Genomic DNA, 288,358 nt, shown 5'->3' on the forward strand with positions numbered 1-288,358 from the left:
TCTGCCCCCTGAATCTGTTGGGGCTTCTGTTGATCTTTCTGTAGTGGTTAAAAAAAAAATACTTTAAAAAATCGAAGTATTAAATGATGATAATGTTAATTATTGTCACCGATTCCAAACTAAGGCACTTTTCTCTCCAATTTAAAAGCAGATGGTTTCTAAATACTGAACTGCACAGCTGAAAGTGCTCAGTAAAATCACACTCACTGACAGAGGGACACTGCTGAGAGAAATCCCAAGCTGAAGCAGTCTGGGCATTACTGCTGGTGCCCCTCAGCAACGTATGGAAAAGGCACCGAGCTCAGGGCCAGGGTCCTACTGTCAACCAGGGACTATTTTTTTGCACGATGCTAGTGCCAGAATACCCAACTGATCTATGAGTGTTATAGGATAACTAAATGGTCATTAATTCACTTTAAATTCATTTCAATTAATCACTGTGATTAATTAGTTAATTTATTAGCTAGGAATTAATTGTGACGGTGAAGAACACGATGGGAGGGAGAAAGAAACTACAAACAAGGAAATGCAGTCTCTTTTTGACAGAGCTGAAAGGCAAAAAGGAGCTGAAACATTTTTTCAGTATATATAAAATTTCTGTGTCATAAAAAAAATAAAATCAGAGTAACAAATGTGCAGCACTTTAATGTCAGACTTGACTGTCATTGGAACTGTTCACAAGTCGTGTGGACAATCTAAGTTGTACTTCATTTTCTAACTATGATATATAACCATTAGAATAATTTAGAAAACACATCACCAGGACTTGGGCTGAAGAGGGAAGAAAGGGAACATCTTTGGAAGGTCCAAGTGGGATTTTTCAAGTGAACGCTATTCCAATATTTTGCGACAAACAGGAAGAAGTGAGGTCTGTTACACATCTTTCACAGCCTATATATAAACCAGCCTCGAGAATATTTACCTGAACAGATATATACAGTTTTTTTTAAATATTCTTAAAAAAGTAATATTTGCTTGATCTATGACACAATGAACGTCTCTACAGGGAAACTTACCATAGGCATAGTAAAATATTCAAGAAGTCATAAAAGATAACACGAGAGCAGTGTTTGGCCTTGGTAAAACACATTTAGGATGACTGCAATGTATGGATACAGCTTTGTTCAAGAAAGGAGTTGTGCATATTTAAAGGTACTTACAAAGCTGGTCTTCTCCTTTCCTTGACATGGGTATGTTTCCTAACCGGATGAGTAGAAAATCATGGACACCATGCATTGCTAGAGGAAGGCTATGCCCATCTGGTTTATATGTCTGTGTGGCAATGACGGAATAGTCTCTTCTAACCCCTATGGCTCATAAGTGAAAAGAGATGTAGGTTTCAGCCTGTGGGTGTTGAAGGGCAATTTCAAGGACTCCATGTTTAATGAATTCATAGGATTCAGCTCCCCGCCTTTGTCTGTCTGAACAGATTTTTGTATATTCTTTATAGAACCGAAATGGTTTAAATTACTTCAGGTCTACAGCCATACTAAAATGCTGCTCTGTTGGTAAAGTTTAACTTTTACAGCAAAGATTACCAGTGTTAGTCTGCATCCCTCTCGTTTAAAATCGCTCTGTGTGCATTGTGAAATGGGTGACTTTAAGCATCAGTGGAGGAAAAATAATTACCGCACCACTACGTATCACTGGATGCGTCCAGCAGCTGCTTTCACACAAACTCTGGGCAACAAGATTTGCAAAACGAGCTGGGTCTTTTGAAAGGCTGACGGGTGGCTCCGATGCAAGGGACGGTTACCTTCGGAGAGAACTTTCACCCACCTCAAGACCACGTTTTCAAAGCAGCATGTGGGACAGGACCGCTCGGATGTTCCCGCTGATGGTCGCAGTGGTGCTCACCTGGTTTGCACTGCTTCGCAAGCCACAGCTGCTCTTGCCCTGATTACTTCAAGGTGATGGATATAGAAAGTTACAAAAATGCAACTAGAAAAGTTTTTATATCTTCCAAATGTGCAAATGGATCTATATTTTTATGGGAACTCAACTGAAATTTCTCAATGCCAGCTGTTGCATTCTAAGGTAATTCAGCTGGTTTTACATGAATCTCTTTGCTCCTAACTAAAAGATAATTGACTATAAACAAGTGTACCATAAATGGGAAGAAACAAATCACAAAGAAAAACTCTTTCCCAGGATGTCTGGAAAGAAACAGGCAAATTAAGGCTATGACTAGAGAATGAGCGAGTTTTGTATTAAAAATACCCTCTGTATTGTAGCTATTATTTTATGAAGAACCAAGTGACTTCAGCGCTACTAGATCCTTAATGAGAGAAACCAACAATCTCTAGAAGTGTTGCTGCCTCCTATGGGAATAACTGTAACTAATTCTCTGCCCCTGAAAAGCAGATTTTGCATATTGTGCCCAAGCTGGCTGCACTCACAAGCTGCTGAAAGACTAATGCCCCCTTCTCAACAACATTTTTTACAAGCCCTAACCCTCTCTCAGTGTTTCCTGGCTTTTACCCACACTAATGGCCTGGATATTTCATGCCAAATTTCTCAAACACAATCACAAATACACTTTAGAAGAGAGGGGACTCATAACATTGCCTTCAGTAGTACCAAGAGCAAAATCAAGTGCAGAAGCACGCGAGCTGACAGTTACTGCGTCTGTTACGCCTCCTTCTGAAATCACATCTCTGAATCCTCCCAAAGCCATCCTGCAGAGAAAATGGATCAGTTCTCATTAAATCGCTCTCCTAGGTTTCTGTGGGTTGAAAACTGCCCTCTGATGCTTAGTTCCCCTCGTCACCCAAAGGTGAATTTCAGCTGCAGTCATTGCTCCTGTCGTCTCTCTCTGTTGGGGTGGGGTGGTCAGCACAGCTAACGGGCAAGGTATACAGGAAAGACAACGGATGGATTGAACATAACGTAAAAGCTCCTCAGTATGGAAACTCAAAATCTGTTTTGTTCTACAGAATCACTAGGTTTCGTGGCTTATACGATACCTCAGTGGAGATAATATTTGCCTCCCAGCATTCTTCTCGTAACCACAAATCATACCCCCAAATAAAAAATATCCCTTCCAAACCACTTCCTATTAGCAGAGCATACCTTATATTATAAAACTTGCAAGTAGACCAGTGTTGTACCATGAAGCCTATACAGGGGATTTTTTTTTTTTTTTTTTTTTTTTTTTTTTTTTTTTCCTTTTTTCCCAGTGTAAAAATATACAATGCTACTGCTCCTTTGTTGCAGTGTGAAGGTCCAACCGGTACTTGACTGCTGAAGGCTCTACTGCTATTGCCCTTTCATACCTCTCCAACCCAGACCACTGTGTTACCCCTCCTTATACCTGAAACCTCACAGCGTAATGTATTTTGCCTCCCATTTATAACAAACAATGAATCTTTAGCTGGCGTAATGAGATACTGTCCAAATAATCCACTGTCTTTCACAATTCTGTTGTAGTTGCTCCAGGGCCAGTCTTTGGATGTGATAGGGTCCTTTAAATTCTTCAGTACATTCATTTTGCCCGTTGACAGCTCTACAAAAAGCACATCTGTTTGCAAATGTGAAGTAGCATATATATAGTACTGATTGCCTTCAGTGAAAGAGGGTTGAAATGTCAGATCAGATACGTGTATGTTTGTTTGTAAGTCATAAATCAACTGGATTTCCCCTTGGACGGTTACAGCCTGGACTTTGATCCTGCCACTGTCTTCATCCGCACTGACCAAGTAGCGTCCGTCCGGCGAGACGTGAGGTGTGCCCGACACGTCGCTGTTGGGGCCGATGACAGCATCGGTAACGCTGTCAATGATGAGCTGCGGCGACGCAGCCGCCGACCTGTTCCTCCTGCACTGCACAAAGAAGTAACCGCCCAGGTGGGTGTACGCCATGGCCTGCGGCAGGCAGCCAGGGGTTTTGAAGTTGATAGTCTTGATGTGGGTCACAGTTTCCAGGTCAATTTTGTGAACTGCCGATCTTGACTTGTTAAAGATGAAGCCAAACCTGAAATAGAAAACATGACACTGAAGTCATCTCTGGAGAGATGGGATATACTTGAGAAAAGACCAGAGTCAGCAGAACTGGGAAACTCTACCCTGTTGGTTTTGGAAGCGTGTGCAATAATGCTGGCTCTTTTCTGTAAAATATCTCTCTCGCTTTACTGCTTCTAAAATGTGCTAAAAAGAGGTATATATTTCAGTTAAAATTAGCAACCTGACCCTGGAAGCTTGAATAAGTGCTTGGGTATTTGAATAATACCTTCGGGAGCTGAAATCTTTTATTGGGAAGGTCGATTTACAATAGGAATGATCGCGAGGCTTGGGTGTTCTGCAGGCTACTGTTGACCAGCTTTGCACTTAATCTCTTTCAGGTCCAGAGAGATGTAATTCAACATTGAAAAAGCAAGACTTCTTCAATCCCCAAACAGAAAACCGTTCAAAATCAAGCATATTGTGGCCAGAGAGCAACTTTGATCTCTATGTATCACCACCGAGTGAAGACCACGACCGACTCCATCTCTGCAATTACAGGACCAGAGGGCAGCCGTGATGTGCATTAGCTGCCCGTGGTGCCTGGGGACCACTGCAGGAGCTGGCAGGGCTGAGGTGTAGAGCAGACTGTGTCAAACACCATCCCGCCTGCCCAGGGAAGGTGTAAAACATTTCTCGAGGAATGTAACCAGCCAGCGTGCACCGAAGAAAAGGGGTCTTTGTTTCCTGTCTCAAGAGAGGGCAGACAACAGTGAGCAGAGAATAAATGTTCTCTAAAAGATATATGCTGCAGCACATCTGACCTTTGCTGAAGACAAGAAAAGGTCAAGAATAGCCAGGAAAGGTTTCTGCTTAATTTGAGAGGGAGCCCATAGAAACAGCCTGTTTGCGTTCCCCTGGATTCACAGGTCACTGACACTGACTTACAAAAACTAATTTGACATCAAGTATCCTTTCATCCGTTCAATGCAGACAGAGGGAAATGAAGTGAGTGCTTAGCTTTGTATCTCTCCCCCAAAAGATGTAAAATTGCTTTGTGAAATGTGGAGGACAACATGGTTGCGTGCAGATAATATGTATTTTGCTTAAAACACTGGGTTTATTTCTTTATTCTTAATCCATCTGTCAATGAGACACTCAGCAATGATTTTACTTCTGAAGAACGAGCCAATGTAGTATATGATCCCATGAAAATCACTGGGCTAAGCCTTTCATTTTCCCATTATACTCACACCCATTAGAGACTTCAGAAAATATCTGCAGTGGAGATACGCAGTGCACTGTGTGTGGGGAAATTGGATATGACACTTGTATTTCTCCTGGATGAATGCATTTTAAGCACACTTTAAAAAATGCTTTCCCTTACAGCATTTTTTTCCCAAGACTTCCTTAATACTTGGCCAAATGCCTGAAGAAGTTAAAAAATGGTTCTTATCATAAACTTTAATTTTAAAAAGTGGGTCAGAATGTGTTTTATGTGCACACAGCTGCAGAAGAAGCGCAGCGCTTGCATGAAATCTGTGATCTGAAATCTCAAAGAAAACCTTGCACTTGGAGAGTTTTTAATAGACAACAATCCACCCTGGGAACTAATAAAAATGGATACATTCCTAGATATCCATCTGAAATAACAGGCAGCTGAAATACATATGCAGGAACATTTGCATACAAATATTTTTTGGCTCGTGGAAGAGATTATGCTTAAATATTCACCTTCCTGGGAAATGCTGGTATTGCCATTTATTGTTTCTGAGTGGAGAATTTAGAACATGATCTCAGCAAGTCTCATTAGACTGTGAGCAATTATTTTTCTGGGCTGAGGGTGAGAGAGACCGGACAAGGATCTGGCCCTGAACAAATGAAATAGGAAATCAGGCATAGCATTCTCTGCTTTGTACAAGGAAAAACTATAGACAATTATCTACATTTAATATTTCTTATGAAAGATCACCTGTATACAGCCGACTAATCACACTGAAGCAAAAAGACAGCAGAACAAAACAAAACAAAGTGCAATTGTTCCACCTTCCTTTCTTTGAACCCAGACCCTACCTTCTCATCTCGGGCTTTAACATTCAGCAGAGCCACCTACCTCCTGGCACTAGTATCAGTCATAACGATACTCTGAAAGCAAACTGCAAAAATGAGGTAGGGAAAAATTAAGAATGACAGCCATGAAGCATGCCTCATTATTTTGTGTTTCAGGAAGGAAAGTTATTTATTTTGGACCACATTCAACACGTAACCATTTAAGTGTGACCCCCCTGTCCTCGGTGTTTACTGCAGGGAACCTCAGATTAATGTAAGGAGTTACACTATGATTTTTTGAGTGTTTAACTTCATTAAACTATACTGGGGACAGAAGACGGTTAAATAGTTGTTATGTTGTAACACGGTAAGAATAGTATAAATTGCTGTGCAGTTATCATCAATTTTGATAATGTTAATGGGATGCTTCCTGTGCCTGCTGGGAAGCAGCCAGTATCACTCCAAGTTATTAGTATGTTAGTTATACAGTCTCATTAACCACTACATCACATTAACATTCAAAACTGATGGTTCATAGAGGTGGGTTTTTTAATATGCAGCACATACCATTTTTCCACTCAAACCATACACCTCACACAGAGATCCAATATTTGAACAAGTTGGCAACACGTGGAAGAACCACGCTTTATGCTTCAGGCAGATTAAACTTTTACCACTTCAGGCAATAAATCTTTGACATAGGTTTCTCCTCAGATCCATAAAGCGGTTTTGAGGCAGAGAAAGGCAACTTTCTGGCCATCTAATTCCCAGCACAAGCAAGGCAGGGCAGTGTGACACGCGCTGCTGCAAGCAGGCAGCTGACCAAGCGCAGCCCTGCGTGCCCATGCATGGTCTAAGGGTAGTCCAGGTTTGTTCCTTGCTTTGCTCATTGATTAGCTCTGCAATGATTGGTAATTTGTTCAATTATTTCTCCATTTCAAACATGAAAAAGGGGACAAGAGTAGCTAGCTTGATCATGAATTCTTTCATTCAGAACTGTAAAATGCTGTAAGATTATTAGAAAGACGCCCACTAGAAGACAGCAGCACAGTTCACTGTTGCTGTTCATTAAGGTCACTTCTTACCTGACGTGATTAATAATAAGATTTGTAGGTGGTATAAAAAGATCATCCACTCCTTCAAACGGCGTGCGGATAACGTGCTGATCCTCCCCTGCACTGGCCTCTGGTACTACCTACAATAAATACACATAAGGCTGAGTAGACGAGAAGCAGCGAATACAGCAGAAAGGTAAATACAGATTACACAGGCATACACGGCACCGAGTGGCTTTGCCCAGGGATGTAGCAGACTCGAACTGATTAATGACTTCAAAATATTGTTTGGTGTAGCTGTCTTGAGAAAGGCGTGCTAATAAATAATATTTGAGGCTTGACATTTGTAAGGTAAGTACACAACTTGACTTTCGCAAGATGTTTATATTTCTAGAAAGAGCAGCCATGCAGGAGCTGAAGCAGTACGACAACACCGAGACCGTAATAATTTATTTCTCACTGTCTAAAATAAACATTTATTTCATGGTCATATTTATTAATCTCACTTAAATGCACAGCAATAACTTACCAGCTCAAAGGACCAAACACTAACTTACAGCAGTTAATTACCACTCTGAAGGAGAAGAACTCTTCATCCATCTGCTGCACCAGAGAACGTCCTGGGCGGAGCAGGGAAGGGCCCTTGGGTGCCCCTGCCCCGTGCTGCCTCCCCCGCACAGCACACACCTCCCTGGCCACGGGAACTCGGCTCCTCCACCGCTCCGGACAAGGAGAGGTAGAAGTTTTCAATAATTAAAATGTTAAACACTCAGATTGTATGCTCGGTTCAAGATGACTTTAGTCCAATTATTAGGAACCTCTGCTGCTTTAATGTACAACAGTAGTTGCTTAGAATTTATAGCTACATAATTCATTAAGAAAATGCTAAAATCCTACAAGGCTTAGCTCAGACAGCTGTTCTGGCTGTGCCATTTAGATTTCTTCCAATTAGATCGCTCAAGAAAGATGCCCACTCTTGCGCAGTGCTTTCATGAGGCCAGACGTTTGCTTCCCACGAGCCAGTAATGGCTAAACAACAGCATCCCGTCAGCCGGCTGCACAGGCTGCTTGATAAATCCCTGACTTCTGAAGAACAAGTGGAAATTTAGATCAACCCCTGCAGTACCACCTTTGTTAAAAAAAGATATTTTATTGCGTGTCTGCAACTAACCACCGCAGGTTTTAAGAATGAACTTTGCCAAATTAGTCACTGCCCACCTTTTGGGAAAGAAGGTTGGAAAAAAGCAAAGCTCTGCTGATGCTAATCTCACTCTCTACATGTGGAGCTGCACTCCATACAGATAACAGAAAGGACTATCCAAGACCTGGAGCCTTATAACAAGTTTCCAGCTGTGCACATGGTGTGTTCTTCTTAATAATCATATGCTTGTGCCATCTCTCCTTTAATTACAGAAACCTCTCACAGCTGGATGGAAGAAATTAAGTCAGAAAGGGTAAAGACAGCCCATTTTGTCTCCTCATACCCTGCACAGGAAACTGCTCATCCTCAGGTGAGATGAGCTGGGGCATCATCTCAGAAATCTTCATTTATTTGCCCCCATTCTGTTTCTGGTGTCTTTTCCTGAAAAGCACCCACATCGCGAGTCCGCAGGATGCAGCGGTTACCCTGGATGGAGCACCTGGCCGGTGGGGACAGCTCAGGGCAGCACCGCCAGCAAAGCCTTGGGCAACCCCACCACTAACACAGACACCAGATTTGTAGGTTTTTAGGTCAGAAAGCACAGGCACTGTTCTTCTCTGCCTGTTGGAGAATGCTTTAATGTAGACTTAGAAGCAAACGTTTCTGGTGGAAAGCGTACTCATGACATCTATGTTTCCAGAAAGGTTGGGCAGCAAGTGCCAGGAAACAACTACTAGAGAAGGGTACGTCTGGATAGATCAGATCAGCTCTGGTGTCAGCTCTGTCAGATGACACGCAGCAGCAGCAAAATGCCCAATTAGATGCCTACACCTCATGTTTCTGTACCATCAACAGAGTGAATCCCCCAGGGCAATCCAGAAACAAAAGTTAATTTAGTTGTCCAAACCTATGCACGTTACTCTGTTCCAAAATCACTGTGGATCTGATGGTGCTGAGCACGGAGGAGCTCCAGGGACCTCACTGGCACCCCTCCAGTGGAGTCACCGACACCCAGTAACAGAATTCGTCCCTGAGGTTTTACTTTTGCTGTTTATGTTTTTTTGTGCCCTAGAGAGCTCCTTTTTGCATTCTACTCTGAGAGGAACAATTCTACCACATTGTGCTCCATCATCATCCAAAAGGAGGCTGAAGGCTTGTGAGACACAAGTGACACAACGAGTTTAAAGAAAACAAGTAGCAATTCAGTGTGCTGGCAGAAAAGCTGAACTTCTCCTGTGTGGAAGATACAAAGAGATAAATGCCTTTACTAAACTCAAGAGTAGGGTGGTTTTTGCTCAATGTGTAACACAGGTGACAGGCTAGTAATCCTCAAAGAGCTATGAATCTTGAGGCAATGTCCAATGCATTCATCTTTTAATGTTTCTTTTTACATGCAATGCCCCCAAACTCTGCAGACAGGAAAAACTGCAGCCAATGGTAACATCTGAGAAGGGTGCGCTGCAGCTCTGCAGTGAAAACACACTTAGTCCCTACCTTAGGTCTATCCTTGAGTGTGCTGCTCCGGCTGACAACACCGCTGATGAAACACTCCCACCAGCACTGAGAGCAACAGGTATCTGTGCACAAAGTGTGCTCTTTGCAGCTCCTTGGTGCCCGCTGCTTTTAGACCTCGATCGAGTTAAAAGCAAGCCGCACTCCTGCAGGCTGCACAAATGACTTGGAGCGTCGCAGGCTCGTCCTGCTCGCCGGCAGCTGCCAGCCCTTGCTGTATGACTTTATGGCACTTGGCTCTGTCATCAGCCTTAAAACAAAACAGACCTTGGCAACAAAGCCATCCTGCTGCCAGCCTACGGCACAGTCATTGCTCAAAAACAAATTAAACAGCAGGAAAAATATGTGAGGATGGACAGAGAAGGGATGAATAAACCACACCAGATTATGCAAATGAAAGAGCAGCTTTATATCCAGATCATTAAATGTTGTTAATTACCAGCAACCAACCAGCCACCAGCTTGCTACTGATGACGCCAAGCCAAGGACGGGCAAAGGCTCAGATGCATAAGGACTCACCTGCAGCGTCGGTGAGGACTTCTGCATGTCACCCCAGCTAAGCACCCAGACTTGATCGTGGGACTTGTCGTAATGTAATTTGGTTGGCAACGGGTCAACATCCAAGGACTTAAAAAGAACCAGAGAGAGGTATTTACATGGTGACACAAATGTGCATGACAAATATTATGTTAGTTCACTGCAGACATTCCCATGCACTGCTGTTACACTTACTTGTGCTGCTTTGCCTTCAAATCATTTGGGGGATCACCAGCAGCAGAAAAATCTGGCTGCTCAGTGCCGTTTTCCAGCTAGACATCACTCCATCTTATGCTGTTACTTATAGCCAGTACATCAGGGGCCAATTTCTGCTTGAATTACACCCACACCAGTTCATTTTTCCCAGCCCGCTTACAACCAAGGTCAGGCAGCGGCTCAGGAAGCGTAAGCCAAAAATTCATCCCAGCATTATTTTAGCACGCTAGCTGCAAGCCCGGCTGCAGATGCAGCCCTGAGACTACGGTACCCAACCCAGAAATGAGATTTTTCCTGCCAGTGAGGTTACAGAACAGCAAACAACAGTGTGACCCCATGGGTGAAAGCAACATGGGCCCAACTTGTTAGTGATGCCAGCAGATCCACTGGGCGAAGATCTACTTTCTTTTTTGTCCCACATCAAGTCTTTTGTCAGCAGGGAATAAAGAGTTCTCCTTTTAAGTACCTGTATGGCTTTCTGAGTCTGGATATCAATTATCATTACTCTATTCTGCTTAGGCTGTGTCACATAGATGTACTTGTCTCTGACATTGACAGCTGAAGCCCAGAGGCAGGACTGAGTGCCTTCACCTTCTGCTCTAGGACAGATCTCTTCCTGAGGGGGGAAAAAAGAAGAGGAGAAAAGGTTTAATTTCTACAAGTACAGGGGCTGAAGCAGTAAGAGAAGCTCAAGCCTTGAAAACCATAGGAAAAATTCCCTGGGGATTCCATCGGGATGATATTTTCCCCCTTTCTCTCCTGGAAAACATGAAATAATTATTTTATCAGGTACCACACTGCAGCCTAGCTCTACCCAGTGACATTTAAACAGCTGGACCTCCTGCAAACTCACACTGAATTTAAATAACTGTACAGTCTATGGATCTGTCTTTTGAAGTACGCTGTGGTTCATCAAGATTTGCAGTGCTGTCAGCGTTTATTAGGAATAGAAGTATCACTCTGTGCTTTGAAAAAACAGATATTTACATTAATTGAATCACAGCTTTCTATTTTTCATAAAGTCTTCATCTTCGGCTCAGAAGAGAGTGCTGTAAGATACTTGTGCTCATGGAAACCGTGGCAAAACAATCAGGGTCCTGCAACTCCACTGCTCCAACACAGAAACTTCCCCTGTTCAAAACAAACCAAATCCTGCTGCTTTGGACCAAATCCTGTTCATGGCTTCCTGATGCCCTGTTTTGTTTCTGATCCTCCACTCACACAGCCCTGCTCAAAACTGGTACTGGCTTTAGTGGGAGCTCACTGGTACCCCAGGTTTGAAGAGTCACACGTGATCTCATCAACGAGCCTTTGCACGTGGGTACTCTTCATCACTCCTCCTTCTGTCAAGTTGCTTTATTTGAAAGGGCATTTGTGTGGGACCAGGAAATGAGGGTAAAACTAAATGAACACATATATATTTCACTGAGCACAACTGTTGGTTTTAAATCTTTTCAGTACGACAGCTGGGTCACTTTTAATAATGGCACAACCTCCCTGAGGGGAAAGTGATTAGAGCAGCAGAACTTGTTCAGGGAAAGAGAAGGTAGAGGAAAAAACAATACCAACACCAGGTCTGTATCAGAGCAGTGATTACGGATAAAAAGATTTCACCTGTAAGCAGCACAGCTCTGTCAGCTAGGTGCCTTGGTGGAGATCACACGTAAGGCTCGAAGACACAAGACTCAACAGTGTGGCTGCATTTTGCTTTCTGGAGCTCCAGCCAGGCTGGGGATCTATGCTGCTGTAAGCTAAAAGATACTACAAAAGCCCAGCCGTGGGTTTCCAGCAGCCATTCATGCACCCAAGCACCCGACCGTCTCCAAACTGCCCTCCTCATCCTCAGCCGTGCAATGGGGCTTGGGCTCTCACAGCACAGCATCCACCCAAACCAAAGGAGCAGGGAAAGGTCACTGGCCTTTCTGCTGCAGTGCTCAGCTGCAGCTGCTCTATCTGCTTTTTGCCCTCTAATAGAAAATAAAGAAACCTTTGTTGTGGAAACCCTCTTAAAGTTGCAGGCTGGTGTCACTGTCTATGTGGCAGACACTCAAGATACTGAAATGGAAAAATGAGGAAGAAAAAGTCAATTCTCCCTCTACCAAGGGAAAGGGCCCTATGATATCTGCAGGAAGCCCTTAGAGGTCTCTCTGAAAGACAGCCAAGTAATGACGTTAAAAATCCCTTTTATGCCCACCACTGTGCTGACATTATTTCCTTAAGTGCCCTCTCTCCTTTGTTCTTTTCAAGCTGTTTCTCCAGAACCACCTCTTCAATACTTACAGCTCTTTGGAAAAGAAACACAAGATTTCTGTCTTTGAGTAGCAGCAGCTCAAGTGTGGCTTAATAATATTAAGCCCATTCTAAGGACCAGTCCTGGGGTGAGCACCAGTCTGGATTTCTACTAAGGTACATTAAAATCCAGTGGAAAAAACCCAGTATAAACCACAAATGTATTGAGATGTACAAAATACTGAATAGAGACCTCACAGAAGGTGCTGACCACGGCAGAGAGCCCAGCCCAGCCTGCAGGACCAGGACAGCGATTCTCTCCTTTTATTCCTCCCGAAACTGAGAGCAAGGCTGAGCCCACCTCTTCAGAAGGGAGTCACGTTCCCAGCTTCCCCTTTAAAAAAACCCCGCAACTAAATAATGGAGTGATTAGAAAAGCATTTCTGGATGTATTTCAGCACCTATATTTTCTGAGAACTGATAGTTTCATGAACATATACATGGTGTACATTACCACGCAGGAGCACCTACACAGGTCACTGAAAACAGTGGCCTCCCAGGGCCTCCAGGCATGTGTTAGCCCACCTGCCATGTTGAGCTCGACTGTGACGAGCCAGGGCTTGATGTTTACTGTCACCTGAACAATTCCGCCTTGTTGTTTCCTAAAGCAAGGGTTGGGTAAAGAACCCCAGACAGCAAACAGGGACGGCACAGGTCCCCGGTTCAGCAGCAGAAGGTGCAGAGGACCAGCACGGCACAACCATCTTCTGTGCATTCTCACCCACCTCCCTGCTGTGGTTTAACCTGGGGAACTTCTTCTAAAGAGCAGAAAGTATCCCACTGCTTTGGCTACAGAGCCAGCAGCGAGAGGGGCCAGCCAGCGGCAGGGACTGATGGGTGCAGCTCCCCGGTACCGACTCCTGTACTTCCCACAGCCCCGTGACAACTTTTGGGCATGGATATGTAAACTGTTCAAACAGGGCAAGTGACAGCCTCTGCCCACATTTGGATACGATAACTAGTCAGATTCTCTGCAGTGCTCTCGGTAATCCTCCATGTCAGTCTCATAACTTACACGGTTCCCTTAATTTTCAAGAGGAGAAGATGACATCCTCAGGGATGCTGCATGAAGCCCACCAAGCCCCAACACCACCCTGCCGAATGGTGCCTTCAGCAATAGTGACCTTTGAAGGGATTAGAAGTTTCCAGCTGCTGGGCGCAGCTGCCGGCTTCAGGACTTACATAACTTGTGAAAATCCTCTCTTCGGGCCTGATGTGTCTCCGGATTTCGCACTCGTTTGGCTGAAGGACTGTGATCCCATCATCAGAAAAGACATAGAACATATTCCCAACACTCAGGCCTTGAAGGGGATAAAGCAAAAGGGGTAAGATTTTTTTTTGAGTATGTATCCGTAGCTGTCAGGATTCTTTTTAAGAACTCTCCTTCCTCCCCCAACAAACAAGATCTGCCTTACATAAAAGTTGGTCATTTGGATGCAGTCGGTGCATTCACAAAATCAAATTTCATGTCACAACGAGGGCTTCAAGGAGTGAAGAGGTACAGACACATTCAAAAATGCATTGCCTTGGTGGCAGCGGCTGTACACAAGTACCCATGTTCCCATCTTGTGCACACGTACCACAGAGGGATTTCATTACAAGGAGCGTCTGTATTACATTGCTAACTCCCTCAGATTATGACTTTGGTTTTTCTATGATTTAATTAAAAATAGCTTGCTAATAATTTGAGAACTGAGAGAGAAGCTTTAGTTAAAATTAATGTGAAGGTTGTCCTGTTACAAGTAATGACTTCTTGTAACTCTGCTGCAAAACGGAAGTGCTTAACATCTATTCCATGAAAGAAAATATATATATTTCTCTATTTTCTTAAGCTATCTGGATGAACTAGCTGTAGCCACCAAAACAAATACATTTTTGAAATCTTGCAAACTGTAATTCACAAAGGTGGAGTAGTTTGGCATCGCAATAGCACTCATTTATCCAACTGGGGCATTCCAGGAGATTTGGAAAACTGGCTGTCTGTCATTGCTTTGCTGTTAGGAGATCATATTTTATCATTTCTGTCATGCAGAAATGCCTCAAAACACTGACAATTTAGTTGTTCTTCAGCTACATGCAATTGCAGTGACAAGCATCTTTAAGAAACGTTCAGGATCTTTTCAAACACTCTAGTCAGAAAGATCCAAGCATCATTTCATCTTTTTCATCCCACCACCAATAAGTGTTTGCAATGACCACCGTCACCCCCAGTAATGTTGATAGCGTACTTATCTGCCAGTGATATGGAGATGTGGTAATTTGTAATTTCTAATTAATTACATTTTATGCATGGAGAAATAAGGTTCTGGTTCTACAGATCTGAACACTGTTCAGCGTCACAGTTTCCTTGGTTGGCCCTGTGATGGCAGCTTTAAACACTGCTCACACCTAGAATTTCTCACATCTCTGAAGTGTTTGCAGGATTAAGGTCTAAATCATCATCGGAAAGCCTCACAGTGAAAACGTGTAATTTGGATAAACTTACTTTTGGACAATTTTGAAAAATGCGTAGTATTTAGTAAGGCTAGAAGGGGTTTTTTTTGGTGCTAAAACCCCCTCTTTTTGTGCCAAATAAGTAGCCTCAGAGTACAACACCTCAGCACGTGGTGTTTGCTGTACTGACAACATTCACGTTGAGTCTCTCTAAACCATAGCACAGAAATACCCCAGTTAGGGCATCAGGTGGGCACAGGAGCCGTGATCCTTAAATGTGATGCCACAGTGAGGGATCATGCACGAGGAAGAAAAGCTACCGAACTTCTATCGAGAACTAGGTTATCTTTAGGGAGTAAAGGCTAATGTTTTTTGAGTATATTGTTGAAACATTTTATTTGGGCACTTCGGACCAAAATCTGCGCTCCCAGCATGCACACAACTCCCACCTGCTGTGGTGGGATTTGAGTGAATACATCCGAGGGCAGAACTTGACCCTGGCTGGAATGAGTGCACATATTTTCATGAGTAAAGGGTTTTAATCCTAGGAAGTGGAAACAGGCAGGCAACAAATTATGACCATTGTGAAAATGCTTATTATTATTTTCATGCACGATAGTAGTGTGACTTTGTCTGATGATCCTATAACAATGAGGGTGTGTTTCAGACCTAAGGCCTAATTAGTCACAGAAATACTTTGACAGTATTTTGCCCCAGTAGGTTTAGAATTAGTGACTTTGCAAGTCATAACTTATTTTTACAGTAAAACGAGTAGAAGTTTTTTTGCTGATTGGTTAAAAATATGATTGAAATTACAAATTCCATTCAGGTACTTTCTTTTTAAAAAAGTTTACCAATTTATATCAAAATACTTTTTCAGAGAGTAATCTTCACACTGTCTTTTTGGACAAAGCAGGTTTTTTACTAGACAAACTAGTGTTTTACTGTGACTTACAAAGCATTTGCCAAGTCTCATTGGGGTAAACATCTCTACACAATCTCACGGACATCGGTAAAACAGATCCCACTCCTGATCATCCTGCAACTCCTCGGTCTGGGGAATTATTTCAGTACTGAGGTGGGCAATAGAAAATTTTGCTCAGTTGTGTTATTTATACTAGTGAGGCAGGTACTAGATTGGGGACTGGGGGACTAATGAGGAGGGTTCCTCTTTTTCCTCTTTTTGACTGAAACCATTTCAGGTTGGATGACACAACTAGTTCAAAAACTAAAGGCTTTATAAAATGCAACAAACCTCACCTGTGTAACAAAAACCCTAAGCTAACAAAACCCCCATTAAGACTGGGGAGGGTCTCCTAAAATTAATAGTTCTTATTTGAACCCTTCCAGATAAAGTTGACTCTAACGTCTTTATTTTATGAAAACTTCAGGAGGACACCTGATGACAACAAGAGTTTTCTTTCTTTCAGGAATACGGTCTCTATCTGAGTGTACGTTTGTGTTTCCCTCCTTTGAGATCAAAGAGCAAATTTGTCACTGTAGAATACTCTCCTCAGATCTGATACTTGAGCAATTTTCCTCAATTTTAATCTAAATGCTTCCAGTATTTTAGAACTTATATTTGGTGACAAAGAGGCTTTCAGCTTTTTAAGTGCATACATTCACGTAACTGATGATTGCCTGCTGGCACTCTATGCTCCCTTTATCCAAGTATAAAGAAAGCAACATTCACTGCAGAAATAACACTGGCATGAAAACCAATCTCTGCCTTACATTTGGGCTCCTTGTAGTTTTCTCTGGACAGAATTTAAAACTAGTTTGTACACTGAGTAAATATTGCACGTGCTTCCAGTGCCAAGTTTAACCGGCTGGTCATGCTATGTGCACTCATTTCTCGAGGTTTTAATTGTGCATGGTCTGTGAATGGTCTGGAGAACAGACTGATAGACTGACTTTTAAAATGACCAACTACTTGTGTTTAAACTTCGACTCGCTGCAAAAGCTTGTTCTACACAATATTCTGTCTAGGCATTTTCCCAATAGCTTTAATTACTACAGACCTGGTGGGCACGAGGATGGGATCATTTTAAAGGAGCTCAAGTCTACCAATCCATTTGTTAATATTGCTACTTAAATGTAAGTTTTCATTTTACTAGAACTGAAAGAATACGTTAAAATGTAAAAACAAAAATACCATTCCTCTCTTCCAGCTTTCTCTGTGCCAAGATTTCACATGCTATTTCACATGCTAAAGTATGTTTGATGGATTCCTTGTCTAGAATGAATGTGCCGATCAAATACTACAGAACAACCAGGCAGGGGAATAAACCTGCTCTGAAGATACTGAATTGTTTAAGAACATCAATAGTAAATCTGGTTTTACTGCCTGTGTTTTCCCTGTACATTTCTCATACTTTTATTTAAAATGTGCAAGGTTGATACGCAGTAAGTCCATATTGTTTAGCAGAATTATAGTATGACTTTCTGCAATGAACTTCTTAGTTGTTCTTAAAATATTACTATACTTCTACATCTGGTAGGCTTATCCAGCTACTTCCTTTAAAGAGGAGCGTAAGGGATGCAGTATATAAACAGCCATGCAGCATCATACAGATGATGCTGGACTGATTAGATGTGCTAGAGATTTCACTTTCAAGCAGAAGGGAAATAGCAGTTCTCAGTGCCCGTAACGCCATTTACAGGAATATAAGCAGTAAAGAGACACTCTTCATTACCATGCACTTGTAGGTGGCATATCTGGGAATAAATGCTAGAGAGCTGTCTTAGGTGGCTGGCCATGCCTCAGGACCTCCAGCCAGCTGCGTTTGCTGCGTGCATGTGTCTGCAGCCAACAGCGGGACCACAGGTGTGCGTTGGGTGTTCGCATACCTGGCCGAGGTAGCACCGGTCACTGAGGTCTGCCACTTTCCTTCTGCCCCTAAACCCCTTTGGGGCAAGCCACAGCAACCCAGAATGCTCCAAGCTGAGGGTGTGAAGCACGACTAGTTTCTTGGATACCTGGAGGCACTACTTATGAAAGGGTCTTTGCACTCTCCAAAGGCAGCGTGAGTGTGCAGCCCTTCCCAGAGGAACAACAGGAGGGAGGGCTGCTAGCAGTGGGCAGGGGGACGTGGTCCAGACAGGCTGTAACTGCACCGAGACCTTTCCACAAGGCTGGCAGGACACCACAGTCCCAGCTTCCTCATACGCAACTGGCAGGTGTAAGAACTGGCTTATGCCTGGCCTTCAGTCCAAGAACCCTCCTCCAGTGAGTGGAGACCCTGCACCCAGGAGCCATCCATGGATGCTCCCCATCCATGCCCCGGGCACTGTACCTACAGAGGCAGCTGGCTGAGCTGCTTGGGAGCTCCTCGGGCCTTTGCACGATGCATCTTACTGTGTGTTTTGAACATTATGACAGCACAAGCATGCACAAAATCTAATAAATTTTCATTTCAGGTGCCTCCATAGTATCCTTTGAGTCAACTAGCTGTTTAGGATGAGGTTTTTTTTTTTCTAATTTGCCTTCCAAGATACACAGATGTTGACCTTGTGCAGGGCGCACTATAAATTTGATCAAACTAGAGATCTTAACTGCCAATTAAACAAGGAGAAATGGGACAACCTTTACCCTGCATCGACTTAAAGGATAGAGGGAAGCAAAACTTGTTGTGGGTTTTTTTTTTTGCCTAACAGTCAAGAACACAATTTTTGTTGCTCACCTAGTAAACATCAATACATGCTACTGAGGAGGAAGAGCTTGAATGGCTTGCTTAAAAATGCAGCGTATTGAATTTGTGTCTTACTTGTTCAATTATGGCAATTTGGGAGCACTTCTGACACTTGCGAAATTGTTAATGCAGCTTGGGAATCTCAGGCTACTCACATTAGTGGTAGTTTATATAAAATTCACATTTTTATATATTTTATGGTCATCTATTATTTCATAGTGAGAAAATGTAAGAACTCACAGGTACGATTTGTACTACAAGAGTGACATCTCTTATTTGAATAGTTTAGCTTTTAAATGTCTGGTCTGTACTTAATCTGGTAACTGTGAAAGTTGATAAGAGTTAGTGGCAAGTCAGTGGAGAATGGCCCATCATGGAATTATTAACGCAGACAAGCACATTATCACTACGACAAAAGAACTTTACTGCAGTACCTTCCTCTCGCCACAGTATGTTTGCAACTGCAGCATCAGAAAATTGGGAACGCCAGAAAATAATCAGGAAAAGAAAAAAACAACAAAACAATGTCAAAATTCTCATTGTAGCAAGTAACTGAATTAACACTTATGTTTACGTGAACTGTTTCATTTGTGAAAACTCTGTAACATTCATTCAAATATAATATCAGGAAAGGAGGAGAGTCTAAATACATCTGCTGCTTCTACAGACAATTCTGAAACTCTGAGATGGGAAAATCCTCTCCTGGAAATGAAGTCAACTTTAGCCCGTGCACAGATCAAAGTCTGACTAAAGAGAAGATGTCACCTTCCCGTGTAACTGGAGGTATGGTACTGGCTGCGATTTCTGTGCAGGTTCAGTAAGGAAACATGACATCTTTCAGAAGCCTGAGATGGGCAGTTACAGCAACAACACATTTTGCTGCAATTCTTCTTGGACTTTCATGCAACTACATTCTCTTTTAGGATCAAATACCCTTTTGAAGTACATCTGCATTTGAATCTCTGTTTAAGATACATCCAATTATTTCTCAACATACTGTAATTCCCTTGCTCAAGTATTCAAGGGAAAACCTACCGACATTAACAAGAGTACATAAATCTACTTAATGAGGAATAGAATATATTTTCCAAATAATCACCATGAGAGCACATATTTATGGTTAACTTCATTTCCAATTCTCGCTCTGTATTAACAGCCAGAAAAGTAGCAAAAATCCCATTTGCACATGGCCTTTTAGTACCACCATAAAGCCAGGCAATCTCCCAAGCAGTTAGGACAACAGAATTAGGAAGGATCAGGCCCCTGGGAGCTTTTCCACTGGTGCAACTAATCACCTCCTTCATTAATTGTGTTTCAGGGACAGTGTGGTCAGATAACACCGCACTCCTGTGGGACACATGTAAGCTAGGAGTGGCTGGGAGAATATTTGTCTTTGATGTGGAAGATGATATCACACCAAGGGAAACCCATTTTTGCCAGTAGTGATGTAAATACAGGTAAAATAAATAATTAAATCAGAACATTTTTCAAGCATCTGAATATTTGAGAACTTTGACTTATAACTGGCTTTAAAAGAAGAAGCCTTGTACAGAAATCAATTAAATTTATTTTCTGAAGCCAACTAAATTTTGACAAAATATTAGGATTTTGGATTCTCTGCTATCTAAAACTATTGCCAATTTGTACTTTAGTGAAGATGTCACCTGTACCATGCACAGTACGCTTCTGGCACCTGAAAGGCACCATCATCCTGGACGAGGAGATTTCACCTCCCCCATGTGATTCCTTCCCAAACCAGTATACAATCCTCTGATCAAAGCCCAGGCAAAATTGTCATTACCTGACCAGTAAGAGCCCAACATACCACATGCAATGGACTGAACTATTAAGTTGCATGTATACCATTAAATTTAAACAATCTTTCAAGAAATAAATATATGGAAAATTAAGCTTACGGGTCTTTCTTGCCGAATCTTCTATGAAAAGCGAAGATATATCCTCATCCACTCCCACCTCATTTTTAGCAATGCAGGTATAGGCACCAGTATCTTCATATCGGACAGAACTGATATGAAGTTCACTTCCATTTGCTGTAAGAAAGACACCCATAAACAGTGTTCCTCACTGCTGCTAATTGCTTTTACTGCTTTAATTGCTTTCCATTGCTGCAGCCACCCGGCGATGGCTCAAGAGGGTGGTTTCAGCACACAGTGTTTCCCTGTACATAACTAGAAGTATTTGGGGCATTCTCACGAGAGCCGATGTTTGCTTCATTCCATTAGCACATACACACTCCGCGCCAGGAATGACAATCCAAGTGCAAACAATAAATTACATTTCATTTATTTCTTCTTGTTACAAAAAAAATGCTTTGGCCTTAGTAGAGAAAAATTAACTTCAATTTCGCAAACAGGTTTTCATCAGCTCCCAAAACCCTGGGTTGGAGGGGTCTCTCTACAGTCCCTCCTATCATTTAGCCTCCTGGAGTGGATTGTCGCCTAAGACCCTTGCAGCTCTGGAGCTACGGCACCCAGCGTCCTGCCAACACTGGTGGAGGGCTGCAATACACCACAGCCAGAGCAGGGGGTGGGGGTGGGGAGGTTTGTAATATTTTACACAAAAATTGCAAATAACTCTTTTTGCCTTTCATCGCATCTGTGGAACCCTCATTTGAACAAGGACCAACAGGAGTCAGGAGCCTGATTCTCTCTGCAGAGGTGGCTGTGAGGAGTGAACCACAGTCCGATTCTCAGCTGAATTGCATCCAGCGTAGTGCTTTTACCTGAACAAATAATTTAATGCGTTTCTCTTCTGATTTGCACACAAATCAGAAGCCGTACACGAGAGACGAGGCAGTGGAGAACCAGGCACGCTGCCTTTTAACCGAGCGCTGTTACCACTTACAACAATCAATACTGTATTTCCTGAGAAATTCACAGGAGAAAAAGATAAAAGGAAAGAACAGGGGTTTTGTAACACAATTTCCAAAGAACTGTGGCTTAGCGAAAGTACAAGAACTTCTAGTTTAAAGGGCAAAATAATCCTCCTTAATCCCCGTCTACAATACTTTAATTAATCAAAATTCTGTTCTTACCTAGAAGCGTTAGTTGTTTGGATAGTTTTGGCATGATATCAACGCCGTTCTTTAGCCAGGTAATTCGGGGATTAGGGATGCCTTCGGCGTGACATCTGAGGCTTGCCGACACGCCGGGCTCCTGCGCCTGCGTTTCAGGGTAGACACGAATCACTGGTGGCACTGTGGGGAACAAGGAATCAGTGACGTTAAGCTCACCCTCCCGGTGCCAGCCCTCATCGGTGGCTCCGGAGCCGCTGCCTTCACACGGCGCCGTGGGAGAGGTGTGGGCTGCGAACCGGGCAGGTTGGCGACATCCCAGCCTCCAGTGCAAGCTACAGGACTTCTCTCCAGCTCAGCGACAGGGGCAGAAAATAGAACATAATAATAGAAAAGGGTAAACTAATAAACCAATGCCAGGGAGCAACCTCAATATCTGATGTTGTATTTCGATAGTTCTTGCTTTCTTTCATTAAGTGACTGACTGAATGTAAGTAAAGTTGGATTAAAACCTAAGGTGGATCCATCAGATAGATAAAAAACTAAAGTATAAAACCCAAACCTTCACTGAATCTAGTAAGGAAGGAATCTGAGTTCTTGCCTATTAGAAGTAGCACATTATTCAATATTTAATTAAATATCCATCAGGAATAGGCTGTACATCCACTACTTGTTATTCTGAACAGATTAAGGGTTTATCAACTTATCTTTTTTTTTTTTCTGAGAGGCTTTCAAAACGTGATTTACATTGTTTCAGGAAGGCCCCTCTGAACTATTTGATACACTCAATTAACAGAACTCCTAATTATATTACAATTTCAGACAAGTTCATTGATTTTCAATCATGTTGCTTCATTGCTCAAATCAACAAGGCTTAAGATCACCTATTAACTATTTCTTAACTACTCGCTCACTTTAAAGAGCATCTGTGGTACTGCAGGATCAGTGAGACCCTTCTCTCTCTCACCTCAAGGGATGTACGAAAAGGAGACATGAGGCTGTGCTGTATCACTAGTGGAGGATTAAGGAAAATTTGTGGTTTGTTTGTTTTTTTTTGAAAGAAATGAGTTAATAACAGACTTCTACTGGAAACCACTGGCTTAAGGTACCTAACTTGCTGCTGTGTTTTTTTGAAGTCCAGCATTAGGCTCCTGGACTGGCAAAATCACATTGTCCTAACAGCTGCTTTAGAATAAGATGAAATCTGTGTCTGCAGCTTGCTATGTGTCTACATACCCATATGGAGATACTTTAACTAATTACATTCACTAGCATACATTTTCCATCTTTCTATTTTTTTATGGGCCTTACAGAGAGATGCATTTTACTTCTGCCTTACCTACCAGCTGTCAAGTGTTAACCAGAGCCGAGTCGTCAGCTTGGAAGGAAATCAGCCACCACAGAAAGCCCTCAAGTCTACTTGTGTTTTATAGCTTTAAAAGTGAGAGATTGTTCAAGTGTAATCTGAGAGGAAACACCTAGGGGCAACTGAAGAGACAAAAAAATGAGGACTTCTAGGAAAGGAATGGCTTCAAACTCCAGGTCTGCACTGGATGTGTGGGCTTAATCCCTCCTCTATTTCCTTAACTCCAGAAGGAGCGGTGAGATGCAGAGCAGTGAGTAAAACACCATCCCAGAGCTTTTTAATCAGGAGGTTACCAAAAAGACAAGGTTTGGTTTATTAAATCGAGTTTTCAAATCTCAAATAAAAGCATTTACCAGCTTTTTACCTCCTCCTCCTCCTCCCATTACTGTCAGGGTTGCAGCTCCTCCCGACTCCGGGAGGTGCCAGATCAAGCGCCCTGCTTTTGGAAACGGCTGGCGGCTGTCAGAGCTCCCCCCCCCTTATTTAAGAGAGTGCCCAGTCAATTCCTGGGAGTAACAGAGTCAGGAGCTTCTCGTTCTGTCTGTGCCTTGGAAAATTAATTTAAATTTCTCCGAGTCAATGTCTCCAGGCATGATAGGATAAAGACAGTAATTTTTGTCCACTTCGACAGAATTTTATGAAGGTCCTGCACCCAATGTTTGTCTTGCCTATGATTTGCGTGCTACTAGTAACATTTTTAGAACAAAATGATTTAGGAACTGAGGTCCACTGAAAGCCTACATGATTTACTCAGACTCATAGATGAGAGATGGCTTGTCTCCTACACATGCATAGGAAAAAACTTGTAATATCCAAGGAATTTAGATGCCCCAACTTGCGTGAAGTCAAGTGACAGTTAATACTTCATGTCCTCAGGTACCGCCCTAATTCTCCAGATGGCACAACCTGCCTCTTCCAGTTCACAAGCAATGCTGAGCCGCTCTGCCCGGGGGTTTGCTGCCCCAGCCTCTGTCAGACAGACTTGCATGCCCACGCTTGCACCCAGCCAGCAGAAAATCAGCTCCGGAGCAAAGCCCGCAAGGTCCCATGCCCCGTACAGAGCTCTGCTCCTGCCAGGATACGGCCACCTGCCCGTGCCTGCCCGTCTCCAGGCGAGATGAAGCTCCGCCCAGCTGGGCTTAAGCCCTTCTCCAACATCTCCCAAATGAAAGGCACCCGAGCAATTTTAATTCAAGCCTAGTGTTGTTTTCTCACCCACCAGCCCTTAAAGCAGACAAAGCCCATCCCAGACATCACCTGTTTAATGCTCTCAAAACCAGCACTGGCTTGTATTTTTTTTACAATGCTTTGCTTTAGGCTTTCCTCTTCATATGAGCACTCGTGTAAACACTCCCAATGACTGCCACCACAACCATGCTCCCTAGAAACTGGGCACTCCTTTGCAAAGCAGAGTTTACTTGCATCTCTCAGTTTTTTGCCTCACACCGTGTTAGTCTGCATGTAAGTAATCCACATTATTTTACCCGCAGAGCTAAAAACAAAATAGATTTATACTGCAGGAGGTAGCTCAGGGGTCCTAGAAACTGAATCAATATTCTGCATGAAAATTAGCTTAACTTAAAACTATAGCAAGATGTCTTTTCACAAGTGATTAATAAGGGTTTTTTTTTGCTTGTTTCCACCTACAAAAACGCGTTGCACCTTCATTCCCACTCTCTTACAATTTTCCTGCTCCCTCTATTTTTAAACTTTTTATTTCTTCTCCCTTGTCTTACATAATTCATTGCACAGTTAAATTATTGCACACAACTGCCTTGTGATAACAGCAAACTGCAGAATGCATTGTTACTGTCCTTGCTACAAATTAATACATTCCCAGTAAGCACATTTTACTTTCCACTTGCAAAGATTTCAGCTCCAGATTTTGGAATATATGGATTATCCTTTGCTATTTCCCTTGGTGAATATATATCATTGCTAACCATTACTGTGTCTGTAGCCAAGGGCAATATAAAATGTTATTATCTTAAGCAAAAGAGGAAAAAAGAAGCATTCAAACAAGTATGAGATTGGGTAGATTGCCTACTACTGCATACTGAGTAGCACCTTACCCGTGAGCAGACCAATTCATTACAATAAAACAGCTCAGGTGATAAAGGCACACGACGAGCACAGATGGCAGTATCAAGCCCCAAAGACATACACTGCAGCTATAGAACCTATATACTCCAGGGCTTAGTAATAATTAATAGATTAATCATTTACTTGAGAAGTTTTAATCTTTCCATTTATATTTTGAAAGGAGTCTGCAGCGTTATATGTTTTGTTTATCCACATTAAGAAAACTTTCGTGTTTCAAACATCTCTCTGTTACTGGAAAATTTGTCCTACTGGACCCTTATAATTGGGCTGAGGATTGAATGGCTTTTTAAAACTGCTTTCAAGGAATACAATATTCTGATTTATGCTGATGTTTTCCAAAGTGCAAGACCACGGAAAATGATGCCCCACACTCAGCAGTCTCTTGATTTGCAAACTATCAATTTTCATAGTTGATTACAATTTTATGAGATTCTTTATCCTCAGCAACTATTTTTCCTCTTGAAAGTGATAAATTGCTTTTCCTCCCTACAGTTAGTGTATGCTGTACACACTTCCCAAGCAATATCCATACGTAGGAGAGAACATAATTTTCCCACTGTTCTTGGCTTCTCCTGATCAAAGATACCAGCATGCAAGATAAATATCTCATTGTTAAACTTTGTGCTGCCTTTCAGCACATCCTTTTCTTCAGAAGACATTAAGGGCCAGCTGTATAAATACACTGACGCATTCTACCACTGCTGTCAACCCTAAGATGGATGAGCTCAACCCAAACCTACCACATCAACTGTCGCACGCAGGACGCATTTCACATGTGTGCGCTATGCTTCTTGCCCAGAAGACGTGAGCCAGCGGTTCAGGGCATTCATCTGGTGGTCTCCCCATTTTCTGTGTAACAGGATTCTCATTTCTGCTTGTCAACACAAGCATCTGGATCTGCCCGTGGTGTTGTGGATATCCTGAACCAGCCAATGCAAGGGGAAGCACTGCATGGTGTTCAGCATCGAGCAAAACCAGCCCTCTTCCCTTTCAGAAGGCTGCTTGGGAGAGGATCTTAGGCCAAAAATCCGTAAGCGCGCAATGCCCGGTGCTGAGTCATCCAGCGCGGAGCTGCTGCGGGCACTGCAGACACTGACCAGCCCCGGCACGGTGCTGCACACCCGCGGCTGGGCTGGTGGCACCGGTACAGCCACGAGTATCAGCCAGGACCCCGCCTGCCTGCCAGCAGGAACGTGACCGTGATGAATTCCCTTCCCTTGGACAAGAGAAGGAACAGCCACGACAATAACACTGGGATGAAAGAGAGGGTTTCTATGGGTAAACTTTTGATAAATTTGAATAGTCTGTAATATATTCAAGTAGAGTTCCGAATCCCAGAAACTTTTAATTTTGTTTAAACTGGGCTCCAAGTTTTCTATTTAACCTTGTATTTCCTGGCACATATAACTCGAATCAGATTCTTTTAAGGAGAAAAAGGCTATAAAAGGAAAATATTTTGTAAGCTGGACTGATGGGCCTCAGTGGGAACAGTACCCAGGTGGTACAAAAAGGATCAAAGGACACTGGAAGAGTTACTGCAGCTTTGGAAACACTGAATTAACTGAAACACAGTCTAAAAATTGGGACCTGCCTGTACAGAGAGACAGTGAGCTTGGGAAGGGTTAGGGATAAACCCAGTTGGTTCTTCCTTCCCAACAGAGAAACGTGGAGTTTTCTCTATTAAAAAGAAAAAAAAAATCTTATCGTTTTCATAGAATTAAAAAAAACCCGTGTTTTTGATGTTAAAAGTGTATCAGTCCCTCCCTGGAGGAGACAGGCAAGCGGATACACCCGAGTTCTGGCTGACTTGGTTCTGTCACATTCTCTTACCATTTAGTCCAATACAGAAAAGCAAGAAAAACCCTCCTGTGCTGAAGATGGAGTTTTTAGTTTGATACAGACAGACAGAGACAATCCCCAGTGCAGAACAGAGCCCATCAACTATACTTAGATACTCGGCATCTTCACTCACTTCAGCTTGGCTCAGTTTCTTCCCTCTACTCCTGTCAAGAGCAATTCCTCACTTTCTCCTGCAAGTTATTAAAACCCATCGAGGATTTCCTGCGCAGGGCTCTGCCCCAGGACCCTCCCTGTCCCATCCCCGTCTCCCCCCCTGCACTTGAAGGCAGGCAACACTGTCCTGCCATTGGTGCTGTCACCCCAACGTCAGTTGTTGGAGGAAGCCACAACACGGGTAGAAAAAAGGAGAGAACGTGGTAATACGGGCAGCCAGCCGGCCCCATCAAGAATTGCAAAAACCTGGTGTTTGCAAAGCCTAATGGCCCATGTGGGAATATCAGGTGCCTCAAGACAAAGACTTCTAGACCCTGTGGTGTTTTCTAGCAAGCCTGGGTTGACACCAGAATGCATGGCATTTTTTGCAGTGTTTAGTGACAATACAGCAACATTAAAAAGCCAACATGGGTAGCAGGTTTTTTGTATCACAATGTTCTCTCCTACTAGTAAGAAAAAACACAGCAGCTGTGGTGTGGAACTTCCATTTACAAAGAAAATGGGATCTTCAAGAACAAGTTAAATCTAAAGTGGCAGGCATGAGTATGAAACGTATCAAACCCCTCCCACACTCCATCTAGCTTTCCTTCATTCCGATTTAGTTTCAAAGCCTTTGGGCCTTATATTCTCAGTGATGATAAAGTCTACATTGTTGTCTGCCAACTAAACTCCATTCAGGCCTCATAATATATCACATAATATACACGGGATTAAGTTGTTAGCTTGCTTTTCTTTCAACTGTCGTTCATCAAACAAATAGCGCTTTGAGGAAGGAAACCTATTTTCCCAGCTGCAGCGTGCACAATCTAGTTATCCACATTGCTGAGATTTTACATTTTACTATCTCAAAAGATGACAAATTATTATGTAGAAACATTAAGTCAGTTTTCATTCAAATCAACTGGATGCTTCATGCTTTCCTCCAGGTACTTGCTGTGGGTAGGGAGCACTTACACACGTCCAGAAGACTTGAACTGCAGTCAAACAAACCCCACATCCACCGTGGCACTTCTTGAAGTGCCTAAATATTCTTTTTTTACTCTTTCTCTTCGTGTCAGCCTCTGTCTATTAACCTGTATGTAGCTATCTGCTCTTACCAGCTGAAAGATCTCCTCTTTGTAGAGGTCTGCACACATCTAGAGAAAGAACTACATATTCATTTTGCTTATAATGTATCCCCTGTAACGAAGTTTCTGAATTTTTCTGAATTTCACAGAGTATGTCAAAATCTACCCATAGCGTGCAAGGGGTTCCCCCGTCTCCTCTTCTGGAGATACTGCCAGTCATATTAGCACATGTATGTGTGGGTTTGAAGTTGGACATCGATCCTGCTGCTGGGGAGGTGGACACTCTGCGGGCTGGCCCCTTGATGAAATGCTGGTTTAAGCCAATAGAATTTTAAATAACCGTGACTGACTGAGTTTGAGGTCAGAAGAAAGTTAGCAAATACCTGAATGTAAGTTCCACCAAGCGCAAACGTGGTCCGGGGGACAGAGGGGAATGAGAATGCTGAAATACGACCCGTGCGGTTCTCTCCCCCCTAAAATGGTTCGCCCTCATTTTGCAACCCAGCGGGCCACATCTTTAGCCCATGTAAACAGCCCCCAACAAATCAAGGTAACTACAACCAGGTAGTCATCTGATACATAGCTGGGAGTTAGACAGCTAGTTTTGGAAACACTGTGCTGTATTTATTTAAATATTCTGGGCTATTTCATGCAACAAATTATTTTCTGGAAGAAGAAATTAGTGAAGCAACACTTCTGTTGACAAAAGTAGTAATTAGTCCAAGAGATGCTTTGAAATGCTGCTCTTAACTCTACGGAAACCTTACTGACAGCGTGTTCTACAGCTAGGATACCTGCTGAAGCCCAGGGAGTTATACATGTCCCCCCCTTGGTACCTTTCTTTTTGATTGCCTGTGTGATACAGCACGAGTGAGCAAACCCCGAGCTGCATTCGCGCTCGCACGCAGACAACTTGGTGCGTGGCTCTTCACGTCTCTGTGCGAATGAGATTAACACGCAACTTGGCTTACGGGAATGTTCTCATGGATTGTCATATATGCCATTTACTAACCATTCACCTGAAGGATGTGGGTCTGATACAGCTCTTCATAGCCGTAGGCATGACAGGTGTAATTGCCCATGTGAATAGTTGTTACCTTGGTGATGTAGAGGGAATCATCTTCTCCAAAATCCTGTATGGAACAGAAGACAGGAAAGGTGCCTTATTATTTAGTAAAAATATTTTAAACACCACATGGAGGGAGACTACCTGTTCAGTGGTTTTGATAGCATCGCAGCTTGGGAACACAACTTGCCTTGAACAGTAAGTTTTAAAGTTCATAAATCAACATGCAGGGAGAAAATGAGCAGCAATTTAAGAGTGAGGCGAAGTAACTCATCTGAGAACATGAACTTTTGTGCTGGTAGCTAACAAGGCGCTCTTTGCACATAAAAAAGACAGCAATCTCCAGCTGTTTTATTTATGGCGGAATTTAATATCTACCCGTTAACCTCAGCTGCATAAAACGCTAAGTTCTGGGTGGGTTAAGGTTTCCTTTATCCATGCCACTTCTTAGAAAATGCACTGTAACCTTGAGACTCGATGAGGAAGAACTGAAACTGTTTCTCACTGATCTCAGACAATATCCTAGGCAGGAGACAAGGAAGAACACAAGCATTTTCTCAAACAAACTTATTTTGATCTGCAACTGCTTGACAAATATCCTCCTTTATCCCCTCCATCTTCCTAGATCTGCTCTTGTATTACTTTAATTTTTGATTATAGATTGGGAGAATATGAGTTAGTCGAGAGGTTTTGGCATTTGAACGTGTTGTTCAAGCGCCCTGCCTAGGAATTTATTTCAAATTATAGTTAACAGAACCACAACGCTGATGGGTATACAAAGCAGCTTCTCTTGTTACACCATTAATGTTCAGATTTCTGCAGCTCCGGAACGTTTGCACTTCTATGCAAATCCAGAAGGATACATTTGAAAAACAGTTCATGAGCTGTTCATGAGCTTAAAGAATGATATTTTTTAATTAGTTCTTCGTGTGAAGCATGCTAAACTCTGCTGAATTACACTGCAGAAATGTGGTAAAATTCAACTTAGAATCAGGATGGCACAAACCCAGTACAACAGGGTGAGTGTTGAAGAGTGGTTTTGCTCTGGAAAACTCAAGGACTTTTTTTTTTTTTTTTCAAGTTTCCAATGTGTAGGTGGAAAGCCAGCCTGCAGCCATGGGTGCAGGGGAAAGCCCTGACCCAAAGCCGTGTCTCTGCCACCCCTGTCCGGCACGGCCACGAGGAGCAGAAGGGAAGCGCAGCACCGCAGTGCGGCGAGGGGGGCAAACCTCACAGCCAGGGTCTTCCAGCACAACTCCATCGAACCTACCAGGGTGGACGGCAGAAAAAATGAATGCAAATGTGCTGTGCGGGCTGAGAATTTGGGTCCCAGTCTCTTTGTGGTGGAGAAAGCGAATCTATGCACAGAGGTGCTGACACCGCTCCCTTTCCCTGCTGTGCCCGTGGCAGGTCCAATGCTACAGGGAATCATCCCCATCCATGCTCTTGCTGCCACCCCCCTGCCAGGCGCTCAGAAATTATGAGCAAGAGTTGTTTGATCATTGACCAAAACCATCTGGGGCTCCTTATATTTCATATTTCCTGCCTCTTCAGGGTGCATCTGCTTTACAGTTCGAAGCCTTCCTTTCCAGCCAGGACACTTGGAACATTTTTTGAAGGAAGCTGCGATTCTGAGGCAGACTTGCAATGCCAGCTGGCACCCATAAAAAATAATAATAAAAAAATACAAGGTAGCCCATCTCTTGCAGTATGGGATTGATCTGGCATTATTTTGCTGGCTCTTGAATCTTCTCCAGTAACTTCTGTCTGGCACCAGAGAGATGCCTTCATGCCTTTCCCCTCCGTGGCTCAGTGGCAGGCCAGCACTGGCAGGGAGGAAGAAAGGTTTGGGAACTTGCCTAGTTTTGAGACGTGTTACAAGGCAGATTGAAGCGAGCACCCAGCAATACAGTTTACAAGCAGGGCAGCAACCCTCCCCAAAGCACAGACCTTAACCGGAGAGGGCACAGAGATAACCACCCTGGCTGTGCTATGTGCTGCCCCAGTGCATGAGCAATTATAAAGAATAAGAGTAAATCCACAGATGACCCTGACATTCGTTATTCTATAAGCCAAAGCATCTCAGATATTACTGCCACCCTGGGTATCAGGCAGATTTAGCATCTACACTATGGGATAAGCTGGTTAAGCTGCCCAATACATTATTACAAATACCCACTCAAAAATTCCCATTTCAAGCTTTTGCCTGTTTTCTGGTCAGCTAGATCTTTCCTGCCAGAAAGCAAAGATGCATGAGCAACTGCAAATAGAAAAGATAACAGCCCTGTTCAAATGATATTTGCATGTGATAGAGAAAGTGGTTGCATAGAGGGAACTTAATAACAGTTTTAAAAAGTTAATCCCAAAGTAACTCAAATTGAGTTTAGATCAATAAAAGCAGGATGGGTACTTTTATGGAATGATTTATACGGAGTTGTGGAAAAACAGGACAATAAAATCTTCTCTGTTTTAAGTATGTTGCTTCCTTTAAGATATCTCAGAAAAATATTATGAATGCTTGGTTTGTGCTCTATAATTGTCTTTTTATGGACGATCTGTTTTTTCCAATGCATATAAATGTATTAATATAAGTAAAGACCCTTTGAAAAACAAACTGAAGCAAGATTATAGTATTATTCTCTTTCTCTCCAAATGCATTTTTCTTGTAAAAAGAAGCTTATATTGGTAAAAGCATGGTTTATGACTTTAAAAAACTATTGTCTGACTTTTAGCACTTAAAGAAGGTTATCAAAGATGCTTTAGTTTAACACCATATCACTTATGTCAGGCATAGGGAAATTATCTGCCCTGTGTTAGAACTTGTGCATACACAGTAAATTCACATAAGACTACAACATTGTTAAGAATGACCAGTATTAGATGTGGGAAGGAAAAAGCGATTATGAAATTTAGGTTCAATACTGAACCTTTTGTTGCTACAAAAAAAAAATAATACTGAATTCTCTAGCAAATTAATGACTCGGCGTGTTTATTGCAGCTCATGGTTTCTCCTTGAGTTTCCCTGTGGATATAATTAGTACATTAGGATTTCACAGTTACGTTTTATATATATGCATACATTCTTACGCACAAGCACTTTCTGTGTGTATTTCATGAGGGTATATTTGGAAGCGCTGTAAAAACCCAAGCCCTAGAGCATTAGGAAATGATGAGTCTTTGATTCCTTAATAGCCTCTAACGCTACATCTTACACCCCTCCCGGCCAGGAGCCCTGCTGCGCAGTGGGCTGACCCCGCACTGGGGGGCTCTTTCCCACCCCCCTCTGTGCTGCTCCACCTTTGGCAGCTCTTAGGGGGCTGCTCAGGTGCATCTCTTGCCGCTGCCACTGCACTAACCGGTCAGTGAACACGGGCAGTGTGTTTAGCTGCTGGTTGGGTTTGCTGGGAAGTGGTCCTCGACAGGGTCTAACACCGCAGTGCTGCACACAACTTTATCAAGCTGAGAAGGAACTGCAGGGCAACGAGGACTTCTTGCCTCTCAAAAGCGTGCATCAGGCAAGTGGGAACTCTTTGAACAAAAGTTCTCAGAACCTGTTCAGCACAAAACATTTCTAGAGGCTCAAGTTCTTTCTGAAGCTCCATCCCCCCATCCAAACACGCCCACATAAGCTTGCCGGGAGAACTGGCCGGGGGGAGGATGGGGTGGGGGGAGGATGGGGTGGGGAGAGGGGATGGGAAGAATTCACACTGGAAAAAGGCAGAGGAAACATTTCACAGAATCATAGAATTGTTTAGGTTGTAAAAGACCTTTAAGATCAGTAAGTCCAACCATTAACCCAGCACCGCCAAGCCCACCACAAAACCATGGCCCTAAGTGCCACATCTATGCGTCTTTTAAATATCCCCAGGGACGGTGACCCCACCGCCTCCCCGGGCAGCCTGTGCCACTGCTTGGTAATGCTTTTGGTGAGGAATTTTTTTCTGCTCTCCCATCTAAACCTTCCCTGGTGCGACCTGAGGCCATTTCCTCTTGCCCTGTTGCTTGTGACCTGCAAGAGAGACTGACCCCCACCTCACCACAACCTCCTGTCACGCAGTTGTAGGGAGCAAGAAGGTCCCCCTGAGCCTCCCTTTCTCCAGGCTGAGCACCCCTAGTCCCCTCAGCCGCCCCTCACAGGACCTGTGCTCCAGCCCCTTCCCCAGCCCTGCTGTCCTGCACGTCCTTTGACGTTTTTCAGAGGCTTTTACTTGCAAAGCCATGTTTCCAAGCCACTCTGAGCCTCGAAGCCGTCAGAGGGAACCATAAACATCCATAAAATGGACTTAACTTAATTCTCTCACCCTAAAATGATCCCAATTTTAAAGCAGAGGATCCCAGGGCTGCCCAGGAGTCTCCATGCGTGCTGCCCACCCCTCAGGAGCTGGGACTGCCCTGCTCCTCCCCCCAGCAATGCCCAACGGTGACCCCGACAGCTATCATCCCATGAAAAACAACAGGCAACCAGGAGAAAGGCAAAGAAGTAACACCTGAGACATGGGTTTCCTCATTGACCACCCAAGGTGAATTTTCTTGTGAAGAGGAAGAAACAGGAATGATGAAAATAGAGGCAGAAACCATTCTACCCGCCCAAACTGATAAGCCTTGCATCAAAGCGGCCAGATGAGGATAAGGTGTTCATCACCTCTATTTTATGAGTTTCATGATAAAATGATGCTACGCGTTCTGGCTAAAAAATAATAATGCAGCAAGCTATGCTTATAATTTCTCATAATTGATAAGGTCGACTACTGGCAGATGATAAACTGCCTTCTCCAGCAGTTTGTATCACGTTTTCTCTCCCTTTTCTGAATAAAAAGTTCTCTACCCTTCATGAGCTTCTTTTATGTCTTGCAGTTACCCTTCAAATAAGTAACTGATTAAGTGACCTCAGAATATGTTTTAACTTTTCAAGATTAAAAAAATGCAAGACCGTGCATTTTAGATTGGTAACAGCTCGGTTATCCAAAAAATAAAAAAGTTGCTACTGCATCCAGTCAATTTCAAAAAATAACAAAAAAGACCCTAGAAAATGGCTATGTACTTTTTTTCTTTTATTATTATTGTATTTCCTTTCCATCACTGCTGATTACTCAAGACATCGGTCTCTCCAAACAGAAGATTTTTCATATTTATTTATCCCATTCCTCCCTTACTAATGCGTTCCCTGGTCAAGCAATCTGCCGCGGCTCGGAGACACTGTGCTTAGAAATGTGTAAAACATTGCATATTGCTTGTAAATCTCGTTCACGTTCTGCCTCAAGTGAAATCCAATATGTGATTGTAATGTCACAAATCTCCGGCTCTGACACCCCGGAACACAGCCGGCGGAGGGGACCCACCCCGGGCTGCTGCGCTGGCGGCGATGCCGGGGGTACGGGGCGATGCCGGGGGTACGGGGCGATGCCGGGGGTACGGGGCAATGCCTGCTCGCCTTATTTGCCCATTTCAGGTGCTTTACCATGAAGCTTTCTAACACATCCTGAGGTTGTTCCAACCCAGAATTGAAACATTTAAAACTCTTCTGGCAAAGTCTCTTGTTTTCCAGGAATTTTCAATTAGCATAGAGTAGGTTCAGCCTTATTAATTTTCAGGATAACTTTCAGTTACCTGAGAAAAAAAGATACTTGCCTGATCACTATAAATAGGAAGAAGGAACAGAAAACCAAGTCCCAATGACACAAACCCAGACGATCTCCCCCGCTCTCGGCAAGCGCTGGCACAGGTCACGCCGCAGCTTGGCATCACAGGGTACACACCGCCCGGGCGCCTGCTCTGCCCAGCCCCTGCGATTTTAAACCCAAACAGTGATTTTAAACCACTCCAGTGAGATAATGACTGCTCCTAACAGACACTGGGGGTGGGTCCCCAAGACAGCCGGTACCCCCTCACCAGGTTAAGAGTGTTCATAGCAGAAATAACGACAGAGGGAATGGAGTTCCCCGAGTGGTTTCTTCTTAGGAGAATCCCACCGGTAGCTGGGATTTCTTTCTAAATAAGAAAGGGGGTTTTTTTTTAGATTTTTTTTTTCTTTCACCTCACTTTTAAACCCTTCCCTTCCAGCCCTTTCCACCAAGCCCAGGGAAGCTGGGAGCCTTCCCCATGTGGTATCAGTGCCTATTGACAAAACCAGTCATCCACCAGACAAACATCAGCACGATTTCACAGTAACTAGCACACCAACGAAAATGTATTAACTAGTTCATGTTAAAAAAAGCTTGCCTGATCAGAGTCCTGGAAATCTCTCTCTGATAATGTTTACAGAAGTTTAAAACAAAATGTACCCAAGCGTTTAATGAGACTGTTATTATGCAAAATCTACAACAATGGCTATCATTTTGAAAATTATTTCTCCTCACTAATCAAATGTCTCTGATCTTTTTTACAATAGATTCATGAGGGATTCATATAAAAATAATAAAAACTAAATTAGTCATGGGCTCTTAAATCACTTTCTTTGGTGCTTTTAATAATTCATTTGCAGAGACAAGCTGAGAACTTATGCTTCATTAATATTATTTGTTCTTGGTTTTACACATGCTATCACTTTAGTTATTTGCATGGAGAAAAATTCAGCCTTAAGCAAATGCCAGAAAACTATTGCAAACACTGCCTGATGGGGTGTTAATTCATCTTTTCTTGTTTTTCTGCTCAAAGAATTCAGCACAACATAAGACTTTGCTGGTAAGCCAAAAAAGTTTTTGGCTTGAACATATGGAAATAAACTTTTTAGATAGTTGTGCAATTATTATATAGGTAAAAATGGATGGCTTTTATACACTGAGAAACTCAAGAGACAATACAGTGAGGAAAATCAACGGTAGGTCTTCTTGCTGGAGCTATTGGAAGGGAGGAATTAGCATACCAGGGATTTAGTGAAATGCTTCTGTTAGTTGGATCTACTAGACATTTCAGAGAAATGAAAAGACCATGACTGAACAGGTAAGTACCAATCTTGGGAGGAAACTGTATTCATAAACTTTCTCCCTACAGTGGAGAGGCAGATAACTGGAATTCATGGATTTTGGTCTGTAATTCAATTATCAGTTGCAAGAGTCAGAACAGCTACGGGAGAGTACAACTGATTTCAGAGTCTAATTCATCTCACTCTCAATTTTTTCCTAATGCATTTTTTTAAGCGTGCCATTCTAGGCGCCTTAATACTTCACAGCAGATGGGCGCACTCCTTTCCTCTTGCTCATTTGTACAAGATTCAGGCTGCATTCGTAGTCCTGCTTTTCTGCTGTAACATCCAGACGGAGTACTGCAATTCATCTATAGGAGATTTGCACCTAATTTCAGGTTTCTTAAAAATTTCACAAGGTAGTGCCCTATGGATCTCAAAACATGCAAGCAAACCAAAACCACCCCAGAGTAACATCTGCCTCCCCCCAAATGGGCTGTTTAGGAAGGTGAAGCCTTACACTCCACCGGCTATTTAGGACCAGGTGAACAACTCTATTGTCTCCATGAAGGCATTTCTGCATTTGCAATAATTACCTACAAACTTTGGTCTGTGACCCAAAAAAGAGCTATTTTAGTCAAGGCACAGGTGGATACAAGTTCTGTGATCTTCATTATAGCAAAGTGAGAGCCTATATATACTGAAAATACTGTAAATACTAATTTTCCACTAAACTTCTATTTTGGAGCCTGCAAAGAGATACTATAAGCACTGTGCCGTTTCATAAACTTTGATTTGAAAGAGAAAAAACTTGGCTCTAAACATGCAACTTCCTGAAATTTAATCCCATCATGATATTACTGCAGCATCTAGGGTGACAGAAGGTTTGATCATTTTAACGGCCCGATTTCTATTAGCACAGTATTAAGTGGGGTTATTCACAGATGATCTTTTTATTATTTAACAGAGAAACTACATTAAAACCATCAACAGGAATATATTGCCCTCACACAACCCGTTTTAATGAGAAGACTAATCCAAGTGACTAGCACTTTAAAGGTTGGCCGTTTGCTTGGGGTTTCAAATGTTATATATGGAAAATAGGTATTTGCACAAATATACCTGCAGTGTGGATTAAAGGCAGGTAGGCACAGATAAGAGCCACGAGACGTACAAGGAGGTGGCAGATGTGCAATATGAGCACTGAACCATTCAGAAAGTGGTCTGCACCCCCCGAGTCCACTTCTGCCACTTCAGCATGCTCTGCACCGTGGACCTGGCAGAGGTTCGGTGGGCAGAGATGGAGGCAGCCTTGGGTTCAGCCAGAGTAAGGTACACAGAGCTGTATGGGGAGGAGGAAAACCTACTTGGAGAAGAGAATCACTCCTTTTTCTCCAAGCATGGACTTACACATCTGAGCTCAGCCTACACATCTCAGGTGCCTCTGGGGTCCTGGGTGAGGACAGGAACCCACGCAGCAACCCCCAAACTTTCTTCCCGAGGCCATGTCAAAGGCAGGAATGGCTGAAGGCGAGATCAGAGGTCCCACCACCGAGCTTCCTTCCCTTGGCAGGAGGCAACGGCAGAGGAGATGCACGGGAGTGGGGCGAGCCTTAGCAGGAAGGCTGAGCTCCCGCACCGCGGGCTCGTCCTCACAGAGAACAGCTTCTCGCCGGACCTGGCTCATCGCAGCTTCAACCTGCCTTGCCTGTCAGCCCGTGTGATTTCCTGACACCGTCATACAACGCATGACGCTGGACAGGAACATTCCAGACCTCTTTGAGAACTTGGCACGTGGACATCTTGCCAGGCACTTCTCAGTGTACTTAGTGCAAGATAAGCTGACTGATAGGTACAAGCGACAATAGCCAACAAACTCTATGCTCCATTTTTTAACTCCTGGGAGCACACTTTTTAATGGCAATTACTGATTTTTCATAAAACAAGGAGAAAGACAAGTCATAAAGTAGCTGCAAAGCGCTCTCACCCCCCTGCCTTTAATCCCCTGGTGTGCTTTCCACCATGTGGGACTTGACCCTGGAGTTCTGTGCTTGTCCTTGGATGGGATTTTTTGGGAGAACAAGGACATGCTATCCTACCTGGAATCAGTAGAAATGAAATAACTTGCATTTCAACCATCTGTTTATGAAAAGCTTATTTTTGAACTAATGATTGAATGCAGATATGAGTTAAAGTGTACAGATTAATTTAAAATGAATAATGAAAGGCACTCATGAATTTATATTATAGCTACCTGCATTACAGTTGGTAATTCACCAAATCTTATCTACCTGTATTCCGTAACATTTGTTTTCTTATGGTAATATTCTCTTCTCCGTTGCTTCTCATGGAATAACTTTTGTTTATAGATTTTGTTTATAAATTTACGTATGTTTCTCTGGAAATAATGTCAAATCATGTGAAACAATATCCTATAAATATTGTATAAATACATTTGACTCCAGGAGGATTTTATTATATTTTCAAACTGAGGAATGCTTTCATAATCATGTATTTGGTAAAACTTACTGCTTGTTCCTAGGGGGCAAAAGTGTATTATTTTGAAAGATGACACATTTTAACCACTTCACTATTTGTAGTCAGAAATCCATTTATAGCTATCACAGTCTTATCAGTTTCAGCTACGTTATAGTTGTTTTCTGCATGAGAAAAGCTGACGTGACTTTTAAAAAGTATAGCTGCAAAGGGACTTCTAATCAATAAATAATGTGGATGGGTAATTTATGGATAAATAATATTTTTATGCTAAAAGCAATCTTAAGTGTTTGCAAGAAAAATAATTTAATTGCATGTACCACTAAGATGGCTCTTTTGCAATAGCTATGTGACAACTCTTTAACAGAGTTCTTCAAAGACAGGACAAGACAAATTATTACTGTGTTGCTTATGAAAGCTTCTGATTAAGAATGCAATGAAAAATCATTCATATTTTGCTGCCAATCAAGATATCACATAAAAATGATTTAAGTAATACACTTAAACAACGAGGCTTTATAGCAATCTTCAACCTTTCAGTTCTACGCAAATTTAGGATTATCTAGGTTTTTGTTGACCAACTTTGTCACTTCTACTATTAATCCGGAACACAGTCAACCTTCCCACTTCACATTTGTCACGAATCTGGAGAGTAATAAAGTCACGAAGGACTTTTCAGCAGTGCCTCTCCTGTGCTGCTCTCACCCCTGGCTGGAAGGATTCTGTTTTTTCCAGAGTCAGGCTTCTATCGTCATCTGATTTCTTGAATTAGCATTTAGAAGAGAAATAGCCTAATTGAAATATAATATGAGGATTTTTCTGAGTGTGTGAATATCCTGTAGGTTTTGTATGTGATTACCATTGTGCCAGGAGCAGGGAGGATTTTCTTGAAGTTTAAAAGGTACAACTAATCTCCTGTTGCACTTCCAATTAGCCAAATTGCTAACCTTATTGTGAAAAGCAGAAACGCAATCGAGTTTCTGCTTGAGGCATACTAAAAGAAAACTGAAGTAATTTAATTAACTGACTTCAAGTGCATTAAGCACGCTCCCTTTACTTTCTTGCTGTCAATGCCTTTAAATAGATTATTGTTTAATGTGAGTTTCCGTACCCACGGAAGGGTGAAGCTTTGAACCACCTGCTGCAGCCAGCCCACCCCACAGCGCTGAGCCCGCACGGCTGCCCGTGCCCTCACACCACAAACCCCAAAGCGAATGCTGATGCTACTGCCATGGCACACGCAAGGATCCGCCCCAAGCACAAGTGTGTTCACGCTGCAGATGAACGCGGCTCATGTTCCATGAGTACCAGACTTGTAAAACGTGTCATTAATCTAAATAAAAAGACTGGATTTACCAGCTGAAGGACCATCTCTTCATCCCTGCTGCCAACAAGTGCTTCAGACATGCAGGTGCCCATCCTTGGTCACCGGAGAGGGGACAACCTGAGCTCAAGGGTCCGACAGATTAGGGAAAAGGAAAGATGGTAATGGCCAAATTCTGTCACCTCAAGTAACCAGCCCAGAATACAGGTGGCAGGGATATACAGAGAACATAAAAAACTTTATAGTTCATTTAAAAATAAAAAAGGTGTGGAGGTGTTTATTAGATTAAAAAAAAGTTGATGTGCGCTAGTTGCAGGTGTTATATGACAAGGTGATAGAGGCCATAAACTGACAGGTGAAACATTAAAACTGAGGCATAAATCCTGGCTTTCCTCCCTGTAAGAATCTCGGAGTGCTCTTTTGATATAGTTTCTCGGAGATATACTTGTTCAAACAGATCAAAAAGTAATATTTTTTTTCCTGCTGTATGGCATGGTACTGTCCATGGGCATGTTGATTCATTCAGGAACCAGTCAGTTTATGCGCAAGGACATAATTTTTTCCGTTAACATTAAATAACCAATGAGAAAGAGTATTACTTATAAGTAAACCAGAAATCCACTTGGGGCAGCACTAAATTAGGGAGGAACTGGCATTTCAGCCTGAAAATGTACTCCTCAAAACTCTATTTGACATAGCAGGATTTGCAAATGAAGCCTCAGAGCCACGTGCTATCTGTCCTTCAAGGATGTGTTTCTACTCGAATTCCTGGACTGTCACCTTGTGTCCAGTTCACACAAGAACTTTAATCTTTTAAGATTAATGTGACCATAACCAAAATTTCATAAAGGCAAGATAAATACTTAGAATTTTCATTATTTTTGGCCCAAAAAAATCTAATTCTTGAGCCTCCAGAGTGTGTGGACATAGGATTTCCAAACAGCTGAATCTCGCTTCTAAGCCCAGCTCAGCCCTGAGCCCAACAAAATCTGACCCTAAACCCACGTCTCATACCTGTCCAGTGAATATAACCGCCCAAAGAAAAGGCTCTTCCTAGACTCCGATCACACAAAAGCTGTTGAAGTTGCTCGCTACAGATTAAACTAAGCACACTGGCAGCACGTGTAATCTTTACTAAGCTTAATCTGTGCCAGGAAATAGATCTGTTCTGAAGAATATTTGCACAAGGAGGTACAGGCGGTAAGCTGCCAGGTCAACCACCTGCACGGCGCGCTGCGCCATGCCCCGACTACAGCAGCGAACGCCTGACTTTGCACATCGCAGCTTGACAGGTTCCCATGTATTTTTAGTGCCAGTGACCCAAAGGCCATTATTCTAATCCTGGCACTGGTGGATGTCTATAAGAAATCTGGTCAGGTACACTGGCTTCGGGCTGGCTGTGCAATCCTGCGCGTCCTCCTTACGGTTCCTGTATGGTCCCGCACCAATCCTGCAGTGGGACGTTCGCTGGTTTCAAGTTGCACTTCAATGTCATGCTCCAAATGGTGACAAGAAATGCATTTTTAAAAGGTAATACTTGCTTTGATGAAGAGAAAAGAATGTTTAGATGGTTTTAACTGCTGAGTTTGTGCACACAGTAATCACCTATATGTAGTGCACATGATTTTCCTGCTAAGGTAGAACCAACAAATAACGTACCGAGTTGCAGTGCATACATCTGTCCCATGTGCTGTAATTTCCATGTAATTATTCAGAAAAGTAAACCAAAGATTTTTCACATTTAAGCAATCCTGGATACACAACTATTTTGGGAGCTACAGTATTGACTGTAACTCTGAACTGAGTGGTTATCAAATTAACAAGAACTCAACAAAAATATAAATCAACTCTTGCTGTAGTGTAATTAAAATAAAACCTGATTTAGTGTGCACTTTAATGCAAAGAGAAATGAAATACACACCATATTTTTTGTACATTACTCTCCACTATCTCCATAATTAAATGTTGTTAAACAAACGAGTAGGTTTATACCATTATTCAGGTACTGTCTTTACTACCAACTGACTCGCATATCAGACCAGCACTGTGAACTGAAGCAGATTCATCTTCCCATGAGAGTGCTGCCACACCCGGCTGAATAACCCCTTTTAAAAATGCTCATCAGAAACCTCAGCCGAAGAATGAAAGACAAGTGAAACGGGAGGAATAGAGATAAAAATGTATTACTTGATTTAGATAGAGATTTCATTGCCAACCATAAATGTATTGTTTCATGCTCTCGATGAACCTGCTTCTTTGTAGTAGGAAAGAGATCCCCGAGGAGTTAACGGTCTGCAGAGCTACTGTCCCCCAGGTTCCCAGGGCTGCTGTCCGTGGACCACAGGTTGCACCAAACTAAATGAGCGACAAGGGGTGAAGCACCAGTGCTGTCAAAGTGCTGGGTTATTACAGTACTGAGCTTTAATTTCATAGCATCATATTCCAGGTACCCCTGCTCTCAGCTGCATGTACGTTGTTTCACTTTTATTCCTGAGGCGTATTCACATAAAAACAAAATATCAGGCCAGCTTCCAGTTTTCCATAATAATAACAAGATACAACTTATTCCCTTAAAACTATCACCTGTTAAATGAAGTCATATTCAATGCCCTAAAAAGAAAATGACAAGGGTAACTCAGGACTTACATTGATGTCCTCCAAGTCGAGGAAGTTGAGGATGACACCGTTGCGCTTCCAGATGATGGGAGGCCGCAGCGCCCCGTGGATGTTGCACGTCAGAACAGTGCTCAGGCCAACTGTGATGGTGGTAACACTGATCTTCTGGTCCTCTGGCAGGCTCAGCTGGACCACTTCTGCAAAAGGCAACAAAACAGGAATAACACCAAATAGTACCAAGAGAAGCTGTTCCCCTTCTGCCCCGTCCCTGCTTTCCTTCTTCCTCGTTCAGGAATTACTTTTGAAGGATTTTGGCAAGGAGATGGATTATCCACGCTATAAAAAACATCCTAAACACTAAAGCCAAGTGAGACACGTAGAAATGGAATCTGCCACAATGAAACTTGATGCATCATTTTCCTTAGGGATCTAGTAGTAGTTGTAGCAGGCATTAGGGACACTGGTCCCATAATGGTGGGTCTTCTGGCCAGCCTGGCTCAAGAGTTAAGTCTACAAAGCACTCAGCAACAGGGGGACAAGCAAAGACTCTCCTGCTTGAGACCGCCTGGGCTTCTTTCTCTAGAGGTCTTCTCCAAGGTCCTTTGAAAAGGCATGAGAAGGAGTCAGGCTCTTTCCCTGAAGAAGCAGAATTAAGGTAAGATTGTTGCCACTGAAATATAAATAAACCCATTTTTGAATTGCCCTAATATTGGAAATAATCAAGCATGAAAACTCCTTTGCCAAATGCAGCCACATAGTGCGCCTGAGATACAATGTTCTTCTAAGAAGGAGTAAGAAGCTTTCTCATATTTTACTTAAATTTTTTAAAAAACAATTATTTTGACTTATATATACCACACAAAAGAAACACCTGAGGCAGCAGGCCTTACTGGAAACCACATCAACATCTCTGAAACCACACCACATCACATGAATTCCTTCTGGCCCATGCTCACATGACGCGCCTGCACATTTTGCCATGTGTGACCACACGCATAGGCAAGACATCCGATATCAGAATTACCGTAGGTGCAGACTGTCGTTATTAAGCATTTCAGCAGCAGTGAGCCAGCAAGAGGGCAATCAGGCCACATTGTCAAAGCTCCCGCATTCCCAATTTTATCATTCACATGATGTTTTTTGCTTACTCTCATTCGCAGGCTCTGCAATAAGGAAGCCTTGAAACTATATTGCATATAAATGCTGAAAACTGGTCTTTCAAGGGAATGGCCCATTGAGATGAACAGGGAACGTTCACAGCACTTTGGCATTACATTGCTTCAACCAACTCAGAAACATGAACTGCAGAATGAAACACCCTCTCCTGGCCCCAAGACCCCTCATTCCTCACGTCCACTGCGGTAAGACAGGGATCAAAGTGACCGATGCTGCCTCACCCACGGCCATATGCTTCAGGAAAAACTCCTTCAAGCAGTGCTGACACTAGAAAATGACATACGGGGTCAGATGTCATCCCCCCATCAGCTGGAAAAATCACTCTCCATCCTGCTTGCTTGCTTCTCGCCTCTGTTGTTACGACCCACACAAGATCTGCGTATCGCTTACTTATCTGTGTTGGTTAGACCTAAATTCTACGTGCACTTTCTTCCAGCCTTCTGAAGAAGCGACGACTTTCAGTGAATCCAAATACTCACTTTTATCATGTCAGTTCACAGCTTAAGACGTGTTTTTGCCTTAAAAAGTTAACAGGTTTGGTGGGGAAATCTTGCGCTCATTTATGGGGCTTGCACTATGGAAATGCATGAATAAAGAGAGCCCAGTATCTACTTTTGCAAGCATTTTCCATCTCTTCACATACTGTCTAATTGAAAAATTACATCTCTCAAGTAGTGAATCTGTTAACTCTGGTCACTGAAATATTCAGCCTGTTTCGGTAGCCTTGGGAAGCCTGGAAGGACTCACATCACCGCTCTGCTCTGGCAACAGATTGTGAACACTTGGTGCTAAACTCGTGTGTGCAGCAAGACCCGAAGAGCCCTGCATCCTTCCCCTCCCCACTTCTTCCACCTGAGCAAGAACGTCATTGAATGTCCCACAAACTGCATTCGCCACTGCAGATCTGAGGCTGACTTTGGGCTGCAAAGATCCATACGGCATTGCACATCCCATCTGATATTCCTAGCGCTATTTTAGAAAGAGGATGAGCTGTTTGAAAGAAACGGTAGCTACAGTTTTGATAAGATAGTTAATCAAAAATCAGATTGTTTGACCAACTCACTGCTGTTACTTGGGTTGTGCTGGCTCCCACAGGCATTACACGAGAAGAGGGCCCAACCCAGTCAGACCATCAAGCAACTTCTGCACTTGAAACCTTAAAATCCAAAGGTGGAGACAGAGGAAGATTGGGACGGAAAGAACATCACCCAGCCAAGGTCACTGAGCAGGTCAGTGGCAACACCAGGAACAGACAATACATCATTAAATCCCACTGCCCTCAGGTACGTGCTGGAGCAGATCGGAGAGGTGGCAACTGAGGACCAGGGACAGTGGCCCACAGGAGCGGTGATCTCCCATCCCAGCACCCTCATCCAGCTGCCTGAAGCATGTAAACAGCACATAGGGTCTAATAACATAGTTATTTTCTGCACAAAAGAGAGTTCCCTTTTATGAATAAAATATTTGGAGTGCACTTGACAGGATAAAGAACTGATAATTACAATAATTGGTAGTATGGAGTAAGGCTAATGAGGACATCTTTTCTGAAGGAGAAATGAAATAGAGGGTCATTCATTTACAAGAGAATTGTTTTTTTTCATCTTACTGCTTTTTTCCTTAATTTCCTCTGCTGTTTCTCACACTGCCTTGAGCTCCCTGGCTCACGCTGGGCTCCCATCAGCCTCCTCTTCAGCAACAGTTTTTGAGTATTTTGTTGCAGCAGAATTTAAGGCTCCCTGCCCATATTCCAAATGACAGCTAAAGAGGCTTCGGTTTTACATTTTAGAAGCCCAGTAATGAGAAATACATTAACTTTTAATTAAGAAGACGCCTTCCATAGCTGCCATTCTTGGATGAACCATATCAGGCCAAAAGATAACTTTTAATCTTAAAGCATGTAATTAGTACAGACCACTTTAACAATAACAAACACACTCCTTTTTTGAGTGTTTCTATGGAGTATGTTTGAGAGCATCTTATTACCAGTACATTTGAGGGCATCTTATTAACATCTAAAAGCCTTTCGACTAATACAGGGTTATTGTGCATGGCTTTAGTCATTGCTTTATTGTTATCAATAGAAAAGATGTCCTTACGCAACCAGGTGTACTGGGGAGGAAAGAGAGATCCCCTAAAAGGATGCAAGGGGTGGGCTTTTTAAAAATCTTTTAAAAAACTCAGAATCTTGTACTTAATTTATAGAGTTCAGACGCACCGATGCTAGTTGGATTATGTCTACAAATTATTCAAGCCACCATAATGATTTTTTTGTAGAGCCTCTAGATTCAGTATTGAACACTGTTAGGAGAGAGAAGGATTTTTACCACATGTATAAAACCGAGCAGAACAAATGGGTAATATTCAAAGTGCACTCGCTTGCAAAACACAGGCTGGAATGGAATTTGGTCCTAAAATCAAGCCATTTTATGTTCCTTTGGAAATTCTGCAGGATGATGCATGCAAAACAGCTTTCTATATTCAATAGATTCAGCCAGTATCAGTCCTAGCCGATCATATTTATCAAGTCATGTCAAACCCAGTCCTCTTCTTTCACTTGAAGCAACTTGACAGTCTGTTCCAGATGGAAATGAAAAAACCCAGTTCCTGCCAACTCCTCTGCCATCAGAGAGATGCTATCATCAGAGAAGCGGATGCTATCATTTTTGACTCAACTTTTCATAGTTCAAGACAGGGGTAAAGCCTTTGTAATAACCACCTTTAAGAAGGAATGGGTGTAGCCCTGTCTGTGTATCAGAGGTCCGGGAGCGATGTTTCATCAAGTGCTGCACCAAGCATAGCACAGAGCCGGGGTTGGGAAGAGGTGGCCAGGACGCTGCACCATCCCCTTTGGTGACAGCAGCAGCTCAGTGCCTGAAAACCGTGCGGCTTCAGGAATTAGGGCCGTGCCATCTTCAAAGCCATCTCCCCCGTTCTGGAGGGTGAGGGATCACTCCCCGTGGGGCTCTTGTCACTGCCAAGAGGTGATCCAGGGGAAGGATCGCTCTGCCCTGTCTCTGACACCTTTTCTCTCCGCTATATTCAGCCTGAGAGAGGCCGTGAAGTGCTGTGCACCTTCGGTGACCCAGGCGTAGCTCTTCTTATGTTACAGTCGTTGCAACACCAGGTCCCACGGTGTCACGTGAGAATGTGAAGTCTGACTAATTAATTTTCTGCTTAAAAATGTCAAGATGTTGTCGAACATTTTCCTCGGACCGTCCTCCGCTCCCATTTTATTTCTCCAGGTGCTAAGCTGAAGTTGCACTGCACCCCTGCAAGCCGTGCATACTAATGCCAGCAGGTATTACTTGTTGTGCTGTTTTATCATGGAAATCTTTTTCTCTGCTGTCATTTGGAGCCCGCCAAAGGCAATCATAATTTCACAATGAGACATGTATAATTGAGGTCATTATAGGGAGCAACGTGGAATGAGCATCTATGGAGAAAAACTCACTGATTTAGCACTGTGTGGAGGTAATTTACATAGTAAATGCTGGCTGCCTGCCTGCCTTCGCTCATGCTACACTACATACAGAAACAGATTTCACACTTTTAAAAGTGCTTAATATCATTAATTAGATCTTTTCCCTTAAATCTAAAGAAAATAGACTTTTGAATGCATTGTTGCCACCTTTCATCATTGTTACATTTGTTTACGGATATCTTGCGTTGCTAAATCAGAATACGGAGCAACTGCCTCTATTGCTCACATTCTGCTTAGGGGACCAAGTGATACAGTTTTAACCCTGTAACTTGCTCTCCGTGGGGAGACAACAAACCAAAATGTAGCCTTGTTGGAAGCAACAGGATGACTTTCAAAGAAAGTCTCAAGCAGAGATTCTTGCCCCCAAGTTAATGCTCCTGAGCCAAGAGACCTTTTGTTTGTGAGCCGAAGCATGGGTAACGCAGCCCTAAACACATCGTGTTTCTCCAGCAATGGTTCAAGTCAGGATTGATTTAATGGGATGAAAACTTTAGCCTCCGCTCAATTCCCCGAGTCCTGCAGCTGTGTTTATGCACTGCATTGCATTAGTAAAATCTGTTTATTGCCTTGTGGCCAATATTGTGCCATGAAGGTCAATGGTGATTTTAGCATTTGTTTCAATAGCTAGAAGAGTCTTCTCTAGCTGAGTAAATTCTCAGGGGAGGAGCTACCTGGACCAAGAAAATCAAACCAATTAATGGATCAGAGGAAAAAAAACCAGGATATACCTTTTACAATTTTATGATTTTCCCCAGTAATTTTGATGAGATCTATTTGGCTTTGCATAGAGAGGGGAGAGCAATTTTAGACCCTCTTAAATCCAAGCCAACTGCAGCTAATTGATTTTAAAATGACCATGCTATGCGGGATGTATTTATAAACACGCAATTGAACATGAAATTTGGCCAGCTGAAGAGTGACTCCAGTGATACTGCTTGGTAGACCCTGGGATGAGATGTGGTCATCTAATTAGTCACTGCAGAGAGAGATTAAAAGCGATGAAGGGCAGTTCACAGTGGGTCTGAATCTGTAAAGCACTGTATAATATGCTTATAAATTTCTTGTATTAGCATGTGATTTAGTTTCTACCCTACTCTACAGACCAAATAAATGAATTGATAAAAACCTTAGTACACAAATCACTGTGGGTTTGCATGGCTTTGCAAACCTGTCACCTGGCTGTTTTTACGACTATGTCCCGAAGAAATGTTGCCGTGCTATCACATTTTGCTGGTTCAGGTCCAATGAGCCAGTCTCACCCAGACATATTTGCTATTTTCTCACCTGTCCAAAGTCAGGTGAAAGGACCATCCATCACCCAGCTCCCAAAGAAAACTCCATTTTCTGAACACCAACTTAGAATTACAGGGAAGCCAGTCACGCTACTAAAGATGTTTATGTTATTAATTAACAACATTAGAGCTGTTAATGAACATGATTAAAGTTGTTCACAATTAATTAACCCAGAGAATTCCTACAGCTCCCGCATCAGTTGAGAGAGGGTGATGGGGATGAGGCTTCCAGCTTTATAACCTGTGAATAACACCACCAGGAGCCGGCTCTGCCTCTGGCCACCGCTGGTGTGACCTGCCACTGTGGGGTTCAGTTTCCCTCAAGAAGAGGTACCACCATGCAGCATTCCTCAAAGGCTTGTAAACTTAATTAATGTGAATAATAAAATGATTTCTAAAGCTAAGTAGAAATGTTCATCTCCCAGCTTTATTTTGTTACTGCAATAATTCAAGGTCTTCATGTAATTTATAAATCCTCAGGACCTTGGGTGTGCTACTTCAGGAAGCATTTTATTGTAAATTCTCTACTAAATTAGTAATGCTGTTTTCTAAGTCATAAAAAGGCATAATCATATTTCTAGCAGTAGGAAAGAATTTAGTACTTCAAGCCTTCTTCTGTCATTACTCCTGAAGGCAACAGGCTACGACCCCCCGAGGTAGGTCCCAACCTGCACTTGAGGCAAAAACCTGTCCTGTCATGGAATTCAGAATAAATGTGTGCAAATCACCAGTGATATTCAGCTCTGGTGTGGTGCGAGAGGACAAGACCCCATCTCTCATCCCTGTCAAGCTGAACAACTCTTCCAGCCTGTGTGACCGTGACTTTTAGATTAAATGTAGGAGAAAAGCAGCTATTGAAGCAATTAAATAAAACAATGCCTTTTACTTCCCTTCAGCAACTGTGTCCATAATATACTATCACTGACATATCATAGAACGGTTTATGGTTGGAAGAGACCTTTGAAGATCATCTAGTCCAACCCACTGCCATGAGCAGGGACACCTTTCACTAGACCAGGTTGCTCAAAGTAGTTGATTATTTAGACAACGAGAATATGCAGAATAAAACTAAGCTTAACTTGGGGGGGGGGGGGGGGGGGCGGGAAGTCTCACGTCAGACTCTGCTCCCACCTCTACCTAAGAGGGATTAGGACCCCACATGCAAAGCAAGCTGCCCTCGCTCCTATGGGGCACCTGCACGAACCCTGCACCCTCCGCCAGAGTGAAGAAGTGCCCCCAGGGGAGGCTGAGCATCATCTCCAACAGCTGGGTTTGAGAATAACAGAGGATGTTTCTTGCCCGGCTGTGAGGATGGATTCAGATCTCCCGAACTTCAGAGATCTAAAGGCTGGTATCACCTCCAAGCCGGTGTCTCCAGCCCCTCCCGAGCCCCTGTGGGGCCCTGGGTCACCATGCCTGCCTTGGCCATGTCGCGGGGGATGGGGTGATTTGCTCCCAAGGAAGAAAATTCCTCACACTGGCTCTAGAGAAACTTCAGGTGAGTAACTTCAACAGAGCCATCTGCACTGGAAACATCTACATCTGGAGAGGGAAACTCTTCAAACAGCTGCTTTGGTATTTATCTAAATTATGCACAAATTCCTTCAAAAAAATCATATACATTCAAGTAAGAAGCCCACCTTGCCCATATGAATTTGTATCAAGCACGTTCACATGACTAATAAATTTGATAAAATCACTTCTATTGATTTTTCACCAAACACACCCTCTTTATGTACTGTATTCTAAACATCAACTTCTTTTTTTATTTAAGGAAACAAGCAACACACTTTCCATCATAAAATCCCATCACTGCCCTCCTGTTACTAATCAGAGGGAGAACATTTAGTCTGTGCAGAAAGGGATAATTCATTCATTCTTGAAAGTACATGAATAAATACAAGTTGTTCAGTGCTTAATTATCTAATCTCCTGAGGTGGTAAGTGATGGATTCATTATGTAAATAGGCATAAGTAGTCTATTTTAGAGAATAGTTTACATAAATGCATTTGTTTTTATTTTAAATTCCCATTTCCCACAGATGGAGAGTAATGTTGATACGATTAATTTCTGATAAAATATTCCCATGTTGTGTCAACAGTGTCCCACTTAGACTGTAACAGCCATGCATTTCCCCAGCCAATTTATTAATTTGAAAAGTAAAATTTCTAATGATCTAACAGGCTTTGAGAATGACTTCTGGTAGTCACACCAGTTAAACATGGGACTCAAAAGATTTGTCTCTCTCAAGAAGACTCAAAAAAATCTCTCACTGAACCCACAAGAAAAGAAAAAAAACCCTTTTTTTTGGACAGATGCGAGGTGTTACAGCTGCTCTCTCTCTTTCACACTCTCTGTCCTACTGGAATTGAAAAACATACTTAGTATCAGTTATTTCACTGCCACAAAAGCCACAGTTGTCTCTTGTAAAAGGTTTATTTCAGCATTTCTAGGAGTTTAAAAGTTTTTCCCAGTCCTTCAGAAATTCCTTAGCTTTAGAATGGAGAAAGCTTTAGCATGGGCGGGTTCTTTCAAAGCAACGACACTTTTAAGAACAGCCACTATCTGTATTTAAACTACAGTATTTCAGAGGACCAAAACCATATGAAACCACTACACTTTTTCATTGTAACTTCTGGAAGTTACAGCAGCTGAACTGATTTATACCTGATTTAAGGCAGAAAAAGATAGCTTCTGGTGGAGGACGTGGCATGCCAAGTTTCTCCCTGGAGTGAATTTTTATGGATGCTCTATAAACCCCTAGGGTTTATCATGGAAATACTGTCAGACCATTAAGTTCAGCATGACTTGTGGGAAGCGCGGTAATGTGTACGTAAATTACTTTGAAATAGAGACAAGTCAGGCCATGGGGTATTTGGGGTTCAAGAAGAATTCACATATAGTTTAAAAGCACCGCGACATCAGAAATGGCTGCACAGAACTGCTCCAGTCTCTCGCGCTCTGTTCATTTTACTTTGAGTTCTTGGCCAGCATTATGCAATGAACGCGATACACTGAAAAATGGACGAGCCAGGAAACAAGGAGCCTAGGAAAGGCCTGCACTGCTTCTAAACCTCAGATTAAGCATTTGGAAAAAAAAATCCCCAAGCATTTAAAATCAGGTATATTTATTTCTTTCATATTCCCATGTTTACTGCATTCATAAAGAACCAAATCAGCGATAGCATACCTTTCGAGTTGTAAATAAGCATTAGTAATAATTTTCATGGAGCTTTCATTGCTCTTCTATGGATGACTGCAAATTTAGCCGTGGTGATGATACAGCTTTTGCATCTTTTCTGACTGTAGCTATGCTCAAGGAACTTGATAAAAACAAAGGACTCTGCTCTCCTGTGCTCAATGCCATCTCAAGTCAGAGCCTGAGGTATTTCATCCTTTCCCTTCACCCTCCGCTCCAGTCATTCCTCATTCGGTTTTTGCCTCGTTAAAATCAGAGTTCAGTCACTCTCTGAGGTTTTTGGTCATTTTCCTTTACAAACAGCTTCCTGGGCCCCAGGCCAGCAGTATAACATCAGAACAAGTTTCATTTGTAAATTATAGTTACATAAGCAGGGAAAAAACAACGCCATAAAAAGGGAGTGGCTATGAGGCATACCCAGATATTTATGCCATGCACCCCTGGCTGGACATGGGACTTGCATAACATCACTCAGCATCGCTGCCTCCCGGGCTGCAAAGCAGGATTATGGCCATAAAGACTCCAGCTGCACTGGGGCTCAGCCGAAGGTCCACCTCGAGGATGCATTTCACCTCCCCGTGCCAGTGCTGCCGGTTCTGCCTTGGAGAGTGAAGCTTCGGACCAATTTACCGTGTGCTGCAGTGACCTCTAGATCCGGAGCTGGCACGAAGGGTGCAAATTTGGCTGGGGGGGACTGTGCAAGGTTACAGCAAAGTTGCTCTGCAGCAACATTTATCCAGATAACATCTTGTATTTTAAAAATACATTAGATGATGAAAAACTTCTGCATCAGCATTCTCATCCACGTCCTTCCTGCAGTCAAAACTGCCTAACTAAAGTTTAGGAGAAAGTCAGAAATGTGCAGACGAACAGCAGTGATTTGCAAAGGGCCAGGTAATTAAATAACATTTCCTTCTGGAGAGGACAGTGAAGGGAAACCAGAGAGCAAAGAACAGTACCTAAGGACAATCCCTGGTCCGTGCTATCAGCACATCTATCGTTGTGGGCAGGTTTTCTCCTGGTTAAACCTTTTCAAGCCAAATCCCTGCAGTTAAAGAGTCTTTTGACAACTGCACAGAAAGGGCCGGGTAATTCATCAGCGCTCCTGTGCAATGCCTGGCAGGCAGCTGGGACTTTTTAACAAAATTCTGAATCGGTAAATTGCAGGACGGACAACAAAAGGTTTGGAAGGAGCAGCAGGGAAGGGGTAGGGACAGGCTTCATGCAGCCACGGAGGCGGCTTCTCCAGTGGAGTGGAAACCTCTGCAGAGAGCTCCAGAGATGGGGACGAGTGGTGTGATGGCAGGAGAAGCAGATTTAAGTCCTTGCCCAGAATGACACTGACCCCTGCTCTGCCTCAGTTTCCCCCATGGGAAAGACCTCTCCGGGCCACTCTAGGAATAACTCGTTTGAAAGGATTTCTCAGCAACCACAGTAACAGAGGCCACACAAACACCCACAAGCATGTTGTGTCTGTGGATTTCTCATTAAAGTCTCTCAGAGGTTCACAGATAAAATCCACATATAAAACTGAAATTTAATTACACAAAAATACTTTGAAGCAGAGATTTGCAGCTACTGCTGTGAGAAACTTAAATTCCAGTAATACAAGAATGATAAATACTGCTTCCTTGAAAGTAACAGGAAAAACAAATCATCCAGACTATCATATTAAAAAGCATATTGAAAAGCAAGATATGCTGGCAAAATCAAATGTGGCCAGTCATACTCTGTGTACCAACCGACATTAGCTTCTTGAAACTTTTAAATCTGCAGAAAAAAATGATTTATAGAAGCTGTTCTTTATCATTCAGGCTTATAAGTCTTATGTCACATAAACCCCCCTGGCATTAGAAGAACACTTGGATTGCAAAGGAAAGCAACGGCAGGGAAGGAGAGTGGGGACAGCCTGCATCACTTGGGTCGCATGCGCACCCTTCCTCACTCCGTCAGCGTACGCTATTTTTGCACAGAACAGACAGGGTTTATTTGGAAAGCAGCTATTCAACATTTTGTTTTTCTTATCTTATATCCTCAATGTTATTTTCAACTATTCAAATGTAGCTCTGAAGGCAGAAATGATTCATTTCTCCCCGGATTTTTCTGTAACACCCTTCACCGTTAAATCCGCTTCAGAAACGCTTGTGAGCACCTCTGACATGTTTGCTTTAAGTGAGTCGTGCAGCCTCAGAGAGGAACTATTCAGCACAAAGTACATTTTTAGCCCTTCTCCCTCACCGTTGCTCAGCTCCAGCCTGGTCCCAGCTCTGACCTGGCTGAGACTTCCCATCCCTGCCGAGCTCCAGTCACCCCATGGAGGGCTGGTCCCAGTCTCCCTTCCCCATCGTCACAACCTCCCACATCTTCCCACCACCTCCAGGTTCGACATCTCCTCTCTTCACACATCCCAGGTCTGGCAAAGGCTGATGAGGACAAAACATGACACGGTCCTGCTCCTGGCTCTGCAGGGATGGCCTCCGCCGCTTCTCACCCAAGGAATTTCTCTGCCAAAACCTGAGAAGTGTTTCCCCAAGTCTGTGCAAACGGCACTGAAGTTTGTATCTTAAAGCTCAGCCCTCCTTGGGCTGCTTCTGCCCGACAGCCCGCAGCCCCCCGGCTCTCCAGCCGCGCCAGCCTGCTGCAGCACGTGTTTAGTCATCCCGTCTAACCAACAGTATTTAAAATAATAGGCACATTTCCATTCCTCCTTCCTATGAAAATGGTCTTCTTTTTTTTCCCTATTTTTTAATTGTTCCCTTCTCAATTTCCAGCAACTGTAACTCATTATCTCTTTGTATTAAATGGCTCTGTGCTACTCACTGCCTCCTCCCTATACAGGCGATTACAGACCACATCAAAGAGATTGCTCTTGTACGAACAGAATACAATCTTAGATATCACCATTTTGGTAATGGCTGTTAAATATTGACTTTTTAGGCTGATTGCAGTAGGTACACGCCTTGTTTATGTTTAATGATCACAAATTAAAATCAGCTCAATAAACTGAATGCTTGAGGAACGCACATTGCACTATATATAATGAATCATTGCTGGTTAAGCCTATAACTTAAATACAAACACAATCTTTAAACATGTATTTAATTTACAACAGCCCAGAAATGGAGTGGGCCAAATGAAAGCTTGTTTAATGCTAAATTATTTGCCAGCACAGCCACCATATGCCAAGTACCACAAATAACAATATTCAGCACATCAAGAGTTTGGGGATAGTTTCTTTTTAAGATCCCTCACACAGTGCTCATCACAAATATTATCAACCAGATGCTCTGATTTCCCAAGAAACAATTCACTCTTAATGTGAAGAAAAAATGCAGAAATTCTCTCAGACTCTCAGCAAGTCCACGTGCACATCACAACCCCACCACAGAAATGGTTAAAGCCATGTCCCTCCCCGGACAAGAGCCTTCCTCGCCTCTCCAGCCCACCCTTCCTCCCCCTCTATTTTGTGCAGCTACGCAGAGACACAGACACAACATCCAAAATGTATTCATTCACTCACCAAAGGTCAGGTACAAATTAGTACTTCATAAAAAGCCACTATCTTGTGCAGAACATCAGCAATGATGGCTCAATTGCTTTCGCTAACATCTTATCTAAATAATACCTCTGTGCTAGGAAACCCACAGAAAACAGTACTGAAGTGTAGTTACCGCTCATTATGTCAACAAATTTCCAACGTAAAACCTGCAGCCAATACAAGCATTAGTAAGATCAGTGGCTGGCTTGTACACGCTGGTATGTATTAACTATTGTGTAAATCATGGCTTTGATAATGAAATGATTTTCACAAACGCAACATGACATTCATTCACTAAGATATAACACATACCTGCAGGGCATTCAGTGAAAAGCCTTCTGCAGTACTTTAATTGATGCATAGTCCTTTGTGGCTTATATTCATTCAAAGCAATCTCAAATCCTACATTTTTAATCGGCTCAATAGTATTATTATTAATTTGAGTAAACAATTAATGGTAATTTATGGAGCTATTCTATAGTGAGTCCCAGCACTGTTGCAGCACCAGACTTGATGCCTGACAAGGTTTGGTTTGGAGTTTATATATGGCTACTGAGCCACAGCACACCAAAAGGGCCCAGCCACAATCAGGGACTCAAGAAGAAGCAGAGCTTTGTTCAAATATATTTATAAAAAAATGGCTCATGCCATGGAGACCTGCAATGGTACCAGAAGATGGCATGGGAAACCACGGCACGGTCAGACAAAATGACTTGCGTCGAGCACAGCAAACCTTGTCTCCCTGCTTGTGAGTGGCACTGCCAAAGCCCTGAAAAACATAATTATTGTGGGAAGGATTGTTTGTATCTTACCCCTGAATTCTGCTTTCAGGTGTTTTCATGATGGTGACCAACTCACTACAAGTATTTGGGATTCCTCTGTGTCTGGCAAGACCCCAGCTGTGTGTTTCTGGCAGTGGTTAATCCCGGGTGGAAGGGATTTAATAAGCGTTAACTAAATTATGCTTTTTAAACCAGGTGACAAGAATATTCTTTCATTTGTCTTACAGTTATGCTTCATCTTTGGTCAAACCTCTAATTTCTCTATCTTTTCTACCGTTCTCTCCCTTCCCCTTACTCAGGCTACATTGAGCAAGACCGCAAAATGCCAAGATGCGGAATTGAGAAGATTGCCTCTGACCCTATAAAAAGGGCATCCCACAAATGAAAATGCCTCCAACTAATGCCAAAAGCTGAGAGACACTGCTTGTTCAGCCCAGGTCAGATCAAGGAGGACTGTAATTTTCCACCCTTGTTTCGTTAAGAGCAGAGGATGGCAGCGCTCACCTCCGACCATGGGCAATATGAACTTTGCAGGAAAAACCCTTCAGACCTTCTGCAAAGCGGTGATCGGCTGGCTCACTGCACGGGCTCGCAGCACAGCGAGGGCCATGCTTGACAAGCCTGGCCACACAGGTTGGAGCAGGAGTGTAGGATCAGGTCCTGTAACTATTCAGGCGCCCTCTGAAAGGAGCCCGGCTCAGCCCTGCTCTGCCGTGCCCCGGCAGCAAGCCCCCAACTGCGCCTGAACGTGAAGAACATCAGCGGTGTCCCAAGGTGTGCACCAAGGACTGACTCGCACAGGCATCTCTGCTCTTTGCCCACAGTTAAAGCTCTGCCTGCAATTTCTAAATCCCCCCTCTGAAGACACAGCTTTGTCATTATACTTCATGCACTGCAAATCATTAACGCTGAGTATAAATCAAGAGCAATGCTCATACAGGAAACATCAAGGATGAAGTACTGAAGTCAGGGACATACTGTGAAAAAAGGCTCTTAATGATTCAGACTAATATATTTCAGATGTTTGAGCAAACAAAGCATTCATAAACCACTGCAGAACTGCTCCTTTCAGACTGAATGGAGCCTTTATTCCCCAGCTGCAAATAATAGTTATTGAAGGAAGGACAAAAGCCAAGGACACTAAACAAGGTAAAGCTGTGCTCCCCAATATATTCAAGCAAGAAGGCACAGAAATATTTCACGTTGATCTTCCATAATGCTGCCTACTGCAGCATGGAAACTTGCTTAAACTATTTTTTCCTAGCTTCTTCGCTTAGCAATACCTGAGGGTATGAACTGCTCATCGAAATTTATGCTACATGTTTAAGGAAAAAGCATGCTTATGTCCTGTAGGGTTACAGAGCCTGGAAGATAAAAGTCAGGAGATCCCTCCTTCTTAGTCTCCCGTTAACATACAGCAGAAGAGGTCTGCACACCAGTCATCTACAGCCTGAGGAGAAGCCTGGCTGTCACGCCTGCCAGAGCACTAAAGGAAAAACCTGCATGGGATGGTCTCTTGTGAACACAGTCTTGGGAAGACTTTAGGTCTGCAGTGGCCTCGCTCCAGACACTATGTGGGCCATATCACTGGGGCTTAGTTTGCTGCAACTTGCAGCAGGAGGCGCAAACCTGCACTTGCTCGACGCATGAAAAGCAGCAAATGTCCAGGAACTCAGAAGGGTACAGGACAGAAGAGGATGTGAGTAGTTTCTCTTTGATGACTGATATAGAGTGGGAGAAGCTGGCGTTTGTCCAGGATGTCAAGGTTAACATCAACCCCTCTATTACAAAAAACGTTTTGGGTGAATCTTAAATGACTACAGATGGTCAGGTGTTGATTTTGCATGTCCTTTGAAAGACAGTACTGTCAGCAAAACAGTGCCTTCTAACCAAATTCTGAAGTTCAATACTCTGTCAGCAGGAAGAGCGTTGGCTCTTTAACTGACTCATCAAAATACTGTTCTTTTAGTTTCCTCTAGTGACTTTCCATTCGAGTACTGCTCTGTGGCTGGTTCTCCAGGACAAAAATATCTGCACAATTCATAGTTGGGTTTTTTCCTCTCCCCAGTAATATTCTTTTATGGAAAGAACGTAAAAATCCTTGCTTTACAGATGGTGAGCTGAAGCAGAGACAGACGTTATTTAGCTGCAGTTACACAGCGTATCTGAACCAGAACCAGACACATGCCTTATTTCCCAAGGTTACTCTTCCAGCCTCTCCGAGATTACTTTATAATCCCATTATGGGTGGAATAGCTACGTACACACAGCTGCCTTCTTGGAGCACTCGTCTTAAAATGTGAGCAAGGTTTGAGTTTTCAGTGGTTGTCATGCCCTGTTTTGACCTTGGTTTCTGCAAGTGTTTGCAGAAGGGCAGCGTGGGGACAGTTACCATTGAACCTGAAAAAACACTCTGCGGGGAGACTGGGGGCTGGATTAAAATATACAGCCACTGAACTAACAGCCAAACACCACAAGAAATGTCATCAAAAGACTTTCTGCACCTTCATGGTGTTACATTACACTCTGAGCTGGCATTGCCGGAGTCTTCTGATCCTTGCTCAGCTTTTGCATGTGCTCTGGAGACCTGCACCAGCTACGCCTCCCCCAAGAGCAAACCAGGCTGTGCTACCCTGTGTCAACGGTGCCTGCGGGACCAGGACAGGAAGTCCCCTCCTCGGCTGTGCTGGCACCTTCCTTGCTTCTCTCCCGACTTCAGCTAGAAGATTTTCTTCATCCCCTACGTCTGATGCAGAAGATGGCCCTGTGCCCTAGGCAGGGTGCCCGCCCCGCAGTTTGGGGCTGGGGTCCTGGCAGCACTGCCGTGGGGTGCTCTGCTCCTCCTGGGCTCCCTCCCAGCCTCATCATCCCAACATTGCTGTCACATTCATCACTGGGCGAGGCACGCAAACACAGAATACAATAGACTAACTCATTTATTTCCACTTGTTATTGATGACCTTTCATGACTTTCATAACTCCGCCTTGCTCCACCACTCATGAATTATGAGGTCATCCATAACTTAGGGAAATAAATGAAGTTTCCCACCAGCCTATTGTATATCCCCATTTATTACCTTTTTATTACCAACCTTTAAAGTTTTATCCTCTAGTATCTTGTTTTACAGCAGCATAACATTCAGATGCAGGGATGTACATGAATCACGACAAACCAGTTCTGTTCCATGGGGTTTCACTGGAGGGCAGAGCTATGCTGACCCATGGATACAAGTGCCATTTTTTCCAAGCCATCAGACCACCTCTGAGCCTCTGCAATCAAATTATTCCAGGGCTCAGGACTCTGATTGTACTAAATTAAGTACAGTGTTTTCTTCTGACTAACTTATGTTAAGATCATTTGGGGAACAAGGTTTGCCATAGAAATGGCAAGACATATCATGGGTTCAAAGGTTTAGAGGAGATGTTTGAGGGCTAGCTGCTGGAGGATATGATTGCTGTACAGAATTGCATACACAGGTCGAATAACGATCCTTTAAACAGCTTCAGCTGCTGCATTTCTGAGCAAGTTCTGATTCTTAACAGAATCACTTTTGTCTTTGACCTGTCAGTAAATGCCAGAAGAATTAAATCAGACAGTACAGTAATCCTCAAGGTAACTCTTAAATTCTTTGGCTGTATTTACTGCAGGAGCTCCTGTGCTCCAGATGCTTTAATGACCAGTTTTGCAGGACACAGCAGCTGGTGTGTACACATTCATGGTCATGCTGCTTCCACGGAGGTGCTGCAGCTCCCTCGGGGTCCCTGGCTTCACAAATCATTAAATGAGCCACGGCCAGTGCTGGCCTGGGGGCAGCCCTCCACGCGGGGGGGGAGAAATTTGGAGCAACATGCTCCATGCTGGAGTTGGGGCAAGGGTGTAGAAGCAGAATAAACCACGAAGGAGTCCAGAGCTGTCTTCCCAAAGTTTTGCGTGACACAAGAAACTGCAGCTGCGGATCAGCGTAGACAAACGTGAAATAACAAGCCCATGAGCAGAGAACCTATTGAGGGAGCAGCTGCTCACTGCTGCAGTCATGTGCAACACTCAACAGGACATGAGCATTAATTAATTAATTTAATTTGAACAGAAACCTTTAAGACCACCATTTAGTGCACGGTAGGAAAATCAAAGCAAAACTATTAAGCCATGACAAAACAAACACAACATCGTGACCTCTCTTCTTACGTACTACACCTAGGTGGCTGTGGCAGAGGAAAGTGTTACTGCACTGTGAAACGGACACTGCAGCTCCAGAACCAGCCCAAGACCCGAAAGGTTGAGGGTAGGGCACAAATAAAGCCTTCACTACTTTAAGAGGAAAATATCAGGATCACCCACCGAAGCTTTCAAAATGTGAAAGGACTGGCAAACTGATAATACTGATATATTGCCCCACTTGCAAGGAGTAAGAGAGTGCTATAATAAGGAAATACGGGCAGACTGGAGAACTCAGAGCAGCTTCATAAAATAAAACAAACAGATCTTCAAAAATCTTTTTTTTTCAGGCAATTAACTGAAGTCAAGAACATGGAGGGAGCTCTGGCTTGTTTCCAAAGGGAAGACTAGAAAATAAATTGAAAGGACAAGAAAATTGTCTCTGAATCAGGACCAAATTCCATAGCTCATGGGACCATTTCTACTGACTTTGTCGAAAGTAATTTGCTCTAAAAACATAAATTTAAATGTCCTTGCCTGGACCCAGATTAAGGTTGCCCCTACCTGGATAGCAGGGATTGCCCAACCCCAGCTCCTGCTGAAGGGCTTATTCCCCTCAGCTCAGGCGAGTGGGGGGAGAGGGGGCAGGGGACCTGTGCCAACCCTGAACCACGGCTGGCAGCTGATCCTAGAAAAAGAACAGCAGAGCCACGGTCTGCTTCCTGAAAGGATGCTCGTACCCACACAGATCTCTCCTGGAGAAGGAATGCCATGTGCTTAACTACCCGTCGCTGTTAGGAACAGAAATAAGGAATGTGACCCTCTGCTCCTCACGCAACAGTTTCCCATTGCAGATCAGACTTGTTTTGTTTGTAATGGGAAAAAACTTTGCTTAAGCATCCTTTCTTTCCATAACTCTTCCTTGTTTTGTGAACCAGCACCTTCTCAAGTAACGCTTCCCTGCAAGTCCTGGTAAGAAGGGTCTAGAGGAGCCAAGCAGCTGAGCATACAGCCTGCAGAAAACTTTATTGGCAGTAGGGTAGAAGCCTTTTACAATCCTTTACAGGTGAACGGGGAAAACTCAATAATGTTCACTATCATTATTGAGTATAGTTATTAGCTTTGAACGTTTTCTAAAATAAGCCTGTCATTAAGACAAACGTCTTGTTAATGGTAGGAATTTCCCAACTGAAGCATTAAAAAACCTGCAGTGCCGCATCATTAGCTGCCTTGGAAAGCTCCGTCACTCTCCCCAGCCCCATGTCACAATGGCCAGTGCCACCCTCTGCCTCACTCGCCTGCGCCACCTCCACCCCGGAGCCTTTCCCATCGTGACTCCTACTCTCTGCAAAGCCTCTCGCGGCTCGGCCCTGTGCTGGCCCTTTCTGTCTGCACTGCAGACAGAGGACATCTGTACTAACTTGGAGTGGAGCAGAAAAACATTAGAGAACTAGAAGAAAGGCCACCACGTCACGACCTGCAGTGTGTTCAGCCGCCTGACGTATGGGATGAAAACGGTACAACTCCCACAACTGCAGGTCTACGTAAGGAAATGCCAACCAGGAAAAAATGGGTAGACCAATGCTCTCCTGAAAATATGGCCCGATTATCTGCCGTATCTCGCCGAAGTTTCCTCCCATCCTTTGGGACAGGGCCCAGCTATCCCTGTTGGGATGTCCCCTAGCACCCTGCTGCTCAGCTCTCTCCTCCAGCCTGCTGCAGCAGCTCCCCATCCTGCCCACAGCCACCTCCTCAAAACTCCCCGTTCCCACACCGCAGCTCACCACCTTCATACAGGATTACTCATAACGCACCTAACTGACACTATCCAACCCAGCTGAGTAAAGACTCCTGGTAGATGTGGACTACAAGTCAGGACTTTGAAACTGGAGATGCCCCCCCTAATTAACACCAAGGTACCTGTCTCTGACCAGCGAAGGCAGTGAGAGCCCAAAGGCACCCAGGTATTCATCTAAGCCCCTCAGTTACACAGCCTGGGTTAGGAGGGATGAAGAATGGGTGCCTCGGGACATACTTGCATCACCTTTCTGTAAATAAAAGCCACGTTTTCCATTACAAAATGCAATAAAAGAAAATAAATATTTTATAAGCCTGAGGGAACCTGACTTTTTTTCTCTCCCTGCTAGGGTGAAGCCAGCATTGTGCTCCCTGGTTCAGTACAACAGAAATTATTACTTTCAGTATTAGTATATGCTATCCATAGGATCCAGGTTCATACCAAGTGGTTACCAGCACATATTATGGGAAAGGTCGGTGTTAGGGACAGAGCACAATGACTTATTTAAATATTTAACATTTTTATGCCCATCAGTCCCGATTCCTGTCTTCCAAAGACTCATTTTTAACCTTAACCTGATAATCAGAATTTTAATTGTGACAGAGGTATCACTGAGACTCTGCTCCAATAATAGCATCTGGAGCCACCAAAAATCACCTCGCACTTGAAATGACCTTGACAAAGTGACTTCTATTGAAATAACTGAGCTTCCCAGGTTCTTCTCAAAATAATAGGAATACATCTTCTATAATGTAATTTAAGAACTAGCTACCAGGCTGAGGGCAGTTTTGATTTTATTGATATTAGTTTAGTGAACACTGTATATTGTAAAACTGATAGAGTGGGAAAATGACTTCACTAGATATCAAATTTGATGGAGCTGGTAGCTGACTGCAAACGTAAGTATGGGAACTATCACCTAAGGAGGTACTCAGTATTTCATTGTGGATTTTTTAACGTTTCATATTCAGAATAACCTAAAACAGTGGCCCTGAAAACAATAAAATATGCTTGTGTAATACTGCCATTTATGTGCAGTTACACTTCATTATCCTTGTAATCTAACATGGTGGCTCAAAAAGGAGAACATGAACATTTTCTGAGTGATTTAGCAGGATGCTTTAATGATGTATTGAAAATGAACATTGACCCTATGTAATAGGTGCTAAACTGACACTGTTAAAGCACTCCATCCGTTTCACTCAGACTGACTATCCTTAAATCATTGGTGTGTCATTTTTATGACGCAGATCCATCTATTGAGACTATGGGGCTGTGAAATGTCATAAAAAAAGGCAATAAGAAAAAAAATAAAATTAAGTTGCAGGTGGCGAGTATTAGCATTTCAAAAATGTTCTGTTGCATTACACTATTATTCCATCTCTGTCAAGGGGCAACAAGATTCAATTCTCACCTTAAAGAGCCTGTGCTGTTGAATGCATTAGCTCAGGGCGTGAGGAACTCTTGTGCCAGCTGAAGGGCATTTCACAATAAAGGTAAAATATATTTAGGACTAAATTTGATAGGACACAAGGGTCAGCCTCCCCCTCAGATGACAAAGCCACAATTGCTTCTTTTCTTCCCTGTTGTGTTCCTTCGCTCTCAGGGTTTTCGCAAATTAAAGCATTGAAACTTTTTGCCCACTAGAGAAGCTGAAATAAAAGGCAGGGTGGCAGGGGAGTTAATTGTAACCCTAAAAGGTCAGAGCTCATCAAAGTATTTGTGCAGTGCAGACAGAGGACATTTAGTTATGGAAAACAGCACGAAAGTGGTTCCCTTCAGCTTATTTCTAACTCTCCAGCTTTAGACTGAAGTGAGATTACAAACTGAGTTAAATCCCCTGAAAACACCACCAGGCAGAGAAACATCCCGTGCAGGATGTCAAGGACTTTCAGTACTGTTTAAAGACGTATGTGAGGCTCTGAGTGGAGCTATAATTAAAAAGTGTAATTATTCATAATGATTTCCTAGAGAGGAGCAGGCTGGCACTGCAATGGTAGATGCCATCAGCCATCCCTGGGTGCAGTGAGGGAAAGATTCATTCTGGCTCTCACTGACACCTGCCACCACCTCCTGGAGACAAAGCTGCTGACTCAAACATGTAGCAAAATAATTCAGTCCATTTGACTATTTCCATCCAGCAGTACCCAGAAAATTCCTTGTACTGTAGTATGGGAGCACTTCGAGAACTGTAGCATCTACTTGTTATACCTTGGGAAGCAGCAGAAGAAAGGGGACCTCAGCAGCAAACCTACCCTGCTTGGGTTTGCAGAGGCACAGAAATTCCCACAAAGTACCCTAAAGAACGATTCAACTCCATCATTTTTGTCTTAATAAGTGCCATGACCCAAGTATTTTCAAAGCTCCCTAATAGATTTTGATTCTCAACTCCAAGAGAAAATAAACCTAAATCTCTTGAACCCTTTGCAGGTGGCGTAGAAATAATCTTTAACATTCCTAAGCTGTAGTTTAAAACCCAGCATCTCTGCACAACCAAAGGTTGCAAGCCTTGTATTTCTCCAAATCAAGATGATTGTCGTCTGTGTCCATGGAATTTGCACCACGCTAATGAGTCATAAATGATTATACTTGATGCCTGCTGCTCTGCCAGGTGGGAATTTACTATCAATGTAATTCTGTGTGTGGCAAAAAAAAAAAACCAAACAAAAAAAATTAGGAGGGGAAGAAGGAAACATTACTGTTTAGTGACTCTTACAAAATCTCGTGATGCAAAGCTTCCTAAAAGTCTCTGCAATTGTAAGAATTATGGGATGAGTTGGTCAGGATACACCCTCCTAGGTTCTCTCTACTGATGACCTTGCCCAGCACACACAAAGCAACACTGTCAAAGACTCGTAATTTTCTCAAGTTTGGGTTGATTTTTTTATATGTATGGGAAATTCAGAAAAAAATGTCCTGACTCCAAGTGCAGCCCAACTGTGACGTTTAAATCCAATAGCGCAAAACAACTAGTAATAAAGCTTCACGCTGTACTGGGAATAATAAGGGTTTTTTTCTGTAGCATGGACTAAACACTGGACATCTCTCTAATCTTGTTACTGAAAGCTGCAGAGTAATTCTTACTGTGGTTTCCAGAAAGCAAATAAAAAAAGACAAATTCATTTTCAGCAGGTTCCTGGCGTGGAGCATTTCAGCTCGAGCGGATTCAGTTTGGCAGAGGCATATGAACTGGAGGTAAAATCTCCCTATGGGAAGTGCTGCGCAGAGGCTCTCCTGGCCAGGCAGCCCCATGCCACCACGCCGCGTGGGGCATGTGGCTCCCAGAGCCCCGCGGCGGGCCAGCAGCAGCAGCAAGCTCCACCCTTCTCCTAAGCTCTCCTCTTTTCTTGCCTCCTTTGCCCTTTCTTGGCTCCTTCTGAAACCATGTCATTATTTCAATGTCTTGGCCCTACAACCCACCTCCTATGAAGTCCTCTCCCCACATCTCCAGCCCTGCATCCCCTCGCCGCTCCGTGACCAGCCCTCTCTCCGTTCCACCAAACCCATCACACCAAGGGGGCACCCGGACCATGCGACCCACCGCTCTCCTCCTGCTGCCCCTGCAGCTTCAACACCAGTGCCTGCCTCCTGTGATCAAACCAAGGGTTCAGGCTGCTGAGGACCAGGGTTTGGCGTTGTTAACGCTGCCCCACAACCCAATTTATTCTAATTCTTCCTAACTGTAATTCTGGCATATGACGACTCTCCAGATTCTTGAATTGGCAGCCTCTGCAGTAGCCTTTCAAATGTCCACAGTATATGAATGTGTGAATTCCTATATATACAGATATATACATACATTGATATATATACACATATAACACACACCCATAAAGCATGCTTCAGTGTACGCGCTTCCCCCCATACCCATTTAATTAAAAAATGGAAATGCACAAGAAATACTTTTTCTTTGACAAGTCCGATAGCTGTGCAGTGAGTGAGTTGGGAGCGATTCACCCCCACAGTAAGGAATTTGCAAAACATATTCTAACTGTTTACTATATCAAACAGTTTAAATTATGACTGCATTTTATCTCCCCATTCACAGAAGGCTGCCGTTTTCTTTATAGGCATTCATCTAATGGGATTCTGCCTGTGCTGTTTTCCCCTGTGACTGGTAGCGGGAGTCTTGTCAGCAGTTTTGTTCCTGGAATAGGTTTTATTTCAGTGGGTTCTGGAGTACGTGTTACTTGGTAATAAATAAGCACTAACCAAGCCGGGACGACTAAAGATCAATTAAGACATCATAAATTTTATAATAGATTGTGGCAACAGAAGGCTGTTGTGCTTCTCAGCCTGAGGTTCAGACCTCACGGCACTGGAAAAGCTGAACGATGGACTGGTTTTCCTGGATTACTCAATGGAGGATGGTCTGTTCGGATACAGAGTGGAGGGAAAGAGGGAAGAAGTAAGGTGGTTGGTGGGAAGAGCCTGGGATTCTCTACATTGTTACTGAGTTTCCTAAAGGATGCGATTAACAAAGTTGTGCCCTTTATTCCTATTGCAGCCAAGCATGAAAGTCCATTTCAGGACTTACATAGATATATATTTTATATTCATTTGACTTTGCAGGCTGTTGCATTCCTGCTAACAAGAAGCAAGCCAGCAAGGTAACTAACACAAAGCTGGTTCTATGGGCCAGTGCAGTATTTTTGTTACCTGCAGCTTTCACAGCAAATGCTTGTTCATCTGCAGTAATTAACCTGCCAGTGGAATTGTATCAGCTATACAGAAGCTAGGACAGGTCTGTTTAGGTGATTCATCAAATCTCCAGGGCAAACAAAAGTCATTTACATCACACTGGAGTCAGCCTGCTCCCTAGCCATGCATCTCATGCTCTCTTTGTCCTATTCAGGCAAGTCACCAATCCTAAACACATACAAAGAAGTTTAACTAATTCACCAACAGAAACTCTTGCACTCGCTCCAGAGGATTCTGGCTCTGATGCTGAGTACCCAGTCCTCTCTCAAAGGAAATGTAGAAAGAACTAAGGTTTTTCCACATGATCATTACCTACATATTCTGCTAGACACATGCAAAATATAATATAGCTTATGCTTGCGCTTGTTAGCCCCCAGTACTGCTGTTGTTGGGAAGAAACATTTAAAACTGACAACAAACAGACTTGAAGCACACATCAGAGAGGAACTTTATGACACTGCAGAGCCAAACACCACCAAATTAACTGCCCATCTTTGAGAATCAACGAGACACACATACATCATGTACCTTTTACCCAGCACCGGATCTTAGAATTTCAGTTAGCTCAGGTTTTAAATATATTTTAATCATCCTAATATTCTTGTTATTGTAATATATTACTGAGATATTAGATTGCAATTCAATTAAAAAATGTCATCTGCACATAATTTATTCCATGCTCATTATTAATGGAATACTGTAGCTTTGTTGGCATTTTCATATAGCAATGTAACTCACTGAACTACTCCAGAAAAATATAAATTATATTTCATCCCTTAACAGTCATTGGAAAAGCTAGGTGTGTGTATATATATATATTTTTTTTTTTCATTTTGCATTTTCTCCATCCTCTGCCAGGGGTGCTTTTAAACGAGGTTTTGCCTGTTACTGTGAAACCACTATCACCCATCAGCATCACTGCACTGGGCAATGCAACCAGGACCAGCACTGGGTGGAAGCAGAGTGGTTTGCCACTGGGGTCCCCTCAGTTGATTGCATCCATCATGATGCCAGGGAACAGCAGTATGTGTAGACGATAATAAGAATATTAGGATGATGAAAAGGTATTTAAATATTAAACGCTGAAAAGCAGTGCTGGATAAAAGACCTTCAGTGAGTTATTCCAAGATTTTCAAAGGTCTTCTGGGTATACAGTGGGCTGAGGGACAAAGTCTAAATTGAAGATAGGTGCCTGCTAGGAACAGTCTGCTGATAGCGGTCCAGCAGGGTAAGCTACGCCAGCAAATCTGCCTTGTCCGCATGCCATTTATAGGGGCATAAAATGAGCTTTGCTGCTACAGCTTACACCAGCCCTCAATGAAATACCTGTCCTGGCAAAACACTAATGTGCTGAGTCCAACGCATCGATGCCAGGGTTACTTCAGGTACAAAAATATTACAGAAAACCTTCCACCCCAGACGGCATTATTCTGCTACCCACCTTGTCCAGCACAGCTCTGGTCTCAGCAGCGATCACGTTCTGCTGCAAAGCAACGTCCAGCAAGCGCCTGCCTTGGGGGGGAACCGAACCGCTGCCTGCAGGACCGGCAGCACCAGATGGCACAGCCTGCCCCACAAAACTAACAGCAGCACCTGCAAACAACTGCCTGCTCCTCACCCGAGCACAGGCATTTTGTGCAAACTCTTCTATCTGCTGAAAACTACTTGGGTTTCTTTTTTTTTTTTTTTTTTTTTTTATTCCACTTTGCAGTGGTGGATCCAGAGATGGTGGCTGTTTTGCTGCTTGTCCCAGCAGAGGAGATGCAGCAAAGCAGTGGGGAAGTGATGGCTGGTGCTTCCCAGGCTCTGCTCCCTTCTCCCCGCTGCAGCGGCTGGCTTGCTGGGCTGGCCATGCTCCCCATACGGCCATGCCTATATGGTCAGCTTACCTCCCAGCAGGACCTACCGGCTCAGGCTGGGATTGCACTGCTGCAGCTCCCAACAGCCTGGAGCTACGTCTGAGCAAGCCAAAGTGCCCCTTGGCATGGCAGGTGGCTCTTGAAGGGGCGATTAAAGTGGTGTTTGCGAGGTCTGAAGTCCTCAGCGGCGTGTGTGAGGCTCTCTGTCCTCGTCACACATCAGGACAATGCTGAGCAATGTGAGAGGGGTCCCACGTCTTCCTCATCCCACACCATTCCCATCAAATATACCCATCAAAGTGATCCCCTGCACCTGCTAAACCAGTGAGCAGTATCCAGATGAAGTACAAGCTTGGCTCACTTCCCACCCTGCTGATCGTTTCAATGCAGCTGACGTTCAATTTGTTAAAGCACAGTCTTGGGTATTTTTTTGGTTGCAGCTATGTAGACTGAAATAAATCAACGAACAAATCAAATCCTATTCCATAAATACATAGAAATATTGAAAACTGTAGTGGCTGCTATGACTCTTTCCCTCTGAGCATCACTCAAGCCTGCCCCGCTCCCTCCCGCTCCTGAGCTCTCCCTCTGGATGCAGACAGACACAGGAGGGATATTTCAGCGCTCGGGGTTTGATCCCAGGTAAATGCTCAACTGGGTGCTGAATACAGAAGGATTTAAGGCACGCATTTTAATGCCTTTCAGAATTGAAGCCAAACGCTTTTCCTCTCCTTACTCTCCAGAATAACTGTTTTAAACAGCTGTTCAAACTCCCGCTTTACTTTACGTGAGGCTCTCCAGCAGCACGGCTGCTTTTTTCTAAAGAAAAAAAGCTTTGTGCTTCCCTCTACGCAAGGACATCACTACTGCCATGGCTTCACCCAACGAAACAGAAGGATCTGGCGGTGAACCACACCCCACCACGAAAAGCCTCTCTCTGCACGAAGCTGCAGAGGGCATGTCTGCAAGACAGGACATGGTGACGCGGTGACACGCTCCCAGCGAGGCACCCGCCTGTGTTAGTTTTCTCACTCACTGCCATGAAAAATAATCAGAAAGAGTTCCTGGGCCTAAGTAACTACATAAACTACAGGTAGAAAGAAGCAAAGAGCTGTTGCTAATTCTACTTAGCAAGCCAGCTGCATCACACCATGTCACCCAATGCTGGCTGGACCCCCACGGACATGTGGAGGTTGGACAGACGGGGACAGTCATGTTTTTAGTCCCAGGAGGATTTTGAGAACGCTGGGTTGCAATCACCCAAAATTTCTAATTATGCACCAGTGACACAAGCTTCTCCTCATCCTCAGTACAAGTCTCTTGTGCAAAGGCTGCCTTGTGCAACGTGCTGCCATCAAAGCCTGGACCGCCCCGCAGCCCGCGCAGGGAAGCACAGCTGCGTCTCACGATGGCTTTGGAGGGTGAGGACATATGCACGGCTTGAGCAACACGATGCACGCCCTTACCTTTTTTAACTGATGAAGCACACTTCATGGTAATTTGCATCAGAATTTTTAAAAATGCATTTTAATGAGTTTCTGTTAGCTGGCATCTTGCAGGTGTCAGGACAGAGCCACATGGATTGAGCAGAAAAGTGTTATTTCTGCTGGTAGGGTTCAGATGTGAGGTCAACCAGCCCCCCCGGCTGCTGTGGTGGCTGAGGGCAGATAGATTTCTCTGCTCTTACCTAATTAGAGGCACATAATCACCATGACAGTGATAAATGTTATTGAACACAGTACGTTTAATATTACAAATATTATAGTGTGGTTTTTACTGCTGTGTCAAAGCCCTTTGAAGCAAATTCACCACCTAGATTATGAAGGAAGGTTTTAAAGATTTTCCTTGTAAAAACCTACACAAAACCCAGACAAGGTTACTTCAAGGCTCAGAGATGTGATTAGCAGACTGCTGCTTAAGCAGAGCATGCCTCTAACTTTCTGGTTGTGGTTCTTGCACAGTGTTTAAATTCCAGCAATATATGTAAAGCAGCAATTCGGCATTAATGCCCTGCTGGATATTACAGCTTTCATTTCATTTACTTTGCATGAGTACAGAGGAACCCCAAATCCAGGAATGAATATTGTACATTAGTCGGTAGGTAAATTACAGATTTTGGACTTTGTTTTTCTAATCGCACACCCTTGAATAAAATGGTTTTATAACAAAAAGGGATCCAAGATCCCACAGCATTTGAGAGTAATACTGCTGTGGCTGGTACGCTGCACACGTGTTTCACATCTCATGGGAAGGATGGGGATGCTTCCTATGGACAGACTCAACACACATCAGAGAAAGATAAACCATCTCCAGCTCACTAGACACAAAAAAAAGCCAGACCCAGGCTTGCACAGCCCAAGAAAGCCTGGGAAAAGTGCACACTGAGGCACAATGGAGCAAACCTCCAAACTAAGAGCAGGAAAACACCAGCCAGGCGCGGTGTCGCGCGGCTGGGAAAGGTAAGGCAGGTCAATGGTCAAAGAAAACATCTCAAAATCCTCTACAGCATATGGAAACCAGGACAAGGCACGGTGTTACTTCTACGGCAGTGTATTAAGACCCAAACTTATATGGCAGGGATCAGGAACATTTTGTTAACTACGTAGCATTAGAACTTCAAGTTTGCCTTTAAATTTGGGCAAGGTCATTCTCGCTGGAGTACAATGCCTCTCGCCACTTGATGTTCCCAGGTCAGACACTCACACCTAATAGTTCTAAATGCCCACTTTTCTATCAAAACCATAGAATCATACCTGAGCCCTGATTAAAGGACCAATTTCCTTCTTTCTCTACAATACACAGTGCCACGTATTAGTCTGCTGGGAACAGAAAGTAAAGTTTTCTCAGTCTCCTTAGACTCTGCTGATGCTAAATGCAATTTTGATTTCTCAGAACGTGAGCAGCTCATTTCCTCTGTCCGGGACTTCCAGCTGGGTTAGCAGCAGACCTCTGAAAACCTCTAATGAAGGATCAATAGAAAACCCACATCAAATCTTAATGCTAATTTCCTTTCTCAGTGCAGTTACATTATTAGTGTCATACTCCTCGGAAAGGACCATACATGCTACTTGAATGGACAAGCAATAAGCTAATGAAATTAAATTAACAGCTCCACGTGTGGCTTTAATAGATTAGAATAGTCTAATTTTAAATTATTATAATTTAATCTAGACATCAACCAAGGAAGCAAGCTTCACATTTTATAGGCACCACTTCATCTCAAATTGCTGCAAGGTAACATGCATAGATGTTACCCAGATGCTACATGTAACATGACAGTTGTATAAAACCCTACTGTAGCACTAGAAGTTGGTGCAACTGAGAACATAAATCAACAGATTGATTCTGCACTAGGCCAAGTCGATTCCAGGTGTATCTTTCTCTAAAGTTTTGTATTTTTAATTGTGGTATAGCATCACTTTCCCTCACTGAACCTCTTTTACAACAGCAGTGGAGGTGACCTTCCTAGTACACTAATTTTAAAGTACCATTTACTTATTTTCTTAGGACAACAGAAGCTCCCCGGCCAGTACAGCACTCCACGTGAAATCTGCAGCACAGCATGAACTCAGCAATGCAATCAGCAACAGCCAAAGCAACCCCAACTTGCCAAAGAACTCACACGATTATTAGAATTACGGTTTGCATTTAAAGATTTAACAAATTTCCCAGTTAAGTTATGCACATATAAAACATACCAAAAAGCGCTGTTACACTTTTGGAATGGAAGATAGCAGTGCAAAAAAATCTGCACATCTTTTACTCAAGAATACGTTTGCAGAGTAATTAAGTGGCAAGAAAGCTAATGTAATTAAAAATAATGCAATATAAATTGTTGTGGAAATTTAACATTCTATGTGTGTCTGATTTCTTACTCCAATGGAGGTGGGGTTTTTGATTCAGATTCAGGTGGCAGGAAGCTTGCAAATAAGCCAGAATACCCAGCACTGGTATTTCTACAAAAAACTACTTTGAGACTATTAATAGTATTGAAACAATCATATTAATGTTGGTATTCCATTAAAATTTTCTAGAATGCATTAACAATTTCAAGGTTGTCTGTGTTTTTTGGGTGGTTTTGGTTTGTGTTTTTTTGTTGTTGTTGTTGTGTGTGTTCTTGTTTTGTTTTTGTTTGTTTGTTTGTTTCTGGGTTTTTTTGTTCACTATATCTCTGCCTTGAGGTAGGTAATACATGTGTGCCTCTCCCATCACCAGTGCTGGCAAAGTCACTGCCCAGCACAGAAAGTTGAGTTCACACTGAATTTTCCTTACACCGCAGAAGCAGCAGGGAGCACAGGACCATCTTCAGCCTGATCTGGACTATCTCAGCGCACAGTGTAATTTTTTACCCCACCACCTAATACTGGCAAAAGCTCCCTCAAGTTAATAACATCTATATCAGTATAAAGATGACTGATACTGTTCCAACCTACTTTTTCTCCAATTTTGCTAACTTGCATCAATGATTCTTCTAACCGTGTGTAACTACATCCTTTACTTCAAATACACTTATACATACAGCAGCAAAATCTTCCAGCAAAGCAAATGAGGTGCAAATTACACCAGTTCCACCTGTGGGCAAAATTCAGTCTTTGTTTTCTTTGTGGTCAGAAGAATAAGACAGAACCCCCTTGTACGCAGTCCCCTTTGCTGACCTGTCGGAGCAGAGGGATCGCTCCCTCCTGGAGAAGTGCTGCCCTGGAGCAGCCACACAGGCTGGTAAAAAAAGGGAGCGCTCGGCTCCGGCCCAGGCAGCTTCCCCAGCCCCTGCAAGAGCAGTCTCGCGGTGGTGGCTCCTCCGTTCCTCGGTGCAGCGAGGAGACGTTGGACGAGTCACCAGCTCTGTCTCCGTAGCCATTCTGCTACGTCCTTCAGGTGTACGTGTCCATCCCAGCCTGACCCCCCGCTGCCCCTTCCCCCGGATTAGGCACACCCCTATACACCAGCATACACCTATGTGCCAGCACAAACCTCCGAGGCAAAATCCCAGAGGCAGGCGCCCACACGTCCCTATTTAAACCGCGCCGGGAACAGGAGCTCGCAGAGCCGTGCTGAAAGGAGCACTGTGCAACCATCCCCACTTCAAAAGATATGTATGGTTGTCTTACTTTCTATTGAGTAATTCTCCGGCAATTAATTGCACATATTGAAGGAGGATCTGGATGTCAGCACGGAATTTACACCCGAGCAGGGGCGGCACTCGGCAGCAGCTGCTGGGCTGAGCAGCGCCTGTGCAGCCCAGGGAGCTCCACGGGAGCGCGGCGGGCTGACCTGTCTCCCCAGGAAGGCAGTCCCTAGGCTGAGTTTTCTTTTGATTTTTAAAACAAGTTCCATGGATGCGGTCAGGTTCTGGTGAAATGACAGCACTGTGGCCTCTGTCAAAAATAAAGGCTTTTAAAATCAGTATGTTCAAAATTACTGTAGCGATTATTCAGACATTTTTGCCTATTTTTCATAATGCTTGTCTCTGGCTTTTCTTCTTGTTTTTTGTTCTTTTTCTTCCAAATCTGAGTATAAAATAGTTTAACGTTGGCCTTATTACACCTGTTTGTATGTGAGTTTATAATATAGTGAATTAATCGAGTTGTGAATGAGATTCCAGTTTGAAGTGCAACTACAGCATTTCAATAATTTCTTTTCTATTTCACTACCTTTCCTAAAACCTTGTTATGTTGGAGGTATTTCCAGTGTCTCCCATTCCATCTAGTGAAAATGCAGGAATGCTTTCTCAATCCTGGGAAACACATGCTAGGTTAACAACAAACACCTCTCCTGTTCTATTACACTGCCATTAAACACTTCACATTCATGCCCTAAACACCTCTGGCGTTTGGAAGCAACATTAGCGAAATACTAGGGAAAGCTTTCCAGTGAAACCACACAGTTCCCAGTTATTTTTCTCCTGCTGCTCTTCCCAGAAACGTTGCCTCACACCCGGGTGAAAGCACAACACAATAGCGCAGGTTGTGAACTACAGGCATGATTTTCATCCCAAAGATGCATCAGGGCATGACGACGTAAATAGCAAGAGAATAAACCGAAGTGTCATGATGTCATGATGTGATTTGAAAAGGCTCAATGACTACCAGGCAGATTTTACCCAATGACCCAAAGGAGGGTGTTAGAGGGACATCAACTTGCTGGAGAAATGGGCCGCCACAAACTCTATAAAGCTGAGCAAAGAAAATGCCAAAGATGGACAAAAGGATGTTAATTCCCACAGGATGGAAAGGTCTGAGCTCCTCAAGCCGTGGATTGTGCTCTATTTTGATAGCTTCAGGAAGGTACAGCTTAGGTATAGACCCATGGCAGCTGCTGCCCAGCTCCGAGACCAACGACCCATTGCCTCATCAAAAGAGAATGATGCTTTTGTCCAAGCTTCTAGCAAGCTGATTTGGTTAAAAAAAAACCCAAAAAACCAGGGCATATATCTGAATGTCTCCACATACATTTCAGATATGCATTAAATTTCCCATCAGTGACTCCATCCGTCTCTCACTTGCCATGGAGCTGTGTGGATTGTTTACAGATAAATGAGAATGAAATGTAAACTCCTTTCAGATGAGTAAGATATACAGGCCGTGTCACCGGGGCTCTGCAACACGCATTTATATAAAATAGCCTACGTATGCATGGAAGAGCAGCTACTTCTATTCTGTGGTGACACTCATGGCTGTCTGATATAGAAGTATCATTACAGCAGGCCTCAGCTGGAATTGTTCATAAAGTGCAGGATTTTATTTCAAGTGCTCCAGTCTAATTTCAGAGATGTACACACAAGTATATGAAATTCTGCGGAGATACAATGTTAGCCTGACGATAGGGTATTTTATTAAAGAGAGGCTCTAAAATAGCAATTTCATTATTCCCACTTCTGTAGGAATGGTAACAGATTTTAGCCACATGGCTTGAATCAGTCAGTTGATCCGAAGCTTTTTGCCAACTGAAGAATTAGGAAAGAAAAGAAGAACTTGCATCCCCTACCTCATCTGCTGGGTGTTGTGCCTTGTGCGCTCAGCTCAGCGCGTACCACCAGCCAGGCAGACCAGATGCTCCTGGTTTTGGGGAGACAGCACTGGGAAGTCATACAGGAGAGGAGAGCTGAGGCCAGAGAGGTCGCCATCAGAAATCAGGCTGCTGGGAGCACCTCCGAAGAGGGGGAGATGCCAGGATGGCTGGAGGGTATTTCATGGTTGGGCTAAAGAGGATACTTTGAACTCATATAAAATCCATCAGGGATGAAGCCAAGACTGCTCCTACGTTCCCACAACATGTGGTCAGGTTTGTGGCAGGCTACGTTCCCCAGGTGGTGACTGCCACAGAAGCAACTACTGGCAGATGGACTCCTCTTCCTTGCACAGCGAAAGTAAAACACTTTTCCTTCTATGCTTTTCTGACAAAATTATTCAGTTCAGCGACACGGGTATGAGCGGCATAAAAAAGCAGAGCCTTCATGGCACATTTTCTCTGGTCACAGAGAAATAATAATAAAATCTAATGATGAGGCACTGCTTTAAGGGGCCACCCAGTTCCTCCGAGCTCCCTCTCCCATCTAAAGCTTTTCCCGCTGCAGACCCTCTGTGCAGGTCACTGGATGTTCAGGCTTTCCAGTAAAGTTCAACACTTTTGAACACAACTTAAATAATCAGCAGCTGAGTTCTCAGAACTTCAGAAGGCAGACAGGCAGGGTGCTAAATAACCAAAGTGCCATTTTCCCACTCTTACTGTTGCAAATTGAGAGCTTTCCAAGACAGCCCCATTATTAATGCTATAAATCTGTTACACATTTTATTCAAACATGCAGACAGGGATCCACAACCCTTGTGACAGGTAATTTACTTTACGGGACTTACAGGAGAAACCTTGTAAATCAAGTTTGCAGATTTTTAAAAGGTAAAACTCTTAGCTTGAGATGAAATAACTTAAATTAACTATCTTTCTATGTATCTTAGATTGGGGAAGAACCATGGGTTTAAGAACTGTGTTATGATCCCATCAGTGCCTGAAACAGTGGGATAGTTAGCTGCTGGGTCTTACTGGAGCGCTTCCTATGCTTTGTGAAAAAGATCCAAAATTATTTATCATCTGTAATGTCTGCACCAAGCATTTGTTCTCATTGATCCTTTTAATCCACAAATAAAAAAAATAAATATATGAATGCATTTTTCTGACATCCACATTTTTTTTCCTGATCACTGAACAAAGAACTCTAATTCCTCTTTTTGGTCTGCAGAACAAACCCCCCAAACACCAGGATTTCATGTTCAAAGACAGCACAGCTCTTTATCCTGGGCTGACACCAAATTACCTCTGCCAGTCCCCGGATTTGTACTCCCAGGACCTACACTTGATTGGCAAATTTAATCAGTGAATGGCATTCACACACCTACAACTTCAGGTCTGTTTCCAAGTGTAACACACCAGAAGATCTGTATATTAATGCCCTAAATGGGAGTTTGTGAACTTGCCACAATTCGTCAATGGCTAAAATATAGCAGAATTTTGTGGCTTCACTCAGTGCAGAACTGCAAATCAGGATGGTCTAATATTTCTTTTGCTCTAGATTTGGTTGTTTATTCTCATTTGGTTACTTATTATCATTTATTCTTCATTTTTTAACACTGTTTGGATTTTTAAAAGGTTTGGACAAACACCTCCTATGAACTTCAAGGACGCCCAAGCAGATCCCCAGCTCCCACTGAGAAGCCACTGAAAGACCTGCTCTTGTGCTTCTGAACTCCCACCGTGTATTTGCGCCCCTTTTTGGATGTTTAAATGCACTTCACAATGTGGCCCGTATCACCGAGTATTCTCCTCCAACACTCCCTGGAGCAAAAAGTGAGGACTAGAAAGATATTTTGTTTTTCAAAACTATATATGCAATTAATTTAATAATTACAATACAGTAAGGAACAGCTCAGCAGGCAGAGGCAGGCACGTCATATGAAAACAAAGCCATAAATCCCATGATTTTCTCAAGGACACACAGAGAAAAGAGACCCCAAACCTAAACCCAGACATCCTGGAAAGTAAGGGCAGAGGACAATGTGGGCTGGAAAGACACAACAGGTATTTCTGTGCTGAGTCCCAATCCACTCAGTATGCAACAACGCTCAGTAACCCTCCGCAATCCTTTTTCTTCAACTGAACTGCATGGCATGAGCAGCAGCACCGCGTCCAATTTAAGTAGAAAAGTAACAATATAAGCTAACTGGCAAAAAGCTTGTTTTTAATGTCACAAGTTTAACATATGTTTTACAGTATAAACTGTAGGAGTCTATAAACTGCCTCCGGCTTTGTTAAGCTCCATATGTTCCATCAGTAATTATTTTGGTCCTAAAACACTTACTATGCCAAACTTACACTGGCTGAACAACAGAAATCACAGGTTAGCCCAAGCCAGCTTCTTCCTTCTCCACTTTGCAAGGGGTTATATGTGACGGGACGTTATCACTGGAGCACCTGAGGCGTTGCTCTTCCCCCTCCTGATGCACAAGGAGCACTTTAATAGTTTGTGGCCGTAAAACGCTGAGCCGTAGCGTAAAACTGACGCCATTTACAAAGAGGTTTATTGAACCAGATTTTGGAGCAAGGTGAGAGGAGACTCAAATGCAAATGGACAATCTTTGGTCTGCACTGAACGTGCAGGAGTGAGAGAAGCGGTGAGCTAAATTGTGCCAAGGAAGGTCATAACACATCAGACCTTTTCTTTCATTTAACATGCATGAAAACCATACTGCAGATTGCATTGTAGAGGAAGCCAGAGTGCTCAATAACTAAGAATGTACAGTTTTCTTCCTCACCTTCCCCTGCCTCCAGTCTCCAGCCACTAAACAGCGTACAGGGAGTGAAGACTCCATCCTTGATTACCAGAGGCTCTGGATGGGTGCTTAATATTTAATGGCGGAGAGGAGCGAGGGCTAGGATGATCTCTCGGTGCTTCGTTATCATTCAGAGCTATTGCTGAAGCCGGAAAGAAAAACCTGCCTGTGAACTACAAGGAGAGGTGATGCTGTAACAGGTACCAGAGCAAGGCAGCTCTCATTGCAAGCCATGCGCAGCCAGAGGTGCCGTGGGGAACGGGTCCCATCCAGCACAGCCCGGCTGGCAGAGGGCAGCCACTCCTGAGGTCCATCCTGAGCGAGTGAGCTATCTGTGGTCACTATGCAGTTCCTCAAATGTGGCTGCAATACAGCTTGTCCTCAGCTCTGCTTGCAATTAAAACATGGTCTAGTTCACACTGATTGTATCAGCTTGAGCCATTGTGTGCTGGGAAGCTGGTGAGGCTGGAGCAAGCTGAGGGTCAGCCCTGTGTGCTTTCTGGAGCTTTTCAAGTGCTATTTGTGGTTACATCCATGAGCAAAAGCCATACCTAGCGTAAGGCAATTAACTAATAAAACGTACTTTACTCCATCCCAGGCTGTTCATTGCAAAGTATTCCTGTCCCCAGAGCAAGTCCCAAACACATCACCAGCCATCACCTAAGGTCAGTACCGCGTATATTAGATTAGGCTATGAGGGACCATCTTTTTTTGTTGTTTTCCTGCTACATAAAAAAGAAGAGGTAGGTACACATCAGGATCTTAGCCAGAAAAATGCAAGGCATCTCACAGTAAACAAGAATGACTTTCATTTCATTAATTAATTTTGCATGATTAAATGCAAATTGCAGAAGCGAAACCTTTCCTAGCTCAGCGCATGCCAGCTAACTGCTTTGCTCTCCGCAGTGTCATTTCACATTCATGAAATAAATGAAATATGTAATTGGAAAACTTGAAATGAATTTTAAGCCCATTAGTAACAGCATAATATTTACCCCAAATGGCAATGTTTCTCATGAGATAAGAAAAATACACAGGGTCCTACAGCAGCTGTACTGTCCTAGAATGAATGAGTAGTGAGAAGGTAGCTGGGTTACGTTGCAGGTTCTCCCCATCAGGGCTAGGATGAGCAGGAGAAAACAGATTGCAATCCATACCTGGCAAAGAATTCTTACCAAATAAATCAGCAATTTTTGCTGTAAATTTTACAGCACTTAATTTATAAAACAAAAATACCATTGGACCACCAGAGAGTGCTTTAGGGCAGCTGTTTTGTTCGCACAGCTCCTGCTTCTACATCACTACATGTTTTTAACAGAGCACATGTTATAAGGACACTTGCAAAACAAACATATCCACACTTGTGTAGGAGGTTTAAACAGAACGTTTTGGAAGAACATGGAAGTTTGCTATATCAACATTATGAATTCTTACAGAACTAAAATATATATATACACACACACACACAAATATGTATGTGGCTTAGATAATTATTCGCTGTCACTGGCTATATAGCATCCTAAGTGTTAATTCAGGCTTCCAGGAGCCCAGCACTTGCCACTTCCGTTGCTGACACTCAACACAATGCCGTCAATCTGTTTGCTGTTTCAACAGAAAGGAGGCTTAAACTGGTTGGTTGTGGATTTTGGGGTTTTTTTTCCATCACAGGAACTATTTTTGGTGTCCAAAGGAGGCCAGGAGGAAAAACAATGTTGGGAGACCAAAAAAGGAATCTCAGAAGAGCGGAGATCTTACTAGGCTTCTCAGAGTAGGAGGCTTTGGTCTCCAGCCCCGGCAGGTTTTGAGTAGCTTCCTATCTCGGGTGCTATTGGCTTTCATGAAACTGATGGTCAGAAGGGCTGTGTCCTGGCTGCCACAAACCCCCCTCTCTGCTGAAGCATGTCCCTATTCCTTCACACAAGCAGAAAGGTCAAACTGCACAGAAAGATTTTAAACTCTGTGACTGAGTTGACCTTGCCAATACATAAGCTAATTCTGCAGCCCTCAGTTGATTGTTTCTCTGTAGTCACAGAGATGCAACATTCATAATCAGCCCTGAGGAGACCAATTGCCCATGCTGAGACCATTGCAGCCCGGGTGATGACACCTGCTGACGGCCAAGGTCCCTGCTCCTCTGCCTCGGTGTCATGTCTCTCTGGACCCGCAGCACAGAGGGTCACTGGTTAACCCCCTGGTGCCAGAAGAGTTCCTATGCAATGCAAAGTGGCTGAAATATCACAGAGACTTAGAGATTTATAAGCAGCACAAAAGCCTGTACGTCTCTGAGCGCAAGCTGCGTTATTCACCTCTGGGCAAGGACCAGCTTTCCATGGGAACACTTGCCGCGAGACGTGGGGTCCGGCAGTGCCAGCATCAGGCTCTGCTTCAGCTGCTGCCCTGTGCCAGCGGGGGATACAGCGCAGCACAATTTAGTACACACCAATAAACCAAACAACACTATCTGAAAAAAATACCCAATGGGAGCGTCAGTCTCAAAATACCCTGTCCACCCTATCGCTACCATTCAACTTAATCTCTTTAGGATTATGTTTTCTCTCTCCCCTGCTCAGCACTGTATCAGATATTACTGCCCAAGACACACAAAACCCCAATGCTGACATTTATGCAAAGGTATGTAGTAGACCCTGACTCCCTTTCTGTATCACTGTTTACCAGGTACAAGCTGTTTACAGCACCACCTACAAAATTTTATGATGCTTCTCTCCAAAACAGAGGACGTATGTACACTAGCTATTCTAAGATGTCAGAAGGTATCTTTCCTAAAACCACAACTGCATGTTCAATCTCCTACTGAAAGCCACAGGCTGAAGTTCTCCAAAAGCACTGTACAAATATCCTTATTTTCCAACAAAGAAGTCTTCCGCAAATGTCCTCTGAAGCACCACCTGGCTCCCTTCACAGGTCCCAGCAACCCACACTGATGTACTGCCGAGTCCCTTAATTGATGCACAGAGCATCCAGCTCCCCTCCTTCCCCTCATCTTCGTAAATCCCTTTGCAATTTGTGAAGAATATGTTCCTGCTGGGATTTCAACTAACCACCTTCTCTTATTCTTGTAAGATTTCTCGTACTACTCAAGCTACTGCCACAGCATTTATCTTCCACAATCATCAAAGAGTAAAAACGGATTGTGTCATGTTGAATGAGCTAGGATTTGAATCTTTATCTGGTTTTCAGGTCTGATATATGAATCCTTCTAAGTTTCCTTCCCTGTAGCTTCACAGTCATATTCTTTCATGTAAAATATTTGCAAAAGAACCCCACACACTGCTTACTAAATAATATCTTCCACTGAATCAAGGTGTTACAATAAGCCTAGTGGTGCGTGTTGCAGAGTGTATGTGATCACCCAGCTCTGAAATAGTCTCCATTGATGTCATCCACAGGAAAAACTAACAATCCCACTACAAATCAGCTAATTCATTTTCAAATATTTGCAGTTAAGTACTGTGGTGTTTGCTTTGATGGTCTGAACGCCAGACCATCTCGGAAGAGAGCGAGCATCTTTGCAGTTACTGGGAACACTGGCATCATCGAACTGGTGCTAAGAATAAAGCAGTGCACGCTTATACTGTCACTCGATCTGCCCCTGAGTATGTCCCTACACACACCAGCTCGCACGGTGAAAGGGACAGTCTCCAAAAGGCCTCTGAAAGGATGAGTCAGATCCAGCAATGCTAATTAAAAGCGAATTACGCTGCACATCAGAAATAACCCCATGGCACCCGGTAACAGCACCCAGACGCGGAGCTGAAGGAACCTCCCGCTATGCCTAACAGAAGTAAGAGGTGGACAAGTCTTTACGTGGGTATTAAGTCATGTAAAAATGAAATCTCTCCCTTCTGAAAAGATCATTGACCTTTTAGATTGAGTGGAAGTCTGGTTATTTGAGATGCACATAGAAATGAGGAGATACAAACTGTATGTTTGGATTACGCTATCAGGAAAGAAAAAGGTAAAGGTAAACACAAGCCATACTCATAAAAAGAAAGGGTTCTTTTAATTACAAATATATGTTCATCTTTTAAATGGAATCTGTTTTATGGGTGATGGGCAGTCAACGCCATACACTCACATTAATACATTTCCTATGATAATGTTAAGAGGGAAGAAGGAACAGACATGCCCCAGGACTGCATCTGGATTTCTAAAATTTTAGACTAAATCAGTTACATGCTTACAGCAATCAGCTCTTTGCTGGAGGGACAGAAGGGTTCTGCTAAACTACAGCTGACACACATAATGAACAATTCGATTTCTCAAAAATTCAATAAACGATAATTTGAAGGGTAAAGTTCCCCATTGCTGACAGCTGCCAGGTGAGAAAGGGGATTTGTTTTTATTGAAGACAGAGAAAGAACCAACAGGTTTTTATTCACTGCGATCTAAGCAAATATATGCTGACAAGTTTAACTTTTTGTTTTGTTTTGTTTGTTAATCCTTGTGTATTATCTTGGTTAATTTTCTTCTGTGAGGTTACAAAATGACTCTGCTACTGACAGTATAACAGGCTGCTGGGCACAACAGGTCTCATGGCTTTGACTATAGGCATACGGCTTGGACCTGGCATATTTAATACTGTCTTAAAATGACTCTATAGAGATTTCCACATAGGTAACCAGCAGGCCTACACATAGGACTGCTTTTATACAACCAGGAAACACATGCAAACATCGCAGTTTTCAAGAATTTTTCTGTCTCCAGTGCCACGATGGAGCAGACCTTCTCCCTCCCTCCAAGCCCTGAGCACCCAAAACTGCCGAGCGAAGCCCTCGGAGAGCCAGAGACCCGCCAGCTCTGCTGCTGACAACCCACAGCAAAGAAATAAAATACCATGATGATGGACAACTTTGAACTCTATTAAGTTGTTCTTAATGTTAAGTCTGTGACAAATTTATTAAGTCCCGTACAGATCCATAAAGGGCTTGCCATCCTGTAAGAGCGGACCACGGTCCAACTCCACCGTGCGCTGATTTATACTTCTATATAAGAGATTTGGTTTGTGTGTTAAGCCTGCAAGTAGAATGATTTAAAACTATGTTAGAAAGTACACTGTTATTTCCCTTTCATAACTACTAAAAATCTTGTTTATGAAGTTATTCATTGCTAAGAAAGAAGGCAGTTATTCTGAGAGTTCTCCAGCTAAAGCTGCTTTTGCACCAATTTAAAAAGAACACAATCAACTAACCAACCAAAACCAAAACAACACTTTGAAACTCATAATATGTAATGCACAGAAACTGCCACTTCGCTCTTTTACTCAAAATACTGCTGGACAGCTCAAAGTTATTAGGTACAGTAATAATTTCTACTTTGCCTCCAGTCTACCTTTTTTCCTCTGGGTCACTCACGAAACATTTTTAATCCTATAAAATAGAAACTTAATTCAAAAAGTATTGATTCCAGAGATCTTTTTATCTTTCTGACTTCAAGCTCGCCCTCAGCTGCGCTGGTTGCCTGTGTAGCTCCGCTGTACATGCAGGCGCACAGCATGATCTCACATGTGCAAAACATTGCTATTACCTTTCTATTTTTACCACCCTAAAAAATTATCTTGGCTGAAATGTCACCCTCTTAAACAAATACGTAGATGACATTTCACAGCCATGGAAATATTTGAAAGGTAAACATTAAAGGTAGGAGTCACAAAAAAGTCCTAAATCAGCTCTACTGTATTAACAGTGAATGAAAAGCGAATTATTGTCTTTGGGAAGAATGGAAAACCTGGGTAGTTCTCAATCAACTATAAATATTAAAATTCTCATATATCTCTTCACAGTCCAGGTATAAATTATGGCTACTTGGCCAAATTCCAGCTTAGTTAATTACGATCTCACATAAAATAATATCCTGTCTAATTTAATTGGAGTATGACATAATAAGGGATTTACATTAATCAGAAAATTCCTGAATAATAATTCATTTAAGGACCAATTTCATTACAGACTTCTATCTATTAGTGGAAGTTTCCACTGAAAATGTAAGCTTTAGCCACCACCTTATTATATTTTTGCAGTGATCTCTCTTAGGGTTTTCTACGATTTGCATCACTGTAGTACCTGAGTATTTTCTATGTGAAATCAATAGTAATATCAAAGCCCATAACCGGATAATGAAGTTTTTAAAATGACAACAGAGCTGAAATTCCTTCTCTTATGCTGTCATTTTAATTTCAGCGTTCTGCTTGTGTATGGTTTTTTGATGTTACTTTTGTTGGTTTTTTTTACAACCACACAAGCATTTGTAAAATAACTTGCAGAATCTGACATCAGAGCTGATGCCTGGAAGGAGCTGGGATTTTTTGTCATGGAACTTTTTACGAGTGGATCAATTCCTTAAACAGCAGCCAAATTGCTGCTGAAGCCACCAAGCCTGGGAACAGAGGGTGATGGAGAAAGAGTTTAATGGAAGGAGGAGAACAAGTATCGACGACACAATACTGGCTGCCAGTTCACAGTACCAAAAGCAATCGTGGAAGAGGCTACCTGGCACCGCCGCCTATGATAGCTGTGTGGTGGCCACAGGTGGTTACCATCTATTTGTAAAGGTGAGCACAGCAGCCCTGAGTTTTATCTTAGATACACACCAGCTGTACATTAGAAAAGCTCCACTACTTCCAACAGTGCTACCAGCCTCACCGATGTTCCACGTCACTTTCCATTCAAACGCTATGAAACAGGATCACTGCCATCAGTGGCAAGTGATGCTCTTTGGGCTCGAGGCCACAGGCAGGGATGCCAGCCTCACCGCAGCGGCATGGTGTGCCCAGAGCATCCGAGTCCCTGACATCCACTCGAGTGGTGGGCTCCATATAATGCATCTAACACAAAACTGGGACTCTAATCTAAAATTCTGATGCGCATAAGGTTATTGCAATTTAATATACCTGGTTAAGAGGCACCCAGCACTCTTGGGCAGTTTGCTCCCTGCTGTGCTTGGCCACTGTGCATGGCATTCAGCCTGTACTAGGTGCTATCCACAAGCTGGGTAATAGAACCCCAGGATTTGTGCGGCTCGTATAAATAAATGCAAGCCAGAAGAAGTTGCTGTCCCATACAGTAATGTAACTGCTATGGAAAGTTTACAGCTGAAAGGAAAGCTCAGTGACAGCAGGTAGCAGCACAGAGCGTGCTGGGAGTGGCGCATCTCCCACCCCAGACACGCATCCTCCCCTTTTATTTAATGCTGGGAAAATAAATTTTATTGTAGCAAGAAGCTTAGATAATTTCTTCACTGAGGTTAGATGCTTCTTTGACTACACTGACTGCTACCTCCAGCAATAATGCCTTAAATCTCCCTGGGCAGGGTTTGATGGCACAGTAATAAAAATGTCTGTGCCCTGTTTATACTTCAGCTGCTTCTCCCGCAACAGCGGTGATGAACAACATATTTGATTTCTCCTAGTATGGAAACACCCTTGCCTGTCATCCCTGTTTGCTCTCGGTTTCTCTCCTTTACGTTTATTGCTGGAAAAGCAGATTCAAAGTTTTCTGGGTATGGCTGGCATCTCCCAGAGGGTTTGCACATCAGCTACCAGCACCACGGGTCACTGAGATACCTCTGTGATACTTTCTGCAGTTTTGCCCACCTAAAGGCATCCAGACCACAGCTCTCCAGTGAAGAACCCTGAACATCATTTCTCTGTCTTGATTACACAGCTCAAATGCCCATTCTCATTTACATCAAGTGTGACAAGGGGATTCTTGCCCACAGGGAGCACAGAGCCCTAATTTCATTTCATTTAGCCTGCAGTCACAAGGCTTCTTTTGCTATTGAATTATTACTGGATAGCATTAAGACGTATGGCCTGCCAAATATGTTTAAATGACTTTTTGGTCCCCATCATCACCAGGAGAAAGGTAACAAGATCGGTCCAATCCATCTAAATAGAGCTGGGAGGGAGCTGGGAGGAGACGGTGGTATTTAATGAAGCACTAAAGAACCAAGGCTTTCAAAAGAGATGAAAGACCCTAAATAACTAAGTATAAAATGGTAACGATGGCATGATTGCCTAATTATATTTTCACTCTATGCCTGTTATAAACAGTTGCATGTATTTATACTCTCCAGTTTCTAGGCAGACACACACAATCTGTAAGTGACACAAGTCCTCTGAAGCGACAGCAAAAAATCATTACAAATATAAAATCCCACAAAGAAAGCTGCATGGGCCCGAAGGCCACTTGTTATCTGCCATCAGAGCAAGATGGTTCAGCTAGGATGGGTGATGCAGGAGCTGGCATAAGAAATCCCACCTCAGCCTCAGGACACAGCACATCTGCAACCCACCCTGCAGGTCTGCACCATCCCCTTAGCTCAGGTGCCCAAGTACAACCAGTAAGCATTTCTTTGGGGTTTCGTAAAATACAAGGGCCAAAAGGTGGGAAAGCTGCTACGTTTTTTTGAAGGGCTGGTAATGGGCAAAGAGAAACAAAAGATACAGAAAATACGAATTCCTTAAAGCCTGCCTTTGTTGGAATGCCTAGATGCAATGCAATTAAGAAGGAATAGGGAAAACATTTTATTTCAGTGTTGGTGCACTGTGTGCATTCTTTACCAATGGGCAGAGACAATCTTCAGAAAAGGTAAGCATGCATAAAATGGAACGGAAAACAACAGAGAGGTGTTCCACCTGAAATCACTCAAAATGACTGATTTTACATGGGGAAATAGCTTGATTTCAAGATGCCAGAGTATCTCACACTCTTATTCAGGTATCGTATTAACAAAACAAAACAACAAAAAAAGTAAGAACTGTGTTATAATTTCAACCAGTTATAGCAGCCAGATTAAATCCATCTCAAATGTTCAGGGAACCAGATTACCAGCCTTCAGGTTTTTCTTTCTTTTCTGCATGAGACGATGCAGAAATTGTGAATGTATTGTTACATAGCACCAAGCAGGGAATAAATTGAGATGACTCAAAAATCTGTCGACTTCAAAAACACAGAATAGCATCTGATTGCAATGTGTAGTTTATCTTAATAAAACAAGACCCAAAGTCAACTGTTTGTCCCAAGTCCAAGTATTCTGTATTCCATAGGAACATATCAGGGCACAGTTCTTGCCCCCAGGATCCTATGGTGAAAGATCTTGCCATGTAATGACACGCACCAATTTAATATGACTCTGTTCTGATTTTCCTTTGAGGAGAGAAAAATACGGAAAACAGCAATGGAGAAAAAAATAGTCTGAATTGTATTTTTATGCAAATGAAGTAAAGATAAACTCTGTGTCCTCTCTTAACATATTTCTGCTTGCCCATAGATGTAATAAAAAGCAGCCTACTGAAAGCTTTTCATCCCTCCAAGAAAAGAATAGTCTAAAAGAAAAATGAGTACTCTAAACAATTCTAAGCAGTCAATTTGTTAAGCAACCATGCAAGTTACTTCTGCTTGGAGCAACAGAGCAATACCAACAAGAGCTGCAATCTGCCACGTGAGCTACATCAGGATTAATTATTTTATATTACAACATCTGGAAGTAAGGAGAGCAAAAGAACAAAATGGACTTTTATCTGGTTTTGGCCAGCAAGGAAGGTGTTTGGGCCACTGGCTTCTGAAAGTGAATAGACGGCTTAAAGGCAGCTCAATCAAGCTGCTTCCTATCCTGGCATACGCTGATTTAACCTCTTTCAATCCAAACACTCAATGAGGAGCAAAGCAGAGATGAGTTGTTTGGAAAGTTGTGGTGAGACATATTTAAACTGGGTTGGGTGAATTGCTTGAACCATTACTTTTGAAAACCTTCCACAAAATAAGAACAGATGAGCAGTAAATATCCTGTGATTAATGAACATGTCCTACCAGGGAAAGTAAAACAGGCTTCATAGCAAAGTCATTCTGCTATTACTGTTATTAAACTTTAATATAGTACAAAGGTAACTTAACAACAAACATCTGAGCATCTGCTTATGCTTAAGAAGGTGCATGTCCATGAGCACTAGAACTGAAGCACCTTTGGTTTATCCAGCAGCAGCCCAAGGCGGCTTGACTTTGGTACCTAAGGTGACATGAGCTCCGAAGGATGCTCTCTGCCTGCAGGAGGTTTAGGAGGACCTTCTCTTCAGTGCGTTCCCTTGTGTGTCTCCAGGCAGTGAGCTTATTCCCTAGTGTTTCCCTCAGCTGGGACAAAAAGATAATTTTCATTCCCTTTTCAGGTTTTTTTCATAAGATTTGGCATATTTAAAACTACTGCCTCTCATCAAACATGACTGAAACTAGTAGGCAGGCCCAGCAATTTCGGAGGCAGCGGGAAGGGGAGATGAAGCAAACAGATACTTGCTAAATGCATGAAAAGGGTGACCAATACTGAAATGCTGCCGTCAGATCCCCGGCTGAACCCTTCCAGACGGCCCAGCAAGTTTGAGACAACGGCTCCTCACTGCCCTCCTGAAAGAGAGCTTGCTCAGAAAAAAAATCTTTTCGTATGTTCTTATTTGCTGTTTCTAGCTAGGTAACGTGATGGAAAAAGACCCATTGTTTCTACTGCCCTGGCAAGGCTCGTGATGTAAAGGAACATTGCTGCTTTTTAAAAAATCCCCTGCAAGGGAACTGACAGATGGTTCACTTCTATACATTCAGGTTCACTGATTTAAGGACGCAGCCTTGGAGCACAGACACTACTGCATTCCCTTTCTTACCGTTTTCTACAAGATATTACTTTTCTGGGAGACAGTCAGGCTGGACAGTCCCATATCCTGCAGGGTAGAGTTACTCAATTCAGCCTCAGAGTATTTAATGCGCCCACCCCCCCCACGCCCCGAATCCCTTTTTCATCTTCTCCTGCCACTGTTACAGTAGATTTAGCTACAGAAGAGGCTAATACAGCTGTTCCAGGTAGCCACAAATATTACCCTGCAACAGCCCAGGGGGAACCGCTTAACTCTTGAGTGGCTGCAGCCAGCTGCCAGACGTGCCCACAGCAGGTCTCACCTGCCTCAACAGCCTTGGGCAGTTGTGGAAACCAGGCTCTGCCTCCTCGCCTTCCCCACAGAGCCATGCTCTCACCGCTCCCACCCCTGCTGATGTCCGCAGGCAGCAGCCCCCGTGACCCCCTCAACCTTCCTAATCAGAGAGATGTGCCCTAACTGCTGGTGCCCACCATCCAGGACCAAACACTCTTTACCCTCCTACATGCTCAGGAGGACGGTAACAAACCTCATCCGTCCCGTCCCCAGCTCAGAGCTGCGGCGTACCCAATACACGGTGAACAGCTTATTCTTTTTCTATGAGAATGAAACATCTGCTCTTGGAAAAACCTTCTTTCATGATCCAGGGTCCTCTAACTTTTATGACTACAATTAGGTTATGTTTATACATTGCAATGAAATGATGGCACTTAAATCACAGAAAAATCTGCCACCTCTGTCCTATGGTTTCTTTATCTTTCTGGCGAAGGCGGGGCTTGGAGAGAAACTACTTACAGCAAACACATTGCTTTAAAAATCCAGGGCATGATCCTTTACCAGCTTTGTAAATCAGTCCTCAACATTACGGTCATCTTGGCTTTAAAGTTACACTCCAGCCCTTGTGTATGACACACAAGTGTGGCTGTCTCAGACGGCACTTGTCACCCTTCAGAGGAACAGCAGCTGGTGGCAGCGACTCCCCGGCACCCTGGCTCACGCAACAAGCTCACCGAGGGGTGATGAGCAAGCAGCAACAGCAAGGTCATATCCTGGGGAAAAGTCACTCTGAGGCACGTTGAAAATGACGTAAAGTTTGCTCCTGAAGTTTCTATTTGAACTAGAAAGCAGTTGAGCTTTTTCTAAGGGGAGGCGGGGAAAAATGCAATGTTCAGTGTGGAAACCTTTGCAGCAGTGAGCAGCAATGTCACTGTGATGGAATCCCTGTCTGCAAGGGCCACAGCTGGCACCAAGGATCCCCTGCCACGGAAGGAGCTGCCTGAGCGAGGCAGGCGAAGCGCCTTCGTGCTTGGCACACACCGTCGGGATCATCAGGCACCAGCCCTGCTGCAGCTCTAACGCGAGACCCCAACAGCCATCCCTTCAGTGCTGGCTGCAGCAAAAGGGCTTTAAAAGCCATGAAGTACTAGAAAAATGCACCTCTGGAGGGTGGAAAAAGCAAAAAGCTGAGTACTATTAAACAAATCCCTGCACAACAAAAACTCTTCTGAAAACAGAGCGCTCCAGCAAGACCCAGGGGGCACCCAGCGCCCTCGCCGCGGCCAGCGCAGGCTCTGCCGCACGGAGGGGAGTGCAGGGGGAGCCTGACTTCCACTGAGACTTTGATTTCTTCCAATTTTAGGCAAGCCTCAGGCTCGATTGAAATGCAAACGGTGTCTAAGTAGCTATGAGAGAGGTCATCAGTCCCTACGCTGCATGTAGTACAAAAAAAATAATGAAAAAGTGTTCACAAAAAGATGAACACCAGCAAATGTCTTGGGTAGTGTAATAAAAGATTCCCAGTCATCATCTGCAGGCAATTTTAGAAATTAAATCTTAATAATAGAAAGAAATTGCAAGAAAGTTACCCATGTAGGTCTTGCTCTTTCCAGCAGTTCTTCAAACTCATTTTGATGTGTTTGCTCTACAAACTCAGACTCCAACCAATTTCTTCCGAAGATGGGTAAAGTCCAAGGAAATTTCCTGTCATTTTGATTTAACTAAAACCCTGTGATCTGATGAGATTGTGATGTTGACATTGCAACTTTGTTCAAGCATACAAAATTGTGGGTACTTTTAATATATGGATGACTCTTTCCTTTGCCTTGCAGAGGACACCCAATCTGCCAGGAGACCCCACCACCTCCAGAGCTACAGCTCACGCAAGGTGACACACTGTAAGAAAGACCCCATTCCTTGGCAGGGGCATTTCACCGTGGCTACCATCAGCCTCCAGCTGGCACTGGCCATGCTGCCAGGGTGACCAGCAGTTTTAACAAAATCACATCATGTGAGATCTGGGTGTAGCTCTTGATTCACTGCCCACCAAAGCCAGAGAAAAGAAACTCCTGAAGCGTTACCATGGCAGGGAAATGCCCCTCCACTGGAGCATGGACACCTCCCATCAGTGTCCCTTTTTAGAAACCAGAAGAGCTCGAAACAACTATTTCACTCTGACAGAGACACATTTCCATATCCCCACCCCATATAACGTAAAGAACCAATGTTGATGTGGACACGCGTAAGAAGTCTGCAGCATAGGAATTAGTAACCTGGTAACCTTTTTCATGTGTAGTACCAATGCATTTCTTTCTGCTCTGAAGAGGGCAGGGATGTTGGAGACTGCCCATGACCAGAGGAGGAGGAGGAGGAGGACATGACATGTCCTGTAACAGATACAGTTAAGAAGGGTTTAAATGGTGAAGAAATGGTTTCTTTCTTACGCTGGTTAGAAAGAGATCTGTGAGGTAAGACGTAAATTACCCTTGAATTTTCCATGTTTTCAGTGTCTGTGAATTGAAGAGAGATGCTGACAGCTGAGACCCATCTACCATTGACACAGAATAATTTCTAAGCATCAATAAAACTCTTTGAAACATCTCTAAGACACTGATAGTCAAATTTTTCAAGCATTATGCAAGGAGGAGACTTAGCCATCCCTTAATTTGCCAAAATGGGAATTGTTCCTGTTCCTCCTGTGCTTTCATTTGAAAACCTTTCCCTTTATTTCCACCAGAGTAGAAAGAGGCAGGTACGAAAACCCCGAGTGAAGTGAGAAGAGGAAGGCGGCCGAGCAAAGCACCGGGGCAAGCGGCCCCTCCGTACCCTGCGAGGGCGGGCTGCGAACCGGGCAGGCAGCGGAGCCACGGTGTGCGACGGAACGGCATGCGGGTCCTTGTTACTGTACTTCATTAGCCTGCTGAAGGCAGCATGGGATTAAAAAGAGAGAGAATAAATTAGCAGTTGCTGTTACTTCTCATGCTGTTTTTCCTCTAGGGCTGTTACTGGTTTATTTATAAGGCAGGCTGCCCTGACGAGAGATGTCCTGGCGATTTTATGGAGTGGGTAGAAGAAACGAATTGAAAGGAAGTTTCCCAGCATCTGAGACCACAAATATTTATAGACATGTATGTTGTGACACACGAGCAATTCCACTTGATGTAAATGAGCTTTTTAAAAATGATTAAAGTTATAGGCATACACAAGGGGAATTAGATAGCTAGAGGTCATACCAGCTTCAACCTGGAACAGGCAAAGACCATCACAGCATGCAGAATTTGCTTTTCATATACAAACTTGATACAAGAGATAATAGATTTACAAGAAATAACATACATCAACGTCAGCCACTGCTGGGTTTGCTGGAGACTGAGTGCTGGGCAGATCAGCTGGGTGCAGCAGCGCAGCCCCCACGTAACCTGGGGCTCACTCAGGCTCCCCATAGCAAAATGACCCAGATGACTAATCAAATAACACCTCAGCACAGGGAAACCATCCTCCTTAGTCTGACTGATTATTAGGTAATTCTTCACAAGGCAATTGGAAGAGAAACAGCAAGGCTCAGATACCACGTCTACCATCTCAATACAGCTGTTAAAACACCTGCAACATTTACTCAGCTACCGGCAGAGCCCAGCACCTTTCGTCATCACTGCATTGAAACCGATGTTATTTCAAGTGACTTAAAAATGGTTTTCATCTGACAACTTTTGAAGCTAGAATTTAAAATTAGCTGCGCCTCTCAACCCAACTCCTATGGGGCATCGTCCACAAAAACTAATAATAACAACAGCAATAAGAACTATAAGAAACCAAACATCCCCACAAGTACTGCAACTGCTTCATCAGATATTTCAACTGTTTCTATGAGCAACCGGTATCTAATCCTCAGACTAAATTATCCAGTGCGCTGACAAGAGAGACATAATGAAATTGCTTTGCCACTGGCCCTGCTGGTGTCTTAAAAGTTTCTTTTATTATAGGAAATTAACAGATCAGCTAACACTTATTAAAGGACTTTTTGTTTCACAGGCAGAAGAAAGCATGCAAAGCCTGACAGAAGATCTGCAACTGAAGAGTTACTGCATGGGAGGATTAAGGCAATGGCTTAGTACAATGCAGTGCCAAGTCCCCCAGCTTTCCTCTTCCCTTCCCTCTTGCTCTCTCCTTAGAGGAAATTACACCTGCCAAGTCTTCCCTTGCCTAATGTTTAACAAAAAGAAACCTGATCGATGATCGCTCAGAGCTGCTGGTCTTCTCCCCGGAGCCAGAAGAATGAAGCTAACTTACCACTCTTTTTTATTATTATTTTTAAAGCTCTTGGACACATGATACCTATTGCAGGGAAAATCTTTCACTCCCCAACATCCTCTGTTAAAGAGCTCCTACAGAAAAGAAATCCAACAATTCATTAATTCTATCTGCTCAACACACTTTTGACATAATTGTACTAGTGCCTCATTGCAGGGCTTGAAAAGTGAAATCTGAAAAGTGGCTTTTTGCCATCAGTTAGTTTATTTGCTGAAGCCCTGTTTACGCACTAGAATACAAACCGTATTATTTGCAGTTCACATAATTTGTTTAATGCATTACGTTCAAGAGGCCACCTGTGCTAATGCATCAAAGGAGTTAAGTGGGTTACTCTCGCTCTATTTAAGAAAGGAGAAAACTGTTTTCTGAGCCAAATCCCTTCCATCAATGCCCTTACTTTCACTGAATTCAAGTCAGCAAGGGCGCAGGGTAAGGAAGATGTGGAAGGGGAGAGCAGAGGGAGATACCAGGGCGCTCACCTGGATGGCAGCAGCTGAGTTTGTTCTTTTACATCCTAAACATCCCTCTCCTTCACAGGAGCCCGGTAACACTGGAGGGATGTGCTGCTCTCGGGAGGAGTCTGTGCATTAGCAGCCCATCCAGCGCCCACAGGTTGGTATTTCTGCTCTGTCAGTGTGTTTCACTATTGCCATGAAAACTCCCATCTGGGAAAGAAAATGCATTTCCATTCCCTTTGAAAGCTATTTGACTTGGTGGGTGTCCACGTAGCACTGCAAGATGAATGCATGCTATGTCTATTATAAATTGCTTTCATCTTCCATTCAGCTACAGTCGTTGGATGTCAATGGATTAATTACAATCCACAGTGCCTGATCATCACTGTACACAGAAGTACTCAATAAATACCAATTAACATATCGGAGTCTTTCCATGAATGCATCTTGCCTGACTTGAAGTGAATGGGTTCATAAAAATACATCTTAAAATGAAATAAGGAGGATAATAGCAATTCTGTAACAAATTTCAACTCATATACAGCTCATATTTTAGCAGATGATTGGCGAGTAAATTGCATTAAAAGCCAAACAACTCTATTAGCCCTGCCAGAAGATGCATCACACCTCACAGCAGACTCCAGGCCAGTCTACCTAGGAGAGATAAGTGTATTTTTTGTGGGTTATATTGCACTGAATGTATACTAATGCTGAAAAAACTCCCCAAATTATAACTGTTAAAATAAGTGGAGACATGCTCTCTAAAACAGTCAAAACACATGTCCATTTTATACCTTCCTAAGCCCACAAATTACCATATACGCTTGTCTTAGGGGCTGGAGATGGTTTCGGTGGCAACCACAATGTTACATAAATTAAAGACAGACAGTACAGACTTTATGCTGTTCACTGGCACAGGGCTCTCTTTGTTGCTACAATAAACTGCAGTCCCCTGAAGAGAAGACTGAAGGCAACAGCATCTGATACTGGTAATGACCAAATGCAGTCTGACGTTATGAAACAACTTTGCCTCCAGGTCCTACAGGAATATAAACCCTATCTAGTGATGCTCACATATCAGCCACAGGTATCAGGACTGCCTTGCTCTGGTTCGGGTCTTTAGGGCAGAACCAGGAGTTGTGGTTCCATTTGGTTCGGTCTGTTCATGGATCTGGGCTGCCCGGCTGCAGGAAGCCTTGCAGGATGGCGAGGTCCATGCCTCCCCCCACAGCCAAGCTCTCCTCAACAGACAACCACAGCCCTTCCCTGCAGGGGTAGCATATTAAAGAAAAACACATTAGCATCCCTAAGAATAATAAAGAAATGAGATTCCCGTCCTGCCAATCAGGCCCTGACGGATGGTTCATTTCTAAGTTCACTGCTGTAACCTGCAGGAAATTGTGACTTTGCATGTGGACTTACACCCACAAACGAGCAGTCATCCTCAAGGGGAGCCCTCTCCGAGGCATGTAAACAACAAAAAAAAAGTTTCCGCGAAGATGCCGAGTAGCAGGCAACACAGCATGTCATTCTCCAGTTTCACCACACAAGCATTAGCAAATGCTTTTCCTTCAGCTCCCAGTTTTATTAAGGGCATTCAAGCAGGTTGCGCTAATGAGGGTGGGTTAGATACCCAGCACAGTATTAAGCCAGGACCAGCAGCAGTAGCGCTGCATTTCCTCACATCAGATCACTAAGAGCTCCATACATGGTTCCTGAATTTTCATGGCAGAAATGCTATTTTTTTCTTCCCCTCCCCCCCCCCCCCAACAGCGATGGGTTCCTACATCAATAGCCTTTCAGAGGTTAGCAGAATACAAAAAGGAAGACATTTATGCAGCAAAATTGTTATGAGTCTAACTGTAAGAGCTATCAAATAAGAGCTGTAAGGCTGTATATTAAAAATATGCATACAGCACCTTTGCTGTAAAACCAAACAGTGCAGTGGCACTGCCTGCAGATGGTTGATCTGGTGTCATGACTGGCAATGGCTCTTGGGTTTTCACAGACCAGGGGGAAACTTATCTGGCTCTTTTATTTATTTTTTTTCCCACCTGCAAATAGCAGGGCAGCAATCCAGGCTGCAGGTATGGTTTCAGCAAAGGGGGTGCAATGGACAGCACTACTTCGTAGTAGTGCCTAACAGTGGGGAAAGCTGAATTTTCTCGACAATTAAAATGAAGTATGAATGACATGAAGAATCAAGTGACAGAGCCAGATAGGAGAATAAAAACACAGGAAAATTCAGTCTGGGAAGCATCTTTCAGGAAAAACTTCAAAACCAGTCTCTACCTGAAAGCAATTTCAGCTGCAGCTCCATCAGACCAGCACCCTGCACTGAAACGACATGAAATCAGGCTGTGGAAATCCCTGCGAAACACCATTCATGTGGAAATACAGCCTGAAAGTGTATTTTGAATGTTACCCTGGTCTTCCAAGTTCTTGATTCTCCCATTTATTTTCATTTTTTAAAGGTGTGTATACCTTAATAAAAACCACAGGGTGAGGATATTTTTATTCTCTCTCTTTTCACCCTGCTCCTTTTCTGGTGCTCTGCCTGGAAATCACAGTCATTACCCACCCCCCCTCCCTGCACTCCATCACCGCTCCAGCAGGTTTTGGCGCTGCGATGCACAGTGCTGCAAACTGATGCCAGGTTTCAGCTGCCCATGGAGCAGGACACTGCCCCAGGTGCTCCAGTGTCCAGGCGGGTACCCGTGACCCCTTCTAACATGATTCAGATTTGCACGATGAACAGAATGACAAAGAAAAAGAAAAAACCTGCATATACTTCGCATATTCCTCGTGTTTTGTTTTGGTTGTTTGTTGGGTTTGTTTGTTTGGTTTTTTTTTTATAAATTATGGTCACAAATTACTTCTCTATGCTGCAAGCTTCTAATAATACTGCTGGGCTGTGAGTGCCTGCACTGTGCTGAACGTGTGGCTCAAAGCATGAGTTCAGTGGGACCTGTGCTTACTGTTTTGCAGAAAGAGAAACAAGAATTCTGCAGATGTATTTTCTATACTGCAGAGGGAGAATCTGATGGCAGAAGCAGTGCTTTGGAGGCATGGCAGGCCTGAGCTCCAAGTTATTTATTTCTATTGATGGCTCTTGATGTTCTTTCTGAAGTTTTGACCATCAAGAAACTTGAGAATGAGTTTTTTATGATGGTGCTAAAGACAGACATTGGCAACAGCTGAGTTTCACCTCAAATCCTGATGCCACTGAAGCATCTCTGAAGCTTTTTGCCTTTCTCTATAGGCTAGCACCTTTTTTATTCTTTTTGGAAGTATTAAAGCAGAACCAACCTTTGAGTTCAGCATATTCAATTTCCTACTGTTATTTTTTTCCAGTTTCTATCTGGGCATCCTGGATTTGTCAAGGAGATTTTCTCCTGTGAAGAACATGAAATAAAAACATCTCAGCTGTGGCTCTACATAAATCGTATTATTGCACTGGGGATATGTACTGTACTTGGTAATTTTCTGATGGCTGCTTTGGCATTTTGATTAAAAAATTAGCACTGCAGCTCCATAGCACTATTCAATATCAATAAAGTACATGCTAAATGAACTAAGAACTGGCTGATGGACAAATCTCTAAAAGAATTTCTCAGAGGGGACCACTCAAATGGGGCTGTTCCTAGTGGTGCCGCATGAAGAGTCATCCAAAGCCCAAATCTGTTCGACATCTCCACCGAGACCTGGAATGAGCACAGAAATCCCAGCTGACATTACAGACACCAGGGAGTGGGAGGCAGGACTGATGTGCTGAGCTTTTTGGGTTGGCTGGTAACCTGCATCTGTGCACGGTAAAGCATTTTAATATAACAACATAAAGTTATACATAACACATTGACCACATGTCCAGGAATGCGGAACACAGGACAGAATCATAAAATGAAAATGAGGTGAGGTAACTAACCCTGCCTTCACCTTTAACAGGGAAAGGGTCAGTACGTGACAAAACAGACAGCGGCCAAAGATCACTGTGATCCCTGCCTGGACAGGAGGAAGGGTTACACGGGAGGAGACGGCTAACATGGGTGATTTCACCTTCTGCGCCAATGCTGGTGGGACTGAACCTAAAATGAGCTATGCAAGACAAATACAACATGAATCAGGAGCAGTAGCTGCAGTGGATACATCTGAGACAGATGTTGGATAAACTTTTTCTGATGTATTAAGGAATATTTTTCACCTTGAAAGCTATGAATCTGTTCAACTGGTCAAAGAAAAGATGAAGAACATGTAGATGGAGAAACAATCCAAAGCATTTGTGAGATTCTGGAAAGGGCAAAGAGAGAACATCCACAGCAGGTTTCCTTAGATGAAGGTAGATTTCAAAAGAAAAATACAGCTCTAGCAATTACCCATGAGGAAAAACAGGTAGAGAAAACAAGAAACAGGGAAAGCAGCAGCTAAGATGTTCCAGTCTGTATGTAATATAACAAGAGCTAGAAAGCCTGCCCAGGGTGCTGCCATATCACACCTTTGACTACATGTAAAATTTTACATATTTTAAGGATGCTTTTTCCCCATTTTTAGTGAAAACACATTTTTGTTTCACGACTAGCTGCATTTGCTTCAAAAATTCCTCAAAATGACATACTTTGACTGAAAAATAAAAGGAAATTCAACGTGGAAAGTTTGGGTCCACTTTTCAGTAAACAGCCTCTGGTTTCACAAGATCAGAACGAAGCCATAGGAAATCCTGCAGTTCTTCATTCCCAGCCCACTGAAAATGCAAATTATACTTTTTAGATTCCTACCCATGTGATCTGAAGGTGCACATGTATGTCTAGGACTGTCAGCCATTTTATGATTTCACCAACATTTGTACTTGCTGCTCACTGACGTAATTCTGTGTTTGCAAGCACCCAAAAATACTATTATTTGTGTATGTGAAATTGCTTCAGTGAACACTGCCAGTACGGATCAAATAATTTTTTGAGAAACGGTATTTGCCTGGTTTTATGCGCCAGTGAGTCACTCGTAAGTACTTATAAATATTTAAATACACTACTCCTTCAAGAGTGAGTGTAGACATTTGATATGGTTTGTACTACATCACTGTGGAAGCACTACTCCACATTGCAAATTTTTGCATTTAAAACCAAGATTAACAAATCAATGCATCCTGAAAAGTATTTTAAAATCATCAGTACATTGTATTCTAGTGAGTTTTCTTTGCAATTTGTAGACAATAGATTTCCAATAACAACTTGTAATTAGTTCATTTTGTCCTATTCACTCATTACATATTAAGCCGATCGACATTTTGCAGATGGTATCTTTTGAAATGAGTGATATTTGAAAAACTACTGGAGTTTGGCAATTCACACTCAAGTGCACTGGTTCTGGCATGGAACTAATACGTCAGAAAGAAACAGCAACGCCCACGTCAGGTACTCTCCTTGCCTTTTCATGAAAAAATCTGGACAGCAATTCTTGACCAAAAAGCATGAAATGACCATCATTTTAACCAGGTCTATATTTGCCATTAATTCTGCCAAAATGTTAGGTTGAGGAGACACCTCTATTTCAAACCATAACACTAAAATGTATAAACTAAGCAGAGTACAAAGCTGCACAGCAAACCTGGTCTCAACGTGGAAACGTTCCCCCTTACGGCCTAAGGCAAAACCACGTCCCTCCTTCCACTGTTAAACACGAAACCACATGCAACGTATTTTTTTCTTAATCTCAGCATTCTAAGTTTTTTCCTCTGCATTCTTAGTTTTTTCCTCTGAAACCACTATTTTAGCTTTTGAAACACCTTTGCTTATATAAATTTGCCTTTCTTGCTACAAATTAATTCTGGGTTTATTTTTTTCCCTCTGAGAAAATACCTTTTACTTTGTTCAAAATGCAGCAAAACAATTGAGAATGCACAACAAAACACAACTCTGACAACCGTTCAGTGGAACCTCAAACAACACAGGGCCCTTTAAAATACATCGCTGGGCTCAGGCAGAGTCAGAGCTCAGAACTGAAAATTTTTACAATTAGAAGAGCTTTAAAAGAGAAAAAGAAATCACAGTCTTTTCAGAATGTGCTTCTGCAATAGAAAGGGACGGGGGGGATGGGGGAGAAAATAAAAGCAAGAAAATTTTCCACATTGAAAAATTACCTGCCCACTAAAGTTTAGGATGAATTCACTTAAATATCCCAGCTGAGACATCCTACCAGTCAAAAGTTACATTTCCAGGTGCAACAGGAGCATTCCTAGTGCTCAAGCCAAGCACCTTACACTCCATTTATGAGCAAGGCAAGGAGTTAGATGATCCTGAAGATTATCTAAAAAGTCAAAACATATTGAGCAGGGAGACCCCCAGAGCTGATCAAAGGCGCTTCTGACCTTGAGGGTGCATCTGGAGCTCAGCCCTGTGCTGCAGCACAGGCACCAGCCCATGCATGGCCTTCCGCATCTCCACGCGGCCACGCTGCTGCGCCTGCCCCCACCACGCTGCCACTGGCTCGGTCCTACCAGAGCCTACACACCCAGCACAGGACCACGGCTCAGCGGTGGAAACGCTCTTGCAGTGATTCGGATGCTTGTTGGTTTTTCCTGTCATCCCTGCTCAGCCAGACTGCACCTGCTACAGCAATCAAGCTAAACAAGCTTAAATTCCTGCTTTTTTTTTTTTTGCTTAATTTTTAACTTTTAGGGGTTTTTTTTTGCTGTAGGATTGCACTATTAAATTAATCATTCCGGTAAAGGTCCAATAAGTTGCCTTTATCCTCAGTAACATGGCTGCACGTCATTCCTCAAGGCAAGCAGGAATAGGTTGCTTTGGCCAACTGAAGGAAAACTTATTTCTTTCCCAAGTAGTTCACATCACCTCTAACACCGCCTCAAACCAAAAGCTGAGGCTGGCGCTCCCCGGCTTGCTAAGACGTGTTTGAAGTTTAGATATCACATAGCTAGCTCACAGGAGAAGCAAATCAATGTTGGTAAGCTAATGAATTATTTCCAAGTTTGTACCAATATCTACAGCAACATGAAAGAGAAATCACATACCAGGGAGATTGCAGCTGAAGAGGCAGAGCATGGTGCACAAATTGTCAATATTTCAGGACTATGATTTGATCCCGTAGATAGCTGTTGCTACAACATTGCTTAAGAGAACACCTCAAGCTAAACATTTTATCTCACAATATAGTTGTCCAATATAATTAACTGGGCTTGACCAATCTAGCTGGAAGGTAGCAGTAACAAATACCCAACCCCACCTGCCATGCCATTGAGGAGAATAGCTTTGTAAAGATGTGAGTAAACACCTCATCTGAACATGGAATTCACAGATGCAATTTCTGCTGGAGCAGCTGGCTCACTAGGTGGACGTCGAGCACATGTATTATGGACACATTTTTCCAAATACAGGGATCCACTTTCCTCACACAGAATTTATTTATCACCTTCCTTTAGATGAGCTGTCTGTCAAGAACAGATACACTGCGGAAAGTTTCCTTCTCCTCACTCAACAACTCCCTCTCCCACTTAACCCAACAGCCCCTTTTTAGGTTCCGTTCCCTCTTCCTCAAGGTAGAGCTTAGCTTTTCCCTGGCAAGCAGCAACCTCCACGCTTCTGGGATGATTACAAAGCTCTGCCATAAGGTCGTTTCCAGCGAATCAGAAATATGCACACCTCAAAAATAAATCTGTTTTAAACCGTGCACTTCTAATGAGCCTCCAGAGGATGCCTGGAGGTGTCAGGGATGGATGTCTCGCTTCTCTACCCCACGTGGTTGCACTGCCTGGCAGGTAATACAGGTACCAGAGACTTTAGGATCACTGCAGTAAATCTGGAGCCAGTCCAACGCCATTCACTGCTGCTTCTCTCCATTGGCAGGGATTTATCCAGCAACCATTCCCAGGGATTTATCCAGCAACCATTCCCAGCCCAGGCTCCTGATGCATTTTTTCACCCAGGTCACTCAAATTCACCCTTCCCTCTGGTTTCCCAGTCCCCTGCTGCAGTGTTGGGAGAGCTCTGGGACAGGAGTCCACGCTGTGGGCTGGTGCTGCCCACCCTCTCCAACTGTCATCCAGCGTTTCTCTGACCTCCTGCTGCAGCTTCACATCTCTCCATCATGCTTTTTTTGATAAATAGGAGAGGTAAGAAAGGAAAATCTGATCTAAGACAGACTCAGGGAAGAAAGCAAACTCCTTTCAAAGAGTATAACAGCATTATGAAAGAAAGTTTAAGAGATGAGCACATTGATCCTGCAGCCTCTTCTGCATTTGTTCCTGCATGAAATATGCTCCTTCTAAACAACATTTGTGTTCTTTAGATAATAACATATCCATAGACGATAACATGTCTCTCATCTTAGAGAAACAACAATTTTCTGTCTACATGTAGCATATGCACGAGCGCTTGGGAAATAACAACTGGACTGAAAAATAACAATTCAGTATTTGTCTTTCAAACTGCCTTTGTGGGTTGTTTTGGTCCAGATTTGCCATCAAGGATCTCAAAATGTCACTGCAGAGCCACTAGAATCCATGTGATACAGCTGCCTTCAAGAGCCACGCTGGGAAGCGCAGGGCACGCAAGGCGACCTCGGTCAGCCACGATGGTGTTGAGATGGGGAAATGATCTCGGGGTAGTACGATTTCTAACCTGACCTAGCGAAATACTCCTGGTCTTCTATGCAACCTCAGTGAAAAAGCTTCTTAAACCCAGTGTGACCTGGGAAAAGCTGCTGTGGGGCAGCAAAGACACTCGCAAGAGGCATCTTCTGTGCTTTCAAAACTGTAACGTAATGCAAAGGCAAGCTGTGAGGAGGGGGTGTGGTCAGGAGAGCGCGCCAATTGGCAACGAGCTAGAAATTAAGGGGATTTGATCATAGAGTTAATAACTTCTAAACAATGTTGACAAGTTAAAGCCATTTTGATGGAATGCATGTTTTCCCTCTCTTTGTCATATTTGTATTACAAATTGACCTGTCCACATTGACGATAATATAGATCTAGAAGATTACACTGCTATTTTTTTTTTCCTTCAGCTTCGCTCCCACATCTGCCAACCTGCTACTTTCCCATTAGGGAAGACAACAGGAATGCCCAAAGTGACATGCCTAATTCTAATGACCCCCAGTCAGACACGGTTCCGGAAGTTATATCCAAAAATCACTTGTCTGAGCATATTTAAAGTATGACTCAGCTGGGTGATGTCCTTGACAATTCACCGGACTATCTCCACAATGATTTATCAGACGTATGCTCTGCTTTAGCTCTTATGACAACTAAGCCTTTCATTTATTACTCATTTATTGAATCTTTGTGACAATATAAAGACAAGACAACAGACAAATATACTCACTAGTAACTCCCTCTATTTTTGGAACATGAAAATCTTGAGATTCTCATATTAAAAATTATTCTTTTTAATTATGGTCCTAAGCCTGCTTATCTAATAAAATTTATTAATGAGAAATTAGAAGACACTTACAGGTTGGTCTTGCCAGAGCTGCCAGGAGAGTGTTTCATCCATCTCATCCGTTACTTATGTATGATTAAGGCAATTTGAGAAGTGATACTTTAATCCTGTGTTAATAGATATTTCTAGTTGTCCTCATATATGCAAGTAATCTCCTAGAAGTTGTATTCCTGGGATTCAGGAGCAAAAGAACTTTCAGAAAATCAGCAGAAAGGTGACAGGGTTAGTAGAAGGGCCACTATTTCTGTCCATAATCCAAAACTCTGCATTAAGATGTGTATACAAATGATGAGGATGATTAGAAAATATTATTAAAAATGCCACCTATTAGATGTGGTGCTTGTAAGGGTGAAACCACATTTCAGAAAAGCTAAGAGACTGGATTGTTCTCATCCATGCCCTTTTCATTCATTTACCGCTGATCAACATGGATGGGGATCAAAAATGTCCTTTGAATCTCTGTGGGTCTTAGAGAGAGATGATGGGTCAAGAGAAAGCAAGAGAGAGACACACAGAGTGAGAAAAAGATCATTTTGTGGCTCTGTAAGTTAGAGAAAGGCCACGAGACTCTTTAAAATGAAATGTAACTTGTAAAGCAGCACAAGAATGACAAATTGGAAAGCTCTTCACATTATCAAGGTCATCTTTAAACCTTTCCAATACCGTGACACTATACCAGAGCACGGTGCACTGAAACAGATGTGATGGAGTTTTTGAGAAGATAAATTAGATTGACACTTTCTGATGTCACTGAATTCTGGTAATTATGTTCCTCAGCTTGCTGAGCAGCCATGCCCGCAGCCTGCTGCCAGCATGCAAAAATGAGTGGCTTGGGTGAATTTCAAGCAACAAAAGGCTCAACCTAATTGGCCAAAATACGAAAAATGTGCAGGATGCTCTGCCTTTGAACTGCTATTGCGAGCCAGATTCTGGCTCGTAACAAAGCAGAAATTCCGTAAATGCTTAAGGACAGCAAACCAAAGTGTGTGCTTAAGACAAGTGCTTGAACCATTTTTGAGATTTTTTTCCTACATTGTGTAACAAAGGAAAAAGATACATTTTCACCAAGCACTAGCATTCGCTTACAGAGTCCCCAAAACTTCTGAAGTTGCAAGCAATGAACTTTGTTTTTAAATTAAAAGCTGATGAGCCATTAACCGCTCTTGATAAAAGTGGAGATTCTGAGAAAATTGAAAATGGAGAAGTCAGTCTGATTTTCAGCTTCAGATGGAGAACAATTCTCATCATATACAAAATCCTTTTGATAGACACTCATTGTTACGCCTTGGGTTTTGTTACATTTTTGCAGTTTATCGATTACTATCTCTATTCATTGGCTAACATTTTGTACTTGTCTTATTTTCATTGCCTACTTAAAATTCACTGAACCAAAAACTCATACAAATGACTCTTGGAATTTAGCTTCGAGTTGCTGTGACATTGAGAACCCACTGATCCAAATATGCTCCCAAATAACTGCATGTCAGGCCTTTATAGCTAGGTTAATTCACTTTATGGCCTTCTTAATGTATGAGGTTTTATGTTTTACTGTATATCTGCTGGTTTGAGTGTGATGTGTTGAATTAAATGCATATGTGGTTCAAACAGGTCCAAGGTGACAACTGAGGCTAATTTTAAAGCACTTTAAACATTATTATACAAAGTGGGGTGGTTTCTTCAACAAAAAGCCAGAAGTCAAGAAAACAGAAACCACTCTAGAAAAGAGGATATTTGGCAAAACCAGAGGTTTTGTATTAGCATTGCAGCTTGCCAAAGAGCATCGACGAGGAATGTGCTGGTGTGGGGCTCATGGCGATTCCCACGCACACCAGGCTCTTCCTACCGAGCAGGCTCTGGAGCAGGGTGTCCTGGTTTAGTAAATGAAATCAAGAGATACCAAAACTATTTTGCCTATGAAATGCCATACGCAAAGATTTGAGAATCCAGCTTAAGAGGTAACCGGCTTGCTATCAGCCTTTTGCCTGCACTCAACAGTTCAATGGTTGAATCCTCCTTTTGTTTAAAGAGTATTAACTACATACAAGTACTCTGTACCTCACTATCCCAGCTATCGAATTATCCCCCCCCATTTTCTCTCTGCCTTTCATTTTTTAGTGTCCCAAAGTGACAGGCATCAACAAAACTATCTATCAATCAGGTGAAGAAGACAATGTGGGCCTTTTCCAGGGAAGGACTTCAATGAACGCTTAACTTAAAGCATGAACACAAAATCATGAAGATAAACAGGATAACGCAAGAACTTATTTTTTCAGCGTAAGTAGCTCAGTATCTAGGGTTCCTTGCAAATGGTGCTGAGATATGTGTCGAGATTGCACACCATAATCCACGTACTAACACAGAAACAAAATGCAGAAAAGATCATTCCCAGGCAGAATATTCAGTAAAACACCCTCCCCACAGCAAACTAACTCACACTACCCCACGACATTTAGGCAGGTTTCAACCCTGTTTCCTCAGGATTACTCAGAAACAACATACTCGGGTCTACAGACCCGGCCAGTTCTCTCCACTGCCGTCCACCAGAACAACAACAAAATACACACAAAAACAATAAGCCCCACACAGTTTCACCAATCTCGTAGTTCATGTTTACCCTTTGGAACACAGTAGCCTTTAGAAACAAGCTTTCTATAGTGCTTTCACGCATTAAATACAAAAAGGGATTATCTTTGCTGATCATGTCTGAGAAGACAACATTGCAATCGCAGATACCCACATGCTTTCAACACCCAGGACAGACAAAAGCATCGGGACTCACGGAAGGCTGTATAGAGCTCCTGCAGGGTTAAGCGGCCATCGTTGTTGTAATCATCAAACCGGAGAAGGTCTTCTAATGTACAATCCAATAAATCATCTTCCAGGTCCTCCTTCTTCATTAGCTGTAGCAAAGAGAACAAGCAATCTTATATATAAGGTAAAGCTACAGACTGCTGTCCTGGCTCAGCCAGCAAATTTTCCATTAAACAACCTGTGGGGAGAGATATATATAGATATATAATTAGCTGTCATTATGTATTCACTTTGTATCAAGATACAACTGATATTTGCATTCCTGCAGCGTTTCATGGGCCATGGACCAGTGAGGGTGAGGAGCCTCTTCCTTCAGCAGCAGCACAGAACTGCATTTTCACTTTGCAAATGTATACATATATATATAAAAAATTCAACAGGGGAAAAGGAAAGTCTGTTTTTCCACTCTCCTCTGTAGGTAAGGACCAAATTATATTGCTTGCTTTTAGGACCAGAATGGGCAAGACTGAGCATTGTATTCAACACTCGTGTGTTTTTCAGGCCCCTGACTGTGTCTTATGTATTCTAAACATTTCACACATTCTACACTAAAAATGAAGATGGCTGTAGAAGTTGTACATCCAAGTTAGCAAATAGCAAAAATAAGACCCAAGCATAATGAAAATGTTGGGTTCTGTGAATTTATTGTAGAATGTGAAGAAAACTTCTGAAATGTTGCATCTTCTGGGCAGAAAGGCTTTTTGCTGTAGTCCAGGGACTCTTACTTACTATTCTAGTCTTGGCCCATTATATTGAAGCAATTTAAAGTAATAATGCTAAAAAAAGACCCTTCACCTAGCAAGTAAAAATGTTCAATAAAAGTGAGATCAACCATAACTTCCAAGATCAATCTTCTAAAGATGGAAATTTCCCTTTGCCTACCTTTGTACTGAAAATTGATTAACTTTTCATAAGACTGACAAGTTTTTACTAGTCCTTTTGATTTAACATCGGGGGGTGGGGGGGGAACCAACACAAAACACTTCAGTTGCAACAAATTCAGTAGATTTATGAATCTGACTTGAAAATACATTGAAGTTTTAAATGGAAATAACATTCCAATTACCACCGTTGTTAATAGCCCTGCATACCCACGTCTGCAAAACTACACGGGCACTTCATGCTACCAGGGTCTGGTGGGAAACTGTTCAATCGGGTCTGCCAGCAGCCAGGAGGCAAAGCAGCTCTAAGCAGAGGGGCTGCACCATATGCTGCCAACTTTTTTCTCAAAGCAATCCTGCTGTGGAGAACAAACAGGTGGGGGGCAAAGATCCTCACCATCTCCCGGTGCTAGGTAATGCCCCAGTGCAGAACCGTGCCCTCCGGAGGGACTCTCCTTCCAGTTTCTCCTTTGGGGTGAATGCCTCTGCAATGAGCCTCCTAAAGATCCCCCCTTCAGGTCTTAAAAATGACTTTTTTTCTGCAGCAGTGCACATTACCTGCCTCGAGTTTTTCCTTGCAGACAGGGTTATAGTGCTCGAGAGACTATTTTTCTTTTAAATAAAACAAAGAAAATGCACAGCAGCAGCTCAACCAGCAGCCAGAGAGAACGAGATCCCACCGCATCATGTTCATTTCAGCTGCCTCTACCCACGGGCAATGAAATTCCTATCTTTGGGGGAATTTTAAAGTTGTACAGAGCTTCAAATAAAAGAGCCAATGCAAATCAATCACAAATCTACCTAACAAGGCAAGAAAACTTCTGTTAAGACTGTAACATGGAAAATTAAAAATTGCTCATTACCTACAAAAAAACCCTTGAAAACTGGGTGAATAAACCGATCACGTAAGAGCACATGAAAATCATCTTGTTGTTGAGCTAGTAAGAAAAATAAAGAATTGACATGCTACCAGTAAACTGTGAATCCTGCAGCTGTGAAAGCACCAGAGCTGCCCTGCAGACAGGTCCTCAGCCCCGTCAGGATTTCAGCCACGCTCCCACCAAGGGACCCAACATCAGTGCCACTCTGCTCAGGATTAAAAGGATTCATGGCTTATCTATACTCTGCATTAGCCTGCATTATTTTGTCTTTTAAGAGGTGATTGTGCTGTCAGCTCAGCAATGCTGGTGGCAAGCACTGTGGTGGATGTTTGGGAGAGAGGGCTTCTAGCTGGGGGCTGAACTTATTCTGGTCTATCAAATTGAAGTGGGCTGCACATGTGTGAGCATGTTTACTGATTTTGATAACAGTGAGAAAAGAAGAAACAAAATAATAGTAGCTAAGGTCTATGCTTGCTCTTGTAAGCAAGACCTGAGCTCCCAGCACATCTGCAAACGAAGCCCACAGTAACTTTGCGGCAGACCCTAAAGCACTGAATCCTGCTCCTTTAAAATGCAGGTCATTGTTTCTTCTTAATGGTAATGGCTTGCAGGCTGCCAACCCTTTATTTCCATGTGAGTTGAGTTTCAATATCCTGACGGAATAAGTTTCATGTAAAAAGAGAAAAAAATTGGACAGCAGAACAGACACTTGGATGTCATTATGCAAAAGCTGGCTTTGAATCCAGATAAAAGTGTTTTCTTATACCTACCATGTTTTTATAAAAAAAATCATCACATTTAGATGAAGTATTGTATATATTCATAGCTCTGAGATCTAAGGGAATTTACGCTGACATTTTGCATTGTGCAGAAAGGATCGTGCATCATGTCAACAGCCTGAGGATTAAAATTCAGTGCGAGCCATCCTACACAGGAGCGAGCCCAGGGAGGAGCAAGCTTGCATCTGTCCTCCTGCTTGCTCCAGCTTGCATTTACATGCTGGAACTGCAATGCAATTCATGCGCGCTGGAAAACCTGAGTGCAGGTGAGATGCTCCTGCAGCCCCAAGGGTGAAGGGCCAGCTCTGGAAACTGGAACAGGTCCCAGGCAGGTATTGGCTTCCAAAAGGCTCTTAAAAGGTGCTTGCTTCTAACTCATAGATGCCAATGAATTGGAAAAGACAAGATTGTCCCACATCTGGCATAATGCCTTTTCTCATATTTACAGGCCTGTTTTCTCAGGTCTGCATGTGCAAAGAGCAAGTTCAGGACACAGAGTAATTGGCTCAAGTGCCCGGGCTGTGTGTTCCATTCACTTTACCAATTAAATGCATTCCAACAGCACAGCATGCCCATAATTAGAAATAACATTTTTTTTCTATCTCTCACCTTTTCTGCTGTTACTAAGTTCTGCTAATCAACATTTCAGCATCTGTCTAGGGATTTTGGGAAAATAAACCTGTTAAAAAATATTCCAGCTTTGCTGTCATGTTACTACATGCTAATGCACAGTCCAGAAGGCAGGGAGGAAGAATTAAGAGATTTCTGTCTAACTTAAACACACCTAAAAAATCCAAATTAATTCTCCCCAAGCCAGCTAGCTGGAAATACTCCAGAAGATGACATTTAGTGTGAGGATTAGTATCTATTTTCAGAAGCATGGATGGGGTTGGAAAGCTGCCATGTTTTTTGTTTGCAGAGGAGCTTCAAATGTCTGAGACAACAGTGTCTCCCCAGAGATGCAGAGAAGAGACTCACACACTGCAGTAGATTTTCCTCCTTTACCTGCTGCCGGCTGGACAGTTACAAATGACTGTTCTCACAAGAGTGCTGCTGCGTTACATTCAATTCACACTTTGAATGAAAAATTCAATCACTTCATAATTCCATTTTCATTGAACAATAAACCCACCTGAGCCAGTTCAGAGCTACTGAGATGCCCATCACTGTTTATATCCAAGTGCTTAAACATATCTTCAACTAAGAAGCGCTTCTGGGATACTCTGTCCTTGGGCAGGCTGCTCGGCAGGCTCTGCTGATGAGCTTGCAGGTCCAGGAGGATGCTTTTGAGCCGGGTGTAGTCTGCCATTGTACAGGTGTCACCTAGAAGACAAGACCGCATTATCGGACCACATACATTTGCCCTGATCTTTTTAAAGGACTGAGCTCCTAAAGGGAAAAACAAGGCACAGTCGAAGCAGGCTGTCTGCATATACAGCACCACTAGGCTCTGCACTCGAGGAGCTCCTCCTGTAGTCGTTACCTTTTGTAATAGCTGGCAGTTTTTCTAAATCCTGCTGTCAAGGATGCTCTCCAGCATGCTACCTTCCAGATTACAGGGCTTCAGTTACAGACTCCCACGCTCAGCTTTGTAATCCCCACCCATATTAAATTGGCTCTACATTTTTCTAAAGATAAAATAAATTCATCTGGTCTGTGATTATAAAGTAAAAAAAAATAAACCTGGGGAAGCTGATGTTCACAGGCCACAAACATAAATAAACGGTACCCCTGAGTGTCACCCTGTGCCAAACGCAGGGCTGACCACAAGGAATCCCCCTAAAGGCAGCCCAAGGTGGTAAGACAGCCAAAGGGGGGACAGCAAGGAGCACAGGGCTGCGGGGAGCCCCTGCCACTGGGGTGTCGCTGGTGCCTGTGCACATCACCCCACGGCAGACTGACATCAATGCCTCCCTCAGCCCCCAACCAGGAAAAAAGGTTATCATCATGGAAAAGCCCTCAAGCCACTTGCTCTGACGTGACACCAGCCTAGCCAGAGGAATCAGATTGAACCTTCAAGACCCTGAAAGCTCCTGCTGTGCTTGCAGCAGCCAGCTCTTCTGCAGTTCTCCTCCAGGGAACACCTTGCTCTGATTTAAGGGCTTCCACATGCCCCAAACATCGCCCCATGTTCAAAGTGGTATCAGATGTTATGGCCCTTTTCTACTCAAGTGCTGCCTGGCAGAGCTTGGCAGAACGAAGAATGGCAACCGTCTCTTTTGTGCAAATCTCTCTGCCTTACGGCAGACCACAGCGGCTGGTGCCTCGCAGGAGCCTGCCTGGCTCTACCTCGGAGCAGACCCTGGAGCACCCTCACGCTCCAGCTGTCCCACACCGTGTGGGCATCAACCCTCACCCACCAACAGTACCCACACAGTTGGCTGTTCCCACTAGGTGACCTTTTCTCTGTAAGGTGCTTTCTCTATAATGCAGATACCCTTATTCTCTGTAACAGTGTTTTTTAAAGAACTTTTAAAGTCCTATCACTAGATTAAATCTAAGGGAACCTGGTTTCACCTCACTTTAAGGCACAACACCCTTGTAGATCAGCTCCCCAAAGACTCCAAACATTATTCCTCTGAAAAACAACAGAAGACTGGCATACTGACAACTAGTATTCCTGTCCTTTTCTCGCTGAGCTGCACCAATTTTGATTCTCTGGTCCTACTCCAACCAAAACCCAATTAAAATTCCAGGTGGGAGGCACTTCATGATAACAAACTCATCTACCATCAAGATTTTTTTTTCACCCTTTGTATTTTGTGCTCACAGCTTCAAAAGCACCATGACTTGAGAAGGTGAGAGAGGACACAGGGGCTAGACATGCGTTCAGCATCCAGGTCAGTGCCCTGCCGCTACACGAGCAGCAACTGCAAGGCAAGGCTTATTTTCCACCCTGAACTCAGACCCTTCTAGTTTTGAGTTTCTCACTGCTCAGGGATATTAAGCAGCTGCTAATTTTTTCCTTCTCTCTAAACAACCTTCAGAGAGCTCTTGGTCCCACAGTGGATCAGTCTTGGGTTGGGGGGGGGGGGGGGGGGGGAAGGCTACTCAGCTACTATCAGTCTTGTTTATTACTTCTGCCTCCCCCTCTGCCCCCCCCATGTCATTGAACGGCTATTGTGAGGGCAGTATGAAGAAATCTCTTTCTTCCAATCATGTGCTTATTTAAGAGTAAAATTGATTGCTGTATCCAGTGTAATCAAGCAATTTTGCAATCTTATTGTAAATACCATTTTAGGTACTGCAATAATAGTTTTTTCTGAGCTGGAGTTTTCTCTTCAGTCAAATCTCAATCCCAGAGATGCATCTAAGGCTAATGAAGATAGGGCGATTATTTAATTTGCTTCCACTTCTGTTTCTGCTTGGCGGTTTCCATTTAAGAGCACAAGCATGGCTACAGGCAAGCCACATGGTGACAGCCGGGCGGGCTGACCCCCTTACACAGCCCCCCATGGTGGGGACCACCCTGCGCCCGGCTCTGTGTGTGCATCGCAGCCACCACATCTGCTCAACCTGGCAGCTTCCTTCACCCCTTTTTATTTCTTATTTCTTCCTCCTATCAACTTTTGCCAGTAGCATATGCAAAAGCAGCTCTTCCTTTACGCCCTCCAGCCCTTTTACTTTTATTTATTATATTTATTTTTCATAGCTGGATTTTTTTTCCAGATACTCCCTAACTGTTGCCTGCAGCAGTGCTTCCCCAGCCTTCCTCCCTCGCTGCCCTTCTGACTTGCCTCCACCTTAACCCTCTTTCTGACCACAAAAGGAAGAACTGAAGAAGGACCTAAGCACTCCTGAAGTCTCCTCGTCTCTTCTAACAGCACTTCTCACTTTATTAAGCTTGTATTGACAACTCCTCCGGCTAACAGCTATGCCTAGCACTGGTCTGATACATACCACGCACCTGCTTGGAGGATTAAGTGGGTGTGATAGTTTCTTGAACCCTGGAGCCTCGGCCAAAACCCAGCACAACTGCATGTTTAAACAGAATTTCCAGTATGAATTGCGTGTTAATGCAACAGCAAAATATAAGCAGTACATGCAAGGAGCAGATGTTTGAATCCAAATATTGCACGTGTATTCCTGTGCATGTGGGACCTGGCCAGGTCACCCAGCGGTGACACAGCCAGGCTCTCGGCTGTGTTGCATGGTGCGAGCCAGGAGACAGCAGTCTCCTTTCAGTGCATTACGACCCTCACCGATTTTTCCATGCTCTGAAAACAAAGCCACCACCAGCACTTGTCTTGAGAAAGTACACACTCATTTGGGCTGCGAGACAGCCCACGGAAAGCATCTCCATTCCGGAACTTTCAGAGGGTCACAGCCATGCTGCGGCCTCCAGGCAAACGTGATGGGTACCGAGAGTGAAATAAAGGAAACCACAGGACAGAGGCGGCGACAGCCTATGGCAGCAATTCCCAAATCCTGCTATAAACTCACCCCTCCCCCCAGCACATCACTGCTGTGTCCAGGGTCAGGGACCACCTACCCAGCAGAGCCCCATCCTGCGTGGTGGGATAATGCCATCCCACGGCACAGACAGCAGAGGAATCCCTCGATAAGACAATTATGTCTCCTATTCAAAAAGTAAGTTCAGTTTCACATGTTGTTAACACACACCAGTCGGAAGGTGAGAAGGTGCTCTCGGCCCCTGTCAAAACTGCTCCAAACCCTCATTATCTTCACTTCCCTCTGGAGAAAACTGCGCTCCCGGCTCTGCTGGAGATGGATCCCCAGGCATCTCTCCACAGCCTGAATGTGACAGACTCCGCAGGTCTCACACCTTTGAACATTTTCCCCTGACCTCGGAGGGTTGCGGTGACGCACGAGCAGTCACTGCAGAACATGGCACTGGAGAGCTGCTCAGCACCATGCAACGCGCAAAGCGACGAGTAAAACCAATAAAGTTCTGTCCCAGGGGTGCGAGATTAATGATTTGTGCTGCTTTGGCTGAACTAAAAGACTGACAGGAAAATGCACAAGAACCGTAATATATAAGCATAAAAATAGATACGTGTAATTTATTTTTTTAATGTCACTGAGTGCAAAAACAAGGAGAGAACCACTCCAGGTCAAAGGAAATACTCTGTTTGACCTGAAACTATAACCTTATAGTAAGTCTGGCCAAAGCATTAGTTCCAAAATCATCCACGCTTGGGATGTCTGAGCTGATGATTTGATTCTATTTCAAACACAACTTTCAGGCTCTGCAGCAGCCAGACACGAATGCTGGAGGCACCCCATGGAAGACATCGCCTGCTCCTCCACCAAGGAAGGGAGGAGACACATGCAGACAACTTGCATCCTTCGGCAAGCCAACGCCAAGGACAGCTACTCTCCCCTGTACTAAAGATCCTTCCCCTTCCTAGGCATCACATTTTTTAACCTATCCTCCCAACAGAGACTGCTAACAGTCCTTCCTCAGAGCTGGTGGTATACGTCTTGCGAAGGACAGCTCTGTATTCTCTCTCCCTCCCACCCACCCCCTCCTGCTGCTGCTGACACCTGCAATCTTAGGCTGTGCCTAGGATCTGCCAGCTTTATCTGCTAATTACTGTGTCTTTAGGTTTCCAGCAGCACTGCCACCTCCTGCATGTTTGCTGTTCTTCCAGGTATTACAACTGTAGCTGTTAAACAAAAAGAAGCACAGAAAAGCCACCTGTATGCCCTCTCACTTATCCCCCTTCTTGTCTCTGCTTTGTGAAGTGCCCCCAGCAGTTTCCTTTGCAACATAAGCTCATCATTAGCAGTTTATCTCATCTCAGGTTGCTCTCATTGGTAAGTCTCGTTAATGGATGTCTCTCAGCTTGGTTTCCTTGTTAGGGCTTTCCAGGGACTTGGATTCTGTTTGCAGTTGTGACCAGCTCAGACAAGTTGCGCATTTCCAGAGGTGGCTTGCTTGCAGGTGAGTATCCCAGCTTGCATGCCAGGAGGCGACCACCACTGCTCTTCAGAGATGGGGTTTCAAAGGACTTCTTCCCTTCCCTGCTTGTGAACACCAGAAATGCCACCACATGTGCTTCAGTCACCTGCACCGCACTACTGCCAGCTGATCCCCTGTCCGCACTGCCTACTGGTGTGCTCAGGGCACCGTCCCCACCACATAGCTGGGGGAACCAACACACAGAGAGCCAGACACACAAAGTTGGGACGAGCTAAAATTGCTATCCTGCCTTCCATGCCCTAAACTAATTCTCTACTTGATCATCTTTCTTTACTGCTTTATATGAGGGCTGGTTTGAAAAATGTCACGTTTCTTTCCCATCTTTAACCATGATCCCAGTACGATACACTCTGCTAACTCCAGGAGAAGAGGAGAACTAAGGGCATACTGGAGGCATTTGACATCAAAACCAAAATGCTGATCATCTAACACAGGGCAGGGTTTTTTTGGTGTGTGGTTTTTTGGTGGTTTTTTTTTTGTTTTTTTTTTTTTACGTGAACTTTTATACTTTTGAATTCCAGTTTTGGAGTTAAAAAGCCACCTATACCATTTCAAGAGACTCTGTATCACTTCTACTGATGGCCACTCCACTTTTTGAACACAAACCTAATTTGATAGCAATGCTTTGTACAACAAACAAACCCTCCCCGGGAAAACCTGCATGGTTTTTGTCCATGCTCTGGGCAGCGATGCCTTTGTTCCCATCCTGCTGCTGGAGATCAGCCTGTATTCCCCCTGTAAGCTCTACACCTGACTTTGTAGCCCTAAGAAGAAACAGTGGTGACTTTGAAACAAACTTCACATAAGGTACAGCTCCCTCCTGTGCTCTTTGGGTAAAACTTCAATATACTTGCCACACTCAATAGACAGGGATTTTTGGTACTTTTTTTTTTTTTTTTTTTTTTTTAGAAATGGTCCATTAAATAAACCCTCCACAGCAGCCTGCAGCGGTTCTCCATCCCCAAGCCCAACTCCTGCGGCAATCATCATCGTGTGATGCAGGATGGAGCCAACAGCGAGGAACCATGCTGCAACACCCCTGGCCAGGGACGCCTGCAATCTCCCCCCCCCCCCCCCCCCCCCCCATGCTGGGGTAGATCTCTGAAGAAACAAGACCTTTTTATCCATTTACAGCACTTTCAAAACCAGCGAAGCCTGACACTGTTTGAATGAAAACAAAAAATACCCAACAAAAAGACAGGCAAAGAAAAACAATAAACCAGAAGAAGACTAAAAGAACAATCCAGTGTATTAAGGTCTGATTGCTAAAGTGTGGCCAATAACTGTCACATTTACATGCTCCGCTCGCTCTGAGCAATCCTGTTTCTTGCTCTGTTTTGCAGCAGCTACGTAATTCATCCTGTTTAGCACTTCTGCATGCTTTGGCAGATAAAATATTGATCAGCCTGCCAAGAAACACAGAGTGCCATTCTGTTTTCATGTCAGAACTCAGTAATGAACTAGATTTATCAAGAGCATCCTCTCTGTGAAAGGTCAGTGGTGAATGTGGCTAAATGGTGATGACAGATCATTAATCCAGTTCCCTCAATAATTGCCCTCTTTAAGAATTTTATTCCTGGTTTCTGTGAATTGTAGCAGGTTTTTACAGTGGGATCCCTGAGCAATCTTCAATCCACTTCTGAATCAAAGCAGATAACAGAGAAACAGCAAGTCTGGGGATTAAACTGTCCTTCAAAGAAACGCAGTTAACAAAATAAAAATACAGTGAGGAAATGCAGAGCTTGCTTTGATAGGTAAACCAGCCTCCCTGGAAAATGTTACTGTGCAAGGTGCTTTACAATACAATGATTACTAGAAATGTCAGGACTTCTTTGAAAATCAGAAATGATCTGGTAACACCTACAGAGCACCAATCTCTAAGCCCTTGGTGTACAGCCAACCTGACAGCAGGTGTGAACCTAAACACGTACAGAAGTCTTCAGAGGATTTGAGCCCCACTGGCTACTGAGCTATTTGTCAGCACTACAGGGGCTGCACGAATGGCAGGTGGCGCCCACAACTCTTTGCAAAATCCATGACAAAGGCAGTCATTGGCATCAAGGCTAAGTATAGGAGTATGTAGTTATCCACACAAGAAGGTATATACAGGGCGAAACTTCTTGTGACCCTCCAAGAACCCTGGAGGAGGTTCCCCTGGGCAGCGCCTCTGGATGCCTGGGCACTGCTACCCACAGCAGCCCATGCGCTCCAAGGCTGGGCTCCAGCCCCGCAAAATCTGCAGCCACGCTGCTGACCGCCACAACCCCAACCCAGGATTAGAATCAGCGTGCTATCACTGCAGGTGAGTTAGGACATCATGATGGGGCAACCTCCCCCTGAGCTGCCAGCCCTGCCTGGCTCCCTGTATCCCACACCATCACCTGCCAGAAATCTGCCCGCAGCGGCAGGACCACGCTCCTGCTCACTGCCACCACAGAGGAGTATAATCATAACTCAGTACAAATAAATCACCAAAAAAGGTGAACTCCAGCGGCACTAATTTTCAAGGCAACCCTTTGCCACCACCAAATGTGGTAATAAAGAGCTGTTTGGAACTGGCTGAAGAGTGTCATTTCTAAGGCAGGAGGCACCGGGGGTGTCATTTTATTTGACAGTTCCTCTTAGACCACGCTGGCTGTTTTCAGCTGCTCCTATGGCTCCAGGAAGAAATGCAGTGCCGGAGATAGGAGCGCTAAGCTTTGATTTCTCTTCTGTATCCATGGGGCAAAAAAGATGTGGTTACCAAAAATTAACACTTCTTAACAAAATTAAAGGGATTTGAGAAAGGTTTTGTTTTCAAACAGCCCATCCTTTCATACGCTTTACTCAGGCTTTATCTGGTATTGTTAGGAGCATCAGAAAATGACTAAACTAAAATGTTACGGGATACAAATTTATTTATGAGCGTGGCTCCTTAATTCTTGTGCCGTTTACGGCTAAATTGCCTATCAGCAACAGCTCATTTTCATGCATACAAAATGAAAGTGGTGGCATGCCTAAACTGCAAAAACATGGTCCCAAAATATCAGACTGCTGAATCTGAGCGAGACGATTATGTGAACTCTTTACACCAATAATCCATGGCCTTGTGGCCTGATTGACTTGACAGAACAGGTTTACACAGGGACAGGAAAATTAAAGATGACTTCAGTTCTTTGGGGGTCTCATTGCAAATCCCCATTCCTCCATGCAAATTTTATATCTGTCTCTTTCCATCTATCTTCCTCTTCCTTTAATTGCTCTTTTTTTTGCACAAGCGCAGAGAGGTGGAATGGACTTTCCTTCTACTTTTCCTGTGTGGTTGAAAAGAAGAAGAAAAAAAATCTGCTTTTCTCAACAAGTTGCATGAACAGACTCCTCTGAGCAAGCGTAGCAGCTCGCCGCAGTAAGAGAGAGGAGAATATCGACAATGCTTTGTAAAATTCAGATTTCTTGCAATGTAGAGACACCTGCGCATTTCGAACCTTCCCCTGTCCTGATTTTTATAGGCTGTAAGTATTAGAGGTCCGAGCAAACTGATTTAGGATGAAGAAAAATTAACCCAAATCTTACTCTATGAAAAGTCATGATAGCAACCATTTGGCTTGTGATCACTCGGAGGAAGCTGCTGTAGAGTACCAGGCAGAGCTCTGCAGCAATTGCACTGCAGGTAACCTCACCGCCATGTTTCTATAATGTCTAATAAAAACACAAAGAGCATCCTGCTGCCTCTGAACACCACTGAAGTCCACGATCTCCGCCGTCACTGTGCACTGAGGAAGGCATGCATCGCAGGCATGACATTTAGGCAAAGCTGGCTAACCGCATCGTGCTCCCACGGCAGTACCACCTGCCCGCCTACTTCACACATGGCTAAACCCCTTAAAGGCTGAATACCTATTTTATTCCTGATTTGAATTTACAAGTTAAGTGAAACTCTGGTAAAGTTCCCGCTAAGAGGAGCAGATGTTTAACATCATGAAAATTCATGAACATTAGCAATCCTTCAGCTGCTGCTGCTGAAAAAATTCAATTAACAATAAAAGCCCAAACTAACTTGCTTATCTTAGGGATACGTTTCAGTTAATAAGATGTACATTTATCAGATATCCATATATAATTTAGCAGCAACTGGGAGCTCACCAAATATATCATAGAAACGGAATGGAATGGAATATATACTACAAAGTAGATACTATTAAACAATAGACATTTACAACCTGGAAAAGTTAAAACTTGCCTCAGCGTGTATTTATTTCAATATTTCATTTTATTACAAGAAAAAGCACCCATCTATTACTCTGTGAGCTTTTAAAATATATTAAAAACTTACAGCATCAGAATATAAATTCTCTGTTCTATAAACAAAACCTCTATTCCTACCTTAAACAATTACCTTCCAAACTGCATAAACCTAAATGAATCACACGCCTTAGCCCCAAATGCACAGGAAAAGAGATGGATGGATTTGCAGTCTTTTTTGGGAAGCCCAAGAATTACAGCTTGGTTTTCCAAGTCAAAAGCAAGTTCTGGATCTGCACGCTTCCCGGGAGGGAGCAGGCAGTGGTACAGGCAGGAGGTGTTGGGAGCAGCCCCAGGGGCGGGAGGCAGGAGGAAGCTTGCAGGTGGGAAAGCACGCGATAAATGTAATTTATCAAGTGCCTATCACCACCTAGGCAGCGTGCCACAGATTTATAGATTTTTAAAGCCAGGAGGGATCATGTGCTCACTCTGACCTCCTCCATTACAGAAGCACCGAATTCAATGAGATTTTCCCTGCAGCAGCTCCATAATTTGTTTGCTCTATAGCATACCTCCTAGGAAGGCTTCCAGCCCTGATTTTAAGCACATAAGAGCAATTTTTCAGACAACTACTTAGTCTCAGTGGGCAAACATATTTTATTTTTAATTTGTTTAGCTTCAATTTCCATCTACTGAATTTTGTTATGCATTTGTCTGATACATCAAACTAAGTCTTACAGCCCACATGTAATCTTCCCAGGTTTGCACTGATGTTGGGTTCTGCTCATATCTCACCTGTTCTCTCCGATGAGCTGTGTAAGGCAGCTCACGTTCTAAATGACTGGGTTTTTCTCTTTTCTGGGATTTTTATTACCCCACGGTGGGCAACAAAACAACCATGGCCACATCTGCAAGAACCTTTGGCTTCTAAGTCAGCAGCGGGCAGCTCTACCACAATTCAGTGCCCACCACCTGAGCTGGCTCAGACCCTTCCTGTACTACAAGGTGATGCTCCACTACCCACAGAGCTCCAGCCCACTCCCAAGGCAGAAATTTCTAGAAGATTATGGTGTGGACAACTTCTCTCATCCCACCAGGACATCTCTCCGAAAGATGCGCTCAGACAGAATTCCCAAACACTATTTAGCATAAAGAAGATGTAACTAACAGCAATGCCTCGGCTGGGAAAGTTTTCTGTGTGATACCATAAGCAATCAAGGCTTGTCTTACTGCTGTTTTTATTAATTGCTGCCTACTGAGTATCAGCTGATATTTTTGCATCAAAAAAATAAAAATGTTTGCCAAACCAGAGAAAAAAAAACAATGCCGAGAACATCAAAGCAAATGAAGACGGAACACCACATAGTCAAGGCAAACAACTCATAAGCAAACCCTACACTGCTCATCTGAACTATTTGGTGAGCACAAACATAGTAATAGAAATCACGAGTGAATTATGCATGATTCATAAACAAAAAACTGGCTATGTCTAATGATTAATTTATTCAGAACACAGCCCACTGCTATAAATGTGTGACTCCACAAAGAGACATGGTCTTATCACACAGTTCTGTGCCCGTTATGTACTCTCTCCAAATTATATTTTGTCTTCAGATTATATTGTTTCTCTTTGTAAAAACTATTAAGCTAAATTAGTGATGCTGCATCCGAAGTTGCAGATAGGGGGGCAGTGAGCAGGAGAAGAAAATGTACCATATGCAGCTGGTTTTAACGGTGACAACACAACGAGCTTAGGAATGCCTAATTACTTAAGATCCCAACCCAAACCAAATTCACAGCGTAATGAATTGACGCAATTATTGAGAAACACTGTATTGAAATAGCCTGGGAAGACAGTGAGGCTTTTGTAAAGGTTAAGCAAAAGAAAGTAAATCAAGAGAGGTGCCTGGGCAGATGCAAGGTGGGCACTGGGGATGTCACCCCCAGGAGGGACCTTCGTGCACATGGGGAGGGAGCCACAGGCTGGGGATGGATTTGGCAGGGCAGCGGAGCCAGGAAGGCAGGGGCTGGCATGGATGGGGAGCAGAGCAGCCAGCACCTGGGAGGATAATTAAGCGGGTATGTTGTGCACGGCTTTGAAGAGCATGGACTTAGAGGATCAAATTGTGCGTGGCTGCCAGCTGCCTTGGGGAACGTGAAACGCAGAGAGGCGACAGCAGACTCAAGTACCAAATTCCCCCAGATATGGAGGGTGGGTCTGTCAGTGGCACTTCAGAGGGAGCACAGCAAGGTGCTTTGCTCAGCTTGCACAGGTCGAGGTACAGCTGCAGTCCCGAAATGCTCTTTTTGCTGCTCTCCTCCTGCTTGCTTCCCACAAAGGGGCTGGGGAGCAGGCAAACAGCCAAGCAATGTGAAACAAAGCAGCTTAGCAAACATGTCATGGGATACTGAGGTAGCTGTTTGCTTCCTGAACTAAGTGATTTCTTGGAGAGGCACCATCATCTAGACCATGTCCTCGGGAAAGACATCACTGCTTTTCCTCCCACGGGAGCCTGGCTTTGCTGTGCTCAGTCTGTCCCACAAGGGATATTTCATATTATTACACTTTGCAATATGAAAAACAAAACAAAAACAACGAAAAAAAAAAGGTAAAAATGCCTATCTGTGAAAAGCCATGCTCCTGGACAGTAAAGGCTGAGCAGAGCTCCTGAAAACAGGGTTGTTCTGCATAAATCCAGACTTTGATTTCCATTTCATTGCTTCAACAAATCAAAGGTAATAAAAGACAATCCTGCTGCGGGCTGGCGTCGGTTCGTGTGATCTGTGCTGACGCACCCACGCACTGTTCCTTCCCGAGCGGCACACGGCAGCGTGACACGGCACTTCAGGAACCTCTATTCAGCGTACAGTGCGGTATGAATAACCCCCCCGCTTTTAGAATGAATTAATCAGATTGTATTTACTCTACAGACTTCCCCGTGCTTTTGCTGTAAGGATAGCTGGGTGAGAGAGGTTTCTTTCCATGAGGTGAATCCTTTGGACCACCAGTGATGGCATGAAGGCTCTGATCAGTGTGGCTTTGCTTGTGATGGACAAAAGGAGTATCTGGGAGGCAGCTGCAGGATTGTGGGGGGATTTTAGTGGGACTGAGGAGCAATCTGCATTAATCTGGACTTCTCCCTGTCCTATGTATATCCACTCAATTTAGAGGCTCTGGCCGTGCATTCAGAGAGCTCCTGGCACGGCACTAGAGCACGGCCAAAACACAAACAAGAATAAATACAGCTCAACAGATCTGCTGGGACTCTTCTATCTACAAGCACAGCAGCATCAGATGTGGTTGTCAGCAAAAGATTACAAAAAGCACAGAAGCAGCAAAAGCAGGAGATGGACAAGAAGTTAAGAGCTATCATCTTTGGTTTGATGCACATGGTTTGGAGACCAGAGACAAGGGAAAAACCAAAACAAACACACCAACAGGTAAAGAAGAGGAAGACTGTTTTAAAGCCAGTATCATCTTTTGCAATGCATCTGCTGTAAACAATGGTTTACACCTAGTGCTGTGCTTTAGTTTTAATTTTTGCACCAGAGATTGCTATTTTAAAATGAAGGGAATAGCCCTGGCAGACTATTAATGTTTGGGGAGTGCTGCTTTATTAACGTTGAAGCCAAATCTTCATTAGCAACTGCAGGACAGGAAAAAAAAAAAAAAAAAAAATTCTGGCCACTTGAAGCACCTGAAGACATCTATGACACATCCACTTGTCATCATGAACCTGAAAATTTAATTTTCATACAGTGATGATTAGCTTAGCTTACTTTCCACTTTAATAGTGACATGAGGAAAAGACTTGGTCCGTCAGTCTGAGTGACCAGAAAGCCTTGACTACCTTTTCACTATAGCCAACTTGCAGTCCTCATTTCTATACAGAAAACCTCATCACAACTTTAACCCAGACATCCTGTAACTTAAATTAATGAAACCAAACAGGCTTTTGTTAGATAAATGGTACATTTGCTCCTTATGCCTGCTTCAGTTGATGATGCTACACAATCTGCTGTTTGACATTTTACAATACTCTACCTCATTCCTATTAGAGAAAGCAAAATTGTCTAGATTCCTCTGGGAAGTAACCAATGCTCACTTTTTTTATGGCTGACTGGCACATTTATCAAATGCTTCTAGATAGCAAATGTATTATTTGGAAGCTTTAATAAACGTTAAAGCCCTCTGGCACTAATGTAAATTTTACTGATCCTGCTGTGCTCTGAAACACTTACCTTTCCAAACAATACACTGGCTTCTACTGTCAGAAGGAACACTTCACCATCACTCTGTACTAGAAAGCCCATGAATCCTGGTCCCTGGTAAAGGTACTTTGCTTCCTTACTGCCTGGGTTATCTGCATCATAAAGTACACGTCTGAAAGTGGCCAGCAATGTGTACAATAAAGGCTACTGCATGCCATCCTTAGTGATGGATGGAGTCAAGAACGTTAAATTTTTTTCTTGGGTATTTGCATATACAGGTTTTCCCTGTCTCCTTCTTGAAGACAGCTCTTGCCTCTATCACAAGACCGCAGGATCTGCCCTGGCACGGCTGCATCTTCTATTACAGCAACTTTTTAAGTAATTCTGAGCCAACCATTGCCTACAGTTACCCTGTTTCTCTCAGTAACATCCCTTCTCAGAAGCTGTGTGATGTTTACCACTCTCCCTGCAGACAGGGAGAGCAGAGGGTACGTGCACATGCTGGCAACTAGTTCTTGTGACATTTTCAATCCAAATGCAATAGGAAAATAGGATAATTCTCCCAGACGGTGTGTCCTTCCACATCTCCGTAATCAAAAGCATTCAGAGAAACCTGCCACAAAACAGCTGCTGATTTTAGGCACTTCCCCGCCTTGCACTTGAACTGTGATGTCTCCCAGCTCCTCCTGCTAAGCAGTAAAGGACAATACAATTACAGTAACCAGGAGTATTTATTATTGTTAAGGATGTGTGTAATGGTCTGATAACGATGTGCTGTGACTGTTGTTCAGATGTCATTAGGAGACTTCTCAGGAATCCCATTAGTAGATCTAACGTATGCCCTAAAGGGCATTACTGCAATTATAAAATGTTAACTTCTAAAGAGGAAAACATGAACAAGGAGGAAGAAAGTACTTCTATGTTAAAAAAAAATAAAAATAAATGAAATCAAGAAACTTCACACAGAAAACTCTTAAATTGCTCCAGCAACAACAGATTAAAGGGAAACATATACAATATGCACATGTATGTGTGAGAATGCACTCACTCATCCAGAATTAAGCGAAGTTAAAACTTCACTGTAGTAGTTATAAAGGCTTGCAAAAAATAGTTGAATTTTTGTTATTATAATCATCCTGCACAATATATGCCACCCCAGAAATCAAGAGCCACCCATGACGGACAGTCAGAATTCACCAGTTAACGACAGAATGTCCTGACGGTGTAAAGTTTAAACCTGACCCTTTCTGTGTGACAAACAGTGGGGACAAGGACTCAGATTCCATCTGCACTAACTCAGCCGATCGATCACAACATTCAGCCCAGCTACACCTTCAAATACACCCTGACCTGCCTGTACAGAGGCAGCTGCAGCATTACAGCTCTCAGGGCTCCAACACAAAGAAAAATACAAATACATCTACTCTAACTTCCCATTTAAAACACAGATCCATGCCTCTCCTCCCGCCCTCTCCCACTGATGCCCGGACAACGGAAACAATTAAATTTGTATTTCTACTCTAAATCCACGTTAAGAAGAGCAAATGCAGCAGATCAAGAAAGAGAATGAGTAAATAAAAGTTCACCAATGCAACAGGCTGAATTTTGGGGATGACTTCCTATTTCTTCATGGGATATTGGTTTTTCCCCCCCCTTTTCTCTTAAGCACTATAATGATAGATGATGAATGGGACAGTCACCTAAGCACTGGAAGTGCTTTGCTGCTGACAATGCAAATAACCTTTCTGCAGTTCAGGGTACCAGTTCTGGAGTAGATCTGCTGGAGGCCTGTCAAGATAACAATATCCCCACACAGAACCATTGGCAGTGGGATTTTTCATTATATATGTCACTAAAGTACAGAGGAAAGATTCTTACTGCAGAAATAAGGGGATGAAAACATGTTTTTCCTGAAGATTTTCAGCACTGAGAGTGACATATACCAGGGTAAAGCACAAATGACAAATCACTATGTTTTGATCTGCGAGAGCACTACACTGAGCCTCTGTCGAGGGGGAATTAGCACAATTTAAAAGCTAGAACAGCAGCAGCGATGGCCCCAAAGGAGCTGCCCACCCAGGCACAGCATGGCTGGTGCCAGCACTTCTGTCCCCATCCTGTAAAGCTTCAGCTTGCTCTGCCTGAGCAGGCTCCCTGTAGACCCCCCTAATGAAAGGAACTCCCCAAATTTCCATCTCTCATTTGGATGAGGATTGCCTCTCCCATGGCAAACCCACACACTACCTGTTTCTGCCTTGGCTGCAGCTGAAACCCCCAAATTACAGCCATGCTGAAGAGGATGGAGGCAGCACAGGGCATCGCCCTCAGCACCCTGCTGCACCAACAGCCAGCTCCAGCATGGGAGAGTGTTTTGGGGTTAGAAAGGGAAGAGGGAATTAAAAGAAAAAAACATTGCTAGACTCTTCCAAAACAAAAAGTTCAAGCCATTTACAGGACAGGCTTCAAAACATAGCTACCATCTCAACACCTCCTGCCCAAAACAGAGAAGCCCTGACACTAAACAGAGAGCCCCAGCTACGGCAGTGAATTGGTTTCATATACAAGGAAATCTTTTAATTTCATTCTCTGCTCCATATTCATAATACTTGGCATTTCTTTCAAGTGTATTAAATATAATACAAGTGACAGATACAAGTGATTTATCCCTTGGCTCCCAGGGCTCTGCCGCCTGATGAACTGACACGACTCCACGCCCTTATGCTCACAGTAACTATAAAGTGTCACAAGGGCTTGGGCTTATTCACAATTTACAGCCAGCCCTTCATCCCCACAGAGATCATTGAAATCCCACCTAGCTGTGTCCAAACAGCACAGGGCACAAATGAAACTCAAAGCACTGAAGAGGATAAAACTCTGAGGTTTATTACAGCTGGAGATTAAAATTCAATATTGCAGCAGAGAAGGATGTTAAAATGCTGCACAGATTTAGCTCCTCTTCGCTCAGAGAGGCAGTTTGATAATGGTAGGTCTGGTTTAACATAGCTTTATTGACATAAATTCTATTTGTTGAGGGCTCTGAAAGAAGAAGCAATGCTCATGCCTTGCACTCCTAGCCGCTGGATACCCAAAGTGATTTTCTTTCTTTGTCAGGGAACGGATGCGGCTCACCCAGCAGCGTAAGGCACGAGTAACGCACTGTGCTGCACCACAGTGGTGAGAGGAAAGGTCTGGATACTAAGCGCTCTGAAAAAGTGATGTAATTAAGTTTTACGTAAGGGAGTCCTTCCAACGCGGCAGGTTCTGTAAGATAATAAGACTTGCAGATAACATGTCCGTTTCCCCAGTGAAAACCTTTTCTAATCATCTCAGTATCTTGCTAAAGCCCAGTGCAAGCATACAAGGACTACATTAATGAGACAGTCAAATCAGTTTATACATGGTCTTGCACAAATGCTTTTCTCCTTGTCTTTAGCACCATGTAAAATACCACAGTTACAGAAAACGAGTGAAAGTTCCTGCTCTGGAAGGTAAGCGAGGAACTTAATGCCATTTATTAGAAGCAGGGTCAGGCCCTTAGTCATGTCATGTGGTTTTGTGATGTACAAACTAAGATGTATCACTCTAGGTTTCCGTTAAACCATACGAAATGTGACAAAAAGCAAAACTGGGATTCAGTGTTTAAGTTTTAATTAAAAATTTAGTCAAACCACGTGGCAGGCAATGAAAACAACTCGTGCATCACAGCCTCCCGTCATTCTCCTACAGCCTCTGCCAATCTTCTACAAACCTCAAAACCACAGCCAGGCACATCAAAACAGCACTAAAAGTCTGCCATATCTTTATCACTTTGCTTTTAAAGCTAATTAAGGATAAGATATTAACGCTGCAATGACTGATTGCATTTTTCTCCCACGGACTGCCCTTTTCACAGATGACTGCTCCCACTCTGCTCACCCCAGTTTTACATTGGTGGAGTATGAGCAAGTTTGCAGGACTCAGCCTTCATTTGCAACTCAGAAAAGACAACTGGAATCAAGATCTGTGCTTATTTATTTCAGTATCTTTTCCCTGCAGTCAATAAATAAATAAATAAAATATATTTTCTGTGTTTCATTTCCCAGTCGTGTCAGATGTGAGTTTGGTCATTTCTTCTGCCTAGGCTGGAATGACCGCTCTAACAAAAACAGCAGAAGATTCAGACCATCATTTGACAGCTTTGTCTGCATCCACATCAACAGAATAAAAATAAATTAACCATTCCTTCTGTTGGCTCATGCACTCTTGATAAGCAGTGGCCACTCACATTAATGGGACTAAGCTCCCAGCTCAAGCTTATGCAAGCAAGTAAACTCTTGAGTTTTGTTCTTTTTTTTTTTTAATATAATAGCAGTCAAACATCTGAAAACTTCTAAAACTAATATTCTAAAAATTTATGCTTCACATGCTAGGATTTGTAATATCATAAAATGTTTTGAGTTGCAGTCAGTCAAGCAGAAAATATATCTATGGCTGTCAGATGAATTTATTTTGAGCTGTGAAAAAATTGTATTGCTATCTAACATAAGGTAGCATCCTGTCATCCCAAAGACACCAGCCAACAGCCCGTTGGCCTAATTCATATTTCAGGGACATTGCAAGTGACCCATACACAAAATGTGATGGTGGTATTCATGAGTAAATTTGTAGCAACAATGTAAACCTGTCGCACTTTTTTTTTTAAAAAAAAGAAATCTAGAAAGATTGCATATCTAGATCTCTGTTAAAGGGTGCAGAAGGTCAGCAGAAATTCCACCTATGCAGTCTGAGATGCCTGTATTACAGAGACATATAGAGAAACTATGGAAGTGCATTGCCACACAGTTGTTTCTTTGCAAATCATGTGCCCACCACCTCCTACATCTGCATGAAAAATACAGCAAATGCCAAGGCCCTGAGCAAACCAGCACACGTCAGCAGAGCAACATTTTTTATGATGCTCGTTAAATTTTGATCATCATTTCCTATGCCACACTAAGAACCGAGACTGTTCCCTGGCTGACTGTGCCACTCCCTAGGTCACCTTTTTTCCATGTTTTTTAAAATCTCTTTTAATGCCTTGGTCTTCCAGTTCATTTATTCCTTTCCGACAGACTCTTTTGCTGTTCCCCCCATACATTCAGGCTGGAAGAAGCCATTACAAGAAACCTTGAGCTTTCAGAGCGCCCCAAGAAGCCAGCCCAGAGGTTTACAAGCCCCACACGGACCCAGGAAAGCCCTGCACAGCCTCACCTGTGAACAGGCTGCCTTTCTCTGCAACGCTTTATCAGGATCTTTGTCTTGAGAGCTTTCTGGCATATTATGTCATAGCTGCTTTCTTAGAGATATTCAAATGTCAAAAAAGCAAAAGTTCCTTTGCTTCTATTCATTAAGTCTTACAAAATAATTTAAATTTTCATGCCAGGTAGCTCTCTATGGTCTTTCAGGTTAAAAGACGTTTTAAGACAGCTAAGCCTGAACTTAAAAAAACCCAAACAAACAAAACCCACCAATACATTATTAGAAGCCAGAGAGACACTGAAATAAGTATTTTCCCCAGTTTTAATTTATTAACTCCTCAAAAGGCATTTAGAAAAGCTTTATCTGAGAAAGGGGCGTGCTCCAAGAGCACACTTTTTCCATGGGAACACATTTGCGAAGTCAGGGAGGTGAAGAAAGAGAAATGTTAATACACATTTGGCTAATGCCATACTCCCTGGTGCTTCACTTCCCACATGCTCACTTAGCTGTTAGCTGTGAGGGAGGGATGCAATGAAGACCAGGGAAGAACCTGAGATAAAACACAAATAGCACAGTTTAAGACTGCCATAATGGCACATTTAAAACAACACCTGGCAGAATTATCTGCAGATGGGACTCCTTCAAGTCGTAAAAGGGAAGACTTGAGCTACAGTATTTCCTTTGAGGAGTGAAAAGCTGAAAAACTACAATTGCAGAAGCCTTGGAGATAAGAAGGTTGACAGATTACAACCATTTCTAAGGAAGGATGCCACCAGCAACACCCTCCATCATTCCACCAGGATGGCACTGCTGTAAGACAGTGTCAAACCTCCTACAGATTGCACTAGTAAATAAAAAATGGGAGAGTCCACAACATCAAGGCAAACTTCCTAACACTATGATCCTTTCCATGTTTTTGTTAACAATATCAGCAGATGTTATTAATAAAACTAATCTCTCAGCTCCAAAGTCAACAGCTATGGCTTATCAGCACCTCAGCTTTTCTAATACACTATCTATAAGCTAAAAAAATATCTCAAATTCATATCAAGGGCTTTTGGGAGGGAAGAAGGGAGGAGGAGTTGAGGCCACCTTTTAGTAGTACTATTCACAAGCTGCTGCTAAAAAAATTCCTAATTTCACGATCACAGCTGTTAATATCACTGCTCAAAGCCTCACTGCCTGTCTGTAGGAAAGGAAAGTCACTCACCCCTGGGGAGCAGACACACCAGTGCATCCTCCTCTGCATGCACAGTCCTCCCAGCTCGCCTCAGATTATGGGGAGTGGAAAACACCATGAGAGGGGCCTTTACCAGACTGCAGCTGAATGTTCTGATGACTACTGAACTTAGGAAAAAGAAATAATCAGCTGCATCTCTTGGACGGAACCTGGAAAATACACTGATCCCTATGGGTAGGATTATTTTAATCCTTACAAGTTTAAATATGGAGCTCAATTAAAGACACTCAAACACACACTGTGATTCAGACTATGAAGACATTAAATTACATAATTTCTCCCATCCGCTAAGGCCAGAAGTGGGTTTGGGGAGCATCATGACCTACAAACTCAGGAATTCTTGAATTGAAACTTTTCTTAACTTGGTGGCAGCACATTGTCCAAAAATCCAGCCAGCTCAGCAGGGCATGCATATCACGTCAATACCTTTACATACATTTATGCCCAAGATGGCACACAGAAGGACACGGCGCAGCAATAGTATGGGCCAGACTCTCAGTATCCTGAAATAGGAGGACACATGTTTGCAGGTTAATTCAGTGCTGGTGTCCTTATCACCATAAATTGTGCCCTGAATCATATTAGCTGGCTGCTCCATCCAAATAGATGTGAAGCTTTGGACATACATCTGCTTTTGCAGTGAACATCCCCTGCACATGAAAGTTTAATCTCTCAGAAAAAACACATTCTAAATTAAAAAAAATAGAAATGCTAGGAATGGAACTGCATCGTGAGTTAATGAATTTCTCTTCCCTTAATGCTTTATGTCAGGCTGCAAAGGAAATATTAGTATTTTCTACAGAAGAAAAGGGCATCTAAGGAGTCAAAGCCAACAGCTTTTAAAACATCACCGGCACTTGTTTTGGACTTGCTTGCTTAATTATTTTCTTTTCCTTTGCAATCTATACACAGTGTACTCCAGCAGGGATCTATTTTTTTTTCCAGCTCATCTGAGCACACAGCTGTATCCACGCCACGGAGAGCCTGTGACACCGTCACTCTTCCAGTCTTAAGCCCCCACAGCCTGAGTGCTCGCCATACCTGGCAATGAATGTATCTTGGCAGAAGAACTGTTTACGTTTGACACTCATTATTTTAATGCATATCCAAAAGAAGCTTCCTTTCAATAAAATATGGAATTAGAGAGTTCTTTTTAAATGTTGGGGAAAATGCCTATCTTGTTTTGGATGAAGAGTTTTTCCTTTTTTGAATTGAATCAAAAGCCTCTCTTTTGGCAATCTCCCACCACACTCATATATCAGCTGTTAAAAACATCTTGAAAGTCACAAAATGAAATGAATCACATCTGGAGGCAATTTGGACATGTATTTGTTTTCTAAACAGTATTAAATTCAAATCAGTGTTTTGGAATTATAATATAAGCTCATTAAATCAGATAGAAATAATCAGAAATGGCCTTATTCATACTATGCTTACTGTCTACATATTCTTACCAAAATAACTGTGATCATAAGTCCTAAATAACTTAATGGAGCCAACAGATCACAAAATCAGACCCAAATTAAAGCTATATATTAAGGCAAGTACTTCAGTGACTAGCTACCCAGCCTGCCAGACAGCAATGCCTGTAAGAAGTACAATATTTGAATGTCCACCCAAGTCATGGCTACTTGGACCAGACAGGAAGCATACTGTATTTCTATGAAATCTATAGGTTATTGATTCCTTTTTAGTGCAATTATTCAGACACAGCAAACATGCTACTCTGTGAAATCTACCCAATGCACGTGGCTTGTAGAGCTGTGCTTGTTGTCGCAGGCTCTGCTCTATTTGCACAGTCCTCAAGCTTCCCATGTAAAATAGTTGTTTACTTGCTACCGAGGGCAGCACAAAGGCAATGGCTCAGCGGTCGATGCCTGTCAGTGTTACCATTCCCATCTCTGACGCTCAAGTAAGCAGGAATGTACACCGCTCCACAACAACTCAACCCTCCCCCACCACCCTCCCCAACACCGTGCAGCAGGCTCGTGTGCTGAGGAGGAGGAGGATGTGCTCGGTGCCATGGCGCGGCACTGGGACCCACCACCACATTCGTGCCCACGTACAGAGCCACTGCTTCCCGCAGCTTCAGCCTCAGGATTCAAATCATCAGGATCTGCTCAGAGAGCTGCCTTTGGTTTGAGGTGATCTAAACGTGATTTTTTTGGGGTGGCAAATGGACCACTCATTGGTTGAGCCAGTCCTAGTGATTCAAGAGAAAGGCGTGATGCTGTCAAATGCCTTTTCAAGGTGCTGGAGATGTGGAAAGCACAAAACTAGTGAAAGCACCCCCCAGTAAAAAACCCTTTCTGTGGTGATGGCTCCTGATGAGCTTCAGAGCCAACCTGGATGCCAACCACCTTAGAGTCAAAGCTTCTCTCTCACAATTAGGAGACCACACCGGGCTGAATGAGAGTAAATGGAAAAGACTCAAATTCATAATTCTATCTGCAGAAAACAGGGTAGATAAACCAACAGTACACTCAAGAAGGGTAAAATTGCAGGTAAAATAACAAGATTTTGGAAAAGATGGCTGAGACTATAGGAAGAAATATGACAGAAGTAACTAATATTGACAGCAGCACTCTCTGAGTTGGCTGGACACCTCCCTGAGTTCTTTTCCCTATTGGTCTCAAATAAAACATTAAATTAACAAGACACAGTTCAATTAGATGTCTGTCCAGATAAGACTCATATAGATTCAGATGATCTGTGTGGACCAAGACAGACATTTCCCAGCACAGTAGCTGGCATGAAATTTATAAATAAAATACTTCTGTCTTTCAGAATGACAAACTTCCAGCAGTCTGCCCCTGCAGATCTTTTCCCCCCCAATCATCCCCAGGGGCATTAGGCTTTTCCTGGTGCAACCAGCCACAACCAAAAGCTTGAGCATCTCCCTGACCTGGCCCTGCATCTGCCCATCTCCATCACCAGCAGAGTCCCACTAGAGGAGACTGTTTTACAGATGCCAGAAATGGCAGAAAGGTTTTACTGAAACAAGGCAAGATCGTGAGGATCTAGTCCACATACAAAAAAAACCCACAAAACCACCCCCACCCACCCCCCCCCCCCCCCCAAAAAAAAAAAACCCAACACCCAAAAAAACTCTTTAGGAAAGTCTGCTGATCTTCCACTATTATTTCAAAATCAAGAATATCCCTTTATCAGGACAATGACTAAGGAGCAATATAGTAATTTACAGCTGCTCCTCCTGACCCCTGAAACAAATCAAGTCATTAGAGGAAATCAGATGCTGTCTCCCAAGGCGCTCACTGCCAGGTGGAGAACAGAAAGCAAGACCCTGTTAGAGGGTAAGTACAAAGGACCCAGAACCTGACAAGCTTTGAAATGATCCTGTCTCACTGCGAGGAGGCTGCTGGCACAGACGCATGCAGCGAACACTGCAGGAGGAGGAGTGCAAGGAGGAACAAACACAGATAACATCGCATACATCTCTTTCCAGTACCGCCACGGCAGCCTCGGAGGAACACACTCCAGGCAGTCACAGTTCTCTGAGGACTTGGCATCTTTCTTTCCTGGCTAGAAAAAATGTTAGAAATATGTAGCCTAAAAATAGGGGGGGTTTCCTATTTCCATTTTCTACATAAACAACTAAAATGTGATAAAGAGAACGTTTCTCTGGGGCTCACACTTTTAAAAGACGAATCACCCCAATACCTCCCTTACAGGCAGAAGATCTCCTCATCAAAAGAACCAAAAATGGTATCTTCATTTTCAGAGAAAATGGAGCAACATCCTCAATGTCATGAAAAACCAGGAATTAAACTCTGGATAACTGAGGTACTCCGAGCACTGGGTTGAAGGGAAGGAAATACTTGCTATTTCTAATCCCTGCTCATTCTACAGAGTAACTTAAAAATACACACGCTTTCATCCCTTTCTCCCTCAGTGTTTTGGGAGCAGTCTCTTCACGCCCTGGTTCTTGCTCCTCTTTTGCTGTTTTCCCACGATCTCAAGGGTGTTGGTAGCATCAGGAATCTCATGAGGGCAGTTTTTCAAAATCCAGCCTGGTTGCTGGTGAGCACTGCAAGAAAATGGCCAAGTTCTCCAGCCCTGCAGAAATAACCGGGGCACCTACAGCCGGGGAACAGACCCATCTCCGGGACTCAGAGAAGGTCTTTGTCTCCTGGCAGTGCTTGCTGTGATAGGTAATAAATGCTGATAAACATAACCCACTAAAAAAAATAGCAAAAGAATGAAATGACCGGGGAAATTACGTAGCTAGAAGAGAGGCCATATGCAATTACTGATATTAGTAACTACTGACAATCCTTCCCAGGGCATTTCAGCAGTGAAACTTAAGTTCCCCATGCTTCAGAAACAGCCACAAACTCTTCTTTCAGCAACATAATTACTTGGAGCATTAATAATGCTATCAAACCATTAAAGTCACAGGTTTGCCTTCCCATTTGAAAATAATGACTCGTTCAAGCATCACAACATGTATTCCTGGGGTGACGGGAGCTGAGGTTGGCACCACATCAGCACTACGTGGCTGAGCAGCCCCCCTGCTACCTACAGTATTACATGTACAAACATTGAAGCACATTCAACATATAGCTGGATAACACAGTAGGAGAGAAAAAACACGCATAAAGTGAAGTCAAACACAGCTTTCCATTTGACTTCAGACTGCAAGAACATCACAGCTTTTCCACAGCCTTCCCTGAATGTCCCCTGTTGCCTGAAGGTCCCACCTGAGCCAAGAGCTTTGCCTCCGCAGCTCTTGGAGATGTGTCCTTGTTGCAGGCTGACAAAGATCTGTGCTCCTGGTGAGGACTGAGGTCTTAAAAAAATTACATAGCAGCTAGACAAAAGAAGGTGCTAAAGTGTGCAATAAAACGCAGAAAGGAAACCTGAAAGACGTTCTCTAAAATCTTAATTAATAGGAAAATCTTTAGGACTGAGAGACACCATAAATCCAAGTTGTATAGATCTCTGATTAAGGTTTGCCGCATCGTATCCTGTGGAAGAATAGAAATTATTATAGTCTCCAAATACACTCAGAAGACAGTTACATGGTTTTGCTTTCAAAGGCAAAGCAGAAAATAATTCAATTTAACAATAAAATGGGAGGTGGGGACCCACGCTGGGGGTGCCACAGGGGACGGAGGTGCCTGGCTCGGGCACTCATCTCAAAGAATAGCGAGAAGGAAACATCCGTATTTCCTCAGCTATTGCTGCTCACATGCCAAATCCCCCGTGCAAGGTGTGCCCATCAGATCCAGCCTAAAATTATACAGAGCTGAGAGGGAATAAGCAGCAAAACAGACGTAGGTCAGGAGCAGCAGGGCCTGGACTTGGCCTCCATCCATCCTTCAAACTTCTCCTGCCGCAACCATCCATCACTCCTTGCTGTCTGCAGGGCTGGAAAACCAAACTGAACCCAGCCAAGCAGCTGTGCTGCAGCAGCTACAGCAGGAGCTGGATCTGGGGACAGCATGTCCCAAATGCTGTCCTTCCCTGGGGACTTTGAAGCAAAGCAGAACCCCTCCGCCCCTCTCCTTCCAAGCCTTGGCACCAAAGTGGAGTGGCTCCTCTTGTGTAATTGCGCAGACAAGAAGTTGCTCCCAGAGCACTGGGACTTCCTCAGCTAATGTCAAAGTTTTTTCACACATAACGGCTCCCTCTTGTGTTAATTCTCCAGAGTCCCTCACCAAGGCTGGCTTCAGCCTTCGCTTCCCGTGGACAACCACAAAAGGTTCCCAAATTTCATGAAACCTGTGGTCTGGGTCTCTGCACCTCTGCTGCCCAATTTGGTTGAAGTTAACCAGCAAGTTCAAGACACGTCAGAAAGAACAGGGAACTAGCAGAGAGCACACTACATCAGCATCCAGTTATTGCAAACCAGCTTTAAACGGTCCACAGTATTAGGAAGACATTGAGGACTACCCTCTGTCTGGCCATTGAGAAACTCCACTCCAAGGTCACACCACTCTGTGTCCCACCTAAGTGCACAAGCAGAGCAGGAGTTACGAAGGGACCGCTGCTTCCAAGTTTTGCTTGTGCTGGTATCTCCCCTGGTGAACCTGTGAGATGAAAATCCCACACCGATATGCCTACTGGTTTCCATATCAGCACGCACATTACCCTGTGTCTGCAAGGAGCCAGCTATTGCTTTGTTTTTCACTTAATCCAAAGATATCATCAATAGCTTCATCTATTTGTGGCACCACGAAACAAGGGAGGGTTGGCCAGGGCTGACACCAATCCTCTTCTATCGATTATCTATTCATAGGATTTGAAGGAGAAAGTTAAAGGAATGGAAAAGAAAAAGCACTTCTCCGGTTTTGATTAGAAAGATGCTATTATCAACATGGCCACAAAATCAAATAGCAAGAGCAGACCTTACTTGATCAAAGAAATAAAAGCAATGCTACCATGGCCATTAATTTTGTTTCGGATCTCACTTAATTCACAAGAGCCCATCGTTTCTCCAGGGTTTTACAAAGGCAGACTTCAGGCTCATGCAATTCAGATAATCTGGAGAGATCTTTCTTAAAAATAAATCCAACCAAAGTAAAAGCAGCCGCTGGTTGACACCACACAAAGCACCTGAAAAGCTGCCATCTCCCCCACACCAGAAACACTCCGCAGGCGAAGTTCATGACATTGCAAGCGGAGCTGAATTAAAACTGTTTCCTGAAAGATGCATCATATGCCTCTATTTTTACCCAACTTTAGCACTCGCATTCAATGAAGCGCCCAAATCTCTTCAATAAAACCAGCTCTCCGCAAAATGGGTGGTATTTACTTAAGAGGTATCTTCCCCTTTTCTGAATGCTGATTTTTGTTTGCTTGACAATGTAAGACAGCTCAAAGGCAAAGCACAGCTAGAGACAAGGAGTCATTGAGACTACACTCTGAATTTTCAATGAAGTATTTTAATTAGCCCACAGACAGTAATTATCTTAGAAGTTGTGGGGTTTTTTTTTAAATAAAATGTTAGCTTTTTATGAACAAGGTTACTATTTAAAAGTATCAGACTTCTGACATACAAATGAATTTCACTGAATAAAAACATGTCCAAATTTACAGAATTGTAGTCAATTTTTCAAGCTATCACAAAACATTTTACAAGATCAAAGTAACTTCAAGTGCTCTAAAATGAAAACCCTTTTGCAACTTTACTTTGTTTTGCAAACAAAGGTAACATACTGAAACCATCTCTATTCACACTATCAGTAAAACCAGGTAAAATTCTACAATCAAGACAACTATTTTTCTTTCTTCTTAACAGAATTAAAAACCACCCTGGGGTACCTTACTGTTCAGATTCACAGAAAAAAACCACAGCAATCCAACCTTCCCCATATTAAAAAGTACTAAAAAAAAGGTATTAACAGTTTGGATGTTGATAAAAAAAACCAAACCCTCAGAGACAAATGACGCAGACCATCCTGCTTCTAAAAGGCCATATACCTGCTGCCAGCATGCTTGTATATGCTATAGGTGGCTCCAGTGCCAGCTGGGAAGACCAGCCCTACATGTATACACAGAGCCAGCAGGTAAAACACCTCCCTGCCTCATCAATTCATAATCAATATACTGCAGCACTCCAAGCCAGCTTTCCGATTCTTTCACTTTTGGGTTATTATACATCAAAGACAAATGAAAACAGCCTGCATGCACTGCCCACAAATATAAATGCATTTAACTTAAGACGTAGCCAGTATTGATCCTGTGAACAACTCCCCCTCTGACATTAACGGGAGCTCTGTGTGCCCATCTCGCAGGGACCAGAGCGTCGCCGCTGCCCTTTCAATTTGGACAGGCTTTTATTCAATTAGACCAGGGAACAACCTTTTTCGTTTTGTAATACACTGAAAACAGAATATTTGGTCTGACACAGGTTTTTAACATTTCCCCAAGCAGAGCAGCGGGCAGGGATTATGTGCTAATTATAGTCGCTCTCCTAGATGCGCTGCAAGACAAATCTTTGTTACTAGAAGGTTTATTTTTGTCGGTAGTCTTGAGAGGGCTCATAATAAGTGATCACCAGATGTCACCATTCTTCATAAAATACAACAGAAAGAACACTTTTTCCAGCAAAGAACAACCCACAATCATCACAGTGTAACAAGAGCCATAAATACACTATTCTGCAGTATTTTTGCTAGAGTATAGCTTTCCTTTTCCCATTATATATCTAAAACAACACCTACTGAAACAGGAGCAAGGCATTCTATTAATGTCAGCACTAATGACGAGCTCTCATTAATGGATACCATACTTCATCCCAGCCACTGAGATGATGATCAACAATAGAAAACGCAAAACCTCAAACTCCTGGCAGCCAAGAGCAACCCCCCACCCATGGAAGTAAGACGACATTGCAACCCAGCAGAGCAGGACAGCCGGCAACACACCTTCATCTCTCCTTAAAGAAAACATGGAAGAGCAGGGTCAAAAAATGCTCTTTGTCATATGAAACTGTGTTTTACCAGGGGAATTCCACGAGATGAAGGTATGTCATGCTGGTGCACATCAAAAATTAAGTGCCCTGCAAACTCTCATATGCCCGCACAGCTCCGCAGCCCTGTACCAGGCGGGCAAGCTGAAGACCGGGAAGTGTTTTCTGTTGCTACCTTTCCCCTGGAGCTCCAACCAAGGAGGCTTCCTAAGTTAAATGACACACTTCAGCTGCCATATCTCTTTCCCCATTTTCAAATCTCAAATCAAATTTGGTCACTTTGTTTTCACCATCAGCACAGAGAAGTGTCCGAGTGACTGCCATCCAAAATATATTAGGACACTCATCCCTCACGTGCAGTGACACTGTGGGTACGCAGCCCGGTGCACGGAGCGTTTATTTTTTACCTCTGGGTTGCCTCAAATGAAAAATATTCTATGCACAAACTTAAACTGCTACTTGCAGATCCCTCAATTGTATTTATTTCACAAGCAGTTTAAGACATGATGCGAACTGAGCTGCTGGTAAGACTTCACCACAAACTATCGAAGTCTTAAGCAGACATCACCTACACCTACTTTCACCCTTACACCCACCAACTTCAACTCCCAGTGCCAGTGGTGAGCACAGCCACAGCTTCAAAATGCCCCTGACTGTCTGCAGAGTCATTATTTGGGCACTGAGAAACGTGACATCAATGGGCAAACCCAGCAGAGAGCCTCTGCTCCTGCTATTCCATGGGACTGCACAGGGGACACCCAGACCCAAACCCCTGCCCTTCCCCCACGTGGCAATCTGCCTCGCGGGCTTACCTACACTTGGCCACTGGAAGGGTAAAAGAGATGCCAGCTCGAGTGAGAAAGTATCAAAGTGTCCACAAGAATTTGGGAATAGCTACTAGGACCCATAGGTATATTTAAAAGCCAACAACTCCCCTAACTGCCCACCTCCTTCCACTAAGATCCCTCCAGGATGACTTACTCCTGCCAAATAATTCTATTTTAACAGAGGCTGACTTGTAATAAGCCTACGTAATCAATTGGCAAAGCTTTGTTGTTATATGGAGGCTTACAGAGATATTAGGCATTGTTACACACGGTGAGCTCAGACGGAGTGGTATGTCATTGATTTCCCGAGCAAAAAATGACGCATCACCTGCTTTTCTTCAGACTGTAGGCAACACGGGGTGCCAAACCCAGGGGCTCCTCTGTGAGCACCCTACTTGCCCCGTGTACAGCCTCAGCCCACAGCCCCAGCAGGCTGCTTGTTTTGCAGAGCAAACCTCAGCAGCTGCAGTCCTGCTCCAAATCCAGGGGAAAATGGTCAGCAAATGCATTTTAGTTTGGGCTACGACCCCCGACCAACATTTCATGGTAGCAACAAGTCCTCAGAAGAATGAGGAAAAACTGCTTTCAGCTGTGAAACATGAGCAATTGAACCAGAATCCATTAAAATCACAAGGCATTAGATAGAGTACATGACCCTGTAAAGTTACTTTGTATTAAGAATATATTTAGCTATTTCTTCATGTGAATCTGGTCTGAATATAAAGATTTATCTATTTAATATTAAGGGATTTCTGCAGACAGTGTTTAAAAGCAGCTACTTAAAAATGTAAATTTGACTACAAGTTATGAGCACACACTTTACACAAATAGACATATTTGCATTTCATTCTCTAAGTTATATTTACATTCACTTTTTCACGTATTTATTGCAGTGCAATTGTTGAAAGCCTCAACAATTAAGGCTTAATCCAGCCACAATAAAACTCAAAAGCAAAAAATTAAATCCCAACTTCAGCAAAAGTTGTATGAGGCCCCAAAAGCCCAAGCCCAATGAAAAACCTACATCATTACAGCACATAAAAATGTATTTATTCATATTGCCTCACTCCTCTCTTACTCTATGGTGTCTTTAAAACACATGCTCAGAACCAGCACCTGAGATTCCTACAAGAGATTTATATATTAAATTTTGGGTGCAATCTGTGTGTGCAGTAGATGACGGGTGTAGAAAAAATACTCCTCCTGAAGAAGTATTAAAGCATCATCTTCTACAACACCCTGCTCTCGCCCTGCATGTCTCCTCACCTAACAACCATGGGCTATGGGAAAATCCTCATCTCCTGCTCCCATGGTGTGGATATGGTGAACGCCCTCAGGCTTATCCAGCCAAGGTGCTCCTCTTCAGTAGCCAGGATCTCCCACGGCATTGACATTGAAAAGACAAATGTGGCGAGAAGCAATGTAGCAGCAGCCTCCCCTCCAGTACTTCGAAGCCCTGAGTCCAAGCAAACCCACTGTGCTGCTGCCAACACCAGACCCACCCTTCTGGCAGCCCCTGGAAGGGACCCAGGGCACGCACCGCCTGCCTTCCTCCCCACGCACTCGCCTTTGCGCGAGACGCCGGCAGACTTTGACGTCTGAGCAGGACAGCCACCACACGCTGTTTCCCAGAACCCTGCAGATGAGCTCTGGGTTTTCCCCTCTGCTCCAGTTGCTGCTGCCCACCTCCCCCGAAACTCCGTGCAGCCCTGCTCAGCTGCTTTCAACAGCACTCGGACATCTTCTGTTGCTTGCTGAGCACTGACAAATTTTGCTGTGGTGAGCCTGGCAAGGAGCTTTGCTTCCAGCTGAGACATCTTCAACTCTTCCTCACATCACAGACTGGATTTCCCGTTTCTCAAGAGTCAGCACAGCTCTATTGTTATGCTTGCCCAGAAATAAATGCAGCATCTTGAGCTAAAAAAAAAAAAAAAAAAAAAAAACGGAGGGGGGGGAGGGAAGGAAGGAGGAAACTTTTTTCTAAACTTCCATGAAGCAGCCGGCTGGCTGCACGCTGTCCTCACTAACCAGAAGTTTTATCAGATACCCTCTGCTCCTCCACTTCATCCTCGGTGCAGTTTCTCATGGCTTTCTGATACAAACTCACCTGAATTCTCTGGGACTTCACAAACACCTTCCTATTTGCAAGGCTATGTACACAAATAGATAGAGCAAGGTAACTCACAATGCTCTTCATCTCCACATGCCCTGACCATAAGAAAAACGAGTTCCCTCTTGCACCAATGAGAAAGAACTTGGGGCCATATTAATTAGATCAGAGTGGGACCACTGTTTTTTGGATGACAGCTTCACCAGCAGAAGCCTGGGAAAAAGTCGAAATGATGCTCCACATTGCCTCCTCTTCCTTCTCCACTCCAAGTATCTTGGATCTGTCTTCTGGTAGATGAAGGCATTTCCGTAAATTGTTTCTGCAAATCATCAGGATGTACAATAATCCCTGAAGGTCCTGAAGTGGCCTGAGACACTTGTACACGGTCTGTGGGGGCTCTGCCCAAACCACGTGGTTTTGAACCCACTGGAAGCTGTCCCTCTCAGTAACCAGTTGCATTTAACATGCTGCACTATATGGCATTATTCTGCACACCTTCTCTGCATCACAATGATTTCCTACCTGGACATTATTTTTTTTCTTATTACAGATTAGATGCAAGTTTGTACTTCTTAAGTCTGTCCCCAACAGATGGCAGAGATCTAGGAAAACTGCCAGGTTTTTTCTTTTCTAAAGCTGGCTACTAAAGCTTCAAAAGATAGCTATTAGCATCTTCATTTGCAACTGTCACATAAAGAAATTACACAAAAGGGACATAAAAAGTGGTTATTCAAGCATGCAAGCTTTCTAACTCATGGAGGAAAAAGTGCTTGCTTTCTGACATATTCTGAACAGCAAAATTTACAGGCATGGTTTGCAATGCTCACCTGCAGCTTCTAGAAGTTTTTTTCTTTGGTATAAAAGGAGACTGTGCCCCCTTCTCCCCTCTCACCCAAAATCCAAAGAAATTTCAATTTCTGCCCCAAGACGACTGATAATACCAAAGGTGCCTCAAAACCCCTGCTGGGCTGGGGATGCCAGAGCTCCTGGACCAAAGCACAGAACACTGGGAGAGTGGCAAAAAGAGATGAAAAATGGGAGATAGGAAAGGAGGCCAACGAGGTAGCAGAAAGAGCACAGGTTTTCCACTGCAAGCAGCACACGCAGCATCCCACCTGCCCGCCAAGCTGCTGAGCACTTGCCACCTGTCTGCTTATATAAAGCTCCTTCTAGTTTATAACTAACAGCTTGAAAACTGGTATATAATATCAAGCTCTAAATCAGCACTTCATGCTGACATACCATATGCCATCATGTACTTAGGTAGTCACCAAAAGTGTTAACAGCAATTATTTAAAAATTATTACAGTTTATTCATGAGAGAATCCCTTCTTGCGTTGACACAAATCCTCCAAGAATTTTTTTTATAAACTGCATTTTTCCACAAATTTTCAATCTTATTTTATGCTCTTTAACCATTTTAATTTTATTTTGTTTTAAAACTACAGGCTTGAATACTGAGCTATTAATTTACAGTGGTGTTTTGAGGGGAAATTATTTCAAGGAACTAAAATTAAAAGGTATGAGTTACACTCCTTCACACACTTTTTCATTTTTTATGGCTTAAAAGGGATTTCATACTTTATTGAAATTCTGAACATCAGTACCTCACCTGCATACACTCTCCCAGCAGTAAATTCTCCTAAATGCTCCTTGTTTAGTTAAGGATTAAAACCCTTGTCTGATGGTAATAGCTAACTACAGTGTGCCTACGACCACCCCCTGTATCAATTATTATTGATCAGTCCTGGGCTACTTTATAATTTCTAAGCTAATGCACAGAACTCAGAGCTTGGCATTAATTTTTTTTTTTTTTTTTTTACAAGTATTAAAATAGCAGAAGACCATCTGGTAAGACGGACTGAACAGCTCCAAGAAAAAATGGAAATGCAATCTCCAGTAGTGCATGGAAACAGCGATGTATGGAGGTGACCGAGGACCTGCAAAGTGGGACAGGAGCGTCTTCTAGACTGCCCCAGGATGCACAGCAGAGACATAGATGACGGTCTCAGACACATTAACGGAGAAAACATGACCACCTCTGAGTGAATTATGTCACACGGGTGTGCAAGAGTCTGCAAAACATGAGGATGAGTGGAGCTGGCAGAAGGCCCTAGCAAGGGGCACAGCTCCCCAGGGTAAAGCACTGCCAGATCGGGGATGAGGACGTACCTGCTGAGGAAGACAGGACCGCTGGCCACAGGGCACGTCTACGGTCTGGGAAATAGCCCAGCCAACGCTTACGCCCCCAACACATCCTTGTACTCCACAGGACAGCAGCAGCGCAGGGGATGGTACACAAAAAGTAAGTTTTAGATGGAAGCTGAAGCTTTTTTGTTATTATTGCAGATTTCATCACACGCTGCTGAGCTTCGCAATATATAAAACCATAAAACGTATTGAACAGAGTTCAGCTGAAGGACTGTAAGTATCTAAATTAATTTTTCATACCCAGAAGATATCCAGACAAGCTTTATAATCCCAGCCTCCCCTGTCTGAGAGCTCTCTGTAGACTTTTTTCCTTGCCTGCATGGTAATATCAACAAGTAGAGGAGAGCAGCCCAAGTGCTTTGCACTGTGGGAGTCTGCAGGTGCGACCAGAACCGCCCCGAGCTCACGGCTGGTTGGGGATGCCACTTTTCACCACCTTCTCCCCAGGCTTGCTCCAGGCTGGATGTCTCTGCCCAGCATCACAGCATCATCCCCTGGAAGATGAGACACAGCTTGTGTTGGGGGGGCTGCAGGGAAGGGCAGGGTGACACGGTGCTGCTGGGACCACAGGCTGTAGTGATGGTGCTCAGGCTCACAAATCACCTCTGCCGCAGCCCTCACCTGTCTCCAAAACCAACCCCCATTTCACACGGGCCGATTTCTCCTGGATCAGCCATTCAAACTCCTCCTGTGGGCAGCTCTAGGCCTTTTCAAAAATCAAGAACAACTGAAAGGAGATTTGCTAAGAGCACAAGGTGCACGTCTTAAAATGCTGCTCAAGCTTCTCATCCTGGCCCAGCCCCTGACTGGTTTTCCACCCAAGTACGGCATCTTCTCAGCACCTCCTCGGTTCAGCAGAAGCAAGGGGACTCTTGTCCTGCCTCCTTGTGCTGGTGACCATTTGGAGCATTTGACCACCAGACCTGGGAATAGCATCCACAGAAAACCAGCCATGGTACGAGTCCCCGGGTGCCCTCAGGCCTTCCAGCAGAGCGCAATGCGGGTACAAATCTGCACAGAAGCGCCTTTTTTAGCTTGCTGGTAGGCTTCAACATAGCAGTGTGCAAAGGCTCACAGCACTCAGCTCTGGAAAACTTTTTTTTTTCCCCCAAGTTATGCATATAAGTAGATTTACAAAGAAAAAAAAATATAGTGCATAAACCCACACAAAGAATTGAAAATAAAAATAAGGGAGCAGAAGGGAGAGCCAGTTTCCATGGATTTTTTCCAGTGGTACAGACCTAGGAGGCTGCAATCAGCACTGACACAGGCTCTCCCCTGGATGAAGAAAGCATAAATAAAGTAATTAGATTAATCAAGTAGGGAACTATTCAGCAGCTAATTAAAATACCCAATTAATTATAACTTCTTCAAAACAGTCTGCTAAAAATGGGCCGATAATGCCCAGACAGAAAATAAACAGCCTATTTTGTTGTTATTTCATGCCTTCCACTGCATGCCTGATGCCACCTGCCTGCCAGGCTGTCCATCTCTCAGCCAGATCCCTGGACTGGATCCCGGATCCCTTGGATCAAAAGTGCTGAGCAATCCCTTATCGCATGAACAATATACAGGGAAGTGTAAGTCAGTCTAAAAAAAGGGCATGCCAATTCTCCTCCCTGTTTTACACTAACAACATCTATTTTTCCATTTATCTGCACCTTTTGCTGTATCGATCAGCAACACAGAGCAAAGACTGTGGCAAAGTGACTTTTTATAGAGTCAGGGTGAGCAGGCAGCTGCAACACACCTATCACTGGCTTGACAAAACCCATTGGATCATCTGTCATCTTCATGGCTCCTCACTGCTAATAAAATTTGGGGAAAATTCACAGCATTAAGATGCAGAGGAAAAAACAAAGCTTCCAGATTCTACCTGTTACAGGAGCTAAACTCCTACAAACAGCCTTTACTGACAATAAGTGATTTTCATCACTGAGCTCCTGCTTTCCTTAAACAGAATTGTAAACTACCAGTGGAAATATAAGGCAATAAATTGACAGCTAACTTTTACTTATTCTGTGCTTTTTATTATGAAACATTCAGGGGGTTGTTTTTTTTTTTTCATACTGTAACAAGTGCAAATGCAATAATGAAAGAAAAATTAAGACCAACATCTTCCAAAGTGCTCAGGGGTTTCCTCACTCCACATTATTTACCATTGACCTCAGAGTAGAAGATATACATCAATGCTAAGCACTTTATAGTTGTCGGGGGGGAGGGGTGGGGTGTGGGGTGTGGGGTGTGTGCGTCAAATTTTATAAAAAAAAGATTAATTCAGGTGCTAACACATCCCTTAGAAACACACAAAACTTCATGCAGCATATAAAGGCAGGACTTATCATAGGAAATAATTTGTAGATAAATCTGTTTATTCAGTATTAGAAATGTCTCGATAGGGATAAACCTCACTTGGCTTGGCTTTAGACAACACATACTCACTCAAAAACTCATTCAGCCCAAGACTGTAAGTTAGAACATTATTTCTGCAACAGTTCAAAATATTTTCTTCAACACACTAAGCTAGATGTTTTTTAACCTTCCCTAGACCAAGAGTTTTTAGAAAGTTTTCCAACTCTATCATTCAAAAGACACAAGTTACAGCCATCTACAAGATTTGAATACAACTTTCAAGGCCCCTACAAAATGGTCTTCCTACATTCAACTCAGTATCAATATTTCTTTTTTAAAAAACAAACATTTGCAATCCTACTCACGTTTCCTTTTAACTTACTGATGGCGGATATATTTTGCCATCAGGTATGCTTCTGAACTTGGGTAAAGTCACTGTGGGTTTTTAATGCTGCGGGATGCAGATGCGGAAGAGCCTGAGCAACCCAGTGCTGCCACTAAAGACACAAAAGATACTCTCCTCTACTCTGCACCATACTTGGTGTTTTTTTTATTATTATTCCAATTTACATTTGTGGTTTCTCATTCCTCCCTGGCAGCTATGGCTCCAGCAGCAATTCTGAGCTCTGTGCCCCGACTGATGGCCCCTGCACGCAGGCACACATTTGAAATAAGACTAAAAGAGGCATCCAAGCCAGGATCTCCGCAGTTTCCATGGGCTGACTCCAGTTTAAGCTTAGTTAAAAAAATCCTCCCCAAGAGCACCGCAGTCTACCACTTGGCACCAAGAGTATGGAAATGTTTGCTGGGCGACCAAAGGGAGGAGAAAATTAGAGTAATAAATAAATGGGGAAAATCACAGAAGTTAAAAAAGAAAGACGAGAAATACAATATTCCACAGGAAAATGAAACAAAGATTTTGCATTCCCAGATCAAAACACTTCATGAAACATTTTGCAGATGTGGCTCTAGGCTGTTTTCTGATCCACTGAATGTTATGAGATGATGTGAACGAAATGTCAGTATATAGGTTAAAGATATCTAGAGATGTAGTAATTCTACCTGATTACTTTGAAATGTCAGAGTTCTCCAGCTCCTTATTGGGGATGATGGCTCTTTCTGAAGCCTGAGGAGGAAGACGACAAAATCTGGGGATTCAAGGCTGTTCTTTCTTAAGTTAGGTGGCCATTGGCAAGTGTTCTTTTGAGATAACTCTTAGTATTTTATGCACGTTAACGTAAAGAAAAATAAGTTATACTACCACATTCCCAGAGCTTAGGTTACACCACAGACTTTCAGTGGTGTACGTAAGACAGTACAGACCAGACACCATTCCAAACTCGATCCACTTTCATGGCCATAACAGTATCAAACAGGATAACGAAGCATTTCTTAAACACTTCCCCAATTCTTGATCTTTTTGTAGCCTCCAAAACAAAGGTGAGATGTAAAGAAGTCTTAAGTAGATAGACGTGGCCTCCTCTGTTCCAGAGCACGTGCTCTCCAACCAAACTGAAAAGAATTGGGAAACAGACTAATGTCTGTTCATATAACATGATGGAAACATCTCCGCCCAATGCAGGGGAAAAAAAGAAGAAAGAGAGAAAAAGAGAGAGAACAGTGTTCATGAAAACACAAAAGGAAGCCCTTTGAATAATTTCTATCCATTAGAAAATTGCCGTCAACTTAAGAAACTGGTGAAAACTGACTTAAAATCTGCCAAAACCCCAATTGGGCCAGAACAGGGACGCATCTGGGAGGCAGTTGCTCAGGAAGGGCAGGATTCCAGTGGCTCCCCCGAGCTCGCTGTGCCTGGAGAAGCCCCGCGCGCTGCTCGTGCCCCCGCCACCTCTTGCAAAGCACAAGGAGGCCAGCCTTTCAGCTTTAAAAGAGCCGAAGGAATTAGCTATAACTGACGAGCCCAAAACTGCAGCCTGCAACCTGTTCACATTTCTGAAGAGAGCCCAAAGTAACCGCACTCCGATTTTCACCAACTCATTATGTAAAATAAAACCCAGCTGAAAGCCAGTGTGGGGCCACAAAATGCCTTCATTATCTTTCAGTTCTGTTCCAGCAAAACTGCAGCCAAATCTCCTGGGTTCAGAGGGGCTGAGGTTTTGTCTTATAGCCTTTTACTTCTTCCACACTGTACAGCTTCAGCAAGATTTTCTGCAGTTTGTTTGGACCTAACAAGCTATTTTACCATTAAAACAAAACACAATGTGTCCAGAAGTATTAAACATTTTCCACAAGGCCCTGTTTCACAACGACTCCAAGCTTGACAATGCCAAATCATAAGTCCAAGACAGATGTTTTCCAGATGTGCTGCAAATCTCATGTACATGTTGGATGCGGAGCTCTTCCGAAATGCTATCAGAGTTGTACCTGCTGCATTCACATAGGTTGACCCCTGGGTTTCGGCTTCTGGGTAACTATTCTTATGAATAATTTTCTCCAGAAAACAGCCACATTGCTCACGTGCCTATAGGAGGCTGAAGCGTAATGATAACCACTGTACGGAACAGATGGGAAAGTAATGGGAAGCCATGGATGGAGAGCTGCATCAAGCCCATAGGAAAGAAGATCTCCCTCACCACGCACCACTGTGATGTGTTTGTACAGATTAAACCATGGAAAGTCTTTGGGACAGAGATGATCCTCTACATTGAGTGAACAGAGGTGTCTACCCTCTGGGCAGGAGCACCTCAAACCCGTGCCCAGAAGGACCCAACATGTAATGCCCACCCCACAGTCCTGCACCGACAGCCTTCATCACAGCGAGTTCCCAGGTCGGGAGTCCCTGAGCCGAGTGGGTATTCATGGCACTTGATTATTTATTGTTTATCCCCATGTTATTCTGAAATTCAAGTATCAATACTCAAACATTGCCCATATGAAAATACCACCGTGGCAATTTCCTTTTAGACTGTTTTACAACTCAAGCCAGAGGAACACAGCAGAATCCAGAGTCCAGTCACCCTCAAAAACATTCGCATTACATGAGACACCCCCCAAAAGAAAAATGATTTCTAAATCTTTGCTTAGAAGACCCTGAGTACAGCTCTGATCCAAAAAAAGGCCAAGTATCAGAGGCTCCTTTGAGCTGGGCAACACATTTTGCTATTGCTAACAGTTTACCTGCAAGGCACCCAGGTGCTGTGGCGAGGGTTATCTACACACAGCTGGTTCCACTGCCCATCGGTCTTTGATGGAGTTTATCCATGGGCAGGTTCCGAGAATCACCTTTCCAAAGAAGATTTGCTTTAATTGGCTACGTTGGTCCTCCAGGAGGAGCACCAAGATAGGGCTTCCACAGTAAGAAACCGCAAATATAAAGTTAAATTCCGTTTTCTACAAATATTCAGGAACCAATTGCTAAAATATTAATGAATAGCAAACTGAAGGGCCGTGGATACAACCAAAGTGCTTACATACAAAAATACAACTAAATATTCACCTCAAGTGTTTTCACATTATTTGGCTTGCTCTAGATTTAACAGGGGGGAAGAAAAAGCCCTGTAGTAATGCCTGGCATTTGGCACCGTGGCTTCCACTGGAAAATCTTGGGTGAGGAGACCGGCCGGCACAGGAGAAGGGTCCCCAGAAGTGGAGGGTCCTTGTGTGTGCCCAAAGCCCCCCAGAGAGGAACCAGGGCAGCACCAGGCCACCACCACCTCTCCAAACCCCAGCACAACACCACCCCAGCAAGCTGCGGCGATGCTGCCGTGGCAAAGCCTTGCTGAGCTCTAACAGCAAAACAAAGCCCCTCGTGTATTTTGGATGCGCTCGAATTCTTTCCCTTCAGCTCTGCTACCTCTTGATCACAACCCTCTGGAGCAGGATAAATAAATAAAAGCCCACTAAAATTTCAGATGCTGCTCTGCAATAATTTAAAAAATAAAATTCCCTGCATTAATCCTGAAAAAAAAAAAAAAGCTGCTTTGCTGAATTCTCAACTAAATTGCCAGTGTGGCAGACAAAAAGTGAGCAAGGAGGAAAGAGGTAAACTCTGAGAGACCCTGACAACAGGCTGCCATCACTGCAGGAAGAGACCAACCCCACACATCTTACATGGTGAACCTCACACAGGTGAGCCTTTCTTCAGCCCATCAGACTGTTTGCAGTGAAAACAACCCTCACTCAAAAGGAAAACCAACGCCTGCCTTCACATTTGTCACACCAATATGCTTTTTACTATGAAAGCTACATTTAGGTATAATTGCAAGTGATCAAGTTCCTCACTCCAACGTTGTGCTGTTCCTTCCTCCTCTGAATTAACTGAAAGAGCAGAAGAGGAGGCGAGCTGTCGTTTCTCCATCACACAAGTTCATTACTGTGGCGATATTTTTTGTTCAGCAAGATCATTACAAGATGAGGAGACCGCGATGGTGTTTGCAAACTGCAAAATTTCCTTTCCCTTCCAGAGCTCCAAACCTGAACACGGGGCAAAACTCTTTATGCGAGTACAGCAGCTGGATGGGCTTCAGAACTTGCTGTTCTACGTGCCAAGGACAGCACAACTCCATGTTTACAGACATCGTGTGCCACAATCACACCCCTACTGACCACAGCCTGTTGCATCTCTGCTTGGGCGCAGGGATTCTGCATTCACAGCCATAACCAGTCCTTCACTCCTGCAAACCTATAGGAAAAACAGCACATGCCATAGGATTTCACAGGGGCAGGGAGCCTAAACTTGGGATGATTTAACAAGGCTCTGACAGTCATTCTATGACCTTGAGGAAGTCACTGGCTCTCTTCTAGACAGTAATTCTCCCCTGTAATGGGTGGGATTACTATTTCCTGGCATGCAAGGGTGTCGTGAAGTTTAATTCACTGATCTTTGTGAAGCATTCCAGACACTTTGACGGAAAATGCAAAATATTATCAGTAAAAGCCTCCCACTTAAATGTCACCCGAAAACCTTCCTCTTACTCCTTAATTTGCAATTGATCCCTGCTCAATTAGAGGTAATGGGATTCACATGTACACTCAGCGCTGAGCAGACCCCACAGGAAGGTGCCAGTGACAGCATCGGCGCTAATTCACACAAAGCAGCCAGGCGATTGGTACCTGCCACTCCATGAGCCATGGCTGGATGCCGCATCCCTGTACTGCACAGTGACCACCCAAATCGGCAGTGGGTGAAGGGATGGGGCACAAATCCTGCTGCCACCACAGCACCCACCCCCTATACAAACGTGGCAGTGGCTGCACTTCTAACTAACTATGCAGTTTATGACTGAAATTCCTCTCTGTGACTCAGCTTTTACCAAAAGAAAAGAAAAAGAGACAAGAAAAGCTTCTACTCAAAGAGTCTTCAAGTCACTAGCAGATAGACCAAATCTGCACATCAGTCATTAGCTTACTATGTCAAGTTTTAACGTTCATGGGAACAGTTTCATTTCACGTGGGCAAGGGAAGGCAGATAACCTCACTGCTGGCACTTCGTGCGCCTCCAACGAGAATACAGCTTCAACACAATATGCAAAAAAGCAACCAGGGAAATTACAAAGGGCTTTATCAGTACCTCATGCTGCAGAGCTCTGGCAGAGTGCTTATTTTAAATAGTATTGCTCTGACCTTCACGACACCTCCAGTAGGATTCAGCCTTCTCAAGTGTATTAGTAAAAGGTGCCTGTTAAATCCTGAGCGGAGAGGCAGGAAGGGAGCAAAGGCTGTGGAAGCGGCACTGGCTTTTTCCTTGCAGCCACTTAATTGAATCTGCAGTATCCACCTGTTGGTATTCCCCAGCACTCAGAATTTCAATTTGCTCCATGGATTTTTATACTGAGCACCCAGAAAAATTAGCATTTGTGCTGAATAGCTTTTAATCAACTATTCTCAAGTGTCAGTCCTTTTCATCTGTAAAGCACTTCTAAACCTCCTTGCCTGAGTCTCCCCTAGCCCTAAAATTATTCTATGCATTTGTTTCCTCCATTCAGTTTCCAGCAAGCATCCTTTATCACGATCTCATCTCTTAATCTTTAATGCTCATCTCTACCTTTTAACCTTTCCTGGTTTATTTTTAAAGCAATCTCCTTGGTCTCTCTCAGGGTTTGTTGTTTTTATTTAATTAAGGTTTTCCCTGGCCTCTGTCACAGCGCCAGAGCTGGAGCTGTCCCATGGAGAAGTCACCCGGCACCAACTGCACATTATCCTCTCAAAAGGTGACATGTGTGGCCCTTAATTAAGACAGTAATTTTCTCTGAACACAATTTACTTATTTAGAGAAATGAAGGCAAGTGTCACAAGAGCATTAAAGAGCTCAGCTCCCGATTCCTGTGGCCACCAACTGGCCAACACACCTAATTCTGAAAGAACCAAAATTTTTAGGAAACATTCCCAGCATTTTTTAATCAGAGGAAAAGATGACATTCCTGGTTTAAATTTTCAGTCTAACAATGGCTCACAGGAAATCTGCTCAAATCACTTGGCCTTTTTTGCAGCAGCGATTTCATACCAGACTGGGACTTGGTTCCTTGCAGAACTGCAGTGGCTGTTGGGAAAGGCAACCAGCCCTGGGGAGAAACCCCAATCTGCGAGAAAAATTACAATATAGGATACTCTTTACATGCAACGGTATTAACCATGCTGTGCATCTGATGTGGTAACTCCATGCTCCAAGGTCCAGGCTCCCTCCTCTTCCTCTCACATAAACCTCCCAGCATAGAGAAATATTTTGTTCTTTGTGGTCACAAGGAAATGAAGCCTTAATATATATTCTCCATAGGTGACATTTTGCACATACATAAATTACCCCTCTCTTGAACCAGCATCCTGAGTTTCCACCTGATGTTCTTCTAGGCAGAAGCACTTGAACATTCCAATAATGCTGAATTACTGCAGTTCAGCGCTGAAATTTGAAGGTTTTCCAACACAGAAAACACTTAAATTAAACAGCAATAGGAAATCTTGATGCAGTATTCGTTTTACTTCACTTGAGATTGCTTGGGTAGAATATGCCATGTGTCATCCTGCCCTTACACTGGGAAAACCATGGATGTAGACACTTCATGGAATCATTTAGGTTGGAAAAGACCTTTAAGATCATCGAGTCCAACCATAAGGTTGTTTGATTCCATTCATTTTTGATACAAGCCCCATAAACAACTAAATCAAACTTTAATCTAAATATCCTTTCATTAGGATATTGAGTAGAAGTCTGTATGCAAAGCTGAGTGCAGCCACAGATTATCCGGAATCAGGTTCAACCCTTCACAACACTCAGGTACGCTCAGATCACCCATTTTCACCAGCGCCTCCAGTCAGAGGCAATAGAAAACTGCAGGCGGCAGCGAGTGCTTTGCCAGCAGCGTGGTAGCCTGACATTTTGCTATGTAAACACTGTCCGTGTGTGTGCCCCAAGGGAGAGTCCTCTCCCCACGAGCACCCCTCAGGAAATTGCATTCTGAAACTTAGAGCTTGACACAATTATACTTTCATAACATTTGATGCATGATGAAATCCTTCAAATTACTGCAGAAGCAACAGAAGAGTTGAAAAAGAATAAGACATAAGGGGGGGGGGGGGGGGAAGGGAGGGAGGGAATAAAAGTGGTGGTGTTGTAGTCCTGTTGGTGCAACCATGATGGTCTAAGAACTCAAACACGCACAGGTTTTACAAGGAAAGGCAGTATCTTTTACCAGACTAACAACATTTGGGAAAAAACAGCAGGCAAACTTATGAGCATCCAAGCTTTTTTCACAATTATGAAATTCAGAAATGCAGAGACTCAGTAAATGTGTTACTTTTTAATCATGACTTCATAATATTGTGCCCACTCTGCTGGCATTTCTCCAATTTATTCATCACCTAGAGTGGTTTGGAAAATTGCTGATAGAACAGTGAGAGCAAGTATTCAATTCAATGAAATGAAAAAGCAAAAGTTTTCTTTAATGTTTCCTACACAGGGCTCTTCAATATTTAAGTAAGGTTTAAGCTCACAAATTCATGTACAAGAAATACACCCTGATGTGCAGAGAAGAGAGGTGGATGCAGTGAGTCCAGACTGCCATCCAATCACAACAAACATGTCTTGGATGCAAAACAGCACATAAAAACAGGTAAAAATGAAAGAAAGCCATCCCCTGACACCCTGACTGCTGTAGGCGGCAGTACAACAAGCTTGCATAGGAACTCCGACCAGTAAACGCAAGGCACCCCCTCTGTCCCTGCCCGTATCCTTTACTGGATTCTCAGTCCCTCTGTCCTCTCCTGCTTTCATTCCCCATCACAACTGCTAAGGCTATGCAACAAAAGAAGCTTCATCATCACCCCTCAGCTCTCCTGAAATGACTGCCCTGAAGGTTTACCAGTGCCAGGCTTTGAGCCGCCTGAGCAGATGCCACCCTCAAGAACAACGAGCTGGATCTCATTTCTCTGCCCTCAACAATATCAAGCTGCAACTCTTGCTGCTTTAAACTGAGACCATCTCATGCTACGACTGTCTTCCTCCAAGCCATGGAGTTTTGGGCTGAGCTTTTCTATTTCAATGTGTAAACATCTTTAAACCTCTTTCTTAACCACCTATCATACCCTCCTTTATGTTCACGCAGAGCAGGAACTCCCAAACAGTGCTTGATGCTGGCGTGGTCCTCCAGCAAGGCAGACAGGCTGCATATCTCATTAACTCTAGGCTCTGGTGAATGCAGCTCAACCAGCACACTCTGAATTATAAGAGGGAAAGACATTTGAAAGAACAATTCTGATTTTTATAAGATGTTAATACTACTGCTGAAATATTCTTTAATTTTTTTTGTTCGCTATTTGATACATAATACAAAGCCATTTGGTTTTACGAGAGATACTATGGCCATGCACATCAAGACCAGCAACTGGAGAAGATTAATAGACTGGTCCTTAAATAAGATGAAACAGATAACAGTCACCAAATAAAAACTGTTCATGGGGGCCTCAGTCACGATCACTGTAAAAAACAAACTTTACACAATTTCACATTAAAAACAAAAGGCCACATTACAGTTACTCCTGCACTCCCCGAACAGCCATTGCCTCAAATTGGAGCTATAAAACCACCAGGAATGCTGGATAGGGATCACTTTAGATAACACCACTTTTTCCACTAGCTTCATCCACAGTACGTTTTCCCCCATTTCAGCTTTACTGACCATGTCTGAAATGTGTCACCAGTCTATGCAGAGCTGCAGTATCAGGGACACAGAGATTTGTTTTTGGCGAAGCAGAAGCAGGTAACAGCACCACTGCAAGGCGTTACAGTGGACATAATTCACCTTTGATTGACTATGTCAAATTTAATGTCCATTGCAGTGCTCCAGTCCCACCTGCCTGTGAACATGCAGGATTACCATTATGGCCATGAGGCTCCCAGAAAAGGCTTCTTATTACTAATATGAATTAGGTCTCCACGACTCTTTTTTTTTTTTTTTTTAATTTTACAGGCATTTCTTCTTTGGGGACTTTTTTGTAGGACTTCCTTTGAACCCTTTCTAATTTTGACTCTTTTTCGTACACTTAAACTTTCCATGCTCTCTTGTTATTGGCATTAATTTCCAATAAAAGCTCAACTATATCAGGGAGAGTTTCACTGCTGCTCTTATGAGACCAAGATTCCCTTCCATCAATTTCATAATGTGAACAAAGGTCTTTTAAAATGGAAAACGTTCTTAAAGACCATGCACATACTCTTACAAAATTCCTATTACCAAAGCTAGCAGCAGACTGTCTCATGTTTGCATCCTCACATAAATCAATGGAATTTCCATAATTTACCCCAAAGGTTGATGCAATCTGTTTATAAGGAGTTAAGCTGTCAATCACATTTAAGAGGATTCAGCCTGAAAAGCCAGGTAAAATTGATCCCTCCCCCCCAAAAGACTCAGTGGAGGGAGCTGAAAAGGCAAGCACGGGAATAGTAAGGGAATCCCTTTGGCATTCAGAGTCCTGAAGCATTCAGTATATGAGAACTGTATCAGCTCTACTGAGAGCAAACACATACCTCCATTATATATAGCACTTATCTCTCTTTATAACATTTGACATTCCTAATATATTTACATTGGACAGCAAAATGATCATTATAGGCCAGACCTACATGTCAAAGACCCCAGCCTCCTCCCCAGAGGGATTAATTGCATGCCTCCCAACAGCTCTGAATCCATCTCGCTGCCACGGAAGCAGCCTGTCAGCAGTGTTGCAAAGTTAAAATCGGCAAATATTAATTGCCAGCTGGGAAATCTGCCATTAGTTCACACTCAGATTTTTTTTCCAGCTGGAAAGATAGAGTGTGTTAAATGGAGCAGATTTCTTTGCAGTCTGCAAACCAGCCGACAGAGTGGGTTTGCCTGTTTTGCAGGCACTAAATGAGCAAAACATTCAACACCTTCTCAGAGATGTTTTGAAATGCTGTTCTCTAGAAACAAATTACTTCTGGAAGTAACAAAGCACCAAACTAAGCACATGGACAACAAATAAAGGGAAACAAACCACCACCACCTGAGGCTGAATTCATAGCTACTCAAGATTACTGCAGCGATACGTTGCATGAGTTATTAGCCTACTTACAGTTTTTTTCCAGTTGTAATTTTATTTACGTTCAAGCACAGCAAACTTTCTGTCGACATGGAGGAAAATGATAATTTTCCATCATTAGAAAGAAACTTTTTGGAACTGGAGGAAAGATAAACAAGTTGAAAATGAAAGATGCCATTTAAGGCCATGAACTCGAGTGACCCTGGGGTGATACACGCTGGAAGAGGTCTCCCCATGGACACATCTAGTGCAGGGTCACACCGGGTCACTCAGGGCTGTTTCCAGCCACATCCTGAAAGCCCCCAGAGATGAAGGTGGCACCTGGGCAGCCTGCCCCACCACTCAGCTGTCCTCATGGGAAAACCATCTCCTTACATTCAGGCTGAACTTCTCATTTCAGCTTTTCCCTTTGTTTCTCATTCTCATCCCATGCAGAACCAGGCTCCACTCCCTATGCTACACACATGTAAATGCCACAGATTCATAGAACGGCTTGGGTTGGAAAGGACCTTGAAGACCACCCAGTCCCACCCCCTGCCACGGGCAGGGACACCGGCCACCAGCCCAGGCTGCCCCCAGCCCCGTCCAGCCTGGCCTCGGGCACTGCCAGGGATGGGGCACCCACAGCTGCTCTGGGCAGCCCGTGCCAGCGCCTCGCCGCCCTCACAGGGAAGGATTTCTTCCTAACATCTCGTCTAAACCTCCCCTCTTTCAGCTTACAGCCATCCTCCCCTGTCCCATCACTACATGCCCTTGTAAAAAGCCCCTCCCCGGCTTGCTTGCCAGCCCCTTTAGGCACTGGAAGCTGCTGTAAGGTCTCCCCGGAGCCTTCTCCTCTCCAGCTGAACCACCCCAACTCTCCCTGCCTGTCCCCATCGGAGTGGGACTCCAGCCCAAATGTCATGAGAGAAAAAATTATTCTCACTCTTCCAGTGTGCATACACACTTGCACGTGTATGCGTACACGCACGCACAACCCAGCACAGCAGCACCCACGCTTTGGAAGACAAAGTTCCTGGCATGAAACGCTGTGGCCAGCAGCAGTGAAAGGCTCGAACACAGCAGTGTGACCATGTGTGTAACAGAGGAGAAAGGCAGGTGTTTTCCACAGGTATTTCTTTCCAAATTCTGTACAGAATCTGTACAAAAATATGGTTATTAAAGGCAAGAATTGACCTTGTATGAGACTGAAAATTACTGCGGTGTATTTGTTTAAAAGAAAAAATATTTTAAGCATTGAGACCAAGTTACTGAAAAAATTGCTACTGACATTTCAGGAGAGACAGGAGGAAGGAGGAAAATGGGACTGGAATACCGACGTGAACGTGCTTTTATAGTGCCCATGTCTCCACATAAAATTCTGTCCAGATGTCATAAACTAGAGCTTTAGTAGAAGTTGGACTGAATGGAGGAAAAAAAAAAAAAAGAGAGAGAGAGAGAGATGAGAAAAGAATAAAGTAATTGGCACAGGTACAGTACATTTACATAATGGAAAGTTCAAGAATTGGTCAACTAAGTTGGATTGAATTCATGCCAGAGCACAAACTAAATCTGACCAGTTGCAATACAAAGCCACTATACAGCCCGACAAGAAAAGCGGAGGTTTTTTTATTAAAAAATCCAATACGCCTGGATAAAGGGAGGAGTCACAACCAGAGAAAACAGGGACATGAGCCTGGCAAGCGACACGGCTGCTCTCCTCCAACAGGGGCACTTTAGGATTGCTGATCTTGCCAGAAAGAGGAGGAAGGGACAGAAAGAAGGGGGAAATTACTCCTAAATTCTGAAAATGGACAAGCACAGCTCTAACAGAAATAATTTCTCTGATGTATGCACACTGCTAGAGAAATGCATTGCTCAAATGTTTTCTGGAGAAAGGAAGGATGGTAAGGGAAGAAAACCTGTATCGAGTAGTGTATGTGCAGCTTTCCTTGGCTCTCAAATATTGAGAGAAATGAGTGAAGAGACCAAGTGGTATAAAAAAATCAAAAGGAAAGAAAAATGAATAGAAGTTAAAAAAACGGACTATTGCTATGGGAAAGCAAGAATAGTCCAAATCACTGCGCTAAAATGATATAGCTGCATTATCCAAGGCATTTATTCAAATAGGAACGTTTCCAGGCCAACTGCTCATTTTGGACATCTGTGGGACAATTGTCATTATGAGCACAGATATCTTTCTGGTTTCATGGGTATTGGAGCGCTTTTGGGGAAGACTAACTTCTTTCCTCTCCTCTTCAGCAAAGAGCAAAGCATTTTATCTTTATGTATTTCATTACCCAGTCAAAATCACCAACACCAAATCAAATGGACTATGGAAGGTCACAAAACAGTGAAAATATATATATATAAAAAAAAAACAAACAAAACCCACCAGCCACACAGTAGCAAAATCTTAAATAGATCATTTTCCTTAAGGGAAAACCAAACTATGTTTCATACCAGTGAAGACAACCAGATCAAGAAGATTCTGAACAGCTACGAGCAAGAGTGACATTTCTCCTGAGACCGCTGCATGTAGGACTTCTGCTTTACGGTATTTCCCTATGGGCTCCAAACTCTCAAGTGAAGTTTTCCACCTAATTACCATCTGCTTTGTCAACTGAGAAAAAGGGATGGCATTTGTATTTTTGTGCATGGCATCACTGGGAAACTATGCTGCACCAGCGGGTGCAGGACAAAGCCTGGGGAAATCTCTTTTGCTGGGACCATTCATTGCTTCACCCACATTTCCACACGCACCCACCTCAGATGTCACGTCCATTCACCAGCCCAAGCCTCCGGTGCGGTGGCCAACTCAGCCCAAAGTCTGCACACCAAGGACTGACACCCTCCGTGAAATCTTTCGAACGACCAATGCTGATGCACGGACCATGTTTGCCGACAGCAGAGCACCTATGTCTCTGCATGGCTCACCCTCACCCAGCAGGTTTCAGTGATTTTACACGTCTCTTTGAGAGCAATCTGGATTAATTTCATGTAATGTCATGGGGGAATCTGAACGTCCACATTTATTATTATTTTTTTTTAACTTCTTGGACTCTCAAGGTTTCAAGCAGCCATTTCATTCTAGGCTGGGCAAAGGAGAAATCAGTCACCTGCCCAGAGCCACACTCTCTTCTGCTCTTCCTAATGCTAGTAGAGAATGAAATGCTAGTGAGGTAGCACAAATTAAGCAATGCTTCTAGTCACACACAAGTATTTGCTATACGACAGTGTTTACAAAGCACTTTACATGTGATGAATATGTTAGGAGACCCAAAAAAATCATTTCCCAAAATACACTAAAGAAAACAAGATCTTCGCGGTTACTTTGTTATCAGTTTACTGTGGATAGACCTAGCTCAGCTGAAGCGGAATCAAGACTATTGATCTCTGTCATACTTTAAGGCCATCCAGTTTCTCACTGATAACTGGGTAAACTGGCAGAGCACACAGATGCAATCTGCAGTGTCCCTCAGCTCTACAGAGGGTCTTAAGTCTCAATTGAACACATCAACTAGGACAAAAGCCAAGAAGCAGCCCACTCATCAGCCTAACTGTACTCAAATAATTAAACTATCTACTTGATAGAAACAAATAGAAAGTATGTACCTACTGACAGATGTGCACCTAATATCCAGCTGAAATAATATTTTGCACCTTTACGATTTTTCTCCAGTCATGAAGTCTTATGCTTTATGTACATTTATAAGGGGGCTTGTAAACTGTAGCTTAATTGCTTGCTACAATTTTCTATTTAAAAGAAAACACTATCGCCCTTGATTTACAAACAGGAGGCTAAAGTAAAGAAATAAACAGGTACACAGAAGGTTACTCAGGAACCGCAATGGCAGAAACAAGGGCTGAAGCCAAATATTCCTAAGGAGTCCCACTCTTAGATAAGGGGTTTTCTCCAATGTTTTATCTCCGTGTACAGAGGTGTAAAGTACTTTTTTATTTATGCAGGAAGAGAAGTGAGTTGTTCTTTCTTCTCTTCCACAAAGCTGTTATTCTGCTGAAAAGCAGATCTAAGCAGTGCTCCATGGCAAGAGTTTAAGGGTTACTCTAAACTGGGACACCAAAATACTACTTTCTGACATCATTTCATGGTGTGTTCAGGAAAGTATTCAAGCGTGACATTGTATCATTAGGTATAATACAGCCATTGCAGAGGCACTGATTACTGCAATGAGAACTCATTTTCTTTAACACTATATGCGATAAGGGATGCATAAAACCTGGCCAGAAACATCATTGTAAAAAAGGTGGGCTCGACTACAAGAATGAAAAACCTGAAAACACTTCGTGGGGAGTCAGGGGGAGAAATCCCCCTCCATCGAGTGGGGGTCAGGGGGCTGCTGAGCACCTGTAGAACTGAAGATTTTCTCTTTCTTTGGGAGTTTTCTCATGCTGCAGTCCCAACTGCATCTTATTCAGGGATGGAAGCAGTTTCCAGCCAGATCTGCACCCTGATCTGACTCAATACCCAAAGGCAGAAACACCAGCACTAGGAGCAAGGCACAAATATCCTTTTTAGATGCTCCTTTTTACAGTGAGAAGCAAAAATCCCTCTTCACCTTGACCTGCTCAGGTGCTGTCCCTCCAAATATGCCTTCAGGCGACCCTTCCCATGATTAATTCATACATGGTCCATTGGTCCTAGACCTAATGACCTGCTTTGGTAAACCTAGGTGACAAATTAACCCAGCTCAGCTGGCATTCACCAAGTCTGCCTTCCAACCACCTCCTCTCTCCCATCTGCTGCCAGACTTCAAAATAAGTAAGATTTCGCAATGCTGTGCAAAGCAGTGCCCAGGTAGCTCTGGAAATTTTGGGCTGGTCTTGGTCTCCAGGCCTCCTCCAAGGCAGGAGGACAGTAATGTTCTTCTATCTGCAAAGGGTATCACGAGGATATATTAATAATACTCTTTGAATGGGCTCCTGTTTCTTAAATAGGCTCTTCTAGCATCATGTTAGTAAACGAGAACCTGTGATGGATAGCTCTGTATATAGCCAAGCTCCTCAGGGGCTCAAGTGTCCCATGAGCTGAAGATAAAGGAATTATTTTCATATTTGGTCACATAAATGGCACTGGATATATTTGCAACAACCCACTCAAATCCTTCTATAGTTATATGGAGTCATATCTGACAATAAGTTCTCAAGATAGAGTCTAGTGAGGCCTTTGTAAGATCTCTCATTAGAAGTAAAATAATTTACAACTTATTCCACTCCCTGGCATTTTATCACACACTCCTGCTACTGCATCCTTACTTGATTTGTGACAGGATGGTACATGGCACACAAAATATTAATGTAAAAGACACAGGACTCCATCCCTTTGGTGACGTGTTAGAAGGATGATAATGCAATTTGCTACTGAACCAGTAAAACAGATGAAGGTGTACACACCCCACTAGTGACCTGAACTGTCTTTAAAATTATTTAAAATTTGGTTCCAGCAGTCCACTCCCTGCTCCTCTTACTTCATCTAAACAGTTCCTTTTCTTTGCCCACGTCATTTGCCTAAGTAGGTTTTTGTTTCTCAGTTTTGCAACAAACTTTTTGTTAATACCATATACTTTTTCTTACAGTCTTTGTCTTGTTCAAAGCCTTTCCAAATGAATTTGATTGTTAAAAGTTATTACACTGGCGGTTGAAAGTACTGAGCAGCACAACTACAGTGCAGACAATGCATACAGGGATGTTAATTATTTACCAGTTCCTGTTTTGATTACATTTTGGGTGGTGATGACATTCAGGGGTTTAATAGCTGCATAAAACATGGTTTTATGTTCTACAGTGTCCTAGAATAAACCATCCTTGAAAAATTTATCTCTTGGAAATAAAACATACCATTTGGCCATTTATCAGGATTACGGTAAGATGAGTGATGAAAGTTCTACAGAAGTATTTATTTTTAATGATGCCCTACCTTTGAAAAAACAGTCCTTGCTGTGGATAATGTAGATTTTCTTCCTCTGCAGACAAGAGGCTCGATGCAGTTGACAATGATTTTCATAAAATTTGCCATCAGATCCACACACAGGCATGTAGCTGGACTTGCAGTCTTCCACGCATTTGCACTCGGGCTGATTGGTGTCCTTGTTCACCACACACTTACTCCCCCGGCCACAGTACTTCTTCTCACACGATGCATGCAGGCCATCCTGCCCATAAAGCACTGGGAAGAGCAGAAAACGTCAGTGAGCAACATTTGCCTAACAGACTGTACTCATCTGGTGTAGCAGCACAATCATTACAGGAGGAGGAGCGACAAGGTTTGCAAGGTGAAAAGCACACTCCTTTGGACAGCAGCAGTTTGAAGAGTATCTTCACCTCGGTGCTCCCCAGCCTCTCCCTCATCACAACAGTAAGCACGTGCTAAAAACGCTTTACTGAAAAGTGATAGACATGGGCTGTTTGTTCTTTTAGCCCTTAGCAAAACTAGACCCTAAAATAAATCCAGTGGGAGCATTTCAGTGGCCAAATTTTGGCCGTGAAAGTAATTCTGAAAACCTACACTCTTTCAGCCACAAAACTCACAAGGAGCTTTCCTTTTGGGCAGCCAAGCACCCTAAATGACAGCACTTCGGCTTCTGCATCAGCATCTGTATTCAGAGACCACCCTCCGCTCCACGAGCCAGCAGAACATCCCCAAGGCCAAAATTCACACAGGTTTCAATGAAAGCTCAGACAGGCAATTGCTGAGAGCTTTTGAAAAAAATAACCCCCAAGAACGACCATCACTGAAGTCAGGGGAATATTACAGGATGCTTCTTGCTGTAAAAGCAACCACCAGTATCTGTCCCTACACTCTGAACAACAACATATAATGAAAAATAACTTTCTACTACTTTTCAGAACTCATTGGATATAGTATTCGGAACTATCTGCTTTTTTATACTATTAAAAGGCTAAGGGAGTTGCCCACGTATTATAACATTTTCTGCTTCTCAAGTTTCCTCACTTAAAGGCTTACAACAGAACATTTATATAATTCATACAGGACAGGGTACTTGCGAACAAGCCACTACTCAGAGCAATAATTACCATTATACTCAATGAAGAGAGTTTCAGGAAATTAGATTATTCTATGCTAATTGGAGTACACAAAGTTGAGAATTACAAAGGGATGCTGCAAAAGGCATAATTAAAGCAGGAATAAACATTTCATAGTGCACAACCCACTGCCAGCCTTGCGCAGCCTTCCAACAGCAGCAGCCACCGGCTGCACCCACGCCATGGCTCAGTCTGGACCAGCAGGACAGTTTTGAAGCAAATCCCTGTTGTCTACATTTACCACATGTAGGTTTGGCTCTTGGTGAGGTTTTGGTTTGCACAAGCTTTCAGAGGAAGCTCAAGTGGAAGCACTGTTCCAGATGTACTCCAGCATCCAACAGGACAAATCCTGCAGCAACTGTAGCTTCACGCCATCCCCCAAAATGCATCCAGGGCTCTTCCCGTCAAAGATTTTTCAAGTAGCAGAACAGTTCTGCCTAAGAGAGCACACCAGATCTCATCCAGAGACACACCCCCATCACATGCAATGGAGGATGTGAGGAGCATCAGCACTAGCTACTTCAATCTATCAATTCTTTTTTATCATGCTAAATTCCTCACTAACATTGATATAGCCCCTACCTGCCCAGTATTTTATGCCAATATGAAATGCCCCAGCGTTGAAGCTACGTTTCATCTACTAGTGATCAAGGGGTTAAAGCATGTGCATAAAGACAAGGAAAAGTTCCTACAAAACCCCATTTTTCTTGGTCCCTGTAAAGCCTTTGTTTTTATCAGGGTAAATCTGAAAGGGGAAAAAAAATCTGTTATTGGAGGATTAACTATTTGATTCAATAACTCATTAAAATTCTTCCAACTTGGCAAGCTAAGAAATATTGACTTTTCTTGACTTGTAATAAACTAGAAGGTCAAAGCATCTCTGAACAGTGCAAAAAGTACAGTCCCTGGAAGGAGTATCTGACTATTCTTTATTTACTTTACTAATTGTTCCAGAATTTCTGCAAAATGTCCTCAGGAATGCAAATTTTGTGATCTCCAAGAGACCTGACTGCCAAGGCCAACTGCATTTGCAGTGCCTGCTGTAGACCAGAGCAGCGTGAAGGATCAGGGCTTGAGGAAGCCCTGGTCAAGCACTATTCTCTTCCTCCTCCTCTCGGTGGCAGGACCTGCACCTGTACAAGCACTTGGCTTATCCATCACAATGTGCCTCAAAAGACATGTTTTGGGGAGTGCTGTTGATGCTAAAGATATTTTTAAAAAAGATCAAGATTCAGGAGCTGTTGTAGTCTATATAAATGTAATTCAGACACAACTACAGCAAAGCCCTTCCTGTGCTTTCTTGATCGCTAAAAATTGATCTCTCCGACCCAGCACCAGCCGAGTACTACACCATGCCTCTCGCTGAAGGTTATTTCTGCCTCCTTGTTCACACCGGGCTGCTCCGATCTAATGCATCGGGTCACATCTGGGCAGGCCACAGCTGCACCCTGCCCCACCAGCTACTGCAGGCAGCGAGCAAAAAACCTTCTGGAGCCTCAAGTAGTTTTGGTATTTTGATTTTTAATATAAACTCAACATTACTGAAGACAAAGACTATTTCTCTTGCAATGGAAATTTTAAGTCTTTTGATGATACATCAAGGATTTGGTCAAGCACCAGCTTATAAAAAAAAAAAAAAAAGACAAAATACTTCAGCTTTTCTATATCCACCCTGGTTACTATGGAGAAACCACAGAAAGCCCGTCTACATTTATGTCTCAGTCATTTTGTTCACAGTTTGGTTTATTCCACGTTCCAAGATGAAGAGCTCCTGTTTAATCACACTACAGTTAGGAAGTGGGGTAGGAAGGATACCCCCTACAAACAGCCAGAAAGGAAAGATTCACTTATTCGGGAATCCTGGTGTGCTTCTACTAGTCCCAATCCTCTGAAATTTGTGTGTCTGCAAGCAGAGTCTTAACATGGGGTGCCTTTGCCAGAATCTGATCATGTTGATAGCAGCTCTTTAATTCAATTACTATTTGCATAATCCTTTGAAGAACTAAAGCACCCCACAAGCACACTTAACTGTACAGATGGACCCTCCATCCAGGAAGGACTGTAACAGGATGCAAAACAGAACAGAGCCAACAAAAACGGAGAGGAAAGAAGGTTTTTAACTGCAAAAGCACTCTTATCTTTATCCAGGTTATTAATAAATTTAGAGCAGCACCACAGAAAGAGACTTTCCTCAACTGCATCAAGGCACCTGCTCCAGTTGATCCCTTGGGCAGGCACCCGAGCCGGGAAGGACACCAGCATGTAGCTCAGTGGCATCAAACACGTCTGCCACTGGGTTTTTTGGGTCACATTGTTAAAAGTGATTGAGCTCCCCACCCTTACAAGGATTGTTAAAAACAGAAATGGGAAAAGTAATCAAGTGCAACTACCAACTCACTGCTCACAGTATTTACAAGCCCGGCTGTACTGCATGGCAAAAGGCATAATTTATTTAATTTATTAGTCACAAAGAAAGTAATTTACTTAGGTTAAAAACTGATCATCTTGCAAAAACAAGCCACTTTTCAACACTAATTAAGCTTACCCAAGATGGCTGGTCTGAGATGTTATATTGTATTAAAGCCAGAAAGATGGGGAGAGGAAGCGCATTTGCATGCACCCACGAACACACTGTGACTTCTCAAATTGGTTTCTGTCTGCCCCTGAGAAATTTGGAATTCCAGTGAAAAACTGACAAAAACTTGGTGCAGGCAGTACAATAACCGAGCAGGAATTTCATAAGGCTGGTTATGAGGCTGCCTTCATCTCAAAGCAAGGATTTGATAAGAAAATGAAGATGTTTATTACCACATTGGAGAATACGCATTCTCTGGTTGCTTGTTAATTCATAAAGACAGAGACCTCATCTACCTTTTACGTGCCACTAAACATGTTACACATCAGACTAATGCTCACAGACTTTGTTTTTTTCCCCCCTCTTTTACTCCCAAATAAGACTCTATTCCTTACTTCAGCAAAACTTCCAAAGAGTCCAGCGGAAGGCTGGGTTCATGACAAGCCCTGACTTTAGTTCAGACCAACCAAACCCATCACACACACAGAGCAAAACCAACAACGGAACAGCTCTATCATATTGCTACTCATAAAAAGTTGCTTATATGCTGCAGGAATGTAAATTACTACATTTACACGTAAAAAGTCAGTTTGCCTTCAAGTAACAGTGAGCTCCTGCAGGCAGCTGGACATTGAGTTTTATTGCTGCAGGAAAAAGTTTAGATGTTTCATCAGGACTGGAGCCCAAACTGGAAACTTTAATTATGGGGCACTGGAGATTGGTATAACTGAAACTGGAAGCTTCTACACCACGTCATTCAAAGGCAATGCTGCACTTTGCAAGTGTTGTAACAAAATAAAAATAAAATCAGACCCTCTACAGCCTGACAAAAATATTCCGTCTCTAAGCTTTTTTACTTCCATTGGGTAAACTGGTGAGCAGTAAGTCACAAGCTACTCATCCAGCATCTTGACATCACTTCCCCCCCCCAACACTTTTCCTTTCCCTCATTAAATAACCTTTTACAGCCTGAAATGTCACACCTGTAAGCACTATTTACTGCTGAAAAATATACATTGCCAGTACTGGAGATATATACATGCAATGCATACACACGCAGGTTTGTGTCTTCAAGATCTTTACACACATCTATTTACATTCCCAGGTTATGTTTACACATGACTGGACGCTTCCCATACACTTGACTTGCCACAACTTTGCTTTTGCTGACTACAGGAAACCAGATGCTGCAGCACGGCGCCTTACACCTCCCTTCCCCAGCAAGCCTTTAAGGCACATCACGAACGACCCACAGCTGGAAGTAACAAAAGTTCAGATGCATGACTATTGAACCCAGCTTCTGTTCAGTTAGCAAATGCATGTGCTACATACATCATTACTACCACAATAAAATAAGAAAGGAAACATAAAGCAGGAATTTCATAATAATCTGCTCTAGGAGCTTCTCAGTTTTTCATTGCATGCCTGTTATGAAAATGGAGAGACAGAAAAGCTATAGTAAATCACCTGGAATAGGGGCATGGTAATAGTGCATTCATTATCTCTGTTACTAGCCTTTGGTGCTATAATTTATTATTTTTATAAAGCAAAAATGGTGATTTATCCTAGAGAATAATACAGAAAATGAGATGTTTCAAACATACATTTCTGCTACAAATGCAAACTACTTCCTTTCAAGATGCAGGAGGTTACTCCCTGTGTGTATGTGTGTGCACATCTCTGAGCAGGATAGAGAGGGACACAGCACCTGGGAAGAGGAGTTCAGTCACTTTCATTTAATTAGATACTCTAGACAGAACAAGAGACAGGATGCTGTAGAAAGCCTCCTCCAAACCAAAACAAACAAACTTTCCCAGATGGTTACATTGTTTCAAGAGGCCTCTTGCAGAGTTCAACAAACAAAACAAACACCAAAAAGAACATTATTCTGGAAAGGAGTACTGCAAAAAATAGTTACATTGGTAACACCAGCACCAGGGGAACTGCTTAATCTCTGCAGTTTAGTATCAAATACAACCCTAGTGGAATTGCTCATAGCAACAGTGTGCAGTTATTCTGCAAATAAGGCCAAGGAAACACTCAACAGTATAGGGAAAAAAAAATGTATCCATTTTTATATCCAAACCCAGGCATTAATGTTACTTTCTGTATCTGTCAGGACTACTAAATCCATTAGAGGCCACACCAAGAAAAGGCATTCGAAAATTTCAAGTAACTACACTATCCCTAGTGTAATTAGCCTAATTTTTCTCCCATTTCCATTAACCATTATGAAATCAAAAGCTTCATTAAATACTATTTCTGGGTAGTATTGTGGTTTGTGAGGGTACTAACATGAAAAAGGAAGCAACAGATGTACAAATCAAAAGACCTAAACTATGGGAAGCGTATACAGAGACTGCTGAGAAATATCAACCAATACATAAGGCCACATATATATCTAGATCCTGGCCATGAAACCCAACCATGCACAATTTGCATGATTGTTCTCTTCTTGGAAGAGCTACTGAAGAGGCGATTCATAAAACGGCTTGTTATTAAATGTTTATCTAAAGTCATCTATGATAGGTACTGCATATTGAAGGCAATATTACTACATTGCTCCAGTGCAGCAAGTACAAACACCTAGATGCGCTGGGCTGCCGTGCTGCACAGCTCCTGCTGGCACCGCACCTCGCCCTGCATTTACAAGCCGTTTAGCAGGTCCCCACAACCAGCCCACCCAAAAACGGCACAATGTTAGCAGAGGACCAGCATCTTGCCTGCATTGATCAGAAGGATTTAATTTAATGTTTCCTTGGGCACCTGTATTTACAGCATTGTGAGCAACCCACTGAAGCTGGGTAGCAGCGTGTGTATGCACGTGCATGTGTGCACACACATGTATTTTACTTGATCGTGTATTTAATTATCACAGTATCACACACAGTCTGAAGAATGTTGAAACTTTCCAGTATCAGATCTGGAGGGAACAGATCACATCAATACTTTGGTTGCTTTGGTAGAACTCTATCAGAATATACTCTTCTGAAGGAAGACAATGAAATTCCTGTAGGTCACTGCTCAAAATCTGTCTTGTTGCCTTTAATCTTGCTCATCAGTCTTCTGCCTGCCCCATGCCTCTACTCTTACTGTCTGGACCATCCTAACTCCTCTTCCTTGTTTCCAGGGGTCTTTCATCCTTTGACCAGCACAGCAAGCCCTAGCACTCTACAGGCTACTATAAAAGGCATGAGAAATCAATAGCGCGGTGTCATGCATCTTTCTGCTATTCCTTCAATGAAGTTCTTGTGGCAGAGACTACAAGGAGGTTAGAATCCAATAACAAAATAACTATAGATGACTTGCCACTTTTTCTGGCGATTTTTCTGATTAGATTACCAGTGGAGTTGCTGGAGGCAAGCTGAACAGTCTAGATCTTCCCAGCTGTCTGCATTATTAACCTTTAAATCTGTCTATACACATTGCGCTTTGCTCGCTCCCCTTTTCCTCCAGACACCCCATTCGAGGCTTCCCCCCCCAAATGCTCAGACCTCCTCCCCGGCTCCGCCACCCTCCAGAGCCACCACACACCACGAACCCAGAGATCTCCACACAGCACTACCCCCAAACCTCCTTGGCACAAGGCACCAGATTCTCACTTCCACCTATTTTTCAACATCTGATTCCAAAAAAAATTTTACCCTCACTTTGACTATTTCTACTTGGTGGAGGGTAAATCCATAAACCAAGTGTACTGGGCTTGCTGCAGTGGCAGGGGGACATGCATGGCCATTGCTTATCATGCCTATGTAAAAGTGCAGGATATCTTGCAATATTAGCAGTCGTTCAAGAAAAGACGCCAGGTCTCCATCTGAGGGGCATTCTATGGTCTCACAGAAATCTATATATATATATATTTTTTTTTTTTTACTTATTGCTTTGCAGTAAGACCATTTATCAAAAAATAATTGCATTTGTTTATTATATGCCTATTTTCCCTTTACATATGCATAAACCAAATGTTATTTCAGCTTGAATAAGAAGATCTTTCCAGTTTCGTATTTATTTTCTCATTCAGTGCATCAGTTTATAAGGCTCATTGAGGAAAAAGAACAGAAACAGAAAACAGCTCATCATTGTATTTGTCTAAAAAAAAATAACATTATACTGATTATTTTTAGTTGGAAGAGGAATAGTTTATAAGGTTTTATAATTAATATCCATTCAGCTTCCTTATTACATTATTCTTGAATTTTGCTCTTAACAAAAAAAAAAAAAATCTGACTTGCACCAAATTGTACAAGTGCCACTGCACAAGGTTTCAATGTGATTGATTATGGAGACCTCAGTTAGCGCCATCACAGCGACGCCTGTGTCAGCACTTCCATTAGCGTTTCCTTTTAAGAGCTGCACATCGCACATTTGAACCTTACAAATGAAGTCACATTCTTGAAAAACGTTTTTAAAGCTGTGTTAAGCCCAGTGTAAAACTGCAAAAGAGGTTAGAAATACCAGACTTTCACCCGTTTCCCTCGCTGCTCGAACAGGAAGAGGCTGGCAATGGGTACAACCTAAACTATATGGTAATTAACTACCAGGTCTTTCAGTGACCTCCGTGTACCATGGTTATTAGCATTACTTGGAAACACTGGGACTTGGAGGAACAGGCTTCATTCTGCTCACCCAGCAGAAGCATTTAAATGTACAAAAAATAAGGACAACTACTCAAACATGAACTCCATGGCAGAGCCACCTCACTGAGCCTCTACCCCACCACACCTCCTCAGCAGCCAGAAAACACAGTTCCTCAAACCAGTCACTTACCAAAGAAAACCTCTACCTCAAAAGGAAGCGAGTATGAGCCTGCAAATCCACCTTCAGGCACAAGTCTGTTTGGTCTGCTAAGACAATAAATCTATAGGGTCTTTCACTGTCCCTTCCTCTTGCCCCTTTCTCCCAACTAGATTAATTTTCAAGGATAAAATTTTCCAGAGGGAAGCTATCAATAGCTGCATATGCGCAGCTTGCTACACTTCTGTCATTTACTACCGCACATAAAGACAGAAGTTGTATGAAAATTAGGGACTGGATTCACTTTGCGACTCTAGTTCTGAGCACTGATGTTTTTCTGTGAAAGTTGCCGTTTGCTGAAAATAAATGGAGAGAAAGGAAAGAGAAGTATTAAAGCTATTTAGTTGTAATAGGGTTTGTGTTAGTGCAGGTGTTCTGTATTGGGAGTTTTTTACTTAGGTGCAATGTAATGTATGTTTGACTCATGGCTACTTTACTTGATTGAAGAGGCAGCCCCAGCAGCAGGATTAGTGGCAATCCTGCATCACATCTAAATCAGCATAAACTTCCAGCTTGAAAACTGTTGAAGGTGCACAGTGTTTTTCGCATTTTTTCTTCCTAAGACATTTCATTTATGTTTTCCCGACTAGATGCCTTAGAGCCTCATAGATTACAAGTGTAGGAGCGTTACCATATAACGGAAGTGTGAGGCAGGAGCCAAACAGGTCCATTATGGGGAGAATTACAATCATGCAGCTACCGAATGAGGATGTATTACACCTGCGTTGGGACACAGAGAAAGGGGCATTTTTATAAATCAGTTTTCCCAAGTGGGTGGAAGGGACCTTAAAGACCACCCAGTCCCACCCCCTGCCACGGGCAGGGACACCGGCCACCAGCCCAGGTTGCCCCCAGCCCCGTCCAGCCTGGCCTTGGGCACTGCCAGGGATGGGGCACCCACAGCTGCTCTGGGCAGCCCGTGCCAGCGCCTCGCCACCCTCACGGGGGAAGGATTTCTTCGTAATACCCTAATCTGAATTTGCCCTCTTCCAGCTTAAAGCCATTCCCCCTTGTCCCGTCACTACATGCCCTTGTAAAAAGTCCCTCTTCAGCTTTCTTGTCAGCCCCTTTAGATACTCGTAGGCTGCTACAAGGTCTCCTTGAAGCCTTGTCTTCTCCAGGCTGAACCACCCCGACTCTCTCAGCCTGTCTCGATAGGATCTGTTTGCCTGTCCTGGTTGCAGCGCTCCCCAGGGCTGCCCTCGGTGGGAGCCAGGGGTGGCCCCATCACCCCAGCCCCTCTCACACTGCATCAGCCGCTCTCATGTGAGCTGCCAGCTCCTGGCAGGTCTCTGCGCTCCCCTGGGGTATCCCCAGCTCAGGAACCCCACCCCATATGCCACAATCCCCCGATCCGCTGTGGAATGCGCCTGCACCAGAGCTGATGCCTTGGTGAGTGACTGCCTGCACCAAACAGGGATGCACATGGGGCACATGGCTGTCAGCGTGGCTGCAACCGCATCCCACCTGGGGAAGGATGGCAAGGAGAGCAGGAGTCACAGGCAAAGAGCCAGTCCTTCACAGAGCCAGCAGCCAGCCCAGCTTATGCTAAATACTTCACGACTTGAAAACTCATGCAACTTTTTGAGCCCAAAGGGAAGCTTTCAAAATTGGCTGGTTGCTAGAAAGTGAGGCAAAAAAAACCCAAAAAACCCCACAAACAAACAACACCACACACAACCAAAAAACAGGACTGCCTTTAAATTAGGAAGTATGAGATGCGTCTTTAAAATATTATTTTTATATACATTATGCAGTGCTTCCCAAATAAGGTTCATAAAACCTCTATCAGGAACAAAGCAAGGTTGATGTAAAATGCTAGCTATTCAAAACAAAACCAACATCTTCCGGCAGGACAATCACAAAGGCCAATGTACACACTTCACTCAGACTGCAACTAACTCTTAAATGAACACGGTGCTGCCCAATGATCGTATCTGCTCAGCAGCTCAAAGGCTGAACAAAGTCCTGTTAGCAGTGGGTTAAGAATGTTCTCAGATCGTTGCTCAAGTGAACACACGGAGTAAAACTGCACTCAGAATGTGTGCACTGCCAGGCAGAGTGAGCCAGTTGTAACTGCGATGTCACCAGAACATAAAAAAAAATAAGGACCCTCTCCCAAATTCCCTGACTATAGATGTGCTCCAGCAACTCCCTGTGCTCCAGTACAAGCGCTGCAGTGCCTTCAAACTTTAATTCAGTGCTGGTCAGCGTGAGTGAGCAGTAAATGCTCCAGGAGCGTGAAGCCAGCCTGAAACCATTGCCACAGCACACCACCGATCAATAACCATTTGCATTCCCTTTTCTCATTTCTCTGTTATCTTTAATGAAGTCTTTTCCAAGACTAAGAAACAAGGAGAAACACTATTTTCTAGGCCAATCGCATCCAGTTCTTTTGCAACTTATGCTAATTTTGCAGGTTCTCACTGGTTAATTCTCTATTTGCTGTCTAACCTCCAGGACACCACTGTACTCCGGCACTCCTGTTATTTGCAGACACACATTTCATTCCACTGGCCTGCTCCATCTGGAGCCAATGTTAATGCACAATGCAGAGAAACCTTCATCTCGTATAGGACAACACCTTGACATTTTGGTCTCTGTCAGCAAATGCACCCCAGACCTCAGAGCATGTAGTTACTACCAAGCTTTTCGAGGCTCTGTCCTCAGAGCACATCTACTTCTTACCCCCTTCCTGAGGATTTATTTTCACATCAATAAAGGAAATTACCCTGGCTGTGATTGAAGATTTATCTCTTTTCTTAAGGCAGTTGACTTACATCCTGCTCCTAAATATCGTATTTCAAGATCTCTTCCTATTCCGAGGTGAATACCCCCAGCATACTCCACTCTCCTCTGCCAGTCCTGACCTGCACCAAGCATTCGGAAGTATACGCATCAACATCTTAAGCTCCTAAATTAAAGAAAGATTTTTTTTTTTTTTTTTATCCCCACTTCTCCTTTATATGAGAAGCACAGGGAGGAGGTAACTGTTGGAGGGTGACAGAAGAATTAATGCACTTCTCCTGCATTACAAACCTTTTACTCCTTCTGAATTTGCTCTGTGCTGAGGAAGCATTTTAATGTGCATTTACCCTGATGGAAGAGTTTATAGGCTATTGAAAGGATAACGCAGATAAATGAAAAACCTACTAAAAGCTGTTTTGAAAGTGAAAAGCCTTTAAACTTCAATACTGTTAAAACAGGCTCAGAGGGTATCAGCACAGAATGGAGCATTATCTCTGAAACATCTAACCATAGCTGCTTTCTTATTATTCTGAGGAGTAGGAATATCACCCGTTTCTCATGTTGAGACTCACAATGTAAACAGAAAAATCTAGAAGAGGTGAAAATAGATGAAAATCAGTAACAATTAAGGGTTTTGCTGTGGGTTATTTGTTTCAAACAGTTTTTAACTTAATTTGAATTTTTCTTCATTCGCACAGCTTGGCCCTGTGGTTTGGGAACTGTCCAGTGGGGCAGACACCTGTACTGAGGACCCCTGTACAGGGTAGAGTCCTGCAGCCAACCCACAACACGCTTTATCCCCTTGCACCAGCATCAGTGGCTGGTCCACTGCCACGGCAGAGAGTCCATCTAGGACGTATCTTGCTGCTAAACAAGACAGCAGCCCTGCACCGAGGGTGCGGGGAGCACTCCTCATTCGTTCACGCCAGGAAAGTGCATGGAGAGCTGCATCTGAAAGGGCAGATAGAAAATAAGAGTACATATATATTCACTGCCTTCCCTTTGAAAGTGCTCTGCACAAGGAATAAACCAAGCAATGACTGATAAAATCAACCAAAACGTTGTTTCCCTTTGAATACAAAGGCACCAAATGAAAACAGGAGTCACATTTAATGGCCTAAGAAGAAAAGCTTGGGATTAAAAAGCAGGGATAAGCCCGCAATCATCGGTCATTAACATACAGAGTATATTGGGCGAAAGCAGCATTTCAGGCTTTTTATTCTTTTAAGAAAGGGACATGGAATAAAATGAGTTTGATGCAGGGCAATTTCACATGTTTAAGCTGATCCACACAGATATGCCATGACTACACAAACAGGAGTACAAGGTGTGGCCGTGCACAGACACCCATGAGGCCAAGGCAGTGGTTACAGGTGAAAATAGGTTAGATGAGTGCCATCCATGAAAGCCCCAGAAAACCAGTACCACCAGTTAAAGCAGAGCAACTAGATGCCCAGCATGAGCACACGATACAAGCCAAGAACAGGCAGACACTGTATTTCAGATTGGAGACTGGAATTAGGCTTTCACCAGCTTATAGTTCAAATTCATCCCTGGAGCCTTAGAAGAAGTAAGTAAATCTACAAATTTAAAAATGAGGGACAACACAAGAGATCCCCTGGCCTGTCATCCCAGCCTCTCTCGTTGCAACTTGTCCCCTTGGGTCAGCACACACAGCTCTCTGGCAGCTTTGGAGGAAAGATGCAGTGATGGATGGGATCAAAAGAAATGCAAGAGGGGCAGCATTTCCCCAGTCCCCTTTAGACCACTGACCTAAAAGGAAAGGAGTGTTGCTATACTGGGCTCTACAGGAGCAGACAGGTAAATAGGAACATCCCATGCTAGGATACAGCAATTTCCCCTATGCATACAGAGCTCAAGCAACAAGCTCAAGCACCGGTTTCTTTGCTGCTGCCCCTTGAAAAGGCACCCGGCTCTCCCACCCTGCAGGATCCACACAGGACCCACCACCACCTCCCCATGACCCTGGTACGCATGCGCTGGAGACTTTGCAGCTCAGCATTTCGATGCAGGAGCCCATAACTTGGCAAAGGAAACACATGAGCGGCAAAAGAGGGGATGACTGGAACAGCCTGGGGAAAAGCTCACTTCAAAAACATTTGCTTGAGAAACAAAAATTGTGTTCATTCATCCCAGCCTGGCTCTTCACATGGCACCATGGCTCAGCAAAGCCATTGCAGCTGCTGACAGCCCCCAGCCACGACCGACAACGCAGCCTTCCTCATGCCCTCATCTTCCCCACGCGTGGCTCCGTCAGATCAACTGCAGTGCAAAATGACTTCAACCCGTTCGTAATGGGAGAACTATCCAGCAGGCAAAAATCCAGCTGGTATTTTGTGCTCACAGTAAATAGGATTACTGGCAGCAGTGAAAAGTGAAGTCCTGTGCTGAACAACACACTGGGGATGGCAGCTGCTTTCCAGCCTTGGACTGCAACCATCTTGCCAAAGCTTTCTGTACTAATGGGACCTATTTTCTATAGGAAAGGAAAAGGCAGGAGAGAATTCAATTTTTATGCTTCTGAGTCTCCTATTGATGCGCACGTGTTCAACTGCTCCCACTCCCATTAACACCCAGCATGGGGAGATTCAAACAACTTCATAGCTGCTACAAGGTGGGGTTGTCCAACAGACAGAGCAAGTGTTTAAAAAAAAATGAAAGTTTTTATTTTATTTGAAAATTTTCTGTACTAAATAATGTAGCACACCTTTGACTTAAAAACCTTTACTTCTCAATGCAAATATTTGTCTCTGGCTAAAGTACAAACCAAAGCTGCCACTATTCCCGGTTCATAATCCTCACCACGCCGACAGGAGTTGCGTTTGCAGAGCAGGTCTCCACAGGGATCCCGGAGGGTGATTTCTGACTCCAACACACTTGCAGGCACTAAATGGCTGCCACCAGGTTACTCAGGTGGAAGAACATGCCACAGTGCTCATTTCAGAGGAGGGGGGAAGGTCTGAAACTGTCAATGAAAAGGAAATCCCTCAGGTCTCACCGTGAAATGGAGTGAATGACCAGCTGGCAAGGAGGCAAGAGGGAAGAAAAAGGGAAAATGAGAAAAAAAGAAAATTGCTCTTGGTGTGTGATGGCAGGAGCAATCCTGAACTGAAACAACTTTCCCAAAAGTTCACATTTAAAGTTGTTACTGTCTTAACAGCACCCATTTCAGTGGATAAAATGCATGAAAAATAAAAAGTGAAAACATCTCTTCCCATGTAAATGCCTCTCCACTAGAAACAGGGCTCGGATTCCCAGGAACGGTAGAAGGACCATTTTTCTTGTTTGGTAATGTGAAAACCCAAAGCACATCCCTGGTCAGTAACAAAAGGGTGACTCCCCGGGTCAGGGGCTCGGTGTTCCCAAGCCAGCATAGGTGGCTTTGTGGGCTCAAACCCCCTTAACAGGGCCACCCCTGCCAGAGCTACCGGGCTGCAAAACTGTTTGGGACTTTCTCCTGCTGGATTTGCTATGCACATTTGTGCTGCCAAATTAAATTGATTTTATACTGAAATATTGCTGTGGGATTACATACCATCATGTGAGGTGCAGATTATTTAACACAACTAGTAGCAAATGCGTAGTTATTAAACAGAGGGCTGGGAGAAAGAAAGAATCATAATTCAATACTCTTGCTTAAAGCAAATATTGCATTTTGAAAGGACAAGGAAAGATCTTGTTTCTTCTCGTGCATCTTTCCCAGCACAACTGTTTCATGCACTCAGACTAAATAAATGCCTGAATGTCTCTGAAGACATAAATTGGGATATAGCAAAGAAAGCTGCTAACACCAAGCTTTGTACTGCATGGTCCAAAGGGAGTCCATGGCAGGGACAAGGCAGAATGCATTAAATCTCAATTAGATCATAGTACACAACAAAGCACAGAACATTATCATCGAATTTGCTCACGCAAGGATTAACTGGTTTCCTTCAGAGAGGTCTGCACTTGTGCAGCGTCTTGGGGACAGAGTGGCTCTTTGCGGTGAAGAGCAGGCACTGTTCTGTACTCTTTTAATGAATTGCACCCATTAAATGCATCTCATGACACAGTATTTTACATGTATATGTGTAAGTGACAGACTGCAGGCTGTGAAGAGACACACCTCAGGATTTTGGAAGTGCTTCCAGAGTATATTTAGCTAATAAATCTTACTGGTGACTGTCTGGATATGCCTGAATGTCAAAATAAGCTGTGTAGAAAGAAAAATACAGAAAAATGAAGAAAAGATAAAAGAAAATTAAGCTTTGGTGACATACTTTAGAAAAACATTAGTAAGGTCGTATCTTAATGATTTGGGCAACATTATGAAGTCGTTATTTGCAAACGTCTTTGTTATACAATGCTCAGTATTAATAAGCCCTCATAATTACGTGTGCAAACAGTTTACCCTTGGTATTATGAATACAACCAGCTGAAGTGCACCCGACAGCCGGGCGTGCGGCGATGTGCGGGCAGGGCTGGCAGCAGCACCCAGCCAGGATTCCTGCTGGCTTCTGCCGGCCAGGTCTGATGCATGAGCCTCCGTGACAGCACCTCCCTCTGCAGCGGGACATGCAGGAGGATTTATTTGGCTACATAAAAAGATTTTTCATCTCATCCCCATCTCCTCTGAGCCAAACTAAGGTTCACTTCCATACAACTTTATAGCTCTGCAAGACTTTTTCTACCAAATGCTGCATTTTTCCCCCTTAGCAATACCTTGCCACGACACCCGACTATACTCGTTTCCTTCCACCCAGCCATTTCCATAGCTCTAACCTCTGCCTCCGAAATCTTCCAGCACTGGGCATTTCGAGTGCTATCAGCAAGGACAGGCTCAGTGCGAATAGTTTGCACTTTACTCCTAAAGATCAGTTAATGAAGTGCAAAACTTCAGGGCTGTTTGATTAAAGAGCTAATGGTTGTAAAATCAATATGCTAGGGAGTGAAGCTTTCTTCATATTTAAGTATTAAAAAAAACCCAAAAGTCTTAAATTTTATGTAGAATCCAAATGCAACAATAGAGTGCAGACAGGCTGTTTGTCAGTGTCGGTAGCTGTTTTATGCAATTTACAAACACCTGCTGTTAGTACACCTTAAAACACACATTATTCAATAAATTCTGTAGAAATTTTCTTGAAAGTGGCAGTGCCTTGACTCACTTCTGCAAAAGCACTATGATATCCATACTCTGCATTAACATCTTTTAAAAGGTTTCCCGTTTTAAGGAGCAGTACGAGTAGTCTAAATCACAGCAACACTAGCAGCTTCAGCAGGGTCCCCATCAGCTTTGGAGTGTACTACTTTAATTTGCACCAGTCAGACCTGTCCCCTACCCACAAAAGACTGTTCAGTCAACTCAGTGCATGGCTTGATGAATGCACTCCACCACCACACATCTGGGCTTGAAAACTTCAAAATAAGCCAATCATAATATTTCATTAAAGACATGAGCTATTGTTCCTCTCCACAATGAAGCCCAGAAGACAGTCGCTAATCTCCACAATTGAGGGCTCTCTTGAAAGAAGACATCACGCTGGCTTTCAAAAACCCATCTGGGACACGGAGTTCACAGCTATGAACCCTTCCAGCCTCAGCAGGGTTTTTTTTGTACAAACCTGACATTAAAGCACCCACCCTGCCCCAAAATAGCTCTGAGTTTCAGATGTTATAACTCCCTTAATGGTTAGGATACAAGCTATATGGTCACAGCCCAAATTATATTATGCATCCCCTGACTGCACACACTGAGATTATGACTGCTCAGTGCACTCAGCACACACATGGTCACAAGGGAACACTAAAAGCAAATTCTGGCCCTGTCTATCATCCATAATTCAAGAGAAATCAGGGTTAAAAAAAGTGCATGAGCAATTGACATAATTTATATGCTGCAAGTGGGAGACTTGGCAGTCTCTCGCATCATAAAGTTTAAATAACGGTAGTTTAACACCAGATGTACCCGCAGCTGTCCTGAGCATAATGCCATTAGCTCCATTACGGCATGGAGCAAACCCTTCCTTAGGTGGGTACCCCCAGCCTTGCCCCACCAGGAGCCCACTTCACACAGGATTTCACCAGGAATAATCAGCTGAGCACAAACTATTCGGTACTAACATCACATTAAATAGAAAAGGCAACAAAAAAAAACCCCTCCACACCAACACAAAACCACACCTTGAAAAGTTTTGTGATGTAATTGTGAAAGGTGCTACCTTTAAAATGAAAGGAGGAAAGAAAGGAAAAAAGTATCAGCATCTCTTCTGAAAATACAGCCAGTCTTTCAGCAAAGGCACAAGGCTTTAGAGATGCTGTTGCGAATTTTGATCAATATGGTGACATTTACGTTTGGAGGATATACTTTCTTCCTGTTGTAAACTAACAAAAAATATTCTTCTTTCCACTGACTTTACACAAGGGAGTATCAAATTAATGCAGCCTGAGTGCACACTGAGGGGTATTAATTGATTGTTCAATCTAAACCAGCTTTTAGTCAATATTTCTTGCTGAAACAAGAGAAAGTTGGAACAGTGACTGCTTCCTCCCGCCATGCTCAGGTTTATCCATAGCATGGTATTTTCAGTGGAAAACCTAAACTTACCAGAAATGAAGGATCCCATCAACCCAAGAGCAGGGTCAGGCTCTGGGACTAGGGCTGCCAAAAGTCCCACCTGCAAATCAGCTTTTTCAACTAGTTCATTCTTTTCCCAGTCCCTCTGCAATTTGCCATTGGATGATTCTAAAGAGGCAGAATAACTGATGCCAACAACAATTGCAGAATTAAATCTAGTGAATGCACAACCTACAAAGCCCAAGCCAAGCCTACAGCCCAGCCACAACTCCTGCTCTTCAGCCTCTTTTCAACAGAGGAATTTTGCAGAAATCACATGAGAACTTGAAGACAAGAGATCCCTAAAGCAGAAGGACTTAGTGAAAATCACCATCAACCTCTTGGTTTCACAGAGCACTGCACATATCAGGACGCATTCACGTTATTACCAGTCCAAGTACCACTATTCTGCAGTTAATGCTGCAATACCAGATTTGCAGGGGTCTTTTGCTTCCTTTGTGTTGTGCTCAGCTGGCAAGTATAGCTAAACTGTGTTAAAAAAAAAAAGTCAGCATCAGCACTGAGCCTGAATCTTTGGTCAAAAAGTCCTTTTGTGCATCCCGTGTGCAGATTCAGCACATCCATGGTACAAAGATGAGGTACTTGCCGATTTATTCTGGAAGCACAAAACTTGGTGAACACATAGCACCAAGAAAAGGTGGTTTTCCCTGCTCTGATTCAGCTAACAAGCAGCAGCAGAGTCTAGCAGGTATGATGGGGAGTGGTAACACTCTCCTCTCTCTTTCAGAGCAGAATATGGAAGTTAAGTAGAGATCTAAATCCTCAGAAACTAGTCACCTAAAAAAAATCCTAAAAGACCTCAATCTCCCTTTTTCTTTTTTCCCCAGCAGCACCAGCACTTTTTAATTTCACTGCATCCAGGAAGATGGGTCTCCATCCCTGGGTGTGCTGAGCAAGCACATCATTATTATCTGAGGGAACAAGGGCTCCCGAGTTACGGGGGCTTTTTTCCCCTTCTTTTCTCTAGGTCACAATCTAATATTCTTATCTGAGATTGCAGAGCGCATCATCTAGACAAACTGCTCACTCACTCTCCCAGTTGCACCCAGGAGCGCACTTGCACATGGAAAATAAAAGGTGCAAGTTTGAAATATGACAGCGAGCATCCCTTTTAACACAGCCACGTGAACTGCCAGTGTAAAGCGCTTCGCATAGGATTTACAACACGCATTTTTCTACTACATGAGGTGGGGAGAGAAATCTGCAAAGAAGGCAGAACATAATTTAGGTTTATTTATGAGTTATCTTCTTTCTTCCAGTAGCTGGAGAAGAATTTAAATTAGGCATTTCCAGTGCTTCTCTGAACACCTGAACCTCCACGCACCCATGAAGTTCAGTGAAAGCTCTGGACTATGTTATTCCCTGACTAACAAAACACAATATACGGCACCCTTACTGCCACCCCATACTGACATAATGTTAAAATTAGTTGCACATCTGGAACCAGCAAACATTTTGAGCAAATTAGTACAATGAGTGACTTGAAAAAAAATCCCCCTCTGTGAGCCAGATAGCCTACAGCTGAGTAGTGAAAACACAGTGGGGAAAAAAACCAGCAGAATCCCATACTCCAACCTGAATAACGAAATGCAAGACTACTGCAGCCTCCTTTCTGCACCAAAGGGTATCTCTGCATGAAGGCTTGAAAATACTTATTAACTTGTTCTCTGCTGAAGGGTCCTTTCAGTTTTTCCCAAGTCATTTCACAGCCACATGGACAAGCAGAGCAATGGATGCCTCACTACAAACAAACCTAAGCAAAAACTAATTGCTAGGGAAGTTTTATCTCAGAGTCAGTGTAAGCTGTAGGGTCAGAACAGTCCATCCAGCACAGGGCTGATACTGCTACAATGATCTCTGCAGGCTCTTAGAAGGCTATGGATAGGAATAACTTATCCAAAATCACATTCAGGAGAGACCTAGGCAACACTGCTTGCAGCAGCGCTTCTTTACTAACCTGGGGAGAAAGAAGTCCCACACTGCAAGTCAGAATTATACCTTGAAATACTTTGATTATACTTGGATGTGCCCCACCAAGCTGGTAAGAGGAGATGAGCACAGCCCAGGGCACACAGCTGCTTGCCCAGCAACTGGAACCATCCATCACCCAACATGAACCTGCTGACGGCTTGTTTTATTTTCCTGTTTGCGGAGGAGCAAATCTAATGCCAAGCAGCACACACAACCCACTCATTTTTCCCTTACCACAAGGAGCCTGGAATTCAGTCTGTCCCCTGGGGCATGGCACAATGTACACTTGCCTTCCACAGCCACACATTACGGAGAGCATCAGCCCTCAGAGGGGATCCAGGACCCTTCTCACACCATATATGTGACAAGGTCCTTCAGACAAATTCTGGAGACAGCAGCCAGCAAAGAAAGCACGTTGGGACTTGGCAAGCATTGGCCAACTCACCCAACTCCTCTCCAAGCCTGGGAAGCTCAGCAGGGCCATCTCAGCAGTAGCGTCCCCGGCAGCAGTAAACAGTCCCTGCCACTGGGTCACGCCAGACGCCAGACACCATAAATTGTCTGACCTATGTCGCTACAGAGCTTGCTCACCTGGGACACCCACCTCTGCCTGATATATCAGCTCCTACTTCTTATTGCCAGGCCTCTTCCACACTGACTCTGTATGACCACACAGACAAACAGCAAGGCAGGAACCAGAGGGAAGCTGGATTTATCGGGACAGAGGATGCTCCCCACCCCTTCCCCACCAGATGCAGTGTGTTAGCAAGACCCAACCTTGCTTTTCCCCTCCACCCCACCTGAGCCCCATTATGTTCACACAACTGATCTGTCTCCCTAGGACCAAATGTGTAGCCAAGTTAAATGGATTCTGCACTTCAAACAAAGCACAACAAATGAAACTTTGCAAGTGTCAGATTTACAGTTTTTAAAACCAAAACATTTTAGGGACAAAGCAATTTTATTTGTGAGACCTTTCCTCCTAACAGGGGCTGCCTGCAGAACCACCTAGTGAGGTTTTCCCTTCCTGATCCTTACAGTGACTTGTATATTTAAAACATCTGGGGATCACAGACCTTCAGCACTGCTTCTCACATGTGCTTAAAATGCCAGGGCACAGCCCCCCACCCCAAAGCACAGCCTTGGTGTCTGGGCTACCCCGAGCAGGGCAGGGCACTGTGCCCTTAATGGGGAGCACCCCGCGCTGCTCGCAGCGCCAGCCTGTGCTCTCACCCTGCACACTGAGTTGAGAAGTCGGACCATTCACTCATTCATAGAGACACAGAATGGTTTGGGCTGGAAGGGACCTTGAAGACCACGCAGTTCCACCCCCTGCCACAGGCAGGGACACCGGCCACCAGCCCAGGTTGCCCCCCAGCCCCGTCCAGCCTGGCCTCGGGCACTGCCAGGGATGGGGCACCCACAGCTGCTCTGGGCAGCCCGTGCCAGCGCCTCGCCGCCCTCACAGGGAAGGATTTCTTCCTAATATCTAATCTAAATCTCCCCTCTTTCAGCTTACAGCCATCCTCCCCTGTCCCATCACTACATGCCCTTGTAAAAGGCCCCTCCCCAGCTTGCTTGTCAGCCCCTTTAGGTACTGGCAGGCTGCTGCAAGGTCTCCCTGGAGCCTTCTCTTGCATTATGCAGCACGATAACAATATTCTTTTGAAAACACATGAAAGATTAAGATAGAAGGTGTTTGTTTTAGAGCTAGGTAGAAGGTGCTGCACCAAAAACTCACACCTTTCATTGACTTCTGATGCTGGTGCTTCTTTATATTCAACTTTGAGACACAGAGGGTGAGACTGCTTTAATTGCTCAGCTTGTTGCAACTCCAGAGGTAACACCCACATTGACTCTCCTCCCTCCTACTACTTTAAGTGGCTCATGGTTTCAGTCCCAAACCAGCAAATCCAGGGCCTCTGTCACTGATGTGCATGATGCAATGTCTTACAAAGCACCCACATTCATCATCAACTAAAAAGTTCATTCCCAGTATACTTCAGAAATATGTTTTAGATTGTATGAAACATTGCAAACACACAGTTTATATTCTGCTGTGATTTTCTGGTATCACATATAAGACATCATCTGATCAGCTGAGAAACCACACAGCTCTGCAACTCCCTGAAGTACACATCCCTAAGGGATAGACAAGCCCAGAAACCTCCCAGATAGAAATGTTACACAAAAGACTTCATAAAAAATACCCATACAAAATTCAAGAAGTGAAGTGCCTTCTCATTCCTAAGGCATCATGGACAAACTACTAGTTTAATGAGAAGTAGTGCCAAACTTGCAAATGCAATGTAAGTATTTGCAGCCAGCAGCCCCCACTGGCTCTTGCTTTGTAAACACCAATTTGCAAAACCTCATTGAGCATTTACAAACTTGATCCTTTGTAAAATTTTATCCCTGTTTATAGCTCACATTGCAAGAACACCACAGTGCTGAGGGAAAAAATAATCTAACTTACTTCAGCCATTAGCATAGTGAAATGTTCTCATTTTGTTGGGAAAAAGCAATGTTTTTGTCTGCTTGGTGTTATTTTTATGGCTAAATTGCAGATTTTCACCCATAGAAACTGTCATTGGCCACCCCAAAAAGCTGGAATTTGTGTCCACACAAAGAGGGCTGGCTGTGCAGAACAGGGATGTGCAGCCACTGCCCCATCCTCTGGCACCGCCAGCCACATCCTCAGCCAAGCACCTCCCAGCCTCAGCCAAACATGGGGCTTTCAAAACCAGTTTGCTACATACATGAAACAGCAAAAGAAAGAAAATAGGGTCAGCATTAAACTACAGAGATCCCACTGATATTTCAATGATCTATGTTACCTTGGCCCTCCAGCACTACTGACACATTTTGGCTTGGGAACATTGCTGGAGTAAAGGAACAAACAAAGCTCACAGAAAAAATTTCACAGTGTGACAAGAAGTGCAGGAGAATCATCCAGTCTCACCCGGAGGAAATATTACACCAAATAACTGCAATTCTGATTACTTGTGTAGGACTGCATTTAATACCTCTGCTCATCTTCAGCTGCATGTTGCCTTACATACAGTATTGCTGAAGTTAATAAAACTGAAGTCGAAGTGTGAGCGTGGATGGCGGATGCTGCATTTTACACACACCACAATGAAAGGGAAACTAAAAATCCCTTTTTTTTCCTGGAAGCATCATCAGGGTCCCATCTGGAATCCCCTGAAAGCAGTGGGAGCTTCGCCATTAATATCGGTAGGAAAAAAGAAGTCCCAGTTGTATTTATTCTCTCCAGCCTGCCAAGCTATATTTAAATCCCTTTACTCAATAGGAAGGAACTTAACCAACCTGGAAAACAACAAATCAATGCTACTTGCATTGTTTTTCATGTCTGACTACACATTAATGCTGTGTCAGACACCATCAGCGTCAAAAAAGGTGTCAGCCCTCACCAGAACTGCAGCATTTTCTGAATGAAAAAGGAAAAGAGAAAAAAAGGGTTGAGAAAAATTATTAATTGCTGGGGGCATTTTTTGTGCTGAACCTCCCCTATGATTTGGGCAGGGCTCCTGCCTCTGGAAACATAAACAGGGAAATTTTTCCACGTTGAGAACAGGCGTTTCCTTACAGCACAACTGGTGGATGGAGAATTGGTTTCCTCATCAGTTAAGACGATCCTGAAGGCCCAGCTGGGACACTCTGCTTTCTGCACCAGATCAGGAAGGTTCTAAGCAATAATATCGAGCCAGAACTCGACGCTGTGCTGTCAGATAAAACTCTGTTTGAAGTGCAGCAACCACCTCCCCACTTCAAAAAACTGACAGCCTGTGGTATCTACTTGCCACTCGTTAATCAGCTATGCATAACAGGTGAGAATTGTTTGCAACATTTCCATGTTCAGGTTAACTCATTTCAGAAGAACACAGCTGCACTTACAAGCAAACTTCAAAAACAAAGTAAAAACACAGTTTGTATGCACATCTCTTCCTTATGTATTTAGTTGCTTTTTAAACTAATTTTGAATCCAGATGCTGTAAGAGCCATGTGTGCTGGTCACTGCTGGGCTCCCTGGGAATCCTCAAGCCAAAGGGAGAAGGCAAAGTGTCACAGTCAAGTGTTTAGAGACAGCAACCACAGGAGCCATGTGAGTGGAAAGATTTGATTCATTGTTGCTGAATACAAAATGGATATAGAAAAGGAAAAAATGGATATAGCTGTATGCAAAGAGAGTTGAGCATGGAAAGGCTCCAAAATCAGTGCTTTGGTAATCAAAACATTTCCCACTGAAATTCAGAAAAGTCTACAAAATTATTTCATATCTTCTCCAATAAAACTTTGGCAGGACTATGGTAGAATATAAGGAATAAAATTAATCCCTTTTTTCAAGAGAAAATTTAAATATATTTGACTACCAAAAGTTTGTACAGCTAAGAGTTTCTAGCAAATATTGAAAAAAACTCTCCCAAAGTTAAATGTATTTAACATTACATAAGACATAAAAAGACAGTGGAGATTTGCAGACCAGACCGTACCGTCATACTTAAATTAAAACAATAAACCCATGGTAATGTATTCTCCCTCTTACTCTCCTAAAACACTAACCAGAGTTTACTGCAACAGACTCTGGAAGAGAAAGGGGCCATATCTTCAAATGCAACAGAAATACATTCCTCAAGGACAGGAGAGCTCATGGCTCTTTCTGCACATTATGGACCTTAAAGATGCTGATAGTTAATAACCCTTAAGGGCCAATAAGGAAAGAAAAAAAAAAAGCTTTTTTTTTTTTTAAAAAAAAAGCGCCTAAAGGGTCTTGAAGAAACCAGTAATAAATAAAAAGTTCTTGAAATTTTCACAGGGGCAGTCCCGTATTCACAGCCCATCAGCTTGGCTGTGCACTAAGGAGAATCCCTCCGGCTGTAACACAGAGCCTCAGCCCGACAGGACAGTGTCAAATCCATGCTCACAGGTCCTGCTCCTGCTGAACCAACCCCCACCAGAGACCCTGTAGAAGCCAAACACCAGAGGAGCAGGTTCACTAATGCCACGGCAGGGACACGGACATTATCTGGCTTGGAAACACACTGCCAGGCTGCAAGCCCCCTGCGGGAGCACAGCCATGCTGGCAGCAGCACTGGCAGCAGCACCGCCTGTACCCTGCCAAAGCCCAACTAATTCAGGCAACTGGGAATGAGTTTCAAATGGGTTAAGCTTTAATCAAGTCAATCTTCAAAGCTCTGTCGCCCAGTTGCGTTGAAACAGTTTACAGACTATCAAAACTCTGCATCTGAGCTGGATTATTAGACGACTGCGACCAGCCATTTTGGTAATTAATTTGTATTTGAGTGGCATTGTTTATTTCTGCATATTTGAGCAATGCTATTTTTCCATCAGATATGGTTTTGTAGCTGGAAAAAATGGCTTGAGTGTATTGCAGGATCTTTAATCTTTGTTCACATGCAGCACTAACTTCTTTGAAATATTCAAAGTTTAACTAATTGATTTTGCTTCTGGCAAGTCTCACTTGCATATAGCTTTGCTGAGTGTGTAGACCTGCACTCTGAAATAACTACTTATTATCCACCTGCTCTATTTATGGACGAATGGACAAATGTCAATTAATACAGATCTAAAGTCTAGAAGACAGAGAGTGGTCAGTATCGAGTAGAGAAATCAGAGTAAAGACTAAGAAACTTTCTTTGACGGCGAAGGCCAACCTCCACTGCCTTTGCTTTGCAATATGGCAGGAGCAAGATGGATAGATGACAGAAGGGCCAGGGATGCAAAATGCTGATACCCATCCACTTTGTCCTTTTTGTGGCTTGTTTATTCATGGATTTCAGATTATCTCTGGAAAATCATATAGGAATTTATCAACATACTCCTTCAAAATGCCATGTAAATATTAACTACCCTTACTTAGCTTAATCACTGTGTGCTGCGTGTTAATGGATGTTATCCTTGATGCAGAGAAGTTTCTGTAAGCGGCCAAATTAAGGAAATTTGTCTAAACCCTTCACATTTTCCTGTCACAGCATCAAAACTGTTGCACGGGACTGTTTTGGAAAAAGGTGGGGGAGCCAGATGCAGACAATGGAGTGGTGATTTTTTGAGACAGTGGGACGTATCTCCCAGCCCTGCGCATAAATGTTTTACCAAAATGAGGTGCTTAAAAGCAAGTGGATACTTGGCACAGTGATGAGCTTAGAAATCAGGATCCAAAGCATTATAGGTGAAATGCTTCTCCCAAACTATTCTAGCGCCCAGACGTCATTAGCTTTTTCCATGTTGAAACAAATGAAAAACATTAATGACCCTAAGTAAACTGAAACACTGTGCTTGCCAGCTGAAAGAACAGATTACCATACTTCATTTTCTGTTAATTCTGTAAGAATCAGCTGTCTCTAAAGATGGGTTTTTCCTGCTTTCCCATTCCACTCTGCCCAGTGACAGCGGGTGGTAGGTGTCACATAACTGACACTGCTGGGTCCTGACACTGCAAAGCAAGACGGTCAAATTAAACCTTCTGCAAAAGGTATGCACAGCTTCCCCGCTGGTTTTCTGGTGGGGATTGCTGAGGCAGAGCCTTCCCCGCTGTCCGGAGCTCAGTGCAAGCCAGACCTCCTGTAGCACAGGTGCCATCCATCAGATCCGTGTCAGCAGCCTTGGTGGAAATAAGCATGCCTGTCCACAGAGGGTAAGACCACATCACTGAGTGTGGAAACTTTCAAAATGGAAAAAAAGTGTCAAAAAATAAACTTGCATACTAAACATTCTTTTTAGTAAGGTCTTTAGAAGAAAAATGATGGTTGTACTTTTTTTTAGGTTAATAAAGAGTTGCATGGAGACAAGAGACAGCAGTATTCACATTCATGACACCTTAAACAGCCCCTAAAGGTTTCCTGTCTTCAATTTAACTCAGCCTCTAATAACCTGTTAGCATGAAAATGACAGTCAAGTCAACATAAGCTTAGATGCCTTTTCAAGATACAATTTCCTTTCACATTACAGAGATACTTCTCACATCAAGTCAAGCTATGAAAAAAAACCCACAAAGCCACCCCTTGAAGTGCTCCAGAACTTACCAAACATTTGAATGCTTTTCAAAATATATCTTGGCACTTTTCTCTGAACACAATTAATACTTTTCTCATTCAATTAGACACATCAATACATTAAAGTTAAACAAACAACAACAACAAAAAAGTCCTTGGATGGGTTGTCCTTTTCAGAACTGTACTCTCCTTACCCTGTTCCTCTGTCCCTATTTTGTCACTTTAAGCTTGCATTTCTGTCAGGGGGAGTTTTCTCTCTAATTTCAGTGAGGGCAGCGTTTATTTCAGCGTAGGCACCTCTTCCATCCCAGACTGGCTCCTGGGCACACCATGCCTTGGGTCAGATTCCCAGCATGGCTGGGTGCCACAGGTCTCCCCATCACAGCTTCTTCATCCACTCGTCCCAGCTCATCCGATGCTGCTGCTCTTCACGAAGCAAGCGCCCATGTGAGTCAGGAGCTGCTTGCAAGGCTTTCTGCTGTGCTGACATATCCACTCACTCATTCTCACTATTTTGATGCAGCTGTTAGACCTCAAAAATAAGTTATTCACAGCTCTATTGCAAGGTTCACAGCAGCAATAATTTTCATATCTCCTGAAAAGTTTTTAAATAAACATAGTCCCGAAATGCCGATGGGTATGAATGTTCCTCGTTTCTGGCAGACTTGGATTCTGCTTCAGTAGCTGAACCATTAACTTAGAGATTGGCAGTGATGTAAACTTTTTCCACAGCAACTAATTGGCACTATTGTGATTTACCAGCCTTTTTTCCCCTGCACAGATGTAACAGATACATTCCTGAAGGAGACATCGGAGCCACAGAAGGCAGAGACAAGCTTTGCCTTCCAGCATTTTGGCAAACTGCAATCGCTTACCAAGAAGCACCTGCCAAAGCCGCTTGCAGGTTGCCTGAGCCACAGCTCTGTGCCTGCCTCCTAAGCAACAGCTCTGTCAGACTGCTTGCATCAAAAATCCACCTTTCCCTTTCAAGGGCCTTACTTTTTATGGCAAAGTGCAATCAAAATGTAGGTTTAGCCCCCAGTTCATCACCTATCTCAGATACCCCTAGGACATCCCACACAGGCACAGCCCAGCAAGCTTTTCACCAGAGGAATCCACACAGTGGCCATGTCTTACTCTTCAGCAAAATATCACCACCGCCGTGTTTCCTACGATGCACATCCAAGCATGCTCCTAGACACATTGCAGTTTGCTCCATCAATACCTTGAATCTGTGGTTGAAACTCCTGACTTCATTAATGAGCAAGAAAGTGTCCATGTGCCAGCTTCTCTACTTACTTGGAAAGCTGGTGCTGTCTCTGATGGAGATGGGGAAAAAAAAAGGACACATCACCAAAGAGAATAAATTATACATTTTCAAGCATAACACAATCCCCTTTCAGCTTTTTGAATGCATTGCAAATTTAATTGCAATTTCTTCTGTGGTTTTCTATTTTGAGATTGTAGTAGATGCTCCTCTGGGCCTCCGAGGAGCGATGCTGCATATTTACCTACGAAGAACATTGGCATTCACGTACTGAAGTTGTTTCATTAGTTTACTTTACGCTTTCCAAATGATCAAAGCAGATCTTAATTTTTCATGAAGAGGAAAATTGCACCTTTTTGCATGGTAGAACAACTGGGTTAATTGTCAACATTAATGTTGTATTTGTTTCTCAAGAAGCCACCAACCCTTCCTATTGTAACTTAATAAATATGAATCAAGGCATAGACACTTCAGAGAGCAGGAAAAGCTACTCTGGGTCCTTCCTTCAAGCACGTACGCACACCACACCAGTACTTTGGACCTGGTGTTTCAGGTTTGCATTTTGTGATGATCAACCACCTACTCCAACAGCTCATTTTTGCATGGAGTGGTAATCTTTGCATAAAAGCACTGCAAATATGAGAGGTTTTTATTGGTAAGAGACTTTCATCTCATTTTCCACATTCAGCTAGGCTGTTGTATGTTTTAGGGAAAAGCAACTATGTCTTCCTCTATAGCTAAAAACATATAGCACGTTCTGAACATTTCTGAAGCCCTTAATGAAGCCTGAATGTCTTCCTAGGAGTTCCCTTAGTGGTTCAGTAGCCTATGGGTCATGACATTAATGTCCACATTAGAAAAGACACTACAGGAAGCATCAGGTGAAGTTTTACAGACTGCATGTAAGCAAAGAGCACGACTCTGAACAAACCTACCGCTACAGATCTGTACTGAATCTAAAATCTGCCCTTGGTGAGGTGACGTCCATGGCTGCTCTTTAGCAAGTCAAATGGAAGATGTGGGTAGGGCAGAGGAGGCTGTTTTGCCTCCATGAAACCCACTGTTTCAAGCTCAGCTGGCTGGTACCAGCAAAAATGCTGATGGGTCTTAACCTGTGGGGTTTTAATCCAGACCCGAATCAACTCCAGCAGTGAGAGGGCAGTATCAGACAACGTACCAGTAAAACCCGTTTCTTCGTTGTAGATTCACATCAAGAAACAATGCAGCCACCTCATTCCTCCCGATACCCTTCTCACTTGAACGGAAGTGACAAATTACATCTAAAAAGAGAACTTTAATGAACAGAAGTGAACTTCTAATGAAGGCAGTATTGATAAAATGTCAAGTGCAGGCACTCTGCTCCTGACTCATTTAAATACACATGGAGGGAGAAAAGAGTGGTTATGTGTCCCAGCTTCCCCAGGGGTGCAGTCTGCTCATCCCCCTCAGGCCAGGCCTGGGGGAATGGCAACAAAGGGAGAGCAGAAATAGAAATTAATTGCTGGGCACAAAATCCACACTACAGAGCGTGCAAGGCCGTGTGGGATGATTCAATGTGCCTGCACAGGTACAGTGCAATGCTGCCATCTTCCTGGCAGGGATGCCCACCTGGCAGCATCCCGCACGTTTTATGTCCAGAAAAATAGAAAAGAACAGAAAGGATGAGTTTGGTTCCCACAGAAGTAGTAAAAATAATGGAAAAATCATGATAAAACCATGCGACTGCAGCAATGCCGCACTGTGTTTTCAAAGCTCCATTAACACCACTACAGACGGGGACCTGGAGTGAGGGATTTTCATGTACTTCTATCAGAAAGTACACTTCAAGAGATCGGGCTCTTAATGGCCTCTGGTTTCATCCATCTGTGCAGTGTACTTGGTGTTCTAACCTCAACTCCTCTCCACCTCATTTTACAGAGAAAGTTATCCAAAAGCACAAACTCAGTACTTAACCAACTTGGTAAGTTCATGGTTCTGACACCTCTCTCATGAATGCTAACTCCTACTACCTGTTTTCTATGCAATAAGAAATTTTGATTTTTTATTTTTTTTTTTTGTGAACATAGCTCTGTAGACTGCACACGGGCTTCCTGTGAATTAGGTTTGAAAAGCAGCAAAGAAACTTAAAGATCCTGGTTTTGTTCACCTCACGAAAGGCAGATGCATTCAAGAATCAGACTCATTAGTGTACCCTGAGCAGCTCCCCGTGGTGATACTACAAGCAACAGGACAACAGCAGCTTGTCTAATGGGAAACTGGAATCTGAGCATGACTGACTAGATCACCCTCAAAAATTTAAAAAAGGATACAAAAAAGGAGGGGGGGGTGTATCTAAATGGAGGCAACACAGCAGTTTTACATGGTGGGGACATGAAATAAACTCTACTGCAGCAAAGCAGAAGACTTTGGGCTGAGTTTTATGAGCTGTTCAAAATACTACCTCTAGCAGCAGCCACATCCTAGACAGGGTTTTCTCCCGGTGACACAGGAGGAATCCTCCCTCATTTCTGGATCCAGCAATTTCAAAATAAAACAGGAGAATGGAGCAGAACTATATCAGCAAACACTGGGTCAATTAAAATGCATTGTGATGTTTTTTTACTGAAAATATAAAAAAAAAAGAGAAAAGCAGCAATCCACAGAAAAAGATTTACTACTACCAAGACCAGAATAGTTTGACATCTGTGACAACACACTCATCAATCCTTCCAATGCAAGCTGTATTTTCATTTTATAGAGTTGTGGGCATTAGGCAGTTTTCTCCTTATGGAATACATTCTTTGCTTGCGATGCTTTCACTGAAAAAAAGAAGCCTCACAGCCCTGACAGAGGCTGGGCAAGATATTATGGCACTTGGATGTCCTTGAATCAATCTGAAAACATTCACAGAGGTAGTGAAACATTTATCAAAAGGACACAGTTATAGATGCATTTGAGTCTTAACTATGTGGTCTGCCAACACATTAATTTTCTGTTTTCGTTGGCAGTGTTGTGATGTTTACAACACTCCTTCATTCAGTTTAATTAAATGTCTCCCATCATATTTACTCCAATCACACCTTATTTAGAGATCGGTAAATAAATAGCTGAATTTTATTATTTATGACAAAGTTTAGTTTTACTATAACCTCACCACAGCATGTATTTTACAGCCTTCTGTCTTACAAATGATTGAACATAACTGCTGCAATATTACAGACCAAGTAAAATTAATATCCCCTTTTACTCCTGATCCTTTTTATTAACCACCATGTTTTAAAGTTATAATCAAGCCACTGTACAAATGCAAAACTTAACCTGACTTTAATCACCTGTTTTGTGCTTACAGAAAAAAAATCCCTCACACTTACCTTTATCAAGAGAAGTATGACTAGGTGTGCAATGTCACTAAGGGCACAGTCTTGCTAGGTGCATTTTAAAGCCTACTTTTCCTTTGCTGCCGCACACGGGGACTGCAGTGACTGGCAGATGTACCCATTTCGTGTTGCTATTGGTTTCCAAAGTCATTATTTATATTTTCAGCAACATCCTCACTCCTTCCGTAAGACATTCAGATGCACAAAGGAGTTTAAGTCGTTGATTTGAAATGCTCTTGATGGAAATGCTTAAAAGGCAAGACAGGCATAAAAGGAGTTCTTCTGTTTTAAATAGTGTTAATTCATTGAATCACTTCACACATTGTATGCACTCCTAAATTTCTGGCTTTGAAATGATTTGAAAGGGTTTCTAAAGGAGGAAATGGGCTCCATGTGGAGCTGCAGGGATGGGCTCTGTGCAATAAGATTTAGCAACCATGCTAGCCCGTTAAGAAAAAAAAATAAGCATCGTAAACCCTTCTCTTGGCATCTCCAAGTAAAAGTGGAGATCTGGCATATGGAATCAGTGTTATAGTTAAGGTCTTACAAAAGAAACCCCCAGCTTCTCCACGGCTGAACAAAGTTAGGGATGCTTTAGCAGACTGCAAATAATATTAATTACTAGTGGTTAAACATTTGAGGAAAGAGAATGTGTTAGCCAGTTCATCCAAAGGTGTCAATGAATTCTATTAACTAAATAACCCTTGTAAAATAATCAAGTTTTACAAGTCTACGAAAAGACTATTTTGCTCATATCTTGTTTGTGAAAAGATCATTAAGACTTACACCACCTAGATCACAGGCTGGTTGAGACCTTGCTGTAAAGCCAGCAAGCCTTACAGTATTTTTCCAATGCGGGCAAAAAACCTATGAGGTGTCATGCTCACATTGCTCAAATTATGCGCGAGTTTCTCCTTCTCTGTCACTATTTTCGCTTGTGGTCTTGTACCGTTTCTACCAAAAACAGACAACAAATCCTAAAGAAAATCCCCACTAGCATGATCTTTTCAGAGGCTAAGAAGGGACTCCTAGAAGACTTAAAACTGGTTTCTATAATGTTTGCACCAGTAGATGTGTTCCTCCATCCTCTCACGAAGTCCTTTGGCTCCCAGCACTGTACACAGCAGGACACAGGTTTCCATCAACCAACTGCATGAAACCCTGAGCTTCCCCCAGGTGCCAGGCAAGCCACACTTCTGCCCTTGGCAAGTAACTGCAGCGCATCTTCCCTCCCTAGCAAGAACAGAGAAATTTCCCATTTAACTTGTATCTTTTAAGACTCTCTGGAGTTCCCTTATTCTCAGGCAAGCCTGCTCTGCCTACTCCTCCATCAGTATCTCTTGTCTTACCCTCTGGAAACAGGAAAGCAGTATCACGAGAAAAACTGTAACACCCTTAAATCACATTCTTTTATAAGATATTTTAAGAGCCTTATGCACCGATTGAATTAAAACACACTTGGCTGGCCAGAAGTGGACCACTTTTGGCAAAAAAATGCCGTAACTACCATGATCCTTCCTCAGTAGGAACTTGAGCAATTTTCCTTACAAGATATTTCCACCACTTTCACAGTTGCCTGGTCCCACTCCCCACAAAGCTGCTACCTGGTCAATACATCAGCTCAACACCCCAGCCAAGTGTGGGATTTTCACCAGTCTCCCCTTTCCCTTCCCATTCTCACACTATTTACCTCTTCCTCTCCTCCCCTGCCTCTCCTTTCCAGTTAAGCTCCTGAAAGTAAGGAGTGACAACCAGACAGCTAAACAGAGAGTGAGTCTGTGCTAGTCTCATAGTTCCTGGATGTACTGTGAAATTACAGAGCAAGAAGAGGAGCAAGCCAGCATCTCTGGCTGTCATTCAACGGGGAAATCAATAGCACCTTTATAACTTTACTGACCCAAAACCTAACAAAGATCAATTATCACCTTTAAAAACAAACCATATTATTTGCAAGAAAGAGGTGCCTTACAATTGAATTCTGCATCACAAATGCAGAATGGGGCAAATCCCACAATTGCTACAGTAAGTAACAACGGGCTCAGGATACCAAAGGTGTTCCAACAACCCATCGCTGTGATCTTACTCAGAAAGAGTTAAACAAGAGACAAAAATTCTTCAGTCTGTCTGAAGGTATCTATTGATAACATGCAAGAACTGTATTAAGAAGAATTAAGACATGAAAAGGATGAATTCATTCTGGACTCTTAATGTCCTTTGAGTTTTGTAAAGATCAAAATGCTGTGAGAATGGAGCTCAAAGCAATAAATTTCCATCATTCTCCCATCTCCTCCATTAAAGGTCCCACACAGGCATCTTATCAAAAGGGCACACTCCAACAGCATCGCCACCTTCAGCTGCACAGGCTAAATCCTACCTGCAACAGAAACAAGCCTCCTCTTCTGTGTGTTGCCACTCTGCCTTCTACTAAGAGCCTGGCTTCACTCACCAGGTCATCTTGTTGCTACAGTGCCAACAGTCCTAAAACAGAGAGCAAAAAACCCTGCCACAAAACCCAGTGCTGGCACACAACAGTCAGGCTGCACATGGCAGATACAATCATGTTTCTTAAGCAGCACGCTTATAAGTAACACTACACAATCTTCCCCCCTTTTTTTGTGCCTTTCTGTTTTATGTATATTTGCCTTGCTTCTTCTCCAACAACTGGAGTTTAAACAACTATGACAATATCCATGGGCCATCACAACCAACTTTTCCCCCAGCACTGTCAAAACCAGGAAGCCTCCCTATAAAATCTAGTATCAGAGGAAGAAGGAATTCAGGTTACTGATGAAATCAAGTCTTTACTAACTTAAAATGTAGATGCTTTGGTTTTGCCTTTACTGGATTTTATTCTAACAGAAAAGTTTAAGATAAGTTGTTGTCACAATAGCAAATAGCCTGATACTTTGAAAATCCAAACTGGGATGAGTTGTTCTTATCAGGTAAAAACACGCTCTCATACCGACTTTTGACTGTACCATTTATCTCAAAATCCCTCAGAGGACACACTTCCTTCATAAAGCAAAATTTTCAGTCACCAGGACCAGAGACACCTCTTTTTATACCTTTACCCCTGCAAACGAGTGGTTAGAGCTGCTCCTTGGACAGCAGGACCTGCTGTCAGGGGCTCTGAAGGGAATTTAGACAATCCTTCAATGAAAGTATCTGTGTATGTTTACTATTGCATTTCGCACTGGAAATATCATTCATGCAAATCACTTTATCAGACAATTTTCTGAGTCGGTATGGTCATTCCCAAATTGATTGCACAAGCACGTACTTTGCCACATCAATAAACTCCTGCACACATTGTCAGACCATTTTCCAAATCGATCATGGGAAAAGCCTGTCATTTTCCTTGCCATCTGAAGAGGACCATCCCAGCACATCACTGGGGAAAGGCAATGCAACACCCCACTCCTCTACCCCCCAAGGATACAGAATGAATTAGAGACGTGCATAATTATACAAACATTTGCAGGAATACACAACAGCAAACAGCAGCAACTAATCCCACAAAATCCTCTGAGAGAATAGGAAGATTTTTCACTCTCTGAAACGTGATAATGAAAAAATAATTCCCAGATGCTCCACCAGATGAAATCATCTTGTTTCAAAGTTTATAATTATATATGTTAAATGCAATGGTCCACTTTCAAGATTAGTGATAATGATCTTACATTTTTAATAGAGCCCTTCATCCCCCAGGATTCAACGTGAGTTTACAGAGGCACTCCAGGATTGCTGCAGATACCTCTGGCTTGAGACATGGCAGCTGTTTAATATCACTGCATGTGCTGTAAACAACACACCATAGTACGGAATAAATAAAGGATATTTGTCAGAGGAAGGAGAAGGTTACAGAAAAGCTTCCATCAACCTTCCACTTTTCCATACAAGAGCTCAAGGACAGAGAACAGGATGACCTGCACCTCTAGAAGGCACACTTTATATCCATTATATCCCTTGGGAAGCACATGCTTCATCGAGGCAAAGACATGACATTGCAGCCGGCCAGACCCAGCGCAAGGACCATGGAGCCGAGCAGAGCCCCCAGCCCCCACGGGGTTGGCAGCAGCACTCTGACCACTGTGACAGCTCAGCTCCAGGAGAAGTCTGGATTTTGCACATGTTCAAACTGGCTGAACACAAACTCAGTGCCATGGCCGTGATGGCCACCTAACAAAAGCCCCCCAACCTCTGACCATGCTGGCCACCTTCAATTCCAAAGAGAAGGACTGTGATCACAGAAGTTATTGTAGACCAAAAGAACTGGCATTAATGTCAAGATGATTGTATGAAAATCTGATCAACATGAAGTGACCAGGGAAAAGCTCAAAAGGCCCTGTCCATAAAATGTGGTAAGTTAAACATTTATGTTATCCCATAGCAACCTGGAAAGTGTGAAGACCACACAGCTGTGGGCTCTACAACAGGACAGCACAGACCGTATGCTGCCCACAAGCTACAAATTCTGTACATTTACCTAAACCCCTCTTACTGATGCTCTCCCTGTGCTGTCCACTGCTCAGGTCAGAGCTGCACTGTGGCAAATCCCCATGCCCTCTGTGGGCTGTGCCTCTAATTAGGAGCTCACTTCCTCACCCTTTGGGCACAGCTTTGCGGCACCAGGACAGGACAGCTCACCAAATCGAGCCGTGCTGATGTCAGACACATGAAATGCAAGCTATGCCACTGCGGTATAACCAGAGAAGCAGGATCAGCCCTGGTCCCTCAAGAAACACTCTTCAAACTGACCTTGAACCATAATTTACAAACAAGACTTTCGTCTTCTGCTTTCAAGTGTAGCCCTTGAGCTCTTCCAAGGGGTAACCGGAGATGGTGGAAGAGAAGCTATTTAACCTCTTGGTCTTTTAAATCATGAACAGCAATAACAGAGAAAATCTAGCAAGTCATTATTGGAGATACTGTACGAAATAAAGTGCAAGTGAAAGAGGAAACCTTCAGATTGATTTTAATAGCTTTGAATTAAGCTCTTTAAATTGGAGAGCAGACCTTAAGAGATACACAGACTAGCAGACCAAATGTCATCACTACAGATGTTATTACCAATTCACAACAAAAACGTTTGTAGTAAAGGGCATGCCTGAACGCTGTGATTGAGGTCCAGAAGTGGAAGGAGGTAATGCCGTTGTTTAGCTCTGCCTCCTTTGCTTTATCCTTTCCTATAACGAGAAGCTCAAGCCACAGAAATTGAGGGGCTTTGACCATCCTTAGGTGCCTGCAAGTCTTCATGCACTTTCCAAAGGACTATTCCCAGAAAGATACGCTTTAACTCACTGTTAATGCTCTGAAGGCTTAGCATGGCATACAGCCACTCTTTCCTCATCACACGGTTTGGGGCCAAACTAATCAATAACAGGTTGTTAATGCCAATGAATTCAAACCAGCAGTTTGTTTTTAAAATGAAAAGTTACTGAAACAGAACTAAATATTGCCCAAATCAAATTAGCTGCAGTAGCAATAAGTAATTAAAGCTATAAACTAGTTCATAAATAGAGAACATAATTTAATTAATTTTACCACCACATATAGAAATATCAATACTGTGGTGAGAGATGGAGCATATGGGAAAGCAGGGAGCTAAGGTGCTTTTGCATCCACAGCCACACACAACCAACACAATAGCAAAATGATTGTATATATATACAAAAATCAAATCCTAGCAGTAATGGAGTACTCTGAAAGAATAAGTAGCTGTTGAGAGCCAGATAACTGGCTCAAGCAGGGAGACACCGTGTATGTGAAATGCATTTCGCAAAGCTGAGAAAGAGATAGGAAGGACAGAGCAGGATGAGTTATTTGAGGTAAAATCTTCACAAGCTCTAGATAAGGAGCTGTGCTCATGATCTGTTCCTGCCCGTGCCACCGCACGCCCTTTCCCGTGCTCCCCATGACCACGACCAAATCAGTAAAGGCTTCAGTTTTCTCCCACAGGTAAGCAAGCAGGAGCAAAACCCTGTGGTCAGTACTGAAAATGTTATGAGCAGGCAGGTTTCTCCCGTGCCTGCCCGTCTCAAGCAATACCGCATTTACGCTACAGGCAGGCACACGCGCAGGCTCCCGATCCCTGGCACGCTGTGCACTGGCTCCTGCGCCCACAGGATTCGGGGTCCCTTGGTTTAACTGAAGGGAAGAGCACAGAAGGCCACGAAGGGACAGCTGTTTTTCCTGTCTGCATCTCCTGTTCGTAGGAAAAAAAGCAAGTGTGCATACCCATATACTTCTTTCCTCACTCTGGATCACATGTACATGTCTGCTTTTCCTTCAGACTAAACCAAAATCTTGAATGAGTCAAATCTGTTGAAATAATGAAATACAAAACTGAAGTGATTTTGCAGATGTCAGCTGTAGAGTATTGCTCCAGTACTATGGTATTAATGAAGCCTCCCTCTATTTAAAAAAGTTGCTACAAAATACCAGGGTAACGCTGAAGTTACCTCAGGCTGTTGAAATTTTTTTGTATTTGTTTTTAAGGAAGGTAAGTGCAGACCTTGCAATCTCATCTCTCGCTCAGTGTAAAGCACTGCCTTCCCCAGAGAGAGCTGTAAAAGGCTGTTTCACAGAGCCGAGTATCACAACAAGGTACAGAGGAAAGTCATTTGAGGCTGGTCCACACCACAGAAACATCTATCCAAAATAATTCAGCACAGCTAAACAGAAAAGTCATACTGACTTTGACAGTGGAGTTCTCTAAAGCTACTCCACCTCCAGCATATTTGGTGCTATCCATTAAATACAGGGAGGGTTGCTGGAAGGGCATACAGGGACGGCTAACAGACGGGAGGGTGCTGGTCCTGGAGGTACTGGCTGAGATGCTGAATTTTGTCACTTTTAGCTTGCCCTTGCTCCAACAGAAGCTCTGTACCAGTGACACCACAAGGGTTGTCTCTCAAGCCAGGCTCAAGCAATAACACAAACCAGGCACTTAATAATTATTCATTGCACACAACTGCATCCTTCTGTATGTTCTGCATGATCTCTCCAGCCATCAACAAAACGGGAGTCCAAGCAGTTAAAGGCCAAATTTGCAAACACAGCGAGGCACACAACTCCCACCGCTGCCGCTGGAGGGGTGAGACACGGCAGCAAGCAGTGCGAGCTGTGGGGAGCCAAGGCAGCTCCACAAGCAGGTCTGGCCCACAGAGATGCTGCAGGGTGATGGGAAGGAGGCCACCTCTTCCAGGGGACTTTGGGGCAGGAAGACAGGTTTCTCATGCAGAAGTAAGGCTGGTAATACTCTGTGGACTGGAACACACAGCAATCTTCCAGCACTGAAGGGATGCCAACATCTGCCGTGGCATGCTGATGCTAAAGTCCCTGGGCTTCCCTTTAGATTTGCTCTGACAAGCGTACCTAAGGATGTCAAGCTTTTTTCTGTTGCAACATCCAGAGGTCTTCAACAGGAAAGCCACCTGCTCCCAATTTGCACGTAGGAGAAACAGTGGACAGCACCAACAAGCACCAGGAGCTGCCCAGTAACTTTTGCAGAAAAGAAATCCATCTCCCAGGCTCCTGGCCTCCCGCAGTCACTGCCTTACCTCCATGAATGATTAATTCAATCAAGATTTAGATCAGTAAACCAGACTAGACCTGGGGCTTCTTTCTTTCAAAGCATTTGGTTTTCTTTTGTTCCACTCAGTCCTCCCTCTCACCCTTTTAATTGCCACCGGTCAGAAACTGCATCTCCCTGATCCTCCTGCACCTCCTGGCAGGTTTCCCTCCCTGGCAGCAGGCAGGCTCCCCGGCAGCATTTTCGTTCTGCTGCTGCTCCTCTTTCACAAGCCATGCCATTCAACTTTCCTTTAGCCAATACATTTATTTTCAGAGAGCCTTAAAGCTCTTTCTTAAAAGACTTGAAGAATCGCTTTCTCTGCCCATCCGCACATGATGCAAAGTTATGGTGCAAGCACAGCAGGAACCGGTGCTTTTGAAGGGTCAGGCTCTGCAGAAGATGAAGTGCAGCTGAGGACAGACCCTGCAGCTAAGACCTCTCTGCTCCAGCCTGGGTCAGAAGCAACCCCCACCCCAGCCACCACCAGCCCCAGCACCCTCAGCATCACTGACATGTACAACACAAAGCCAGAAACCAACAGCCTCATTTTTTTTTTTTTTCATTTTAATTAGGTTTCCAAAGCCCTAATGTCTTCCACATAATTTTACATTTAATGTCTGACAGTATCAGGCACACTTAAGTTTGGAACTATGCCAGGGAAAGGAACTCTGCTCGGTTGAGGACCAGAGGAGCACTGCAGGTGATTGCCCTCACCTGGTGCCCCCAGCACAGAGGTCCCCACAGGGCAACAAACCTCTCCGGGCCTCTGATGGGCAAACCCTGGTCCTAACAAATGCGTCCCCATCTGCACTTCCCTCGTGGGGGACAACAGTCTCAATGACAGCCTGCCCAGCCCCTCCTATCCCAATACCTTAAATGAGAGACGTGTCCTGCAGGTATTACAAGGCATGCTGCTGCAGAATATTCAAACCCCACATGTCGATGTCAGGCAGGTTCTGACCCAACTACCACAGCAGTCCCCAACCCAATAATAATTTTAGCAGTGTGCTTAGCTGCCTCTATCTGTCACTGACCCGCGAAGTGTCATCTCTTCCACCTGGGCAGAAAGCTGCTGCCTGCCAGAGCAAAGCATATCACCAGCACACACGCACACTTTCTTTAACAGCCTTATTTTAAAGATACCAAAATACTTCAACCACCCCACGCAATGTTACTAAGTTTACTTAGTGTCATCCCCATTTCACACATGAAAAAAAGAAAGGTTACTTGCTGTGATTAAGATAATACAGTGGCTTTTAGGGTAAAAACCACAACAAAACACAAATAAAAACACAAGTAAAACTACAACATTCAATATAAAACACTGAAATTATCTGAGAACATCTATGTAGTCAACATAAAGGTACAAGAAATTCCTTTTAATTCCCATTATTTTCAAAATTGTATGAATAGGAGTTAAATCATTTCTGAAGGCGAGACACTCAGCTCTAGGTATTCAGGCTCATAATAGTCAACATACATCTTCGAGCCTCCAAATCCATTAAGACCAAACAACAGAGTTTACTTATTGGTTACAGCCTGACTTGCCAAAGCAAAGCAACTTATCGATGAAATAACTAACACAAATCCAGTAAATCCATACATGCAGCACAAGTAGTGCTGATACAGGACAAAGTGTTGGGGCACCAGCATCCTGGAGGAGCCTGCATCTTGTCGCTGCCATTTCCAAAGCAATGGCCATTTTTCCACTTACAACTTCTATTAGATCAATTGATTCTACTTTCCTTTTAAACTTGCCTCACTGAAATCACGACAAAGCACAAAATAGCAACCGAATGAGGTTTGCACACAGAGAAAGTAAAGTGTACCAAATCACTCAGCCTAATAAAGCTCCAGGAATCAATAGGAGTATTTTTAACCACTCCCATAAATATCTTCTTTGCTCCTGCTGCTGGAAGCACCAGAATATATGGAGCCTCTCAGGCACCAATGGGGTCTAATTCATGGTATTTTGGTTTGCTCCCACACAAGCTTTAGAAAGACACGGCATTCCAGGGACGAGTCACGGCTCATGGCCTTCAGCCTATCAGCCCCTTTGCTGTACTCCTAATCTTAAAAATAAATTACAAACAACAGCATGAAATGGTAGCAGAAGCTCCTTTCCAGGCATTTTCCTCCTCCAGCAGATACACTACAAGCATGCTACAGATTAGTCCCACCTAGGGAGAAGAGCTTTCTCACATCATAAAAAAAAAACAAACCCAAACACCGCAACCCCCCCAAAAAACACCACTTTCCTCAGACAAGTAATTACACAGTTACACAAATAATTGTGGGAGTGCAACTCCAATACCAGCCTGTCTCCCTGTGGAAGCTTACATCTTTCTTGCAAACTAAGTGACCCCCTTTATAGGGAAAAATACTAAAAGCTACACTCCGGTTTTGGAGGATATTCTGCTACTTATGATTCTTTCCTTTTTTCTTAATAGATGCACACAATTTTAATTATTTAGAGCTCAGAGTCAATAGGGTTGGATCAGCAATGACAACAGACTGCCACTGGCAGGCAGTGACAAACTAAGTCTTAACAGAGACCTAAAGGATTCTTTACATCTCTATAAGGAAAAATGTACCTCGTGACTATCAGATTACATGAGACTGAAATTTATGATCGTATTATGAAGTTAAATATTACAATAATTAGTTTTAAGCTGATTTTATCTCAGAAATCATACCAGCTTTGATTATGTTTGCACTCCAGTGAAGCATGTTTTCCTGTGCTTTTTTCCCCATCAGAGGATGTAGAAGAAAATCTTCAGAGAAAAAATACACAAGAGCACGACTGAAGAAGTAATTATTACTTTTTAACTTCTTCTATCATAATTAATTCCTATTAAATCCTGAATGAGGTCTCAGGACAAGAAACAAGCAGAAAATTGCCATTAAAACACTTGGAGTGTGGTGTCAGCTGGCAGCGCCAGCCAGCTTGGCTGCACACACCACATCTGCAGGCAAAGAGCTGGGATCTGTGAATGCAGCCTCACACCCTGACAAGCATATTCTGGTCTGAATATCTGCTCCATGACTTTTCATTTTTAACAACCTAACTTCTCAGGTGAGATCTAACTTGAGGTGAAATAATACCCCAGACAGCTAATTCAGAGATTGTGCTACACAGTGGCCACTCAGCTGCAGCCCCCACGCTGGCACCCATGCACGCAACAGTCCCATTCCATACCACAGCGAGAAATCACCAGCACTCGGCGCTCCGTATGGCACACGTCACCCATAGACAGACGTGAACCCTGGCCTCACACTCTAGACAAATTTATAAACTTATAGCTTGACCCTAGAGGTCACCCACAGCAGTGTGGCCCCATCCATGCCACCAGCAAAAAGAAAATTCCAAAGTATCAAGTCCACATTCTAAAATATTGAGTAGAAAGTAGAAATGTGCCTGTCTCAAACTCCACTGATCTCCCACCATTACAGTGTACCCCCCAAAAGCTTTTTGCTGCCACATCAGTCTTATCTGAAGTCCTACAGTCAGTTGTCATCACATTAAACACTCTCCACCAAAGTTATCTTTATTGTTTTTCATCCAAAAAGGAAAGATTTTTTAAAAAAAAACACAAACAGACAAGGGAGATAAGGATGGGAGACCTGAAAGCCATTTTTATCATAATAGCTGGCAAACATACATCATTAGATTTTGATAGCAAGTAGAAAGACTGTGTTTATAGTAACTTTAAAATCAGCAGTTCTGTTCAAGAATAAAGGCAGTGAATCTGGTATCTGACAATTGCCATTCACATTCTAGACCTGACGAACAGCTCCTGTGTTCAACAGCTTCACAGATTTCCTTCTATCTCAGTTTGCCTAATAAAAGATATTACTTCTCCCTACAAACCTTGACTTTCATATTCTAGTGCCTGATAAATAACCCACATAGAAAACAGATTTCTATCTGAACTTGAAAAAGAAAGTTTGTGCTTGTCTCCAAGGACTGAGTCTTGTTAAATGGAACCCAACCCTTTGGCTTTAGAGAGCTTTCCTAGTAGCTGATGGGCATATTCCTCAAAACCCTCAGATCTTCTTTTTGCCATACAGCATGCCTGAAGGGAAACGGTGGTGGCACCAGCAATCTTTCCAGAAATTAAAATGAAATACTAACATAGGTGGCATTTGGGGAAAATAACACATTTTTTTTACAGCAGCATATCTAGCATCAAATGGCGAGGAATTTGTTTCACTATGGATCTAGACAATGCATAGCTTCAGCTCTGTTCATGAAGCAAAATCTAAACTCATCCCTTCTCACCAGAAATTAAAAAAATAAATAAATAAATTAAAAAAAAACCACAAAACTTTGTTGCATTTAAGTCAGCACAAGTCCCAGTTTTCAGTAACTATTAGCTCTATTAGTTCATCTTATTCTTGCTTGTATGGACTTCAGCGGTAAGTAAAGCTACAGGGTGCCTCTTTACACACTGCAGATGGGATTTTGCAAGGGTGAGCCAAAAACGTCTAGTTGGGGGCCAGTTGCAACTGAAAAAAACCAAGCAATCAAGCAAACTCAACAGAGCAGTTCTGACCAAGTACATTTAACTACTTCACGACCAAAAGCTGTTGGAGCCATGAAGGGCACGCAGTCCCTTCCCCTCGCCCCAGCAGCAACCAGCCAGCACCAGTCAGCAGGGCTTCAGGAGAGCTCTCGGAGAGCCACCACCTCCTTACAGCCTTCCCAAAAGGGCAGATCCGCGGACAAAAGCTCTGTCTCCAAAGCTGCAGAGGAGAATTTTAAGCTAGCAAAGGAGCGTTTGTTAGCGCTAAGAAAAAGATTTAATGTCTAAATTAAATAAGTGCACTATGCTTAGCTCCCACTGACAGATTTGCTGGATATTAATGACTCTCCCGCTAGAGCTGCCGCTCCCCGGAGCGCACCGCTAACATCAGCCGCTTGCTGATCAGCCCATCAGCAACGGGGGCACGCACGCGTGGAGCCCCACTGCCCCTCTCTGCCCTGCTTCCCGTTAGCCCCTTGAAAGGAATTGTATTGCTGTTTTGACAGAAATCCTGCTGTCCCGTGGGAATACATTGAAAGAATGAACAACAGGTTTGGTTTAAGGAAGGTCTGAAAAGTATTGCTACAAAACCAGGGAAGTAAAATGGAAATGCCACCATTAGGGCACTGAGTCAATATTAGTTTCTCCATGCAAAGAAAAATAAATTGGATACTTTTAATGATTTTCATTATGTTCCTATTGTTAAATGAATACGATAAAATGTGCTTCGGTTATGTCATTCCCACTATGAATTGCTGTGATATCAAACTAAAGATAATCCCTCAGGCTCCCCAAAACAGAGAAAAAACACAGAAAAAGTCCATGTTTGTGCGCAGGCATCCGGGCAAGGCCTGCAGCACTGTTCGCACGACGAGACCAGTCTCTCACCCTCCAGTGAACAAACATCATCTTGTGAAATAATCACATTAGAGCTTCTGCCTGCTGCAAAGGTAGAAGGGTAAAAGAAAAGACAGAAGGCTGTAATTATTATTTCTCTTTTAAAATACTACAAGGTGCTCAGCTAAAGATGTCTGGAAGATGATGGGGTCATCTAATCAGAGGGAACACAGCTCAGCTATAATAAACAAGCCCTGACGAACACACTTCCTTTGAAGAGAAAATTGCAATGCCTGATACAGATCAGAAGATTTGTTCTGGTGATGTTATTTACATTGGGTGAACATTAGAAGGTGGTAGAGTCATTTTCAGCATTGTCTCACATTCAAACAGAAGTTTTTTTGAAGTTCACTCAAAGCTTGATTACCTCGCCAGCATCTCCACTTCCTAGAGATGCATTAGGACGTTCCAGTGATAATTGCAACCTCTGTGACTTACTGAAAACACTCACTTAGCAAATGCCTCTAATGCAGCTGACCTGTTTTGAATATATTTAGAGGTGTCATCCAAAAGTGAACCTCCAAATACGAGAAGTGTTTATTATATTTCTAAAGGAAAAGAGAGGGATTTCTGCTGTCTCTGCTCCTTTACTGCTACCTCCATTTCCCTCTAAGATGCCTCATAGTATTGAGGAGCAGTCAGGGCTTCCAGGATAATTTAATGTTGTTGTAAGGGCTTTGACTTATTCCCCATCCTACGCCCTACGCCAGTCAGGAGTTGCTCCTTACTGGTTTTAGGACCGACAGACCACTGTAAGCTGTGACAGCCCTATATCCAGTACACATTTTGCAGCCCAGGCTGTCCAGTTCACTGTCACGATGGCAAAAATAACCTTGTTTTTACAAGAATGGTACAAGCCTCCTCTCCAGCTTCTCTGGGACTCTGGCTGCTCGCTCCAGCTCCCAGCATCAGGAAGCCAGCACACTGGTCCAGCCATCCTGAGCAGCATGTACAGAGCAGAGGCCATGAGCTCCGACAGACCCAATCCTGGGCTCATCCATTAATTTAGCTCAGTTATTGGCTGCTGATGAGGTTCACTGTTTAAAGTGTTATTACACAGTTAGGAGAATACAGTTTTTCATTTATTAAGGTTTTCTATGGGCCACATAGTTATGTCATTGTTGATCAGTGTTGAGACACAGCCCACATCCCGACTCCTGCACGCTAGGCAAGTCCCACCAGCATGTCAGGGTGCAGAAACGGTCACTTTGCATGCTCAGTGGTACATCTGCTCTAATTGCAACAACCTCTGTTTTCACAAACTGGTTTTTTTCCTTACAGACGTGTCTGGCAATGGATCATCCCTCATTGACACGGGTGCCAACAGTGCTGGACGTGTTGATAACAGCTGAGAAGCTGCATAGGGCTGCTTCCAATTTCTGGCTTCACTGACGCTATTCCCAGGGAATAAGGGTTGCCATAATGTTGATTCTGCTAAAAGCAGTTGATGAACTTCTGTATTTAATGGGCAATAAGAGTTAAAAACTAAATATGACTATCATATAATTTCAGGAAAAGAAATAATTTTGGGAAAATATGGGTAAAGAAGAAAAAATACCATGGAAAACAGAACACGAAACCTGGAAAGGATAATAAAAAAATAATATCTAACTTAAGTGACAGAGAAGTAATTCTTTAAAACATTCAAATGTGAAAAGTAAAAAAAATAAATCATATTATAGGCAATTCACATCATAGAATTTCAATGGGAGAAGCAAAGCACATAGAAGGGGCACTGCATGCCATTGTCACCTGCTTCGCAGTAGCAATGAGAAACTAAATTGAAATCTTGTGAGAAGTGACATTTTGAAAAAATTCCAATTCTACAGATGGAAAACACAGCACTTTTTTTGTTGTACCTTTTGTTTTCCAAGCAAGAGCATAACTTTATGCTATTATCTGCTGGCTGCACAAGGTGGATTTCAGCTGTGGCCTTTGCACCAACTACTGCACACAACAAACCGCAGGAACTTACTGGTAACCTCAACAGAACTGGACCAATATGCTGAACAAATTTAAAAGCCAGAATCCAACTTAAGCCTTTGGAAGGAAAAGGCTTTGAATTCTATACATCCTGTAGGTCCAGAATCACTTTTCACACATACTCATTTCATTCTGGTAACACACGTTCCTAGATGAGTTTCATAATATGTGTCAAATGGTTACACACTCACTTAGAAAAAGCAGCTGGGCTGAGATTCAGACCTACTGATTGTCACATCTTTGGGACCAATTTAGCAGACAGAATTTAGGAGTTAAGCAGAAATAAGACAAATTTTAATGTCACCAAAACTGGAAGAGTAAAGAGTGACAAAACAACATGCCACCTGTGAGGAAGAGGCAAGGATGGAAAGGAGGAGAAGGGGACAAGACATGAGGCTCACTCATGCTACTTCATAAACACACTTAGTGCCCATCTTCTGTTATATACAAAACAACAAACTTCGCTAATATTCTTCAAAAGATCTCATCAAACACAACAAGCAAGCAGCATAGCACAGATATGTAACTAACAAGGAATTATTTATGGAAGGCTTTTAAACCTGGATTACTTAAGACACTTGAGCAGTTGCAGAGTCGCCAATCAGCTCTGCTGACTAAATACATTTTTATAAATCCTTTAGCTGTTTTATTTACCCAATGGACCAAAATGGCTTATTCATTCTCTTCTGGTTTTATTTTGGTCTATCAAGTACAGTAAATGCACAGTTAGGTGCATAATAAAAACTCCTTTAGAAAAGTAATTGCATTACCTCATACACAGTAGATTCTTCTTTCCCAAACACCATGAACAACTGGAGCATTTTACAGGCTCCTAAGTTCTTCTTAAAAAACTAGACTGCCACATACTAGCTGCTGAGATGTAAAGTCCAGAGGGAACGTTTACAAACAAAGCAGAGCCCCCCGGAAAACCACAAATTAAAGCAGAGTATTTGTTAAGGCAGCAGCCGGGGACGCAGCTATGGCACCAACCACCTGACCAGTTTGTTCTCCACATCCTGCAGGGTCTGGTGAGAACTGGATGTGGTGGAAGAAGATAACAGACCCATTGCAAGGACCACTGACGCTTGCCTCGCCGCTGCCCTGGCAAAGTGAGGCACCTGCAGCAGAAGCACCATTAGAGCCTCCCTTGCCATAAACCACAATGCTCCAGCTGGGCTAATCCAGGCTGACAGCTCCACACGCTGCGTCTGCCACAGGCAGAGGCCACAGCCACCTGGTTATAAGTGCCTGAACTAAGAGAGCATGAAGAGGGCAACTTCTGTCTTATTTTATCTCATATCTGGGCAGTGAGTTGAAGCTCTGAAAATATTAACCTAATTGCTCTGCCTGATAGTTAAAGCTCAGTTCAGGAAGACATGGCATGTTGAAACCTATTAAGTCTGTAATTGAAAATATACCATGCCCTTACACATTAAGTAGACTAGCAGCATGCAACTCAAAAATCTGATGAGCCTACAAGTGATCCTGGACTTTGGGTTTTCTGGCTCAGAGTTACTTATTCTGCTAATTTCTGAGACATGCTAGATAAACTGACTTGTTGGAGAATATTTGCATATTGCATTATACTGCCATTATCTGAAACATCTGCTGCCAGATTTTTACTCAAACCTTACAAAGAATTTATCTTACAGCTGGTCTGAAACTCAGGGTGTCCACTGCATTTGCACCTTTTAATATTATGTGCAAGCAGCATATGCCCTCTCCATATGAGAGGGGCTTCCACATCATGCAGTGCTCTGTGTAACAACAGTATTTCAGCAGAATTATGTGCCTGAACAGAAAAAGTAGTATTTCATACAAATAGCAATGCACCACTCGGAACAGTGGCCAACACTATTTCTAATCTCACTTTGAATTTCAACCTGGCTGCTCCTAAGGATGCTTAAGTCAACAAAAGCCCATTTGTCTGAAAATCTATCCTTCTCTTATTTTTAAAGACAGTTTGTCTTAAAAGACCAGTGCAAACCAGTCTTGCTTGACTGCTCTGGGTCTGCTGGAGAGAAGTGCTTTGTAGAGGGGTGAATATGCAGCCAAGACAAGGTTTGTAGGACAAAGGGGTATCTTTTAAAAGACTGCCCAGTTTAGCTAAAAAAAGTAGAGAAGCTTGCCGAGTGAGAGGATGTTAGGGATGGGGAAAATGTTAAAGTGGTTATCTTCTGGGGAAAGACAGGTAATTTACAGGCTGTGGAGCACAGAGAGATTAGAGGGAGAAGTGAAAAGAAGAGGGAGACACTGTCCTGTGGAATAAAACTAATCTCCCTATTAAGCTTTCATCAAAACTTGGCATTCAAGTTGGTGAGGAGGTCATCCATCTCAGACAGAGGCTGGCAGCAGGCAGCACCACCAGCACAGCACCATGACCTATTGGGACTGTTATCCTCCCTGAAAGCATAGAGGATGCCCCTGCCATGCCACAGTGGGTGACACAGGCATAGGGCAGACACTGCCAGAAGCACCCCGAGAGGCACAGTGCTTGGCACGCACCAGAAAAGCCCCTCACTTTTTAACTCCAGCAAATATGCTAATCTATCTTTCAAAGTTTCCAAATAACATCAACTGATGAGCAGGAGGAAATTACCTTCTAGGTTGGCCCTACATGCTGCCCACTGCCTCCCTCACACAGCTGTATTTTTTTTCCCCCCACATGCTTCTAACTTAAAATTCTTACATAGCCCGAAGCAAAAAGTCTGTTCCGTAAAACTCTGCCTTGCTGTTAACTGCTCCGAGAAGCTGGGTCGATGAAGCTGGCTTCACGGTGTGTGTTTTGGTCACAAGCTTTAAGTCAGCAATTTATGTGTGGTGTAATCAGTTGTGAAAACCTCTAAACATCTCACGTGATTCAAGTTTCCTAGATACAAAATAGTTCAAGGAGCCTTCTGGACTGTGCCAGCAGGTAAGGCTATTTTATTGCTGCAGGTCACTGCAAGGTTTCATGCCCCACGTTATCTGCTGTAAATGAACATCACAGAGACAACTCTAGCATCTTCCACTATCCTGTGGTGGAGCTGACTCAGTTTCAGATTTCTCTCTATCTGGTTTTGGGATCTGATACTGCTGTGCAGTATCTACCCACAGGTACTAAATTCAAGGAATGCAAGCAATGGCAGCACCCTATTTTTTTTTGGTAACTTCCTTTTGTGTGCCCAGAAATCAAACTTGACTGGTCTCCAGCTGTTCTTCACATGCTGATAAGGAACTAGGACTTCTTTAAAGGCGGGGCATGGCCAGGCAGGGCTGCAGTGGGCAGCATAGTGTGGCAGCCAGCACCAGTAGCTTATTCAGCTGCCAAATCAGCACAGTTCATTCTGCTTTCAGATGGAAAGAGATGCTTCCAGGCACATCCAGCCTCAGCACTCTGCATTGGGGATACTTATTTATGAAGTACGGTAGTATGGGATACACAGATGTATTATTTTGCATCTCCCTGTAAATCCTCACAAAGTTTTGTAGTTTTCTGGCTCATCCCCATCTTCTCCTACTCCCCACCCAGGGAACTGAAGTCTGGCCATTTCCTACATTGTAAGCCATTGCCTACAAGCTTGTTCCTCCCACTTGCTGCTGGTAACAGCTGCCTGGTTTCCTGCTCTCAAGAAGTTTTCACTTCAATTCCTTTGGGTCCATCAATCTGCTGCTCTAGCAAAGCCACATAGTATTATATTTACTTACTCAACATTCATGTCCATTCTGCCATGAACAGAATTCATTCCTCTTGCCCCAAAGTACTTGACTACAGGAGCCAATGTATGAATTTACAGGAGCTTTAAATCTGCAAAGCCATACTGCTTCCAGCAGCAAGAGAGCTGGGCATGCAATGGGTTTTCTATGCCTACTGGCAAAGCTGGGCAGCATTCACATTTTCAGATATAATCCATCTAAATGAACAAACAGTCATTTGGAAGCCAAACATTACTACTAGGACCAGCACTGTTTGGTTTAGAAAACAGATTATAAACAACTCCCTGGTTAAGTTGCAATTCACTGTTCAGTGTTTGCAGCTACTCCTCCTTGTCCAGAGACCCATACACACATGTGCAATACCAGCACCTACAGTAACACTGTCTAGGAGCATCTGCATTACTGTTCAATTTACTACTGTGCCCAACACCGGCTAATCAGCTGATTATTCAGAGTTCTTCCGCCGGCATGGTTTTACTCCCTCTGTTAACTCTGGTCACAGAGAACCACAGAAATGCCAAGTTACCATTAGACACCGCTGCTGGCAGATACATGGGAGCAAACAATTTTGCCCCTTCTCCCCTCCCCAGTTTGGGTTAGCCTGGCTCTAAATTAAAATCCAAGCTAAATGCTGCCTTGGGCATTTATCTTATTTCTACCTAATTCCCTGCCAACATTACAAAACTAGGCATCCCTGCTGCATCATGTATCTGAAGAATAATATTCAGCATTTTTTGTACCTCATCCCACTTGAGAAACTGCAGTTTCCCAAACTTAGGAAAACAGGAGGCAAACATCAGAATAATATTCTGACCCAGTCAAACATCCTTCCCCAGGTAACAGATGGCCATTCACTGACAACATGTGCCCTGAAAAAACAGAGATAATAATTTCTATGAAAACAAGGTAGCAGAGATAGACAGAGACATGAATCTTTATTTGAAGAAGTGAAGACTAAGTGATTGTTAAGATCAGTATAAAATACAGAAAAATATTCCTACTTGTGATCCTAGAAAACAGGTATTGTTAATGTGAAACCTGTCCTCTGCAGTTGAGACATGTCCTGAAGATACAGCCAGTGGGTTTCTGAACATCCAACTCTACACATACATAGCATATACGTATATATATTTATCATATATTCTGGATGTCACTGGGATAGCCAGAAACCAAGATCCAGGAGGTACAGCTGCTTCTAAAGAGCAACACTGACACAGCTACTGATTTTTGGTGGATTTTGACCAGGTGACAAGGAACAAAACCAAATTTCTTGGACTCAAGCAATAGGACAAAAACAACAGGATAGAAAATTAATAAGTGATTTACTACAAAACTAATTACAGTTGATCACTTCATTGTGTTCATGAAGGCTTTAAGGAGAAAAACTTGCCATTCCTGCCAAGTTTTGAGCGCCTTTCATCTTCCATGGATAGGTGAAAATTTGAAATGAGCAAACAGAAAGGATGAAGTGAATAGAATTTCTAAAGGGCATTTACTGTTTCATAACCAAGTCAGTTTTTCATCTAGGACATAAGAACTGATGTCAAGTGGCAAGTAATCAAGTATTTCTTAAGCTGTTTGCTGGATCCTTTGCCAGTGCTAACTGATGCAGACCCAGAGATTTTTCAATAAACCTACGGCAACCTGGGAAAGCTCAAGGTGTGCTATATTCTATTGCTCCTCACTGTGATTAGGAAACACAATGAGGATTGTGTATGCTTAGTAAATATAAATACAAACAGGACATCCACAATACAGAGCTTGTGAATACTCCAGACAGGTTTCAGCCTTTTAATCCAAAACAACTAGTTAAAGTTCATATCTTTACAGTAGCATGATGTCATCTGTCTGACTACATCTGGAGTTGCATCTCATTTAATAAGATTATATGGTCAAACAGAGTGGAAGCAATCTGCTTCAACATTTCTTGGCTGAATGGTTTCAAAAGCATCTTTTGACACTAATTTGTTGAATGGATGATTGCAAGCAACATAAAAACAAATTAAAAGTTTTAAGTGCTTGGGCTAGATCCTCAGCTAGTAAAAAGCAAAAGGCGGTCCATTAAATTCAGCATGGCTTTGCTCATTTGCATCTGCCAAGGATCTGGCTCTTTATGCTTTATGTCACTATACATACACTTATGCATAGAGTTATACTCAGCAGACAATTTATCCTAGGACTCAGCATCCTTTAGCCCCACATTGACAACAGAAGTAGGAGCACTTGTCAGCACCAGAAGTTGCAGAATTGGTTCCTGTGATCTTGCAACTAAGATACTCGGGGAAACCACTAGAGGCCCTGTCCTGCTAGACATGGGGAATTTGATGGATGCGAATGTATATGGCTCTTACATATGTAAGTTGTGTGGTCTAATTTACAGCAACAGATAAGTATCACATTCATCTACACCTATTACACAGTGAAAACTCACTGATCTTGAAAATTAAGCCCTACCACTGTCAAAGCCAAATGCTTGTGTTACCTTCAGAGCTTGGTCCAGTGCTTCTTCCAGTTTACCATAAAGGCCTTTAGTCTCCCAGTTTTCTGCTGCATGCTATTCTTATTCTTTTTCACTAAATGCCCGTTGTGTCCACCTGATCTGAACAAACTGCTGCTTTTCCCAGATCCCTACTCCCATTTTGCACTTCCCCATCTGCTCTCCAGCACTATTTCACCGTCCTGAGCAGCTGATGGAAATGTGCAGGCTGTTAACATTTTTGCTGAGTTTCGCTTTCCTGTGCACTATGGGAAGGTAGTGCATAGAAACTAGCAACAATGCTAACACTTGAAACCATATATAAACATATGGCATAAACAATGGAAAAGTCTTTAGATAGGAATGGGAAAAAAAGAGAGAAGACTGGATAAGTGGAAAAAGGTTTGCCTGCTCTAACTTGCCCCCCTATCTTAGTTTAAAAGAGCAACGATCTTAGTTTAAAAGAGCAATATAAAGAGACCATATTCAAATCCTGTGCTTGTTTACCACATGCTGAGTTCTCGAGTTTGTGGTTTTGTTCTTTTTTTAAAAGCTACAACACAAAAGCTGGCGCCTCACACCATATTCTGTTTTCCATTCCATCTGCATTATGCTCATATAAAGTACAGTCAAGCATATGACCTACTGAGAGCAAAATTTCATCATGAGCCTAAACTGAATTTAGGAAGACATTCTTTCAGCTTCTAATCAACGACCAGAATGAGGGGTTTGGGGTTAAAAGATCATTTTTAGTCAAAACGGGTAATTTTTGAACACTAGTTAGGCATCCCAGGATCTGCAGCCGTTCCCGTTTAAATTCATAAGGAAATCAGTCTTCATACATCACGGTGGAAGATGGCTGCCAGCTGCAGTCAGGGAAGCATCTCCCCTCCGTACCACAGCAATTAAAAGATCATGTAATTATAGTTGATCTAGCTCCCACAGAAGTCAAAGGAAAGCCATTCATCGACTGTAATAGGCTTTGGAGCAGCTTCAAAATTTCTCCAGCATATGTAGTCCTGACACTTTGGAAACCAAAAGCCTCCCAGTCTAACTACTCTCATCCACAGCTCAAAAAGGAAGAAAGTGTTTTCACATTGACAACAATCAAGGCTTTGTTTCCTTTGAGAGAAAAGTGCCTGCTTTCAATCTAAAGGACTCAAACCTTTTGTCCAAAAAAAAAAAAAAAAAGAAAAAGAAAAATTCTGAAAAGTGCAAGCCACCAAAAGCTCTTTTTTAATTATCCTGGTTCATCCATGAGCATGGGATAATAAAAGCAGGCACAGAGCAAGTTTGCTGCAGTTCTCACCTTTGTGGTGGCTTCTGTCAGATATTTTTAAGTTTCAAAGTTTTTCAACTTTTCAACAGAAAGCCAAGTCTTCCAACCAAGGGAAGGGAACAAGCATAAACCCCCACCTTCAAACATTTTCCAGTTATCCAATTTCTTCAGGTAAAAACCAATATCCACAAAAATTACCATTTTAGGGAAAAAAGGCCTGAATCTTAAAATCAGATCATACCATATCACAAAATTTGTAACAAATCCTTTCATGTGCATAAACATTTTGAACCTCCTTTTATTTTTTTTTTCCCCAGCACCGAGTGGTATCTGCTCTGCACACATTTTAACACTGAAGAGGTTTCTGAAGGAGGCTTTTGTAGAATTATTTTAAAGGCGCTATTGAGGACTAACTCCAGAGAGGAAGATACTTAATCACTGCTCAAAATCCCCGGGTAGCTCTGCAAATCCACAAGCTTTTGTGACCAAGATGTATTTACCATGTTTGTTAGTATTTTCTTGACTCCTGAGGAGTTTGCAGTTCTTCAGACATTCTTGATTATTCACAGATTGCATTGCTGGGCATAAGCCAAATTCATCTACAGACCTTAACTCCCCAACTATCATCCCCTTCTCTCCTCACCATCCATGGATCTAAGAAGTCTTCTGACAGAGAAGTTCATTATATTTAATGCATTTCTGAAAAAAGGTATGGTTTCACCCCTCCAAATGGAAATAAAGTCCAATCCATCCTGTGAAGGCAGTAAGAAAGCAGCCTAACTGAGCCTGGAAATTTGGTATCTAAAAGCATTGATCTCAAAATCCAGTTACTGCTCTGAGGTAACATTTTCCAAGCACCCACATGATCTATAAACAGAGTCCTGCCTTCAAAAATCGCTATATTTAAGTTCTTGTAGGTGTTGCTTACATTCACTGGGAATGAAACTTGAGACCCAAATCATATCTGAAATGGGACTAGAGGTACTTCCACAAAGTTTCCCTCATTAAGTTCATTTTCACAAGACCAGATTCAGTCTCCATGTCAATAACGAACTGCCCCACAAACTCTATAGCTAGAGCGTGACCGAAATGCCTCCACATCCAGGATGCCAAGATGCTCTTCTGCATCTCAAAGCAACTTGGAGCCATCCAAGAGCCCTCCTCAGTCTGCAATAAAGGGAAGTCAAGTAAAACTGGATTTCTTCATGAAGAGTGGCAAACATCTGACCACATGCCAGACCACACATGCTAGAAACCAGAGTTAAATATATTTCACTTTTAGCAATAGCCACATATTATACAAGCCTCTCTGCTGTATCAGCCTCACAGCAAAAATAAAACACAACCCAAAACCAAAAAACCACAACCACAAAAAACCCAAAAAGGAGACTCTATGACATGTTACCCTTGGACATGACCATTTTCATTTAAGCAGCAAAACAGCAGTAGTTACAACCTCTTCCAAATATATGGGATGCCTGAAGCAATTAAAGGAGGTGCTGGAACAGAACAGGGGAACACGTTAATCTGTTGAGCAGGAGAGTGCCACCTGCTTCACATTCACAAGACACGAGGCAAGCAACTGCCTAATCCGGAAAACATCTGCTAAACAAAAATCAAAATTAATGATAACAGAATGAGCTCTTTGATGGACGGTTCTCACCCAGCTGCTGGGAACCATCAAAGGGCCACTCTCAGCAGCAGCCAATTAGTCACTAACACAAGAGTTTACAAGAGCAGGATCTGAGCTCAGGGCACTGCCATGACAACACTGCTGCACCTTTGGGTGGATTTGCAGTGTGCTGATACATGGAAAGCCTTGTCTGGACCTTTTTCTCCCTGAACTGCTCCAGGGTCAGAGTTTAGATCCTCTGCCAGCACCAAACAAACTTGGCTTGCATCACCAACACCATCATGCAGTTCTGTAAGAGCAACTTTTCATGGAAAAATAGAATAATTTACAATTTGCAACACTAAGAACTGCCAGGGGAGTGTTAGGAGGGAATCTTTTTTTTAATCCCACAGCACTACACACTTTTTGAGTGTGTAAACTCATGTTTGTTTTCAGAAGTTACTGCAAGAATACTTAACACCAACACACACATTGAAATGAAAGTGTTGTTTTTTTCCCCTACCTTTTCTTCTTGTAACTTCAAGCCTTCTGAAGTCCTATAAGGAAAAAGAAAAAAAATTGTGGGTTTTTTTAAATAAAATAATTGTTCAAAGGCAGCACAAACAGAAACCCCTAAAAAGATTAGCCATTGTCCCAGAGAAGCATCTACAAAGCTCTACACAATAACCGAAGAGTAATAAGAAGCATACATTTCAGTTTGTCCACAGATATTTAATGGATCAATATATCACCTAAAATGATTCATCATTATGTGATAAGTTACATGGTAGAGCACAATATCTTTAAAATGGATTGTTTTCTCTATTGATGTTCAAAGGGAGCAGCTAGGAGGTTGTTATTACTATACCAAGGATCTAGGGTTGAGGCGGGAGGAGCCATTACAGCTATTTTTAGCAGACACTTGTTCAAATACCCAAATGATTTCAAAACAACCAGACTACTCATGCTTAGAGCTGAAGGCTCATTTCAATGTTTGCACACCTATATTATTTGCCCCATTTCTTGCAAAGCATCACTACTATCTCTAATAAAGAAACCGCTTGTAAAAAGACATTGCATAAAGCCTCAAAGGGTATCACATTCCCAAACAACACTACTTACACCAATGGTGAGGCTCCACGGGAATAAACATTTAATCCCAAGCAGTAACATTTATGGGTTAATTACAAATACTTATAGCTACCATCACTTGAGTTACTTCTTGCAGCCAGTATTCAAAATAGCAGAATCACAGAGGACTCTAGAAGACCACCTTGCCCAGAGCCACACTGACCTGGGCAGAGCTCACTGCTGGACGACGCAGGATTAACCCCACCGAGTGCAGAATTTATACCTGGAAGACCCCAGAGTGTCCCCAGCAGGGACACCGGGAACAGGCACAAGCTCTCCAGACCCCTACCAAAAGCTCTTCAGGCAGGTTTTTCCTCCTGTAGATGTGCCTTGCTTAACTTCATTTCATCCCCTCAGCGCTCACTGTTCTCAGATGTTTATCAGAGAACAGAACAACAAAAAGGTTTCTGTTTCTCCTCCTTCTGATAGGAAAATAACACATGGCCTCCCCACGGCCCACCTGATGCTTATTGTAGTTTTATTTGTACTGTTTCACTTTTTAAAAAAATAAAAGTACCTCCCTGCAGACCACGCTTAGACAAAGGGAGGTAAAGCGCAGCACTACGCACACATCTAAGGAGGTGTATCCACAGGGCCCTTCCACAGGCACAGGGCAGCGGGACATACAGAAAGCTGCCACTGGAGCACAGGATAAAAAAAATAATACAGAGCTTTTCAAAGGGAGAGAAGATAAGCAAAAGGGAAAAAATTCAGCTTAGGGAAGTTACAACAGTACCCGCTCAGCTAACTGCTGCGGGCCTTGCCTCCCTCACCCCGGTACCTCAGACAGCACCAGGTAACTCAGCGAGGAGTTTCATGTCTGCAGGTGCTGTAGCTGTGCTCGCCACCCTGGCCGCAGGCCTGCCATCGCCCCCGGGCCCGCCATCGCCCCCACTTCATCCCTGCCACCCATCACACAGGCAATGGAGCCCCTCGCTCCCACCAGCGACGCCAAGCTGCCTCAGCCAGAGCCTTCTCCAAACCCAAGGCAGATCAGAACAGCGTAAATGGCCTCCTTGGCACCCTCCAAGTCTGAGGGGATAAACAAAAAAAAAAAAAAATGGGTATTTGCTTATAAAAATACCAAGTCATTATTCCCCGCAGGATGTTACCTCAGTGATCTTGAGAAACATGTAAAATGGCATTCGGGATTAGTACAGACTTCAAAGCATTTATCCTCTTTAGGCAGTAAAGCTCTGAGCTGCGCAGACAGTCACACTCCAGGGACCTCTCTCAGCTTTTCAAAATATTAGTTTGAGAGGTGGGGCACACGATAAAAAAAAATTTAGATACAGCCTATCATTAAGCCTGTGTACACATAATATATGCAAAAGGAAAGAGTACTTTTAAAGTTCCCCGGAGTCCCTCACTTTAACAAGCTGTTTGAATTCTCTGCAGTTCAACAGCTTAGAAACACTAAAACTAATTACAAATATTACATTGATCAAAAGAGAAAAAAAGACACTCACACTCCATAAAAAAATTTCAAGTGTCAGCTCACTTGTATTAAATACCCTTTTGGTATTTCCATGAAAGGAACTGGATAGACATCGTGAAAAACAAAGAAAGGTCTTCAGAGTTCCCCTTTTACCCTGTTCCCCTTATCATTCTAAGTTCTAATGATTGTAAACTACCCCAAAAAACAGATGTGGGATTCACAGGACAAGCCTGTCAGAAACACAACAGAAGAACACGAGGTCAGGCTGCAAGTCACCACCTCACCTTACCTGGGAGAATACCGGCACCTGGTGCATCCCCCAAAACATCCTCTTCCATGAAGAGGAGACCAACAGCATTGAAAGCGCTCAGCGTTTCAGGAGGGTGCACAAAAAAAAATGGGAAAAATACCTGGCAACTGTGGCAGGGCTTAAAGAGCAGCCACAAAAAGGCACCAGCTCCAGGTAGAGGGACAACTGTGGTTTCTGTCCCCCTCGGAAAGTGAAGCTATGGCAAGGACTCATTTTTCTTAGTTTGCCTCAGCCCAATCATTTCTCTCTTCTGTATCACAGAAAAGAAGAAATGATGCTAACTTTTCTCCTCGAGGGCATGCTGAAACATAAGACCTTTCTATTAGTGATCTAATGTACCACTAAGAGACATTACCAGCAAGTCTGGCCACAGGCACAGCACCATGCCGCACGCTCTGACTTGGGCAATCTTTTTCACAAAAAGTAGTCGTCACCCTTCCTCTGAAGTATATGATACTGCTCTTGAGTGGAGAAAAAAAAAAAAAAAATCACATAGAGGTTTTAATAGTGTTACTAGTAGAGAACCAAACTATTTTGATAAAAATGACACTAAAGTTCTCGGATGCATTGCCTGAGGAATACTTTTCTGCAGAAGCCATAAAGCAGATGGTTATAAATGAGACTGATTTCATGGGCACCATTTAATGACTGCAAATTCCTTTAACTAAAAATCTAATTTTATCAGAGCATAAATCATAGGCTTTGAAAGGAAAAATTTGTTTCAGATCCCTCATTCCTTCTATAAAGCTTCTTCATGAGTACCATTTTAAATAGCATTTCATTAATGCAATACAACAGTTTTATTTGTCAAGGTTCGCTTTTAGCACCTATTTTCCTCCTTTTTAATGTTAGTTAATTGAATGCAGAATAAAAGGTCCTTCTGTTCTGTATCTGAAATGCCTAATCATCGTTACGTGGAAATCAATGTAGTATCCTTGCTCCAGCATTGCTTTTCAGACATGTAGCTACTGCAAAACTGCACCTCCAAAAGACCAACCAAGCCAGCATCAGCACATGAGAGCAGAGAGTATCATCAAGTACAACGACTAATCCTACCTGGATTAGGAGGGACAAAAATAAAAATAAAAATCAGAAATACAGTTCACACTGCTGTTGCACAGCTTCACTCATTCATAACTGCTGTGTCTGCACATCAAACACCTGCGTGAACCTTTTGCAATTTAACAACTGTTTTGCACAAAGCCCTTTTCTGCTTTTACAAAAAGGGAATGCCAGTCTTTCAGAAGACAGCATCTAGATGTCCTGCCAAGACATAATAGCCAGTTTGTGTTATAGACTCCTGATTAATGCTGAATCATGGGCCCATGGATGAGCAGAGTGCTTCTGGAATGAAGAATCAGGTTTCATTCAGAACAAATGGGGGCTGGGGGAAATTTCACTGTACAGCCTTAAAATACAACTACACAGAGGGAATACGCAATATAGTACAGTGCTTGGTAGCCAATGCACTGCAAATGGATTTATTGACGGTCATTAGGGACTGATCCAAGCAGCAAAACCACTTTCATATTGTTTGGTATCAGTGTAAATAAAACCTCTTAACACCTCTGTATAGAAACATATCTACATTTGCCCTACGTATACACCCACAAAGAAGATATTGTACACTATACAAGGCAATGCTCTCTTCCTGTAAATCCCCGTTGCAAGGAGAGCAGGCTACGTGGGCTTCTGCTCTTCGGCTGCTGAAGCAGGAGGACCCTCGTCTCCTGACTCCACGGGAAAAGGGTGCATTACACTTTTGCAAGGAACACGCAGCACCTTCCTAGCTCATGCTCCAGTTTCCACCAAAATTTTACAGTCAAAGGTTTACTTCCTCATGGCATGTTACTTCTGCCTCCAATGAATTCATGGTGGGGGTTTTTTTTGCACTCTTGGGTAATGAAGATTCTGCTCCAGCTCCTCTAGGCTTGAGCAAACTGGAGTTGGCTGGACAGCCCTATGTGGTGACCTGGTATACGGCCTTCAGGGTGCTGCTTTCGAATGTCTTTTAACAAGTGAAGCCCAGGAAGTGTAGAACCACCACCACCATGCTAAGAATACCAATCTCTCTCAAGATCACTTCAGTTTAGCTTTATTACATCAATGCTAACCAGCAGTTGATCATTCTTGCTTTTTAGAGATGTACTGAAGTAAACAGGGCAGCAAGGAAAGCCCACGTGCATGTTTCTCAGCTTTAAAACAACCGGCAAGTGCAACACATTGAAGGGTTAATTTCAGAATAGAAGACAGTGATCTATGAAACTGCAGAAATTGCTGTAGCAAACTGGGAGGGGGGGGTTGTTTGTCATGTAGAAACCTAATTCCCACACCTCAAGGGCAATCCCTATTAATAACACCCATATTCTCCCAAAGGAATAAGCAGGCAGAACAGAACAGTCATGTAGATGCTCCAACTACACAAACTGATTATTGCAGCATGAGGAAGGGGAGGTCACTCAAAGCTACCCCAAGGCTGCCTGCAGGAAGCACAGTACGGAGCAGAGCCTCCCCAGGGCTCAAAGACCCCTTGGACTGGGCACAAGACACAGACACACAAACAAGATGCTCTTGAAGTTCTCCTTCACTCTAGAAAAATGACACAGCCCAGCCTTTAGGCAAGTAATATTAACCATCTACAGCAGGTTTAAAAAGTGTCATTTTTTTTAACCTACAGCAGGTAAAGAAAGTGTCAGAATTTATAACTGTTTGATGCAGGTATAAAGTACCATCACTAGAAGCTGCTGTGCATCATTGAAAGCAATCTGTTAATCTCAGTCCTACAACTGCAGACTAGACATTAAGGTGTGTGTATAATACACTCCCCTAGCCATCTTAAATAAAAATATACCAACCCACTACCCAAATAGCCCATGGTTTGACAACAACCACAATGAAATGCTTGCAGAATCTAGCACTGTTACAAATTACAGTAACTACACAGTACTTTATATTTGGTTCGTAAGTGACATGCAATGCACATAAACAAGCTACTGACAGGGAGGGGAAAAGGACTGCTTCTTGATTTTCCTGTAACAGTTGTACCTCCTTTTGTCCCTGCACATCCACATGTGGCCATATGCAATTTCCTGCATTCTAATTTGAAGAGAAAAGTGAGCACACTTTGCAAGGTAATTAAACAGTCACAATTAGACTTGAAATCGGGAAAGACAAGCTCCTGTCTGCTATTTCTTCCTAGTTTTCCTTTGACTAAAACTACAAGACGAGTGCTTATAATCCAGACATGCACAGAGGCACATCACAAGCACAAATCTCTGAGCAATAGCTCAATGTAGTATTTTAAGGTGCAAATCTTCATAGTGCAGTGTCTCCTTGTAGTTCTCTCTCCTTCCCAATTTCCTCCATTTCCAGACCAGTACTTAACAGATATTGGTATAGAGTTGTACATTCGCCATCCTCTTTTTGTTAGCAGCCTCTGATCCCACAAAGCATGATGCTTAACAGTACCAAGCTTGGTAGCAAATGGGTACCAGCTGCCCTCAAGTACAGCAGCTAATAGGATAACCTTGCAGTGTTTTCAGTCTCCTGCCCTTTACTACTGATGTAGATTTAGTCAAGAGTCGTCCCTTTTTTATGACCATAAGCAAAGGTTAAACATAGGGGACTTTACTAAAAAAAAAACCCACACAATTAATGCAGCAGATGGAAGAGATTCAGAAGAACAGGTAACACATCTCAGCTCTGCAAGTTGCCTGTATTGCTGGACTGTAGCAACCTTCTTACCAGATACTCTGTGGAAGAGACTGCAGTGCTTGTGCAAGGGTCTAAATCAAATTCAGCACATGCAACTGGCCTCAGTGCTGCATCTATCACAAAATTAGATGTTACCTCTGCACACACCAAGTCTCCAGGGACCTGCTCTCAGGATCAGCCGAACTGCTGTACAATTTCTAAATATACAGCTCTGACTCATTTAGCAAATTAATAAAGTGGCTGTTCCTATTAATAGATTACCATCCCAGGGTTTTGTGGTTTTTTTCCCCCCCTTCAGAGCATGCTTTTCCTTATCTCAAGTGAGGGGTCAAGAAAATTACACTGACATCCAGTACAGGGAGAGGTGAGGCACTCTGCATACAGATTGCAGCATTTGCAGTGGTTATGACTAATACACGGCTTAGTTTGACAATCAGGATTTTCTGTTTACAACCATGAACACAGAATATTTTCAAAAAAGATGCTAATGAGGCAGTGAACATCCACTTTATTTTTTTTTTGAGCAAGCATGAAGGGAAAAAAATAAGTTACGCACTACTGTTTAGAGTAAGCCTGCTATCAGTACAGACACTGGCAATTTAGAATTCTCCTGTCTGGTATAAACATTGAGAGAAGCTCTGATGTCTCACATCACACAGTATCATCTGCTTATCCATACGGTAGCTAATTGAGATAATTGCTGTATCTCTGATTTTACTCACTACTCTTTCTGGACTTCAGATGAGAAACCCAGGTACAGCTTTATAGACTTCCACATTGTCAAAGGGAAGCTCACAGGATGCCTGTTCTAGAAACCCCAAATTTGCAGATGTACTCTTAATCTGAAAAACTAAGAATTCCCCTGCTTGATGGTAGAAAGTACTTTAAGCAGAACTCTATTCCTTTAAATACTATTGCTACAGCCTTTTTCTTTTTTTAAAGAGAGAAAATACTACATTTGGAAAAAAAATAGTCAATATTTACTCTTTTAAGGTTAAGTAGCTTCTGATCAGAACATCAGAAAGTGTAACTCTGGCACATCACAGCCAAGTTAAGCTGCCTTAGATTTCTTTTTATTTGCAAGATTTGTTACTCTGGTTTTACTCTCTGCCTCAGAAATACACCTGCATTTCCCCACCTAGGTAGGACTTTTCACAGTTGCTCAACTGTGACATGAGAAAAACTTTGATATTTGATTCCTGTGCTCAGTCAGTGCCACAGCTCAGCACAGAGCCAGGCACCCTGAGCCCAGGGTCCCACCGCTCCCTGGGGGACAGCACCCAAACCCTCCGAACTCCAGCTACAGCACCAAAACCCAAGTCACTTAAAGATCATCACTCAAGGTCATCACCACTTAAGTGCAGGGAGCTCACCCCTGCAGAGGCTGGTGGTCCTGCTGCTGGAAGGTGATAGCTCCCAGCAGGCTGGGCAGTGCAGGACCACTAAGCGGTATCACAAACTGCATCTTGCCAGAAGTTTAAAAAAAAAAGGAAGCAGGATTTTGGTTCTGTAAGGGACTGCATAAAAAAAAAGTTATCTTTGTTGTGCTATAGATGCATCCTGACAATTGCTTACTCTCACTATGGTTTGAACCATAAACATCAATGCAAACTAAGATTCTTCAGATTTTATGCTTTATTCAAGTATACAGTGCCTGCCTTGTTCCAAGTAACTCAGCATTCAAATTTTCTAGTACTTCAAGCATAACAGCATCCTGTAAGATACAGCATTCTTTAAACTCCTCTGGGCAGTGTTCCATAAAACACAACATGTATTAAGCCCTCTGGGTACACAGGATGGGGTGGTTGAGGTTTAGGGACGCAGTGGAAGGATCCCAACACGTGTATCCAAATACTATGGAGACATTCCACAGCACCTTGAAATGCAGTTACTCTGATAACCAACACTCAGAGCAAAAGCTTCTCATCTCCACAAGGATAATATAGTAGTAAAGATTGAGAAGGGTCTACAAGCAGCAATTACAGCTTGTTAGAGATATTACATAAATGCATGTTACAAGAAGCAAATTATCAGTACATAGCAAAGTGATACAAAAATAAATTTAAGTCTTGTCTCCCTTTACCTTCATTAATGTTTAAAACAGGAGCAGGCTGTAGCCCAGTACTGATTTTAATTCAAATCTGATTCTTTATGTCCTTTCTTCAAACTGCCTGACAAGCAGGAAGAACATACACATGGCAGAGAACACACGACTAATAATTCTTATAATAAATACCAGGATATTAGATCTGCGACTGCATATAAAATTCATACACACTGTTTTATTCCAGGCTCATACTCTGAAATTATGCCTGTATTTGAATTGTAAGCAAAAGCTTTTACCAAAAGCCTTTGCAATTTTGTACCTTACCTCCCAAAGCACTCCTTTCACAGTCTGTCAGATTAGGAAATACGACCTTGCTGGGGGAAGGAGCACAAAATCATCCCCCATGACTCCCCTGCTACTTGGAATAACCAGCTGTGGTCTTCAGCTGCAGCAGTAAGTGGAACAACATTTAAGAAACTGAAGATAATTAGGAATTTCAGCAATAATTGATACTTCTGGACAAGCGCAGTTGAGGCTGTGAGTGGACTCCAGAGGGATGCTTTATCCTGTGCAGGATGGCACTGAAGGGCTGGTATGACCCAGCTATTTGCAGTCACAGTGAAGTTTAAGGGGACATTTATTACACTGAGATTTTAAGCAGTTCATGTGTCATGCAAGTAATAATGAACCAGTCAAACGACAGATAGCCTACACAACCAACACCTTCCAATGCTAGTAAGAAGAGTTACAGTACCTTAAAAAATGAGCATATTTGCTACATTCATTAGCATAAAAATAAGCACTGGTATAACTACACATGATACTTTGAGGTTGATATGGGTAAAAATTATCAAGGTACTGAAATAATTATTGGCACAGCTTGTCTAGTTTACCTTTGAACTGTGCTGTCACAGTCCAAATTAGACACAGCACTGCACACCAACGGCACCTTGCAGGGGACAGGGCCGTTAAGGTGCATCAGAGAGGTATGAACATCTTGCAGCACGCAGAAAGGAAAAGCAAACCTGCCAGTGCTTGGATCTGCAAGAGCCACTGGTACTTGCGTGAGCACATGGAGCATCACTTGTGAGCTCTGCGCTGGAGAGACACACAGCTCTTCTCCCCACAGGAGCATGGGGTGCTGTGCACATGTTTCTGGAGTGTCAGGAGACTTCTTAAATAGGAGCATGAGTGGCAAGAAGAGCATTGCCCGAGAGCCAAATGAATGCAATTAAGTGTTGCTACAAAACTACAGAGCAGTTCTGGTTCTGTAGCCCAGAACAGACCACAGGATGCCTGCCAGTCTGTCCTGTGCCATCAGTGACATCCAAATATTTCCTTTAACAACTCAACACAAAACAACTAAACATGTACCACAACACAGGATTACTCTTCAGTTTCACACTATCCAGCTAGGCCAGCCTTGTTCAGGCTACCTACCAGCAATGGCCCAGAAAGCATAACACAGAATTTAATTTCTGAGATGCTGTGCTGTGCCAGCTTGTGTTTGAGGAGCTCCCTGTAGCAGATGGGAGACCCACTCCTGGAAGAGTAGATGAAGACCTGCAGCACTGATCTGCTGCACCATGGCTTAAAGGATGAGAAGCTTGTCCCAAGAACTGTGGCAAAACCAGTTTGGCTTTGGCACATACAGAAAAGCAGCCTCTCACACAAAGCAGGGAACAGAAGGAAAGCTAGCTGTCAAATTTCAGTATTTAATAAGATGCTTTTGTAAAATACCCTGATGGAAAAAAATCCGAGCTACTTGTGTGGATTACCTTGTAGAGACTGAGTGGAGTAGTACCACTGGCTTTCCATCAGAATCTCCTGGCTACGTTCTTCAAATCTGAACTCCAGAATTATTTCAGATTCAGGTTGTTTAAGTCTTTTTCTGCTACGCTCATGCTGGAAACTCCCTTTACTGCCACCAGCAATGACTTGCCGAGCTACATTTTTGAGAATCCTTTCAAGAAAGAAAAGGTGACCCCAGACCTCACCACCTGGTGATTCATGGGCAACTCAAAGCCCTTCTAAGCCAGCACAGAGCTGCCCATGAAACACAACCACCTCCAGAATGTCCAACTTTAGCACGGAATCAGCCTTGCTGAAGGCAGAGGCAAAATTTGTTCAAAAACATCACCCCAGACTGGCAAGCACTATATATTTAGATACTTTGGCATATACTCCACCCAGTAGGACTTAGTCCCATGAAGGTTCAACCCTGGGAAGCTGCACCTCCTAGCTCCACAGCAGTCTATGTGCAGCACCCAGAAGCTTCAAGAACTTTCCAGCTCTCTCTGGAACCAGACTATGAGAAGTTTCTCAATGTAAAAGTAACAGTAGTATTCTCCAAAATTAATATGGACTAGGCAAGCTGGACCTTTTCAGTTAAACACTAACATAGTCCTTTTTAATTAGGTTTTCTATTTTAGTTTGTCCTACACCCATAGAATTTCAGACTGCATGCACCCGCTTATTAGCTATTCTAACCAGAACTAAAAATATTTCAGAAAAACAACCTCTTCTCAGGAACACCCCATAAATTCTAGAGGTAGAAGGCTGCGCATCAAGAAAACATACACCTTAGCTATGTTGGAGAGTTAATTTCTCATGCAGAAGGGGCTGTATGTTGAAGTCTATGGCCTCAAGACTTATTTTTCCTTTATAAATGCAAAGCACAACTGCAATAATTCTACCACAGACCATGAACAAATCGATTTAGCAATCTGAACATAAATTAAGCAATGCTTTTGATTCAGTAAACTTGTTCCTATGTAGATCAGAACAAGTATTAGTGAAGGTCAGTGACCCATACCCAAGTATTTGCTTTGATGAAGTTCATAGGAATTTTAGATCAGAACACACTTCAAATTATTTGACCTGTAAATTAACCCTTTACACATTCTTAAAGCAATTTTAGTGAATTGCTAGGAGCTTTTCTATTTGTGATTCAATGTTTTAAACATGTGTTAATGGAATTACATATTAATCAAACCATGAATTTAGTAACTAACAAACTTTTGATGAATAAGGAGCTCTGAACTGAACAAAGCCCAATATCCCCAGGAAAAGATTTCAGGTGACTTTTATTATTAAAGAGGAATTATGGCTAAACTGCTTTCTGAAAGACAAAGTAAACATCTTTTGAAGGAAAACAACAGTTATCTCAATTTCACTGACCTACCTGAAAGCTACATTTGGGGCTCCAGATTCACCCTGGTGTTTGGTGCCATGTCACAAACACTTTCTTGTGGAACGAGCTTTCTGTATAGTTGCTTTTTTAAAAATCTGCAATATAACTTACATCTCTTGACACTACTTTAACTACATCCTTTGTACATTAAAAGTTTTAATATTCATACCTGTTAAATTCCGTGCAAATCTGAACAAGTTTCTAGCTTAGATCCTTTCACCTCAAGGAAGATCAAGTAGTTGGTACAATAACTTCATGGGGTTTAAAAAGAAGATCAAATTTATTAATGTCTTTCAAGTAGTACAATAGCTCTCCAATTTATGTTAATCATTTGTGTAATGAATTTCATTCCTCAGACTTTTTCAAAATAACAAAACTAATATGCATTAGTGAGGAATGATTTTTTCCAAATGCAAAAGTATGCAAAATATTTATTTTTAATAAAAAAGCAAAAGTGATCTAAGACAATACAAGAATACATTCAGAGTGCCAGTGTACTACCTGCATCTACACAGCAATGTAGTAGCAGTAGAGGTGTGGAGGGTAACTGCTTTTCTTCACTTCTACAGAGCAGAGGATGGAGACCTCAAGAAAAAAAGCACACCTGAGAGAACTGCAGAACCTCCAACTCCAATGAAGTGACTTTCAAGTCCTGCTAAGCAGCAAAAAGCATCTTTTTAATTGGCTTAAACCGTTTTACTGAAATAATGCACACAACTACGGGTATCTGTAGATGAGATGTGACTGGGAGAAATGGGATTCTCCAACTAGAACAAAATCCTGAAGCTTAAATAGATCCAATTGCAACACAAATCCATCAAGGGCTTACCATTAGCCTGGCACTGACTAATGTGTCTGCCAGCACGTAAGTGTTCTAGGCAATGGCAGTTAAAAAAAATTGCAAGGTCTCCTTTCCCTTGCCTCCCCCACCATCTCCCACTTTCAGGCATTTGAGCAATCATTTAGCCAACCTAAGATAATTGGGAACTAATTAAATAACTAAAATTGTTTCAGCATTTATCATTTTCTGTTCATGAAAGTCACATTTCTACATTTTTATGGCCTGATTCACACACCTCACACAGACGTGTGAAAATCGGAGCCTACCCACATCTGTCCAACAAGGCACACCGGGAGCTCTGGTACGGGAGCACCAGGCACCCGTCCGAACGGGGACCTGCTGAATCCATGTCACTGCAACAGCCAACACTGTCACCTTCAGCACCAAAAACAGATTCAGTTGCTTCTCCACTGCCAGAAGCCCAGGGACTGAACAATGAAGAGCATGTTACTGTCGTGCTTTAACACATGAGGAGTCCCACCACCCCCCTGAGGCAGGCATTCTCCAGCTGGATGAAGATGACCACCCCTCACTGTGGCCACCACACTCTCTTGGTCCCTTTCCAATTACTTTGTGCTTTGCAGGGGTTTGACATCAGAAAGTCAGGAGGGAAACACTCAGGGCAGTAACTTTGCTGGTTCCCTCAGAAAGACCTACAGCTCAGTTTTCCTTTTTTTAAGCAGCAAAAGGACTTTTTTCCAGGTTTCACTTGAAGGTCCAGTGACCCAAAGGAAGAGCCAGTAAATCTTATTAGATTTACTGTCATCGGTCCCAGCAGCCCGAGGACAGAGCATACCATAAAGTCTCTTGGGCAAAGACAGCATCTCCACAATGGCCAGATGCACAATTTCACTCCCAGAACAACATCAGTATACTCAAAAAGTGTAAAAGCTTCTGCTTCACTGACCTCCTCAGAAGGTGTTTAACATGAATATACAAAGATAAGCTCTCACTTGTTTTCTGTTTTCACAGTATGGAGAGCCTGAACACAGCACAAAAATAGAAACAGAAGAGTTGTAGCTGCAGCAGCAGCTGGTGTACAATACCTCTTGATGCAACCTCCCCGCATCTGAATACAGCCTTCTGCTCCTCTCCACATCCATCCATCCCCTCGTGACCAATGGGAAAAGCCCAAGCAATAGGAGAGATAGCCAAAAGCTTCTTGATGTCATCATTTCACGTCTGCTGAAAACAAGAGAAAAGTCATAAAACAATCATCCCAACAAAACCCAGCTCAGATTCAATCACACAGCAGAAGCTTCAGCTGACAGTGCTCATCCATACCCGGCCAGTGCTGATGGATCTTTGCAGACTCCCACAGCACAGGCAGTACAACACTGATTTTCCTGGATTGCACCCATGAATTTGCCATGAATTCCCGTACTGCAGTAGTTTTGTGAAACATTTACCCCAAAGCTATCCTCCACTGGACATGCTGTACCTAGTCTGTTCCCAAACAGCACCTCTGCAGAACCAGAGCCCCGGGACTGCTAAATCGAGCTACCACAGCCAACAGCAACCCACATCAAAGCGTGGCGTTATGGTACTGCAGAAGCTAAAGGGTGACTTTATCCCATCTCCAGAACCCCTGGTGGCACAGGGTCATTCATAATCAGGGATTCACACTTTGTACCCTCAGCAGACCTGCAGGAAAGCCCCAGACACCCATATTCACTTCTTTGGCTGCTTGGAAGCTTCCAGCAGTGTGACAGAAAATACCATTATTCCCCTCTGACTCTGAGGATGCTGCCGCCTCCAGCAGATACAGCCACTGCCACCCCCTTAGGCTACAATGAGGGTTGCAGGGCCAGCCCAGCCAGGGCCTGGCAGCTGACACCAAATCACAGGAACGGTCACTCTTCCCCCATATTAAGGCATCTGCCCACACATCGCCAAACCCACTGGAACTGGCAAGACCTGAAAAACTGTGCTGAAAAGGGCTGATGTGTTTCTCCAACCACGATGTAGGTGAGCCCTGCCTGGGGCTGTGATTTCTCAACTCGTTTGCCTCTGCCCCCAAACAGAGACCTTTCCCATCCCTCCCAGACTCATCTTACCCAACAGCAGCACCATCTCCTGGCACCGCCCCACCCCAGGGGAATGGGAAGATGCAAGCAAGGATTCCTACCACAACCGCATCCACTTTGAGCAGTGGTTCTTGTCTTCTGTGGGTTTTTTAATGACTTTGGAAGTAACACCAATGAAGTTATTCAAAGTGTTCTCAGATAGAGCTACGTGTTTCATACATGCACAACCCCAAGCTGGTGCCCTGGCAGCTCAGCCAGGAGAGCTCCGAACTTCATCTGAGCGTCTCTGAGGAAGAGGACAGCAAAGAGTATCATTACTTCTCACAACAAAAATACCAAAGGAGTCTTCAGGCCTTGGTACCATTTCCAGGGTAGCTGAGGGAAGTTCTGACCTTTCATGGCAGCTGCAGAGGATGCCAACAGGACCCACCAACAAAGCATAACGACCACTTAATGAAGCAAGCACTGGCATTTCTATAGCACACAAGTGACAGGCTGCTGGTTCCTTTGAGCAACATACATTAACAAGGCGAGTTACCTGCTAATGGCAAAATTAAGCCTAGCTGAATTAAGGCCCCATGACATACCTTGTCTTGACAGGACTCATTTTGCAGCATTTTCACGCCATGTATTTGCTGCAGGGTACATCCAAGCCTTGACACATCACGATTCATTTCAAAGCCATGACCATTTGCACCATGACTGTCTCAGCTATTTAGTCTGCCCAAAGACACACCATCAATAGAACGAGCACAGCCTACAGCCGCCGCACACCACGTGCCCGTGGAGTTCAGGCATTGCTTTTCTTCAGCACTAATGTAAACACCCTGAATTGAGAGCACTCAGGATGAAATCAAAATTTATTAGGCTTTCTAAATTCCAATTAGAAACCTCACATGTAATGTTACTGGGGCTACAAATAAATGTTTAATAAACCAGAGTCACTATATCAATAAGCGACAAGTACATTGTTACATTATGAATTGCTCTTGCACAGCAATACTGTCTCTCACGCTCTTTTATAGAGGTCTTATGTATGCTCAGTTGATACCATCACAGCAAATAGAACTATTTCACTTTGCAGTTCTAGAGACCTCTGACTCATACCCTGCTTGAAACCACAATCCTAGAGCCAAACAGGGGACCAGCTAGTTTAGCGTCTATTTAGTAAATAACTAACTGCTAGAAAACATGATTGTGTTTGGATTAGGATGCCTGTAACACTGATGAAACCAAAAGGGCAGCCTCTACCTGCTAGAAACTCTGGTTGCTTTACAAACAGAAATTGTAGAACATCTTTCTCTAGTCCGTTTAGAAATTACTTATTTTTATTGCATACTGCCTGACAGTACACTAATTGCTCTCTCTCATACAGAGAGGAGGACAGACTAATATACATTATACATCTGAAAAACCTAAACTAAGCAACAAATATGCATCATAAATATCAGGTGAGGGTTAACTGAAATCTTACAGCCTTTTCATGTCACTTGGCATCCTAAACCATAGCTCAAGCATCACCTTACCCTGAGCTAAGTGGAAGGCTCCTCGCAGAATCTGGTCTGCAGTTGCATCATGCAATACAGCTATCCGATTGCAGTCTAAAGTTCCCCAAAGTCAACAGAAAAATGCAAATTGATTTAATCGATCTAGACCACAACTGTGAACTCGGACAAGTTTTACTACTGATTTCCCTTCCTCACTTGAACAAGGGACAGATTCGCAGGACATGAGCCTGTGTGGATATTACTGCCCAGATAAACCAAAGCCTGCATATGGAAATGTCTGCATAAGGCAAGCAGTTAAAAAAATCAAAGAACATTTGTGGCTAAACCCTAGAAATCTCTCAAGATCTGAGGTGGAAGGGAGTTTCTATCACACACCTGCTCTCCACAGTGCATACGAGCAGAGAGACAGATTCTAATCTACTGTGTAATACAGACATCTGTAATTGTAATGTGGATGCTAGAATTAAACCAGACTATTTTAAAGTAAACAAACTGGTGCATCACATCCATTGTGACACATTTCCTTTGGTTTCAGGGGAGTCCATTCCAAACCACTTCTGGCTCTTACGTTAAAGAAGATACTATGCAAAGCCTAAGAGTTTACCTAAAAGTTGCAGTTTCCTCCTCTGAGCTAGAACAGCATTACAGCCAGCATTGCTTTGCCAAGAAACACTACCACAAGCACAGCAGCACCACACTACGCATCGTTACGTGAAGCAGCTCAAACACACTGGCTCGCCTGCACACCAGTGCCCAGCCCAGCAGGACCGCGGGCCGTGGCCAAGCTCTGCTGGTGCTGTAACACCGAAGTGTTGCAGAACATCCATCCCGAGCTCAGATATGTTTGTGTTGACACCAACACACCAGGAGAGTCTCAAGTTGCAAGAAAATTGCTGCAATGCCTCTGAACGAAGACAAGTAACAGCAAACAGATGGAAGCCAAAGATATGAGCACAGGTTTTAGGGTACAGGTTTTAGAGCTGCTCAAGCAAAAAGGGTCACCTTGAAAAGGAAGGGGACTAACCACACCGGCCACCTGAGCAGGGAGCACCACTCGCTGTTTAAAAGCACTCCTGTGTCATGCAGTGTGAGCTGTCAGAAAGCTAGATTGCTGCAGAGATCCCACAACTTTTTCCTCCACAACACAGAAGCTTCAAGAATTCAATTATGGTGACTGTAATAAGATTAAAGAATTTGCCAAAAGCAGTTATTGGTTTTGTTTTCAGGGCTACTCAAATTACAGCTTATTTGTTTAGTATTGAGAAATTAATAGATCACAATGGCTTCTAATAATTTCCAAGACACTTTGCATTAGAAAGAGGTTGAACTTAATTACCTGAAGTTATGACTGTTACTATAGCAAAAGGAAAGCAGTCGGACCAGACTATTCCCTCTATATAAACTGGCTCCATTAACACCAGATAAGAATCTGGTCCTCAGTTCCCCTGTCATTAACTGCTCCAATTGCTTCAGCCTTATCTAAACAGCATTTCTACGGCCTGCAAAATAATTTTGACATCCATAATTTCTCGTTGAGTGCTACAAGTGCTATAAAATTAAGCTACAAAATTAAGGAGAAAAATCTATTCTAAGATAACCTTTCAGAGAGCCATCATGAAGCCCAACAGCAGTCAGCCAGCCAGTCAGTCAGCCAGCTGCAGCACTGTAGATAAATACTAGATAAATAAATAAGTAGACAGTAGATAAATAAATCAGTTTCGATGCCTTAAGAACTCACTGACACCAGCGGTGATGTTTAAGTACAACCTAGACATTTCATTTGAGCAAAAGCGTACCTAAAAATATCTCATCTGATCTTTAAATTCTCCAAGACGCTTCAGTGCTCCCAGAAGAAATGTGGGGAACATCAGTCCGGCAGGGATGCCGGGATGCCAAGACGCACCTAAACCTCGCAGGTGTTTAAGCCTGGTACCCAAGGCTGCCTCCGCGACACTTCGCCGCGTTCCCACCACAGGTTTGCTCCGAGGTTTGGCTCGGAGAAGCCCCGCACCGTCCCGTTCCCCCGCTACGGCCCAGGAGCCACCTCCTTCCACCGCGCAGAAGCGTTTTACACGAGCTGGGAAAGGAGCCCCGTAGCTCTGATACACGAATTAACCCCGGGGCCCTCCCCGCTGCCCACGGAGCCCCGCCGCTGGCCGCAGCCTGAAGGTCGCCCGGGGCACGGCGCCCCCAGCCCCGCGGCCGGCAGCGCGCCCCGACGGGGCGCTCCGCAGGGACGGCCGCCGGCACCACGGCGCCACCCAGGGGCCACGGGAGGAACCGCCGCCCCCACTCGCGATCGCGGCGGGACGCGCCGCCCGGCCCCGCGTCCCACCGACGGCGGCAGCCCCGACAGCTCCGCCGCGGGGGGGACAGGCCGGGCCGCCCTCCGCGCCCGAGGGGAGGGAGCCGCGTCCGCCCCACGCGCGGCGGCGCCCCCGTCGCGCCCCCGGCTGCAGGGCTCTGGCAGGGGGCAGGCGGCACGCTGCCAGCGCCGCTGCGGGCGCCCACCTGTTACCGCGCCCGGCCCGGGGCCGCGGGCGGGGGAGCGCGGCAGCAGCCCCGCGTGTGCCCGGCGCCGAGCGCGCACCGCCGCGGAGCGGAGCGGCTCCCGCGGGCGCTCTGCCCCCGGCCCGGGCGGCGACGGGCAGCGCTCCGCCGGGCGCGCAGGAACGCGGAGCGCCTCCCGCGGACTCACCTGGGGCGGGGAGCGGAGCGGGGCGGGCCGGGCGGCGGCGGCCGGGGGCGGCGGGCCGGGGCGGGAGCGGCGGCGGGCGAGTCCGCGGCGCGGGCCGGGCCGGCCCTATTTCTGCTCTCTGGGCCGGAGCCGCCTGACGTCACCGCCGCATTTGCATATTCCACCCAATCGCCGGCACCTGTGCGGGGACGGCGGGACCGCCCCCTCGGGGCACGCGGCGGGGGGCGGGGGGCGCCCGGGGGCGCGGGGGGGAGCAGCAGCAGGGGGGCCGGTCCGCTGCGGTACATGGCGGGGGGCGGGTAGCGGGGCCGCCCCCTCGGGGCACGGGGCCGTAGGCGGAGGGCAGCGGGGCTGTCCTGCAGCGGCAAGCGGGAGGGGGGCACGGACAGCCTGGCCGCCCCTTCGGGGCCGCGGGGCCGTGGGCGGGGGCCAGCGGGGCACGCGGCGGGGGTTCGGTGGGACCGTCCCGCAGCGGTACACGGAGGAGGGCACCGCGGGGCCGCCCCTCGGAGCGCGGGAGCTGGGGGCAGCGGGGCCGTTCCGCAGGCGCCCGTGGAGCGAGGCGGGTGGGGGGTGTCGGCGGGGCCGCCCCCGCGGAGCACGGGGCTGGGGGGGTGGGCAGCGGGGTCATCCCGCGGGGCCCCTGTTCGGAGCATCCCTGCGTGAGTGCCAGTACCACGGGCCGGTTTTGGATGAGGGACCGGGCGGCCAGTGCCTCAGGAGGCCGGGCAGTGGGGGACGGGGCGAGGGGACAGCCCTGACCCCGTGCGATGTGGCCGTATAACGGGGTGCCTTTACAGGGCTCCCGGTTTTCCCCCATGGGACCCCATAACCCGCCACGGGTTGCCCACGGTAGCACCGCCCCGAAGCCCACTGAAATGCTCCGTTTCCACAGGCCCCTGCTTATGCAGAGAGGCAAACCTTGAAATTCATTCATTCTCCTCTTCACCATCGCATCTGGTTTAAAAAAAAAAAAAAATCAATATAATAATTTCTCATTTATTTTTTAAAGGGGGATAGATGTTTACGGGAGAGGAAGGCACAGTGGTGCCGTGGGAACGAGGGGGATTTGGGGGGTTCGGTTTCAAAGGCAGTGAGGATTAGGCCATGTGGCAAAGGCAATGTAACGCCCACAATTAACAACAGAAGGAGATGAACAGTCTAAAAGACCTGATAAACATGCCAATTTTTGTGTTTCTTCCTACAAAGTGTCTTACGGCTGGATCCTGCTGAATTAAATCAAATTTGTCGTTGGCTTCAGTGTGACAAGGACAGGACCCCCTCATTCACATCCTTAAAAAGCGACAGGCTACTCTCAGAAACCAGGTCTAGTCCGGAAGAAAATCTGCTTATTGACAAATCATTGCACAAAATCAGGCACGAGGGTGCACAAAAGGCTCTTCCATGAGAGGAAGCTTTTTTGTGCCTCTGTGTGTGTGTTTTATTTTCTTTGCAGGAAATACGAAATGATCAGCAGGTTGGGTCTCCAGAATTTTTCACACCTTTAGTTCTGGCCTGTTAAATGCAGCACCTCTGAAATACCACCAGCGTTTACCAAAAAAACCTGGAACTTATTCTACCCAAACGGTGCACAAAGGCTCGTAGGGACTATTGGGTTTTTTTTCTGGTTTCCTTCTTTGGGAAGGAAATTACCTGAAATTGCCGATTTAAGGTGTGGATTAAAAAAGAAATCACAAATGTAATAAACCGGGGAGTATCCGGTGTGAGCTGTGCACGGGCAATATAAAGGAGGTCTTTGTAGAGTGTCCTAAAAAAAGAAATGAGTGCGTATTTCACAGTTGGCCTATAGGTTTAAGAGGTCTGAGGTTTTAAAAAAATAAAGCTGAAATCTAATCAGAGGCAAATATGTTATCTGCAGTGAGATCTTTTTCTCTTTCCTGAGGGAAAAAAAATTGGAAGTAATATCGGTGGAGACAACTCTTCCCCATTTCCCGAAGGGAAGGAAGAAAAGTCTTGCTGCTTACCAACATCATTTTTCTATGGAAACATGTCTGTGCTGTCAACGTGAAGTATTTACTAATCCCTCTGTATCTCTTCAAGACGGACATAAACACGAGGCATTAGCAGACATTTGATGTGCCCGCGCAGCCCCCATTTATTGACACCCACGGGTGCTGGAGGACACAGGGGAGGGATGCCATCGTGTCTCCTCACCAACAGCTTGCCTGGCTGAGACTTGCCGCGACACTTCCATAGCAGTAGGCACAGTTTGCTCATTTTACACCACCTGGTGCAGTTTTACATTCATGGGCTGGAGCTGCTGTGTTTCTGCGTGACCCCGGCAGCTGAGCTGAAGGCGAGAGCTTGGCACCGCAGTGCCAGGAGCCTGCGGCGACCGCCCCGTGCTCCGGGAACGCTGCTCCTGCTGTTTTCATGCCTGTGCCTGAAACTGAGCACCTCGCTCTCGGCAGCTAAAGAAGGGGCGTGTTTACCCCGCGCAGTTGGTGTGTTGGGTGACTCGGCTCACACAAAGCACCAGCCTGCTCCGCCATGCGTTACCAGGTGCCGGGGGTGCCCACGTTCCTAACCCAGGTACCTCAGGATCCCAGATTTCCCTTTCCCACCGTTGGCACAGTTACATACCAACAATCATTTTTAGCATCTTGCACGCTTGGGTCCTGTGCAATTCTCTGGTGTTCTTTTGATGTTTTCCAACCTTTTGAAAATACAATTTCCAAAAAACAACTGGCAAACACCCCTCCCTGCACCCTCCACCTCCGGCCAGCTCTATCCCCCTCCTTTCCAAACACTTTCGATCTGTCCCAAGACCTTTTAAAAGCACCATGGAAGCCTGGCTGTATCCCAAGGGGCATTTTTGAAAGGATGCTGTGGGAGCTTTGCTGGGGTTGGGCGGGCGAGGGAGTGTCTGCTGTCCCCCCTGCACTGGTTCACCCTCCCGCAAAGCCTGGGCAAAGCACACAGCTCTCTTATAGATCTGCAGAAATAAACTGCTCCTTGCTCCACAGCGGGCTGGCAATGAAAAACTGATAAATTCCTCATCTTCAGGGCTGGATGACTTTGAAGCAAAATAATTGTTACTTTCCTTTGAACTGGGAATTGGAGAGGCCCAAAAAACAGTGATTGCGGTTAGAAGGAAAAGAAAAATGGATTATTTTAAAGAGAGACTTGACGAGGGGAAGATTCTTACACAGAGAAAGGGAAAAAAAACAAGTTTGCAATATTTTTTTCCCCCCCATAAAAACACACAATCACCTGTCCACTGAAATGACAGTTAAGCATTCTTCCCTTCCCTCAGTTGAATAAAAATGATAAAACCATTGGAAGCCATTAAAACCATTAACAAATGGAAGTTGAGAGGAGCTGAAGCTGTAAATGACAATATGTTTAATATGGTGTGGGCAGATCCGAGGACTGTGAAGAAGGAGAGACCTGGGCCAGTCCTGGTGTCGCGCACTCCAGTGAGAGGAGCTGGAAATGTGCAACCTGTCGTCAGCTTTGACTGATGCGACTTCAGGAATTTGATGAGAAATCTTAAACAACAGATTGGTGAGGCACAGCTCCATGTCACTGAAGATACGATAGCATCCAAGGGTGACCACAGCAGTTAGTTTAAGGGAGAGAATTTTGAAGAACAGATGGTCTTCTCTTATTGGGCTTTGGTTTTTTAAATAAAAAAACCCCAAACAAACCCAAAACAAAACAAACAAAAAACACACCAGAGCAATACACATAGCCAAGATTCGCTGATTTCCACCAGCAAAGGAATTACCTGGTGATCATCTGAGCCATCTGAAGTACTTCCAAAATCTCCTAAGTGATGTTCAAAAGAGGAAGACAACATTTCCTCTTTGAAAATTCAAACTTCCAATGACGGCAAATCACCCACCTACCCCTTTTGTCCAGTCCTGCTAGCTAAATGTAATAATTAAACATGAGGGTTTAAAATAATGTGGTATTCACTGGAAACAAGAAGCAGAGGAGGTAATAGGACAAGATTCATGCTCATCACTTTTAGTCATTCGAACCAAGAGCCTAAATCAGACCTGATTAAAATAGGAAATCAAAGCCAGATTCAACCAAAACTTGAGATATTAAACAAACACAAATGTGACAAGAGTCATGATTCAATTATTAGGAGTCCATCTTTTAATTGCTCATTAAGATGACAGTGCGTATCTTTGCCTACATATATTTAGCAAAGCCTTTTCGCTTTGACAGCGCATAAAATTATCCATGCCAACTGTATATCTTTTACTTTTTATGTCAACTTTAGAGTTGCCAGTTTTTCATTATCCTCTTGGTCACAAATTAATAAGGAGGAACAAATTTAATAGCAGCCTCAAACCTTTAGAGATTATGTCAGCCTTGTGTATCTGTGCCAGTTAAATTACCATTTATTTCTGCTTAAATTTAATGTGGTCATCTTCATACAAACACACACATATTTAAAGCCTGCTCTCAGGGTACAGCGTTAGCACACCGAGGGGCTGCTCTGAAAAGCTGACATGGAGCTCAGACCTGAACGTTTCTAATGGCATCGCTCCATTTCAGCTGCAGCAGATGGAGAGGACCAAGGTCAAGAGCAGCAGACATGCAAGAGTTTTTGCTGGGCACTGGTCTCCCATGGCATTACCAGTTTGGGATGTCTATGGACGAGCCTCTGCGGCAGTGGCATGTCCTTTTGGGTGGTCAAAATGGGTCAAGGCCCAGATCTAGGTAGGTGCTGCCCTTGGAGATCCGTCCTTCTGTGTCTTCATCACGCCTCAGTAAACGATTGCTCTATTTGCTAAATGCCCGCAAATGCTGGGTGCTGGATTGCAAGTGCTTCGCCCCTGCCTTCATAGCTGTAAGCCCGAAATAATAAAAAAATAAATTGTAAAAGATGTTTTATACCAAAGGAAATACTAAAGGTAGAAACAGTGGTTTGATTCATTTCACAGCTGTAGTCTTTTTTGATTTGTTCGTAATTTTCTACGCTACTGCTTCCAATTTGATAGTGCCTGGGCCTCGGATGACAATGAGAATGGGATAACAGATGATGAGCTCAAAATACTGAACACAATCATACTCACCCTACGTGTACGCACAATCAATATGTCACTTTGAGGAAGGAACCATCAGCCACTGGGCAAAGTTTGGAATATAAAATGTCACAGGAACTCAAGGCACGTTGTGTATTTCTTAGGAGTTGTCAGAGCAGCTGGCTTGTTGCTGCGCAGGGGACACGCGGAGGGTTCGAGCAAATGGTCCCAGGTGCCTGCATAGGAATTGGTGTGGATGGAAAATGGAAAGCCCACATGTGAGGCGAATGCAGGGCTAACGGCGGCGCCGGCGTGAATGGCTCCTGTGGCCCTTGACCCAGCTTGCGGCTCTGGGAACAGTACCTATTTTCCTCAATTTACCAATCTCTGAATATTGTGTTGGTTTCTCCTCCCAGATGCACAGGAGAGATCATCAAAGACAGTGACAGTGTTTATCTGAAGACAAGAAAGCACTTTGATCCATGGGCACGGATAATAATAAGGTGTTAGATTTTTTTTTCCCAAGCTCCTTGGCTATCCGTACATACAGTCGAGTCATAGGAAAATCTTGGTACGCGTTCTGGAGCATATGGTGATCTTTCTTTCAAGCTTGTTTTCAAGAGGAAGTTTAAAGTGAGGAGGCTGTGCAGCAGACGAGTAGGCAGTCGGTCAGAGGTACGGGCTCCTAATCCACGTCGTCAAAGCTCCCCGTGCCAGAGAAAAAGAGGCAGATGAATGAAAGAGGTGAAGTTGAAAGAACGTGCACCAAAGCAAAAGAAAAAACAGCAAGAAAATGTGAGTCTGCCTCATCTGAAACAGTTGGAAAAGTTTTCTAAAGCATCTTCATGTTTTATCTCATCGCTTAATAGGTTTTACTTTATGCCTGTGCATATCTACACTGTATATCAAGTTCAAGAAATACATACAAGCAAGGGCGAATTGGCTACAGATTCCTTAAATTGCCTCTGCAGACAGATGGCCAGCAGGCAGGCTGGGAGGGAGAGTACAAGCAAGGAGGACGTCACTCTTCAAGAAAAATTAAGAAATGTAAATGGCACCATCAGTGCTAAGAAAGACAAACCCCTGCAAAGCATGAGCCAGGCTCAGTTCAAACAGCAATTAAATGATTTAGAACAAGGCTGATCATTTACAATTTTTAAAGGTGAAAGGTGTGATTTTGGTAATACCTTAAAATTAAAAGGCCAGCCACTCCATCTTTAAAATGATGGTTTCTCTCCTGGAAGACTTATCTCATTGTCAGTCCATTAGCAGCCAGCCAGAACCCATCCATACAAAAATAATTGGCTATTGATATATGGTAATGCTGAAAAGTTATTCTTATTTTTGTTCATTGCTACAGAAAGAGATCCTCTCCAGCCTACGCTTTCAATCATTATAAATGCTACTGTGAAAAACTAAAAACACTTTTCTGAGATAGATTAAGATCTACTTCACAAATAAATATATTTTATCACTAAGAGAAGAGGCAAATGTCACTGGTACTGAGTGTTTTATACACAGCAGAGACCACTTACGCTGGAATGTTCCCCTCATGGTAAATTAATGTCACCGGCTACACACAGTCCCCTCCACACGAGCGGGCTCGGATGCAGGGTTATACCTGCAGGACACGCATGAAGAATTGTCTCTGAGCCACGGCAGCAGCCTCTCCTTTCCCCATGACCGTGGTGAACTAGAGCTGGGTAAAAAGGAGGCTTTACCTGGAACAGGGATGGTTTACCGGAGAGGGGCAGGGACCACCGTTCTCCGCAGGGACCCAGGTCCCATCTTCCCCTTTGCTCAGGAAAGGGTCGCATCCTGCCCGCTGCTGCGGTGCTGGGGTCCAGGAGGAGACAGCAGCCTGGGAACAGCAACACCCACCCCCCCACACCAGCCGTTGCCCCCGTAAAATTTTATTTATGCGCAGGCTGGGAAGTTTGCATTCAGGCTGTTAAAGCTGCGAGGAGCCGGTGGCAGATGCTGCTCTTGCCAGCTAAGCACCCCTCAAGAATAGCTAATAAAACCAGAGGACGTTAGGCTTCGTAATGCTGTATTTTAAAGATAAAGAGTCTCTGGTTGGAATCGCGCAAAGATTTTTACTTTCTGGCCGACAGCTATTTGGCTGCACTGTGACACAATCTCGAGCTGAACTGCAACAACAGGTTATAAACCCTGGCTGGGATGATACGTGGGGAGGTGAGATCGGCAGAACGGAGAAAGTGGGGAAATAATTGAGCTTGACAGAGAATTTTTGGGACCATGGTTTGAGCCGGTAGTTGAAATTTCTCATGCTTAAGGCTCAAACACACACCAATGAGAAAGCAAGGTGTTGAATGGCTTCAACAAATCTGTCTTGGGACCTTGCGTAGACATTGATTTTTGGTGGGTTTGCCTTATTTATGGCCATTCACATCTAATAGTTGTTGATAGAATATTTTAAGGGGTAGAAAAATAATTTTAGATTTGTTTCAGCTGCTTATAAAATTGTTTCTCCTTATATGCTTGTCTTGTTCAGCCAAATTTCTACTGTAACTTTGCCGACACAGAGAGTTTTAATTGCTTCTGTGTTGCTATTAGAAGCATATCACTCTTAGTAGTTACTATACTGAGCCTCTATTATCCCTTTAGCAACAGTCTCTCCCGCAGTAAAAAGAAATGCATTTTTTTTCTCTTGTCTCTTATTGTGCAGAATTACTCTTGGATATTACAGTCGTCAATGTTTAGTATTAAATCATTTCCCTGCCAATTCATTGTAATCAAATCTTCCACAAAGTCGATAGCAATAACATTTTTATAAGGCATTGTCTCTCTCAGCCTATTAGGTGCTTTCAGATCTTTGAATTTTCCATTCTGAAAATAATAGATAGTGACCTGGAAGAAAGCGTAAAATCTGTGAAAGTCACACGAGCAACCATGTAATTGCTCATGCCGACAAACCTTTGGGTCAGGGCTTTGACTAGTTCCAACAGGTTACTCAATCATACGAGTGACTTTTATTTTCTGTAGAAAAAAAAATAATGCAAAATAAATAAATGGGCTACCAGTCCTACTAGAACCAATAACAATATTTCTATCGAATTTAATGGGACCAGATGTTGGCTTTGCAGAGTTATATGTGGTGTTACACTGGGTACATCTGTGCCACAATGCAAATACGCCATGAGAACTCACAGGGAGGTACTTCAGCTGGTTTAGAGGAGGCACAGGCAGCCGCAGCCCTGCAGGACAGAGGGCTGCAAAAACCCCCCCAGCCCCCAGTATTTATTTGCTCCGTGAACTGGCGCGTAGCTGTGCGCTGCTGCAGCCCCAATGCCACAAGCAGCTGCGGAGGTGGCACGGGGACGCCTGTGCCAGCGCAGCTGAGGGTGCTGCGGTCCCACATGTCACCCAAAGCAGCGGGTGCTTTGCAGCCCGTAGGGCCGTGCTGAGACACAGAGCGCACCCCTCAGCATCCTTGTAACTGAAAGCAGCTTTCACCTGCCTCCGAGTCCGGTCCTTGGGGAAGCTTTGGTTTCACCTTCTTCTGCCTTCAGGAGGGGCAGAGTCACGCTGCTGGGGGCTGCTCTGCAGTGCAAGGAACCAAAGCAGGTCACAGACAAAGCCAAAACATGACAGGCCACCTTAATTTCAAGTGTACAGCTCGCACAGAAGCCGACAGGAGTTTTGTATGAAAGCAAGCGGCACGATTATGGTTTCCTATCATAGCTGTTTACAAACACAGATGGAGAAAATATGACAATGAACGAAAAAATACCCCAAATTTCTCTATAGTTACGCTGTGCTAATGACACTTGCTACACCGTAACTCCATAAATGAAAGGATAAAGGTTTATCTGAATGAGTTTGTTGAGCCTTAAGAAAAGGCTCAGGAGGGGACCTTGCTGCGCTGGCAGCTGCAGAGGGGTGGGCAGCGAGACAGACCCAGGTGCTCCTAATGGGCACCCAGCGACCGTGCGTGGCCAAGGGTGCAGCAGGGATGTTCTGGTTCCCTAGGAAGGGCGAAAAACAGTCACCCTGAGGGCAGTTAAAGACTGGAGCAGGGACTCAGAGAGGCAGTAGGATCTTTCCTTCGAGATAGTTAAAATTCGGCTGGACAAGGCTCTGATCAACCTGCCCTAGCAGACCCTGCCTTGAGCGGGAGGTTGGGCTCAGTGACCTCCAGAGGTCCCATCCACCTAAGTTAGTCTACAGTTCTGTGATTTTATAAATAGCTTTTGACATTGGCCTGTAGAAAAAGGAGCATCACTTAGTGAATATAAACAGCTAAAGCCCTGATCACTTTCAGGCAATCAGGCTAGCGTATGTATGTTTTAATGCTATTGAAAGTAACAGGTACCCAGCTAACTTCTACCTAAAAGAGCAAAGCAGAGGCTCGGACTCTAAATCAACAGTGAAAACTGATCTAGAAGGTCCTATTTTCTGTCGAGAACCAGAAGTTCTCTTGAAAATTACATATAGGATATTATGATGAACATACTTTAATGCTGCTGTGATATTAAGTAAGATTACCACATGTAAAAAAACCCTGTCATTTCAATTCCACCCTTATGGAAACTCCTGGTGAGGTCTGAACCACGATCTCTCCCCTAAACTGGTGTTTTCTCCATTGTGGTTGTGCACGTTCTGGGTGCTGCTGCTCCCTGTGGCTGCCGCAGCAGAGATGCCCAGCGTACGAACTCAGCATCTCCAAGAGTTTTCCCTCTTGAACATGCAGCTCTCTTCAGCCTGAGGTTACTTGACTTGGCTTTAGGCTTGACTAGTGCTGCTGCTGAAGTCTTGAATCAATTCCACAACTCAGCGGCACGCTCCCAGTATACGCATCCCTCTTCTGCAGATTTTAATGATACCAAAGGATCTTTCAAAGTCACAAGGCAGTTGCCCGTTAGGTGACTAAGTTTTATTTTAACTCACAACACCGATCCTGCAGTCAGTGAACTATCTACATCTGGCAGCTTACAACTAATGAACTAAACAAACTGAAATTCAAGGTGCACCAGGCAGAACACAGGCTCTGAAGCAGTTGTGCTGTTTAATTTGAGTTTTGGGGGAGTGCAACAATCTCAGCATCACTGAGACATCAGCATCATGACCCTCGTTTAACTTATTGTTTCCATACCAAAGAGGAAAAAGCAATGCTAATTTTGAAAATACTTTAACTTGTCTAACCCAACGGTACTGCAGAACAATAGGAACGATCCAAAAGTGGCCATACGCTGATGAGTGCGTTTCTGCTGAGGATGGCTTGCACACCCTTACACACTCAAAAGATGAAGCATGGAAGTACTCTGCAAGCACTTCTCACTTGCAAGTGTGGATGACAGAGCTATGTCTGTGTAAACCGCCTTGAGTTTCATTGATTCGGATGGGTAATTTATTTCTAACTCTGCAAGGCAAACCCATAGAGACCAGCAGTCAATACCAGTAGCAGTGGATTAGTGCAATAACACACACCTTTTGGGTCAGTGGGCAGGCAGGATAGTTATTATTCCTATTAGCTCAGATTCAGGTGGAAAAGAAAGGAAAAAGTTAGTGTCAACTGCAGGCTGTATATAACTTGTTTCTCCTTTTTCTTTGACAGGGTTACAAAATCTGCTATTCTGTTGGGGTTTTTGTTTGTTTGTTTGTTTGCTTTTCTTTTTTAATATTGATGCATTTAAAACAGGAAGAAATCGAGAATGGGAACATCTCAAGTCCCTGTTCTCATCTCACCTTCTTCATGTATTGTGTAATTCCCTAATGCCTGGGAACCTGTTCAAAACTGCTCGCTGTCAGCGCGTTCAGATCTCGAGGGACAAGACCCACAGCTAATACTCAAGACAATGCATTCCTGTCTACGAATAATATGAAGAGCTGAATCCTTTTTTCTTCATCTTTTTGCCTCTCACATGGCCTTAATGAAGATTTTGCAGTCCTGGCTCCTCAGGGGCACACAGGTATCATCTAATATCTGCGTTTAAATATTCTCTCCCTGCCTCAAACCCCAGACCGAAATCTAAAAACCAGGAAATAGTTCATTCCAGGCATCATACATGAGCAACGTACAAACGAGTCTCTGTAACCAGAGCTTTAAACACCTGAAAAGAGCCACAGCATCGAGAGGAAATACAGGCAAGCCCAGAGGTCCTTACCCTTCTAGGGATGCTGGCGTCAAGGCATGAACCTGAGGACATTTGAAATAAAAGACTTCTACAGCCAGGACAAAACCTGTTTTTACAGAATCATTTGCACGTGATGAAATATCCTGTTTTCCTCCCGCCCCACTCTCCATGCCCCCAAATGTCTTTTCAACACACGTAAGAGGTTACTCGCTCCACGCTGGGTCCTGGGGAGCTCTGTGGGGGCTGTCTAGGCTCCCTGGGGAGAGCTGCTCTCCTGGGGAGGGAGGAAGAGCTTTAGATTAGCTCCCCTATTTTGTTCTCATTCACTTAAAGAAGTGACAAGACCACCAAAAGTAAAGCTAGCCTTGAAGTATTTTTGAAATCCAGCAGTTTCTGTGCTCTAAAGCCTACCTTGAATCCAGTGTCGAAAATCCCACTGGAGAGTATGTGCAGCCCAGCACCAGCAGCTTTCCATCTCTGCATCTCAGGTGACCAGATTCTCTCCAGATTGTTTCTAGACATTCGTGTCCCTCCTGCATTGCCAAGAAAGCAAAGAAAGAGCCTGACCAGGACAGCTGGCATGGGTCAGCCTTTATTTGGGGCAGCTGGTTTTATAGGTATTATAGATGCCACTACGGGGACAGCTCCTCCAAAGCCTTGTGAGACCAGGGACCTGGGCATTGTTCTTCACATATGTAGAAACCTTCCAGACATTGTGCCTTTCCTGGTAATATAATATAATACATATTATTATGTATATTATAATACAATAACAATTACATACTTCAAGCACATATTGACAGATGATTTTTATCTCTAACTGGAATTTTTGCTTTGTTAGTTAATAGATTTGAGTCCTATGTTCTTATTCAGATAAAACTCCCAATTTTTATTGGAGTGAAAATGAATAGCTAGATCACTATTTGGCCCCCATTGGACTGGTCTAGCTGGAGTTTATATGTGCTTCAATTTTAAGAAATGAGTGAAGCCGGCTGTAACACTGCTGGGAGAAAGCAGGTAAGAATTACAAAGATATACATTAATAAATTCACCCTTTCCTCCTGTTACTTTATAGACTGCAAATATTTAGAGTGTCACAAACATTAGATCATCAAAAAGCTCAAACTGGCCAGCAGCTGAACATTACCCTGCCATAGGAAAAGTTACAGGCATCTGGGTAGAAATGATGCTGTGTGACCTCAGAGACCAGTCACTGATCCTGGTGGACAACCAGGGAGTAATCAAAATGGGAAGACTATAAAAAACTAACCTGCTGGCTGACAATTATTTATCCAAGCCACTTGGTGAATACTTATAAATAAGAAATACAATAGCACTGACTGGAGTTGGCTTAAAAATTATCCACAATTAATAAATTGACCCATCCTACATGCTGTGTTATTTTCCCTGACATTTTCACAAGCTAAAAATCTGATAATACAATTAAATGACAAGTTCAATCACTTCTTTATTTCATGTATATGTATATTATAATATTTTATAGCTGTATTACAGAAAAGACTGTTTACTCACGTTGTATCTTCCCTAGCATAATTCAGAGCTTTGCTTGCCTAAGAAATTACTTGTCTGCATTTTGATTAAAAAAGCAAAACCTCATTGTTCCCGTGGCAAATGAATTCAGTCTTTAAATGAAACTCATTGTCACATCCTTTTCTATGCAGCAAAGGCATTCAGCTCCTGGAATGGTTTTAACCTCTAACATAGCACTTTTGTGTCTGTATCTGATCCAGCCATGATTCATTTTTCTTCCAAAGCTTCATCAGTGTTGGGGCTCTGTACTTAGTTCTCAATGAACTGGCTGTAACGCAGCAGTTACAGCTCCCTGGAAAATGACACACAGTAACTCTGTCAAGTTTTTTATTAGCTTGGGTAGGTCTTTTATTTTAGCAAGGTCTTTTATTACCTTGGATAGCTTTGAACTAGTTCTGAAGTGGATGACTGAAGACCTGGAGATCCAATTTTATATTGAGAGCCATTAATTTTTTTTTAACCACAACCCTTGATTATTGATAGGCTTTTGTTCTTTACTGTCATTGCACAACACATTGGTGGAGTGAATCAGAGGCACAAACTTTCACAATTACTTACCGGAGTTTGGATGGGTCATGGCCACCAGCCGGCAGAAGTCCTCTGACTTTCAGGATGCAAAAAGCACCAGAAGCTAATCTGATCCTTTCTGTTCTAGAATATTTGCCAGAAAACATCACAAGAACGTTACAGAGAAAGGAAGCATCTGTAAATCTCCAACACTGGTTATTCCTTTGTCCATTAATCTACCCACATACACAAACCCAACTAATGTGAAGAAGCTTAGCATTCCACCTCAGCGACTCTATCAATCAAAACGGACTCCATCAAAATAAATGAGCATGAACAAGGCAGTAAGACCAGGATCAAGCTGTAGAAGTGCAGAAACTTGAAAAAAATTACAAATAAATAGGATTTCATTGAAAATGTCAAAGTGTCAAAAATGATGTAAATCCTTGCCAAAATAGCATGCAATACACCCTAATCCCACTTCCCTCGAGCGTAGTAACCATTCTCTTCGTTTGTATGCTTTGAGTTACACTTTTATGGCTTTGACATTTGTTAAATTTGAACTGATCTCATAATCTGGATTCCTTGTCCAGAGTAAAATAATAAGATGTGTGTTTGAGAAAATTTTGAAAAATGACCAAGAAATTGATTTGTTCCCTTTTTCTAATGGAGACTTCTTTACATTATCAAAGCACTTAAATAATCTAAAGCTTTAAAGTTAAAACACATTGCAATTTTTTTTTATTTTTTTTTAATTATTTTTTTAAAAAAGCGCTGGGAATAAAAATTTTCCCTAATGAACCTCAGTACAATTTCCTTACAAGTTCAGTTGTTCAAAGATGCTTTCTTTTCAAATTCAAAATTAAAAGGCAACAGTATTTAAAGCTTGTGTCAATTCAGACTTCTAGGTAACTGAAATCAGCCTATGGCTATTACTTGATAAAGTTTAATCCTTTTATATGGATCAGCCTTATTAATGAACCAAGTAAAATTTGTATCAATCAAAGACTGCTTTCATATTTAGGCTCTTTTGCCTTAGAATTATTCTTGCATTGGACTATGGCATGTAACATCTTGCTATGTTGTTCCTTGGATTATTTATACTGTTGTGGCCTTCGGAGAGCCACATCACAGGATAAACCTCCTGGTACCACTAATACAACAAGCAGTTGCAACGACCCTCGGATGTTGTCCAGCAGTCCGATAAATGGATATCCACGTCACCACAAGGATCTACTGGGCAGGGATCCAGCTGCAGACTCGGCAACAACAACAACAACAAAATCCTGTTTTTCCTTCAGTGTTACAGACCTGTTCCTGTTTCTCAGTCCCTGTATCCATCCTGCAGCCGTGGCTGAGCCGGACACAACACCTGCAGAAGGTCTACAAGGAGCTGGATGGTGATGTCCAGATGATGCTAAGCATCTTCCTTTCTTGGGAGCAAAAGTCACTGGTGCTTGGCAGGATTTGGTCCTCTCTGCACAGTACCCATGACTACAACGCATCCTCATGGGTTTGCATTTAAATCGCAAGTTTGAGAAGTTTCCATTTGCCTTATGGACCCTGTTGTCAAGATCTCACAGACGGATTACACTGTCCTGCTAAAAAATTCATACTGTAGGGATCAGCTAAAGTTAAATCCAAGAGGAATAGTACATTACCCTGGGAATAGACTCATATTTCAAACAGACTGTTCACTAAGATCTCACAGTGTGAGTGAAGGTGGCAGAACTGGGACCAAGGCACCAGGCCCGCGGTGGGCTGCAGAGGGGACGAGGAGCATCCCGGGAGCTGCAGGTGAAAGGAGAGAGGGTAGACTGCTTTGGAAACGTTACTGTTTTCAACAAATTATCCCTTAGAAAAAATCTGGAAACAAATTATAAAATACAGAAAAAGACTCTGTAGACTGGCAAATTTCCTTTTTTAAAAAACAAACAAAAACAAGACAGCACATTGTGTGTGTGAGTTGCACTGTGAACCCATGGTCATTCCCTGAAGCTGGGGAACAAAGGGCTCAGAGCATCACCAATACGGCTCACAAAGACCCCTCACTGCTCTTCTCCTCACAAACCAGCACCTGTTCTTGATATTTGAGGTGTGTGTGGGGTGGAACACAGCAGGGAGCTGGTGCCAACCCCAGGAACTTCTGCTCCACCCCCCCCTCCCCCCCCCCCCCCCAATTCCTTCAGCTCCACAGAGGAATCCTGCACGTTGTTCAGCCCCATTACGGGGTCTGGGACAGCGCATTTATCACAATACCAACCCGGTGGTAACCTGCCACCTGATAAGGAGCCAGAAGTTTCTGGACAGTTTTACAAGGGAAGTCGCTGCTTGCATTCATTTTGATTTTTGCACACAGCCACGCTGGCCGCAAAGCCCTTAATTTCAATGTGAAGAAACGATCTTTACAAATTGTAGCCAGTATCTGACAGATCCAGGATTTCTGTACACATTTCTGCTTTTTGTTTTTGATTTTTAAAAAATAATAGTCTTTAGATGTTGGTGTTGATTTACTTTTTCCAATCCCTTATATATTTGCCATCTGGAAACACCTAAGCACCAGTAGGTTTCGGCCTCAGGTTAGAAAGCCTTTGCAATTTATTTCTCAGAATTGCTAATAACTTTCCCTGCCAAAAAAAATGGAACAAACAATGATTCAGCAAAGCCTTTGAAGATCAAAAGAAATATAATTAATTTGTTAAAGTGGAAAAATACCCCAAATACCTGCTAACAAAATTGTATTTGACCTTGTGGGGTTTTCTGCTGGGAAGAACAACTATCCACGTTCACCAGCAGGATCCCCCCGCTCCCCGGGAGAAGGGAACGCTGCGGTGGGCTGGCCCTAGCCCCCCTGAGCCGCCCCATCACCCCCTCCACAGGAAAAGGCAGTGAGAGGCGGGGGGGTAATTACCGATGGAACTGGGGTGGTGTAATAAGATAAGAAGGCAACCCAGATCTTGGATGCCCACCCACCGCCCGTCAGGGCTCCGTACCCCCACCGTGGCCAGGCCCCACAGGAGGCAGCCCCCAGGGCCCCCCCTGCCCCAATGCCTTACCCCCCGGACCCGCAAACACGGTGTCCTGCAGGCCCGCAAACATGTTATCCCACTTACCCCGTACACCCTGAAACACCTTATCCCAAGTTCCCACGTACCTTCAAACGCGTTATCTTACATGTTATCCCACACACCCTTAAACATGTTACCTATGTAATCTTAAACACGTTATCCCACAGACCATCAAACCCATTATACCACATTATTCCATGCACCCTGAAACATGTTATCCCACGTAATTTTAAACCTGTTATCCCATGGACCATCAAACACGTTCTCCCACCTTCCCATGTACCCTCAAGCACATCATCCCACACACCCTTAAACACATTATCCCGCGTACCCTGAAACCTATTATCCCACAGACCCTCACACCTTATCCCCCACACCCCCTCACACCTTATCCCCCCCCTCCCAGCCCCACTGCGCCCCACACACCCCCAGTCCCGTTACCCCCCCGACCCCCAGCCCTGCTGCCCCCGCGGCTGCAGGGCTCGGCTGTGGCCAGCGCTGGCCCTGGCTGGCATCAGCTCACGGGACGTGGGGCAGCTTCTGGCCACCCCTCGGTACCAAACCTGGCCACGCGAACCCAGTACAAACCCCCACACGATGGAGTTCATGCGACTGGTTTATGGCACTATGTAAGGTAACGCACATACACCTGCGCTTGCCCCTGCCACTTACTCACCAGATCTCATTTAGTGGCAAAGGTACTAACGACCACCACAACTACGTAAGGCAGAGGGTTGTCCTGCTCAATGTGCCAAGCGCAGGAGGCTGTGCAGGGATGGGAATGCTGGCAGGGTGAAGGTACTGCCCGTCCATGGTGCAAAAATACCCATCATCTGTCCCCACCACCAGAAAATCCCCAACACAATTAATCCGAGCCCATTCTGCTGCTGGATGCTCTGGAGAAATCCAAACCACAGAAATAGCTGATACTGGCTGGTCCTGTGCAGTCATGTCCTCATTAAATTTAACAGGAAAAAATGCATTTTCAGCAGTTTACATGATCATAAAAAGCTGTTAGGGTTGGTTTAACCAAAATACAACAGCAGCTTCTGTGACAAACATCTTAAAAGTTCTGTGATTCCTCTCCCACCCCACTGAAAAGGTGTGATAAGCTGCCCTGGTATGGCAGGCAGTGGTTAAATGCTAACACATTATGCAAGTAAAAATTTTAGTGGCTATAATACTGTTTCACATGGGATGCAAGCCTTTACAAAGCATCATAATAACATGGAGAAGTTTGATGTTTTTAAAACAATAACTATTTTTTTTTTTAAAATGTTACGAAAACATGAAAAAACCCTGAAATTTTGCAAGTAATGGAGACAACTGAAATATCGGTGGGTACATCATGTTGGCAAGACTTGTTTGGAATGAAAAAAGTTGAAACAGCTTGCATTAATGATGGGAGAGAGATGTAATATTTTAGATACGACCACTGGATGAGTTCCATTTTATCAACAATCCTGTAGAAACAGCCATGGAAATGTATTATGTTTGTTTTGGGGGAATTAACTGCTCAAATAAACTCAATTTAATTTCTACATTACTGTGGGAACTTTAAAGTCAGACTGACAGTTTTTCCATAGCTTGGTAACAGTAATATTAGCAAACGGATGCTCTGAAACTGGTTTAATATTGCTAAATTAATTATTTTTGTTGGTGTTCTTGCCTTAATCCAAAGAGAAATGAAAGCAAGGCAGAGTAAATCAGAAGTGAAATGCAATGTTGTAGGAAGACCTGCACATATACGGCACATGTTGCAAAAGCCATCAGTCGGCACAAGCTGGGCAGTGGGGTTTATGAGACCTGAAGCAAAGGGCAGAGCAATGGAGCAGGTTTTTCTGTCCCAGTATTCCGGCTGCTAGTTTTATTTTCACTGTGACCTTAAAAAGCAAAAAGCAGAGCTGAAGAGTATGGGGAATTCCAAGGGAGAATCAGACATTTGCATGCATCCATCAGTAAAAATAATAATAACCATAATAATAACCACCCCAACAACTACGTTAAAAACAAAGTCAACTACTGATTTAGTTTTCATATCTGGCAAAAAAACTTTAACGCTAAATTAGAGGGGTGTTGCCTTCCTGAGCCTGCCAGAGCCTCAGAGACAGTGGGGGGGTGGATCATGGGGACCCAGCTCCCCAGAGCCTCCAGGAGTGAGCAGCAGCATAATCCCGCATAATCCCACGGAATCCAGCCCGGCTGTGAGCGGCGACTCGAGCCGGAGGATAACTCCTTCGCCTGCATCACGGGCGCACACCAAACCCCACAGCTCGTTCCCAAGCAGCTGCCTCCCCTCTCCCTACCAACATTTCCTTCATTTTTGTTCAAGACTCACAACGGAATGAAAATAACAGGCTGACAGCAGCTGCTAGTTTGAAAAATTCATCCGACAACCTGCAATGTCACCAACGTGAGCTGGAATTAAACATGCCTGGGAAGACAAATTCCTTAGCTGTTCGGTGCTGAAGGACAGGGTAGGTAACATTAACTTGGCTAATTGTTTACTTGCTTAGCTAATCTAACATAATCTGCATTGATTAGGTTTTGATTTCATGCTGGATGAGTATACTGCTTCTGTGCGCCTTTCGGTTAATTTGTGGACCGTACCAAAAAGACATTTTTATAACATGTTTAACGCTCCAAAACTGGGAGGGAACAGCGGAGAGAGAGAAGGCGGCCAGCTCTACCGGTATTAAAAGCGTCATTAAACTCAGCATTAGGTAAAGGTCTTGTTTTGGGATGCACTCAACGCGCTTGATTAAAAATGAAGTGTAAGCAAAAGGCATTCAAGAGAAATATTCAAATGCAAAGTACGGTGTAGGTTCCCGTGTAGGTGAACATATAGAGCTTATGGGCGCTCCTAGCTCTTATTCAAGCACCTTCCACGAGTCTTTAAAGACCACAAAGCCTCGGTTCATGGGCTCAACTGCCACAGTTTAAGGGTGGGAATGTTCTAACGAGCGTAATGAGACTGCCATTTGCTTGATAAGCCCTAAACATCGCATGAGAAGAAGAGAGGTAATTTTAAGCCTAATGAAATGTTATAAATAGGTAAATTTTGATCACTTTTCCGAGTTTTAATGCCATGGGGCCAGAACCTTCCCCCAGAGTTTATTTAAAGTATTTATTGCTTTGAACAGGAGGAGGGGAGAGAAGAATTCGGCCTGAAGAAATTAAATCTCAACTTTGATGGAGACAGTTTCCTGAAATACAGGATTTAATTGCATTTAATGCTATGGAGTTTAGGCATATAAACAATACTTTCTGCAGCACAGGGGTATAGAAATACTGTTCTAGCTAAAAATGAAACAGCTTGAATGGCTTCATGGCCCTTAACAGGTAACAAAGTTCACAGCCTTCACCTTGAAGTCTCCAGTTGAAATCTAGATTGATTGTGACTAAAAGTAATTTCTGTCTGACAGCTCATGTGAAGAGAGTTACTTCATTTCATAACAAATGTGTGGCCAACAGCCTAAAAATTTTTATCACAATTTAACAAGTCCATTGGCAGTCCCAGAGGCACCGCAGAGAGGTGGAAGTCAATCCCGCCTGTCTGGGTCTGGGAGAAACTGAGGTGGGGTAGGAAAAAAAAACCCAGAAGCAGATCTATGAGCATTATAACTCTTCTGTGGAAGAGCTCACAAATTTAATTGCTTGAGCCTCTCTGTAGGAGCAAAATTTACCTGCTTCCTCAGACAAGGCTGCTGGCTGGCTAATGTGTGATTTTTGTTCCGTAGAGCTGAGTTTTCTGGTTTGTAGAAAAGGAAAATGAGCAGTTTAGGTCACGACCGCTTGGGAAGGAGGCAAATTTCTTCAGACGTGCCCTTTTCTGTCCTAGGAGCGAGACACACACTCCAGGGCAATTCTGGCAAATGCCAAAGTCGAGGTTCAGTTGTGTGCCTCAACTACACCCCCAAATTAGGTGGGATGAGCCAAGCCACACTGACTCAGCTTGCTCTTCTGCATTTGCTGCATGAGAAAGACTTTCCAACACAGCTTCTATTAACTAATTCAATATACATTTTTCTATTTCAAATAAAACTGAAGAAGCAATGAAGCAAAGAAATAAGCCTATATTCATCCAAATTTTAAATGATTTTTGCTCATATCTGAGAAAAGTTCACTGCCTTTCCCAGAGTAATTGACATGTTTGTAGAAAAGGAATTTAAAGGACTCAAAGAGCATGTTTGTGAAATGTGGATTTCAACTCTAAATAAATGTGCCAGGCAAAACGTTTGCAAACACATCCATTCAGGAGCCCGAAATGCAAAGCGATTTCTCTGACCAACTGCAGCTAAAAGTATTTGTATCATTAAGCAATAATAATCAGCTATTAAACGTAAATAATAATTAAGAAGTAGTCATTGCCTATTAGTGACAATCCTAGGAAGACAAAGTGAGGGTAAATTAAGGCTACTGGCAAAGGATGCGTTCAGCTTTATTGTTTTAGTTAAATCTCATGTTGGCACTGCTTCATGCATCTGTACTACACACAGAATACGGGAGTAAATCCAGTGAAGTCACACTTGGAAACCCTCATTTTACTGCTTGGGTTACTGTAGATCATATAGTACAAAGAGCTCAACAAGATAACCGTCCATTGACAAAAATAAAATCTTGATAAATCAAAGTAAATTTACACCATGACAAGATTTTATGTACATGTATTTTTTGTGTATACATATATATATACACACACACATGCATATATGATAAAGGTCTATAGGCAGATTTCTACAAAAATCTGGGGAGATCTATGTTAGGGAGAAACTGCATATAACTGAGGACTGAATTATTTATTATGACCTGGGGCAGCTTTAAATTATGAACTTTTCACATTTGATTTTTTACAACAGAGGATATCAGCCTTTTTCTCTCTGTGCAAGTCCCATCATTTCCTCATCAGCTTGTTTTTTCCACTTGGTGCACAGGACAAATTCTGTCCTTAGGTGAGCAGGACGGCATTGATTTCGGTCAGCAAGTGACATATATGTACATCCAAGGTCTTTGTTTTGTTCTGAATGGAACAACCACTCTCATTGATTTATGCCCTATATTTTCAAAGGTGCATTAACTGCATTGCATCATTTAAATCAGAAACATGTAAATTATCCAAAAAGCTGAGGTATGCAGTTCTTGCAGGAGAGCAGAACACCTTTGATATGTCAAGAAAAGTGATTATTTCCATGGCTTCCAGCAACTCTTAATTGCCATAATAGGCTCTTATTCAGGGAGAAGTCGTTAGGTTTGCAAAGTACAGTGAATCTGTACTTTATGACAAAACCAATAACTACAGAGAAGAAGTTTTCAAAGTACAAGAGAAACATGGAACAAAATACAGCCAGCTGTTTCACATCTCCAAGAATGTTACATACAATGTTCTTGGTTATCCATCACTTGGTCTGCAGTGAAAGCAACACAAACATCTTCTTACAATCTATTAATTCCCATGCTCTTCCCGGTTACCAGCTCCACAGAAATAGAATTATTAGATCTCCAGTTCCCCTTCTTGTGGTTCCTATTGATTTTTACTAGTTTACCACAAAAGGTCCAGATTATCAACCCAATGTTATTTAAAAACAAGAGCCCTCTTTGCTGGTGAGACTCTCTACTGGTTCCCAGTTTGTCACTACTGGAAAGGTATTCTACTGAGATTGTGTCAAAACAACAAATGTCTAAAACTGTGACACTGGAAAGGATGGCAGCTAACCTTCGTAATAAATAATGCAAAGCATGAGCTCATTTGGACTAACCTAGATGATTAATTTTGAATCTCCGCCCTTCCCGCCCATGGCTAGAAGTGTTTAACTTGAGGTACCATGCATTATTTTTTTTGTTTTATAGTATTGATGGTACTTTCAGATATTTAAACATGTTACCTGAGCAAAGCATTTTGACAGATGCTTGGTTTTGCTGGTCCCATTCTTGTTGTTGCTTGTAATGAACTAAACTTCCAGAATTACAACTGGCCTGCAGCTATTAAGATGAGAAATACTCAGAAATGACTCAAATTGAAGAGGACAGCACCAGCATCAAAGCCAAGGGTAAGTCATCTGAGCTCCCTCCATGACCAGCCCCAGTCCCTGCTCAAATCTTGGTCAAGTCCAAGACCACCTAACAGATCCTGCAAGGAATGCACACACCTACAGCTGTAAACGTTGGGAACACTTCACGCAAGGGCCGGCCGGTTACGGCAGTGCTTTGTGCTGTGATTTAAACCCACGCTAGCAAGCCCTGGTTTCTCACCACGGAGCAGCGGCTGGGGCGTTCAGCCTTGGAAGCTCTGAGGAGAGGCTGAGCTGTTTTTTGCTGGCTAGGCTATGTGTGTAGAAACAGCCACCGCATCACTGATTTATTTTTGTCAAGAAAATAGAGTTCTGAAGACTAAGAAGATATTAAGTTGTACAGGGAATCATAACATTTGAAGACTGCATTCCATCATTCTTAAAAAAAATCCATAGGTTGATGTCAGTTTATTGAAAAACACGGTTGTACTTCTAACCCAGTCCAAGGCTGTCTTGTCTTTTTAGGCTGAGCTCGTCAGAGCGTAAAGCATCTACTGTTCTGAATTGATGTAGTTCCTGGTAGAACACAGCACAGCTTTGGATAGTTACCCAAGTTTTACCTTATAATGAAAATAATTAATAACTCTAGCAGCAGTGGGAGTTTTGTCTGTGAGAGCAGAGGTTGCGGTGAATGTTTCTGAGCTATTTACTTGTTGGGAAGGTCAACTGTGGGCAATGTCACTGCCCAACTCACATGTTAACTACAAGTTTAAACTTCACAGTTTCTCCACACCAAATTTCATGCCACCAAGTGGCTTTCAAGACAGGCTAAAAAAAAGTGTCATTTTCATCACTGCGGAACAAAGGCACTAAAGCACCTTGTGACTGTAATATAGAGAAAAGATGCTATTGAGTGACGCATCTGTCTCCCAGGTCTTGAAAGGAAATACAACGTGCTTTGCCTTACCTAGTGCTCACTTGAGGCATTCAATCTAAACAGTCATTTCAGAGTTTTACAGAAGACAATACAAAATACCGTGCAATCACGGACAACAGCTTTTGATGACAAAGAGCAAATAGACAAGGTATCCTTTCAGTTTAACAATGTAGATAAAAGGACATTTTTGTATTTCCAAATGATACTCAAGGCTCAGGTGTTACAGACAATACGAAAAATAATGCAATATTGCCTCTGTCCAATGCACTTTTACTTCTGGAGTTAGTTCACCTATATTGATTCACTGCTGGTGCTCATTCTCTATCAGCTTCACACACCCTTTTTTGTATGAGGTCAGTGCACAATATAAAAATAATACTAAACCTAGGAGGAAAAAAAGTAAGGGTATTTATGAGACTAGAGTTGAAATTGCCTCTTTGCTCCATTTAGTTCTTTAAGAACAAGAAAGCAGAATTCTTTTATGCCTTGTTCCATTGTCTGTCAGATTTGATGACTTTTTTTCCAAAGCGAATAAAGAAAACACACCTGTAACCTTGAAATTCTAATCAAGTATTCTGCATAGTGGCTGGGGAAGAGGAGAAAATGGAGGGAAGGAGAAAAAAGCATAGGTATACCTGGTCCTCCATGCAGTAGGCAACTATAGTTTCCAACATTTTTATTTATATGGCTTCGGTGGAAATTCTCTTGAAGCATAAATTCTGATACCTAGGACTCAGAAAGTTTATCCCAACAAAAGTGGCTCCTTCAGGCCACACACACTGCCTCATGTTAAGTTTTGCACAATATGAAGGACACCAGCAGTGTGACTTAGAGCTGATACGAAGCGCAGTGGCATGGATGGGGCTCTTTGTGTTGACTTCAGTGAGCCTCGGATCAGCTTTAGCACTTGAATGACCTGGGGGACAACAGCTGCAGACTAATATTCATTATTCAAATGCTATAGGGGACATAGAACACCTGACAAAAACTGGCATATTAATTATGATGCTATGCCAGGATTTGAAAAACACTAGAATATAATCCTAAAAGTAGCTCCCTAGGGAGTTTCCTCTCTACCTGCTTACCACATTGAGTCCTCCACGAATAAATTATTGGGATCATCCCTTTAAAAATAGATTTTATTTACTTTCTTTATAAAGTCAATTGGAATGGGAGTGTCCAACGCTTCTTAAGTCAAACCCCAGAATGAGATGCCCACTTACAACTGGATCGCCAGAATGAAATACAATAGTACCATCTAGTCAATCACAGAGAGCAGAACAGGGAGAGATATTGCTAAATAAAGGCAAATCCAAAAAAGAATGGTTCGCTGTATTTTTAGTAGTATATTCATTTTTCAGTTTGTACACTGATAAAGGTCATTGGTGACAGTGACTCTTTATTGACTGATCAAAGGCCATTAAAGTCAACAGAAAAAGTCTCCAAAGAGACTCATTTGAGCTCTGTTGCCAGATGTATGTCAGCTGTTTCATTTTGTAGGCGTCCTCAGTGTAAGAGACTGCTTACATTGTGGTGAGTGTGAAAAGCAGCCCAGAAGGCCCATCGTCATTCCTTCGGCCCAGGCTCCTGGATGCAGATGAAGGCATCTTTGAAGAGTGTGAAGCAAGAGAAGACAGGTATCAGAAAGTAGATCCATTTAGAAAGACTAAGATGTCTTAGGGGCGCGTGAGCGGGTTATAAATGAGACAAATATGCACTCAAAGTGAAAATAAATACTTCCGTTTTAACCAAAGGAAGGTAAACATGCCACCAGGTCGAAAGTGAACTGCAGCTGTATGATTTTACAGCGGCCTTTCATAGCACCAACACTACCCTCCTGCTCCTACAAAGCATTACGCTCCTGCTCCTTTGACCTCCAGTGGAAACCAGCAAAAACAGACATGAAGTTCGTCTCCAGTTGGGCACAAAATAACCCTGATATTAACTGGGAATTTTCATCAAATATCTGCATATTGAAAATAGACACAAAGAATTGCAATGTCATTCTTTCAGCTGTTCCTGTCTCTTTCTCCTTCAAATGTCAACATTTTATAGGTTCTTTTCCCTTTCTTATTCTTTGCAAAAACACTTTCAGTCCAGTATAGTTTTCCAGGCAAACTGCACATTTGTCAGATCACCTGATTAAGAGCCCTGTATTCATTACTATAAAAACCAACTTGCTCCGTGAATCATTAAAAAGCAGATTGGTCAGTAATAATAATCAGTTTTCTGCTAATAAATACAGTTCAGCATGCATAATTCTATGTCCTACTCCAATATCAACGATGGAGAATTTAACTTTTAAAAAGTGCGTTACTGAATATAATATTAGTGCATTGGTCTTAGTAAGGAGCATTACCACTGTCTTTAAAGGGCAGTCAGTTCATGTATTAATTATGTCACTCGAAGAGCACATTGATTTCTTGAAAATCTCTTCATGCATAAAAGCAATTTGAATATTGTATATGGCTAAACCCTCTCAATCAACTTGAACAGAAAGAAAGACCAAAGTTGTACTTGAATTCAAGAGCTGGCATCAGGAACAGCAGCACAGCTAAGGGAGCCCGCTGCGTTATCTGTCACCGCCTGTCCGTGTGACGGACACCAGGGGACGCGCAGCAGTCCTGACCACCTCTGTGCTGGCCAGGAGGAAAGAGCTGCAACGGACACAGTGGGTCATGGACAAGGCTGCAGAGGGCTATTATGTGCCAGCAGGATATAGTTTGAGAATTTAATGGAGAAAATTGTGGAGAAATATTTGTAGGGAGAGGTTGGATGTTGGGATGGCACTGTAGGGCTCACCAGCTGCCGTAGACACATGTGGCTGATGCTCCCAGCAGTGCAGGGCTGGGCTCTGTAACTTGCTACTCTGCACGCACCAGTGTTCGTAAGGAAACTGTTTTGTGTTCTCATTCCAGGAACCTGAACACTGAAATGACCACAGTAGTGAAGTTCAGGACTCCGGGGAATTATATCTCCCAGAGCAATACATGAAGAGACTCCACTCATAGCTGTGAAACTCACGGGACCACCAGGGCTCTGCCCAGCAGCCCCTTCCACAGTGGTGCAGTGTGGTAGCGAGGCCTCATTCATGTCCACAGCCCAGAAAGCTCCCCATGGGAAGGAAGCACCCAGGGAGGCTTTCAGCTTCTCAGGCAAGTCCCTTACAGGTGCTGCAGCTTCCCAAAGCCCCACCTTGGGTGCACCTCCCTGTGGGGGTCTGCCCATCCCTGGTTTCAGTCTGTGGTCTGAAAGCCTTTAGGAGATGCTCAGTCCTTAGGGATGGATCTCAAGGCCCCCTGAGACCTCTCTGCCAGCCCAGTGTGAAGAGCTACCCACAGCATTGCTGCGGAGCTGGAAGCCCCATTCTCCAACCTCTGCCTAATTTGTGTTTGCTCCTGAGACACGCGGCTATCCCAGCGCGGCAAGCTGAGGCTAAATGCGTGACAACAAGCAGCACAAGTAGCTTATCGCACGACTGACGCTGGGCATTAGTAAGCAGGGGCAAAGACCTATCAATATGAACCACGTAAACTAATATTTGTAGCTAGCTGGGTCTGCTGCTGATTTGCCTTCAACCCTCTTAATCTTACTGCCTTAAAAACATGGGAATGCTGTGATTTATGATTTCAACAGTATATAATGAACCATTTTGAAAATCTGTGGGTTTCGTAAGTCTTAAAATAGCTAAATCCAAAACAGATATTGAATTCGTTAATTACAGAGTTTAATCAGGGAGCAGAAAGATTGACAAAAATTCCCCCATCATTCACCAACACAGTGCAACACTCCGTAGTTCCGATGCTGAGGATTTTTAACAGACTTTCATAAAGACATCATGTCACTGAATTAATTTCCAATTACATTAATAAAGTAATGAATATGTTAGAATATTTGAATTGTGTAATGAATCTCATGTTAAAATTCCATACATATATAGACTGATGTCAGCTTTTGGTTGCATCCTAAAAAAATCTAGATCTGATTTTTTGATTGAGTAGAAACTATTGGACATTAATGCTTCTTCCTACTGCTTTCAGCTGCTGTCTTTTCTTAGAAGATAATTTTATCCTCCAGGCACAGTCCTCCTGCCCTTATGCAAGGAAAGCTCCAAATCCCGTGAAGATGTCCCCAAGGAAAGAGCTATATCATCCTCTCCTGCCTTTCTGATAAACTTCTATTTATACAACAATATTTACAAAGAAATTAGTCTATAATAATTTGTGATAGCACTCAACAGGGTCAAGAGAATTTCACATTCTGGAAATAAAGTTGTTCACACTGCTAGAGGTTCAATTGAAAGTACCCGGAGTTCAGGAGTGCTGCCAACAATTATTTTGTAGAACAAGCATGCTCAGTGAAAATCCTTTGAAGAGGGAAAAGGTCAGGAAATCTGTCATTTTACAAGGATGATCTTAGTAGTATATAAAGGAGTTCTTGCAAATGTGAGCTAACATCTACTGAAGAAACCTATAGGAGTATGATTATTGAAATGCTACCAAGTTCTTATAATTGCTCATTATTGCCATGATGCAGATACTCCCTTCAGAAGAAGTTCTCATTTTGATTTGAAAGATTTAAAGTATTTTGCTCCCTCCACACTATCATGAGTCCTTAACTCACAAGCTGAAGAAATTAAAGGGAGGAGGAAGAAACCAGAGTAGATGAACACAAAGGGAAGAGTATACTAAAGTGTGCATTTGGTGTGATAGTGCTCAGCCGTACAGTTTGAAAGAGCAATGTGGAATTGCATATGGGCTTGTAAACTAAGTAAAACCCACAGAAAAGAAAGAAACCAAACCCAACCTCTTACTACTAAAATGAATTGTTGAAAGCAAATCCTTTGATGAGAAATTTAACATTTGAAACAATGATTTGTTTGTCCCAGCCCAAATCATTAGATCTGAGCAAACACCAGAATTAAGAACATAAATTTCAAGAGCACTCTTGGTGGATGATAGGTGCTGCCTAATGGCAGGAAGTCATTTCCCTGCTCAGAAGAAGCTCCTGGTTTCCGTGTGATTTAAAATGCCACCAGAAATGAAGGAATTATCAAGGCTTGGCCTTGATGTACAAGCCTATTTAAATCCCTGGGGTGAGACGCTAAGGACTACTCTTCCAAAACAGCCTGAACAGGATCATTAAGCAGTGCAATAATAGCTTGGAATTGGTTCCTGCCGTGTAAGGATGAAGCTGTAGTGGGTGTGCTGGGAAGAGCTGCTCGCTGGCAGGCAGCTGAACAGAAGGGCTAAATAGGACGCGGGGTACAGCAAACATTTCAAGCTGCTGAAAGGCTGCAGGTGGAACTGAGTATGCACCAAACACTCCTCCTTACAGATTCAAGTCAGGATGACAGTCAAGGTGTTTGACATGTGTTGAAGGAATTTGGCTTCCCAAAGGCATCCTTTGGGGACAGGCATCCCTGCTATGGCTGATAGTCCAAACTCACGTGTCCAAAGCTTGGGACCGTGGTGCACGTACCTTTGAAAATGAAACCACCTGCACCTCTGGAAGCTCAGGAAATGTGGTGGGATTTTTTTGGTTGGTTGTTTTTGTTTGTTTGTTCATTTATTCTTACCTACATGGAAGTATAGAGGAGGACACTTGTTCAATGGGGCTGAAAAGATGAGCGCTGTACGATAAAACTGCTTTGTCCCCTGGAAAAGCTGCTGCTTACTGGCTGCTTGTGTGTACAGCAGCTGAGCAGGAAAAGGCAGAGTGGTGGCATTGCTCTTCCAAATACACCAGATGCTAGTGCTGTGCTGCTCCAAAAGACTTAAAGACTGACTGACATAAGTTGTTTAACTGTGGACAAAAGGGAGAGAAAAAAGTTTCCAAGACAATCTGTTCTCTAACTGCTCTAATGCAACATCTTTGCCATTTATTTTGTCCATTTCTTGAGATTTCTGATAAAATTCCCAGCACAAACCATGGTAGACTCAGCTCTGTCCTAAATCATCAAAACTCTAGTGATTTTCTTTCAACAGCATCTCCTTGGACTTGGTCCTATGAGGCTGACGCTAATTGCTCATTTGTCGCTAACAAGTTTCACTGTACAAATACTGAAACCCTGGGCCCCCGGCTTACAAACATACACACGGACCTGTTTTATCATAGGCACTGCAGTAACACAACTGCCCAGGTAAGAAGAGGTGAGCAAGCAGATAAGATTTTGCAGAGCCAAGACTTGGATTTAAGCACGCATATCTAATATTATGAGAGAAAAATCCAAAAGAAGGGGTAGGAGAACCACAGTTGGCCACCTGAATGCAATACTTGCTAGTCACATTGCTGCACAATCTGTGCCTGGTCCCAGAGGTGTCCTCTGATCTGCTCTGCTCTCCCACTGGGTAGTTGAAACCTTTTAATAAAAGCCTGATAAATAACCAAGAGCAAATATTGGTTTCTGCTTTGCATTCTTGGCTCGTTTGGGCTCCCATCAGTAAAGCTCATGGGCAATTGTCCAAGGCCTTCCGAAAAACTCTCCACCCAGCCCCGCTAAAGACAGTGGAGAACTTGGGACAGTCTTCAACCATCTCCTCCATTTTGTCTCCTAATGCAGGAGACTCGGTGAATATTTTTCAAGAGATAACTCTTCTGATAGGTCTTTCTCTTCTTGAACAATTACTGTGTAATAAACTATTTTATCGGTTTTGCTTACATACTGTATTTCTGAAAACAAAACAATAAATGGCTGTAAAACCAATAAAATGTACTAGGCTAGTGTTTTATTACAAACAAGCCAATACCATACACTGCAGCATATTTTTCAGCTCAATGCACCAGGATTCTTATTGTCCAGGTGAATGTTCCTGGCTGTAAATCGCAGCACTATAGCTCTTATCCAGCACACTCTAAAACTTCTTTAGGTTGATGTGCCTTAAAACACTCCTAGTCCTTGGACAAATTTATGGGGAGGATAAAGCTTGGCAGTTTTATGCCAAGGCGTTTTTAACTTTGCTAGCCACCCTGGAAGCACTTTGGGATGCTGCTGGGGGAGCGCAGGCTGCACGGTTCAGCTGTAACGAGTCCTTCAGCTCCCTGGGTAGACCTTGCAGACGCAGCCCCGGGCTGCCCACAGCGCGCTGGAGCCGGCAGCCATCCAGCCAGCCCACGGACTAGTTACTAACGTGGAGTGATGGTTCCCAAAGTAGGAACTCTGCTTGTCTTTCTGGCAATTATCATACTTACTGCAGCTATAAGACGAACATTTAATAAAAAAAGCCTTCAGTAAGGCTCTTCAGTACAGTTCCTCTGACTTTTCCTATTAATTTTCTGCAGTCATCACTCACCATTCCAGAAACAAACCTCTTTGGCAAGGACTTCTCAGACCAGCTATGCTGCGTATCTAGATGGAGCACTTCTAATGTGGAGCTGTATCGTACTGTAGGGCCTCTACAGCCCTCTACACCAGATAAGTTGTCAAAAACAACTTCCTCACAAGGAAAGAGGGTCGTCTAAGGCTGGTGGTGGAGGGCCTGAGGCTCAGCTGTGGTTGATTCTGCTGGTTGAGAGCCCCCAGCGCAAACCAAAGCACAAGCATGCAGCTGAAATCATGATTTCTTCAGACGCCCTTTTTTGTGAACTCAATGCCTGCATCCATGAAATGGGTAGAATAATGATAAGCATACAGAAAAATAGTATGTCCATTAATTACAGCAACTGGCTTTTCTGACTGCTGAATAAAACAAGTGGTTGATTTTTGATGATTTTACACAGTGTTAATGCAGATGTTATTTTTTGCTGAAACAGCCTCCAGTTCTCTGCAGTACACATGAAGTGGCAGTAGATTACTGGAATGCATTTCCTTAGCGACTGTCGGAATAATTTCATGCCCAGGAGAAAGCAGTTTTCCTAATACACCTTCAATCTTGTCAGCAGCACTTTGAGCCAGCAAGACTTGCCCGGCAGTCTCTGACAAGCGCAGTAGGGATAGAAGAAGTTTAAAACAATCCTTTCCAGAACTCCGTGTCATGCTTTATCATGTTTTGATAAAGACCAGCTCCTTTTCCTTGGCTGTTTGCTATACCAGCTGATCATCCCCAAGTGAGGAATTTGACTTTTTTTTTTTCTCTCACAACCATCACTCAAAATAACCAGTGACTAAAACCAGTGTTTAGCACGGAAGCCAAAAGTATTTCAAGGTTGGAGATGACCTCTGAGACCAGATACTAATGTGACTTAAGTCAATATTATAACCTAAGCAGGAGGCATATTTCTTCCCCTTGCACCCCACCACAAATCACTCCCCTGTGCAGAATTGCTGCTTTGCTTAGCCCGTGGGCAGCCCACCCGTGAGGTCCTTGGTGTTCAGTTCCTGCTCCCACCGCATGTCATAAATACACAGAGGGACCCTAGAAAATGGGTGGCATGTTTACAGGAAGAAAGTTCCATTAAGAGAAAATACTTTTGGTATGAAATTTAGGCAATAACTCTCACAATCTTTTCCGAGCTTCACCTTTCATTTTGGCTTCCTGTTGAAAAAGGCTGGAGATCAAATACGCCTTGATCCTATTATACGGAAATCCATCACAGGCTTGCAAGTGATGTCAGTGGAGTGCAATTAGGAAGACATAAATATGATAATGAAGCTGTTACATCACATCTTTCTAGTTTGATACTGTTTGAACTTACTTTACTCATCTATTTATATGCTTTGATGCATGATGTCGATGTGGGAAGATGCATTTATTCCTTGCCTTGGCTGATATAGCAGGAATAGCTCCCCTGCCACTTCTGCATGTTCCCATGAGCCACACCATAGGTAACCTCCACAAATGTCACTCTGGACAGCACGTCCCGAAAGCCAGCATGGTTTTTGAGAGAAACCCATTTCAGAGCTAAAGATCCTCCCCAGTCTCTACCATTGCCTTAACCTGGGAAGTCAGCCTGACTCCCCTTTGCCAAAACCTGCTGTTTCAGCGTGAGATATCGTGGACTTTCAGACAGAGAGAGTCTGTCTCTACAGCTTGACATCAGGAGCTTGGCTTTGATCAAGTGGCCAGCAGAGAACTAGCTCAAGTCTTGGGACACTTGTGACATTTGCTGTCGCTGGCAAAGTCCTGCTCAACTGATGCCTGTGACACTGATGGAGATGCAGGCCAGCAGTGGGAAGAGCCTCCCTGCACGTCTCTTTGCAAAACTTTCAGTAAAGTGCACACAGTTCTGCAAAGGAGGAGAGAAATCCTCAAGGGCAAAAATGTCACTGAAGTCAACTTAAATCACATGAGTGATAACTCCACTGGGAGAACAGCAGACATCAGTCATCAGCGTGCTTGCTTAATATCCCCTGTTTTGGAATATTTCTGCTGTCAGTCATTTTGCTCATCTGCTGAGCAGCCAGGAGGATGAACAGAATTACTCTTAGCAGACTAAAGCTACGGACCATTGGAAATAGTCTCTAACAAGAACACTTAACAAGCACCTGAGACTGATGATTCATCATTTTCCCCACTTTTTATAGATACCTGGTTAAAGGTGCCAGATTAACAGCCCGGGCAACTAAAATCTTCCGTCCCTGAGAGCCACAGTGTGCGGAAGGCACATCTGCACAGCAGCCCTTCAGCTTGCTGCTCTTCTTGCACTGAAGAGATGCTTACTGGCCAGCCTCCTTGGCTGAAGGACCTTTTTTCTCCATTGCTTATAGCTACTGGAAAAGCTTTTTCTGGGTGCAACAAATAATGCTGAACTTGCATTACATGCTTTTATGAAATACATAGCAAAGTACACTATAAAAGGACATAATACCATGAATGCCTCTTTCAAGCATGGGAAACTGAGGCTGAGAGTAATAAAATTACTTGCTTAAGGTTAAAAAAGGGTTGCAAAGCCACAAATACACCCCAGATCTCCTGAGCTCAAACTCTGCTGACAAGGCTGACTGCTTAGATTAGTGCTTGGTAAAAGACTAGAAGGTTTTCCCCTGTCATCCACACTGCAGCCTTTTTTCCCTTCAGTCTCCTGAGATGTTGCCCCTAAAATCGTCTTGGCTCATTGCTCTTTGCACAGCAGGTTCCTCTTGGAGTCCTTCCAGTGTTACCTGCTTCAAATCTACATTAAATACCATATTCTTGCCTTTAAATAGGAAACTGTTCATAACTTAGTCTTCAGCATAGCCAACATATACGGCATCCTGCAGCGACTCCAGTGCCAAAGTGATCCATAGGCGTCAGCTCTTCCCTCCCACGTCCCTTGGATTCCTTCCAGTTAATCTCTAACATGTGGGGGAAAACCTAAGTAAAATCTCAGCAACACCTGTTTAATCTTCCTTTAAAATTTGCTCTAATATCTCTGCTATGATGGTTGCAAAGTCTCGTCCTGATCCTAGGTTCACAAGTGACAAACTCGGCTTTAGACCTATTTAAAATCCAAACCCAACCCCCTGCTGTATTTTTCTCTACCTTCACTCCCACCTAAAATGAAACCAAATAAAACCAGACCAGACCCATGCTACTCGGGCACTGACCAAACCAAGCAGTTGCTCAACAGATTCCCAAGCAAAGCTTAGACAGTTTCCCTAAGTCTTGGAAGGAACTGCAGTGTGTGTTTTTGATAAGGAGCAAGAACACAAAACTGACATTTAATCTGGGTATGTAGTTGAGCAGACAACGTGAACAGGGCCCAAAGGACACTGCCTGTGTTCATTTAGGAGCGTCCCTCCGAGAGCCTCAGAGCATTTGGAAGCTCAGACTGCCAGGCTGTAACACCCTGATAAGTATCTGTTACAAAAGAGGAAAAAACCCGACACACTCCTGAATTAATATTGATTTCATGTCAATTGCTTTATATTCCCACTTACACAGACTGCAGGTCACTGATGGAGAGGGTCCTCAGAAAGCAAAATTAAAATGAACTGTCATCCAGTAAAAGTGAAAACACATTTTCCTAATAAGCAATAATGATTTCCAAGGCTGCAGCATCTCTAGTTACTCTGTAGTATGGTAGAAATATAACTCTGCTTCTCTTTCTTTCAGCAGCCCATAAATCTAGCAGGGGCTACACTCGACTTGAAGATCAAACAATCAGTGGATACTGGTAAACACTGAAGCATCTTCAAAGTTTGTGATAAAAAACCCAACCTGGGCTAAGAGTGGCTTTTTTTCCTAGCAAGATCTGATGTTTGAAGTACAATGATAGATCTCCAGATTAGGTGGCTCTCGTAATTTTTTTAGTCCCATTTTTCTTTTTTTCTTCTATCCTGTTATTAGTTGACAATTGCTTTCAGAGTACAGCTTCTTCCCTCACACACACTACATAAACCACATCAAAGTCAGGTGTAACCCAGAAAGCATCAAACCCACCACCCACAAGTGCATTCAGCAAAGCCTTTGTATACCCAGAGTAGCTGGATCCAGCTGGTGGAGTTATTCTGCCGCCTACACCAAACTAACTAATTTCACAACAGACATAGTACTCTCAGGCCTTTTATAGATGCCATTTTATTTATGTTTGTGATCTTTGTCCTCTTTTTGGGTCCTCTGTTCTTCTTATCCTGTATTCCTCTTCTATTTTTCACTTTTTCCTGCCCCTCTATTTTCTGTGAGCTTTACCCCTGACCACCTTTCCACAGCAGAGCGAGCCCGCTTGTCTTGCTGCAGCCCCAGCATGATCTCTCTGCCCTGGTTATAACTCAGATCAAAGTATAGTTTTACAGATCACTTTGGCTTCCTTATTTCCAAATCCTCCAAACAGATTTAAATGCCTTTAACTTTCTGGTTCTTTTCTTTACACCTGAATTCATCATTTTGTCCCTCACCATGGTCTCAAGTTAATTGGAGAAGAACGAGAAGGCACTTCCAGCATTCGAGTTGCACCTCAGGGTTTCATGACAAGCAACACCAAGAAGCTCATGCCCGTCTGAAATCAGAACGGGGATTCACCTGTTGCAGCCCCTTTAACTATTTGAGCTCAGCTGCTGCTTTCTGAGCACCAGTCTACTCTGTTGGAAATACGACCGTACTTCATGGGGAATGCATAGCAGAACACGAGTAAATCTCCAGCTAAATAAGGCACGGCATTTGAAAGTGACTAACGCATCCAACTTTGATAAAATGATTGATGTTAAAATTCAGACCAGTAGTATTTGAGGAACCATTCTGTGTATATAGAGGATAAAAGCACCTAAGGTCTCTCAGTCAATCCTTTTGAGTGGTAAGTCCCTTGGCTTTTCCAAATCTGGACTGAGAAATCAAATCCAAATCTCAATGCAGCCGAAAGCCCAGACTGCTGCACAATGCTGGCGCGTCTTGATGCCGTACCAGGGCAGGGGGAAAGAGATGAGCTGGCCATCATGCTTGCAACCTTCTCCTTTGCCCTCGCCATCATGCTTGCAACCTTCTCCTTTGCCCTCATTAATGTTTTATTAATATTTCATATTACATGAAAGCAGATTTTCCTTTGTGTCTGACATTAAGTGCTGATCAATATTAATGTTTGATTCATATCTCTGAGAAAGGGACAGCAAGAAAGAACAGGAGTGAGATTGGAGATATGATTTACATGAACTTCAATAAGGCTGTTAAAACAGCAAGGCTAGTGAAATAATCAATTGGACAAGGAACTGGCTAACAGATGAGTCCTGAGCTGGGAGAGCAGCTGGTTGAAGTTCAGCTGGGGGTCTGGAAGGAGGAACTGTGAGTTTGTTTGAATTTTTTCACAATCTGAAAACACAGCGGACAGTGAGGCAGGGGGATGTGCAGCTGCCAGAGGGGAGACACTGCCCTGCTGCAGCAGCAGAGGGGAGTCCAGCAGGGAAGAGGCAAGGAAGAGGCATTGCACGGCGAGGAAACAGCTTGTCTGTATGTGGTCTGGAGAGGTGCAGGTTGTGGGCAGAGATGTAGAAAGAGACTTCTGCGTTGTGAGGGTGGAGAGCTCTTGGGCAGGGAGAGAAGCCCCAGTTAGGGCAAATGAACTTTCAGAGGAAGAAACAGCAGAGAACTGGAGGAGGTGAAAGTGAAGCTGCGGGGCAGGGACATGCACGAATGAGCCTGGAGCCCCAGGCACACGTTGTATCGTGCCAGTGGCATAGCTGTAGTCATGTAGCGGGGCACTGGGATCAACGGCTGCTACTGCCTTGTAAAGGTGAACCTCCAGCAGGGCTTGCTGGGTGAGGTGATGCGCGAGCTGACCAAGAGGTGGGACTGAGTCAACAGGGACAGTTCAGAAAAGCAAAGGAAATTTGTGACATGATGCTAAGGAGGCGATAGCTCAAGGGAGGAGGGGCACTGCACAGCACCGAAAAAACCCTCAGTCTGACAAATAAATAAAAGACAGGTCACAGAGGCACCATACTTTGAATTGCTTGGAAATAGAACCTGCATTTCAACAATGCAGAAGAGCCAAGGAGCAAGAGCTGCCTGCCAGCCCCTGCAATGAAAACAGGACCTGGCTGAGGAGAGGAGACATCCAGAGAATTTATGCTCCAAAGTTATTCTCAGTTTGCTCCTTCATTTTCCAATAGCAGAAACCAAAGGAAGAGCTGTTCATACAGCTGGTACCACTGGTAAGTCTCTATAGATGTCTCTAACTATTGCCTAAACCAGAGGTTATGCAATCCCTCCTGCCTGAGCAGATCAGCATGATCTGTGCAGGGATGAGGAATGGAAAACAACAGTGGGAGGTAAGAAATGTTCCACAGTGCATTACTGGTCAGATATTATATGCCTGCTTGGTTGCCTACAGCATTTTGTAGACTTGGTCCAGACGATTCACTGGGTCAGACTGATGCCTTTAATGCCTTTAATGCCTTTTCTGCTCTGGAATATCCATGCTCAGTCCCCAGGAGCCAGCTCCCAGTTTAAAGGCAACGGACACAGTAATATGAAAAGCTCTCTAAGTTGGTGGCTGTACCCTACTGACAACAGATTGGCAATATCTGACAACTGATTGGAGCTAAACTGTCTTGCAAAATGCAAATATACCTATGCAGAAAATTACCGTAAAATCTTTAGGACTGCGGGAAACTTCAAAGCTCATTTGTGCATTCAACTAAAACTTCAGTCTCCCTGTCAGCGGTGCCACGCTGCTCCGTTAGTTATCCTTCTAATTAGAACAGCATGGATGGGGGCACACTGCAGATAATAGCTCAGATGACAAAATTGTACAGGTTAGAGAGCTGGTGTCTAGTTGATCCAGGACAACTTTGATTTACACCCTTTACTTGGCAAATCTTTCCTGTACCAGGAGAAGACCTACCTACTGATATCAGGTAATTTGTGGGGTACTCAGCAGTTGGGGCCAGGGTGGGTGTGACCATTTCTGCTACGTGACTACAGCTGCAGCCACCCTGTTCTCACTTTCAGGTACTGAAGTTCAAGTGTAAAACACTCTGTTCTCCACGTAGACATGAACAAAGGGTGCATGTGCATTAGCAGCACCTGAATCCTAAAATCAGCGGAAATAGGTTACAGTATTTTAGCTGCTTTCTTCACAAGACTTTAATGTAGCAAACCACTTTCAAGGTAAGATTCGTGAGTCATTTCAGAATAATTTAAAGCTGGGGCAAATACAACCTTTGCTTTGCAGATGAAGAAAACTTGTCACAGAGAAGCACGCTTTTCTTTTCCAGGAAAGAGTTGAAGAAAATACGTGAAGAAAGAGACTCTTAGGAGAGAAATTCAGGTATAGTTCTTCATATGCCACGTATCAGCAATTAGACAAAAGTGTGACTAACAGTAACGCTGGTAAAAGCTCTCCCTCACACAGTGTATTTCAGTGTGCTACTCAGTCCTCAGCACTTCAGTAAATGTTGGTCTATCCAAAGAATGCATTTTCTTAAGTAAATGCTTTACCAAATTTGCTCTTCAAAAACACGGCTATTCAGGATTACTTCCTGAGGTTATGGAAATTCCTGCTCAGCTGGCTGGAACTGTTCTAGTTCATACAAGCTGACATCAAGTCCCAAATCTCCAGACTAGTAAAACAGAGTCCCTCACGCTCGTTGTATCGCATCTTCCCTGACAAGAACGGCTCTAGTACTGACTACGCAGGGATGCCATTTAACTAAGATCCTCACTGTTCCTTAAAACCCAGACTCTCTTAAGATGAAGCTGTTGGAACAATTTTCTGAATCATTAGTTTAGGCAACTATCAATTGCGACTAATACTCTTCCCATTCTTCTCCAGGAAAAGCACTGGCCATCAAAATACAGAGCGATTCCAGCTGCTTCCCCGCCGGGGGAGTACCACCCCGGGGCAATCCCAGTCCTGAGGCGATCCCAGCCACTGGGGTGAGTAAGGCCAGTTTTGGTAAGATGAATTTCAATATCCAGACTGGCGGGTCTATGTCCCGCTGTGTCCTGTCTGTGCTGCCCCAGAGCATGGGAGCTCCGAGAAGCTCCGAACAGAAAAAGGGACACCCCCTCCCAAAAGTTAGCCCTCTGCTAGCAGGCTCGGAGCTGACCACTAACAGTTGCAAAGGCTCCAAATCTGCATTTGCAATTCCTCATTTAGCTCAGTAATTTTAGCTCATCACATAATCCCTTCTGCTCATTATGTCTGCTGTGTGCAAGGAAAAAAAATTAGCACAAAATTGCTGCCTTATAATCATCTGAGAGGGCTGCTAACCTGACAAGCTGCAGTGGTGGAGAGCATTGTCGGAGCTTTATATTCAGACTAGGAAATAGTAAAATATTATGCAAGTTGTTTGCTTGCAGTTCATGTCAAAGCGAGAGGGCCTGGGCTAACCCTTGGAGAGAAGAAAAGGGAGAATAAATAGATCATCAGCCCCTGCAGAAAATGTCCTGCCAGCGACCGTGGATTTATGAATTCATACGAAGGCACATCTCCACACAGAGCTGAATTGTCTAGTCATTGAAAAGATAAATATTGCAGATGGGTGAATAATTCACTTGTACAAATGTCCACCGAAAACAAATTAACTGGCTTGTGTGTACAGGTAATGTGAAATCGTAATAGTTATTTCACAGAATGTTTGAGAAGGCAGTTTCTAAAATTCATCCAGCCTATCTCAACAAGGACCTAAGCTACCAAAATCTCCAAAAACCAGCTTCAGAGCGGTGTCCAGTGTTAGCTCCCCAGTACCAAAGGGGATGTTAATTAGACCATCGCTCTGCACGTGTGGAAGACTAGGGCTATGACAGCTGGCGGTGATCTTTCCAGAAGCAAACACACAGCTGTATTTCACACAGAAATGTCAACACCGACACCTCTTTAAAGTCAGACTGGAATAGAGGGGATTTAAAAATACAGGCAGGAGGGGTGTTTTCAGCTTGCCCAGGAATTGCTCACACCGTGTCCCCACCACCACAGTGGAAGGATGGAAGATGCTGTGCTGACTCTGTAGGCGTTTATCACCAGCCAGATTAAGTCTATAAAAAGGGGATTATGGGCAGTCGATTTGCAGCACAACACAGACATAAAGCTATAATAAGTTACCGAGATAATGAGGCAGCAGGGCATAAAAACTCCTGCATATAAAGAGAGTTTTCAGAACCAACAATTCACTGCGAAGCACACCTTCCCCGCAAGCGCGGGGAGCAGCTCTTCATAACTGCTTGCGCTGTTTCCTCCATCTCATTTAGCGGTATTCCCAGAGGTTGCAAGTGAAAAATATGATTATCCTCTGCCTGGGTGTTTTTCCTCTAAAATCCAATTGCTTTCCCCTCAGCAGTCCCAGCCCCTGCTCAGGACAGGGGAACCAAACCCAGCTCCCCAAACACAACCTCAGCATGGGTTTGAGCCTGATTTTACTAATGACCTAAGGGGGCATGGACCTCCATAAATCTACAAAGAATAATTTGTTTCTCTTAATTCAGCTTGGAAAAGCAGCAAAACACACAAAGGAAGGAGAGCCTTACCCAACAAATTCTCATTCCTGAAGTTTGCTCCTACTGTAAGTAACCCTTGAGGAAAATATTGTTTAAAATATTCTGCATAACACAGCACAAGTTTGATCAAAAGAAAATAGGTTGTATCGCTAAAAAAAAACCCTTCCAAAAGAGAGTCACATCCATCTGCTCCCAACCAATATCTGCAGGCATTCACCAGGCTATTCTGGAAATATCCCATTTTATTTTTCCAACCTCCCTTTTTCTTTCCTGTTGCTCTTTGAATTTGACTTTTCTCTGACCCAAGGAGGAAAGTCCTTAATCAAACTTAGCCTTTGCTAAAGGAGTATTTCTGAGACAGACTTGTGTAAATATACAGTATCTCCATTACCCTCCAATAGCTGTAACATTTTTGGTTTGAAACGTTGCCCCCCCCCCCCGGCCTCCCCCATCCTGTTCATCACGGTGACCCACCAAAGGCCCGCAAGACGCTGGTAACAGCAAAGGCATTCCCGGAGTGCGGGGAGCTGCCCGCAACATACGCCAAACGCTGAACAGAAATATTTTATTTTCGCGCCAGCCAATATATGAGATGCAGCTACAGGGATTTAAATGTGATACTCAGGCTCATTAGTAAAGCAAGCATAGATAACAAGGATTTACTGAATGTTTCTGTCTGACTTGGCCAGCTCTCCCAAAGGGACCATTAAGATGCTAAGGGAGTTTTTTTGTCTGTAGTTTTGGGGGAATTCAGTCTGTGTTCAGGAGTTCCTGCAAGTTCAGTAAAAATACTCAGATATTTGCATTCTGCCTGTCCGAAACTCAGACAAGCAGTACTTCTAGCTGAAGGACTCTTTACAAAATTGGCCAAAGTATTCTTCCTCCATCCTAAAGCCAGCCCGGTGCTGCCCAGCTCCATGCACAGCCAGGATAACCTGGGAAGCCACCGGTGGCACGGATCCAGGAGTGCCAGCGATGGGCACTGCGCTCTGGGAAAGGCAGGGTGACAGCACAGCTCCCCCGAAAACCAGCTGCTGTCAAAAATGGCATGGCCAGCAAGTGGCTCTACACGTCCCCTTACAGACCCCAAACCCACCCCAAACCAACACGGTTCAGCACACGCTGCTGTTACTGACTGCCACCACGTTACTTTGCTGCCAGTGCGGGTCGGTTCACGGCTTAGGTTGCTTTTACACAAATATAATCCCTGAAGGTAGCATTACCTGAATTTTGAAAACTGATCAGTGAGATACAAGATTAGCTTGGGGTACAATTCTTCATGGTTTTTTTTCCCCCCAGCACATAAGTACAGATCTTCTCTGTCACTGCAAGTCCAAGTTCATCGGGACTTTGCAAGGTCCTTTTGAACTGTATTTTTATCCTGACCCTTCTCTTTCCTCTGCATTAGTGTAATGTCCAAATGACACAGCATATAAAAGCCGTTTGTGATGCTTCATTAATGAGTCTGCAGCAGATGGAAGGTCCAAATTTTTTTTCCCCTCAAGCCCTGGATGGGCAATGAAGGGGGTTTTTGCACTTGAACTGCAATGTGCTCCTCATTGTCTTTAATCTGCCTTTACAGATCAGTTCAGGAAAGGTTGATATTAAAGAAGTGTTTACTTCAGCTTAGTTCATTAATGTTTATGAAGTGCTGTCATAATACAAAGTGGTGTATGTTTAGTGGGGGTGACTTTAATATTATTGTGGCTTCAACTAATACATAAATAATAACGTGAGAAAGTGCTGTCCAATAACTGTCATTGTGTCTCTATTGCATCTACTTAGAGCTAATTTTCGGCCTTTGATTATATTACGAAACTTTGTTAGCCTCTGTACAAGTAGAACATGATCCACCCTGGTTCTATCCATCTTCTTCAGTCTGCCTAGTATTAACAGGTTTTCAAGGATTTTTAAGGTCAACATCAAGTCCTTTTGGACGTAGGAGCTTAATTCATGGTACAGACAGCAAGGTTTGCATGGAGAGCTACGATCTTTTATTAAACCAGTGAATGCAGTTGGAGAACAAAAAAGCTTTTAGGCACACAAGCTCTTCTTCAGTCAGAAACTTTGCATTGTGAAGAGCTGCACAGCACAGCTACAACTGCATCACTAGCACATTTGTACAGGGTAAACCTTTAACAGAAACCATTTTATTCCTGAAAAGCAGCCATTTTCTCCCAGAATTGCATTAAAAAGAGAGCAGATTTCTTTATTGCTGTTAGGTCATTGAGGGCACATCTTCACAGTGCCACGGAAGACGGTACAGAGACACTGGAAATAGCATTGACCCAAGGTGGCAAGGACGGCTTGACACGGTGCAAATATCAGCCTGGGTCCCAAATTATATGTCTGTATTGGTGCACTAGTATAATCAGCCTAGCTTTTTATGTGCTTCTTCTGCTCCCGGTTTTAAAATGATCTTGTCCTTTTGGAAGGACAGTTATGCCCTAAATTTGATAGCTGGTAAGGCTGGCGCAGCACCAGCAAGCTTTGCTTTGGGTCAGTGACACAGCCTGGTATCGGGATGGAGCAGAGTGGTTGCACAAGGGCTGTCCATCCAGACTCTGCCATGCTCCTATCTATGGGATAAAAGAAAAAAAATAAAAAAATAAAAAAGTGTTTCCCTTCTATAACACACATCCTCAATTTGAGGTTTCTTCCATCACTGTAAACCTTTGAAGAGTCACCTGACCATTTGTTCATTGGTTAAAGGGCTCCTCAGAAACTTTGCACTCCTTGTAACTCCCATTTCCAGCTAAATGGATCTTCTGTCGCAGTCACTTGGGGGAAAAAAAACCAAAACAGTTTTCTGCCTGAACAAGGCTTCCCATCTATCAGGTTAATAGGAGTGTTAGCACATTTCCTAATTATAACTACAAACATTTGTAGGCTTCCTAGTGATGAAAGCTCATTCCATCCCATCACGTTACATCGCCTCTGGGCTGTCTGATGAGCCATGTGCAAACCCACCGGGGCGGCAGCAGCGCATCAGCCTGCCCCGTGTAGGGCGCAGCGTGGGCAGCCCTGGCGCGGGGGTCCCGCTCCTCTGGCCGGTCAGCGTATGGATGCCGTGTGCATCGGCAGGGGTGCTGCCGCGGGCACGTTCGCACGGGTGTCACTCCCATATAAAGCTCTTCCCTTGTTCTACTTAATAACTGACACTGTTCCAGGGCAGCCCCTTGTCAGGCTTTTCCAGCCTCAGGCTATGGCGATGAGCTTACAGCGAGAGCAGTGAGAGGAGTCAGGCTAGAAAAGAAGAGCACTTGCTAGCTTTGAGGCCAGCAAGGAAATACTATAGGGCCCTGAGTCTCTAGTCTATAAATAAAATTTTAAAAAACCCTGATACCAAAGGGACTTGCAATGGGATATGATTCATCTGCGCCATTCAGCTCCAACCAAACACTCAAGTGTATGAAAAACCATAACGTGGCCATAAGCCCATATTCACAGTAAAAGCACAGGCAATGTGCCCCAGCGCACTCCCAGAATGCACATAAGGAGACCTTCAGTAGGAAGAAATACAATTATTTCACTCCCCAGACTTATTCCAGAATTTGCTTAACCCAACAGAAACCCAGCATCGCCGCTGTCACATGCACACCGCTGCACTGCCCCACGCGTGGGCTACAGCCACCGAACAGATTCAGTCGTCAGTTATTTTCAGTGCCTGGCAATAATTGTGTAACACAAACCGCATAATCACCATGCATGCCTTTAAGGTATATATTCTCATGTCTTTCTATAGGATTCGCCCACTTCTCTCTCATTAATACAAACTGAGCTAAATGATTAAAATTAATGTATCAGTTCCAGACTGCCCCATATCCATTAATCTTGTAACAGTAAAAAGTATCTTGAAGAATCCCTATACTGCAGACCTGGAGCAGGGTTTTTAAAGTGCTATTAATAGTATGTACTTATCAAAAAGTAACTAGCTGGCACATACACCTGCACCTTCTTAAAGTTTAATAATTTCAATAACTTTGTTTCAATTTAGCTTTCAAAGTGTTGGAGGAACCTCTCTTATGCGAGCCTTTGCCTGAGGCATTGCACTGGGGAGGAGATGGCCAGACAGGCAAACACCATCGACATTAAAGACATGCAAGCAGCTTAACAGGGTGCCCTCTGTCCCTCCCAAAGCTTACTTGGATTTGTTTTTTTTCCTCCCCCGAAAGCTAGTGCAGCTTCCCTGCAGACAGCACACGGTGCTGCAGTGACTGGCTCACCTGGGATTGCACCGATGCTGGTCACGGTGCTGGTGGTGCTGCAGGACCCTGGATCCAGCCACAGCCTTTGGATGAAAGAGACCCCTTGCCTATGCTGGCCTTGCACCCAGCCAGCCGGGCAAGCAAGCTGCTCTGCTGGCTACCAAAAGCAAGTGGGCAGGGCCAGTTATTTAGGTATGGGGGCTGCTTGGGTTCAGGTTCTGAGGGGTCCTGGGTGATCCATTCGCTAGCCCTAGAGGTGACTGGGCAAATAAGACATGGTGGTGGCACTACACATGTTTTTGTGCTCTAAACACAGCTTGCAGGAGGTGGAATTTAAGTAACTGCTTAGCATCGACCTAACTGTGCTTCCACAGGAGTCTATTCATTCTCATTACTAAGATCAGCGACGCCAGCGCCGAGCCCTTTGAAACAGCCTACTCCAGGTGCTTAGAGAAGCCAGAGCAGGCTTTAGCGCAAGTATTTATACAGGTAATGGAAATTTCTCTGCCAAACCTGACTCCTGAAAGTCTAATAAATATTACAGTCGGGGTCTAATCACTTGCAGCCTGCCCCTGTCCTCTGGCAGGCAACGGGGGGCTCGGCCAAGCTCCTTACAGCTGCAAAGGATCGCACACGGGTGTGGGGAGGGTGGAAACTTGCTTGCCTTTTTTTGTTTGTTGTTTTAAACTAGGGTGTAATTACCCGAGACAAAATTTACAAGATTTGTTCACAGAATCTGTGGGTATATTCTTGAAAGAAAGAATAGCTCAGCAAACACAGGACAGGTTCATTGAGATACTTCCAAATAGGAGGGAAAAAGGGCAGTAACCAAACCAGTCCATCCAAAATGCTCCATCGAGCTAGGTTGTGTTCTTCAGCTTCTCCCCAAACTAAATCCATTTGTTTCCTACATTTACCACTGACATACTTGCACTGAAAGCAGGATTTTTAATCCCCGAGATACTCTCTATTGCCTACTTTTTTTTTTTTTTTTTTTTTTTTAGTTGAAAAGTCTGACTTGTCTCAGAAATGGTTTGGTTATATCATGGGAATCTATGATTTCAGGAGCAGATGGAGCAGGGAGTGGGCAATAAGCAGGAAGGTCGGATAGACTCTTAAGAAACAAGGAATCTGTTTTCATGCAAATTCCCTTTAATAAGAAAGGTTGAGAAGAAATCTGAACAGAAAACACCGTACATGAAGAGCTGCTCAAAACATAATTGCTTCTAAATATAATACTGTGAATCTTTTCCAGCAACTGTAAACATTTCCTTAAATATTGTCCTCCCCCCACCCCACAGTATTTCCCACTGACTTTATTAACGTGCTGCATAACCGCCTGAGCTTAGGAAGCATTTGAACAACAAATAGAAGTTACTGGGAGAAGAAGAAAAGTTTTTCGTTGCTAGCAGGTGTTTCTAAGAGGTTTTACAAAGTTTAATTTGGCAGGTTTTTAAGCTGACTCGCATTTGTGTGTAATACGGATATCTCTGACACTGCCTTTAGTGTTTTGCATGTACAAATGGGCATGTGCAAGGGGGAGTGCATACCCACAAAATTGCATTTTGCTTCTCAGATGAGAAAAGCTTCTGAATTTCTGAAAGGAAATTACATTAGTATTATCTTTAAACAACCGAGTCCTTCCCATTTTTCTGTTTTCTAAGACATACCAAAATAATAAACTGAGACATTAATTGGGAGAGCACTGGAAATCATCATATACCTTTTGGTCTTTGGAAGCTAAGAACTAAATTGCTGTAATTGGCAGTTTATTAACAGGAAAATTATGCTAAACAGCTTCATGTTGCTGTCAGGAATTATATTTGGTAAGCTATGAAGATGAGGCCCTTGGTGTAACATTTGCATTTTCTCATTTAGAAAGAACAATGATAATAGATGAGCGAAGCATGTACAAATTATATAGCAAAGAACATTTGCATGGTTGTAAAAAGGCTATCTTGATACCAGACCGATTAAACCTGTTATTCATTAAGTTACAGTATAGACTAAGGGGGAAAGGGAAGTAGGGAACGCATTAACTTTACTTAGAAGCACAAATAAAATGCAGTCCAGTCCAAACCACTTGAAATTCAAGCAGAGCTAGATTATAATTGGTCCTGATTATATTGCATTTATTATGCAGTGCTAATATCAAAATTTTTTTCCCTGGTTTGGACAAGGTCTGAAGATGCGATGATGACAACCTCTGTTGTTACCCACATCTTTGTTTCAGCTGCCACCTCCCCGAACCATTTGCTTGCTCATGCACTGTTTCTGCCTGGAAAATAGCCAGCCCCATGCATCACGACACAGATGTGAGCAGAGAGGTTACTGACAGAAATCAGCATCACTTAGTCCAGAACCCCCTTTTTTATTTTTATGCTTTTCTCTATCACCAATTTCCACTACCTGTCCTGATATCTTAGCAGTGACTTTCTGCAGAGAAAGATACTTTGAATATCACCAATACCTATAAGTGAGGGAGGATAACAGCAAACCAGGAAAAATTGGGTCATTTTGATGCCCCGATGAAAATCAACAGGGACAGCACACTAAGTGACATGGGCTGCCTCTATGAAATCGGGACACAGCGTCCTGCTCTCCATTTGCACATAGCTGCCTTCTCTACCAGGGATCTCTGAAGCACAGAGAGCTCAAATAAGTTATTCAATAACTCCAATGTGTGACTGGTTGGAGGAGAAATTTGTTAGCTTAAATGAAGTGTCATTAGGATTGCAGAAGTCCCTTGTAAAACGGCAGTTTCAGAAATTATCGTTCTGTACCACAGCCTGCAGGCAAGATCCATTAAAAACTGCCCTTCTTGAACAATCGTTATTTATTTACAAAGATGGCCTACGAGAAATCTGTTTAAGGACAAGGGGCTTGTAAAAGTGGGACGGGTAAAGCCACAGAGCAGGAAGAGGAGCTGCAGCAGTGAGGCTGTTCCCATGGTTGTCACAGGGCTGTAGTCCCAGATGTTTGTCTAACCTAGTTTTGAAGTCTTTTAAAATGTATTGCATGGAGAAGGTGATGTCTAGTCTCACAGACCATTCCCATCCTTTCCTGTTTTTAACATTAGAAAAGCTGTTCTCCGATGTCTAACCTGGTTCTCCTTCAGTGTAAGCCTGTTGCCTCTTAACATGAGGGTAAACGCATTATACCCATCACTTCTGTAGCAGCCTTTTACATCCTTGAAGATACTTAAATTTCTATCTTGGCTTTCTGTCCTTTGCCTTAAGCAATGCCAGCTGAGACCTACTCATCAATTCTGTGGAACTGGCCACTGGTGCCCGTGGGAGAGGGAGCAGCGATTAAATGCTGCTTCTCAGAAATCTTTTCTTGTGGCTCAACATAGGCTCTGTGGTGCACGTGTACACCAGGAGCAGCATCACTGCAGTGTCCACAGCTGCTGTAAGCTGGAGGAGGGACTTTTACAAGGGATACCTTTCCAAGCATTTCTGCTCCGGCATGTTGTCAGTGTCAGGGAAGGTGCCAGCGCCACGCAGCAGCCGCTGTGCTCCGAGCTTGTTTAGCAGAGCAGCCGCAGGCTGCACTTGCCACACGGCTGCAGCGGGGTGAATTATTTACAACCAACAAGGAATCCAACGGATTTGGCCCCATTCTCCCCTTGTGAAATACCCTCCAGCAGACCGCTGTTTCCTCAAAAATAAGTCACTATTCAATTAGCTTTTGCAACTTCCAGTGACTGGGACTGCCTCAGCCCCTTTGCTCCTTGCTGCTCAGCACTGGCAGAGTGGTTGGTCTGACTTCAGCACAACACATGCATTATGGATCACGCCTCCTTCCACTACACGATTCAGTGTGTATTACCTTTGTGCGCAACAACTTGCACATAATGATGTAGAGCTCACTTGCCCTGCATAATTATTTCAGAATCTGATACCAACATCTTAATTAGGCCTGACCCCTGGAGTATTTGGCTTAACATCACTCGCCAGCTCCAAAATATGGTTACATCCACACTGCAAATAAGTATCCTCCTAGCAGCTGTAGCCTCTGTACAATGTCATTCTCCTCTTATAATACAGCCAAGTGCAGAAATCCCTGGGATGCTGCTGCAGCCCCACACCCCCGACTGCCCTACATGGAGCTGCACTCTCATCGCACCCCTGCGTTAGGGCCAAAACTCTGGTTACGCTCACAAAAGATAACCTACTTAAACTAGGCTGACTGTAGCAGCATGCTACTCACCTTGGACTCATCACCTAATTATATTCCCAGCAGATTCCCTGAGGAAGATTTCCCAGTTGGCACTGAGCTCCCTGCAGTCACTATGAGCCAGGCTCACAGCTCACTGGGATCCGTTGGCAAGGGCTTCACTCACACCTTTATCTCTAGCAAAGACAGCGAAAGAAGCAGCTGGGGAGCAGTCGAGATCACAGGCTGAGTGTGGACCACATAAACCATCACCACGTTTATAGACATGAAACACTTCATCAGGGAGCGACAGATCGGGTGTGCAAGCAGGGCTGTATCACTGAGCGGCAGGCAGAGGCTGTTCCCTGAAGCATAGCACAATTTTACTCCAAGGAAAGCATCCCATATATTATGCAAAGAATTTACTGTTGGGTTTTTGAAATACTGCATGATAGGAAGAATGAAACACATGTCAGATGTTAGCCCCGACACTTAAAGCACTGCTGGAAGAAATGCAGATAGTGCAGTAGGGAGAGCGATATAAAAGAAGAGTAGACTAGCATCTATATATTCCAGTTAAAAAAAAACAAACAACCAAAAAAACCCCCCAGCTTTTAAATGCACTTTGTTTCACTCTGAAGAACTGAATCCACCCTATAACTGTATAATGTAGTACTCTCATTTTTGAAGCTAAGGCACATAAACAAAACCAAACTCAGCATCCAAAAAATGTCTTAGATTGCTTTGGTAGAATTAGCATTCAACACAGGGAGCAGATGCAAGCCTGCCTTGCTGGCAAGCTGCAGCACAGCTCCTGGGTCTCCTGCGCTTTGGGGAGACCAAGGGAAAAAAGAAGAAGGTTGCCTGCACCCTGCTGCTGGAGTTCAATTGGTTTCCCCTCTCCAGCAGATCGCAGCAGTCAGGAGTTAGGTCCCAGCCCTCGCATTGCTCATTCACTCCCTGGCCGAGGGAGACAGACCGATTCCTTCTGCTGTTTCATCTCCCCCTGAAAATCGTCCTCTTCCCCTGAATCCCTCCCTATTACTGTGCTTGTGATAAACTAACCTTCTCTGACGCCGCTAAATTACTGCTGCTGTGACTGAATTACAGCCCGACTCTCACACCATTTGAGGCTGTGGGAGTCCTGCCATTAGTTTCAACAGGTATTTAGTTGCCATTTCACTCCCATGGAAATTCCTCTATTTCCTTATTACACTGAATTACCCGGGAACGTAGGGGCTGCGATTCATTTTTTATCTGATGTCCTCTCTCTTGACCCCACAATGTAATGCTTTGTAGAAAAGGCTAAACTGTACAAGACGAGTTCAATAACCACCTTTAACAGGGAAGAGCATTTCTACACTTGGAAGAGAAGAGTGCACAAACGAAACAGACCCAAATAGCCACAAAGATCTTTTCACAAGCTGAAAAGTAGCCCCAGTTTCAAGTGTTGCAGTCAAAGGGACGGAAGCACCCCTCATTATTGAAAAGACTGAAAGTCTTCCATTTGCCTAAGTCTTGTACTTTCCTTTATTAATTAACACTTCAGCTATTGGAAGGCTCCACATTAAAGCCCAAGCTGCACACAGAGCACAAATACATTCACGTGCTTGCACACAAAAGTACAATCTTGGTCACTATGGCATAAGTTTAAAAAACCCTTCCTGCATTAGAAAGACGTAGTAAATCACATTTTAATTAACTTTATATTAAAACTTGATGATATAAAAATCCTGGAAATAGCCTATGAAGCCTGTTAGTCTCCAGCATAGGACCCCTGGAACTAGTCTGTCTTCTCCAGAGACGACCTGGTCTTAACTGGGCATCCCCAGCGTAAGCTTGGATTGACCCCAGCAGCACACAAGGGCTCTGCCCAGCCCCATTCTGCCCCAGTTGACACCAGTCCTGTCCCAAGCTCCACCAGCCAGAGAACAGAGTAACCCCTCTTGCTTTTCCCATTTTGCCTCTGCCCTGCCGACAGCTTTCCAAGCTGGTGCAGGGTTACAGAAAGGCAATATCCTGCTGACTCAAGGAAGGAGAGGATTAGGACCTGTGGTTTTTCATTTTATTTTGAATGTTTGCAAAAGACTCTTGCTATAGTTATACTATTTGTGCATGTATTAACCCTGAGAATGGCTGTATAATTAGTTTCTGTCAATAGTAGTAGCTGATGAGCCTGTTCAAATTCACACTGCATTGGTCTTAATGCTTCATATATACACACAGCCCTCTGTCATCCAAAAGGAAAAAAAAGTTGGCTTCCTCAGAAACTCATATATAGGAAGCCACACATTGCCGCTGATTCCCAGCTTAGATTTACACAGACTGGTAAAACAAAAGGAGAAGCAACTATATTAAAATGCTCATAGAGTATTTCAGCCCTTCCCACTAAAGCTGAGCAGCGTGCTGCCTTTGCACTGGGAGCCTTAAAAGCTCTGCAGCGGCTTTGCCAGCAGGTTGCAGGAGCTTGCTGTGAGCTCCGACCCAGCTAGCCCCGTCTCGGGTTTGATTTGTGACACTGATCATCCAAGGTTATGGAAATGTGAAATTTTAAAAACACTCTGAAACTATAAAGAATTTAACCACGTCCTTAATTTTACACAGTGTCAGCACAGGAGATTTAAAAAGCAATAAACAAACTTGTTACTGCAATAGAATTGAAGAGGAATCGTAAACTCACTAAAGTTACAGAGCTAAAATATGGTGTGGAGAATGGACAATGGCAACATTTATTCAATAAAACTCATTTATATGTAAAAGATTGAATAAAAATATATACTATTATGCAGGCACAACAAATTATGTAAGAGGAAAAAAAAGAAAAAAGGTCTATGGACAAGATGTTTTATACTATGCATGCAAACATCATAGCTGTACGGGCAAAGGTGTTAACGTGTCTGCAATCGAGCTCTGAACTGCCAGAGAGGTGATGGGAATTGTGGCACTAGCCATACAAAAGATGACATCTTAATAGTTTTCTGTAATAAGGCAACTGCTAGAGCTACTGCTATTCACTGTTTGTCTCTTTCTCTTGAGATGGAAATGCAGTTCTCTATCTGCTTATGAAATCTAAATATCCAAAGACATTTTCTTCAAGAATGATGGCACATTAATCCTGATGGCTGGGTCAAATTTCAGCCTGGGTAATTGCTTTCTGCTCAGACATAGTTAAACTTATAGTTTTAATTTAAAGATGCTCCTCTACAGACTGTTGCCCGTGCTGTACA

General features: G+C 43.4%; 1 protein-coding gene across 2 annotated transcripts; it reads right to left on the reverse strand.

Moving 5' to 3' along the window:
* Positions 1-438: 438 nt before the first annotated feature.
* FSTL4 (follistatin like 4) lies at positions 439-236,816 on the reverse strand. Of its 2 annotated transcripts, XM_037398593.1 has the most exons (16): positions 236,807-236,816; positions 231,620-231,758; positions 218,423-218,456; positions 162,349-162,597; positions 110,278-110,468; positions 106,573-106,693; positions 42,879-43,045; positions 29,458-29,578; positions 21,918-22,079; positions 20,779-20,913; positions 19,297-19,323; positions 13,920-14,038; positions 10,915-11,064; positions 10,215-10,322; positions 7,073-7,182; positions 439-3,972 (listed from the first exon to the last, which is right to left on the reverse strand). In XM_037398593.1, the coding sequence occupies exons 2-16, from the start codon at positions 231,746-231,748 to the stop codon at positions 3,270-3,272; spliced, it is 2,526 nt and encodes an 841-aa protein (XP_037254490.1). In that variant the 5' UTR covers positions 231,749-231,758; positions 236,807-236,816; the 3' UTR covers positions 439-3,269. The 2 variants fall into 2 exon arrangements, with proteins under 2 accessions (XP_037254490.1, XP_037254491.1); XM_037398594.1 differs by lacking the exon at positions 19,297-19,323.
* Between the last annotated feature and the right edge of the window lie 51,542 nt (positions 236,817-288,358).

This window comes from Falco rusticolus, chromosome 8 (genome assembly GCF_015220075.1).
Source record: "Falco rusticolus isolate bFalRus1 chromosome 8, bFalRus1.pri, whole genome shotgun sequence".
In the NCBI taxonomy this organism is placed as follows: Eukaryota; Metazoa; Chordata; class Aves; order Falconiformes; family Falconidae; genus Falco; species Falco rusticolus.

What these genes read in the sequence shown, in the direction of transcription:
- FSTL4 (XM_037398593.1), bottom strand. Translation starts at nt 231,748, where the DNA reads ATGATGACATCAAGAAGCTTTTGGCTATCTCTCCTATTGCTTGGGCTT. An exon ending in GTAGCTCTGAACTGGCTCAG is followed by an intron (nt 106,694 to 110,277) that starts GTGGGTTTATTG and finishes TCTTTGCTACAG; the next exon opens with CTAATGAAGAAGGAGGACCT. An exon ending in AGACTCAGAAAGCCATACAG is followed by an intron (nt 10,323 to 10,914) that starts GTACTTAAAAGG and finishes GTTCTTTTTAAG; the next exon opens with TCCTTGGATGTTGACCCGTT.